Here is a 218,541-nt window from a genome sequence, read left to right on the forward strand (position 1 = left end):
TCTGTATAGTGTGTTGGGAGCACGATTTTGTTAACCCAATTTGAAGCTTAATAACTTCTGTGCCTTTTGTCGAAATTTTCTGAAATTTTGAAGGTAGGTTTGTGTTTTATTGGCATTGACGCTATTAAATTTTGGTGGTTAAAGGTCGAGAAGATGGAGAGCTAGTGAGAGTCATGGCGAACTTAACGAAAATTCATATGCCTCTGTGTCCTGATTGTATAGATTAGTATGTAAAATGTCTACAACGACTTATTTTATCAACAGGACGCATTATACTGGTGACCTGGTTTAGCAAAATTTAAGAAAAACCAATCAGAAAAAACAGCCTTTATTTTTCACCTGTGAAAAATAAAGGCTGTTTTTTCACCAGTATAATACGTCCTGTTAATAAAATAAGTCGTTGTAGACATTTTACATACTAAACTTAACGAAGATTTTACTAGTTATTAGCGTTTGCAATTTCATTTTTCTTTTAAATAAAACTCATTTCTAACTTCGAAATTAAGGTTTTTACCATTTTATAATAATTAATAACAAATAAAAAATTAATAAAATATCCTAAGAGATGGCGCCACACGCAATTTTAAATGTTTTTTTTTCCGGGAAAGTTATGCAACTCGTCGTCGGATTTTTTCACAAGAATTTATTAATTTATTTGAATGATGACGTCAATTTTGGAGATCAAATTTGTTTCATGTTTACTATAAACACTTATACAGATATACACCTTATATTTATGTTTATAAATATGAAAGACTGTTTCAATTTCTGTTTTATAAAGGAGGATATTTAAATTCCTTCTATTCTGTGCAGTGCAATAAGAAAAAGAGATTCCAAACGTGTCTCTTCGACCGTAACAGAGTCCAAATAGGGCTGTAGATGTTGACTGAATTTCTACCGACTACTATCGTATCACTGAAAGCAAAAAAAGTTTAATTTTTTTTCTTTTTTCCTTTTTCCTTTCTACTTTCTCTGTTTTCTCATATATATATTCCTAATCTTTGAAGCTAGAAATTTGACTTTTGTATTGTTTTTCATAATTGGATTTTCAAACTTTTATTTTTCTATTCATATAAAAGAATATCTGTTTGGCAATATCATCAAGTTGAAAAGTATTTTTTTTTCTTTTTTTTATCGAATTTTTTTACGTTTAGTGTGTGCATTGTGTCACATTTTTTCGTACAAAGAATAAAATTTATTTATTTATTTAAAAAATTATTTTACACTCGATTCTTAAATTACGCTTAATAATTATGAGTTTTCTTCATTATCGAGTTAGAGAAGGGAAAAATATAAAGGAAGTAAGAGCATCACTGGAAATTTCATCAAGTTAAAGAGGGAACAAGAGCATCTCTTATGAAATTTCACCAATTTCAAGTAGGAATAACAACTTCGCTTTGAAAATGTCATCCAGTCAAAGAGCGAAAAAATTGGGAGGAGAACAAGAGTATCTGTCGGTATCATTACGTAAAGCATTTTTTAATCGAATTTTATTTTGCTTACAGAATGTTTTATGTCATATTTTCCATACCAAAAATAACAATTATTTATTTATCAAAAAATATCTTTAAAAACAATAATTTGTTTAAGTGAAACTCAAATTTGCAATGAGGACTTATATTATCAATTTAAAGAGGGAACAAGAATATGTGGCATTATTTATCGAATTAAATTATATTTTATGCCATTATATTCGTACCAAGCATAATAATAATAATAATAATAATAATAAATTTTACTTATTTAAAAAATTAATTTTTAATTTGCTAAAGTAAAACTGTAATTATCAAGTTAAAGAGGGGAAGGGAATGTTTATTATTATGCAAAGTAAACAAAGAAGTATTATTAAAGATTTATTTAACCTTAAACAAAGCCATAACTCAGCCATTATAACTGTAAACAAAAATAATGTCAAACTGTACAAACACTTTAAGATAGGAAACAAAATTTTGCCGCACATAATTAATCACAGAATTATGCAAATTTAAAATAAACTAAATTAAGGATAATTACACTTAACTAATTAAACTATTTTACCAGATTATAACTTATGGAATATAATAGTAATAATCATAATAAACCTATTAATTTTATATCGCACGTATAGATATAATTAGCGAGTCGTTTGTTACGTAAATGTTACACTGTTAATTAATTTAAGCGCATTATAGTCCGGGGTATCAGTTTATATACGTAATTATACCTCTGTCCCCCCGTCAAAAATTTGGAAATTAATAAAATAATCTTGATGACAATATCTTTGAGTAAAATGTCAACTTTGTCAGAATTTCAAATTTTCGGGGTTTAGTCAGCACATTCTCAACTCAACAGTTTAATTAATTCGGACAGAATTATTGTAAATTGCCTACTACGTAATTTACAATGTCACGTGTCGACTAATTGGTAATTGATGTGAAAGTGACGAAGAAGGCGCGTGCGGCGCACGTGACTACGTCACATCCGGTGACGAAATGTGTCTGTTTCCATGATTATATACATTGTCGGGACGTATCACGTGTTAACTAATTGGTAATTAATGCGAGAGTATCTTAAATGCACCGGATGTGTCGCACACGTGTCGCTTGTGTATCAGATCCGGAAATCGTAACGCAATTCGCGCGTGTTCTATTTTTAATACTTACTAAAAGCGGAAATAAAAATATCTCTCCTTTCTTTCGTTTGAAAATATCTTCGAACGGAAGTGACGTAACAGAGCCGTTTTGACTATTATTAAAAAATTCTTTCTTTCTATTATTGGTAATTGATCACACGACGGATGTAATTGATATAAAATGAGTCACGTTCCGCGTGTTATTTCCGGTAAATTGAATGTGTTCATTTCACTTTCAATAAATCCGTTTCAACTTTTCACTTTCACTTTAATTGACATTTCGTTTCGCTTCAAACGTAATTGACAAAAATATATTCATTGATAAGAATGAAATCTACATCTTAAGTGACGAAATAATTCTTCTGACGTCAAAAGTGTCGGCTCGTTTCTATTGTGACGTATAAAACATAGAAATTCGATTACTTTTTCGATATTTTTCACTTGCGTAATTGATGCGCCTGAAGTAATTGACACCCGATAGAAGAGACACATGGTAGATGAAATATAATAAAACCTCGACCACGTGACGTAGAATTATATTTATTCTCCAATCGGTGGAAATTATTAAAAATATATTTAATTCGTTGTTACACCCCGCTTTTCTAGAAGATAAATTAAATTAAATTAGACAAATACAATAGGGAATATTAAACGTATAAAAGGAGTGAGCTGTGGTGATTGATACGGAACTAACCGAGCGGTGTCCCTACCATCTTAAATGCCCTATTATCCCCTTTCAACGAGCAATGGGTTGGCACCAAGCGAGCAATCTATTGTGACGTTGGCTATTGTAGCAACGTCTGTTAGTAGCAGTTTCTAATTGATGGAGCATCTTTACAAGAAAGAAGAGACCTCTTACTGTTAAGACCAATGTCGCTGCTGATGAAATTATAAAAGGTCAAGTCCTATATAGCCTATATATAGAAATTAACCATTTAAAAAAGTTCTACCTCTCCCGAAGATATATTCAGAATTTAGAAGGGGGTTACAAGTTACAGATATTTCCGAGAAAAAAAATAAATATATATATATATATAAAAAGCCAGACAATAAAAATCGAATTCCGATTACTTTAGATCACATGACCAGTCGGGACGAATCGATCCGGTCGAGGGGGAGATTAGTCTAGAAAGGAGGGGTACGCTTTGCAGTCATTCAACTAAACCCTGGCCTCTGTGCAGTAAGGAAGTTAAGTGCACCTCTTTCAACCTGTGGGAATAAAATATTCCCTATGGATAGTTCAAAATAATCGATAGCTGCTTGTTTCGTGTGTTGGTTGCAATTGAAAAATCCACTTTTGCATGAAATTAGTTCGTTTTTACTTCAGTAATTCTTACCCTTTTGTCGATTTTTCACGTCGATTTCTTTGCACAGATTAATATACACGCCTTGCAACGATGCCTGAGCCAACTTTAAAACACGTTACGGCTACTAAAATTTAAAAAATCGAAGAAACACGTGAAGGCAACGTAAAGGTAACTCAAGAGCCACGCGCAGAGACACGTCACTTAGTTCATTGCTCTTTTAAAAAAAACAATAGCAAAAAGAATAACTAAAGATAACCATTAAAAATTGAGAAACAAATTTATGTTTATTTTTTTTTTTTGTTTTTTCACGAAAAGCCAAAAGCCAACAACGTGGTCCAATCATGGTTGGCATTCCGGACTATCCATACGTCACCGGATGTCATTAGATAGTAGCTCCCCTAGTGGCCAGTAGCGGAAATAAAGTCTGTGTTCAGAGATAGGTTGGCAGAAATAACTTTGTCTGCTGGGATAACTTCTGGAAATTGCATTGTTCGGTTGTTGAACAAGAAACGATGAATGGGAAGAGGGAATAACGCTGTAGACTTTTTGTATTTTTCGGGATTTCGTATCAATAAAAGAATGGTTTATTGAACATTGATCGAATTGTTGTAAACTCCAGTTACTAGATTATATTCCCTTTAACATACAGTTTCAATCTTGTGCTGATTTATGCTTGCCGGGATTTTCTTTATTTAACTTGAAAACATCGTCAGGTAGTGTAGAATTATCTAAAATCTCGATTTAACGCAATATTCTTCCATCTAAATATGAAAGGACCTAGCAGTTTATATCTTGGAAACCACGAAGTATCGATTTAAAATTTCCGTGTGGAAGGAAATTAATGTAATAGTGAATGCCATACATGTTCCTCGATATAACGTTTTTTTTTACCTTATTAATTATATTATACGTTTCTTTTGCTGTGTTTACAATGTACGTATCCCAATTCCCTCTTTTGTTTTAGTATAATTAGAGTCGAGTGTTGAACATAGCGTGCATAATATGATTAATTATGATAATGTTGCTTACTTATTAAAATTATTTTTCTTATTATCCAACGCGGAATGTGTGGAAAAAATTATGAAAAAATTTTATCTAATTTCCTTTATCCGTAGAGAACATATTAAACAGGTTTCTTGTTCAGTATCACATTGAGAAAAACAGTTCAGTGGAAAAATTTAGAGATTTGAATTTCACAATGTAAAGTGTACTCCTAACTGTGATGAGTATAGTCTATAGGCATTTAGGCAGTGGCGCGTTACAGGTTTATGGGGCCCCATGTACTGTACGTACAGTGTTAACTTCAAACATTTTTGTTCGGGAAATTTTGGGGATCCCCGGTATCCTGGTTCGTTTTTTAACTCAGTCTTTGCACCCTGCGCCTGCAACACACCGGCAATCTAGGGACCCCAGATATGTCCCAAATTTAAATTTTGATATTTAGTACAATAATAAGTTTATAAAACATTGATTGGAGCCCTATGCAATTGCCCTTTAAGATTATGCGCCACTGCATTTAGAGTGTCTTAACTGCATGATAAGTATTCTCTTTATTCATTTAGGGCGTTAGCCTATAACGAATATTGTCTCTAAACGTTTAGTGTTCTAACTGCGTGATGACTCTTGTCTATGTATATATGTATATTTAGAGTGTTCTAATAGCGGAAATAGACGTTACTAATGTGTTTCTATGATATTCGCGTCGACTCGCATCGCAAGCGCTGCGCCGTAACGCGTCGCGCCGTGGCTCAACGCATGCAATCTAAGATGGATGCGCCCTAGTATACGAAACCACTATTATTTTTCATCGTCAAGGCATAAATATTTTTAATTATCATTATTTTATTAATTTTTAAATAATCATAAAATAACAGAATAATAACTGATTAGTTTTCCATTTTAATTTTCGTGTAACCATACTTCACAATAATAAACAAGGACCAGGATCTAATCTAGGACATCGAATGGGTCCCTCCTTCCCCACTGGCCCAAAATGGGGCCCGTTGTGGGCCTGGACGAACTCACAATGGGTAATATTAAGAAAGCCCTCCTAGTGCCTACGGGACGAAATGACGGCTTTTTCTAATGTAATGGGGATTTAATGTAAGAAAATTACAAGAAATTACTCTATTTAGGCTCCTTCACGTATTAAAAATGTATTTATTTTACGAAATGACACACATTATTATAGAAAATTGTGCTATAAATAATCTTCACACGCATGGAAACTGACAATTTCATTGCAAAGAACTACAGAAAATCACTCGTAAATTCCAAATATGAGCAAAAAAAAAAAAAAAAATTATACGATAAACTAATCCAAAATTTATGAAATATTTGTTAAAAATTATGATTTTTTGTAAGAAAAATTCATACAATAAATTTTAATATATAAAAAAACAAAAAAAAATGTGAGCAACGATACGAGAAACACCGATACGTCTTCGGGTACACAGCGTAAGAGATTATGACGTTTAACCTTACGTGTGCTGCAGAAGACAGATGATATTTAGCAAAGCTGTAGGAAGTTAGATTAGGTTCCTTTTTTTATCCATAAAAAAGCCGTGTCCAAAGCAAAAAACAAAGAAAAAAACTTGCAGCAACATAAAAAAAGGAAGCCAACCCAATGGGTGCCTCGCAGTCCAACAACTTCTCATGCCTAAAGCGATAACATGCACACATGTCAGCTGTTGTTTCTTAACCTCATTCCCCATCTCCAAGAATATAAATCAGTGGAAATGGAGGAAAAATTTAAATTTTTAATTAATTTATTTAAATTACAATTGATGGAAATTTGATATTTCGTATATCAAAAATTGAATACTTAACACACACACGTAACACACCCATACACACATAAGATTTTTTCTGCTCATTTGAATAAATTATCATTTATTCAGTCGATGAATTATTTAATTATTTACAAAAAAGTAAATAATTTTTTACTCGATTAAAAATTTTCTCGTGTTTGTTTTTTGTGTGTTCCTCCCCTCTTCTTCATGCGGGGATCTTCTTTTAAATTTTTAAAAATATTTGCTTAAATTACAATCTGTGACATGCATTTTAATAATGAATTTTCTTTTATATTATCCTTATAATGGCTCTGAAAGTAAAGTTTGCATTTGTACAATTTCTATGATTGTTTCGTTGAATTAGTATTAGATAGAGAGAATTCCATGGGGGCCCATTAATTTTAAAAATTTTGCTCCTAGCCGCGTAACGTTAGCGCAATTTTAAAATCGATGAAACTCTGTTGTAGACTAATGTAGCGTGATGGCTTCGAAAGTCTCGTTGATTCTGAAAGCAAAGACGTGTTAATTTTTAATAAACAACCGACTAGATTCCGAGTTGGTATAGAAAACAAGGCCCTATACATGTTTTGGGGGTTAGAATTTATCCCTGAAGCGTTGGCTTCGAGTGCTTCGTGGGTATTGACATGTTTCCTGAATGACTCGTGTAATGAATAGTAGTAGGCTTTCATCTTCGTGGTACTGCCAGAATTGACATTTTTAAATAATTGGAGATTGCCCTTTTGTGAGATAAAGCGTGCTCTTGGATCTTCCTGCTATTCCTGAAATAACAGGAGGATCCAAATTTAACAAAGGAAGCAAGCAGGATGCAAATTTAACAGAGGAAGCAAAAATTAACCAAAGTATTTGGAAATGGCTAATTGTTTCTTCAGTTTTTTTACAGTATCAAGTGTTACACAACAGGAAAGGATGCAATATTGAAACTGAAAGTACTGTACGTCTAGGTAGACAAGCAACATATTTCCTCTTGGAACGAGATGAATTATGTCATAGTAGGGGGCCATGTTATACAATTCCGAATCTGAAGTTTTCGTTCAAACCTCGATTTAACGTCACAATTTGTTTCCTTTTAAAATTGGCACTAAATCGTGTGCAGTTCTGAAGTCCCTCAGGTAATAAAAATTATGTCTAGTTCGAGAGCCAGCGTTAACAAGTCGTTTGCAGTGAAGGAGAGCGCTATATCGAGGTTTTATTGTGCAGAAAATCCGGAAGAATTAATTTCTTGCACGAATGGACAAGTCAAATAAGTAAGAAGTTAGAATTATTACAGCAAAAAAGTGTTTCCAAGAGTGAAAAGTGATGAAAAAAAAGTGAACTCTTAACAGCTTTACATAATTTATCAGTGACATAAATAGCTTGAGTATGAGGCCCCATCATATTAAAAATTTAAACCATTCTACGAAGCCAATTTTAAACCAAAAATAATCTGACTACGCAAGGGTAACCATACACCGAAAGAATTTTTTTGTAGAAAAATTCTAGTTTCGATTTAACGCAGGAAGCAATAGAAAAAATATTACAGAGGATGATCAATTCTCAGAAAGATTATTAAAAAAAAGTCTCACCCCGCAGACCATCTGTTCGTCGATAGGGAAAATTAGAGCAAAGTAATGAAGTGAAACAGCAAGAATGGCCGTTTGTCATGTTAATGTGTAAATTGAAGAAATGTCATCTACCTCCCGCTATGGGCACAACAGAGAGAAGTGGACTTGTTGGTAACATTGTTGTAGATGATCAAGCACGGCAGGGTTTTGGCTCGGATGACGTCCCACACACAAATACACAGAAACACTTGTTGGGCTACTTGGGGTGGCTAAACTGCCATAAACACCGACGGGCTTTTATCTAGCACTGTATAAACTTCAAATACAATTTAGATTTATAGTCGTAAAGAGATATATATACGGGCTATTTACCCTCGTAAAATTTTAATTCGTTATTTTATTTTTATTATTAATTGCTTTTTTTTCGCTATTCGGTTATTGTTTTGTATGCCAAGAAATGTGTTTTGTGTGAAACGTTCTTTAAATTTATATTTTATGTTCCTATTAATTAACATTTCGTTGAATTCTGTTACGTGAAATTCCGTTAACAGTAAAAAAATATATACGTTGAACGGAATCCTCTTTCGTAAAAATTCTGTAAAATAATGAAAAGGAAGCTTTAACGGAACTTTAAAAGCGAAAAATGAGCATGTAACAGAATTCTTTCGATTTTAAAAATCCAATTAAGACAGGATAAATACAGGTTTGGAGATATACCGTTGAAAGTGTATTTCTCTTGTCTTTGATAGCCGAAGAGTTAATAATTTCTTAGGAGAAAGAACATAACTCTTGTAGTTTATTGTTTTAACATTTTAGAGTTTGTACCGATTTTGTTCAGCACCATCTTTCTTCCAATGAGCATCATCTTTATGATTTGTTCTTCTGTTATTTATTTTATTGTCGTGTATCATATTACTCTATTATTTTATCATTATATCGTTAATGTTTTTCTCTATCTTCTGTACGTTACTGTTGTTACTGTTTTGCTTGTATATCCTGTTTCTTCTTTCAGAAACACACACATACATTTGATTTCTTCTGTTTTATCTTATTGTTTCCTAGTTCTTCCTCCTAAAATTTGTTCTAAAATTTTTCTGCTTCTAACATCTTTAAAAATTACCTTAAATTCACTTTCTCGTTTTTAATTATTACGTAACAATATATTGAAATATATTATCTTAAAACAATAACAATTATTATGACGTAACAATTACGTGAATGTTGATTAGAATATATTAATTGCTACGTCATGTTATGTGTGGTGTTAAATGTAATGCATTAAAAACTATAATATTACGTAATAATACAACATATTATTATTACGTAACAATTACACGCGATGACGGAATTTTTTAAATTGTTTAAATACTCTGATTCAGTTAATCGATTTTTATTTTTTTATTACGTGATAACATAACACAAACCTGACGTAATAATTAATTGGAAATTTAAATTAGAATATCAGAAATATATTATTACGCAATAATTGATTTTATCGATTTAATTAATCGATTTTGTGTTTTATTAATACGTAGTAATTTACCATTATTACGCAACGTTACACATCTGACGTAATAATTAATTTGCATTTTTATAACAGAATATCATAAATATACTATTATTACGCAATAATATCGATTTTATTTTTATTATTACGTAGTAATTTACCATAATTATGCCAAGTTGAAAGTCTGTTGTCATAATTAATTTGCATTTTAAAGTAGAATATCAGCAATACATTATTATTAAGCAACAATGCGATAGTTTTTTTCAGCTCGATTAAATTATCAAAAATTAATTTTTTTAAAAATTTAACGTAGATTTTCCGATTGAAATTCACGTTTTTCTAAACAATTTTGAATGCCTGAAACCATTTTATATATATTTTTCGGCCACGAATCGATCGCATAAAATGCATTTTAAGCATTTTATACTTTTATTGACATATTTATCTATTTTATATTACATAAAGAAGGAAAGAAATCACATATTCGTTAAGCACAATTGATGCCAATTGTCGTCAACGTTCGATAGTAAAATATTTTTTTTTAAAAAAACCAACAGTAAACAGATAAAATCTACAATTTTATTTTCAAGTGTGGGACGTAAAATAACAAAGAAAAAAATTATTAAAGGAGCAAAACTACTTCTGACGTCAACGAAAGTTATCAATTGATGAGAAGAGAGTTCGATGCATAGTAGATCATTAGGCAAATACACTAAAAAAGGCACCCTCCATCCCCCTTTTGTTGGCAAAAATCTGGTTGTTTCGTATTAAATTTTATATTTTCTTTACAACAAGTTCGTTTCAAAATTCGAATTATGCACGACTGAACACTTAGATAAGCACTGAAGGAGAGAAATGTTGAATACAATAAAAATAAAATAAAATAAAAAAATCCTACCCTTCACTCAAGTGTTGTATAGATAATATACAAGTCTCTATCCCTCTTTCTGCACGATTTCGAATGATTTTTTGACAAGAAAAAGTGGTTTTTCAGTTAAAAAAAAAAAAAAGAAGATGCAGAAAGACGAAAAATAATTCGGTTTATTTATTATGTACTTGATTGAATTTCTAATGTTTATTTTACGAGCCTAAATCGCTAGCAGATTGGAAAATCTGTCTGAAAACAAGAAGATTTACGTGTCTTATGCTTTGTATAATAAGAAAATTTCATTATTTCTCCATACAGCTGAAATATTTACGTGTTATTACATAAATAAATCGGAGGTAAGTTTCCGATTCTATCCGTCCACAGCTGAAATTTTTCAAGTTTATTGGGGAAAATTCAAGGATTTTAATTGTATAAATCACTGTTACGAGTAATTCTACTCTATTTTTTGTAAAAACACAATTTTCTATTATTTTTGTGTAAATTTTTATCTGATTTTACAAATACAGCTGTAATCTTTAAAATACAAAAATAAGCTTAAAAATGAATTAATATCAATTTTTTCTAAGAGAATACTTAATTAGGGGGTAGATAAAGCGATTTTTATAAGGCAGAATAACCAAAAAAAGTACAAATAAAAAAAAATAATGATAAATAATGTATAGAAAGTCAAGAAGAACACATCCAACAAATATGGACTTTCAGATAAGCTTATATTTTATAAAATTTGTTTTCGAAGAATGTACCCTGTAAACGAATAAGGTAACTTCCTTTGTGATGATGCTGGTACGAAAATTTTATTTTATGAGAAACAGAAGCTTCAATAGGTAAGCGATGCCCGAAGCTAGGAATCTCCTTATAATAATTTTCCTATAATACCTGAATAATTTAACCTCTCGAGGTGTAGCCAGTACGTAAAATTTGATAATACGGATTTAATGAAAATTTCCTGGTGAACTTTGCATGCTGCAACGGAAAATACATACAAATTAGCAATGATTTTGTTAGCAGTTAAAGAGAATTTTCCGCTCACCTGTTCGAGATAACGAGATGCCCATCTTTTTAATTAAGCAGAGCAGAAGTTTGGAGTATTATTTCACTATACTCATTAGCAGTATAGAAATGAAACAATGGAAAATGTATATCTGCTTAAAGAGACATTCATCTGATGTATGGTTAATTGAAGAATAAATGTGTTAAGTTTGTAAATTGTTAGTTTTTATTTAAATATGTAATGTGTTATCGTTAAATTGAATTGTTCAAAACAAATTCCTGCACAAAAGCGCAAATTTTGATAAAATTTTCTAAAGAATAATGTTAAAAAAAAGCTGGAAACATCGTTTCTGGGGTTTCCTGGCATTCTTTATTTGCTTCCATTCCTAACAATGCTACCATTAAGTCTTCAGGAGATATTAAGGGGATAAGGCCTTATCCCTCGAACTAATAGTTCAATTTTCCTTAAAATTTCAAGAAACATGCACCTCTGATACACAAACCTCCAGGCAAAATTTCAAAAATTTTCAACGAAAGAAACGGGAATTATTAAACTTCAAATTGGGTGAAAAAATTTTACCTCCAAACACAAGCACTAACATCCTCGACATACAGGGGAAAAAATCTCCAAAATTTTTTGCATTTCTCGACCTTTCCAAGTACACTAAATCTAAAAATGTAAAAATCTTGTGGCTCATTTTTTAATAGAACGCCATACTCGAGTTATAACGTCAAATCTTTAATATTAAAGCAGATTTTACTATTGAAGCGCTCTGTACTATACAACACAATAATATGTATATACGTTAAGCTGTAATAATTAATTAATATACAGCTTTACAGCTTTATACTATAGATATTCAGCTATAATTTTAATTATAATATAGTATGATATATCCACATTATCTTTAGAGAAATTTAAAGTATAGAAATGTTATACCACTAAGAAACCAGAGATGTGTGGAAAGTATGATAACTAATTCACAAATTTCTGTAATTTTACATTTAATAATTAATATATAGCTTTAAAGCTGCATAATGCAGTAGTTAAGCTATAATTTCAATATAATGCACCTATTATATAGAGGTGATGATATAGATGCATCGTACTGAGAAGTCTAGAGAAGCGGATAGTAAGGAGCTAGGAGAAAGTTAGAAATCCGAATTATACAGTAAATTCTTTACGAATTTCTGAATTTAACAGAAAAGAAAGATCTCATAACACAAAAAAACTAAATTGTTTACATGTTTCAATATGGCGTAATGAGGATTCTAAAGCAGAGAAATCTCTGATGATTCACTCATTCTGAACATCTACCTAATTTTGAATAGTAGACAAAACAGACATCCTAACAATGAATAATTGAGGATTTTCAGTATCTACACGAGTAATGATAATTGTAGTGCAGAAATCACGAAAAAATACAAGATAAAATAATGTTTTAGCTGTAAAGATGCATTGAAAGTCGTTAGAATCTCGTATCAAGATTCCTGTCAACAATATGAGGTGTTAAAGATGATGTAGAGTCAATCTACATCATATCTGTTACGTTAATGGGCGTAAACCCAAATTAATGTTCGATAATCCGTTTAATGAGATTATTCAATCTGAAATTTTAGATTATAGAAAAAACAGGATAAGGTTTTTTTGACCCGGAGGTGAAAAGAGGAGAAATACTTGATTGTAGTATAAAGATGAAATTCCCAAAGGTAATTCCTCCAAAATATAATTTAATTACTTAAAACAACGTTTGACCTATTATTAATTCCCATTTGAAATTTTTCAACTAATTATATTGCTAAAATACAAAGGGGGAAAAAAGAGTTGAAAGAGGGATTTTTCTGGTAATAAACTTGACTAAAAATTTAGTTTATTGCCTGAAGTGATTGAAATTGTTTTTCCCCCCGTTATCCGGAAAGATAAACAAAGAAAGTAGATTTGCGACTGAAAAATACAAATTCAAATAATTCGATGAAATTTTTATTTTTAAAGAAATACTAATTTCTTTTACGTCTTAATGATGGAGGAAAAAAGTTCATTGCAAATTGCTTGAGGAGTCCAATTTGGTTTTAAAGAATATGAATTTTTGTTGATTTTTTGTGCTCTTGACAATACCCAAGGCAACTTACAACAGGAAATTTAGGGATTTTCGAGTGTTTAGCATTGTTACTCGATTTGCTGCTGGATGAACATATGTTTCCGTCGGATTTGTGCATCTGTAACCGGTTCAATCTTGGATGCCCCCGAGCAAAACGGTGCTTTCAATCTGGAAAGGTGTCTTCGTAGGATGTTTCATCCAGGCGTGCTTAAAACGTCACCGGTTCCGATTTAATGCGGTTTGTTAACCCGCCCCTTAAATCGTTTAAAATTCATTTAAAAAAGACAATTTTTCATGTCCAACGTATAGAAAATTTAAGGTTTGCAGCAATCATTAGCGCAATTAATTACAGAACGGTAGATTACAGCAATACACAGTTATTGCTCTTGATACACTTACTCTATATTTAGGCATTGCCCATGACATTGAACTAATTCAGTAGTGGATGACTGATAACTGATGCGGACTAAGAAGACCCTGGAGGTAAAAGTAGTTTTCAGTTCCAGCCAGGCGTGCGGGAAACTTTACCAGTTGGGATTTAATACAGTTTGTTACACGGGAAATCGCCCGAAAACTGCTTATAATTGTTTTAAAAAGCAATTTATCATATGCAAATTAATTTAATCCAACAAACTACGGCATTTCTTTACAACTGGATACAGTTGATTACAACAATATCTTGTTATTGCCCTTGATGTAGCAAGTCTATATTTAGTTATTGTTTTGATATACGTATATATTCTTACGCAAAAGGGTGAGCAGTAGGTATAAGAAGACTTCAATTCTACAAATTATCTATTCAGCAACTCTCTTCACACCTTCCTGTTCAGACACGTCTCTTTTCCTTCAAAAACACTCATGCCTCTTTTAGCACATTTCCTCAGAAGGTCTTTAAGAATCTTGTGAAGAAGTATGCTATAGAAGGCTTTCTCATGGCCTTTTTTTTTTATTAAAAGAAGGCTCTTGAAACACTCAATATACATTTGTTTATTGCCCTTGACGTACTAAGTTTATATTTAGTTATTGTCCTTGTTATACTAACTCTATAGTTATTGCCCATGGCATTGAACTGATTCAATTGTTACGTGATTGATAACCGATGTAGACTCCCATCAATACCCATTATATTGTTATGTAATACTTAATTGCCCCTATTCTGTATTAATCTAATATCATTTTGATAGTGACTATTCCTGTCTTTTGCCAAAAATTGCAGAATTCCAAAGATTGAATTCAATTATTGATCATAACTCAGCCGTAATTAAGTCATTTATTGAGCAATTGTTCATATTCCTTAACAGAATTTTCCCTTTCATAATGATTAATTAGAAGAATTCGTTTACTTAAGTAAGAAAGTTTACTAGAGGAAATTCCCTAAGCAGTACTTAATAATTGCTCGTTAGGGAAATTTACGAAAAAAGAGAGGGAAATTCTCAGAGAAATTTTGATTGTAGTTAAGAAGTTTTCTTTGTTGTTTAGGGAAATTTATGAAATAATCCTTAATTAGTACTTAATAATTTACTAATTAAAGAAATTGATCAAAGAGATTTCACAGAAAGTTTCCCCATACTCTAATTGGAGAAAAATCACCAAGGGAATTCTCAGAAAATTTTCCCTAACATAATTATTTGTCAATGAAATTCCCTATACTAGAATTTTATATTTACACGCAAAAAAAAAAAAAAAAAAAACAATCATTAGCGAACGGAATTATCTGTGAAAATTCGGATCTAATTATTACATTAATTATATATCATATGCTTTAGACTTAACATGTGAAAAGTTAGGAAATTTCCCCGAAAACTTTATCGAAAAAATATTCGAAGAATATTTAGGAGATTTTATTAGAAATAAAAACAAAAACAAGAAACAAAATTGAAGAAAATTAGGGAATTGAGCACTTCCCCCGTTATCGGTATCTAAAGAATTTAGGGAATTTCGACATAAAACTTCTCCAAATCTATTAGTGAATTAATACAGAAATTTTCGAAATTCCCTAGCAAATAATTTACAATAAAATAAAAGAGGTACTTTTTAGCATTTAAGAGTCTATGGAAATTAAAACGAAAAAAAAAAAACGTTCAGTCTTCTAATTTCGAAAAATCCCTAATATTTTTTTTAGATTTAAAATTCAGGGATTTTTCTGAAATTGTTGTCTAGATATTTCAGAAAAACTTGGAGATTTTTCTGAAACACCTAGCAAACAAGAGATATTTTTCGATAGGGAAAAAACCCTATCGTAAAATCTCTTAAAATTAATATTGATACAACGATATTAAATGGTTGAAAAATGAGAAGAAAGAATAAAAAATTGAAACAAATTTTATAATTTTAATTTAAATAATATTAATTTAAACGAATATAATAAATAATCTAATTAATTTCTATCACTATCAGATAAGGAATTAAGGAAATTATATCCATTAAATTTGAACCCAGTAGGGAATTTTAAATGAGAAATGGCGTTGTTATACTCTGTGTATACTTAATAATTATTCGAGTAATTATTAAAAATTCTTATTTATATTATGAAAATGTTTAAAATTCATTATTCGAAAATATCGGCTTTACAATATGGATCATTAAGTTTCCTGTAATTTCCCTAAACGGTTTCTTGTATTTGTTGACATCAAAATTCACTAAACAAGGATAATAAAAGAGATCGAACATCAACTAAACGATGCTGAATCCACGTAACTTAATGAATATTCATAGAGGAAGGTTGTCTCTACAGAATTGTAATTATTCCTAGTTTAAGGAAAAGTTCGAATAACTTCTTAATTAGGCAAGGAAACTATTTTGCAAGCTCTGAACAAGAAAGGGAATATTTGCAACAGAATAAAAGACAAGATTTTTTTATGTTTAAATACAAAGGAAATAAGACAAAGAATGCTTCAAAGTTTAATCTCTATGAAAATAATTCCCTAATAATCTACAAAAAATTCCCCCAAAAATTAAAATTACGTTTAGGAATTACGTTTTGTTAGGAAGTAGGATATAGGTAAATAGAGAATTTTCTGTTCAGGGAATTAGGGAATTTTTACGTGTGGGGAATTTACAGGAAAACCTTAAATTTTTAGATGTCTAATTTAAAAACATCGCTAAGTTGTTTTTGGACTCATTGCCCTATGGGCAATAAGAGTACCTTCTACAAGCCCTTTCAGAACAAGGGGTCGTCCGAGTAGTGAGAGACGAGGCCAGACATATCCGGGAAAGGTTACTTCCGAAAAGTTTTTTCAACCCCTATAATTTTTTCCCCAGTACGACTTCGATTATCTGGCCATCTATCCCTAAGTTTATAAATTCCAAATTCTAAAAAGTACCTAGATTAATAAATTAAAGAAAATGTCGTTTATTTTGTCGTTAATGACTTGAAGATAAAGGTTTGTTTTTTAATTAATTTTATATTTATTAAAGTTTAAATAGTCGGTAGAAAAAGGATTTTTAAAAATATTTTTCAGATGAAGTTGTGTAAGAGATTCTATCGAAAGTTTCCCTGTAGAATCTCGAAGCGTTTCATTATGGAAATTAAAATCAGAGAAATTTTCCTAAAATTCAAATTTGAATTTTTTTTATTAATATCGATTTCTTCCCTCAAAAATAAATTAGAACACCACTAAACTTTATTAAAATTTTTATTCAAAAATTTTTATTTGATAATACTGTATTTAAAGTATTTCATTAAAATTTATATTTACATATGGATATTTACAGAAATAATTATATTACTTCTCAGGGAATTGTAATTAAATCAATAATAATTATTATGAAAAAATTATAATTTTTAAATTCAGATATTTAAAAAATCGAAAAATTAATTGAAATTTAACTTTTAATTTTACAAAAAGAATTATTTTTTTTTCAAACAATCAATTTTATCAAACGTCTAAATTTTAATGGAAAATTTAAGTGAATTTTTAAAAACTTAGCAAAATGCTTTGATGATATTTCTAACTTTTTCTCGAATACAGAGAAATTTCCCTGTTTAGGGCAAACTTAGGGTAAAATCAAGAATTAATTAAATTTGTCTACCAGGAAAATTGTTTACATCCTATTGAAAAAATAATTAATTTTTACAAAAATTTCTTTCAATTATAAATATCCCAAACTTGCTGAAATTTCGGGTATATTTTATTAATCAGGGAGTATTCCTTAAATATCTAGGGAATGTTCGTTTAATATTCTCTGAGTAGGGAATATTTCAAGTATATCTTTAGCAAGATTATTTACAGTTTTTCGTACCAATTAAGAAAATTCAGTTAATTTACCCCAAATTTTTCCTGAAAAGCTAACGAGTTCATGAAGGAGAAATTATCGAAAGGAAATATTAAATTAAATATGAAAAAATTCTTTAATAGAACTTTATCTAATAATTTTTTTTAGTAACTGCAGAAGCAATTCTCTCGTTATTAAATATTGGAAAAAATTGTTTTATTGAGAAAATATTGTATAGATTATCAAAGAATAAGTTCAAAGGAGATTTTATTACAATGAAAGTAAAAGTTGATGAGAAGAAGAGATAAGAAAAAAAGAGTCTTTCTCCTGCGGGGTTGAATTGGTTAACTGATAATCTGGTGTGCTGGAGAAAGAAGAGGAACAAGTGGCTGATTACATTCATTCCTGCAGACAACAGGCCGGAAGCGGACTTTTGTCTGTCTTTAGCAAAGATAGTGGGAAGAGTGACAACGGAAACTGCACTAGGCCGGCCATATAGCATCTAACACCTTTGCTTTAATCCCTCTTAAATAAGTTCTATCAGATAAAAGTTTCGGATAAAAAAAAGAAAATAGAATTTTGCTTCTGTAAGCATAAAAGAATATAAGACATGTTGTAAATCCCCGTGTATAGAATTTTTAGTAGCAATATATAGGCCACACCATCCTATTGGTTGGAATAAAAAAATCGTGGGACCCCGTGTGTGTATATTTAGTTTTTTTTTTTTTTTTATCAAGTCAAAATGCCGGATAAACCGTGCATGAAGGATATTTTTAGATGGTCAATCGTATCTGGTTTATCTGCGTGAGTTAAGTGTGTTGTTTAATAGGTTATATTAAACACAATTCTTATTGTCTCTACTTCGTATATCTGAGGGTAGTTTGTAACAATCTATACAATAGCTTTATTGTTTATTCACTTAGTAATAAAGCTGTTTGATATGTTTTAGATTACATTAGTTTGTCTTAAAGAGTTTTACTGTTACTCCATTTATTTGTGTAGAAATAAATGTATTGTACCATTGAGTAACAGTTATACAGGTTTACTCCTTAGCAGTCATAACTTACAGCTTGTATATACATATTATTATGACCTACGTAGAATTTTATCATTATTGCATACCTACTTAAATGCGCTTGTGAAAACAATTGTATTGTGAAAACTAGTAAAAAGTAATGTTAATGTAACTGCTGTATTGTTGTGTATATAGCATTAGTATTCTGTTGTGTCGTATTGTTGTTTATATTGTGGGAGTGGTTAGAAAGAATATGTTATGTAGTTTATGTTTACATTGTTGTATGCATATTATTCTTCTAAGTGAGATCGTATTGTTCTAAAATCTTGTTGTATTGTTACAGAATATTGTGCACAGTATATCATTGTATTGCTAAAGAGTATTATGTACAGTAGGCCTATATCGCTTTATTATGTACAATATATCGTTATACCGTTACAGACTATTATATATTGTAGTATTATAACGTAATGTACAGTATCCTTACGTTGTTAATATATTGTAATTATTTTCATTTACAGAAAGTTGTGCTACAGTTGACATTACAACTGTAATAATTACTGGATAAAAAACAATGAAAGCGTTATTCAAAAAGTTAATAAAAAAAATAAACAAAACTAATTTAACCAATTCCCTAAATAAATATTTTAAGTATAATTAGTGAATTTTAAAATTTATCTTAAACAATTAATTTGATTTAAAATATAGACTATTATAATTTCAGAGCTGAATGGGACACTGATACAATATTCAAAAAAAATAATTTAATATAAATTAAATTAATTTATATAAAATATTATTATACAAATACAAAGAAAATTGTTATAAATTAAAAATTCAATAATAATTTTTAAAAAATTTAGAAAAATCCTTGATCAATATTGTATCAGATCGATCATGATTGTAAATTATTTTTAATATAATGTGTTTATATTTAATTATAATTAACAAATAAATAAACTAACGATAATGATTACAATTATAACAATCGATTATCAATTATTAAATTTTTTTTTTTTTAAAGACTAATCACGTTAATAACTTTGTAATCTCGGACGTTACGAATAATAATAATTTCGATTTTAAGAAATTGAATTTAATTAATCCGGATTTAGGTGAAAGTTTTTAATTAAAAAGTTTGAAAAATCAAAAGATTTTAATTGAAATTTTAATTAAATCTATTTGATTTAAAGAAAATGCCCTCCTTCCCTCTCTTAACCTTTTACCTCGTGCAAAATTTACAGTATTTTTCGTAGATGATCAAATTATTTAAATGAATTTTAATATATATATATATATATATATATATATATTATATCGATCGCAAAATGGAGATCGATCGATCGATACTTAAGATCAATATGATTTTTTTTCTTTCTTTTAAATACAATTTGATGTATCTTAATTGAGTTGGTTTCATCAGTATCAAACGTATCTATACAATAGGTATCTTATCTGTTATGTATCGATTTTAAATAATTAAAGTTTCGATATCGATTAATCGATCGTGCTGATCGTTTCGATAATCCTCCATTTTTAAATTTAGTTTATTGGTAAATTTTCGGAATTTTTTTTTTTTTTTTTTTTTTTTTTTTAGTAAATTAAGGCTGTTAATGTAAACTGGTCGATTCTAATCGATCCTGATTGAACCAGGTAAATTTGTCCGATTGGTTGTCGATCGTATTCATTATTAATTTATACAGTAATTGATAAATTTTCCGGATTTTCTTTCAGTAATTCAAGCATTTTAATGTAAATGATCTATTTTGATCGATCACTTCAATGAATTAATCGATCATGGTGTTCGTTTCGATATTCTTCCGTTTTTAAATTTAGATTGTTAGTAAATTTTCTAAATGTCTTTTTCATACATTAAGCTTATAAATGTGAACTGATCGATTCTGATTGATCCTTTTAAAATCGTCTGATTGGTTATCTTTTGAATTAATCATTGGCAACATTTTCCGGGTTTTATTTCATTACATTAAGCCATTTGAATATATACTGATCGATTCTGATTGATTTGATCAATCTCTGACGTTAATCTATTGTGTTGTTCATTCGGTAACATTTCATCTTTAAATTTAGGTGATTAGTAAATATTCTAAATTTCTTTTTAGTAAATTAAACTTGTTAATTTAAATTGAACGATCTGGTCGATTCTGATCAATCTATTCGGAGAGTTAGTTATAACGCGTAATTTGATAAATTTTAAGCTAACTGATGATTATTTCATGATGAATCGGGTGAAATTCAATGTTTTGAAAGAAAAAATTACGCAAATTTGCGCGGAGTTGCTGAATTTTCTCTGGTAAATTAAGCTTATTAATTAATGAATATTGATCAATCATGATTGATCCGCTCATAAATTATCACTTATTTATGAAAAAGGATATGGTAATACCATATTTTATGACAAATAAGTAGAGATCAAGACATTCGAAAAGAAAAAGTTTGCAATTTTGGGCGGAGTCTCTTCATTAATAGCCACTTTAAGTGATCTTAATGCAATTATTAGCTTAATTACTGCCCTTATTAAATAAATTAATCAATCTGAATAAATGTGGAAAGTAATTATTATGTTTGAGCCGAGTAAATCCTTACGCTAGACTTAGATTTTATAGGCATGAGCCAATTTCTGTAATCTTCCAAAAATTGCATCAAGCCTAATGTTTAATTAGACGAAAAAAAACCCATCTGAAGCAAAAATTTTAATCAAAATTCATTTTTAATTTGTTTACGTAAGTATATTATTAACTGAAATTTAGTCAAATTGGGCGGAGCAACATAGCGTAATCAATTTAAAAAAATGATAAATATGACATTGTTACATTTTTTTTATTCACTATGTGAAACTTTCCGAATGAAAGATAATATATTTTTAAAGCAATTTCTACTTTTCATATTGGGCGGAGCAAGATATTTAATGGTGTAAAATCTGTAAATATAGCAGCTTAATCGTTAATCAAACAATATATTTGAAAACTACACTCAATAATTCTGACTCTAAAGTTTATAAATTGGGCGGAGCAGCGTATTTACCAAAACAAAGTGAAATTATAAATTTACCAAAGTTAAAAGTTAGCACTATAAAATTTTTTAAGTAGCATGCATATATAATTTAAGCATTCCCAAACGCTTCATATTGGGCGGAGCAAGTTCTATAATAAATTAAAATGCGTAATTATAACAAAGCCAAATTCTTAATCGGGCGATAAATTGTGAAATTACAATATATCCGATATGGTATTTTGTCTCTAAAATTCTTAAATTGGGCGGAGTAGGGTATTATTAATCACTGAAATCTCTGATTTTGATAAATTTTATATCTAAATTAGTGTAATAATTACGTTAAATAATGCTTAAAATTGAATAATTTGGGCAGAGAAAGTTAGCAATTTTATGGTTAAAATAATATTGCTTTAAATTTAAAAAGTCTCTCCGCCCAAATTATACGATTTTGTAAATCAACGTAATAATGATTTTAAATAGTTTAAGAAATGAATTTGAGCGGAGCATTAATGTTTTAATTAACTTTAAAATTTAAAATTTGCATTTAAACATTATTAAATAAATAAAGAAAAATCTCTCTCTGTGTCTCTCCCATTAAATATTTTATTGATAAAGAGATACTAAATCCAGTTATTATGGCTTTTACTTTTATAAAATTTTAAATATAATTAATTTATGAGTCAAAAATATGTATAAATATTAATGAAGGAATCGATTTTAATGAATAAAATCCCTTTCATGGCTCATTATAATAATTCTAAATTATTATTAATTAGTTATTGTTTGTAACTGCGAACATCAATTTTATAAATGAAGTTTAATTGACCGAAACGAATGCCCGTATTGAGTTTAAAATATATTTATTTTAATTGCAAAATAGCATTATTCAAATTTCATCGATCCCGTGTTAGGCGGGTCTTACCTATTCACAATTGTATTATTACTACATTCCACCTCCCAACTGCGGTCAACATCTCAGGAACATTTCTTTTTACCTAATAACCTCCAAACAACGGCCACCTCCAAATTTTTTACCTTTTCCTCACTGTCCGTTGTTCAGAGGTTTGTTCGTATTATTATTTCCTAGATCGAACTTTTTGTAATTTAATTTATTTTAAAAACACATCATAAATTTTTAAATTATATTTAACTATACTTTCTGATAGATTACATCGATTTATATAATTAATAGGTTGTGTAATAATCGATTATTAAGCAAATTTGATCGATTATTATGTGAATCGATTAATTCTTGAGTAAAATTGCACGTAACAATCGATTAATTTTTATTATTGAATAATAATTGAATAAAATGAGATAATCGATTATTTTATTCATCAGCTTATTAATCGCTTATTTTTAAAATAGGAAATAAATCGATTCGATGATTGTTCTGTTAAAATTTGTTTAAAACTTTAATGTTAAACCATTATTTTAAAAAATTACTGATAATTGAAAATCGATTGATTAATTAATCGATTAAACCAAGCTTTATATAATACAATTAACCATCATCTCATTGATCGATTACAAATATTAACGTCATCTTAAAAACTCGGTTGAATCAGTAATCTTCCAAAGTAATTATTCTTTTTTTTTTCCTCAGTTAATTTATATATTTTTGATTAATCGATTAATTAAACTGATCAACTATATAAAGACATACAAAATTAATCTATATCTGAGCATTACGTTTTATAAAATTTATTCGATATTTCAATTAATTTACATATTTTACGTAACTGATTTAAAAAATAAATACATTTATAATATACACAGTAACTTAGATAATCGAATATTAAGTAATTTAGAAGAAAATAATCGATCGTTGAATACTTTAAAAGAAAAATAATCGATAATTGAAGACTATAAATTGTTATTTTATTATTTTAAAAATAAGCGAAATAGAATGTAACTGATCTGCAAAATTAACTAATTACAATTAATACTAATTAGATATATTTCTAGAATAATTACTCGATTTCTTCAATTAATTTCCATTTTTTCGGTAACAGATTCATTTTAAAAATAAATTAATAAGTTACACATGTACAAATTAATTAATTGTAATTAATCAATATCAAAAAATTGATAAATTTCTTCATTTAATTTGTAAATTTCTCGTCGCATTGTTTTAAAAAATAAATGTTTATCAGTTACAAAAAAATATACAAATTAAATGATTGTTATTGAAACGAATCAATTACTGAAATGGACTAATTTAAAAACGATCAGAAAAACCACGTGTCGTGCGTGTGATAATTATACACAGCGGTTTGTAAAATAAATATCGGCTTCAAAACATTATCCAATGCTATATTTTAAACTAAACGATAAAATATTGAAGAGTACTTAGAATTTATTAAGCTCATTTGTCATTCCTTATAAAGATAGTTAGAAATTAATGAATGTTTATCCAAATTAATTTCTGTTAATCGTCCTTTGGACAAAATATACGACATGATATATCTGACATTAACTCAGACAAACATTAACGTTAGAAATATACTTTAAATGAAAATATAACTCTCTGAGGATTCAACAGGAAAATGGCATAAGGTAAATGAATCTTTAATAAAATAATTTACACTTTCTCAATTATTCTTCTTATTGGAAGCTTATTAAGTAATTTAACTTTTAGAAAATCATCATCATCAAGCTACTGAATGATAATTTGAAAACTGTAGCAATGGTAATTAATTTTATGCACGAGGGTGTCCATTTATAAATTTTGGTAGTATTATAAAACATCATTTACCGTTTCAGTAAATGCTCTCATGTAAACATGGAAGCTGAGTGTAGCAGTAAATGGTGTTTGCAAATGTAACGTTTTGTTTTACGTATACAAACGTATATATATATATATATATAGGGTTACTACTACAGGAACAATAACGTTGCTCATAGTAAATATTGAAAGAAATAAAACTAGAAATCGAATACAATAAAATTTTTATTATATATACGTTTAATTAACAAAAATCTATATATTTCTGATTTTAATATAAAATATTATACAAAACTATTTCATTTCTTTTTATTTAAATTAATAGATTAATTAAAGAATCGATTGCGTACCATTTTTATTTATTCATTTTATGAAATATACGAGAAATTATCATATTGTTTGTTAAATTAATCGATTATTTTAAAAAATTTCATAATAATTAATCGATTTTATGAATTATTCATTTATTTTGAAGTAAACAAATTTACTAAACTAAGCTGAAATTTTTAATTTGTATATGTAAGAATAATCGATTATGCTAAAAAATCGAATCATTTTAAAAATTTATATTTAAATTAATTATTTTAAAAAATGTTAAATAATTTAATCAATTTCTCAAATTAATTTGTATATTTCTTAATAATCGATTTAGTATGAAATATACAAAATTAATCGATTATTCTACAAAGACAAAATTTATTAATTATTTTGAAATTTTTTTTAAAGTAATCGATTAATTTAACAACTAACAATTAAAAATTTTTGTATATTTCATAAGAAACTTAAATAAAATATATAATCTATTTCGTGAAATGTACAACTTAATCATAAAATAAAATAATCTAACAAATCAATTAATAATTTAAATAATCGATTATTTTTAACGTATTTTTAAAAATTAATATATAAAATTTTTATGATAGATTTATTAGTTCAAAATGCTGTGACAGATCTATAAAATAACAGAAAAAACATGAATTTTTTAAAACATTTTGGGCACATATTAATCACGTTATATTATAGAGAACATAATAAATTATTAATCTATTATCTAGAACTTTTCTGAACGTACACACAAACGTACGAGTACGTGAAAAATTACACATTCTAGACTCAACTAGAATCTTGTATTAGAAATAATGCTATATGATCTGGCTGAAAGTATCACGTTACCACATTAAAAGATAATTAAGAAAATAAAAAATGGGAAAACCAAAATAACACAAGTCGCATCAAAATGATAACAGATAGGCATAATTTTTCTAATACACAACAGATGGAGCCAAGAGTAAAAAAAAAAAAATTGAAAAAAATTGGGTTCGGTGTGGTTTCATTATCCACACTCACGAATGTAAAATTTGAAAAAATAAGAAATGTGTTTTATACACTCGATAATAAAGGTTTTTATTATCATTTAAATCTAAAAAAATATATAATTATATAGGAAATAAGTTGGTGAAAGACGTTATTGCTCTAATGTATCATATGTTGCGTTATAAATCATAGAAACACCATCTGAAAATCGATGGTGACAAAATTGATTCTCGTTCCGTGATTCAACCAGACTCATCTCTAGAAAAGAGATGAACATCAGAACTATGTTTTGATCGATTAGTTACAATCTAAAACTAGGCAAAGCCCAATGGAAAATTATTGATTCTCTTGATTATCCGGATATACCATTTTTTTTCTTTGTATTTTCTTCTTCTCCTCCTTCTTCCTCTTCTAACCCCATGCGTTTAGTTAGTTTGTCTGAGGAAATAACTCCTCTTTTCTTTGTTTTACTTAACTTTAGAAGGTGTTTCGTCTTAACACAGTTAATTGCTCCACTGACCGTTGACGTAACTGATGAAAAATTTATCTATTCCTTTTTTTTTATTTTGTAAATTATTAATAAAGTCTACAATATAACGAATTTGTTTACGTTACTTTTATTATTACTTTTTTCGTTATTTTCTTTCCCCTCTTTCTCCTCTCCTTCTATTCTAGTTATTATCTTGACATCAGAAAATGTATAGCATCTGGTAGTTGTAAAACGAACAAAGAAGTTTCCTATATTATATTAATGAATTAAATAGATTAAACTCGATTCAAGCTCACGAATTTGCGAATATGACTCGCTTTTTTTTAATAGATTTGCTAGACAAGAAATTAATTTCCATTAGTTATAAATTTTCTATACGACGTAACAATCATTTTAATGACGTAACAGACAAAAGAAAAACATTTTAAATTCGGTATTTCATTTCTTATTGTTACGTCATGGAAGAGAATAATTTAATCAATTACAAGTTTTAAATATTAATGACGTAATTATAGGTAAAATATTTGTATTGTTATTGAACTATAACATGTGTTACGTTGTCTTACGTGTGTTTATAGAAAATTTATAACCAATCAAAATTAATTTTTTATTTTAAAAATCAATTTTGATTTGTTATAAATTTTCTATACGGCATAACAAACATTTTAATGACGTAACAGCTGAAATAGAAAACATTTTAAATTCAATATTTTATTTCTTATTGTTACGTCATCGAAGAAAATAATTTCATCAATTTCAAGTGTATATTGTTCAATTTTAAATTTTAATGACGTAATAATAAGAAGAAAAGATTTCAACTTATTAAAATATTTCTATTGTTACAGCATTAAAACTTGTGTTATGCCGTCTTATGTCGTGGAAACGTTTATAGAAAATTTATAACAAATCCAAATTAATCTTTTATATAGAAAATCTATTAAAAAAAGAGTAAAAATTGGTAAACTCGAATGTGAATTTTTTAATAGATTTTTAAAATAAAAAATTAAATTTGATTGCTTATACATTTTCTATAAACGTTTCCACGAAGTAATACGACGTAACAAATATTTTAATAACGTAACAATTAAAATGAAATGTTTTAAATTCAAATGAATCGATATTTATTGTTACGTCATCGAATAGAATAATTCATAATTTGAAAACGAACAATTTATATTTGAAATTAATTAAATTATCTTAAATTTAATGAATAAAATATTAAAATTGACAAGAATTAAAACTTAAAAGTGAAATTTAAAAAAATTTGGATTAAATAATAATAATAAAAATTATAATTAACGTATTAAAAACTGAATACAGTAAAACCTGTTTAAAACGGACTCGAATATTTTTCAGGCTTATCAGGTTTCCGTTTTAAACAGAATTTTATTATTAATAACAATAATAATAAAAGATTATTATTTGGTACAAATAAAAATTATTAAAAATTAAAAAACGTTAAAATTATGCAAATTAGGCGAATAAAAATTAAAATTCTAAAAAATTTTAAATCCGATTGACTTTAAAATTTAAAAAATAAATAATATATTAAAACCTGTTCAAAACGAAACTCGAATTCTTGGCTAAACCGAAAAAATTTCTCAAAACTCGGTGTTTAAAAAAACCTGTTTAAAACGGAAACCTGCCAAACGAGGAAAATATTGAAGTGATTCTGGTTTACACAGGTTTTTTTACGAAGAGAAATTCTTTGAATGGGCGAAGAAAGCGAAGGAAAAAACACATTACACAATGAAAGACCGTGTAGTGCTAATAACTAATTTACTGATTAAGGTAATCCCCATAGAATTAAAGATCCCAAGTTTCACTCTAGCTTAAGTGCTTTGGGGAAAGTCGCAATTAGGGGATGTATGGTAACCACCCAAGCTACTTTAGCGACATTTCTACATAGCTTCAACATAATCGAAAATGTCTGTAAGGTAAATACGTCTTTTATGTAATAATCATCAAGAAATTACACCTCTAGGGTGATGAGTTGTTTATTCTAAAAACAAATCTCATTAAATAATGGTCGAAATGTTTATTATCTTTAATCAAGAGCGAAAAGATGAATTAATTTCACTATCGAACACGGGCCTTTATCCTTCAGCAATTTGTCAATATGGTTTGGAAATATTAAGTTCTTGAAGAGGGGTGCCGTGAGTCATTGTTGCTACAGAGGAACCATACACGTTGCGGGGAGGGGACATGAAAGACTCCTCATCATTCAGAAGTAATTCTCCGCCCTCTTAGGCCCCTCGGGGAATGTTAGGGCACAATAGAGACTTATTCAACATCTAGTCACAATGGCAATTTATTTATCGCACAAATAATGCTACTGTCAGCCCCCATTTGCTCAACCTTCTTTGTAGGAGGAATATGATTTGCTCCTTAACTGTTTATGGGTATTTCTTCCTATTCTGTAATACACTGGTGACGAAGACTTTCCCAGACAGTATGTGCGTTATAAGTCCCTTGTCCACACAATAGGGTGACATCTGGAGTGTTCTCTCTAGTTATAAAAGAATGTGGGAGCAGGTGTTACACGGATTCTCTTAGAAGGGCAACCATACTTAACTGCGGTCAATACCGGTTCTGTATTGTATTAATTTCTTTGATAAGTAAAGATTTCTTTTTGCAGGTTACAGGTTCTTCGTGTGGCTTCTGGTGTGACTAAATTGTTTTTGGAAATTTATTGTCAGTCCCACTTTTTCAATTTTCATCCATTGTCAACAGCTTGCTTCATTTTAAACTCAGGATAATAATAAGCTCGAATCTCGTTTGAAGATCAAGAGTTTTATTATTAATTAAAAAATAATCTTACATAGAAACCACAACGTGAATTACATAACCTGGCTCAAATCACATGGGAGATCAATACCAAAATTCAGTAAGGTGTAATTAAATAATAGAGCAATTCGTTTAATTAATAAAAGTATTGTTTTATTTGCATAAAAACCAAGCTACGATACTGATAAATACATACGATTATGGAAATAAGCGCCTTTATACACAGGGCATAATAAAGAATGAAGGCATTGTAGTTCTTTAAACTTGGAGGAGAAACGTATACCCCTCCCATTCGCATTTAATTCAAAGTTTTGTGTGGACCTTCAATGAATGAGATGTTTGTGCTGCACTGTTTCTCTCCCAAACATTAATTTTGTTGGGCAGGGTTTCTCTTGCTCCACCCTGTCTGCTGTTCTTGTCATTCATTAATGATTGCAGAGTATTGTTGGTTGCAACCCACATTAAGATGTGTATGATGTTCATTTTCTCTCTGTCTCCGAAAGATTTTTAATCTGATTTTACTAAGCTGATTTTGTTTGTGTTCTTCCCTTTTCAATTACTGAAAAATCGTCAGTTGATGACGGTACTTTGTTTTGTTTAACAATCGAAAAGTTTGAAGTGTAATTAAAGTTGGAATAATTTTTCCCCTTTTCTACATTAAATCGAAAACATGTGATGCAGAATTATTTTTAAATATTTTTAAATTTAGACCAATCTTTCTTCTTTAAATTCCACTCCTTAAGAATGCCCCTTTCTTAATTTGTCTTCGATCCTTGCTGAGATGGAAAGATAACATTCAGGAGATGAAAAATTCAAAGCTTTCTTTCGTTCTCAAGGATTAAGGATTTAGCTACAATACTAAAAAATATAAATTACGTACAACCTGAATTTAAACCCCACTTAATCCATTTGGTATCAACCTTTAAAAAAATAAAATAAAAAAAGGATTACAGATAATCCTTATTTAAAAAATATTTTATAAATAAAATTATTATCGGATTAAGGATTATCTTTAATCCGGATAGCTTATGAGATTGTTCCTTCTTAATTTTGGATCGAAAATCTCTATTTTTTCTGTAAATTTAAGTGTAAGATTAAGCGAAATTTAAGGTAATCTCCAATAGATTCAAAGGTGAATCGTCTCTGTTTCGTGTGGTATCTTGGAATTTAATATGAAAATTTGAGTTTTAAAAAGGATTAAGGATTAGTATAGATATGGGCGAAGATTAAGATGCAATTTAAGTTTGATTTAATTCGGTTTTTAAATTTTAATCCGGATTAAAATCGAATCAGGTCGCTTTCTTTTCTTATAAGCAATATGCTTAAAATATGCGAATTAATATGGATTAAATGGATTCGATTATGAGAAAACTAGGATCGAATTCGATTTAGATAGAGGTGCACTCGTTATAAATAGATTAAATTGTGAATGGAAGAGGGATTGTGATTAGTAAAAGAAAAGCGATGGAGTTTATCCATCAAGATTTTGACGGTAAAGACCATCAGTTAAATGGCAGTGGACACATAATCAGTACTAAACATTGCTGATGTTTCGTAAATCTTTGAAAAAAGAGGAGGGAGTAGATGATGAAGAGGAGCATTTGGACGCGTGACAGGTGGCCAGCGTCATCTGGTAAGAGTAAACCAGAAGCGGAGCTAATCCTCTTGTCGGGACCAGAATGTTGTATATCTGTAGAGGACGAGACGGACGGCCACTTACTCCCATAATGCTTCAGCCTCTGTCCCCATCACGCTCTTTTACGTCACGCCGTGCCCACTGTGTCCCGTTGTCACATCAGGAGGGATTTAGATAGCGCTCGCGCTATTTTTCCTCTCTTATCACTCTAGCCTAAACATTATAATAAATTTCCTGTTTCTTTTTTTATTGTCTTTTCCTTTGGCTTTCCTCAATTAATTTTTTTTTTTGTGTGTGTGTTTTCTCAATATTGGTGTGCGGTTCTGCTCAATCTCTTGATGGAATTCCTCATCTACAATAGCCGTGCGAAGAATTCTGTTAAGAGATTTTAGCGAAAATTACATTTCAGTATGAGAAATTCCTCACTTAACAATAGTAAATCGGAGATTTATTCCTCATTTCAACAATACGTGGAGGAAAATTGAGTAATTCCTTTCGAGTTATTCAAATTATGGCGCCATCATTCATAACTTTGACCTTGAATAACTGATTTAAACTATAGCTCGAGTGTTTATTTCATGTGACAAACGTCTGTATATTTATATAAGGAATATGATATTACTTTTCTTAAACGGTGTGCGGTTGTTTATTACAAATTATTTTTTACACGTTCAAAAAATTAAGTATTTTTAAGAAATTTAAAAGGAATTAAAATGAGATATAGAAATTGAGGGAATTTTGTCGAATTTTCTTAAGTGAAGTGCTTTTTTTTTATCATTAATCTAAACTCTGCTCAGTTTTAAGAGCAATTTGCACAATTCTCTGGTGTGTATTTACTGAAAATTTCACAAATTTAAGCTTCGATTGGAACCAAATTATGTTCTGTGCAAGAATTTCCTACTCTTATACTTAACCTTTATCCCAATTAAAGAATATTTTGTCCATTTGCTTCGCGATTTACAATTCTTGTAGTCTCAATCAAACTTTCCCCTCCTCCTCCTGTTGAGCAATTATTACAACCGAGATCATTGATTGTATCAACTGGAGCACTGTGCCACGCTCAAAATGCTGCTATTGTTGTTGAAAATTTGTTGTATGCTGACCCTTAACGCGTCGAGTAAATTACAACTTCGCTATCAAAAGCAATGAAAATACCACAAAAGTTATCTCGCAATCTTCTGATGGCCTTTTATTGATGGTTACCTGTATCCGTAATAGCTCCCTTCCCTACTTCAATGATATCAACTGACAAAAATCCCCCGAGCGAATTTGATCCTGGGGTGTTTAGATGACAATCACGATTCCCCGCAACAAGTCTGTGGCTCCTATATTGCATATTTGGTCTAGGGTTGATCTGGTTGCAAAGCTCAGGGCTTTGATGCCCAATGCCATTACATACGTTCATTCGAATGGTTTTAAAGGAAAAATCGTTCAATAATGTGGTAAATTCAGTGTAAGACACCCTTGTCACGTGCCCCCTTCAGTATCAATTAAAATTGATTAAAACTATGCAATTATATTAAGCCTGCACCTGCCTATTGCATGCTACATTCTTTCTGTTTTGATAACATTCGTGATGTAGCAATTTTATTATTACTTTAAAGGCAAAATGCGTGCAAAATTGTCTCCCACCAGCTTAATGTAGTCACGTGGTTACAGTCGATTCTTTCACCCCATTTTCTTTTTCCTTAAACTGCATGCGACAACGAAGAATTTATTTTTGTTTGTCACTAGAATGGATGACGAATGCCCGCGGCATTTTTTTAAAAATCGGATCACGTGACTGACTGCTGTTTTCAAAAATAGACCTGAGTCACCCGGTAGCCAATCTGAAAACTCGGCGGCAGTCACGTGACCACTTCGTTCCATTTCGGCAGCCGCCCGTGATCGCCCGAGCGTGAACGCTTGTGAAGTGTTCTCGTGACGGAATGTATATTTTATGCACCCGAGGCCGATCACGTGCCCAATAATGTCTCATTTTCGGTGTCCTTTCAGAAGAGTTGTCGCCGGCGCTCACGTGACGTTTCGCGGGCTTCCGTTATCCGCCTAGAAATGAATTATCACCCCTGTTCTCTAACACGTGACGATCGCCAGTTGCCATGCCCAGTCTGGTTTCGACTAGATATTTTGCACTTTAATAAACGGGCGCGTGCGATTACGGTGCGATCGAAAACACAACGTTTCGGCACGGCCTTGTCACGGGCAAACGAATCGCCGGAGCGGTCACGTGATGATTTATGGACCTGCAAACCGAACCGCACGAAGGTTTTGTAAAGCCGGGTGAGAAAACGTCACGTGACCGGGGTGCAAACGAAAATCGTTTAAAAAATGTGCGCCCACCGAAATAGAGCGAGGATAACGCTTAACAGATATACGAAACAAAAACGTGGTATTTTTAAAAATTTTATTGAGTTTCAATTAGTCAAAAGGCTTGATTATTGCCTGAGACGATGGCAATTCGTCACGTGATCGAAAATCAGCTGCAAGAGAGATTAATTTTCGTCACGTGATAATGCATCATCTCCGTTCTATCTGCGCCACTCAACTAGTTGTGGTCTGGTTAATGATTCCTAATAGAACTACCCATTTCGTTTCTATTTTTTTTATTTTTTTTATGTTTACATTACGTGGTATACACGAAATAGCAACAGAGTAAACCTTTATCCCCGCAGAAATCATCCAAAAATGTTCACGATAATGATCTTTTCAAAGCATTATCCTCGATTATCACATGATCGATCAGTCGAAAAACTGCATAGTAATCTTTGCTGAGTCACTCATGCCGACTGTCAGGTTTTCGGTTCCCGTGCACCCTCGCCAGATTATACAGAGATACCTTTTTGAGATCTCACAGTAAGCTTTCACTTCACGCGTTAAACACCTTTCACTCTGTAAGAACTGCAAGAAAAAGAGAGGAAAAGCATCATCTCCTATCCAAAGGCAGGAAGCAAGTATAGTTCGATAGGTTTCCATAGCGACGCACGCGCAACCTCTCCACACTTCATGCCACTACCGGAAAGTTATTTGCCTTTTCTTCCGTTTTCCTTCTTTGTCCATCTTTTTCGACGTTTGTGGTCGGACGGAAGCATAAAGAAATAAAAAATAAAATAAAATAAAAGGAAAAAGTTTCAGTGACACGAAGAAAAAAAGATTAGTTTTGGCATTTCATAAAGCGCTACAATATTGCTTTCCGTCCGGTTCAATTCCCTAACCTTACTTTAAATCCAATTTGCCTTGCGTCACGTGACCATCCGCGGAGAAAAACTTTCGAAACTCACTCCAGGCGTCGCTGCAGTCGTAGCACGTAATAAAGAAAACAGCGCGCGCGCCCTCTTTCGGCCTCTCTCGAATAATTAGATTTAGAAACTGATCATGTGATTTATATTAACCAATGCCAGTTATTGAATTAAAATCGCGCGATTTGATTTACGTGTCAAATTGGCACGAATACGTTCGCCGCGTGCATTTTCGCTTTCGATTTCTTTCCACGTGATAGAAAGCTCGCGCTTGATTTACATCATCGGCCCGCGCTCATTCGATATTTCGCGCGTTAGTATTCATTCATAAATCGAGTTTAAAATTCCATTCATTTATAAAATTTATCGACATGAATGAATGTGAATGCTTTTCTATGTGATAAAATGTAATAAAGATGGTCGACGATGAACGAACCTCATTAGTAAATTATTTTAAATATAGGCCTATAATTAAAATTTAATTGCCAAATTATTATTATTATTTTTTTTATAGATTTTAAAGGGGATTTTGGCACATTAACAGTACCGAAAGTAAAGTTATTTAGTGCTTTATATTTTATTTTATTTCAGATTTTTACACTTTCTCGTTACTCTGGGGCATAAAAGTGGATCAGTTGCACATAGAGCGAATCCGACATAGTGGATTGTGCCACCTGCACCAATATTGTGCCTAGTTAGGAGTGGATTAGGGGACAGAGACAAAAGGGATTTGCTGGACGATAAAACATCTTCGATCGCTTTCTGAGAAGGAAGGGCAATAAACAGAAGGGTATAGTCCAGTTCGATTTCATCTTTAAACGTTCTAGAAAGGAGTGAAAGAAGATGCAGGGTTTGATTACGCGTGCAAAAAGCTCCGTTGCAGTCATCCGCCCAGCTCTCTCTCTCTCTCTCTCTCTCTTCATTAAATCGAGCGGATCACCCCGTATCCCATTAAGGAAAATGGACAGAATGGCATTAATTATGGGCATCACTTTAGTTTCGATAAGTCATTCGTTCCTTAATGGCAACTTCACGTGTCGTATGGCACACAGTCGATGCAAAGTACCGTCCTCGTGACAGGTATGATGACAGTCTTTCTCGATTGTGGACAGAGTGAGTAGGGTAGAGGAGGGTAACAATGTAGTATTTCGGACTGTAAGTTACCATGGAGACCAACTCTACTACGGTGCCATCTGGTCACAGTGTAATGTCTCTAATGGACTTGTTGGTGAGGCGCGTGAGGCACTTTCTCTCTCTCTCGACAGAGTTCATTAAAGATCAGGTTGGGCCCTCGCCAAATATCTTAATGGCATTATTTAAATATAATTGGATTCATGCGAGAGTTGATGTTAATTAAAGCGATTAGCAATTAACGTAAATGCACCTTAGAGAGTTAATTAAGGGGCTCGATAGGATGAGAAAGTTTTCAATCGCGATAATGCTCAGCATGCAACCAAAAAGCCGAAAGTGGAGGTACCGACGTCAGGCAGTGTCAGATGTGGGAGGGAAGCGGAGGACCCCGGACAACTGTGGAATTGTCGACGATTTTAATGTTTAATGTAGAAAATTTGTATTTTTAGAAAGGAGAAAATTAATTAATTGTTGCAGTTCGAATTGATTTGATGTATAAATTGACGCATTTGGCTTCATTGTCTAGAGGTGGTGATGATTTTCCAAAACGGAATACAATCGACTATGCTTTTGTGTCGCGTTATCAAACGCATTTGACGAGACATCTGGACAAGACAGACAGAATGGAACTGGATAGATAGAACTGTCTTGGACAGTTGCCTCGGCACACAAGAGCAAATATCTTTCGTGAAACTTAAATGACTCATATGGACAAGAAGATAATCAACAGATGATAATCGTTGGAAGAATTTTCTTTTTTTTTTATTGAAGAAAGTAAATTCTGGAGAAGGAATTAAGGCTCGACACGTGGACATTTTGGAATTTTTTTATTACACCCCCTGATTCACCCCTGGATGCAATTCCTGACTCGTGTTGCCAAGCAACACTAACGGATACAACTGTTAATAGTGATACCTGGTTTACGTGGGTAAATTAATGATTATCATCAATTCTAAGCGGTATAGGAGTGAGCAGTTTTCCCTCTCTTATAATTACTTTTTTATATCGATTATCTAATTACCAAATGTAAAATTATTTTAAGTATAAAATTAATTATTTAAATTATCATTTTCTTGCTGGTTTTTTTTTCTGCCGAGGATAACGTATTTTGGTGGATAATTAGACGTTGAAAGGAAGGGATTCGTCGCCGTCTTTTTCTTCCTGATCCATAACTAATCCTCTTAAATTCAGCTGAAAAGAAATAATTACGCTGATAATTTAATTATCCTTAAGAATTAAGATGTAAATTATGCATTATCCTCAGAGAGTATCAATTAATGTGCATAATTCATTTATTAGAGACGTAAGAAGTGACACGTACGAAAATTAAAAATAATAATAATAAAATAATATAAAATCCTCTTGATTATCATCAGTAATACACGCTCAACTGAGTAAAAAAAAAAATCTGTTAATTAAGATAATTAGGATTGATGTGACAGAAAAATAAATTTTTTCACTGAAAATTCTGATAAAAATAAGTAATTAATGTAATTATCTTTCGTTTAAACAACGTTAAAATTAATTAAACATATAAATTATCCATAACAGCTTCGCCACTATCCTGCGATCATTGTCTTTAAAATATATTTTTATTTATTTAAATTTTATAAGGTTATATTCATGAATAGAGAATATTATTTAGATTATTCTTCATAAATTATCATCAAGAGTAGGCCCATTATCATCGTTATTAATTTTTAAAAAAATTGATTTTTAAACTAATTGAATTCCACCTTAAATGCAAATTAATTGCATAAAATTTTAGCAAAGATAATGCAATTACGATGAAGGATAATTACTAATATCTTAAAAATTAATTTAAATATGTTATGTGGATTATTATCGCGGTGTTGAAAGAATTACTGGCGTTATTTCGAGGGATTCTCCACGGTTAGGATAATTGCGACCCGCAAAAAGCGCTAATATAATGTTAAATTATCATTTTAATAAATAGTAAATTACGTTAAAATGATACAGTTTAAGGGTTACTTGTCATTTATGATGGATTATCACAACAAACCGATAAATCATTACAATTTGATAGGGAATTATTGTCGAAAAGATAATCGCGAAGCAAAGATTTTCGGTGTTAAAGTACCATTTAATGTAATTTACAAATTAATAATCAAGTTATAATGAGACTTAATAATGTAAACTTTGATTATCATTATCATTGATGGGTACACTGCGATCGGGATGATCATTTTTTCACCACACACAATGGTACGAATGGCGGAGGTGATAATGATTAATTATCGTAAAAATCGTTAGTGGAGGATAATTAGGCAATTTTATTGCAAATTATTCACGCACGGTTTACTCGATAATGCGTAAAAAGGTGGGAAGGGAGTGGAAAGAAAAAAAGAATACGAATTCCAGCTCCTCGAACGATTATCCTGTAGTGGAAGATAATCCAGGTGGAGCGAGTAGGGACGTTAACCCGAGACAGGTGTCGCGCATAGCTGCAGTACTGAGAATAACAGAGAGATGGCGACGTAGTCAAGTACCCGCCATCCCTCGCTGGAGCCACGTGATCAGGAGAGAGGTGGGAAAACTGCCAGTCAGACGAGCACTACCCAGTAAGCCAGCGAGGGAAGAGCATCAAGCAAATGGTAGTGAATGTAATCTGTGAAAACTTCAACCTCGGTTGAAACTAGACCTCGTAACAATAACATCGAGTCCAGCTCGTCATCCGGCTTCGTTGCCGGTGACGAAGCAGTGGTTGTATACACATTGGTGTATCAGATGTGCAGCACACGGTACTACGCAAGGATGTGCACGAACTGCTTACTAGACAGGCACAAGCTGGTTTTGACTATTGTCGTTTTGTATACCCTGGCCAACTGTGTTAGCTGTGGTAAGTGCTTTTTCCCCTCTTTGATTTGTTGGTAGGATTTAGTCTAGGGGATATTCCCCCGTCCCGGCAAAACCGTTCTGCTCGGCGTAACAGCTGTTGTGACGACGTCTTTACGCCGTTACCAGCGCGTATGACGTACGTTTGATGTATAGTGTGTACCGGTACAGTCTGCTACCCCACCGGTGAAAATATTAAATCCGTGGTTTCGTGATGTTTCGGGGGAGGGAGGGTGAGATTCGAGAACATCTCGTAATCTCACACGTGAAAGCTTTCGGTTATAATATTATAAGTTTTTTTTTTGGATTATGTAATTCCTTCCGGGCTCGGATTGGATTATGTTTCATTCTCATTCTTCTCGTGTTCGGTTATAGCGTACGCGGTACACATAAATCAACCTCTTGTTTAGATTTAATTCCCGAGTGGCACAGCGATTTTTCGTTTAAACTCTCACATCGCGTAGCCACTTCAAACCCCGGGATAACGTCGATTCGCGACATTGTTGCAGCTTCATTTTTACATTTTTCTCCTTTATTTTCTGACGTTAACGAACATTTCGGAGCAATTTTCGTGAAAAATGAAGCTGTTCGAGTGAAGCAAAACGTCTTAAATATTTGGCAAACAAGCGACTAGAAAATAAAAACCGCTTCGCCTCATCAACCGGACAAACATCAGATCTTTAAAAGCCGTGTTGACCTAATACCAACCACAAATCATCACGTGACGATTCGCTTTTAAGTTGTGTAAGCCTTCGAGCCTGTTTACAGCATCCAAGTCTGAGAACCTCCCCATCTTAGGAGCAAACCTCTTTCTCTGTAGCAACTTTATTGATTTCTTTACTTGACGTTCCTTTGTCTGGCAAGGTAGAGCTACATGGCCAAAGAGTTGAGAGCATGGACTTGTATCACATTGAAACATGCTTCGTTGACTGTACCCTATGGCGTCCGTTGACTGTTCTGTTTGAAAAGGCCCCGCTGTTTGGGATTTTTTTTTAATTCTCTTTTATTAACCGACTACACGTTAGATCGCGCCGTTTTTTTTACGAATTAAAACGTTATCGGCCCAAATATTATAAATAAAAGTAAAATATAAGTAACGAACGTTTAAATTTCTAAGAAATAATTAAAACTTTTAATCGATAATATTCATTTTGTTTAATTATAATGCCACACCATCATTGTAAATCGCAACGGATGGATGAGTATATAAGTAATTGAAAGATTATTATAGTTTAACGTAACTGCTTTCTGTTTCAATATTGAATTAAAATTCCACGTGGTGGCGCCGAATTACAATTTTCTTAGTTTAATTCTAATAAAATCTGTACAAATGACTTTTGTATGAGACTAATTCGGTTATATAAGCACTACTTGGATGGAATTTTTACTCGATATATTAAGTAGATGAACAGTTAAGCGGTTATGACTTCCAAAAGCTGGCTATAAAACTGGAAGAAGGTCTTACTTACTGATCGTGTATGATTGATTCAATAAACCCTATCATTAAGGACAAATGAAGTTTTTATTACTAGCAGAAGTCACTTTACTATGATTGGCATTTTAATATTATTTAAAAAAAAGAAAAAACACGGGGAAACTTTAGCGATAAAACATGCAATTTTCTACTAGACTAAAAAATGATATCAGCCAGCTTATTACCGGAATTTCTTTAACTTATAATGAAATTCTGAGCAGCGCAGCAACTCAAACTTAATAAATATTAATGGATTTAACCCTGTAAAACTGATTTCCTAGGGAGTTATTCGCTGTAATAGACTTCTATGAGGGTCTTACATCCTACATAATGGCTTTCTAAGAGGGTCTTATCCCGTGTAGTGCAAGCAGGTAAGTCTAAACTACAATTTTCCCATTAAGCCGCGTGCTTTATGAGGACCACACGCGTACGAGGTTATAAAAAGAGCACTAGTTTTTGTGGGTTTTAAACATTGGTGAAATTGGGTACACAGCGAAAGATTCGGACTGTTGATGGCTCGGTTTCACTTAACGTACTAATTAATTGCGGTAGAGGTTCTTCTGATAGTGGAAAGCTGATTTTAAAAAGCATAAAAGCAAACACTACAGGAGGGAGGAGGGAGAAAAGATGAAGTTTCATCCAAGACCTTTCAACCCATCTTCATCCTCTCCGCATAAAAATCGCTTTATTAATAAAAATTTAATTATGTTTTTACACCCGAAGAAGTGGAGAAATAAGCGATTAAGAGCACAATTCGGAAGCTGAATGTCGGGATTATTCCACTGCACGGTCGTGAGTGGCACAGGATCGATACGTTAGTATCGTATTCTCCATTGTACGTACCTGTAAATGGAAGTGGACCGGCTTGGACAGGAAGAGAAGTAAAGGTCATTGAAGAAATGATGTTTCTGGTGATGTCATCGAACGGTTTGTTCTTTTGCACACATCCTCTCATCAGTTTGATAAGGTAGCGAGCGAGAGAGAGCGAAAGAGAGAGAGGATATTATCGTCGAATGACTTAACCGCTTCCTGCCTCGCTTGTTTAAGATAATACAGATGTTCTTAAGTTGTAGTCATTCAGTTAAATGGCATTTTATTTAAATAATTATGAATTGAATTAATTTAAAATTCTCGGTAGTTGTAACTTAAACAAATCATGATTTAAATCAAATTTTCATCATCATTTTGCATAATTTCCTCGGCAGCGACGCGAGCTTCGATACGCGCAAGTCGCTACGCGATATCGTCTAGCGATTTTTTTTCATGATCATCATCTCTGTCTCTCTCCCCCGCTTGAGGCTCTGTGCTATTTTTGCACGCTATACCAATCTGGATACGTATTAACGATTAAGGGGTTCCCCTAAATCGCACGATAGGAGTGGGTTTATTTTTTGAAATTTTATCCGAAAGCGACAGCGATAAAGATTGATTTCTGTGCGGGAGAGGAAATATATATATGACAGAATTTTATCTTTGTAAATAAGAAAATTATACACTTAAGCACGTAATAAAAAAATGAGGAAATTTTGCTAGTTTCCACATTGATGTGTTCCTAGTAGATAAGTGTACACAGACGTTGATGCAATGACAGGTAACAGCTGGAGTTGAATCGTTTATCGTCTCTAGAAATTCGTTTATGAGGGCTATAAAGTAATATTTCTGTCTATTATTCTGCTGAGTATGTTATTTATAAATCAGTAATTTTTATCTATTAACATATTTATTTTAATATTAAAATAATCCATGTGAAATTCCCATTGTTGCCTCGACTCCCGCTGGAGTAAGAAAAGTGGTGTTATGGATCATGTTACTCTGGATAACATAGTTTGGGACATTTCCCGACATTCAATGCACCACATAGTCATTTGGAAGCAAGCCAAGCGACGATACATCTAACACCCCTGAGCACAACTGCAATAGCCAATAATAACTTACTAGCACTACAATAATTCATTTATACTTCTACAGTAACAAATTCAGTTTTAAGATTTATGTCCGTTTCATTCTTGGAATGTCAAAATGTCCCAGAGCTTACGTGGTTTTATGGCGTGCTTAAAGGGGTTGGCCCCTTTACGCGCATTCTAAAACATGCGATTTTAAGTAAATCGAGGGTACAGTACGCCATGAACCGGCTGATGTCGTGAAATTTGCGAGTAATCTCGTTCCGTTTTCAATATTGTTACATTTGTGCACGTGCGTACGATTGTATCTGTTTTAATTCTAAGTGTGGTGACTTTCTCTCGTATATTTGCAAGATTGTATCGTATTTTCTGGTAATGTTGATTTATCTTCGTCTTCATTTCGTGTAGGACATGCAGCAGGAAGGAAACAACTGGATATGTCGCCTAGGCATTAAGCAGCCACACGCGTTTTAAGAAACTTAAAAGTGTGTTACTTAAAAAAAAATGGCGGTGTATAATTAAATTTGTAAATTACTCAGCAATTTTTCAGTGTGTGTACAGCACAGAATTTAGTAACTTTTCTTACATTTTTTGGAAACTTTATTCATATTTAGGGAGCGAAAGAATTGAAAGAGAGGAGTTACTCAGCATGCGGTAACCCAATATGCCAAAGAGGATATACCTCTTATGCCTTTAATGAAGGAAGATATTCTCATAATAGTAATTTTGCGTCGGCCATTAGCAGGCGTGTTTATAAGTCTGCACAACTCCCGAGCGGTTTACTGGTGACAAGAGTGACAAACGATGCAGACCTGTCCACAATCTACAACCCATCCCGTATTTGTTCTGCCTGGCTTGCTTTTCTCATTATCTAAACATTTCTCCTATTTTGTTAATGATAACTTTGTGCGAGGCCCACTAAAACGATACGACCAGCGACGAAAATGGAACTTCTCCACTTTCGTCGACCCCGATCGATAGAACTTATATTGATTCAAGATAAACTTAAATGCGTGCCTTACTACTATGCACCCCCTATACTATATGTTTATAGAGCGAAGTTTAAGAGGGTTATTCGTCGTCACTACTGTAGTATCGGGGGAGCAATCTCACCCCGGGTGTTGCAGCTTCGAGTCTTTAAGCTGACGCGTGGCTCGTAAACGACTTCCGACATGTACCTTACGTGGAATTGTTCTCATAGCACACCGGTACCTTCAAAATCGGGTTTTTTGCCCCCCCCCGATCCTGGTTGGTACTTGTGACGATGGGAAGGGGATTTTAAAACTTTTGTTCATTAAGATTATATGCGGTAACACGATACGTGGGCGATCTGCCGAGGGGTGCCACTCGAAGACTTTCTGTACGGAAAGTGAGCCCTTTGTGGTGTTGCAAACCTGAAGAAACCCGGAAAACTCCACACGGAAAAGCCGTAGTGTTCGTGGTTTTATTCATCCGGCCAGTAGTGGGCGTTGTTTATTAAGAAGAGGGCTTTTTAATTAAGAACTCTGCATATGTTTTTTTGCTTCTTTCTGGTGTTACGAAGAGATTCTGTATGACTTAACTAAAAGAAAAAAAAAGACGCTGCAACATATTTCCCTTTCATGTGCTCCTTACAAAAGATACCGACAATGACACACAGCGGTGTAAGAAATAAGGGTACATTGAGAATTGCATTAACTTTCTTTGTAAAGAGTATAAACCCAAACAGCTACACGTTATTTTTCTCTGTTGATAGTAATAAAAAATCCGACGACTTTTACCACCCAATTTGCTTCACGCTGGGGGGCAAAATCCGAGAAAGTTTTTAACCTCAGAAGCGAAGTTTATGATAAACGATGTTGACCGATGGCAAGGACTAACGTCGAACAACTTATCTGGCGTAACAGAAAAAACTACCACACCCAAGATTAAGTAGTTTCAATCGCGCTCGTTACTCGCGTGTACGTATTTTGTGAAAGCGTTAAGGTATTTTTTAAATTTAATTATGGCGTGTTATTAAACCTCTGTCGTGCATTCGAATTTCTTAGAATGGTTCGAGAAAATCTTAATAATTTCGAGATACGAGCGATAATTTAAAAACAAAATTATAATGCAATTTAAACGGTTTTTTAAGCGGTTAAACAAACCGTTAACCGCTTGGAAATTTTATTAACGGTTTGTTTAACCGATTTCAAAAGGTATTTTGTGCCGTTTAATTAAGAAAAAAAGTATTTGAAAGTTAGCAGTGTAAATATTTCTAAGAGCAACAGGTCTTACAAGCAATCAGATGGCATTTATAGGAACAAATCTCGTTTCGGGCTGATCTCCCCCCTCTGTTAATGGATGAAGTTTCTTCACCTGACTGAATTCTGATACAGCCGACTTAGCCGAATCGAATAGCATTTAATAGTGTTTTATTTGCAAACTACATCACCGACACTAATTTGGTTTTTCTGAAATTAAAGCACCAAATCTCCACTCGCGGCAATAACTGTTATCAAAGAACGAAGCGAAGCCCTTTCTTCCCCATGCCTGCATCACAGTTTTATTTATTTTCTATCTTCCTGGCTGTTATGCAAAAAGTTTGGGGGTTTCTTCTGTATGTAAGATTGTTAGTGCGTGTCGGGGCACGACTTTTTTCACTCACTTTGAAGCTTAATAACTCATGTATCTTGTCAAAATTTCAGAAATTTTTGACAAGAGAGGTTTCTGTGTTAGGGGAAATATTTCTATAAATTTTCAGAAAAGTTGTACCATTGATTCATAAGATATGGCCCCGTCCTCTGAATATCTCCCGAACTGACGTGAAGATTTAGAGGTAAAGGATAGCAATTACTGAGGATGAAAACAAAGAATGCCAAGAAACTCCAGCAACAACCTTCGCCAGCAAATTTTTATCGATTTTTTTAAATTTCTGTTAGTGTTTAAATATTAATTTTGCAATTTTTCTAAAGCTGCCATTCTTATTTTTTTCTTCTCTGGAACAGGTTCCTTTAACTCTATTATCCATGACCAATTGACTTTGTATTATCCTTCTCTTCTGTCCATAATCTCTTTTCTGATACCTTAATATTATTACTGAATGAAACCTTCAAAGATTACTTCCAAATCTTTGAGTGCATTTAGTTCAGGTATTGTCATAAAGTGAGTTTCAGCACCTGTAAAACGAATTAATTTATAATTTTACAGATTCCTACAAACGTAAGAATATCAAATTAAAATTGATATTTAAAAAAAACTTACAAATGGCTTCTTTTACATTTGAAGGGAACTTCGCAATGGCGCATAAAGTGCCATTCTCTCATGTATTTCTTGTTTGTTGTGGCTCTAAGCTTTAACATATAACAGGCTCTTCCTTTCTACCACATTATGAATGATACATGTAAAAATGTGAGGCCCTATAACGTACAACAGATCCTCTATCATAAAATGACATATGTAGAAATGTGAGGCCCTAAGTTGAATATAACCATAGATAACGTCTTACATACAGTTAGATCGATACCTGTACGATCCACAGACCTTTGCAAGCCATTATATACAGATATAAACTGTAAGCCACCCTGTATATAAGGCATTATAGATGATTTACGCCCACGAATATAGAAAATGTAAGGAGTTTAAAAGTGATGTGTCAGACCAAGTAGAAAACTCTAGAAAGGGGATGCTTGCGTATAAATCTTTCAACAGCACTAGTTTTAAAAAAACCCGTTTTTATGGCACACTAATGACCAGGGATTAACCTTTTTTAAGAGAAGGCAACAAGACAATGTTTTCACTAGAGTATATTTAATGGACGGGACTCTTTTACGCTTTAACCTATGCTCGACGAACATCTAAGTGACCGGAAATAAGTAGTTAAAATGTTCCACGGACTCACGTTCAAGGACAAGAACGTCATACAGCGCAGGTTTTATGTCCGGTGTATAATTTCCCTTATTGCCATTTTATGGATTTTTATCCGAGTCGCCATACTGTAACAAATGCATCGTCATCGTTAAAAATTCATCCCTCGTAGCAGAAGTTTGACCGAAATGTCCCCCCTTCTTTTCGTCTTCGATCACGTGACGTCTAGCTTGGTCTCCATGGCAATTGTGACCTTGGGGGAGACGTAGGTATACGACCACATCCTGTTTGCAGGTGTGCAAATATATATTTACGTTCTCTACAGTCGATTGTTTGGCAATTTTGCCATTTTCCAGTGCAATTAAATCGTTTCGAGACATAAAGTTGTTTTTTTTTGTTACAATACGGTCGAACCTGCGATAACGACTACCTCTGTTTTTTCAGATTTCTCGCATGCAAAGTAACCTTCAACCACGGCCATTTTATGTTCCTTCTATTGTCCGTCGTTCAGAGGTTCGACTATATATAGGCCTACTTAAAACTTAATCTTCGCTCCTGGGGTGTGGTTATAAGGATAATCGTATAAAAGGAAAAGTTTTTAATACAATGTCGCACATATTTATAAATATTAATGTTATTTTTATGCTAAATTAAAGATTTAATGGTAACGTCACGATACATCGCAATTTCATAACGATAGGAAGGAGAAAAGGGGAATTTTGTAACGTCACTGCAGCATTAAATCAATTTAGAATCGTTTAAAGTAATAAAGTCCCGAAAAATTTATTAAATTATTATTATTATTATTATATATATTATATTTCTTCCGTATAAGGCTAGTTCATCGTCCATTTCCTGTCACGTCAGAAAATGTCAAAAACTTTCTGAAATTCTCCCATTTTTATGGAAGAGAGCAACTCATCAATCATTTTCTGTCGATGATGTGGCATTAAAGACTAATAATGAACCATTAGATTAATACAGATTTTCTATTTTTGGTCACAATTACACGTTAGAAGAGAATGGAGTGAAAGCGAGAGTTCCTCTTAACAAAAATTTTTATCACTTTTAATTAATTAAACTTTACGGTTCTGTAGCCGCATTTATTTAAATCAATTTTGTTCGAAATTAAAAAAAAAACAAAAAATTGCGCTAAATTTGGGCTATGAGATTAATTTATGCGATAATAAATGTTTAGAGAAGCTCCTCTAGCGGCCAAATATAAAAAAAGTTTGAAAATTTGAATTTTGAATTAACGGTCTTTCTTGAAATTGAAGTGTTGCCAATTTAACAATGCGTGGAGTTAAAATCGTTAAAATTGTACCGAATTATTGAGAAATTTTGTGTTTTTGAAATGTTTTAAGTAAAATTCGAGCTGTAATTAGTTTGTGAAGCCGAGTTTTAACCGTTTTTGGCCATCTGTTTTCAGCTGAAGTATGGGGGTTTGGCAAGACAGCTGCAAGGCAGTGCTTGCTATTCTCCTGTAAAAATTTGTTTGTTTATTAATTATGGTTAAATTATCGCAGTTATTAGTTAATTTTCTATACAATTTAACGACGTTTTTAATCCTAAATGTGTTAAAAACTTGTAATTCCTTTTTAAAGTGCTAATTTTATGTTTACAAATTGCAGGCTTGAAACAATGTAAATTTTAATTAAACAATACAATATTTATAATGTCTTGTACTTCCTAATATACATTTATCAAATACTACTAAAAAGTACTATTTGATGTGCTACGGAACAAGGTAATATTATATATTTTGCCAAAAATTAATTTAGAAGTTACCTTGTTCTTGTGTAATAAAGTCAAATATTCAATTTTTCCGCCACGTATGTCGCCATGTATGCTGCACGAAAACTTTTATTTTTCTGCATACAATAATAATAAATTTAAAAAATATATAAAACATAACCTTCCTATGTGATCATCATTATATTTATAGAAAGGATTTATTTGCAAAATATTGCTTATTTTTGCAGTATTGTAAGTGAATATGCAAGGGTTTAAAGGTATTTCCTGTTTAAAAACCCAAACAAAGGATATTTACTGTTAATTCAGTTACAGGTTGACACCTGTAACTGTTGTTTAAAGGTTAATGTTGTGATTATGAAGTGTGAATCAGTGTTTTGTAGCAAATCCAAAGTCTGTTTCTTGCTTGAATGAAGTGTAATTTTTAATTTAACACAATAAATAACAATAAGCAGGTGAAAATCTTCAAAATAAACTCTTACTCTGCGTTAAAGCACGCTCTGAATCTCTATTTTAAAGCAGAATAAGGCTTTATTAGAAAGTGCTCCTTTAAACTGAAGCCTTGAACTGCAAAACTAAGGCTTGTTTTATGGTTTTAAAGGCTAATTTTTATAAAGTGAAAGGTTTTTGTTTGATATTTACAATAATTTTCTATAAATAAGCTCTCCATTCTGAGAAAATTGCAGTTCTGTTGCTATGTAATGATATAATATTCCATTCTTGAGAACTGATGAATCATTTTTGATAAGAGGCTTTTTAGAAATGATTGCACAGATTAGAAATAAAACAAACATAAAAATTAAGACTAGATAAAATATTTTTCCAAAAAATTTCATAAAAGTACAATGGAAATTAATTATAAAATACAATGGAAATTAATTATAAAATTAAATCTTTTCAGTTGTATATGGATTTAATATGGATTTAGATGATCCTCAGGAGGATCTTTAGAATTAAGAGAACCTTTAAAAAGATTCTCTCATTAAATTCTTCCAAAATTAAAGGCGATTTAAAAAGATCAGTCATAAGATCCTCATCACTGAGGCCCTCTAAAATGCCTCCAAAATTATCTAATCTTTAGGCGAGCTTAACACTAGAAAGAATTTGATGATGAGGATCATTTTAATTGCTAAATTAAGAGGAACTTTAGGAGATTTTAAAAAGATCTTCTTCTAAAATGCCTCCAAAATTATCTAATCTTAGGCGAGCTTAACACTGACAATTAAATGAGCCTCATCATCAAATTGTTTCTAAATTAAGAGGATCTTTTAATGATAAGGACCTTCAGGAGAGTCGTAAAATGTAAGAGTATACGACTGAAAAGTGTAAAAATATCAACTTTTGTGGCGAAATTTTTAAAAAAATCCTGAAAAATTCGCGTTGCATCCACACAATTTTCGGAAAATCTTAACAAAAATTGCGTTGAAAGCAATCCCTATTACGGTTGTAAAGTAAAAAAAAATTTTAAACTTTGGTTTGACACGTGAAAACCATCAAGATTTTTGCTTTTTTTCTTTTATTTTATTCTTTCCAAATTGGGAAAAAGGCGCGCAAGTAGGGGAGAGGAAAGTTAAGTTTCTTCTTGTCGTGTGCAATGCTCCCTCCCTGTAATTTCCTACACTTTAACTCGATTTGACTTTCGGACGTATTAAAGTGTTACCATTCAACGTGATGTCCTCGTGACGGACGTTATTAAAAGAAAGATGGCATTTTCTTGTACACGTCATCCGGTAACGTGAAACGCAGTGGGGGGAGGTAATTACAGGGGACAGAATCTTGATTACGAGCGGCTTTTCTCCTCCCCCTTCCAAATTTCGATCTTCCTCAGCTTCTTTGTATGTGACGGAAGCGTATTTAACGCGTGACAGTTCACGAAAATGGCAACGACCGGGTTGTTTGGGGAATTTTGTCCATGATTAAAACCTCCCGAATGGAAACTGTAACGATCTGTTTTGTATATTTTGTGTTTATTAGTGGTGAGAATTGGGAATTGCGTTTCTTCAACGTTAATTGAATTTCTTTTGCTTTATCTTGTTAACTTAATAGCTTCAGTCTGGAAAAATTTTTAGGGGGGAAATGTCCTACAATCCATATTAGGGTTGTTTGGACTTTGTTAGATGGACGATAATTGTGAATTTTGACTTCTTGGATTGGTGTGGATGTGTTTTTTTTGAACCCCAAAAAAATTGCACTTCTGATGAAATTTACCAGAGTTTTTGTGGTTGGTGAAACTGTTTATCGTCATAAAATTAATTCTTTGTTATTTAAAGATGATCCTCATTATGTTAAAAGCATTTTTTTATAGGAATATACACTCGCTTTTAGGAATTAAGAGCGGGAGAGCCCAAAACAGTGGGCAGTCTTGCCTCAGTTCTCTTGATTTTGAAAGACTGTTCTAACAGTTTTAAAAATACACTTTTCAATTGTAAAAATTCGATTTAAAAAATACACTTTTCAATTGTAAAAATTCGATTTAAATATGACAAGTGTTCTTAATTCTCCGAAAATGCTCTTTTAATTCTTAAAACACACTCGCTTCTCACTAAGATTCCATCTTACAAAGGAAACCCACCATTCAAAAACGTGCAAAGTGCCAGTTTTTGCACTAAATTTCAGTACTGTAAAGCATTTTTTAAGGGTATTTTTAAGAATTTTAGGGTATTTTTAACATCGTAACGGGGTCAATTTGCCATACTTTAAAGACAATCTGCGAATCATTGAAGGTAAAAGAAGAAATCAATTTTAAACCATTCCCTAGAAAACATGCAACTCCACCAAGATGCAATTCTGGTTCTTGTGCGAGAATTTCAGAAAAGATCCTTACTTTGCAGTTTTCTTTCACCTGGAAGGAAAAAAACAGAAAAAATTGCAAAGTGAAAGTCATTCACCAGGAGATGGCCCTTCGCAATGGGGAAAGTTTGATGATTTGGGTATGATGTGTATATTTATAGAGATGGTGGGATGGAGGAGGAGAGGACTAGTCTGTTTTATCGAAACGTTTATCAGCTAGGAATCGATTGGGTTGTATGGTAGCAGCCATGCCGACTGTGATGGCTGGATGTTTTGTGTTTCTTGTTAGTTTTCCCCTCCTCACTTTTATCGATTGGCATCCTTCGTATATTTATGTATATTTTAAGATTTTCTAGTTATTAACGTCCCCGCCGCACGTTTCCTCGAAATTACGTCGTCTGTAGGAAGTTAAGCTGCCATAAATTGGGCCCATTCGTGTTCTAGGGTTGGGTTACGGTTAAAAATCCCACCTTTGGACAGAAATGGGGCCACGAAGATTGACCAAATAAAGGTAATAAAGGTTAATCTAAACGGGGTGATTTAGTGATAAAGAGCAACTAGAGGGGGGATGAGAAAAGGAGCGCCAAGTTTACGAAAATTTAGGTCATCTCTGTTGATTGTTATGGCTCTTTTTTTCATAATAGCATAATAAATCTATGAGGTTATTACTCGATTTCCGCCAATTAGCCTCGTAACAGAGGAGTGCCAATAAACAATGGCAATGTCGCGGTGTGACGTGTCAGCATTTTGTTTCACGGCCTCTGTTTTCAGTTGAACGTCCTCTGGCCGGACGTAGATAACGAAAACGTGGTCTTAGGTAACGGCCACGTGACTCGCTATCTTCATTATCAACGTCATTGTTATGTCCCGTTCTCGCTCCCCCCTTTCCGAACATTGCCATGTTAACGCCTCATTTTTGTTGTAAAGGGCGTAACTCGGAATATGAAGTCTCAATAGAAGGTAATTATAGAATCGGTTACACTTATCAGTTCCTTCATTAGCGCTCGTAACGCTTCTCCATCTCCCATAAAGCCGACAGTAACACAAAGAAAGCTTATCGTATCTCGGCTGATATGGAACCGATACGGATGATATTTGGCAATTCAATTAAGTATCCGAGCGGTCGCAGAGGGTATTAGAAATTTTCGCCATCGAGTGGTGTGTTTTCGCGCTAGAGGTCAAAGTACATAGCTCGCGAACTATAAGTGACGCTACGGAAAAACTTTACCACGTGATTAAGGTGGCACTGACGGATCGATATACCGGAAATGGTACAATTTCGTCAATTTACAAGTACGTATATCGGAGGGGATTTTTTTTACGCAATCACTGCAACTTCGACAGGATACGTTTACACAATGGAAAGGAAAGAATAATAATAATAAAATAAATAGTTTCCTACGATTATTCACGGTCATGAGAATAGATAAAAAAAACAGATAATTTATTTGCTTAACATTCAGGTTTTTGGAATTTAAATAGGTCATTGACGTCACTTATCCTACCGATACGAGTTGCTGTTATCTATATTTTATGATACTTCCTAAGATTATTTATAACAAAAAAAATTAAAAAATGCTTCAGATTATAATCAGAAATCTAAATTCTAGCGATTTTTGATAATTCAAACCGTTGTTTTTTTAATTTTCTGTCTGTTACTCCGCTGCTCTTCGCAGTGCAGCGCGTTCTGTTTTGCTGTACTTTAGATCTAGAAGGTGGAGAACAGCAAAAAGTAAATAATTTCTTTTATTTTCTACTGTCGAATGTGGGTATAATGTTCACTTCGTGATATTACACACTTTTTCTTATTTTTAAAGAATTGTTTTGTTTGTGCACCTGTCTCACTTTATGTAAATCATGGTTTTAAGAGGGGGGAGTAATTTTTTATGGATTTCTTTTGAAACAAGAAACTATTTTATGTTGATACAGCAAACTTTTTTATATCCTTTCCTCCTTTATAATAATATTTTATAACAGAAAATGTATGTAAATCTTAAAAACTTGGCTTTAAAATGGGGTCTTTTTTTTATGTGGAGTCAATTTTTAGGTTGTTTGACAATTTGAATTTCACAGTTTCTTCCGAACTGAGTACCCCTTTCCTATAATTTTTCTGTTTTCTAAGCTTCTAATGTGGAAAATGTGATGTTTTGAACTTTTAAATTCTGTTTTCCCCCATATAATTAGTGGCGTAAAATTAGGTTTTGAATTAAAAAATGGAGTTATTTCGGTGTTAGAGTCGTGTTTTGCTTCATAAAAATCCATTTTTATAGATTCTAGAAGCAAAAACCTTGTTACTTTGAAATTCTAGTCACATTTTAACATACATTTTTGCATGTTAACCTTCGTAACCTGAAGAAATATCTTTTATAATCGTAAAAAATGTTCTCTCCACTCTTCGACAGTCCTCTTTTGTACCATTTTAAAAAATGTCTTTTCAAATGTCCCAAGGCTCCTTCAGCGAGACCTCTTTTTCTGTCTTTTATAATCTAATTTTCGCCCCGCCAAGTGACCCGTTCCGAAATTCTCAAAGTTCTTGTTCTCATCCCTCTTCACCTTTTTCTTCATAGAGCTTCCCCCTTTTGATGGTAGATACACGCCCACTAAACGTTAACAATGAGTTTTTGGTATGTCACCCCCTAAACAAAGGCGTTACATACAAAACTAGAAGAAGAAACACACACGACACGAGCCGAAAAAAATGATTAAAACAATGCGAAGAATCGATAACAAACGGGCGAACAATAAGTAGCAAGAGGGTGGTGTGTTGCCAAACACATTTACGAGTCGGTAACTGGAGTGTGGAGATTGGGTGCCAGTTCTTTAGACAGTTGTTCACTTGACACTCACCTCGAGTATTGCTGCAAACTGCACCATTTCCCTATTCTATAATAGCCTGATCCTTGGTATTAGACAAGCGGAGAGACGATGCCTTCTACCTCCTCCCCTTCCACTCGTCTACAAGGAGAAAACATCTGTCCCGGGACTATTTTGCCCCAGGCACATCGAGTAGTAACACTGCATTTCTCCCTTTCGCAGGGATTTTTTTCCCTTTCTAACATACTCCGAACAATGAAACGGGCATCTTTGTGCCGTTCTGGCTGAAAATTTTGGCAATAGAGGTGTTTCATTGTTAAATTTTGCTCGTTATATGATTCTAGAAGAGTGTTTTCTCTTATTCGTGTACATGCAATGTCGGCCACAGTTTGTTTTTCAGATGGAGAACATTGTGGTGTATCTCCTGAGAATTTTAACAGCGAAATAAGGTATTTAATGATTAAAAAATCAAGAAAATGTGCAGCAGATAGACTAAGATGCCTCTCGTATTTAAAAATCTGCATACAAAAAACGTAAGTCTTGTTTCCTTGAAGATAAGGAAAACCAGATTTTAGGGAATTCTTTTCACTTTTTATTTCGAAAATTTCCCACTCATCCCTAAAAATCTTAACTTCTTTCTTCATCACTTTAATACTGGAATATTTCTTTGCTTTTTTCCTGAATATTTTTCTATAGAAGTATAAGGAAACACGACAAGTGAATAGAAAAAATTTTCTATAGAATTATTCTACAGAGGAAACTTCATTAGAAAATGTTCGTGAAAATCATGAACATTTATCTGTAAACTTGTGCATCTCGGATCTGAAAGATTACATTTGCGGACCGCAAATGTGCATCTCGGATCTGAAAATTCCCTACTGCAATAAATTCAGGAGGAATTATCACGTGAAAACTAATTAGAAATAAAAAAAAACACCCCAATAAAATCTAAGAAAACAATAAAAATTCAAAGAAATTTCTGGAAAAAAATGCAACAATTGCGTTTTCGCACAGATAATAAATCAATTAGAGTAGATAATCCTCTTTAATCTCTTGGGATGCAAGAGTGGGAATTTATTTATAATTCCATAACAAAACGTGACACAGGAGCAATTATCACGGATTTCTTTAGATGAAAGTCTCCCCGGAGCGAGATCCATAATAGGAAAAGAAAGAATTGACTTTTTTATTTTATTTTTCAATTTTTTTTTCTTGATATGATACTGGGGCATTTTGTTAATGAATTGTCAAGCTGCACGACACTCGTTAGTTTGCTTGATATCCAAGAAAAAATCCACTAAATTATTTTTACTGTTAATGATATTTCCCCTACTTCTACCTTAATAGCTCTTTTTACTTTCATCAACCCTTTTTACAAGCGAAGTCGTCAATGGAATCGTTTGTTTGAACGTTCTCTTCTCTTTTGTTTCTCCCTTTGCTGATCCTGAAAATCTTTACCATTACATTTTCTGCTTGATTTTTTTATTTATTTAGAAAACTGATCGTTCTTAATTCGTGTTTTCTCTATCTTATAAATCGGAAATGCTTCCTTTATCTTTCTTTCTTTCGATTTTTTTTTTTGGTGTTCCTATTCTACTAAGCAGTCACTGTCCTACCAAATGTTTGGAATTTTTCAGGAGCCGGTGTTTGCGTATTGTTACACACACCTTTCTTCTTTGCTCTTCCTTGTGTATTCTTGTTTCCTTTAGTTTCTTTATTCTGTAGGACTTTATCGCCAAATATTCCGGATTTTATAGACATTGAGTGGTTCCATCTCGTATTTGTGCATCGCCAATTGAAGAGTGGCCAGTTTCGATCCGTTTTACACACCAAAAGTGTTTCCCTTCACTTTCCTTTGTTACGTATTCTTTGTTTCTTTTTTTGCTGACCCTGCACAATCTTTGCCACTACATTTTCTGGATTTTTTTAGAAACTAATCACTCCCAATTTGTTCTTTCTCTTCTATAAATTGGAAATTAACACCTCCTTTAATACTTTTTGCCTCTTTAGTGTGGCCCCTTAATATTTTTAGAAAGACCACACACAATATATTCATATTGAAAGCAGGAGTGGCTTCTTCGCCAGCGTTTCCTTTGTATTTCTTCGAAGATAAAGGACCAGAATCGATGAATATCCAGGATTTTGTAGAAATTGAGCAGTCCCAACTCTTGTTTGTACCCCACGAGTTGAAGAATGACCAGTTTCGATCCGTTTTGTACAACAAAAGAGTTTCCCTTACCTTCCTCTCTTATGTATTCTTGAACGCCCTTGTACTCCCTTTGTTTCTTCCTTTGTTGACCCTACGCAGCCTTCACTATCAGATTTTCTGAAATTCTTTGTAGGCTGACCACTCTCACCTCGTGTAGTTGCACGCTACAGACTAGGAACGTTGCCTTCACCCTCCTTTTTTAAAACCAACTCCCATAGGAACTAATTTTGTAGAGCATCTCCTCCTCTTTTGAAGAACACTTTCCTGAAACTTCCGGTTTTCCGTCCATTGTTTGGGGTAACTTGCCCATAAAAAAGAGCGAGAGAGAAACTAGGCGTGATCTTCAATTTATTATTGGGCTCTTCAAGTAAAACGAAGATTAGAATATTTTCTATAAGAAGTTGAATCGAAGGGGATGGAATTTTCTGGTTTTATTAAAAAGTAGTAAAAATTTCAACTTTAGTCGGAAGCTTCTTTATTCCGTGGCCATTTTTAACCGGGAGCTCCACTTTCTTAATGAAGAACAAGGGAAGTGGAAGACTTTAAAAAGCCACCATCTGCCACCGCCTTCGCGGGAACGTCATTGTTGTCGACAATGAGATCCTTGATCAATGCTCCTATAAGTCAGCCTCTCGTGTCTCTCTCTCTCTCCATTTTTTTATTATTATTATATTTTTTCGCTCTCTTGATCTTTCGTTAAGCCGCCAGAGGGCGCTGCGCCGGTCACGTGAACGGCGTTTTGATGAAAAGAATTGGGTCAACCGACGCCTCTACCGAAATGCAAGGTCGAGCCACTCGACAGCTGCTTGACACGTTGTTCGCGGTGTGCGTCATTCCCAGTCACGTGAATGGGTCACACCTGTTGTGTTTGACGTAATTGTCAGAGTTGTGATCTTCCCTTGAATAAATTAACAAAGGAGGTAACGTTTTAAAATTTTTTACAACTGTCGCCAGGCCATAAAACAAGTCGAGAAACGTCACGCTCTCGGTTATTACCATTAAATACGTTCAGGAATCTTTAGGGTTACAGACACTCCCAATTTTAAGTCTGCATGTTGAACAATGGCGAGGGATCTCGAGTTTAACGTCTACTTTTACAAATTAGGAACATTTTTAGTTCTGAAGACCTGAAGAAGTTCAAGGGTGTTCGGGGCCTCTTTAGCCTATTACAAGACTAAAGAGGATAGTTTAAGTTTTATGGTTGTTTCTACAAATTTACGCATCTTAAAGTTTAGTGTTCCTATTTAACTTTGTTCAAAGTTAGGGGGCAGTTTAATCCCTGGAGACCCCTAAGAGTTTTCAATGTGCAAACATTCAAAAAACTTCACTGGCTACGTTTCCATTATGAACTTGAACAGCGTACTTAACTGTTCAATATTGAAGTTTCTTACTGCTCGAACAATAATGGAAACACTAAGTTTATTTTCGTAGGTAACTCTTGAACATCCCGAACTTTGTTACGCATCAAAAACGCCTAGGTGTCTTCAAGGAAGTAAATAAATGTTCCCAATTGAAACTTGAACAGTTGTAGATACGAAATTTAACGATTATTTTCAACAAGTTTAATCATTTTAGCCTTTTAACAGGCTAGAGAAAGTAGTTGTTTAGCCTTTTATGAGGCCCGTGTCGTCTTTATTGTGTCGATTCAAAATTCAGCTTTCCCAAGTGGTCCATATCGTTGTTATGCTTAACCACTTGATGGTAGCGTAACAAAAATGACTTTTATGGGTCCCAAAGAGCCTTTTTCAATTTTATAATTTCGATATTTAAGCCACATAACGCCTTTATTTCGTCCACGTATGTAAGTGGTGTTTATATAATTGAAGCTGCAGTTACGGAGCAACTTGTATATATTTCAGGCACGAGTGAGTAATTTAATGTTACCTGCGGCTTCTTGCAGTTTTGTTATGCAAATAATATCAAGCCAAGTATTTGTAATGTGGATATATATGTACAGAGAGATCGTCTTGCCACTTAATTTTAATGTATGTATACAGCAGTTGGCCATATTTATTAAATCAATACTGGAGCATAAACAAAAATGGCGGTCATAAATAGCGGCATAAAACGAAGATTTAGTGGTGTACATCTGGAGGAATGTTTGTTAGAAAGGAATTTTTTTTTAAAGGAAGAATTTCGGACGATAAGGAAAGTGGAGGAAGAGATGACGTCAAGCGTAATATCCAAACTTTGATCCGATTACGTCATAAATCCTTTAAGATTTATGGTTTTCGATATTGATAGATACAGGAAGATTTGATTGGAAGCGCACTTTTGACGGATCATATTGGTTCCTTAATACCAATCTGATCGGGAGTGCGAAGTAAATTCCGTGACAGAGCGCACTGAAGTAGAGAGGTTATTTTCTTGATTTTTCCCCCCTCTCTTTCCACACACGAAATCACCCGACACGAAATAAGATGTGACATAAGAATGGGCGTGACTCGAACCCGGCCCCTTCTTCCGATTGTCTACAAAAATTCAATCCGGCTACCCGATATCAAATCTTGAAAACTGGTTAACAATGGGTAACGGGATCTGTTGAGAACGTCTCGTCCCTTTTGCCGACTTCATCTGAAACAAATCGCGAACACCCTTGGGATGGACCGTCGTGAGAAGGCGGGGAACGGTAGTACCCCTAAATAAAGAAGTTCCCCCCTTGGATGGGAGTGGAGGAGAGTTACTTCTCTCTCTCTCTTTCCCCTGGGGGAATTAGTAGAGTCTTTGTTACTGCACCTCTTTAAGGTTACCCTGTTCGTAAGACGTCTTGGGTAGTTTCGTTCGAACGAAATGCAAAGGGGGGGTAGAGAAAGAGAGAGTCATCATGTTGAGCAATACGAGTAGCGCTGCGGTTGATTTATGACTGCGCTTCAATCGCATCGATTGCGTAGTTAAACTATCATCAGTTAGGAAAACGGGACTTGCAACCCAGTTCCGGGGTAGAAAAGCCATTTAGACAAGATGCCAGTAGACTCCCCTTCCTGTCAGCCTGTGTTGCCAAATTGCACAATTGATTGGTCATTAGTCGCTCTCTTACCATTCGCTGTGGTCTAAAGAAATCTCAACAATGGAACATTCGGGTGCTCGAGCACCGCGCGAGCTTCCTTCCATGAACTGAATTTCCTTTTTATTTTTCTTCCTATGATGACATTCCGGATTAAGATGCGCGTTAATCTAGAAAACACAAGCTCCTCTGGCAGACAATTTAGTCTTTATAGCAGCTTAGTTCCTAAGATGCTGTAGTTTGGCCAGCTTGTCCTACGGCACTTCTTAGTTGTAGAAGTACTTTATCCTGATAGTCACTTTGATGCCTGGAGTTGTTTGCCTCCAGCAGCCAGTTTTCTTTCCCCCCTCTGCAGAATTGGAGTTGATAAAGTTCCTTCATCTTGATGGTGGCAAAATTCGATCTTAGACAAACTTTTTCTTTCTTCAGACATATTACCTATTTGGCCTATTTTTTTTTTTTTTTTAGTATTTAACTTAAAACATGGTTTATGTGGTTAAAATTACACCCCCGTTTACCTTTTAGAAATTTAAATCTAGGAGTTTTCGGAGGATTTTATTTTATAATATATTCGACGTTGGCGGCTCGTGAATGGCACAACGTATACACGTAAATATATTGTATTTTTTAGAGATTGAAAGTATATTTTATACAGTGATTTATGTAGAGGGTAGTATATTTTTATCTACTGATTTATGGGAAGGGGTCGTGTTTTATCTAGTAGTTTATGTAGAGAGGGTGGTTTTATGTAATGGCTTATTTAGAGGGCGGTTTTTTCCTAAAACTATACCCCATTTTGGAGCAAGGCAAAATACCATCGATGTGGTTATTTTGAGGATTTCTAATCCTCAGAACAACTACACTTTTGATATCCACAGATTAGAAAACTTCAAAAACTTATTCTGTGTGTTAATTTTTTCATATGGTTTAATGATTATAGATCAATATACTTACTGTATTTGGTGTCAATTTAATCTGTACCGTGTTTTATACTGTACAGAAGCAGTATTAATCCTAACAGTCAATACAGTTAATCACAAGGCGAGTTGAGCTTCTACACTAACAGGAAAACAAGTGTCTGTACAATGACACTACTATACACCAGATGAGTAATTTGATAGCGACTTTGGTACGCGTCGTGTCAAAACACTACTCACGTCAGTTACCTTTACGTGCCCGTGTTTTTTGCCTTTTTAATGAGAGCTGCAAGGAAAAAAATTACAGAACTTAATCTATCTGGAAGATAAATATTTACAAATTATAATAATCACGCTAGTGCTGTCTCCATTATTCTTTTCGCCACTTGCTGGCTCATGCAAATTTGTATGCCGTTTGCAGCAGCTGTATCCATGCGGGTTGACAGTTTTTGAGTTCTTTAATACGACGAAAGGAAGGTTGCAGATAACTGCAACCGATGATAGAGCATGACGTGGATGGAACGCGGGGTCATCACCGGGTCCTTGCGACTTGGGAAATGCTTGAAATTCCATCCTGTACTAATCCACAGGAAGACACTTTGATACCTTTTGTCAGCGATGCCGTTTAACGCCTCTTAACTGCTCCAGATTTATAAGTGCTACTGGTGTTTTATTACTAGATGTTCCTAGAGGAGATCCTTGTATTTTAACAAAAAAAAAAGAAAAAAAAAAGAAATTATATCTCGACTGGAATTATCACCTATGCAATGAGGGAGCATAATAGGGATTTTCATTTATCTATGCGAAACTTCACACATTTCTTGAAAAATGGAATGCCATAATGTAGATTAACATAAAAATGAAGTAGCTTAATAATAATGTCACGTAGGCAAAATATTGGAGGGTACTCTAAATGCATGCTCATTCCAATACTTCAGATACGTAGGCATATGCACAGTACTTTGTATTTTTCATGTTACTATGCACTGTACTCAGTAGTAAAGGTGTGCGTGTGCGAAGTGTATGTACAGGTACAGTACTTCTACACAGAAGTATACTCGTGTATTGGAGCATATTTTGGAGCATTGTATGTAGTCACACGTGAAATGATCACTATTCTACTACATTTACTGTAGTAGAATTTTATAAGCATTAACCGACTTTTGGGCCATTCTTTCTTTCAGCATTAAATTTTTTAAAAAAATTTCCTAAATTGTGCAGCAGAGTATTAAAATTTACGAGTATCTTAGAAGTGTTTTTATATAATATATATATAGCTTGTTGACCTGAAAATTTAGATATAATTCGCATGATAAATACACTTAATTTTTAATAAGTAAATCCACTTTGGCGGAATGGAATATTTTGAGAAGTAAACTTGACAGAATCAAAGAGATTTCGTTCGGATGCACAATTCGATAGACGCATTACGAGATTTTACAGAAGGAAAAAATATTGTAAGCACCTCTTTAAACGGTTATGCAAACCGTTATCCAATTGTTGCAACTACCAGAGGGATGAAGAGGCCGAGGAGAGCTGCACGTTCCTCCTCAACAATTCGCAAACGATCTCATTAAATAAACAAAACTCCCGCCTTTTTTATGGTTGGAAACTTAAATAAAACTACACCTCAAACTCTTAACATTTTTCTACAGGTGCTCTCGAAAGAAGGGGGGTTCAACCTCTATAAATATTTAAAGAGTACTTATAAAACTTCTTCTATAAAAGAAGGGCGTGTGGAAGAGCAACGCGCCAACAATGTGTGCACGCATGATTTATGCATGAACGTGTGCAGCGCATGATCATCTCCACTCACGTACCTACAGTTAGATGGGTGTATCCCCTGCGACATCTTATTTCGGTCATTTTGCCAGTCACATCTCTGAGGTATTGGGCTACATAGTCGGATACCTCCTCATTTTCTTCTTCCTTTTCAGTTAGTTTCCTTACTGGAGACGTGAGTTTCATGCTGCTGCCGCTGTTGTAAATCATTACCTTATCTCTGAAGTAGCTCCACTAGATGATTCTTGATATACTTATCTGAAGGACCGAGACGAACCGAAGGGGAGTTTGTTTTTTTTTTTAGTTATAAAACTCAAGGTGGGTGGGGCGCATTTTAGACATTTATGTCTTTGTCTTTGGCGTGTTTTGAATGGTGCCTTGTACATAAATCTCTCTTGTTTATTGTCCAAATTAATTTTTGAAGGTTGTAATTTTTTTTCCTCCCCTGTACTGGAGGGGAGCTTCAGGGGTGGTTTTTATTTGATATGCGTATCTCGTGAGAATTTAAATTTATTGTGTTGGAGTAGGTTACGATGTGGGGGACGTTTTGGGAATTCTGCTGATATGGGGAACTCTTATAAGATTTTAGGAAGTTGAAGAATTATTAGTTTATGAGGCTCCTATTTATTTTTCAATCTTATGTCGCTCCTGGGGCTCTTGAAAATGGACAAAAATGGAAAAATTTTTCGTAGATATGTGTGCGATTTTTATTTCTTGAAAACTGTAATTTTACGACTTAAACTCTCACGCTGCTTCTGATGAATTTCTGTAACTAAAGGTCACTGAATGGTCAAGTATCTTGATTCTATAACCTTTAATTTTTTTCTTGTTTGTTAAACATTAAATAAATATTTTAGTCTGTACAATAGATTCAGATACACGAAATGGCTTAGTCATAACGTTTCAAAAGTCACGAGATCCCTCCTCTATTCATTATGTATGTGTACAGAAACATAATCAGCATAATTATGATAAAGAAAATTTTAAAATAATTTAAATTTTCTGCTGTCGAGTCCATTTTTATATGTACTCGTGATTGCTAATCATAGTTTCTGCATATTTTTGAATTTTATGAACAAGTACTGTACTGTACCTGCACAAGTATGAGCAGGTGTTCTTAAGAATTCACGTTGCAATTAGGGCCTATTAATTAATACAAGCATTAAAATCTGAATTTTTCCACTGTTAATTAGAATTATATGGCTTTAGATAGGTGAAAAACATAAGAAAAGCATCGATCTCTCAAGTCAATTTGAGACTTGAGAGATCAATGCTTAAAATACTAAGATGAGGTATAGCAAATTTCCTACCAGCCGAGATAAATTATGGCGATGTGGATTCGAACCCGGATATCTCGGCTATGGAATGATAATATTTGTAACGTGGAATCATAATACATCATATTATTATTTGCTTATTGCTTGAAGTAATTGACTCCACACTCTATCAAAGAGTTGAGTGTGCAACAGTGCTTGAAGAAGATGCTTCAAGAATTGGCATGCTAAAGTACTCAAAATAGTGCTTGAAGAGTTTGTATGCATGTATTAGCGCTTCAAAGATTTGTGTGCATATAAATCTATGCTATCTTTCTGTGTCAAAAGGTAGGTTGAGTGTGTATTAAGTGCTTCGAGAAAGCGCTTAAACATACTTATTCTACCTTTGATACAGAAAGATATCAAGAGTTACTTTTATGTCAGCAAACATTACTGATGAGAATTTATGGTATTTCATGATTATTAATACACAAAAGACTTCTACACCATCCGCATCTACTAAACAGCTAAGAATATTTACCATTTTGTTTTTTTTTCAAAATTGCAACGTCCGTTACACTAGAAACGGTTAAAATTTTCAAAATAATAACGCAAAAACCGTTAAACTGCATAACGGTAATCGAAAAAAGTAATATATTAAAAAAAAGTATATTTCAATATAAAATATAAAAATTTCACGTATAGAATATTAAAAAAACGTGGGCATATTTATTCGAACGAACTTGATTATCGCTCTTGTTTATGCAGGATTTGTCTTTCCATTAGAAAATACGAATTTAAATAAGAGTAAAGGAACCACCCCCCGTTCATACATGCGTGATTTCCTTCCACTTGTTTGCCTCCATGTAGTTGCACGAAAATTCATATAGATATATACCGTCATGCACCGGGATGATTCGATTCTCGAGAGTTTTATACTTAATAGAATTTTTTATTTTGTTTTTTTCCATCCCGTTTCCGATTTGCCATACACGCCAAGTCGTGACGTCAGTTATGATAATTTTTGGCCCATCGATTTCTTTTATTTTATCTTTTTCCTACTGTTTTTTACTTTTTAACCGTTCGCTCGTCGGCTTAAATTTTGTGATTTGTCAGCAATCTGGCTACTCAATTTTTACTTTCCTTAGCGGAGTTTTTACTTTTTCCGGACGTGACGTCATTTATGATATATAATTTTTTATTTTTTAAACTGTGCGATTTTGCTTTAATCATTTTCCTCGGCTTTTATTATTATTTATATTTTCGTCGACCTTGTCATTTTTCAGCAAACTAAGTGCTTAGATTCTCGAGTTTTTGTATTCTTAACTCTACCAAATATAACGTCAGTTATGATAAATTTTCTAAATTAATGAATTGTTTTAATCTATTCTCTACCATTTTACGCCATTATAGAGTTAATTTTAGAAATTTATAGCATTCTATGGTACGATTTTGGCCCCTTATTAGGGTAAAATTACTGGATGTGACGTTGTTTATTATAATTTTTGTTCCATTTGATTTCTTACGTTTTAGTTTTTTTTTGTTTTATTTTTGACTTCCTAAATGTATATTTTTCAGCGTTTCTAGACCGTTAGGTTTTAAATTCTTTGTGTATTTTTAACCAGATGTGACCTCAACTAAGATAATATTTTTAAAGTATTGATTGATTTAATCAATTATCTTTCGATTTTGATTCTAAATCTATTTCATTGTACATTTGTTTTTTTCTTTTTTTTACCCTTATAGAACTGAATTTTGGACCCTTACTAGATTTTTACTTCTACCGGATGTTACGTCATTATTGTTCCTACCAATTTTTTTTCTCCCAGTTTGTACTTTAGACATTCTTTTCATCACCTTAAATTCGTTTAGCCAGCATTTTTACATGCCCAATTTTTAGAATTCTTGCCGCATTTTTCATCTCAACCGGACGTGACGTCATTTATGATATTTTTTGAAAAGTTTTTTTAAAGGTGTGTGAACGATGTGCTGAGGTGGAGCCGATAACTTTATGAATATGTTATGAGGACTCGGACTGGGTTTACTGAACTCGCTATCGCTTTATAAAATTTTTATCCAGCGATCGAGAAAAGGAGCCATTTTTTTCTATTATTTTTTTTTCTGAACGTGGAACTGGCTGAAATCTATTACGTTCCCCTCCCGATTTCCATTTAATGTCTATGGGCTCCTCCCAGTTCATCTCTAGTTGTCCCACTTACACTAAAATAAAACTGATGATGTCATTTATGATAATTGGAGATGTCGTTCTTCTTAACGAGAATCGGAGCTAAACCCGCTCCCCTCCTTTCAGGGGAAACGTGCTTGTAGGCCGATATTTTTTAAAACCCACATCACCTCTCTAAATCCTTAAATTAGAGGAACATTTGTTTAATTTTAAACTTCATCTAATCGTAGAATTTAACGAGAAAAATTTTTAAATTCTGACGTCATTTATGAGTTTTAAAAACTCATAAATGGCGTTATTATGTAATGATGAATATCTTAAGAGTTTTATGCATTGTGAAGCTTAAATAAATGATACATTTTATGCTGATTTGTTAAAGAATTGGCGTTAAATTGATGACGTCATATATGAGTATTTTTTTAATCTTAAAAGCGCCGTTATTAAAAATTCACTTACATACATGCGATTTTTAGGTTAGAAAGTTATTTCATCCCTGCATTTTCAATTATAAATATAGTATTATTACGTCATTTATAAGTAAAAATTTATTCAGAAGAATAAATTTTTAATTTAAAACTTTTGTTTATATCTATTCTATTTTCCTATTGGACCAATTTAAAAAGTGCTCCCAGTTTTAGCCAATAATTATAAATAAAAATCATTACATCATTTATGAGGTCAATTTTTCAATTTTACTAATAAAAATCGTCATATTGAGCTTACCAGGGTATTTTATTTTACAGAATTTCGGCTTTTATATATACTGTATATATATTACTCCACAGAATAAGATTTACAAGGCTCAACACTTTTTTCAAGCTAATAAATTATCCATATTATTACTATTATTATAATATTTTTTTATATGCACAAATGGAAAACTTTTCTCTCTCTCTCTCTCTCTCTCTCTCTCTCCTTTCTTCTTAGTTTTTTTTTGGTTTTTTCGTTTTTTAATGTTGAAAACTGGTGAATGTCGTTAGAGCTGATGGAAATCTTTTATTCACTTTTGACTTTTTACTGGAAACCAAGCTGGAAGGGCACCCATCAAAGATTTAATTAAACCTCTTCAACGTAACATAAGCCAACCGACAAGCCACTAGAGAAATAAGACTCAGCTTATGCTACTCGCTTCTAACTCAACATTCATTAGGCGTGTCTTTCCGCTGACTGCCATCAATCAGTGTTGCCAGTCTACCCCTCCATTTTCTCATTTGAAAGACTCTATGCTAATCTGGGCGAGGTAGAATTTATCATTGATTTGATACGTCGTCATTCGGCTCCTGACATTTTTTTATATATTATTCTCCTTCTTTATTATATATATATATATTTTTTATTTTTTTTTCCTTTATTCAATTCGTCTTGGCATTTAATTTCATAAAATTAAAATGTTTAAAGTTGAAGAATGAGTAGGAATTTTTTGTTTCGATTTTTTTCCTCCTCTTTCGTTGGGATGTTTCTATTTACACTTCCTCTTTTTCATGCGCTGTTTTAAAGGATGTGGCAGCGAGGTTAAAAGTTAATGGGCCTTAATAAAATATAGAAAAGGGTGGTTTAATGGGTTCATTAGTGGGTATTTTAAATTTAAGTTTCATTATTATTATTATTATTATTATTATTATTATTATTATTTTTTGAATTTTTCTCTGACGATGCTTAAAATAGTCTGCCATTTATTAAATGTAAAATATGAGATCTTATGAGTTAGAATGTTTGTTTTAACCTTATAAAAAAAACCTTAAACAAACATTCGAACCCATTTGGATGGAATTTTTAAAATTATTTTTGAATTTAACTTTGCTTTTTTGTCCTAACTAGCGTGGTTATCTTCTACAGTTGAATCTAATGCCATTTAATTCGATACCAGATGCATTTAAGTAAAATTTAAAATGGTTTGCTGAATCGAGATCTCAGCCAACAACGAATTTCTTAGAAAAGATGAAGAAGATAAAATTTTAGTCTCTAAAATCGTTCTAAAGTTATTCATAGGCGAATGAGTTAAAATGCATTTAGAAAATGGGAAAAAATGGCTTCTTGAAAGTTTCTAGATACACCTTGACATTTTCTATGCGATAAAAACTTTAAAACTAAGTTTAAAATTCAGATTTTTATGGGCTTAAACATTGGCAATAATTTTTAATGTTCGAATTTAGAGGCAGAACTTTTCCTACCCCCTCTCCTAGAACTTTGATTGTTTAACACTGAAGAGGTTATAAAAGTATATGATATATACACATGAAAGGAGGCCATCTTAGTGCATAAAAGCTCTATTGATCTTTTAATGGGCCAAAAATAAATTTAATGGGTTCATTAATATTCAAGCATTGTGCCCAAGGATGTAAAAATAATACAGAATTAATGGACAGAAACGAACGAAAATTAACTCACATTAATGAGACGAATATTAAAGATGTTATTGTTAAATATTCCATTATCTTCATCATCACAATGGGATTAAACTTTAGATAATTATTTAATTCTCCAAAGACGTGAGGATTGAAGAATTTTGATTGGGGGGTATTTTTTTGGGCGAATAACAAAGCTGTGAGCTAATAATAAATAATCTCAAGTCGTACAATTTTAGGAAGATTAAGGAGGATAATTGTGACAAAGATTATTCAGGATTGATGATGATGATGACAAATGAGGGATTTCCACACCAGAACAAGTGGCACGTTATTAAAGGCATTTTTGGAATTTAATAAATATCTTAGCTACATTTTGATTGATAGAATGTTGTAATAAGTGTGTTACTTCATTTTGTTACTGTAGTAGTAAGTGCCTTCCATAAATAAAGGTAGAGACGTGGTAATTCTTCACCTTGTGTATTGTTCTGTAGCAGAAAAATTATTCTTCTGTAAATGGAACAGTATTTAAATCTATTTTATGCATCTTAATTACGTTTTAAGACGCAGAATCGGATCAAAGGTATGTCACATACTATTACAGTAGCTTAAACTTTTATATATAAAACTGTAAAGTGTGTATTATTAAGGAGATCATTGTTAAGATAACATGGTAATAATGTTGCAAGTCTTTGTTCTTATAGAAATATTGATATGCCGTACTTAAACACTGATAGACTTACAAATCTGTAAACACTGGAACATTATTCTTGATTATAGGTGTACAACTTAACATCAAAGTGTTAAATTGTACATCTGTAAAATATACTGTTCCTTTGTTATTACAGAAGTATAGGAAGATACTATACAAATTCTTTATTTTCATAAATATAGTGTATACTAAAGTCTGTTGCTACAAAATTGTCTCGATATACTCACTTCTACAGGTGTAGAATTTAAGTATATTCTATAGAAGTATATCGATATACTTCTGCAGGGACAGACTGACAAACCTGTTAAGTTTTTTTATACACGGTATCAACATTTTTCCTGTTACCACAGGTGCACGACTTGACACGTAATAATTTATTTATTGACGTAGCAGTGTATAAATTAACCTTCCAAATTTAATAAAGGCCTGAATATGAAGACCTGAAGGGAAATTTCTTCTTTGCATACTCTTCAAGAAACTTTCTTAAATAACGATTGATGGAATATTATAGTTAATGTTGTTATTTAAGACGTGGAACGAGCAGAGAAAGAAAACTATTTCTTTTATTAAAAGTAAACAAACAACGTGCTGCTAAGCAAATAAAAGCACTAAATCCATTAAGAAGATTGCACAGAGGTGGTTCGAAAATAATATTTTTTCCTTTTTTTTTTGACATATTTTTGTGAAAGGTGGATCTGAAAAAAAATTCTATCTTTTAATATTAAAAATCGGAAACGTAACTAGTATATTACTTCTTTTCTTGTTTCTGTGGAAGCACAATGAACATTTGTTTTAGCAACAGAGATTGTTCAGAATCGAAAGTCATCGACCTGCAAATAAATTAAAGTTGCACGAATAAAATAACACGCACAGTCAAAGGATGAAAGGGAAAGGCGCGTGTTTTGTACTCATGACGTGACTAAAACTTGCGCTTTGTAAAGAAAACATCCGTGTTTTGGTGGTCCAACATCCACGCTTCGTTTTCTAAATTAACTTTGGGAGTTCGTCTCCAACCCGAATTTACAGATAATTGTAATCCATTCTGCTCTCACTTCTAGAAAGCTTTGCTTGCACCTTGTGTGAATTTATCTGAAGACCCCTTTGAAGGCTTTCAGAAAGCGAGCTGTAAAATAAGTTTTGTTGGTGGAAAAACATTCAAAAAAGGTTTAAATAAGTTGAAATATTTGTTGTGAAGAGTGTGAAAAGATTTCCTTAAACGAGGGTGGTGAGGATCGTAAGGTCCTTCACCACCCTGCATTCACCTTTATCTTAAGATCCTTATACTGGAATTTTTACTGTATCGACTGATTTGAAACGTAAAAGAGACGAAACTTGATCTTAGGAGTGTTTTATTTTATTTTCATTTTTGTTCAAATTTGTACTTCACCAATGATTTGCAAAAAGTAGAAACTCCAGGAACCAATATTATATTTGCATAAGTATATCATAGGGCAGTTGTAATTGCATTGTGTTCGGGTCAAGAACTTGCATGGAAAACACTAAAAACCAGATTCCTGTCGTGTTGCAAAAAAAGCAAAAATGGTAGATGATAAACCTGTTTGGTTCTTGATTTTTCAAGATTGATGAATGGACGGTGGAGCATTTCGTGTCGAAAGAGAAAAACTATCACAAACAGCTCGATACAGTATAGCCCGAAAATTTGGATCAGTCACGTTATCTTCTACCATCATCAGTAATTACTTGAGGGAGGGGGAAAAAACTATATCTTGAGAAGAAATTCGAACTTCGGTCTCTTACCTGATTGTTTCATCAGCATTTTTTTTTTAACCAGATGGAAGAATAACACAGCACTTTGCTAGATTTAGATGATATCATCTAAGTTTCTGCTTATTTCTGAAAAAATCTGAAGTAATTCTCGTGCAAAAAGTTCGGATTTTTAAAAGGAGAAAATTTTCTTCTGCACATAAAAATAGCGCATTTTTTTCCAAATATAAACTCAATTTTCTAATTTTTTTTTTTTTTAGTATTCCACGATTGGAATTACAGTATAATTTTTTGAGGTTTTAACAATAACACTGAAATATATTTAAAATTTCTAGAAAAATTAAATATTATTTTACATTAAAAACTTTACAAGAGTATACCTGTCTAAAAATTAAATAGGATTCTAGAAAAACAAATTAAAAATTACAAAAAAACACCCCTAATTTTTTAACATATATTTCTACAAATATTTAACGTTTTAAAGAAAATTTAATTCTAGAATTATTTATTATTTAAAATAAACAGTGCAGAATTACATGAAAATACTTTTTACCTCTTCTTCACCGTATTGTTAAGATACAAGAATCTAGCTTTCAGGATGAAGATGGGGATTTTTCACTTTTAAGAACTTTCCCAAGCGGAAAATAGGGATTTTTGTGGAAAATCTACTTTTTCTTTTCTTCTTGACATCAGAAAAGTTCCTCATTGAAGGTTTAAAGTAAAAAAAAAAAAAAATATTCTGGAATTTTTCCAGAACGTCCCAGTCGGATAATATATTTTTCTTTTCCCTTCCTGTTTTGAGCCAGTAGAAAGTAAGGGGTTCAAGTAAGGGGAAAATCGAAAAGAAGGAATCACCTGTATTCATCTACTGATGCATGAAAATTTTTCGAAAATCCATTAGTTTATGGAAAAGTTAAGTCGAAACGTCAGTTTGATAAGAAGAAAAAGAGACTCTAAGAGGAATACTGCATAGATATGCATACGTATCACCAAGAAAAATCAGTTTCTCAACTGAAAATATGGGATTTACACTGTCCTAGGATATCCATAACCGTAATTACATACAGGAACGGATATCAAACCTTAAAACTCGTAAAATATAAACTGTTCGTGTAAACGAGGTGTGTAAGATGTTATGGCAAAGTTGTTGTAGTAAATGAGGTGTAAAAATTTAGCTGGAGAGGAAAAAAAAACTACCTACAGATGTCCAAGATCGGTTAAAGTAGAAAATATATGGCCCTACCCTCGCTAGAGTTGAGTTTAAATCAATTGAGTCTTATGAGAGCAAGGCGAAGCTCGCCAGTCGACGAACAATCGACGAATAATTGTTGGAAACGTCGAGGGATTATTTAGGGATGTTTTTGTTAAATTATGATATTGACGATATCTCGGTTGTAACACAACTAACATCGAATTACCTAAGTACTACAATAGTACTCGTTGATATTTGTTATGTTGTAGGATTAAAGACGAAGAGGAAAAAAATAATCGTCTTTCCTAAAACTGGTTATTTTTAGGGAAAAGGGAAATTTTAAGGAATTAAAGAAAAATAATTCAATAAATTTTCTTTTCTTTCAAGTTTCTTTTTAGGATAAAAAATCCCCCCAATTCAGAATTTTTGTAAATTATTAGGGAAAAAGGAAAATTTTCTTCCCTAAAAGCAAACTTTGAAAAAATTTAAAATTTTCTTTAAAAGTTTTGCTTTTATTTTATTTCTTAAAATTTCCCCCTTTCCTGCAAAATCTTAAAATTTTCCTTTTTATCCCTATTATTTTAAAAAAGTTACCCTCCTTTTCTGTTAAAGTTAAAATTACTCTGTTGTAAACAGGAGAAAATGTCAAAGGATGTAGCAAGGGAGAAAAATTTCTCATCCGCCCTAACCTTCTAGAGAGGTAGTCTTTCATTTGTTATTTATCTCAAGCTAGGAATTTTTAAGGTGAAGATACTTCTAGTGGAATAAAGGAAATGCCAGATATTCTGTAGATTTGACGACATTTTAGACGATGGATACAAAAATCCCTAGGTTTAAAATTACAAATTGGCTTCTTACAAAATTTTCTGATAAAGTTTTTTTTAAAAAAAATATATTTTTTTGGAAGTGATGCCTGCAATTTTTTTTCTGTTTTTTAAGTGGTATAACAGCAATATTTTTAATATCGAATCAATTAAAAAATTCCCCTGAGAAGTCATTTTTAGTTAAAAAAAATTAAAAGAAATTTAGGAATTTCTATATACATATTAGAAAATAATGATTTTCTAAAACATTCTACTTTAAATTATTTTTAAAAATTTAAAAAATTAAAATTTATTCAAAGAATTTTTTTGAAAAAAAATAAAAATAAATAAAATTGAGAAATACCAAAAACCGTTAAAATTCTAGAAATTTTCTATAATGTTTTCATTTTTATTTTTGGGAAAATGTTACCAAAAATGCCAGGAAAATAGAATATTTTGAAAATATGTCGGCTTATAAAAATTCTTATATTTTTTGTTTATAAGAATATGGACTTCTATGGAGATCCTGAAACAATTTTAATCAATAAAATCTTCAAAGAATTAATCTAAAACTCTCAATAAAATTGAATAGTCTAAGAAAATCGCTTTTATAACAGGAAGACGATGATATTGAGAGGACATGCACCAACTTTTTTCATAATCTATGAAAAAATTTCCTATTTTTTTCTGGTTAGAGGGTCCGTTGGGATTTAGTTATCATATCAACACCATTGTACAAAGCTTTTGCTTTCAAAATAATTCGTAGTAGTGAAATATATCCTATAAAGGTCAGACATACAGTATCCAATTTTATGGGTATTAAGCAGAGAATCTTACAAGTGAATGGACATTTCAGCAGAGCATGCAGACAGACAGTATGCATACAATTCAATTACTCGGCTCTGTAATAAACGGAATTAGAAACAGTAATAAACCGGATGCTTCCTTCGGATCTTTAAATCCTTCATCGTTCGAATTATCGAAGATTGGCTTAGTTCTAGCTGCATTCGTTCTCTCTCCGTCAATAAAAGGTCCAAGTTCTCTTATAAAAAACCGAATAAATGCTCTAGTTTTTGACTATTTTTCTATTTTTAGCTTCCAGGACCTGAAAAATTAAAAATAAAAACAACGTTCTGTTAAGGAAAATTCTTCGAATCCTGGAATTCGATCTGTAGATTAAGTCTTGGCGAATTTAAATTTGAATTGACTGGATTGGATTAAGATTAAGAGATAAGGAATTTAACGAAAAATTGCTTTCGTAGATTTTTTAACTTCTCCTATTAGTCAGTTTAAATTTGAATCAACCATTGCGGATGAAGAAGAGTGTGAAATTAATTATTTTCATTTTAAAACGTTATTTAATCTTTATCTCATTGGCGGATTTGAATTTAAATGAACCAATTAAGAAAAGGAAGCGTTAAAAATAAAAATAATTAAAATTTTTCACGTTCAGTTTTGTATTTTAATTTTTAAAAAATAAAAATTAGGGGTGTAAATGATGGCTTTTATCATAATTATGAATTTATCCTTTATTATTTTTACAACAAATTGTTTTATTTACAAGTTTTCCTTCAGGAGAAAAATGATTCTTAACTAAATTTAACTGCTTTATCTAAGAAAATGTCCATTTATCTTTCTCATTTACACGTAAACTCGAAGTAATTCCTTAACTCTTTTGCATGCCATTCCTCTGCTTGTAAACCTCCTCATTTACTTTCATTAACATAGAGACAACGTTTATTTAATCGCATGTACTTCTCTCGACGTCGTTTTTTTTTAAAGTCCCATTGACTACGTTCTTACCTAAATATATAAAATTAGTGTGTAGGGGAGGAAAAAAAATGTTAGACATGGAAGCCGAGAGACAGATAGCTCTAATTTTCTTCATCTTTCCTACTTCTGATCCTTTTCTTTTCCATCACTCGATGTCTTCTTTGATCTTCTCGTGTCTCTCACGATCTGTTATTGACTGTGGCATCGCGCCATACTAAATATCATAATCATCATCTACTTCACATCGAGTTATTCTTTATCACCCTCTATCGTGTTTTCCACTTTAATTATTTACTTTATGATTTTTTTCTCCTCGGAAAATAACGCACGAGGAAAATATCTCTGGAGGACTCAAGTTTTTCAATAACTTGTCTTGAATAGATCTGATTGACACTGTACCTTACCTGATGCTTGTTTTGTTGGTCTTATGCAAAAATAAATCGAAATTTTAACAATTGAATAATTAATACCTGTAATTAAACGCTGTACAAATGTATTCCTCAAGGAAATTTTACCTTTTCTTTCTCTCAATTCTTTAAAAAAAATTCTTTTACGCTGTTTATCTGTTGGGAATTTAAAAATTTTCGTATTCAGTGAAATTTAATTTTTAATTCTTATTTCTTTTGAGGAATTTTGAATCGCATTGCTTTATTTTACTATTTGCCTACCAGGGTTTGAATGCTGCTCTGTCTGCAAGTTTTACTTTTCATCCTTCTGAATAATCTCAGAATTCTTAATAAGATTTTGGGGGAAATATTCAAATTAATTCTTTTGAAAAGTTGTCATTTTTCTTTGATTTCATATTTTAAATTGATGTTTTTGTTACATTTTGAAAATTCTTAATATATTTACAAAGTTCTTATTCGATATACACCACATTCATCGACGTTTATCTTTGGAGGATTCATCCGAAACTCTTACAAATTACACTAGATTTTTTCCGGGTGTCTGTGCGTATGGCTATCTGTAATATTGCCCTGAAATTCTTCGTGTAGTGCTTTGTATATGCTCAATTCTTTCCATTATTTCTGTACTAAATCTATAACAGGGTAAGTCATGGATGAAGACATGACCATCCATTTCGACCTATTTTGCCTACCAGTGGCCGAGTGGATAAAACCACTATATACTGGTAGTTCGCGCCCCACTAACTGGCTGGTCGTCTGGAGTTTTCTGGGTTTTATTCCCGTGTATAACATCTAAATAAAGTGTCACTTTCCCATAGAAAATCTTCATAAGAGTCATTCCTCCTTGGTAGAGCACTCTAGTGTTTCATTGCCTTATTCAAACTACACGAAAAATCCATGACAAATTATTCGTATCCGAGTCGAATTCGACATTGGATTCCTCTCTGCTGAAGTTCAACGGATCCCTTACCACACGCCATCTGGCGGACGATTACAAATTTAAATATTTTAATCAGATTATTCAGAACGTCTTACAAATATTTTCCAACTTTTACTTGCCGTACTTTTGTTTAATTTATTCAAAGAAATAAAATTTATAGCATTTAAAAACTGTTCGTATTTCTTGTGTATTACAGGAGTATTTATTTTTTTTCTAAAAGTTCTGAAATTCTTGTAAATGTTTCTTTCCTTGATACAAGTATTTTCATCTGTCTTCACAGTTATTCTTTCTATATTCCTTTGAGAATTTACACTCAATTTCCCTCCTTTTTTTAAAAAAAAAAAGAAATTCGTCTTCGATTTTCCGCATCCGGTAATTTTCAAATCGAAGCACGCTTCGTCCCACCACAGCATACAGAGGGAAAAATAAAATAATTAATAAATCATCCATGTAATCTTCCCCCTCATTTCCCCTAAACTTTCCTTTGTTTTCTGCATCACCCAACAGCCTGGGAAACAAATAACTAGAAAAAACTAACCTGTCAGTCGGTCAATTAACCTCAGTCGCAGATCTGTAGAAAACCATGACCCACTTGTGACCCACACCATAATGTCTTGGTGTGTTCCTTTACTACCATCTAAAGTACATTCGGTTTCCGACAACATGATGGATAGAGGGCCATCTCGTCTGTTAGTGGCTCGCCTCCTGTCGACAGAACGAGGTGTGGCGAGGAAGAGCTGTCATCGCCAACTCTAACTTAAAGCAGTTGTTTGTTTGGAATGTCAGATTTTCCTTGTAAGAAACAATTATCCACCATCGAGACGTTGTCAGAAACGTTTTCCGAATTACCGAAAGTTACGCCCCTCCAGATGGTGCACGGTCCTGTACTTACCCATGTGTAAGTTTTTTGGTAAGAGGGAAATCCTATTATAAACTCGACCTTGTTATGGGTCGTTACGTGTTGAGGGAAGAAATTAACTGGAGTTTTCAATATAGCTGAAATCTGAAAGGGATAATTTCAGTACAGTAGAAGTTACCATTTAATGTCTCCTCCTCTACAGCAAACGATGGTTCTAGGAGCCGTGTAGGTGTGTGCCAATGTTTGTTTAGCAGCTACCTTCTACTGGATAGGGAGATGAACGGTGTATTTGCTCTTTTAGATGCTTTATCCCCCCTCATTAAAAAGCATGGCTGCCAATTCTATTTCGAGAGACCTCATCGGGTTTTACTTTTTTATAAAAACACAACCCACATGGTTACATTGTCGCCTTGTCATCAATCCATGTTTAAACTTTAACGTTATGTTTTGTGTAATTAACGCTGTGGTGTAGGTGCAATATCCGGATTTCGGGGTGTAAATCGATATAGCGTAACTAATGCGGCTGTATGTGCGTGTGTTGCCTGTTTTAAAAGCTAAAAACTGACTTTAAAAATTGATGCCCTTAATTTTTTTCTACTTCTTTTTTTTATATTAAAACCAACAGTTGTTAGCTTGGAGAAGCGTTAAAATTTATAATTCTGTGCGTTACTCTATCCAGGTTATATACGTGTGTGTGTGGCCACTGCACGTTTTACAAGATTTTACGGATAAAAAATCCATTTTGGGAATTTGCATATTGTGATTTATCGCCGTTTGCGAGCCACACGCTGCACACTTTGCTATTATATTTTATTCTCTGGCTGAATTGAGTTTGTTTGTAAATGGATCATCCACTTAACTCAGCTCTTGACGATTCTTCAGCAGAAGGGTGAAGATTAAGGAGGGTGCAGGAAGGAAGAAAGGAGGAAAAAGGGGGAAAGAGAAATTGTCGCTTTGTCAGATAGTATACGTCATCGATTTGAAGCTGACGTGAATCTGAGATTTTTTAATGGATTTAGATCGCTCAGTAGCTATTTTGTAGCTCTTATTTTTGCGTTGTATATGATAAGGGCACGGATATACTTATTATTTATTTATAAAAGTGAATTTTTGTATTTTTATCCGACTTACTGTAACGAAATCTTATCGTTTTTCTATATATTTTTTTCATTTATTATAATGCCAAGAAACAAGATTCAATTTTATAAATAAAGAGATTTTAGAAACTTAATTAAATCGAGTTGACTATATGCCAGATATTTTTTATTTAGAATTAAATAGATTACTTCAAGATTTACCAAGATATAAGTAATTTTATTGTATCTACAAATGATACGTGATGGAATTAATTTTAACACGTGAAATCTAACTTTATACATTGTAGTTGCAAGAAAAAATAGAGTTAAATATTTTAAAAAATTATAGCTAACTAAATAAATAAATAATTTCTTTTTTAGTAGCAACTGCAGAGGAATTTCGTCACGTGACGTTTCTATATTGTGTCGGCTTTATTTTCAATTATACTTGGGAGACTGTCAATTATACTTATTTCTAGCAGACATCGGTGATTAAGCGGCAGAAACTTGATTCTTAGACCAAACAAAATAATGTTAGACGTTTCCACTTGCCCTTTGTTCACGTGCCTGTTTACTTCTCCTTGCCACATTTATTCGTCTCCCTCTCTATATATCTCTCTCTCCCTCCCTCCCGCAATCAGACATGACGTCATATTTTAGTAAATGCCATGTCCGGTTTAATTTTGACATTCCAAATTGAAACTTTCCTAAGACATTTTCTTCATATTTCTTGAATTAATGACGCATTCTTTGAAGCTGCATATAATTTCATTTCGTATTTTTATTGGAAATAAATTGATTTTAAAATAATTTCTTTTAAATGAATTTTTATGTATTACAAGATAAAATTCCCTGTATTACTTATGAAACTAATCCAGAAATATTTTATGTAAATTCTAATTATTTCTACAGATCTTAAAAGTTTAAATTATATTTTATTATATTAATATATTTGAATTTAATGATTGTTTTAATTAAAATTGTTTTTTAAACGTTTTACACGCCCTCTAGAATTTAAAAATCAAAAAAGTTACACGTCATAACGGATTCGTATTGTTTTTTTTTCAAATTTAGAAATTGAGTAAATTTAATCAGCTGGAAAAAATCGATTACTTAAAAAATTAATCGATTTTTCTAGATAGTAATGATGAAATAAACAGATTTATTAACAATATGCAAACAGAAATAGATTATTTATGTAACTGATTGTTTTTCCGGTTCTCAATTCAACGGATTTTTAAGATATATCGAGGCGCATAATTCGCTAAATCGAGGTAAATTTTAGAAATGCTAAATAACTCGTTACTTTCAGATATGAAGTAATAAATATGAATTGTATTAATTTTTAGCTGTAGTTTTATTGAGTTACAATTATGGAATATTAAAATGTTCGATAGATTTTCTTTTTTTAATATAAGACAGTGAATTATGTAAAATTTAATCGCATAATATGTAATTATTAGACAAAAACTGATAAATTTGTAAAAATTTCACGTTTAGAATGCAAATATTAGTATTAGTGTTTTCGAATCTACCACCATTTCTTTCTATCCTAGATAAAAATAGGAACGTTTCGTATATACAGAAGTGCAAGCACTTTTTCCTGTAGTGGTAGACGGAATATATCAACAACCAGCAGCAACATCTTCGAAAGTGCATATGTTTGCTTCGCAGGTCTTTTATTATACTATTTTCCGGTCTTCTATATAATTTTCAGGGGTCCAATGTAGGATTTAATGGTAGGGAAAAGGGAAAAAACGATCTATAGAAAATAGTGAAACTCGTTTGGGAGTGGAAGCACCTGTCTTAAGATAGAATGATTTCTGGCAGGTGTACCTCTTCCGTTATACTTGTGTAAAGGCGGCAATGGAGTAATCTGTGGTCTTTGAGAAGTGCCAGGTGAAGCATTTGATGATAAATAGTAACGGGGTGAGGAATTGATCGGTTTGTTTTGCCTAAGGTTGATGACTTTCCATTCACATGGGGAACACGTGCAGCTTTTCTTTTGTTTAGCTACTGATAGAATTTCTATTGAGATTTAAGAGTTTATTTGATTAATTTATTTTGATAGAATGAATATTTAAAAGTGGTAAAATTGCCCATTTTTAAAAGATTTCCAATGGATTTGTCTTTCAAAAGAGATTCAGCTGTTGTTTGAAATTTTGATCAGTTTAAAGTGATTTTAACTCGAATTTAAATACTAGACACACACCGTAACTAGATTTAGATAATGTAAACCAATTCTAGATGGATCCAAATAAAACTGGACTAATCTGGTCAAGCAAGAAGAAATCTCTAGAGGAACCGTGGAACACATCCACCTTTTCGATAAGATCCACGTTGAGCTTTTCTCATAATAAAGAAGATTCTTTTGATACACCGGAAGGATGAAGTGCTTTAGATAAAACTGAGACAATCTAAAATGGATCTAGATGAGATTGACACGATATCAAGTGGATCTAGATTAAGGGAGGAGATTTCCAGTGCTGTTAGTTGTTACAAAAATATAGAAATCATACGAATCTTACGAATCTGGTGATTGATCATAACGGAAACCGGATCTTATGTTCATTTGTAAAAATTAGATCACGATTCGGAAGTCGAGTAAAGAATTATTTTAGAAAATTTTTAACGCCTTGAAAACCACTTTAGCAATGTCCAAACCACTCTTAAACTCTTGAAAATTACTACACGAGTACTCTTTGTTTTTCCACTCGAAAGTACTTTTCATTCAAGCTTATCTCTTAGGAAATATTCAGAAGTTTTCAATTTGTTTAAAATACAACATTAAGAGGGCAAAATTTTATTAAAATTTTTACCTTTAACTTTTATCTCGTGCTTATTGTTCTCTAAACATCTCGTGAATTCGAAAATTGCTTTTCTGTTATACTCTGTTCTTGAAATTAATTTAAAATAACCATTTCGGTCTTTTAATTGTTCGGCTTTTCTTCGTTGTTGTGTAAGAAATTTCCGACGTCACACGTCGAAAGATAGCGCGTTTGACTGCCATTCTCCCTCTTGACATTTCTTATTCAGTTCAGGTCGTGTTGATAAATGCGAACAACTTCCGAAGATAAACATCTCAAGTCATCCAGTGACAAAGGCTCTGTTAAAACACAAGGAAGCTTCGGACAAACGAATATTTCTAAATTTACACTGATCTGAATTTCCAAAAACTTCCGCATTTATTTTTATTCCAGGATATTCCTTCATTGAAATTTCAACAACCTTTCCACTCCCCCTCTTTCCAGAGTTTTGGAGACTCTAAAGAGAAGTGATGTGCTTCCTTTTTCTTATTTTTAGATGTTTCTCTCTCTCTCTCTCGCTCTCTCTGCCTTTCTTCCCTCGAAATGCTTGGGATGCTGAGTGCTTTATACTAAATTCGAATTATTTTGAGATTTAGTAGAAAAGCGATTGAGGACAATAAAGAATTTCACCACAACTCTACTTCTTGAGCACGTTGAAACTTCAAATCTTTCAAATTTTAAAAGATTTACAGGATTTACTTTCTGTAAAATACAAAGACCTAATAAAATCTTTTTTAAAAAACGTTTGAAATTACTAATGTAAAAATTAAATTTTTAATTTTAGCTCATTGATAACTTTAGATCATGTTGCAATCACTTCTAAGATGCACTTCATTCCGGTCCACATCTTCCAGAAGTATCACTTCCAAACATCAAACAAATGTGTCTTAAATCAGAATCTTCCTCTAAATTAAGCACTAAATATTCATCTAGTCATTACTTTTCCCGCTTCAATCGTCTCGTAAATCAGGATAATTCTTTAAAATTAAGCTGTAAAAGTTCTCATTGCATCTTTTAAAATACTCGCGTCATAAATATATTAAAGCTAAAATCTTGTAGATTTTACTACAGTTAATGAAGAATTTTACTTTTATCTTCAAGTTATGTACTGAGAAATGTATTTTTTACCCTTTGCAAACACAAAAGATCTTTGCTTATCATATATAGCGCACCACCTGGGGCAGGGAAGTGAAATAAGCTAAACATGTCTTCCATAAATATATTTTCCAAGTCATACATCAAACACAATAAACGGAGATGGAAAAATGGAATTGAATGCAATAAGGCGGAAATATCTGAAAAAATATATGCGCATGAATTTCAATATGAAAAGAAAAATCAAAGATTTATCCATTCTGCTTACATATTACTTTACCCTTTACTCAACTTTACTCAACTTTCTTTTTTGGTGCTTTCGATATCTTATCAAGGGTACGACTAAATTTGGATGTAGACCAACGTAACTAAATTAAAAACATGTTTACAACGAATCAACTGTCTAACCGAATTTGGTCTCAAGGAACGGGTTTCGAAGAGAAGTCCTTATGAAGCATATCTCATTTGCATCTAAGTCTGGAAAATAGCACCGTTCTGAAATCACCCACAGTGGAATTTGTGATGCGGAGCTCATATCTTCCTTCAGACTCGTCTCCAGATAGGAATATGTATTTTTAAAACGGGTAAGGAACACCGAGAAACAGTGAGTAGGCTGTGAAAATTACACGAGTTCTCACTCTTTATCTCCTCCTCCTCCTGCAGTAATTTAGGAAAGATCTCGTAAAAGAACTACTCTACGATCTTAAGCATTCCCCCCTTCCACACCGCAGTAAAATATGGTCTAGATTGCGTTTATGGTAAATTTACTCGATATCGGCATTAAATGCAACGTTAACGCATTTTACAGAACAATCTAACAGACAGACGGACGAGAAAGAGGGAGAGGTAGAGGGTCTGTATGTTATAGATACCGCGGTAACACGACGTTGCCATAGCAACGCGTAGACGGTCAATGGAGCCTTTTATCTGAACTCCAAGCTGCGGCATCCTGACACCGAAGGAAACGTTGCAGCAGGAAAACTGGTAAAAATGTTTAAAGATACTCCAATGTTTACAATGATGAGAAGGGCATTCCTCCTTTATGATGTATGATAGCAGCTGTGTAATCAAATTTTGGCCATAACTTGGCCAATAAAAAAAAAAAAAGAAAAAATAGAAACAATATTTTCATAAGCTAAACAATTTTCTTTTTTGTTGTCTGTACCTGCTTTGCTTTGTTATTCGATGACAGGCCGTCTTTCAGAGGTTAAAATATATAGTTTCCTTTATAATCTTTCTATGATGCACTGGCTATAAGGAGGTATTCTTGCATGAGGAATAGATTTCCACACGCTAAAAATTTGCAGTGAACCACTCGTGCGTGGTGCAGAGCGATTGAAGTGGAGACTGTTTCTAAATGGCAGAGGTGCAACCGGATGAACGCATTCTCCATCTGTACTGTTGAGGACTGTACGTGTGACAGATCATTTTTTAGGTGATGGCTACTACCATATGGACAGTTATAGCGTGACATGAAGAATGTTCCTACATAGGTAGATATGCAGAACACGATTGTACAGTTTGTACGAATTATTTTGTACGTTGGACATACGTAAATATTCATTTTAGTATTTCACCACAAGAGCAGGAGATTGCTTCATGATTTGTAGCATCCGTTACCATATTTAATTGATATACAACATGCATGGAGGAAGTTTGAGGATTATTTTGCGCGATTTATATATGTAAATATACATTCCAATGTTTCGCAAATGCTACGTAATTGTACTGAATACCGTTATACAAACTACTAACTCCCTAACCTCTCTTTTAGGAGTACCATTACACATTACAACGGTTGCTACTAAAGGACAGTTGAAGCGTAATATGTAGAATTCCTTATGCGACAATACAGATAGAAGGTACAATTTAAGGGTTATTTTATATGTTATCCTATGCTAAATATACATTTGAGTATGATACAAGTGTTGTACAAATGTTTGAAATTCTCACAGAAATTAATTAACGAACTCGAGTTATAAGATAGGGGGGTTTGAAGCACTTTTCCCTATTAAAAGCGTGTAACTCATTGAATTATGTTTACAATCATAAATCATGGTGTACAGTACGAAATTTATCAGCCATTAGTATAATAAGAATGGCTGTGGTGTTTGTTTATTAAAGACACACGATATGTTTGCGTATGCTTTGATGAACATAAAAGTCTGAGAGACTTAGTGTTGAAGCCTTGATCCCGCCTTTCCATCATCCTCTCGTTTCACAAGGATTACATTTGGAAAACAAACGAATGATTTTTAATTAAACAGATAACGCAACAGTAATTGGTTGGGCGTGTTTGAAGCAAAATTAGTAAGAAAAAAAAGGGGGCACGAATTAATGGATGTTTAAAGCGGCACTTCTCCCTAATTAACTTAATAGATTAGCCCATAACATGGGAAAGAATAGATTTGCTCTTCGTTACTAGGAAAATTTTGTCGTTGATATAAACTTTAAGGGCATCTGTTCTTAAAGAAAAAAAAAATTCATCCAAACTTTTCTGCCATCCATCGCATAAATTTTTCTTAACGGTTCTCTTTAATTTACCATAGAATCGGAAGTAATTTAATTACATTCTACATACCAAATTTTTATCTGTCTTGCATACAAACCACGTGAAACTATCCTATTAGAAGCGTTGTGTGCGATGTTTAATGCCTTTAATCTATGCTTTAACGAGTAAATATTTAGGCATTTAAAGTGACGAAAGAGTTCATACGTATAATGGAAACCTTAATTGAAATTTAGCGAGTGTATGTCTTTGCAAATGTGGAAGCTTAGTGATGATATTTGAGAGTATTATGTAATGATATATTGATAATTTCTACTCGAGAATACTATTTAAAAATCCTGATCTTTTAAAAATGTAAATGATGGCCAGTAGGGTAGTGAACTATAACTAATGCGGCGACATTTTGAAAATAGAAAAATTGATATTAAATTAAATTTATTTTTTGAGTTTTAAGTATAAATTTAGAGAATTTATCGGCATTTTACTATAAAAACCGTAATGCACTCAAAACCTCTAAACACCAGTATTGATGGAGCGTAAATATGGTCATAGTTTGAAGATTATTTCGTATGCATTCTTATCCAAAAAGAGGCGTTGTTGGAAGGTTCGATTGTACTACATAACATTTATCTCCAGTATTAATTGATCATATAGAGTACTGTATTGTACTGTACAACATAAGGTTTAAGCATAATAATTTTTATTACAAATTAATCTAATTGAAATCGAAATAATTTGAATACATGCCTTAAAAAACACTAAAATTTCCACGAAAAATCATTAATATAGAAGATAAATTTAACTATTTTAAATTATACATTGGAGGGATAGTGTAAAAACCATCATAACATCTAAAAATGTTCGTAGATTTAGTATAAATTTATCGCCCAGAATCTTTTAAATATTCATCAAGAAAAATAAACCAAAAATCTTTAATTATGGTCGAATCGATTGACAGAAAATTAATTACTCCACAAGAAAATTTTTGATTTTCTGAAGGTGCTCGTGTCCAAGATGAGCAGCTGGATTTGCTGCAGTCACGTACTAAATGACCGATGTACAGGGAGATAAATATCGATACCTGTAAATAACTTATTAAATAATACTCGCAGGAATAGTTTTAGTGTGATTGGATCGAAAACAAAAACATTTTTTTGTTATGTTTTTTTTGAAAGAAAAACAATATATTTTTTCTCTATTGACCATTAACTGGATTGCAGTTTTTAAAATTCTTACCTCAAAAAAATTTCATGAAAAATTATTTATAACCTTTCTAATAATTCAAAATTTAAGACGCACTTATTTTTAAATTTTAAAATAACCGTCACAATAAAATCAGCCAATAACGCGTGTTACATTCTGTAACATCTTTACATTTATTGGTTAAAATTAAAATTCTAAATTGTGTCATAATCGAAATGACTAATAAGATTCGAAATTTTAAAATACGTTGTTAGGACATATTTGTTGGAACTATTCGTTAGTTTGAAATTGATGTCATAATCGAGACGGCGAATAAGATTCAGAGTTGAGTAAATTCAAATTTTAAATTTTAAAATACGTCATTACGAAACTAAGCAATAAGCGTGGTTTAATATATATGTTCTGGTTTGATTTGTCAATTGAAATTACGTCAGAATCGAACTCGTCATTTATTGGGTAGAATTTGAATTTGCAAAAAACGTCGCCTGACATACGACCAATTGTAGATTTTAATGATATTATTTATTTTCTTTCGTCCCTTTTTTTATATTCAAATTTCAATTCATAGATGAAGTGAACAGTAGGATCCAGTTATTCAATCTATTCCAATAGACTGCAGTAATCCAATTATTTATCCATTCCAATTTTTGAAATGCTGAAAAGTGTTCATAAAGGAGGGATTCGAGATCAATAACAGAGGGGGGTTTATTTTATTCGACTTTATTGATCTTGAGCTGCTCCGTACTGATTTTTCTTATGAAAATTGTTAAGATTAAATAATTTTTAAAATATTACTTCGTAATATCTAATTTTCAACGCACAAATTGGCATTTAATGTAGAATAAAAATTATTTCACCCTCTTTGTTATATTGCAACGTAGTTACGCATATAAATTAATAGAGGAGATATACATATTTTATGTGAATAAGTATTAACTTTTATGCAATAAAGCTTGATTTGTATGCAGCATACAGACAAAATAACCAAGATAAACTATTATGCAAAGGGGGGTTAGTCTCGCATCGTCGTTATTTTCTGCATTATTCTAATTTAACAGCTATAAATTTTAATAGTTTTCTAGCCTTTTATTTCAGAATTTAAGAGAATTAAAACGGTTTTAAAGTCATTTAAACGTGTATCAACAGCATTTTAAATTTAAAAAGTGAAATCTTTTCTTTTTGGTCCACCTGCTCCTAATTATTCATACGAAAATTTAATTTATATGTTTACTAATTTTAATTGGTATAATTTGCTAAGTTTATGGATCTTTTGGGTTGTTTATAACCAGAAACTCGTAATTTAAACTATCACCTTATAATAATAATAATAATAATAAGACTTAATACATGAGTTGATGAATAAATAAGAATTGATAATGAGTTTGAATAATTAAAAAAAAAGTGAAATAAAATGCAAATTAAATTTACATAAGTTAAACGTTTATAAAATTTGCAAATTTATTAACTATTTTTTCCTTTTGACGTATTTTAAATTTGTCCAATTAGACAAGACTTGTTTATGACGTAAAAAAAAAAAAACGAATTTAAATCGATTACCGGTGGTAATTTCTTTTTAAATTTTAAAATAATAATGTTGATGGCGGTGATAATGTTGATGATAATTCTTGTCCTATAGTTTCGTGTTTGTAGATATTTTATTTAGATTGTAATTTTCTATAGATTGAATTTGCGTGACGTACAATAAACATCTTCCATTCGACACATTCAGTAGCGTGTACATTTAGAGATGTTGTAGTCCATAACGATCAATACTGCACTACCTCAATAACAGGTTTATTACAAAGGACCATAAAAATCACTATACGTTGGTTATCATAAATATTTTGCCCTTCTGCCATATTGTACTTTCCTATTGGGTAATTTAATGACGACATTTTTTGAATTTTAATTTTTATCCAATGAATAACAATAAAAAGGCAGGAATATGTAAAAAAATATTTTATACTCTCCTTTCTATATTTAAATTTTATATAATAAAAGTAGTATTTTATCTAAATTAAATCTAGCTTTTAAAATTTATATCCTGGAATAAATTTTATAAATTTTTCAAATTATAAAGAAGGGAATAAAAAACTATCACGATCCAAAAAACATTCTTTATCATTTATTGGCTTTCCATTGGGTATTTTAAAGATAACGTGTTTCGAATTTTAATCATTTAAAGAATAGAATTGCCTGTATTTTTTTCTTTTTAAGTTATCACATTTCATTGGTGGAAGTTTACTAAGTTTAAATTCAAATTTACGTACTTATTGATGTATTAAAAGCTTATTGGTTAAACTATCCAAATTGCATCCAATCAATGAAGCGTAATTTAAATTTTAAAAACCGTTATAATACTTGCAGTAACTGATTGGTTAATTTTTAAAATTATGGAAAACGACTTTGCAAAATTTAAAATACGTCATTATAGCAAACAACCAATTAGATAAACAATAGAAAATCGTTATAAATATAATTTTTTGACATTTATTTAAATTATAAAAGTCATTTCAATTTATTATTTCGGCGCGTAATGTAAATAAATATTTTTAGTATTCAATCATTAAGAAGGAAAACGAAAAAATGAATTTTATAATGGAGGAAAAAATATATGTATTTTTTATTTTTATATTTGTAAAATATTAAATTCCTTCCAAATTGTTTTATATATTTTCGTAATAAGTTGCTTTTATGAATCATATGCGCAATGCTTTTCAATCTATACTCTATGTTATATTTATATAACTTTATTATATTTCGTAAAAATGTCTTTTATTGGTTTATACTTGAATGTGACGTCATGTACGAATACAATTTCCCTGCTAGAGAAAGGGAAAATAGTCTTAGAGAAGTATTATTATATGAATTATTTATCTGCTAGAAATTCAAGGAAATTACTCTGACGTTTGATGCTTGTTGAGTTTGATTCTGTAAACATGACTCTAAAAATTTAAAAATAGGGGAAAAAATTTTAAAATTTAGGTGTTAATCTATAAACAAACATCAAGAAACGTGAATAAAATGGGGGAAAGCAAAGATTTAGAAAGATTAAAGAATTTTTTGGTTTAAAAAATATAGAAGACATTATTTATTTTAATATTATAAATAACAATTAAATTATATGAAGTTTTATCCTATTGGTCGATTAAATTCAAATTTCAACTAATAATACGTCTGTGTTGATGTGCTAAATGTTTATTCGTTAAATGTTTTGAATTTTAAAACGTCATAGTACGACGTCATAATATGGAGATGTATGAAGTAAATTGGCGAAAGCAAATATTTATAAAGGTTAAAAAAGGGTTTATTTAGCGTTTAAAAATTAAAACGCGTCTTAGGTTAAGTATTTATGCTAAAAACATAATATATAATTTAGAATTTATAAATTATTAAAAGAATTATTCCTATTGGTCGATTTTTATAAATAAATGAATACTAACCAATTAGATGGCTGTTCAAGATGTAATTAAAATAATAATAAATTTTAAATACATTTTTAATTATAAAAAAACTGAATTTCTGGCTGTCGACTCAACACGAACTGTTTGAAAAATTACGCAAACAATGGAAGAAAATTAGAAAAAAAATTCAAAAAATAGCCAATAAAATTGAAGTGTTGTTTACTTCACTGAACATTTAAAAATGTTGGTTTAACCGTAAATAATCCCGGTTAACCAGTTTTTTAAAACAATGTAAACGACATCTCATACATTTCATTGGTTGTTTTCGTTTTTGAATTTAAAATTAACCAATAAGAGATTAAAGGATTGGAAAATGAGTGAAAAATCAATACGGTTAAATTTTTCTCTCTGTAAAATGCGAAATTTAAAAGCGTAATTTTGTATCTTTTAGACTTCTAAAAGCATGAAATTTAATGTGTACTTTTCAAAGGTTCTTTGATGATTTTCAGAAAGGAAAGATACGTTCTGTAAAGAAGACATTTTGAAAATTTACGATTTTCCGGGATCTTGCTAAAGTTATATAAAAATTGGTATAGCTTTAAAACTCATTCGAGCATTCAATGTTTTGCCATTATTATATTGAATTCATTCCAATTTTTTTTTTTTTCAAATAATAGTTAAGTGTCTAACGTTACTTTATTGTAACTAAACAGTTTAGAAATTTCACGCAAAAATTCTATGATAAATATAAATTATTGTATTAAAAACTTAATATAAACATCATAAATTTAAATATTGAAAAGGAAAAAGTTAAAATAATTAGATTATAATAGTTGTTTTTAAATAATGTACAGTACATCTATCAAGTGTGACGTAATAAAAATGCTGTTTTGTTTTAATCGTGGTAATAAAATATTAATAATAAAACTTTTATGACGTCATAATAAAACCGGTTTCATATATATTATTGTCTGTTTTTGATTATTATTTCATCCATTATTAAAATATTTCGTCAAATAAGTGTTGTGATGTACGAATTAATGAATGCTCAACAATCGAAATTGACACAAGTTGTAACGTAATTTAAATTTACCCAATAAGAAATTATTATTTTATTTTTGAATTTAAGATTAATAATTTACGCAATAATCAAAACTGACAAGAAAATGCGACATTATTTTGAATTGGTCCAATAAAATTGCGACATTTCCTTGAATTAACAGTGAATGATTACGCAATAATTGGATTTCAAGCTACAGTTTGACGTGTTTTAATTTATCCAATAAGAAATAGCTGTCTTAATTTTGAATTAAGAAAAAAAAAGATTATTCAATAGTAGAGATTGATATAAAAACGATTCAATAAATTCATCAATTTTTAATTCAAAAGTAAAAATAATTATTACGTAACAATCGAAATTAATAATCAAATGTCAAGCAATTCAAATTCATCTAATAAGAAGCTATAACGTATTTTCATTCGACCAATTCAAAAAACAGATTAATTTTTCAATTTGTTGTAACAAGTACAGTACGATTTAAATTATAAACGGTAATAAATTATGAAAAGAAGTGATTTTGTTGTTAAATTTTTTATTTTTTTAAAATTTATCAATGCACAAAATTAAATTTATTCTTTAAATCTTTAATTGTTTACGTACAGTTTATAAAGAATTCGGCGGTATTTTTTTTATTATAAAAGTATTGTTTCTTGTTGATACTTATTTGCTAAATGTTGTTTTTATATACTTCCTTATCCTGGTATATTTTTATTTATTAATGCTGGCGGTTTGGATCGATGTTCTTTGATATAGCTTTGCAGACCGACCTTAATCCGATAGACGTCTTAATGTTTTGTCTGCTTTTGTCCTCTTTGACCCCTTAGCCGTACTCTATCCACATCAGATTAATGTTTGGGCGGATTTTTCAGCCAAGCTTCAACCACCTCCGTGTATTGATCATTTTTACTACAACGTTTAATGGATGCCATTTATACAAGAAAACGTACTTATACATTAATAAATGAGCCTCTCTTTCCAATTTTTATTACTGTCATTCGGTAGTTTTAGAAGTGTAAAATGATAAAAGTATAAATTAATAAAAGCGTAAACATTTATATGCTTCGAGGAAGTGTATTTTTAAAATAAATTTCTACTGTTTAACCAAATTTGGTCGTGTTCAATGCTCTTAAGCAAAACTAGTTTGGTACTTTTTTAAAAACTGATTTGCATTCTAATTAATCTTTATATATTTTTTTCGAATTGGAAAATATTTTCCTTCCTTTAACAAACGGCTGAACAATAATAATAAACGAACGATAGAAATTAAATAAGTGCACGATGCTATGATTTAATATAGCCAATTAACTGTGATTATACTTATCTTCGCTATTTAAATTAACCAATTATGTTAGATTCGCTTCAATTTTAAATTCAAATCGACCAATAAAACGCATAAACATTTTTTTATATTTTAAACTGACAGGATATGACGTCGAAAACAAATTAACCAATTAAACTCATTAATTTCAAAATTTGTTTTTAAATCGACAACGTGACTTTTGTAATTGACTAATTAATTTATTGCAGATTTTTAAATTTAAACGAGCCAATCGGGTTTTTCGCTTTTTAAAAACCGTTTATTATTATTATTATTATTATTATTACATATATATATATATATATATATATATTTTTTTTTTTTTTGAAATAATTGTAACGCTGATTGGTTTATTATTATTCGTGTCATTTGAAACGGCCAATTAGGAATTACAATGGGTTTAAAATTCGTAATAAATATAATACGTCATTTGTAAATTGGATTTTGTTTGTTTGTTATTAAATTGACTGTCGTATCGGATGTTAGGTTAATCAATAAGAATTACATTTCGTTCCAGGAGTGTTATAGGGAAGGAGTGTGTGACGTGTTAATTATGTGGAGCAAAGATGATAAATAAAACTGATAAATAAGCAGAAAACGTGACGTGTAAATGAAAGGGATCAACGATTCTCCGATAAAAACCGATCGATAAGGATCAATATATGATAAGTATTCTGACCAATGACCGTTAACGATATTGATCACAACCACGTAAAAATTTAAGCAGACCAATAAAAATAATCGAAATAAACCTACATGTTTTTACAAATTGAACTTCCTACGACTCATTATCATCATTTTTTTTCAAACCCCAACTTAGTCTAATGCCTTAATTATTCGGTACGGAACTTCATTTATCATTCGGTTAATGAAGAAATAGCTTGTCGAGTCGAGTGACCTTTGACCAGAGTTGCGTGCCGATTCCAACGTATCGAGTTTAAGCGAAGTCGAAAATTAAAGTGTTATTTAAATTATGCAATGAACTGTAAAAAAGGGTCCTTTTTATGCAACTTTTTGGGAAGTTTTTTAATTAAGGAGGGGGGACGTAAGGTATTTTTAGCATATAAATTGACGTTCGCGTGATTAATAATGACATTTTGACAATTATAAATTTTGATTCTTTAATGATTTAACATTTAAATGAAGTCGTTTCATTGTCGAGAAAATGGTTACAAATTCAAACATGGTTGACAATTGTTGAATATTTGTCTACTTGTAGGGAAGCTGCTATGTCAACTAACGCTTTCCATACAATTAAACATTAGTTGTAACACAGATACCGACCATATAGGTTTACCTGAAAGCTCTGACTTCAATCATTAGTTAACAAATTATTGTAAAAGCTTTAAAATGAAATAAAATCATGTCATTTCGCCGATTAGCTTCGTTTGAATATACAATTATTATTTTAATTTTCAATGAGTCACTTTATTCATTCTAACAGTTCTAATGCTACATAAATGGGAAGTTTTATAAGTGAATTAATTAAAAAATTTTAAATGTTTTAATTGAATATAACACTTTAAAATCATCTTAAATATGTGTAACACATAGAAATGTCTCCAGCTGTGTACTGTACATCTCCAAAATGATGTAATATCTTGCCTGTTACGAAAAGTGAGAATTTCACGAAAGTTCTTCAAATTTCGTGAAATTTCTCGGTAAACTGAAGGCGCGTAAGGTGCAAATTTAAAATACATTTATACTATAAAAATTTATGTAAATATATAAAAAAATATTGTGCATATTTTTTCTTATTTCTCTAACTACTGATCCTACGAAATCGGAAGACTCGTTTACTATAATTCGGAACATTTGATGTTCATTATCTATTATAGTATTATTATCCGGCTTATAATAAGGTTTAATATCTATTTAAACTAATTATTGAAGCATCTCATTTGCATATTGGATAGCTGATGCTAAATTACGTTATCAGAATGAATCATATTTATTATTCAATATTAAAGCTCTATGTATAAATGATATGCAATTTCATAGTTTGGTATATTTAAGCTACCTATAGAGTTATTATGAAGTACAGCGCATTGCAATTCTCATAAAAATTCGTTATGTATAGCTTACTGTAAATTCTGAGTCTGTCTTTATGTCTGAAATCGTAAGTTATATGAATTATCCATATATTAACGTGCTGTTGAGGTAAGTTATATAAAATTATATCTTCTATCACCTATTTAATTATTGGCATACAAGGTTACGCACTATTGCAAGTGAATTTCTTGCATGAAGTATACGAATTGTAATGCCTCTGCCTCACTCGGTGTAAACAGTATAAAAGTAGCTCACCTGTAGCCTAGTAAATAATACTGAATAGAGGGTTCACACCCGTGGAATTTTCCGCGTTTTCTTCATGTCCACACCAGAATAGGGGCAGAAACCCTCCCGGGAGACACCCTGACTTGGCAAATCGTCCAGGTGTCGAGTTGTCTTAACCCATCATCCAATACGATCCACTATAAATATGAATAACATATCACTAAATATGCATCTCTTACTGATGCATGACTGTCTAAACTATTGAATGATAGCACATAGCACAGTTTGTATATGGGAACAGCGCATGACATTGTAGTTTTAGAGTGGAGCTAGTTGATATAATTCATCCTCTCATGCGAATATATAGTTTATAGGGCCTACATAACTTCACAATAGTTCTATTTATATGTATGCTTTACACGGTAGAAACGCCACTTACTTGTAGAGTCTCTATCAAACTTGAACATTTTTATGTACAGTACCTTAGCAGATGCACTGTAAACGTAGCTTTAAAACGTACAATTTATATGCTACTTAGACGTAGCAGGACAAATTTACTATTTATATGCACCTTGACACATTCACAGTTTACATGTATTTTGGCAGATTTCCAGTTTATATGCATCTATAGAGTTGCACAATATATTTACTCTTGCAAATATTGATTGAAAATCATATTTTAAAATCATATATTATATACACTTTGACGTAATTAATTTATAAAATAATCAGTTTATATCATCGTTGCTTACGTACGATGTACTGTACATTTTGTCGATTGCAATGCGCAGGGACTTCAGAGCCGAGTTGACACGCAACGTTGGATTAATTGATAAATTATTAAGCAAAATTAAAGCATATTTTTTTTTTATAGATGTAAACAATATTAAGTCTTCTTCACGAGTGTTTTTTTATTGTTAGAACATATTTAATGGTTCTCACAAGGATAATTTATTATCTTAAATGCTTAGACGGTGATCAAATCCTTAAATTGAGAGTGGGCAGTACATAATTAATAGCCAACATTTATGGTTTCTTAGTAAAGTAAAAAGAAAAACTCATATCTAAGAACGTTCTAGACAGGTTATGAAACATTTTCTCTTTAAAATAATTAATAAAAAAAAGTTTTTTTTAATTGTAATAAACGGAAAAAAAGCCATAGTCTATAAAATTTATTCGTTTTAAAAATGATGAAAAATTTTGATTTAATTCAAACGAGCGTGAATTTTTTTTTATTTAAAAAAAGGGAATTAACTTGGAATTTATTGATGAAAACTAAAGGAAAGAAAATATCAAAAAAAAAAAATAATTCAAAAAATGCTTTCCATTAGTATAGAAATTTCATTTCTTATATAAATTTTCTTTATTAGATTTAAATATATTAATTTTGTTTTTCCACTTTGTAAATTTTTATTACGATAATCGTTAAATATTTGTTAATAGGGAAATATCAATTCTGGTCGTCCTACACAGATTAGACTTTAAGAATTTTCCTAACTCGTAACAGGTTCTTAGCTGAAGAATATTCAGTCTCTCGGTTTTTTAAAAACTATTTTGCATTCTTAAGGAGCTGAATAGTGAATTATTATGGACGTCTTAAACAGGTTTGCATAGAAAATTAGTCGAATAAACTTATTAAAAATAATCTGCAATAATTTAGTAACAAATCACCAATTTTGTCCGTCTTAGACAGTTTTCTGATATGAGTATCTATTCCAGTCGGCTTATACAGATTTCCAAGTTAAAGATACGTATGCAAGGCTGAGGGGAGTTAAAATAAAGTCATAAATGAGCTTCCAATTGCTTCCATGTCGCATTATTTACGTAAAATAAATTTTGGTGCTCTCTACGCTGGGGCCCGAGTCAAACGACCCCCTTATCCGGACAGAATTATTTATATTCTAGACAATCAAATCTTTAGTAGTTCGTTCTTCAAATTATCATATAAAACTCATACTAAGTCCCAACAACCTTTACGTCACGAAGTTACATGAATTCCTTAATTGCAATTACCACCCCGCATCATAATATGTGATGATTATGTATTTTTTAAAAAAACGTGCAATTTACCTCACCTTGCACAGGTTAATTCGATTTTATCACAAGTTAAATTTATGTAAAAATCCTCATCGTCGGTTTCTTAACGAGAGAAACATTTCTATTCTGGTCATCCCCCTTAGACAAGTTTTCCGCACTTCATTACGTTGTTACAGAACTTACGCCTCTACTTCTGAGATTTTAATTATTGCTCAAGTTTCTTATAAATAATAATTACAAAAATCAACATATAAAGTAAATGTATCGGCAACCATTAACATTCAAACTTGGACGTTGGAGGTAATTTTTCACGCGTTCACTTTTTCACTCGCTGACATCATAAATATTATATACAGTGACGATATTTTGGCTCTAATGAATTATTAAAGGTGTGCAAAGCGTATAAATATTCAGATCATAAAGATTTAATCTTGGTTAAAGAGGAAGAGAAGAGGGAAAAAGAGGAGGAATTCCTAAATAAAATCAAAGATTTGAACGTGTTTTAGAAAAGTTACCCCCCTCCACCGAAAAAAAGATCCAACGTAAAAATGCGGGATTGCTCCATTTTTTCTTTATTTTATTTCATTTTTCAACTTCCATTTCTTGGTTGGGATCGAAACGAAACCATCATTCAACTCAACATATTTGAGGTAGGTTTGATGATGACTACAGCTCTAGCATTTGTTAGGGAGGAAGAAAAAAAAATCGTTTCTTTTCCATTACTTCTCTGTACTTCAACACTTCTTTTCGTCCCTCCCTCATCTTCGTTTTCTCCCTCTTCCAGTTAGGACTGTGGGAAACCACACACCAGCCAGTGGTTGGCACGTAATGAGGTTCCATTTCGGTACCCCATTCAATTCTGCAATCCCCGTCCACTTTGATTACGACTGATTCTGCAACTTGGTGTTGAACAGTTCATTCAGAAAGATATATGGCCACAGCTTTCTGAGCGAATTAACTCCTTTCTAAGCTTTAAACAGGTGTGTTATATACGAGAACTTCAATATATTTTTTTCTTTTTTCTTCGTATCTTTTTAATCAACTCATGTATATTGTATACAATATAGAACCACTCTTCCCAGCTTTGCAAGCGGCTCGCTTATTGGTGGTAATAAGTATCAATTAATGTACTTAAGATCTATTTACACTAATTAAGGCCCTATTTACAATTAGTAGTTAAATAGATAAATTGCAGCCCTAAGGCAGTTCGAGTTTAGAATTTTCTTCAAGAATTTTCTGCAGTGGTTGATGATCTCTTTGTTTAGCGATGGATGTTTTTTTTTTTAGTTACAAACAGCCATTTAAAAAAAAAAATATTGGGTCAAAATCCTTTAAATTAAGATTATTTTCAGTAGATATATGTGAATTTTTCACGTTTCGTTCTACTGGAGGAAAAGGGGTGTTGCAATACGTGATCCAATTTAAAAGGAATTTCTGAAATTTGCACCTTGGAACCACTAAATTGAATTTTTGGATTATTTTACAACGTTTAAATTAGTGAGGGTGCCATTTAACTACCACACGATTACGTTACTCACATTTTGTTTTCTAAGAACCTCGACGTTACAGAAAACAATTTAATTGTTTATTATCTTTCTCAATCCCGTATTATATATAATATCTAAACATATAAACATTAAACAATTTATAAATTCCGCCGTTGAATATTAATAAGTGCTTTATATATATATATATGTTTTTTCCAGCTGCTGTTTTTCAGCATAAGAATTCTTTGGGTAGGAGGAAAAGATGGAGGAGGAAGAGAGGCATTAAAATGAAATGCAAACACATAAAGGGATCGCAGGATAAAAATCAATTGTAATAACTTTAGAACTGGGCTCTCGAATCTGTTATAACTTTTCCACAATTTTAATCACCCATAAGTTTTATAAGTAGACGATTGGCTTGGATATGGAAATGAGGTGATGGTTTTTTTTACTTTCCTCTACTTAAACGCCTCCAGGGAAATCTCTGTTTAGGTATTATGACTTTAATAATTGTTAGGATATCCCCAGGTGCCGAAAATCTTGATATCTCCACCTTCATTATCTCCATTGTTTTATTTCATCTCCTTTAAATTCCACGTGTTCCCCCCTCTCTCTCCTCTATTTTGTTAATCCAAATTTCTTTTTTACGTTTTTGTTTTGTAGTTAAGTGGGCCAACGTCGTAAAATTTATAGTTTTAAGTATATAAAACCTGAATTTAAGGTTTAAAATTTATAACGGTGTGAATAATGTTAGGTATTCATTTAGGCGATTTTATTAGTTGTAAAAAGGGAACAAAAATGGTTTTATCGTGTTTTACTTAATTCAATGTAAATATGTGACGAAACGTTTAATTTAAAAACGTTTTTGTGTAGTGTAATAAATATTTTTAAGAAAATCAATGAAGGGATGAGTATTGGTCTTAATAAAGGCGATTTTATTCTATAAATGTCCGCTAATTTTTAAAAAATTTACCTTTCCTATATTAAATTACGCTGTGAATGATTATTAATTACTATCCTTTTACATTATTACTCTAACGTTTATTCTGTGTGTCATTTTTATCATTCGTTCAACGTGAATATCAAATTTCTGGTGATTCATTTTTCATGTAAATACAGCAAAAAAAAAAAAAACTAATAAGTGGTCCTTCGTGATATACGCTAAGATGTCAAGCATAAAAATATCTGTGTTGTATTTATTGGTTGAAAAAAATTCAAAATTTATTTACGTTTGCTTATAGCAACCAATCATCGTTATGATCAGTTTAAATTTAACCAATCATCGTTAAAACTAGAACCTTTTTTATTTTTACGTATCAAATATATCTGAGAGGACTGCTTATATTTAATAACTTTATTACATTACTTTTTTCTAGTTTTTGTGGCTTTTTAAAAGTTTTTAAAATAAATATTGCATTGTTTAATGATTTCCTTTATATTTCGAACTTCACTCCACATAAATTCATTTGCAAATATGCGAAAAAAATTCTTTTGCAATTTAATTGATCTGAGTACCCAAGAAAAAATGAAGTGCAGATTTTTTTTTCAAATATTAAAATTGAACATTAATATAACACGTTTATGAATTTAAAGTGCTGATTATCATTTTCATAAACGGAAGAGTTTAAATAATGTTTTAATATAAATTTTTCTTATTCATAAGGGGGAAAAATATCAAAAAATATGAATTTAGCGATTCATTTTTTCCTTAACTTATGCTATTATTAAGATTTTTTTTTTCAGGAACATAATTAGAGTTTAGAATGCCAAAAAATGTAGAGACATTTTTTTTAATACAGTAAACGAATTTGTTAAAATATTCCTGTTCTGTTTGAGTAATCTAATGTTATGTATTGCAATCTATTATATTAGTCAGATTGAGTGATTGTCTGTCGAATTATTCCGTTTTACAACGTCAAACATCCGAACGTACATCGTAAGCCAATTTGTTATTAGATTTTCTCACGCTAGAGGAACTTCTTCACTTCTTTCTAATAATGTCGCGCAAGGGATACGAGAATTAAAAATAAGAGAAAGAAGAAGAAAAAATGGCAAATTAACGTAAAAATTTCTGAAAAAATACAGAAAGAAAGAAAAGGTTTGATGGATAGATAAAACAGTGGAACAATTTCCCGTTAAGTAGGAATCGTAGAAGTGGAACGAATGCAGCAAACAAGCAAAAATTTCTCCAGGTATCGAATTACTCGTCGACACAATGACTTGAACCATGCACAGGTTGTGTGCCACAGTAATAATATGTTACCGGTGCACATTCCTTCTCACTATGTCATTAGTATGGGGTTGACGTGACACGATCAGATTACATATTAACATTGGACACTGTTTCATGTTTGTTACTGTACTGTACACTCTAAAAAAATGAAAGAGAGAGCGAGACAGAGGGATAAAAAAAAGAGAGAGAGAGAGTTTTCACAACTTTGGAACGGTGCTTACAAAAAAGGGGGTGCCACTAATGATGTTATTACCATCTATCAATGAGATGCTATCTGGTGAACAAATCTTGCAGAATGGATAGGATAACTCGCCATATCGTCTGGCATCAACCATGGGCACAGTAGCTAGGGGGTTGAGAAAAGTTGGGAGGTGATAATTCTCATAAATCCCTACTAATTAACTGGGCATTAATTAGACCGGTCGAGGAACTCAATCAATTAATTACGTCACCGGGAGAAAAAACGGGGAATCCCCGAGCTAGTGTGTATTTGTGTGAAAGTAGGGGGATGTTTTTTTTCTACTTCAGCTTATTTCCTAAGGTCGTGGCTGCCTCACCCTAATGTTAAAAATTCCCGACACAACTGCCAGCCTATTTTCCGCCAAGACTTTTCATCTGCTTTCCAATCACGTGACGTGGGATTCAACGTGTGGGACACGCCCGCTACGGTGTACGATTCGTGTGCAACTGCTCTCATATAGGGAGAATCAGTCACGGCATCGCCGCTCGCTCCTTTATTAACCGTAGCCAGGAAAGGGGGATAGGAAAAATGATTTTGTTTCTCCCCGACGTGTATTCCATACTGACAGCAACCAAAGTAATCTCCGAAAAGAGAATATTCTATCGAATATCTAAAGTGAAAATGTGGAAAAATTATTCATAATTGTCGGAGCGTGAATTGTGCCTGCATCCTGAATAAATTTATCTGAATATATTAATATATTTTGGATGCATTGGCGGCGTTAAAATAGTAGGAAACGGGGGGGGACAGCCCAAACTTAGTTTTTATTCAGTGTGCACGAAAGAAACAAAACGTCTAGTTAATAGTGAACAGTTTAGAGTTTCAATCAGAGTGCAATTTGTAATGTGTTGTACAGTGAAGTATAAGTTCCAAGTTTGGTCTTTAGAAATCAATTTATAGTAAAAATACACGTAAAATGTTGTCTCTGATTAAACTGAGTGGAAAATTTTGATACAATCAGATAATACATAAGCAAAATTTTACTATCATCAGCTGAATTTTCTCTAAATAGTGATTTCTTTAGTGCCAAATTTAATTAAGAAGAAAGTATTGGTTTTAGGAGTTTCCTTCCTGATGGCTACCCCCAGATGGACACCATCTGGGGGTTGATAAATTACTAGAATCATTAGGGATTGTGGACAAATTTTTATTACATCTTTATGGCTAAATTACAAGTAGAAATTAATATTTTGCTTCTATATTAATCCTTTGTATATCTGGAAAGAGGTTGACAAGCAAAGAAGCTTAAGAACCCGAGTTTTAATTAAATTACATAACTAGAAAGGTAATTTTACTACTACTTACAAATTAAGTGATTATAAATGATCTAAATAGTAAGATTTGCATATTGTTAACAATTATTATAATGTTGTTGTAGGCTATTTATAGTGCTAGATAAGCTTACTAACACTAAATTACTTAAATACACATAGTCTTGTTATAAATATTATAAATTTTATGCACTATTTTATATAATAGAATTGAATCGCAATTGCTGGATTTTATGCTTATGATAATTTTAATAGTGATATTAGGGTAGAGAAGTCTTATTATCTATAATTCTCCAATTAAGTATAATCTCAATAACTAATAATAATAATTATGCTTATATTTACCATATAAAGTTATATAGTAATTTATAAACTAATAAGTTAATGATAATTCTGATACACTACACAGTAATAGTGACTGTACTAAGTCATTATGGGTTATTCTAAGCAAACATATGTAGAATCTACTCAAGATATGATAAAGAGGAGTAAAGAAAGAGAAGGTCCCAATAGAGTATTAACGGGTAGTGTGAATGAGAAAGTATAAAAATACAATATTTATTGGGTAATGTTTACACAGTCTGGTTATCATGAAGCCATTTATGTAATTATAAAGATATAATGGGATAGTATAGTGAAAGGAATACAGATATTCAGTAGTATTACCAAGCATGTGGAAGATAGAATGCTTTCTTACACCTGATCTGCATTTTAAAATATGTAATATTATATTATATTTTATATTTTAAATATTAGTGTCTTATATACTATATAATGTACACAATAATACACACTAGTCTATAATACTACTGTCTTATAGACTCTAGTATTATGTAAAAATACGTTGAGAGAATTTATTCAAAACCCTACCTTATACAGTTAAAGTGAACTGTGATTAGCTCAGTTAATCTATTGAAGCCACAGTATAAGACTTGGAAAATAAGAAAAATGCACTAGAAACAAGTGATTTGTTTATAATAAAAATCTAGATTATTTTTCTAATGCATGCTATAGGTTGATTTTATCACTTATATAACCTGTTATTACAATTTAAACTGTACAATGGCTTATTGTATTTGATGTAATTAAATATAGCAATGATAATAGTCATTTTGTACTTAATTCTTATACAAAATGCTGAGAGGACCAGTTTAAATGTATGATTATAGTGTTAAAAAGTTTAGAATGATGATAATTATTAATGTTTAATGTTTCTTAAACTCAGTTAATGGTCTAAAAGTAGAGTAGAGAGGGTTGTAGTCATAAAAAGCATGGAAGCAAGGCATATATTACTTGCATTTAAAATTGAAGTAGTGTTTTGGATGTGGAATATTGTCAGAGTACATATTTCATATTAATAAATATTAATGACATTTCGTCCACGTAATTGATGCATTAATGGAAGAAACTTTCTCATTTTCGTATATAAAAATATTATTAATGAAAGGAATAAAATGAAACAAAAAAAAAGCACAAAAATATTATAATGAATGATTAATGGTTAAATATAGTTTTGTGTAGAATCACGCACGCTATTCATAGAATGGGATAATAACATTTTTCACACATTTCCATTAATTGTTCACGCGAAGAATATTAATGAGTGACGCCATTTTGCTTTTTTTAACTGCTTTTAAAAACTACAAACACCACGATTTTGAAAAATCGAATCAGTGCTGCCACCCAGAAAACGATTGAATCAGTGCTGCCAACTCCATAGATTTTTTCTTTGTCCATTTATTGGTTTGTTGTCGGTGTTAAAATATAAATTTTACACTTTAAAGTTTGATATATGTAATTCATTTTATATACATTTTATATTTAACAAATTTACTTTTTAAAAAAAGTATTAAATTGGAGCTTTCTTAGCAAAAAATTTTTTATTTTTTATTTTTGTTAGCATCATCAATTTTATATTCTTGTGTGTTTTTTCCCTGTAATTCTTCACTAATTTGCTCTCTAGTTTCGCTAATTTTATTTTCTGGTGTTTGTTTTGCATCGAGTTTTTTATAAATTTCAGGTTTTTTTCCCTTGGTACAGCCACCAATTTTACTTGGTTTAAATAAATTTTCAGAATTATAAATAATAACCCACGCCATTTTAAAAAAATATTTTCGAGGATTAATTTTTCATCTTTAAAAGTAGGAAAGAAGTGAAAAAACAACGGTAAAAAATGAGAGATACATTAAGAAACCAGTAAAGATCATGTAACCCGAGTAGATTTCCGAGAACTTAATAATTATTTGTGTTTTTATTCTTGAAAAACATATACTTTAGGACGTTTTCTAGGGAAAAGATGGATTATATTAAAGCAGTAGAAGAAAGGGGTGAATAAAAGACAATTTTCAACTCCTCCACTCCGAAGAGAGGGGAGAAACTCCATTTGGAAATTCAATCCTTCGTTTTCAAAACTGGAGGATCAAGCAAACAGTAATTGACTTCCATCAATAGATTTTAATGCAACAAACAAAAATAGATCAATGAACGGGGGTTTATCGCAGTCATCCAACCTGCCTCATGAAACTCTTTATATGCAACTTTAGCGTGCCGCTAAATGAAATTTTCTATTCTTTTGATGGAATAGAAACGGAGTCGTGCCCATTTTGGATTGCATGCAATCAAATTCTTAGAGAAAATGCCTTGTTTGATAACCTTTACTACCCCTTTCTTTTTTTTCTTAAACTAGAGGACGAGTTATTTATCTTTTGCCATGATTCAATTTTAAATTGGTCTAGCAGTAGATGGCACGCTACCTCTGGTACATAAATTAAAGATCTTCTTGTCTTAATGTCTTTCCTTTATCCTAATAAGCTATTTTGTGTTGTCCTAAAGTGCGTGTAGTGGATGATTTGGGCGTGGACGTGGAGGAATTTTACTCATGTAATTAGAATTGAAGAATTTTTCTAAATAAATTTGGAGTTTTATCAAGTCAACTGGAAGAATTACAAGGAGCCATCCGAATCTTGTCTCTCTTATATATTAGAGGGATTAAAATAATCCTCTCCCATATACTAATTTGAAAGAAGATCTTCACTAATCTTCTTTTAAATAATTCAAACAATTGTTTCGGTGTCCTAAATTAAACGCTTAAAGAGAAATCATGTGAAACAGTGACTAATTTTTAAATTCTAAGTTTGTTAGAGAACAGATATTTATAATCAATGGACTTAATTACTGTTTGAAGAACAGAATACCTTGAATATTAAATTAGATCTTAAAGTAGATTTTTATGGAGATGCTCTTAACCTGAACCATGTTTTAAGGCAAACCATTCCTAAAACATGACACAGATCAGTTTACATAAGCACAAGTGTTATGCAAAAAAATGGTTTCATCATGGTATTGATGTTCAGTGGTGAAGTTATACATACCAATACAGGAATTTACTGACATAAACCAGATTGATACACGTTACTCTTTAAAATATAAATATATATGCTTCGAACAGTTTATTCAATTGGTGTAAGGAATATGTTACTTTCAATGGAGGAATAACCTATCTTATAAAAGACACGAACCAGTGACTTAAATAGACGAAGAGCTTAAAAGTAGTTTTACAAAGTTGAATTTTAAAAATTTTTAGAGGGTCGTAATCAGTTTAGTGAAAGAGAAAGTTTTATGAGTGTTTTCACTTTCCATTTCTTCAGAAAAACTCTCCTATTCTAATACAATAACGTACAAATCTGTATTCAGCTCTTCAACTTCAATGCTCATTAAACAAAAATAAATTGGAAATTAAATTAAATTTGTAATATTTTTATATCCAGAAGATTATTTAACTTTCTATTTACTTGTGTATATATTTTTTTCCTTAACAAATTCTTCCTTCTAAATCACCTAAACTTCTTATCAATGCTTCCTTCAATCACTAGATCTTTCCAACACTAAACCATTCACAAAAGATAGCCCCCAAAAAGATAAATTTCTTCAGAAACTCGATATATTTTTTTTCCAGTTTCTGGTATATATATATTTTTTCCTCCTTTCTTTTTCCTGAAGGAATGAAAGAGGTTTACTTTATTCCTCTTAGTTCTTCAGGAGTTAACACCAGATTTTAATTTAGAATCCTAACTCGTACAGAACGGATGCGATTTTAGGAAAGTGGATCCAAAATTTCTAACAGTGATCCAAACAGGAACAATCCAATTCAGCGAATCTCTTTCGTCTATTGACTTTTTAAAGAAACGACTTCTCGAATTACCTTGGAAATTTTTGCTCCGCAATTTGCACTACTTAGAAAGATCGTGTTTCAAAAATACGCGATTTTAGACGAGATAATCTGATGAAAGGGGGATGATGATGTGAATGGTATAATTTATTTTTCAAGAGTAATCGCAAGAATTTGAAGCCCTATATTACAGGCTATTACTCATGTCTATTGTAAGACACGTGATAGCTCCTTTATAAATTTTATTGTCTGTAGATTATTAGGAAAGTTTAAATTCTACTTTTCTTACTGATTCGAACATGGACGACCCCCGTTAAACGTCAATCGTCCCTTATTGTAGTTCCGAAAATATCTTTAATGAATTTTTTCTGATGGTCTTCAAAGGCCCTTCAGAAGTTTTGATGAATTTCTCTAACAATTGAAGCACTACTACTTGCGGTCTTTATGATATTTTCTAGCAACTCAGCAACTATTGTTTGCAATTTTTAAGAATGTTTTTAGCTGTTCGAAAATTTTTCTTTCTTCTAAAACTTTTTTTTTCGTTGACTTATTACTTTTCTTTAAAAGAATTTTGAAAAATGTCAACTTCATATAAAAATATAAGAGCCAATATTTGGTATTTTCTAGGAGTTCCAAACCAGTCACTACTATATTTTAAACCTTTTTATGCGGTTTCTTATATTCATATTAAATTTGTTTATATAAATATTAAAATAATTTCTTTTTTTCGAATTTTTCAAAAAATGTGTTTTAAAAATCAAATTTAATGTATATTTTTATATTTATTCTTGGAATTTTTATTCTGTTTCGTTTACAAGTTTCTTTTTTACTCGCTTCTGTACTTTCACTTGCTTTTTTACCCCCTGTACTTGCTCTTATTCTTGTCTTTTTATGCTCTACTGTACTAGATTCTCTACTTATTGTCCTATTTTGCCACAAACTTATTTTTCTAGTTGCCCCTTCACTTGTCTCTCTACTTGCTTCTATGCTTGGTCTTCTCCTTGCTGCTCTAGTTTCATTTCTATTCGTTTCTCTACTTGCCCCTCTACTTACTCGTATTCTTGTCTTTCACTTGCTGCTCTACTTTGCTAGATCTTCTACTTGTCCTATTTTGCCCCAAACTCATTTTTCTATTTACCCCTGTACTTGCTCCTTTCTTTGCTCCGCTACTTTGACTTCTGCTGTTTCTCTGATTGCTCTACTGCGCTAGATCCTCTACTTGTTGATCTACTTGGCCCATAATTATTTTTCTGGTTGCTCTTCTGCTTGCCTCTTTACTTGCTCCTACGCTTGGTTCTCTCCTTGTTGCTCTACTTACACTTCTATCTGTTTCTCTGCTCGGCCCTTTGCTTTTGTACTTAGTCCTCTTCTTGCTGTTTTACTTGTCTTTCCAATTACTCTTCTGTTTGTTCCTTTCTTTGCACCTGCAATTGTTTTTTTCGTATTGGCTTTAGACTATTGTTTTAAACTTCCTCGAAGAGTTTGTTAAACTGAGATTTTTAGAACTTTTGACAGGACAATTTCATAATTGATTTTTAGGCGATCCTTACAGACATTTTTATATATTTTTAAATGCAAATTTATAAAATTTTGTATGAAGAAGATATTTTAAGAATTTTTCTTCTTGGTGAAAGATAGGTTGGTTCGAAGTTGCAAAGTTTATCTTTAATATACAAGAAAAAAAAAATTTTACATAGTTTGCTATCACGCATTGAAAGTTTTACGATTTCTATCCAGCATCAGCAGTCATTCTCCGTAATTTTCAAAAGAAGCAGCAGCATACTCGCAACTTTCTCTACCATCCAAAATTTTTATGAAATTTCTTCTCACAGTTATATTGTGTGCAGTTTTACTGTATATATTCTTTTTTTTTAAACCCCTCTTCTTCTTAAAAAACGTTTTAAAAAACTTTTTTAAATGGCAAAATTTGGATATTAGAAACGCATTAAAAACTAGCGAAAAATCAATAAAATTCTATCCAAGATCCTGAATGGAAAAGTTAAGAAAAAATAAAGTAAGAAAGGAAAAAAAATGAAATCTGAAAGAAATATACAGAATTGGAATCTTGTAGCAATTCCACAGGAAATTGAACTGGAGATCAAGTTAAAGAATGGATCTTTTTGCTGGTGAAAGGTTTAAATTTGGCCATTTTTTTTATGTTATTTTGTTTTCGTCGTGACAGTTTTTGGTGATTTGCTTTCGTTTTTTTACCCTCTACTGACCTCGTTACGGCTTCTGTGGCCGTAATATATACTCCTCTATATATATAGCATCTTTCGAACGCAGCGGGGATTCGGATGATGCTTTGATCGCCATTCTTCTACAACCTTAAGGTGGTAAGTCATCCGCTGTAATGACGTCATCGATCAGGTCTCACGTCAGCGAGGTGTGCCTCCTCTTGTCTCCACAAATTTATTGTGTCTACGGGGCGTCAGAAACGGGCAACGGCGGATAATGGCCGTGTTTTGTGGCGATTTTCTCTTAATTAATCTCTACAGCAATCCGGATTTAAGACGTTAAATAATCCCGGATTACGGGATTACACCTTGTCGATCATACCGTAATTACGTTTCGACTGGGGGGGGGAAGACTCGACTTTAAATTCTAATTTTGTCAGTCGGATTTTAATGGTTCGACGCGGGATCTCGATTCTTTCGGCGTGTGAAATTGTTAGGTAATGTTAAAATTCTGCTGAGTTTGTTTGCCAAACAAACGACTGCAACGTAATGAGTGTTGATGCAGGAAGGAAGATTTCCGTGAGGAAATTCACTAAAAATGCCAACTTCACTTAATTCCAAAGTTAGGTCCTGGTTTAGTATTAATTGCAAAGTGTTTGTTCTAGTTTATTCTCTCCTTCCCAACTAAACATTTACTTCATTCTCATGTTCCGTGTTCTCTCACATTATCTATATAATTACATTAATTTATACTGTTTTTCAGCTTGTCCTATTCTTTTCCAAATTCTTCTTTTGGCCGAATTTTTAAGAAAATATTCCCAACTATTCCCTGAAAATCTAGGATAAAAACAACAATCCTAGATTGCTCAATTATTCTCCGTTCTTGAATATTCTTTGTTTTTTGACCAGTGACTCTTGAATAATTCTTGTTTTCGCAAATTCTGATTCCTGAATTATGCAACTATTCCCCACTTTCAATATTTATTCCAGAATTGAGATTTATTTTCCTTAATTATCTAGTTACTCCTGAAGAGTAGTTATTTTCTTGGCTTATTTATTGACTCCTGAATTGTGCTTGTTTACCCAATTGTTCCTGAATTGTTCTGTTTTTCGAAATATTCCATTTATTCTTAAATTGAATTTTATTTGTTCGAATTATCCACTTATTCTTTGTATGTTGTTCAGTTACTCTCTACTTTCCAAGCCTAATCAATTATCGTAAGTTCCTTTTACCTAATTGCTTTTATCTACGTTTCGGTGTTACTTCTATATTGTCCTTTTACTTCTCCGATTGTCTTGTGTTTTACCGAATTTTTCCATTGTTATTTTACCATTATCATGATGTTTATGTATCATAATAACAGCAACATATCATGGTAAATTAGCAATGTATACTGTCATCTCCTGCTGGTCCAGTTACATTCCTGTCTTCTCTGGTTGTTCGGTTCTTACAATATTGTTGTATTACTTCCATTTCATTTCTTGTATTATTATTTTTTTTTTCGTTTATTCTTTTCTTAGTCCCACGATAATTCTCCAATTCCAATTGTTTTTGATTGTTCAATTTGGAAGTGATGCCCCTTTAGAATTGTCACCTGTATTCTTCGATTATTTGCTCAATTATCCTTTGTATTTGGGATTAGTTTTGGGACTATTTCTTGAATTCCTTCCATAATCAGCAATTTTTTGGAGATTGTAATTAGTATTTTTAAATTAAATGCTGTTATTTCCATGAATTAATTAAATTATAGTTTATTTAAACTATGTTTAAAAGCAGAATAAGATTTTTTCTTAAACTTGAAGAATGCTTCACAAAAAACTTGAGAACGTGTTCAATTTCCTCAAGTTCTTGTACTTGTACACATTAATTACAATTGCTTCTTTCTTAAGAATTAAAAAAAACCAGATAAACTTCTGAAGTAACAATAAAAAGGGTCCAAGCTAACATTAGAATTTTGATTTGCAGATACTCCTCTGAAGTTTTAAAGTAAACAATAAAAGTACCCATTGCAACTTGACTAATACCAAGTTTTTCGAAGTTCTTTATGTTAAAACATACTTTTGCAGAGAGAATTATGTAAAATGTAACTTTAAAGAAGCCAGAACCACTTAAACTTACGTATTAAGAGATAAAACATTTCTTCCACCATTAACCTTTCAATTCTTAAGGACAAGCAAACATTGCACTGGACCAATACGAGAACATTTTAAAGAAGTTTTTTGTTAAAACATATTTTGCAGGGGGACATTGTGTATAAACTGTTTAAAAAATTCACAGCCACTTAATGTCTCTACAACAAGGGATGGAACAATTCTTCGGCCATTTGGAATCTTTCACATACAAGACACTCGTGCATTATGGAAAATAGATTTGGTCTGAAATTACCATTCACTATAAGGATAACCTATTGAAACTTTCAAAAGATTTCCAATGAAAATTACTATTTACACAATACAAATTCCGGAAAAAAGGAGAAACGAGAGAGAATTACAGTAATTCCAATTTTTTTAACATAACAATTTGTGATGATGAAGACGACATGAAAAAAACGGGGGTAAAGAATGTTAGTTACTGTCACGAAATATGTGTACAACGACCGTATACATACATTAATATTGAATTATTTCGTGCAGAGTACATTGATAAAGTTGTATACGCGCTACACCATCGATAATTGAAATAATGTTTTCTCGAACGCGTACAACAGAATGATGAATATTTTTCAACTGAATGAATATAATAATAATTCTGGGACTTTGTTTTTATAAAAATGTATACGTCACGGCATATTTAATAATTTAATTAAACGAAATCTTTTGAAAACTTCAAATTATTTTTCTTATATACTTTTAATGTAAAAATCTCCATTTTTGGGCATTTTAATTTTAAATTTTCTATGTTTAAAACATGAATTAAAGATTTTAGTAATTGCAGCGATATGTTTTATGTTATAAATTCCAAAAATTTAGTTTAAAAACGCCGTATTTATATACTTTACATCTTTATTAATGTTTCGAATACTCAGTTGCTTCATCCAGCTTCTGGTAATCTCTGCTTATTTTTTCGATTTAAAAATAGTTTAATCTCTTATTTATACCGTTTAAAAGTTTTTATGGCTTTATTTTTGGTCTTCTAATACTTACCTTTTGTTTTTGTGGTTTTTAAAATAGGTTTTAATGCGGTTTTTTTAGAGGTGTGGCATCTCTACCGCAAAAAAACCGCATTAAAACCTATTTTATCATAATACATCATAATTTTCTTTACGGATTAGCTATATAATAAGAAAGAAATTAGGTAAAATTTCCTTTTCCAATACGGATTGTAAAGTTGTTGTTTAAATTTTCTTTTTGAAGAACAACTTAACATTTTAACTCGGGGTTATGCCCTTGGAAGTGTGCACATACACGTTACAATCTTCAGAAATAACAGTGAAGATTAGAAAAATTCCGATGTATCACCAGAAAACGAGAAAATTATCCATCGCTGGATCATCAGGATGAAAGTTCCACTTGAAGAACGATCCGAACAACGTTTAATTAAAGAAAACCATTACTTTTATGGACCAAAATGACCACATAATACCTTTTTACAATGGCAAAGGGATTACAATTTGTCAACAAACGTGGAAGAGTCATATAAATCTATCAATAAGTAATTATAAAAGTGGATAAACCGGGAACGTAATTCAACTACAAAGACTTCAACCCATTTGGAACTTCAAAGAGGAACAATAAAAGAATTCATTGTAACGAAGTTTATGTTAAAAAAGGGGTGTTCTTCTGGGGATACTTGTGTAAAAACTATGTTTTAAAGAAAACATAGTCGCTTGAACTTTTTATATTTAAAGGCTGAGGCAGGGAATATTCCTTTAGACATTTGGGATCTTTCAGTGCTTCAAGTAAAAGAAGGAACTTATATGCGTGCATTATGGAATACAGATTTAGTACTAAATTGGCTATTTCTCTCATTCTATAAGAAGATTGCATTCTTGGATGCTCCATCAAAGGTTTCGTTGTAAACAGATTGTCGTTGCAACATTCAACTTGGCTTAATGGTGAGACAAAAGGACAGGTAATGGCCGAGTAATGTGAAAGAAAAGAAGGGAAAAAAGTCAAAAAATTCAACTACCTGGAAAGAAAGAATAGAATTTAAAATCCTTTTTTCTACATCTCTGAAGAAGGCATTTATTTGATCGGATTTACGGTTATTCCTACTTTAGTCTTTCTTAAATATTGAGAATTTTTATGGTTTTTATTTCGAGATTAGAATTTATGATAAGAAGAAAAAGAATTGATTCTAAGTGGTTATGAATTTTTAATTTTGCTTTTCACATTATATATATATATATATCTACATATTTTTTATATTGATTTTATAGTTTCATAGATTAGTTCTTGTACAATTTTGTTTGCTAGTTTTGGAAAGAAAAAAACGCTGGTTAGTCATGTGAATATCTTGTTTCTTTCTTAAATCCTGCTAAAGATAATCGCATGTTTTAAAGATTTCTGTTAAATTTTAATGTGTTTTTTTACATGAAAAATATATTTTTGGATTGTAAGGATCAAAAGTTTATAGTTAGCAACCAATTGAAGATACTTGCAATTCGTTTTTTTTTGTTGTTGTTTCTGTAGAAAAACTATTGCTGAAAAGTTATCTTCTAACAAGCTTAAACGCCATTTTTGCTGGTGAGATTTGTAATTTCAGCATTTTAAATTTGTAATTTCGTTAATTTACATTGCAAACTTATATATTAACCTGAGCTAAAACCTTTAAAGTTACAAATTATATTCTAAATTCTTCTGCATTCTGATATTATTAACAATTTTAAACTTGTTAATAAGGAAAACGACAATTTTCCAGACAGGTTTTTATTGCTTTTTCTTATTTTCAGACAATTAAATTAGTCTGGAATGAGAAAAATAATCAACAGTTCTAAAAATTAACAATTTATGTAGCTAGAAATGACTCTTATTATACGAAACTTTACATTTATACAGCATAATAAGTATCAAGCAACCCTATGCATATTTTAAAAACATTTCTCTTCAGAAGCCCAGAAGTTCGAATAATAATAAATTTCTAATGAAATTAAACCAGTATTTCTGCTTGATGATTACAGATGGACCACTCATGCTTATTTCTGCTCAGCTCTTCTCATTCTTTATTTCTCATTGTGATGCAGCACTCTTTATCTTTGGAGCTTGTGTTACAACACTCCTTACTCTTGTTGCTATGATGCAATATTTATGCATTCCACTTGTAACATAACACTCCTTCTGCAATTCCTGATGAAATGATAAATTCTTGGAGAAAGAGAAAACAACACATGGGCAATCTGCAAGGGATGATACCTCCCAGATCTACAGGATGTTAGTTAGACACGTGAAGAAAACCCAGAAAACTACAAGGGGCAGCTCCATTGGTGAGGTCCGAACCCACGAGCAACTATTAGCTGTTAATTTTAACCAATGGGCTAAAAATGGACTCGTGATGATATATTCAATGTCTCACGATCTATTTCTCGATATAATCATAATCTTCACGTGGTATAAACAATAGAATGATTATTATTAACTATTTTCGATCTTAATTTAATCTGCTTCAAGCAAATTACGGTAAATATCCTCATAGAACCCCATATTTATGCCTGATACCATTGTGGCACCCAATATAATTCTGTTAATGCTATCATCGAGTAATTTTAATAAAAATTCCTCGATGTTCGAAAATTCACTTTCCATAATATATAAAATGGTAGAAGAATACTCTCGCCTCTTTCTAAACTATGAATGAAACGTATCTTCATTTTTAATTTCTAAAATAAATTCCTGGACGACAAATATTTACTTAAGACTGATTTCAATGAATTTTTAAAATGTATCGATCGAGCCGATCTCCAACTCGCTCTTCAACGTGATTAGAAATAAACATTACTTTCATAAAATGCCATTTTATTGTCAAAATGTCACTTAGAATGAAAATTATTGACACAAACCCAGATCCTTAAAGAGTGAGTGAAGTATTTAAGATACATGTTTATATTAAGTTACATTAGAATCGAATATTTTCTTTAGATTATTATTTTCTTAACGTGCCAATGCAACAAATTTATGCATTTATGAAGAAAACAGTAAGATTTCTTTGACGTTATATCGAGGTTTTGATGATTTATCGTACCTTTCATTACAAGGAAAATTTCAACTCTTTTCGAATAAGCGAAGCTTTTGTTAGCGCTATTTCTGTCGTTAACGTTATATCGAAGATTTCAAATTTTAAATGCACTTTTTAAGTAGTTTTCTAACCTTCATATAATTTTATTATTATTTTAACACGGTTTTCTTGAGATTATTGCTATAAAGTGGTTCTGTTCCTTTGTTGTACTTTCTGGTTTCCTTGGTTTTACGCCAGTGTTTTTAATATGCCAACTCAACAAATTTATGTTTTTATGAAGAAAATATTAAACTTTTTTAACATTATATCCAATTTTTGGAGATTTAATGCAGATATTTCGCATTATATAAGTAATTTCATCTTTTCGGAGCAACTTCTATCAATTTTCTTAATGCTATTTCTACTAAATTGTTAACGCTATATAGAAGATTTCAAGATTTAAGTGCAATTTTTATCTTGTTTGCTAACTTTCTGTACGGGTTTCCATTACTTTAACACAATTTTCATCAGATTATTAATGCTATTTACGGGTTCTAATGCTTTACTGCAGTTTCCAGTTACTGTATATTGAAGCTCCGTTGATTTAACGTAAATTTAACAAGGATACAAACGTTATAGAGAGGGTTTCAGTCCTGTAACACAGATTTAAATTATCCAGGTGGTTAATATATTAAACACTTCTAAATATATGTTTTCGCTATTTTGAGGGTCTCTTGAAATTTCCACTCATATTAATGCCACGAAGTAAATTTATTTCTGGATTATTATCGCTAGTATCAATGCTTCAAAGTGCCGTTGTTCTCTGATGGTATATAAGGATTTTAATTATTTAAATGTGATACCCATGATGAACCTCAAACAAGAAACTGGTAACGAAGCTTGAAAGGAAACCATTTTTCATCATGCATTTAACGATATGGAAAATTCAAAATGTCACATAATATCTCATAATTTATGTTCATAAATAATAGCGAAACATTTATAAAGAGGGAGGAACATTAAAGATTAACAAAGCGATATCAGGAACACGCATGAAAACATTCATCAACGGCACAAAACAATCATTAACTGATCACCACCCCCAAAATGAGAACAAAATACCTTTATCAACGGGCGAAGAAATTCTAGATAAAGTATTCTGGATTTATCTGGAAAAAAAAAAAAATTCCATAAATTATTCTAAAAATACCGAACAGAAATAAACCCCATAAACGTCAATGCAAACATTGATCATGGAAATGAAAAAAAAAAAAATAAAATAAAATAAAGACAAATTGCACGAGAAACATTTTTATCAATAACCCAAAATAGCAAAAATTTCATAGAAATCATTCGATAGAATTGGCAACACTAAATCGTGTATAAAGCCGATCGCAGCGCCACTAACGTTAGTGAAAAGGAACGACTTGTTATTTATTTATTTTTTCTGAGGTTTTTTTTTGGGTGGGGTTATTCATCAAAGTAGAAGGTTGACACAGAGTTTAATAAGTTTTTTGGGTTTATAACACACGATTTAATATAGAAATATTTAAATTGGCGTAGTGAAAAAATATGAAAATATTGGTTACTGACGTATAAACCCGGATGTAAACTGTAAATATAGATTGGTGATATTACTCTATCGCTTTTCGTAGTTCTTTACTGACAGAACATATTTCACAAAAGCTAGAATGAAAAATGGTGACTGCAGAATTCCCAGTTGCGATCGAGGGATCTGTTTCGGCTCGAAATAAACTCGATGGTATTTTCCTTTCAGATAGATGGAAGTAGCTGAAACTGGGATATTTTCTGGATTTATTCTGCATTTCTATGGTTCTTAAGAAGGAGGAAAAAATAAATATATTTATAAATACACCTCAATGTATCGTTATTCAAATTTCTTACCAGGGATTTCTCATTGTTTGTAAGGGTTTAGTTCTGTTCTCGATGGTTAATCCACTAATTTTTCTTAATTTAAAAAAAAATTAAATCATAAAAAATTAATTATGATGACGTATAAATACACAAAGTATTTTAAATTATAATTAAATATGTAGATTCTGTCCACGTGGTTCTATGGAAAATTAAAAATCCTCGATTTCATTCTAGAATAAATTAATATTCCTGAATTTCAATAATTTATTTTTTTTATCGTTGTAGTAACCTACAGGATTATAGAAAAATATATTTTTCTATAATTATGGTGCAGATAAATATTTTTAAATTATAATTAAAATTTAAAAAAATATGAATTCTGCTTTCTGTAATTGAGTATATTGAGTAATAATATTTCTATAATTAATTATGATATAGTATAAATACACAGAATATTTTAAATTATAATTAGAATGTAGTTTTTTCGAATTTTATCTACGTGGCTCTATGGAAAATTAAAAAATCTCCATATCGATTTCATTGTAGAAATAAATCAGTTTCATTGTAGAATAAATTAATATTTTTAAATTGATCGGTTTCAATAATTAACTTTTTTTATTCTTGTCATAAATTGCTCAATTATATTAGTAGAAAAAATATTTTTTTATAATTGAGAAATTTATGAAGATATCGAGATTTTGAAAGAATGTTTTAATGAATTTGTTTGTGTAAACTAGTACCATTTTTTTTCTTTTTTTTTAAAACTATTTTTTAAAAAATAATTTATGCTTAATTCTGTTGATTCATTTTGACTTTATATTTTAAAAATATATATATATAAATGGATCTTTTAGATATTATGAAAGCTATTACATTTAGAAGGAAGAGAAAAATGTAATGTAATAAAGTCTACACTACGTTAGAAAAGCCATTAACTCGTAGGACCTTCGAGTGGGAATGTTTTAAATTTGAGCAATATTTTAAGAATTTTTAGGGGTTTATTAAATTTACTTGATTTAATCATTACGAAGGTCATAATACTTTTTACGATATTTTAAAACACTCCACAGATTTGTAAATGATAATTTATGCGTACGTAAGAGAGTAAAGACCTATAAATAGAAATACTAGAATCCTTAAAAATAAGGCAGTGAAGTATTCTGAAATGTTAGCAGGGGCTCTTTGAAATATTAGAAAGTGCTATTGACATAGGAAAGTTGGCTGTGAGTATAAATCAAACTGAATTATTTATTAAGCGGTTCTATTTATAATTTGATGAAATGGTCAAATTTTATCGAATATTTTATAAACATTTTAAACTTTTACTTAATAAATAAATTACAGGACGGCAAAACTTTTACAATACAAAACGACGCTTAATAATGTTTAAAAGTTTCATTTTGACGTAACAATGCGTAACGGTACATATGTAATGAACATTTTAAACAATTGGTTGGTAACAATAATAAATCTTTTTCCAACTAATCGATTTTAGAGAAGACAAATTCTATAACCAATTGTTATTTTCAACTATAATTAATGATACTAAATACTTTGATCTCGTTGCATTTTCCACTTGTTTAATTTTTGAACGGTTTTCAGGAACAGTATTTTAGAGATTATCAGTTTAAAATATTTAAAGAGAATTGCCATATCAACCTTGAAAGATTAATGGTTTCTAGTTTCTCTACAATGAACAATGTATAAATTTTTTTCTTTCTTTCGTTCTTTATATATCCATAAGGTTCATCAATGAATCAATGGATCATAAAGATTCTATATATTCTGGTAGAAGTCCAAACAGTTTTATTCGTTAGATGAAAGTTCGAAGATATGTTATATATATATATATATTTTCTTTCTTTTCACATGGAAAAACAGTGAATTTCTTCCTTAGTTTTCAACTGACCCGTCAAATCTCACTTTTCGACAGGAAACTTTATTGGCAGCAATCTTTTCTTCTTCACGGATATAGCAGATTGGTAGGAAGAAGTTCTGCGGGGAAGTTCCCCCTTTTATATTGAAGGATCGACTCTTAAGGTCACGCCACGTGTCCACCGCTACAAACCGATGATCAATAACTCCAATGTCATCACGTTGTTGTGACGTAATGCCCCGTAACCGGGCCAATAATCTCCAGTCAACCTCGAAATTAAATGAGTGAATAAGCTGATTGGTGGAATGACATTTGTCTGGATATCTGCAACGGCCATAAACTAAGCGTTGTTTTAAATTTTAGATAAGTTTATGATGCTGTAATCACTAATCAGGATTCTGTAAACGTCTGATTCGTTTAATATTAATTGATGCCGGCGTAACATTTTGTAGAATGTAATTAAAACGTAAAAGTTTTCTCTCATTTTTGAATTTCGTTTTTGGCATTCCTTTTGTGACGTATTCATAAAAGAATACCCTCATTAATTTAACTTGACAAAATGGAGTATATACATTCTAAATTAATCTATTTTCTTTCAACAATGAATGATTGTTACGTAAGTTGCCCGATTACAGAAAATATTTTCTAGAAAATTGTTCAGTTTTAAAAATAAACAAAATGTTCTATTACAAAAATACAGAAAAAAAAACTAGAAAACGATCAGTTTCAAAAGTAACAAATATTTCTGGAAAATGTTCAAAAATTCAGTTTAAAAAAATCAATTGAAAATAGAAAAAAAATTCTCGACAATATTTAGAAAAATCAATTTAAGTTAATTTTATAAAATTTTACAAATAAAAAAGGGGAGAAATAAAGTTATAAAATTGATTGAGTTTCATAACTTCCAGAAAATTTTCTGGAAAAATTTTTACAAAATTCTCAGAACTTTTCGTGTAATGAAAAATTCCAGAAAAATTTCTCTAGAATTCTTAAGTATTTACTAGGATTTAAATCCTTTATTGAAACTATATCTCTAAATTCTAAATCTTAAATAAGTAATTAGGAACGAATTTTCGTGAAATTAAATCCTTTAAGTTTTTATTTTATTTTAAATTAATTTTATTAAAATTTCACAAATAATGTCATTTTTGAAGTTATTTTTGAATATTTTCTTTCAAGGAATTGTTTTGTAAAAAGTTTATTTTCTGGAATTTCTGAAAAATTGTAGAAAAATTCTAGAAAATTCTGCATAATTTTCTAGAATTTTTAACATTTTAACATTATTCTCTTCTTATTTATTTTTATTTTTAAATAATAATTGCTTCTGGGAACTAAACAATAATTATTTTTTCTTTCGAATACACAAATAAATTAATTTTTAAAACTGAATATGAGGATATTAAAAGTTTAATTGAAGCAGGAAGAAGTATATTAGTTAAATAAATATATTATTTATTTGTTTGTTTGTATTCCAGGAATATATATGTATTTAATTCATAAACAAGGACACAAGTAAACATTAAAAGCAACATGTTTAAAAATCAACATTATTAAAACTTTAATAAGTTTGGGAAATTGTAAACATCGTTATTAGATACACAGTATTTGAGTATTTTATTTTTATTTTTTAAAATTATATTTTTATTTTTATCTGAAAATAATTAAATTGTAGATAGAAGAATTGTCAAGACTTTGGCTTTTAAAAATCGAGAAAGGGAATGCACTTGAGTTGTTCGTTCATTATAGTGATTGAACGTGCAATAAAACAAGCTGAGGGAGTTGTTAAGTAGTAAGTTGCAATTGTTAGGATATAGCCTTTCTTTTTTTTCATAAAAATCGTTTATAATGTTTATGTTAATAGTTTAGCTCGTTGGTGATAAGTATAATCTTGAAGAACAATTTCAATAATTAATGTATTTTCCTTGGCTACGAACAATTCATTAATAGGTCTACGTATTAAAATTCTCGTTAAGGTATATGTTAAGCAGAAAAAATATTTTTTGTGCAGAATTTATTTTCTCTGATCATAAATTATTATGCAAACTTTAACTATAATTTCACTCACTACATATTGATTTATTTTTTTATTTTTTATAAAAAAATTTTAAAGTAGAAAATAATCAATGTAAACTAATGTAGAAGCCTTTCTTACAAAAGCTTTACTTAGATTTTATTGTTGTTATTATTTTCCTTTCCAATAAAAATAATAATAATATTTTGAATTTATAATTGAAGTAAAAATTAAATTTTGAATTAAGTGGACTTAATTTCTATAATTAAATTAATTTAAAAAAAATAAATATAAATAACTTCTCGCCATATTTGCATAATTCTTAAAGGAGAAATAAAGTGAGAAATTAAAATATTTTTTAAAAGAAATTATTTGAATACACGTAGTAGGAAAAATAAATAATTAATTAATTTTTAATTTATACTTTAATGCACTTTTGTTATTTTTTAAAATTAAAACTGTACTTTTTATCGTTCAAAAGTGTTTATTTTTTTTATTATTAAACTGTTTCTCCTTTATTGCTTCTACAAAAACCACTTCACAGTTGCAGGTTTGAAACCATTATATGATAATTTTCATTTATTTATTTATTTTTTAATTTTTTTCGACCGAAGGAATACTTTTAATTGCTCAAATCTAAAAATAACAGCGCATAAGCCACAAAGAGTCAAATAAAGTGCAATTCCTATAATCTCGTCAGTTGCAGAATTTACACCTTAATTTCTCCGGGGTATTAACCTAAAATGTTTGCATTCACTCTATTAAACTCACAACAATAACACATACTTAAAAATAAACCATCGTTTCCTCTTCAGAAATTACGATTTTAGCATTGTTCCTTCTTAAAATTCTCCTTCCCTCAGGAACGGGAGAAAGTCCTTTATACTGTAGTGAAAATCACTTTACATTTTAATGAAAAACCAGGTTAGTAGAACAATTTATTTTATTCCTCAGTGGAACCAGTTTAGTAACTAATATAGCTCTGAATTAATTTAGAATCTGCAGTCAGAATTTTATTTTATTTTTTATGATTATGATTTTCTCCTCTCTTTCTCCTTTAATATGATAATAACGTAAACGTTCTAGAATAAACCTGTATCTTATAAAATCAGCTAATGTTATAAATTATGCAAAAATATAGACGGAAGTATGCTCTAGAAGGAAGGGAAAAAATCTATTAAATATTCTTTATTTATTTTTAACTTTTATAAATAAAAAAATAGAATTTTATAAATCTTTTGCCATTCTTTAAGGTTATTTATCAGCATGCGAAACCGAAAAGATTTTAGAATCGAATTCGTTAAAAAAAAATGTTGATTTCAACAGTTAATTGTTGTAATCAACACATTTTCTAGAATTGTTTAAATTTTGTAAGCGAAACGAATCAATTTCAGAAATGAACATTTTTTTCTAGAATTAAATTTTCAAGAATAAAAATTGATTAGTTTTTAGTTAAAATTTTCCTTTATGAAATTTAAAATATTCTAGAAAAATATATTTATCACAACAATTAATCATGTTAATTGTTGAAATTAACACGATGTCTAAACTAATTTAATTCGTTTATATTTTGTTTCTGAAATATAATATAGAAATGAACACTTTTTCCACAATTAAATTTTTAAGAATAAAATTTTTCAAAAATTAGACAGCTGTTTTTTTAAAAATTCATATCGGAGCTATATTTTTGAAAGCTTAAGGTGAATAAATTATAGAAAAGGAGAGAATTAACACGATTTAACCATGGAAATATTGGAGTGATGCTTTTTATCTTTAGCTTTCAGACTTAAAACCGTTCTCATCATTCAGATGGATAAATTCGGTCGTGCTTTTCTTGTCAAAAGGCATAGATAGAAGGAAACCGAAGAAGCACTCCATATAATTGTCATACTGATAGACACGAATCTTTCTTTTTTTCACAGATACCTGTCAGTTTCCGGCAGAATGGACCGGTACTTGGTTTCAGAAAGGTGTTCAAGATCCAATAAGGATAGAAAACGGTACCATATCTACAAAAGGTGTTTGCAGGAAAGCAGACGGTGATAAATTTATTATCGAAAATAAGTAAGTATGGATTAATACACCCTGCTATTGCTCTCCTAGTTGTGTTATTATTGTTTATTATTTTTGTTATATAATAAAACCTTGCGAATTCTCATGTGAGAGAATAAAGATACTTTCATTACTCCCTGATAATTAAGAGACGTTTGATGTTCTGTATCATTAACGATACAATTAGGTAAGTTGAATGGGATGGATGAAATGAACGTGCGCTTTAATTTTCAATAGCTTCGTGTTTCTAATTTGTATAAATATAAGAGAAATACGTTACAAATGATAATTATCGTTAGATTTCATTGATAATACTTCCGCATTATCAAAACGTCATTACTGGTAATGATCTGTTTAAATCTGTAAGAAAGATTCAGGATATTTTGTAATATTCTTCAAATTATTGATACTGTTAATGCTCTGATGTAACTTACTTCTTTCTAATTATAATACATAATTGTGTAACGTTATTTCGAGTGGTTGCTTAGTTATTTTAATGATTAGTAGATACAGTAAACCCTTCGTAAACCGGAATCGCACGGTACAGAGTCTTTTCTGGTTTGGCATGTTTCCATTTTAAACAGGTTTTACTGTATTGCAAAGTAAGTAAATGTTACTTCAGGAAGCAACTGCAAGTTTTCTAGTGGACAACATTAAAGTCTGCTTAGCTTAGAAAATTTTAGGTATAATAGTGCAGAATAATGTACAGTAAAACTTCCGTAAGCCGGAATTCACCGTACAGAACATCTTTTCCGGTTTGAAAAATGTCCGTTTTGAACAGGTTTTTTCTAAACACAAAAAATCATGAAAATTTTCCTCTTCGAAAATCTTTCTCCTCTTATCCGTTTAGAAAGGTTTTCGTTTTCAACAGGTTTGACAGTATCGTAAAGTGGGTAAATGTTACAATAGGAAGCTACTGCATTTTTTTAGAGTTCTACACGTGGAAAGTGGACAGTGTCAAGTGTTAAAACCGGCTTATCTTAGCAGATATTGCAAAATAATACAGTAAAACTTGTCCAAATGGAACCCGAATAAAACGGAAACCGGAAACCTGCGTAATGGAAAAATTCTTCGAAACGAAACTGTTTTCTATTTAAAATAAACCTGTTCAAAACGAAAACCTGCCAAACCGGACAAAAATATTCGATACCGTTCGATGCCGATTTAAACAAGTTTTACTTTACTACGTATATATATAAATATGGATAATGTATGAAGCTAACGCTAAAAATAAGAAGACAGAACCAAAATAAAAAAAAAGAGAATTAAAGGTTCTGCTTGTTTAATTATCATAATACAAAGGGTACGAAACGAGGACGTTAATCTTTTAAAGACTCTCATGTAATTTATATGCAAGTCACGTGACGACACCAACTAAGCTACGCGGTGACGTCACCGGCGACCTACTTTATACGGTTTAGAATTAACATTTATTAATATTCGAGAGGAGAAATTTTCATTGTATTCTGTACCCCCTTCGGGGTGTATTTTGTTAGTTTCGGGTCGTGTACGCTGTTTTATTGTTTCAATATGAATAATCAAGTTTAATTTTTCGAAATTTTAATTTATTTTTTAATTTAAATTCATAAACTTCACTTCGCTAAACCGAAAATCTTTCTCCTCTTATCCCGTTCATTCGGTTCCTGTTTGTTTTTTTTTTACAATGGGGTTGTATCTGTTACATATAACAGAGGGAAAGTACGGCAATTGGTCAAAAAATAACCCCCCTAAATTTTTACATTTTTGGACTCTAGAAATTTTGAAACGTCAAGAAACGCAAGTAATTCGGGGTTTATCCGCTTGTATGAATGTTAATGTGTGTGGGGGGAAGAATTTTTTTTACCCACTTCGAAGCTTAATAACATCTGTAGCTTTCGTCAAAAATTTCTGAAATTTTGCAGGAAGGTTTATGTATTGGTTTAGAAGCCTATACATAAGTATAGGCTTCTAAATTTTGGTAACTAAAGGTCGTGGGGGTAGAGATAGAGAGGGTCGCACTTAATGACGATTTTACTTGTAATAGTCATTTACAATTTATTATAAAACGCCATAAACCATTTTATTATAATTAACAATATAGAAAGTTTTTAAATAAAATATTTCCTAACAGATGGCACCACGCGTGATTTTAACTTTATTACCAGTAAAGTTACGCAACTCATTGCTGGAATGTTTTTTCTTTTTAAATAGTGAGAAAAGAAAATCGATAATAAGCAAATTTAATATTGATAAATTTGAAATTTATTCAATAATTTAAGTAAAATTTATCCGCTTGACCCGTTTCATCATTTCCATTTTTTTCTTCCCAAGGCTTTGAGAAACGTGATACTAGAATTTATGAGTAAAGCGAAGATGGGATAATTGCTAGAAAACTGACATTCACTTAAAAAATGAAATAAAATAATAGAATAAAAATGTAGCAATATAAATTCTGAGTAGAAATATCGCTCGGAAATATTATTTTCTAAATAATATTTATTTAAAGTAGTGTAATGAAAGCATCATTATAACTTGTTCCTGTAGTTAATGTAATTTTAACTGGTTCGAAGACTGCAAACTAAATTTATTAAATTCTTATTTTTTGGGATATTAAGGGGGAAAAGCTTAATAAAAATTTAAATATAAAAGCCAATAGTTTTATTAATAAAATTTAATAAATAAGGAGACGATAAAACTCAACAAGCCATTAAAAACAGAATGGGAAAAAGGGAAAATTTCACATGAACGGGTACTCGAGAAGTCAAAAAACAAAAATTTAATTGAAGTAGAAGTTCTGTCCGTTTAAACAAAAATAAGTAATTAATTTCTGTTCTCTAATTACACTGTCGGCTTTTTAATGAATGCATAAACATATTTTCTTAGTGTTAAATACTTTGAATCGAATATAATGTACTACCGAACGATGCATACATTATTTTTGTTTCATTCTAAGTAATTCGCAAGTAAACTGTGCAAGCATTCTCAAAATTTATTACTTGTTTAAGTGACATACACACTTTTGCGGAAACGTGTCTTCAAACCTTTTTCTCAAAGACGTTTCGTAGGTTATACACGTTTAAAAAGGCTTCTTGGTAATTACGCTTGTAGTCTTGTATGAGGAACTGTACTTGGAAGACTATGCTCAAACTACAGTGCAGTTACTCGTAATAAAACACATGTATGAATATAGTGTGTTTCTGACCAATATATATGCTATTTTTATTTCATTCTAAGTAATTTGCATGCCAACTATGCAAGCATTCCGAAAATTTATTAGTTACTTATGTAACTTGGAAACGTTTGTGTGGAGGCGTGTCCTCAAATGTTTCTCTCAAACACTATTCTTACGTCTATACAGGTTCAAAGTGTTTTCCTGGTCGTTTGTAGTGTTGTATCTGGAGTAACTACACTTGTAAAACAAAACCCGAACTTTGTTTTAATTGCAGTTACTCATAATACAAGACATAGTATATAGGGGCCTTTTTATGCTCTCTCTTGAGTGGTAAAGGGCCTTAAACTACAAAGAAAAATAAAAAAGACATAGTATATGCCTTTGAATTGGTAGTGTGTTACCGACCGACATATACAGTATTTTTGTTTCTTTCCAAGTAATTTGCAAGCCAATTATTCAAGTATTTCCAAAATTCGTTAATTGTTCAAGTAACATCAAAATATTTGTGGAAACGTGTCCATGATCATTGTTTTTCAATACGTTTTCGTAGATTTATACAAGCTTAAAGAGGCTTCCTGATCATTACGTTTGTAGTCTTGTATTATGAGTAACTGCACTTAATACTATAGTTCGGGTATAGTTTTCCTGTAATACACTTCTGCTGTATGTAATTAGTAATAATAACATATCGTGCACGATGCAGCAACGTTATGCATTTGCATTCGCATTCGCTTCATTGCAATATCGATTCGTTTTGTTCGATTGTTTGAACGTCATAAAGGAAAAGTTGGGACCCAGTTTCCTGAAAATGATATTACTGTTGATGTATATTTCCGCTTACTTAAAAGATTTGCACTGGTTATTATTATTATATATTATATATATGTATATTTTTTTACAATATTTCAAGTAAAATTTAATAAAACGTGCCGATTTACTTCGATTGGATAATTTAAATTCAAAATTTGAATTTAAATCGACCAATCTGCGTAAATCGTTTCAATTTCACATCTTTATTCGTTAAATGAGCGAATTTGTTTCTAGAAAAAAGATGTTTTATATTCTGCAGGCAATTCTTTTTGGTTGTAAATTTATTTTATGATATAATATTTCCGGAAAAATCCATTTGGAAACTTTTAAACTCGTAACTTATACCACGCCCTTTTCGATGATTAGTCTATTCGAATTCAAATTGACCATTAGGAAGCGATTATTCTTATTTGATAAATTGGCCTATAAAAAATATTGAAAGATAATAATGAGCAATTTAAAAAAATAATTTTTTTTCTAGATACTAGATTATAATAAAGAGACAACGAATAATAAACATTTTAAAGTCTGATTGGTTTATTCAAATTTAAATCGACCAATGGCCAGCGCGATTATCCACGGTATAAGTTATAGTTAATTAAAACCCAAAACGGGACTGGCATTAAAGTAAATTGGTTCCTACTCTTAACCAATGGTTAATTAGATCAAGCAGTGATCTTAATTAATTAATTCTAATACAGAAATATAGGAAAATTTTGATCGAGTAGAAACCCCATAATTCACTCTGTAACGTTTAAAGAGAGGAAATTAACCAAAAAATGGGGAGGGGAGGGAATGGGATATGCCTTATTAATGCAAGAATAAAGCTGAAAAAAATGGAAATAATAAAAAGACGATGAAGGAACCAAAAAAAAAAAAAAATAATAATAATAAAAAAGTGAAGAGGGACAGCAACTTGCAGAGCACATCATTTATCAAATCAACGATAACTTTAATCTATCGACTGGCAACTTTTCTTATTTTATTAATCAAGAACAACAAGAGAATGCCATACGGCAATTGCATGCAATTTTTCATCCAGTTTCCGCACCTGCAATCTTTATCGATGAGTAGAGTAAGGTAATGTCTATCAGGTGTGGCGTTACGTCAGAGCGGCGGCAGCATCATTAATCCGCATTTTGTGTTCTTTGCTAAGTCATTCGATTAAGTGTTGTGTTTGCTCCAGCGACTGTATGATGGATTGGTATAGAGGTGCAGCAACACTTCTTGATGACTCCTTTAGAAGACTGTAGAAGCGCAGCGTGATTAAGAGAAGAGTCCTCCTAATCCCTCTTCTGATGAGGAATTTGCCATCTAATCCTAATCGTTTGACGTCATTAAAGAACGGTATAATGATTGGTTAGGGTATTATGCGGCACAGTTTTTTTCTTTTTTTATTGGGGGATTTTCTCGTCTTATAATTATTTATACGACATATTGCAAAGGCAGAAGATGCCTTTCTATTATGTTTTGGTGCTTTGCATATTTGGTTTCTTGGTACGAGATATTTTATTTAATGAAAATTTACACCTTTCTTGCAAGGAAACTTTATGAAGGCTTTTTCTTTGCTTCGTCACAGAGAGACAAAAGTTGAATAATTAATTAGACTCCCAATTTAATTATATTGAACATATTAAGATTCCTAAATTGGAATTCACACATTTATTTATCTTCTAGATCTCTTTAATTCTCATTAATCCTTAATAGCACGACATGGCTCATTAATTCCAATTTTTTCCCCCTTTGTTTTTATGTAGGGATTCATGTTAAATTTTCACAGAGAATAAATCCCGTTTCTTCTAAACTCCGTAATAAATTTTTCTACAGATTAAACTTGGCATTCCAATTTAAGAAAGACTTTCCTATACATCGAATTCACTTAAAAAGTGTTTCGTGTAACATATTGCCCCTCTTCTTGTAGCATCGAGTGTTGGTTGTAGTCGTGTGACGTACACGACCGAGAAAGAATACATGCAACAACACACATTGAAGAGCCATTCTCTGTGGAAAGTTAAAAAGAATTTCTAATAAAGGTTCTAGCATCTCGATCATCAGACTCTCTAATATCATCTCGAATTCTTTTATAGCAGAAGATGCTCTTTAAAGTGACTCGGCTAGGGATATTTCTTTGAAGTGCCTTTAGACCATATAACCATTGGTATGTGGAGTAGAAAAACTTTATTCACTCGCATTAAGGTGACAAATTGTTTGTACTACCAAAGCACCACACTTCTCTTCTTCAAATGTAATAAAAACATTCCCCCCGAGTTCACTTTTTGACTGTTTAACAAACCTTCCTTCCCTGAGGGGGGATGGCGTAGACAATTACAACTTACATCACAGGATGGAAGAGTTCATTGTCTCCTGGCCTGCAATTTCAGCCATCTGTGGATTCGAGTCGTACTCTAAGCAATGGGTAGTTAATGTCGTATCGGATCGTTGGCCTTCAAATTTTACAGTTCTTCTCAGCTTCCACACGCCATTAGGAAGATATTTTACGCGGAAGAGAATGTTCTTCTGCCATCCGAACTCTAGCTCCATTACTTCTTGATGTCTTTGAATAAAAAATGGAGCTCCCTTGATTCTAATGGTATCCGGGCAATCCAAAAAATTCAATGAGTTATGAATTTTTTATTCGTTGAAAGAGCTAACGTTTGCGCCTGTTAATACCATTTTCTGGAGTGGAACCGTATGATTTTAGGTGTGTGATGAGCTACTTTTTACCTCCAAGTGTTTTGTAAGAACCATACTCTTTTGGACCAGTTACAATCTTGGGTTATTACAGCATTGTTTATTATATCGTTGGGGTATTTACTACACGATTCCATGCTTTTATTATATATATATTTTTTTCTGTAGATTATATTCAATATGCCCATTTTATTATTAGTGCACCCATTTTCGGAAGCAGATCTCAACTAGCATTACTCTAGGCTTCTGGGCTGTGCTTGCGCTAAACTCATGACGCTTTGAAGAACAGGACTACCAAAACAACGGACTACAAACCCGTTGAGTGTATTTACAATTGTCTTAGAAAACACAAGTGTTTTGTTCCACAATTAGAAAGATTAGATAGTGATTGACCTTGAGATGTAATTAGATAAAGTTGTGAGGAAAGAAGACACAGTCACGTGGTTTTTAAAAAGGGTGATCTGCTGTCGAACGTCATTAATATTCTAGCTTCTCATTGGGCGAAAGACTACAAATTTGCTATGGTTTAGGCATATTTGTGTATGCGGCAACACGACACGTGGACTTCTGAGGGATGCCACCCGAGAGGAAATTGGATGGGAAACTGGTCCCTATTTAGGGTGTTACAAACGTGAATAAAGCACGAAAAACTTCATTTTGTGAGGTGTGAACTCACGTCCAACTACCACTGTTCGGTCGTGGGTTCATACCACACTGGGCACACAAATTCTCTACGTAAAAGGACTTTAACCAATCGCAAACCGTTATTTTTTTGCATTTCTTCCTATTGGTTAATTTAATAGACGATAACAGGCGTTTAACCATTAGGAAATTTGTTATCGTCGATGCAGATTACTCAGAAGACGCCGTGTTTTAAAGTGGAACGAACCGACATACGGAAATGACTGGCGAGAGCTTTCCGAACAGCTGGAAATTATTCTAGCGGCATACGGCACGAATGCAAAGTGGTAAAAAGTTAGAAAAATGATATACTTAATTAAATTAAAATAGTCTTAATTGTACCTGGTTAATACGTGGACGATAATAACGAGGGCTGATTGGATAATTACAAATAGAGATTGCTAATGACTTCTGTGATCATTCATTTAGAAGGTAGAGGTAGTGTGCACTTTATAAATGCTGTCGAGTTTGTGGTTAGCTTCTATTAATGAGACTTTCACCAGTAATCCTTAGTAAAGTAATCAACCACCTACTGTGAGCAATTCATCAAAACCTTAGATGCTGCTTTGATAAACAGTTTAGTCATCCTTCTTTGTTCACCCTGCTTTTAAAAACCGCCACATTTTACGGCTAAAAAAATATCCTGTGTATATATAATCTATAAAATTTTTCTTTTATATTTATTCTCTGCTTGCAATTTCTTCTTCTTATTATTATTATGATTATTATTTAATTTTTAAGATGTTAGCAAATTTAGCGAGACATTGTTACATCAAACTTTTTTGCCTGAAAAATTTAATTTTTTTAAATTAATTTCTTCTAAAAATGCCCGAAGAACGTGGAAAAGTAACGTATCAATCAACTGCTTCAACGTTTTTTAAGCGTATTTTTAAGGTCGTGAACGTTAACAAGCTGAAAGATGATGGTAAATATTTTAATATTTAAAGTAGCACGAGTATAAAAGGTCCGTTTGTTGTTGTTTATTTTGTTTTTTTTAAGTAAAAAAATCCTCTTATGGTAGCTTGCCTGTTCGATAATTCCAAAATCATTAGCCTGGTTTCTATGCTCGGGTGTAAAAGTCAGTTAACCAGATTAAACGACAGCCATCCTGTTCGGTGTTCACTGTTCAACATTGGAAGTTCTGTATTTTACGTTTATACGGCGAAAATATGATCCAAAATTTAGTAAACCCGGCTAATTGACTTTTAGATATCCTGCTCAAAATGTTCAAAATTAATGCTCAACACTGAAAATTCCGTTTATAAAGTGAAAAATGCGTTAATTCTAGATTCTAACGAGCAGCACACGGATCTTCATGTTGATTCTTTCACAGCTTTCCTCTGTGCATTGGGATAAATTTTGGATCCCTTACACGTAAACTTGCTGTACTTAAAAATTTAGTTTTTTACGTGTTTCTATGATGCACCAGAAGTGCAGTTGGTGTTTTTTTTTAAACTGATTCTACTGTTCTTCCTCCATAATTCTATACAACAAACGTGTTTGTGCTCCTCAGAAACGTAATTTTCAAACCGCACTATTCGTGTAGGAATATTGATTTTCACGTTATTTATCATTAGCAACGGGGAAGTGTTTTATGTATTTCTTCTCCCAACACCTAAAAACAGATGAGGCACACGGAAATTTAAACTGAGGCAATAACGAAGAGCACTTAGTTACAAATCCGTGTACCGACCAAGCTTACTTTTACATTGAATCTGCTGAAAAATAAATAAACTAAGCGCAGAAAATATCGGTGAAATGCTTAAAATAAGGGCCATTTAATCACCAGCAACACTTTAATCGCCGGAAAGAATAGAAAAAAATAAAATAAAAATAAAAGAGAGCAAAGCGCTAATTAAAATATATAAAACGGAAAAGAATTTCAGGGAAATTTCTTGTTAAACAAGATGATGGCATTATATATTTTTACCTGTTTCATAAATTCTTTAAAAGGAATAAATGTTTTCTATTCGCTCCATTTCATTAAGTTGATTAATAGCATGTTTTAAATTAGAATAGTTGAATGTTTTCCAGATTCTATTCTTAGATTTTCATCACTCTCGGTCAATTGCTGCACTCACCTTCCAAATGACAAAGATTGCGATCGTTACAACTGACAAAGAAAGGGGAATACATAAAGGAAAAAGACAGCAAAATTTAGGTAAATCCAAAGATCTCAGAGGGGGGGAGGAAACACGGTCGATAGAGGACAGGCAAACATACGATCTTTGCTCTCAGCCAGCCTTTGAAATCTACACAGAATTGCTCCCAATTCAGCATCCAAGGCTTTACACTATTATGTTTTACTCGAGCATTTACATGAGAGCAAAGATCGTATGTTTGTCTGTCCTTTATCGATCCGTAATCATTGTAGAAATCGAGGAGAGAAGCTCAGACAGATCGTTATAACTGGAAATTTATTATTATAAATACGCATGAGATCGAGTAAAATACGAAGAGATTTGCTCTTCTCCTTCTAAGATTGAAAGAGAATTCCAATGGGAAAATAACGTAGTAAAAGCAAAATTGGAAAAAGGCAAAGGATATAAATTTGATATGTTTTTTTCCTTTTAGATTTAAGACAGGTTTTTTTATATTTTAAATTTGGATAATCAAAAAAAAATTTAAGCGTTGAGATTTTCGAATTCACTGTTTACTGTTAAGTTTGGAACCTCAAAATGCTCCTGCAACGAAAACAGAGGGCCTACTTGACCTCTGAAATGCTCTGGCTTTCTTCTAAAGTTGGTATGAGTAATTACTGAGAAGGCCCCCAGTGGTCGAGTAGATAAAACCACCACCAAACACTAGTAGTTGGTGATGTGCTCGCGCTTGGAAAACAGGCAGACGTTTTTCTTCGGGGAAATATTTTCTTATAAAAGATTGGTTTGGGCCTCCTGTTTTTGAGGGCCTCAGGTAATTTCTGTTTTTGCTTACGCTCCTTTGCCAAGCGCAGTTTACAAGTAAACCAAATCGAACCTATAAAGGCCCCAGTAAATACGAATACCCCATTGCAGGAGGCTCTTTTTGTTGTCTTTGCGATGAGGCCCGATCAAATCTTTAATTTTGGGCAGCTATAATTTATGTTGTTTCGGGTTTTTTGTTATTTTAAACTGAAAAAAACCATTACTCGAAATCGTTATCAGAATCTAATGATTTTTTAAAAATCAAACTATTTTTTAGCCAGTTAAATTTTGATTTAAATAAATTTTTAACTGTTAAAATTTAAAAAAAAAAACATATTTTTGCTTATTAAAATATTCTATAAATTAAAGAATATATATATTTTTTACTTTACTACTTTCAAAGGTATATGTTAGAGAGAGAGGCAGAAATTTTTGAATATTTTTCCCAAATATTTATTTATTTTTGTAGAAAATTGTAATAAAAATATATAACAAGTCGAAGAGGATTTTTGTATGAAACGTCGTCAATTGTAAAAGTTATTTTTAGAATTGTTCGAAAAAAACATTTTTTTGTTGCAAAGGGACATCTTCGATAAACGTTAACCTCTTTTCCACATTTTCCTTTGGAAAGATGAAAGATTTCACTCGATTAACATTTATTGAAATGTTAGGCACCTTTTTCAGATTGTCGACTTGTAAAAAAGAAATAAATATAAAAAAACCTGCTACTTTACTCGACAAAATTTCGATTGTTGAAGCTTCCAAACTCTTTTGGATGCTGAGGAAAACGAGGATGCTGCTCGGGATGCGGATGGAGAATCGGATTTGAGTAGTGCTTACATCCCTTTTTCGGATATAACTCATCGATACAAAGGAGATTCGCGTGCAGAGTTTTTATTCGATCAGTATTTTTGGGCTGTAGTCTTCAAATTGCAGATCTGTACATTACCACTGCCTGTCTTTCCTTCGTTAATCTCGAGAATGTAGTTAGATACATAAAAAGCGAGACCAGATAGGAAAAGCTTTCTTATTTGGTCTCGATTTTCATATATATACGTATTCGTAACTATATACTAACTTTTCTCGACAACGGAGCTAGATGGCTGGCATGAGCTATTATCAGGAGAAGTTTGATGTACTGTACAAGACACCATTAAAATCCAGACGGAAAATATAAAATCATCATTAAAATCCGTATATGGAAAATATAGGGGGCCAAAGACCCCGATTAACTATGTACGAAATTCCGGTGTGGTTTTTTTTTAAAAATATTTTCCTATTTGTTTGGAGTAAGATCAAAACTTAAGGTTAAACACGCCTCAGAGTGCCTTTGCCCTTTGCGTGGCGCGAAATTTTAATGAAATTAACTGTAGTGGGTAGCATTGTGTTTACATTTAGTGAAGGATGTATTTAGGTGAAGGCTGATGATTTATTGAGTTAAAAGACGAGTTTAGTCGTTATCGAAAACGAAGTTTTATTTGTTGAATTTGGATGGAATTCAAAATCAGATGGGAATTTGGAAATGCAAATTACACAAACACACGATCCCCCTTTGCTTTGGAGTAAAGACGAAGTGTTGAATTGAATTGATGCGACTCGGAGGTAACTCTTAACTACAATTTAATGCCGCTAAAGGGTTTTTTAATAATGGCGTAACGCTTCGTGTCTCCCGTGTGTGTTACGTCGCTTAGAGAGTTTCAAGATGGATGGGATGATCTATACGTTACGTATGTACGCTGTTTAACTCGAAAGGGGCGTTTTGGATATTGAAGAAGAGGGGAAAAAAGAGATGGAGAAAAAAGAGAGAGATGCGATAAACTGATGAGGAAGATCGATATGTTTTGTAGACGGATCATACGCGTGAAGATGCTGTTCGTGACGTTAAAACTTTTACTTTTTTTATTTTTTTGCTCTAACGTCGTTTAATGGTGGCATTGAGAAATTATTGATGTATCCAATGTTTTATGTAACGTTGGTAGAGATGCCCCTATACGTGAGCTACAACAAATATCTCTTGTACCGCGTAAAGCAGAAATTTCAATAATAGAACTTTTTAAAAAATGCTAAATATTTAGCTTAGTTTTTAAATTTCGTAACTAAACATTGGTGGGCCTTTCAGTTTTCAGAATTTTATGCCTATAAATCGTATTTTTCTTGTTATGTTTACAAATTTACCATTATTCCTTTATATAAACGTAAATAGGCTACATATAGGGAGAGATGCCTAAAGTTTAATTAACAGTTTTTAGTTAAGGTAACAACTGCGAGGATGCGAATACCCTAAATTTAAACCTGTATTTTAAATATTGGGCCTCTATTCCCACTTGGCATCTTTCCTTGACTTTAATACAGTTTAGAACAGAGGCAAAATTAATATTTAGATAAATCTAAGGACGTATCTTATAATTTTTTAAAAATACACAAAATGTGAGGCAGCTTTTCCTCGATAAGTGGAAGATGACCCCAGAATTTGAATCGATTTCATTAAGTCAGGAAAAAATCGAAAAGAAAAACAGTTGGAAGTTTAGTAATAGAACTGAAGTATCAATTATCCTTTCGAGTATTCACCGTACACAAATTACGTGTAGGGTGTAACTTTATTATCATTAAGGATTAGAGGAAATGAACCAATTCTTCTTTATCCAGTCGAAAAATGATTGAATTCCGTCACGAAAAGTAGTCATTTCTATGTTTGATTTCTGGTTGAGAGAATACAATTTTGGGAGGGGTTCGACTTTCTTTCTATCCTCTACCTCTGCAATGTTTCATTAATTCACGTGGCTGACGTTTACTTCGGTTTATAACTCATGAATCACGGGAGAAATGCCATTTTGAAATAACTCCTGCACCTGGGGGCCGAACGAGAATTTAAATGAGAGTTTAGAAGGACCAAATCGTGCAGCTTGACAGGTTATTATAAGTCCAGTACTGATTTTATTATATATTTTTTTCTGAGATTAAGTGCTTTAGCGTATATATAAATATAACTTATTCGCTATATACATAAGAGCACATACAAAGTGCGTGTATCAAACAGAAGGATGGAGAATCTAGAGATGACATTTTTTGACATTTGACTTTTGTCTCTTGTTTAACATATAATCGTTATATACTGTATATAATCTACCTATTTATTGTGTTCTTATTATCTACAATATTTACATAATATGATATTAACCTACTGGTTACTTCCACTCAACGTCACTCACTCTGTATAACTTGTGTGTAACAAGTAACTTTACCTTTATCTACAAGTAAAATTTATGGGTAATAACAGATATTTATTTCTTTAATCTTTGTCCTACCATCTCACCTCACTTCCTATCTACAGCTTTAACCTGTAGCTCATTTTCCTACCTATAACCTACTGTGGATAAAAGTTATATGTTATATAGGTAGAACGGTTATAGAATCGTTATAACATATAACTTGCCTTTTCTCACCATCAAGTAATTAAACATGTAAAAGGTCATAAGCAATGGTGACGTGATTATTTATGAGAACGTGGTCCATAAGAACTCAAACTACAGCGTAGGGCTTCATACTCGCCCATCATCTATAGACATGGAGACCGTAAGCTGTAGCTTAGGAGACAGCTTAGGGTCTCCTTGTCTATAGCCTACTTCTTATCTGTGTCAACTTACAGCTCTTTATGTATTGATCACTTTGCGCTTTTACTTATAACATACCTTAATTTACCTACGTACAATCTTCATCTACTAATCACACATTGCTCACTCGATACCCACTACTCTTAGTTCCGCCTACTTACTATCTTCAACCTACTTAATCTTTATTTATTGTCTGCGGTCTTAACTACACCCTACCTATTTTTGAAGCTTACTTTATGGTTACGGATTTTCACTACCGTAAAAATCCTCCATGATAAATCCAGCAGTCCAAAATAGGTAACGTAAATCACGATTTCCTTAATGATAATGTCAAGTTTGTAGAAGGGGAAAAAAGTTTCTAGAGACGAACAAAGTCCAATTAGAACTATATAAAGTTGGGTACTAAAAATAATTACGCCAAGTCCCTAAAATTAGCACAGCAAATATAGAAAGAGAAATAATGGCATCCTTTTCATTCTATAAGAAAGAAAGTCTTGTGTAGTGTTGACAATTTGTTGGGCGATACCCTCACTTTGGTATTTGTTTTCTCGCTTGAATTCGTAGCTGTCAGCATCCCTCTTTACTCTACCTTGTAGAATCTTATTAATTGTTTTTTTTCGGTGTGGAACCATTAAGGTTTCATTAAAGCAAATATCTTTATACCTTCTATTGCCACTAAGATAAATTTTGTCTCGTTGACGCGGAAGTGCTTTGCAATCTTCAGTTTAAGAGCCCTTCTATCATCTTAACACGTGTGATCGGGAATATGGGGATCAGAATACAAGTGCCTGGTGCTAATTTTAATTCCATTATACTGTAAAGTATTGATTTATTGACCGTATCGAACAATTTGTATGTACTAGCTGCGTATGTCCGGTGTTGCTCAGGCTTTTGTTGAGGGAGATTGGTGATGTTGTGTTGGAAAGGATGGTAAAAACAATGGTCTTAGTAACTAAAATGTACATTTATTGACCTGAATGAAACGGCAAAGCACAAAAATTATGGAGATTAAATTAAGTAGGGGTGGGATTTCGGAGTAGTTGGGGTGGAGATCTCACAGTATCTTTTCAGTGTCAAAGAATATTCATGCCAGATTTTTGATACGTTGAACGGTATAGAACCCTCTTCTAACGTACAGTACCTACATGCATATTTTGACTTTTATATTATGAATATAATGTATGTATATATATATATTCTGTATACAAATGTTATGTATATCTTCGTATATCATTAATCAATCCGCATGTAGAGTAAGTGCTAATTTGGTGATAATGGTAATATGGTAATAATATTTCCACAAAAAATCACCAGATTACTATTACATATAGCAAGATAGACCTTTGATGGCGGATTGTAGAGTTCGTTCATTAGTGGTAAAATTACCACCACAAAATTACCGATCCTTACCTTAAATCTATACATTTGTGGATTGATTATTGTTCATTTTAAATTATATATAATGCGAAGAATCAATGATATATGATACATATAGAACTATATAGGATAATTATGGAGGATGGTGGTGAGCTTAATATAAAATTACGATACTGTATTGTGATGAATAATATACTACATTATTTGATGTAATTTAGTATTAGGGTCATTCTTATATAATTAGATTTATACTTATGAATGTGGCATAAAAGATAAATTCATAGTAATTAATATCAATCATGGCGTATGAAATATAATATCAGTGTGTGGAAGAGGAAATGTGTTTTACCATAAAAAAATTCTATAACAACAAAGCGTAAACCAATCTGTGATAAGATAAAGGTGATACATCGAAGCATAAAATACTGTGTGGGAGTAACTGTTTTATGTGTGTTTCACAAGTCCGATTTTATGAAAGAGGACAAACCTGCTTTACAAGTGAAAAAATTTCATATAAAGTATACCATAAATCAAAATTTCCCCTTTAAAATAAACTATATAAACAGTTACAATGGAAAAGATTCTTTATAAAGTGAATAAAACCCATAAAAATTTACATTTATTTATTTATTCAAAAGCGAGAACAATGGAGATATTTAAAAGAATCCCGCCCTTTTGTACGAGTGGAAAAAGATTCATAAAATTCCGACCTTAATTAATCTAGAAATAACTTCACACAATCTCGGTTTATAAAAGACTTAAATCAAGTGAAATTCTTAAAGAAAGAAAATTCTTACGTTTCAGCTGACTCTTACAGAAAACTTTTCCAAAAGTGTGAAGAAACATCCAATTATAAAAAGATTTTATTTTGAAAAAAGTTAGAAAAATAATGTTAAATTCAATCCTCTAGAAATTCCTTGCTTAGAATTAAAAAACAAGAAAAAAATATATCTTTTAATCTCAAAAAATATGCGAAATAAAAATAAAACTAGAAGAAAAACCTTCTAAATCAGTATTTAAAACGATTTATTATTAAATTTCTTTTTTTTAAAGATTTATTTTTCTTTATTGTTTTATAAGTTTTAACTGGCAGGAACCCAGCTGCAGCGCAGACATATGTTGGTGAGTTCATTCTAACGTTTTGGCAAGATGTCTTTGTCACAAATAGAGGAAGGGCGCGCAACTTGTAAATTATTCACGTGACATTTCTGGAACTTCTTTCACTTATTTCATTTGCTCTAATTATAGTTATTGGAGTGTTAGGATAAATTTTTCTGTCCTATTTTTTCGCTTTCATCTCACATCACTGGCATACGTCTTTCTTCATAAGATGCTCTCTCATCGAAAATACGTGATATAATTCGAGATATATAACGTTGCCAGTTAGTGTTGAAGTAGTAAAGGTGCCTTTTCATTATTAAAAGATTAAATCCCAAATCTGACGTGAGATACTACAAAGTAAAAAATCGAATAGTACTGTTTTCAATTATTAATTCCGTTCCTCTTGTTAGTGTAAATAACACTTTAGCTACTTTAAGTTAAATTGTAACTCTGGGTGTATATATATATATACAAAGTGTAACATTCGGTTAACGTGAAAAATCACGAGAGTTTTCCCCCCGAAAAATTGTTTCGATCATGCAACGGTAACGTCTATTGATGTTTTTAACTCCCATGGAAAGTACCGTGAATATTTTTCAAAGAAAGTAGAAAAATACCGTTTTTTTAAAATATAGTTTAGACTGTAATTTGTTACCGGTAATTATTTAATTAAGTAGAAAATTAATAATCGAGTATGTGTGTGTGTGTGTATATATATATACATACATACATGCAAAAAAATTCTTAAAATTAATCATACGCGTTTCAATTAACGAAAAGTAGATCTCTAGTTTTTTTCTTTTTGTTTAAAGCAAATTAATGATAATAGGAAGAAACTTTTTAAACAATTACTTCAGTTTGTAAAGTTTCTAATGGAAAATAAAAATAATAATTACACTTTTTTGCGTCATAATTATGATACACGATGTACAGTAACGAACTAATTTTCAATTATAGTTACAGTAAAGTTCACGAATTGAAAGTTTAAAGTCACGTGATCATTTATTTGTATTTAAAAAAGAAATATACCACTTTTTATCCCGTTTATTTTTATGACAAGATTATAAAAAGGGTATAATTCCTTATTATCTAAAAAGTATGCCACGTATTCAATGCAATATATCTGTTACTGTAATCCTGTTATCTTCGAATGAAAAGGTATTATCTGATCATAAATTAAGCTTAGGTCTGTCACGTATCTAAATTAGAGAATGTGGCTCAATGGCATCCCTTTATATAAGTTTCAACGTTGCATAACTTGGATTAAAATAGATCACTTTCAACAGTGTCTATGTTAACATTTAAATGCCAAGATTGTTTTTTTGTTATCTTGTTATTCCTTAAGCATAATAAAGAATATTTAGAGCCATACAATAAAAATAATGAAGGTATATAATTCTTAATTATCTAAAAACATCTCTGTGTGTAACGGTGTTATCAATGTAATCGTATTATCTTGACAAGCGAATTTATTTATAAATTGAACTTTGCTTTCTCACGTCGAGATTTGGAATTTTCTACCTGTAGTGGCACTCTTGTGACCCTTTAACTCCACCAAACTGAAAGGGCCAGACCGATTTGTTGGGGCCCTTTAAACCACCAAATACTAATACACGAAAAAATACGAGGCTCCATGCTACAAGCTTAATATATTACTTATTAACACTGCCTAGGTACGTTTAACACAGATAAATCATTCATTATCTGAAGAAATCAATCACTCGAAATCAACTACACCATCTCCTAACATATCCGAAGTTGAGGAAGTAAGGGATGATGATTACTAAACTTTACACTTTCTCATATTCCAGATTAAATTAGAATTCATGCATCAAATATTGAAAAATAATAATGTAATAGTTATTGTTTTTCATTTCCTTAGCTTTTAAGTGTTCCATTTCTCTGTTTAATATTATTAAAGGGTTTTATTGTGGTCAATGCCTTTACGAGCTGCGTACAGACGTAAGCTCTACTCATTTGCAGCATCCTTATGCAGCTCGGTTCTAATTAGAAATGTTTATAATTCATAAGATGTACAAGTCTCTTTTCCATTTTCAATAATAATAACTACGACAAAAGTTCAAAGGGTGAGCACAAGCCACGCTAAACCTCTGTCATTTTCAATACTAACACACGTATTGTAGACGACACACACTATTTTCAGTAAGAGTGATATGTATGCCACTGAACAGACGAGACAGACAAGGTTCAGAAATAATAATACTGAACCTTGACGTCTTGTACAGTTGCAAGAACGTATACCTCTTCTAAAAATCTCTGAATAATTAAGAAGGAAAACATCACCAAAGCATAAAAAAGTCATCCTCTCTCAGAGGGATTTGCAGAGGAAATTGGAGTAAGGTTGTAAAAGGCAAATCACACGAACGGTAAATGGCCCGTCAAAAAAAAGAGGAAAAAAAAATACAGGGGAGGAAAAAAATTCCTCTTCTTTCCTTCGCTTCTTACACGGGGGAACTCTCATTTCTTTGCCACATCTTGAGATGTTTTCAAAGTGTCTCTTCCCCGTGTGTAAACAACATGATAATTAAATATATCACGTCACGTGATAGCTCTCCCTTCACTCCTGCTTTCTAAAACTTCCCCACGAAGTAATTACTGTATATTGTAGACGACATGTTTGTTGCTTTTATAGCAATGATATTGATGGGGTATACGTAGGCGGATCACCTTCAAAAATTAAAAAAGAAAATTATATTTAGATAACAGAGAATCTTTTTAAACAATCTTTACAGATTCATGGTTTATATTTATAAAGAATGACATGAATTTATGTTATTAAGAGAGTTTAAGAAATGTTATTACTGTAATAAAGTTTTAAGTTGACAGATTTTAGATCGTTTATTTATTTATATAAACGTCTCTGTAAGTAGAGTTTCTATTAAATTTCCACGCTTATAAATTAAAAAAAAAAAAAAAAAAAATCGAGATTAAATAAACCAAAATGAGGAGGAATATGCAAATTAAATTTTTAAATATTTCTCCTTATGCATTATTGGTTAACGATTATTTTTTCTAGCCAATCAGGACGCGTGAAATGGTAAATAATTTTAAAACCGTAACTTGCACTGAAAATGTCAAACCAAAAAGGTTTATAGAGACTCTGTCATTTAAATTAAATTATTCACTTCACGTATTTATTATATATTTAAACGATTTACTTACAATATTTTTTAAATAAAATTTCCTGTTGCAGACTAACAATCATTTATTTATTTATTTATTTATATAAACGTACAGTACCTATAAGTAGACTTGTAGCAGATATTTAAGCTTTTAAACGAAGAAAAATTGAGTATAAATCTAGGAGAAAACGCGGAAATATGCAAATTAAATTTTAAAATAATTCTCATCAACGCTTATTGGTAATGACTTGACTTTGGTTCGACCAACCACGACGCGTAAAATCGTAAAGAATTTTCAAACCGTAACTTGCACTTAAAACGTCAAACCAAAAATGTAAACACGGACATTCTCATATAATTTAATCCGTTTAACTTCACATATTTATAGTATATTTTAACAATTTATTTTTACTGCATAGTTTTATACGTGTTTAATATTTATATTTTGATAAGCAATAAAAATTTTTACTGCGTAAAGAGTTTTTTAAACTTTTCTGAAAAACATTCGCCCTTAAGAAAACGTTAAAGAAAAAAATAAAAAAATAAATTTATAAATTTAATATTTTACATTAAGTTTGCAGAATGCGATAAAGATGTTTCCTTAATTCTATCTTTACTGCTTCTGATAACAACAATTGATAACTTGTGGACTTTTAGCGAGGCAACCCAACACAAACAAATCTCTATAAATATATATCAGTCAACAAGAATGAACCACTTCGAAAATTAAATTTAATTTTTTTTCTCCATTTTTTTTGCATAAATATTGATTTTGTTGGATAGAAAAATAAAGCGAAACAATTCAATGAATACTGTAAACAACTCGTCTTTTTTCATTTTCCCTTTTTTTTACATGCGCATTATACATCGCTCTCCTTACTTTCAATCCTGGAAAATTGAATTAATAATGTCATATTGCTGGAAAGGGATTTATATATGTATAAATACTAATGTATTCATACCTGAAAACTTTTTAAAAAATATGTTTAATATTTTAAGATAAAATTTCTGTAAAAATACTTTGATTAATGTCTTATTTACTTTAAGTTTTATTCTCGTATTATTATTTTTTTTAATTAAAAATATCGAAATATTTTTATTCCGTTATTATAACTAATCGTTAAACGAAACGATTTTTAATTTGAATTTGAAATTGAATTTATTTTAAATTGATTGGATGACGGATTTCTTCCTTAACGAATCAGAGCGAATAAAATGCGAATAATTTTGAAACCCCAACTTTCACTTTAAATGCTTGACAGAAAGTTTATAGATGCATAATTTCTCGCGTATTTATTATATTTATTTATTTATTTATTTAAAATTTATCTATAGCGCACAGTTTTATAATTATATCTTGTTTTAAACTTATTTTTAATAAAAAAAAAATTGTAGTTAGTTTTTCGTTTGTTCTCTGATTGAATACAAACTCTGACTATAGAAATTTTCTTATATTGCTTGTTATTATTGAGTTTTTAAATTATAACTAGTTATAGAGTTCTGAGTTAAAAAATTATTCAAATATTTACACATTATAATGAAATATTTCTGAAGAAAAGTAATAAGAAGGCAATAGCAAATTTTAGTCTACACAAACAGTCCTTTAGAAATCATGGAGTTACTATAATATCCCTCTGGCATCTGTATAGTTTAAAAAATACAACTCGTATAATAATAAAATGAAAACAGGAAGAAAATTAATTTAAAAAATGTGTAATTAGAAGACAAACACAAATTTTTGAGTCTGCAGAAAAGGATTTACAGAGGGTCAGATTCTATTGTTAGTCGTGTATGGTTTGAGGAAATTGCGTACAAAGCATCTAGCAAATGCGGGCAATTGGAGGGCATTTATTTTCTGCTTGCTGACCCCGAAAAAAAGTCCACAAGAAGAAGTTTTAAAAATTTACTGTTTAATTTTTTAAATCACTCCTCTACTGAAAGGTGCTAGTTCACATGACGTCATAAGTACACATGCCTGTGGAAAGTAAACGTGCATGGAAGAAACTTAACGGTCTGAAAGAGGGGACATTGTTTCGATTTCCCGCACAGGGTCATTTTACCTCAATCTAGTCTTCGTGTGTGATTAAGACCTAATGAGAAGATCCTAGAATTTAAGTTTATTCTTTTAATTACATATTTTTAATAAATTTTTGCGCAGTGTTTTTGTTAATAGACAGTAAAACCTGTGTAAGCCGGAATCGCACGGTACCGAATATTATTTCTGGTTTAACAGGTTTCCGTTTTGAACAAGGTTTCATAGAACTTTGTCCAATTTAACCTAGAAAATCGCTCGTTTCCGAAGATTTTTTCGTTTAGGCTGGTTTCCGTTTTATTCAGATTCCGTTTAGGACAGGTTTTAGTGTATAAAGAAATTGATTTTTTAGTTGCTTTGTGTTTTTTTGTATCGTTAATTAACAAAATCGGATGTTTATAAGTGATTTTGAATAAGCCCACCAGTGACCAAGTGGATAAAATCATTGAACACTAGTAATTGATTGGTAGTTTGCTCCAGACCAACGGCTGGTCACGAGGAATTTTCCAGGTTTTATTCACGTGACTAACACCCAAATAGGTGCCGGTTCCATAGAAAATCTTCCTGGGAGGCACCACCGTTTGGCAGATCACCCGTGTGTTGCGTTGCCTTATGCAAAATCCAATTCGAGTTTACATAAAATTTTATGATGATGTGCATATCTCGTTGCATAAGACTGCTCTGTAGTTTCTTATTTGTCAAAAAGCTAATTTTAAATTGAGAGTTTCTTTCGAGGGAAGCCATGTTAAAATTTAAAAGAAATATGACTGAACGGTCACTTTCTTACAAAATCCTCGTTTCTTAATCTATTCCCTTAGTTGCAATCTCACAAAATTAAATTAATATCGTCACATTGCATGAAAAAAAGGTTGCATGTAAGTAATAATGCATTAAAACGTGCAATTTTTAAAGATTTCAGTGTCTAATATTTCAATATAAAGATGTATTAAAGAATATATTTGACTTGAACGATCGCATTAATCACGAATATAATTTTATTTTTCTTGAATAAAATATGAATTTTCTGTTAAAATTTAAATATTAAATTTTCGGTAAGACTCATCGATAAATGCAGTTTTATCAGTAAAAATAAATTTTATCGAAAAATAAATTCGTTATGTCCTGTGAGATAAAACGTTTCGCATGAAGATGATATATGTTAAAATATAAATTAAAATAATTAATATTTTACAGAAATTTTAAGAAATTTAATGTTGTGTAAGTTATTAATTAACATTAGATGAAGTTCTTTGTGAAATTTATTACCAGAAAGAAAATTTATGTCCTTTTCTGAAATTCTGCACGCTGCTCTGTAATTGGTTTAAATGCGCTTTTTCTGGAATTCTGTCAAAGAAAATGTGCAAATAACGTCATCAACGTAAGCGAGTGACGAGAAAGGAATTGTTTAAGATGAAAGTAGTCGAAAATATTACAGTAATTCATGCAATGGTGGCCACTTTACGTGTTATATGGATAAAACAATTAGTGTTCTGTTAGTTTCCTAATAAGATACGCTTGAAGGAATCAGAAACGAGTAGCCATTTTGCTCATAGCGTCCATTCTTCTTCATCCCCGAGACCAAAGCGAATGATTGTAGCTAATTGGGGCATAAAATTAATCTTGTCTTATTGAAGAGTGCCTTCGTCTCTAAATAATTATTCTTCTCTCGGCCTTTTCTGTAATTTTCTCTTGTAAGATGCAGCGTTAATTATATTCAGGGTGTACAGGGGGCAAATAAAACCACTTTATTATTAATCTTTTCGAGTTTGGAAGTGTTGCATTTCGCAAATGAATTTAAGAAAGCAATTCTTAATTTTCCTATTTCCTTTCAAGTCTTTTCAAAGTCTTTGGAATGGTGTGAAGATTCTTCTTTATGTTCGTAGATTAATTTAAGATAGAGAGGAGAAAATTCTTCTTCTTTTTTAATCTATTAAAGATTTTTGCTTTGTGAAAAGTCCTTTCACAATCTAAATTTTCTGTGTACAGAACTCCTCTTGAGATGAAACTTTTCCCCTTTGCTTGATTTGGTTTTTATCTGATAATTCTAGTTTTAAAAATTCTTGCTTTGTTTTAAATTATATCTGGATTGAAAGCTAGTCCTTTGCTGGAAATTAATCCTTGGTTATTAAATGCGAAAAATCAGCAGATTTTAGGCCACAATTATACCCATTATGAGCCACCTGACATGCAATGAGGTCAGGTCACTTATGGATGAGAGATTAAGAGAGATACCCTGATTCATATAGTCACCTATAAATTTTGTTGTACCGGATCAGATTCAAATCTGTATCCCGTTTAGTTGTAGAAAATTAGTGTAATACAATTGCTAGGAAAGAAGCACTTCCTCCAACCTGTAATTGTTAGATCTAAAATTTGCTTTTATTTACTTGTTGTATTGGTTAATCTTTTAGGCACTAAGAGGATCTTTTTTACATACCCATTATGGATTGCGACAGATCTACAGTGGAAGCCAAGGATGGGACACTATATATCCGGGACATACCGGCCATGAAAAATTCTGGGAGTTGCTTACCCGGAATCGATCTCAGATCCCCCAGAGCGGTACGTTGACGTCTTAATCGCCTGTCATCCGGCCATCAGTTACAGATTTATCATGGAGTGGACTGAATAATATTATTAATAAATAGTAATGCAATCATACAATCCCTAACTAATTAATAAATACTCGTACATAAAATCACATTAAAAGATAAATTACAACAAAAATTGTTGAATTAGGTCTAATCTAGCCATTTTAACACGTACTCACCAATGGTCGAGGGGATAAAACTAATAAACAGAGGTAGCGGCTTCTTGCCTTACCAGTGGGCTGACCACGTTTTAGTTTGAAAATCCTCTCCCGAGAGGACTTTCAACGGGAAACTGGTCCTTATTTAAATGTCACATACTTGAAGAAAATCCAGGAAACTGCACATTGTCAGGAGACATCTCTCTTGTGTTGAGTTGTCATATTCTATTAATACAATACAATTCAAACGTATTTAAGATGCAAAGGAATAAAAATTTATACGTAATTGCAAAACAATGAACCAGATTCATCATAAAACGATAAATAATTGACCAAGTTAATCATAACTTACAACAATCACCATATTAAAGTAGATAATTAATGTTGAATTATTAATATAAAACTTTAACATAGTTATGAATTATTGATTCGTATTGAAGTGCAATTATAATCAATATAAGAGTACGGTACAAGGATGTAGACGAAGCGAGCAAAAGTTAGTTAAAACTTTGCAACAAAAGTTGCCATAATCAAATATCGCGCGATTTGACTCTCACATCAACTGAACCGTAAAATATTACGTCTTAGCACAATAAATAAAGGTAAAAGTGAAATTTCTGCTGGATAATATTTCGTGCTTCACAGCTTTTACCTTCCCGTCTCGATACAATATAAATTTCTATTAAAAAAAACTGAAACGGTTTCGCCGGCTTCAAAACTTGACTACTATAGTAAATCGAAGTGCAATAGTTGGATCCGTTCTCATGGCTCAACGATCAGCACTCATCCGTACAGGCGAATAGTTGAGTTACGATCTATATGATACTTGTTGAGCTTGCCTCAGCGAAAAATATTGCTGGAAATGTATTGTTCTTCAACTGGAGCAGTGTTGTAAGAGATTCTTTTATGTCCCCTGCTGATCGCCGTATATAAGCAATACGTTTTCTTTATTCCTTTATGCTCGGTGAGTAAATTTAATTTAAAATTTAATCACTTTTACTTTGTTTACTTTAAAAATTTCACTTTGGTTTATACAAGATTAACTTAACTTGGTATTATCTTGTTTAAATGTAAGAGCGTGATTTTTGGCTTAATATGATTAGTAGCTTATATTGAGAAAATTTATGTTGTATCTAATTAAGTATGTGATTTTTCAGCAGTTTTGAGCTAGTAGTAGATGATTCTTTTAGTACGATTCGTCTAAATTTACGTGGCCGCTAGTGGTAAGTGGATAAAACCACTGAACACTAGTAGTGGGTTTGCGCCCGACCAACGGGCACGTGGCGTTTTCCGGGTTTTTTCACGTGTGTAAGGGGCCAGTTTACCACAAAATCCTCTCAGGAATCAATACGCCTACGTGTTACGTAACTTAACCCATAAATCCAATTTATTCAGATTATCCAGTAAGAGTTAACAAAACTTCATAATTTTTGATATTCAATGTTTTTATAGGAGCAACTTTTATAGAGAATTTCTTACACAATAAAGTAAAATTTTCTCAAAACAGTTCTAAGAAATCCAATGATCTTAATGAGTTAAGTTGTCATCTAACCTGCTGGTAAACACGATACAGATAAAGGATATCAGGACTCCAAACCCCCTAGTTAATTTGAATTCAAGAGATTTTACAATTCTCTTGTTAACAATAAAAAAATCAGCACAAATTTAACTTGAAACGTCATTGTAAAGAGAGCAAAGTTAATGGTTATCTCAGCTCGCTGCTCCAAGTTTATAATAATTTAATTATGCTAGAGATATTTTACCAATTTACCAATTAGTAAACCGTCTTTCAATCGTATACAATTCTTCCAATATCTTTCGACAATCCTCCTAAATTTAATTTCGAATCTTCAACGTGTTCTCTTACGATTTATAATTTGTAAAATCGATTAACAATAGTTTAATCAGGCGAGGAGTTTATATCACGGATTTGTAATCAATTAAAGTGTGGAATATCCCACTTGAAATCAATTAAAGCGTCACGAATTAAAATCGGAAGCGATAAATCGATCATCAATCGATTCTTTCCAATCTACATAGTGGCAATAATACTTTGTATGGTTGAAGTTTCCAGATTCTTGTAGTTGCTGCTCTTCAACAAGAGCTGAGTCAGCTGCTGGCAGTGCAAGAAACTATACAATTTCTCAATTGGACAGTTGTGGCTCTACCGAGGACACTTTTAAGTCCTTGTTAAATCCCGTCAGAAGTGTTATCTTGAAAATTTTATAAATTGCATCTGGCTGAGTACATGCAGTATATAGAATTTATAAAGACAGAGAAGCTGAAAACACGCGGTCGATGGGGCCATTTTAAAAATTTGGCAGTTTTTTACTGTTTACTGTTCCCATATTTTCTCTGTTTGGCGGTATCTTTACTTGTAAACCTGTTAGAGCTAGAAGCTTCAAATTTTCAACGGGTGAGGATTGTATAAGATTTTATAGTGAATTTTTCAATATGGCGTCGATTCAGTTATATCTATTGTAAGAATATCTAGTTGAAAGTTATTTCGAGAAGATATTGTAGAGTAAAATCTGTCATGATGTGCCACAAAGCCACAAAATGAAAACAAGTTGTTATCCCTTCCACTACAAGTTAAATCACTTCAAAACGAAAGATGTTTAGTGCTTCTGATTCAGTGGATAAATCAGTTTTGATCCAAAACAACCGAAGTATCGATAAGATTAAAAAACTTAAAAAAATATCAGTAAATCCTCAAATTTATAAAAGTCGACTGTACTTTTAGTAAAGAAGAAAAGAAATTCGATTTTCAAAAATCTCTTTGGAACTTTATAAAATTCGATCTATACTTTTTGTTAGAAATTTATTAATCTGGCAATCATGTTAAGAATCTAAATTCAAATTTTCGAAATATTTCAAGAGAATTTAACATTTTATCGCCACTCAAACGAGAATTATCATCTAAAAATCTATTTAAAAAATCGTTGGGCACTCATTGAAGTGTGAAGTATCAAAATATTTACTCAATTTCGATTTGTGTATGCAAATTTTTGACGAATTTAAGTCTCATTATTATTATTATCTTCTAAAAAAGTTAGTGCAGCATTTTATATATGCAAAAATTTACTAAAAAGTTAGAAAAATTCGATCAACTGTACTTAATATCAGGATTAAGATTCAGGTGCCACTTCTCAGATTTCAAACCGATAAAACCCTTCTGAAAATGTATTATTTTTCTTTTTAAAAAAATAATAATATACTTTCAAGATTTGCAAATTTATACTGTTGATATCGAGAGCTATGCATATATTTTACATTCTTAATGCCATTTTTATAATACTTGGTGTCAGAGTAGGCTCAGTTTCAATGTCCTTGAACATTTCGTTCTGTTGGTCATGTGGTAAATCTCCAGCTTACCAGTAGACCTGGATCGATTCAACTTCTAGTTAAATCTCTACTTACCTCCTTTAATATTCAATCTGAGCAAAGGGAATTTCTAAAAAAATATTCCAAGTGGATTTTAATGGCAGAAAATATGTTAATTTAACAGAAAATAAAATAAATACATTTAAAAAATTCGCTGCAAATATGGAAACCATACTCCAGTTCTTAAGAATGATGAAAACTGAAGTGAATATTAAAGATAAACTTACTTACCACCTAATTAGAGAAGTTAGATGGGGTCAAAGTTGAGTATCCCTGGTGTAGAAGTTAGTTCGTTAATGAATTGACCCGGAGATTAGGTGAGAGTCTCCTACAAACAGGGAGCAAACCAAGTTTAATGAAAATTCAGTGTAAGAGAGAAGTAGACAGAGAGCAAACCCTGGAGCTGAAACCTAAATAAGTAGATCACGTTGTACATATTGAACGAAGGTTGTGTGCTGTAATATAGGTACTGTACAGTACATAACTTATGAACATAGATTAAAGGCGTTCATTCAATGCTCGAACCATAATGTAATTGAATATGGCACAGTTTTCTTAATCTTCTTGTCAGAAATTCATCAATTCTTTACAATTGAATTGAATGTAGGTGTAAAGAATTTTACAATTCTTTACACCTACATTCATACAAGAAGTTTGACCTATCTAAGTAGCTATGAATTACAAGTGTAGTGTATGAGTAAACTGTACAGCTTAGCAAAATTTTATCATTAAAAACCATTGTTTACTCATACACACATTTATTTAACTATGTAAACGTTTATAAAGAAAGATTTTCTACAGAATATGCATCAGAATTTTAAACAGAAGCTTAATATACTTTTATTGTCATACCATTATTCTAATTTGCTGAGAATGCTGAGAATTTATCTAAGCCCATTTTTAAGCTTATTTTTCTCAGATTTAGCTTTAAAACTATTGTTTAATTTTTTATTTTTAATTCCATTATGCATTTATTAATCCTCAGCATGCCTTTTATGTTTCATTTTTCTCATCTCATGCTTTTAAGAATCGTCTCTGTCATTCCTTTAAGCATATATTATTGTTTCTTTTTCTTTTTATGTATTTAAATGTTTTTCAGCATACCTCGAGGGGATTATTTTTCTAATATCTTTCGTTTCTTCATGATAACTTTGAATTTCGTTTCTTTTCGTGCTTTTCACTTGAATTTTTTTGTAACTTCACTTCTTCCAAATGTTCGGCTTCACTTTTTATAATACGTGTTGAGCTTCAATTTCTCAAACGCATTTTCTTTTTTACTTTTGAGCTTCCTTCACATTAAAAGCTTCATTTCTTTCAAACTTCAACTAAACTTTATTTTTTCCAACTCTGTCTGAGCTTCATATTTACAACTTATCTATTTTAAACCTCACTTTTTAAAAATCGCAGTTCGAAATATATATTTTTAAAGAACATTTCTAAACATAATTTTTTTTTTCTACATTCCTTTAAACATCATTTACTCAACATCACTTTTCTCAACACGTTTCTAAGTTTCATTATCCACTGTATATTTACGAATATCATTTTTCTCACCAGCATCACAACTACCGCAACACACGTTACTATCAATAATTCACGTTTTTCTGATATTATACCTCAACTACCAAATACAAATATATATATATATATATATATATATATATAAATTAGATAAAGTTGTATTAAATTTACTTGTTTACATGTCAGAAAACATAAACAAAAATCGATTTTTGACTTGTCTAAAATAATAAAAATCACATTTAGAATAATTTTCGTTCCACTAGAAAATTTCGCTCAATTTTTCCTTCTCTTCAATCGTTAAAGCAAACAATGAACTTGTATAATAAAGTAAATTATGCGAGTTTATCTTAATAATAAAGTAAATTTTTCTACTGAGAATAATAATAATAATAGTATAAAAAATAATAGTAAGAAGAAAGCAGAGAAAAATCGGTTAAAGTAAAAAATTTCCTATTGATCCAAATTGGAAAAAGTAGAGAGAGGGGGCAAGAAGTGGCAGAGGAAGGAATTTCTTTAAAATTGGAAGGACGAGTAAGTAAGTGAACAAAAGAAAACACTTTCGTCCCAATCATTAAATCTGCGAGCACAGAATGAGTGCAAGAGAAAGAAGGAGAGAGAGAGAGAGAGAGAAGACTGTCGCTTGTCCTCACGGTCCTATGTAAATCCAACTGATCTCAGGTAAAAATGACAGCCATTAATGCTAGTTCAGATTAGCATTCCCTCAGCAGACTCCCAATTATCCCCCTTAGCCTTCATTATTCGGTCCCAGCAGCCATGAAATGATAATAGCAAAGGAAAAGTTTCGAAGGGGGGATCGATTAGATTGTTTTCTAGGGTAGCAATTAAGGAAGAAGCGCTCCTGCTCTATACACTAGCGAACAAAACTACACTTTTTTTCATCTCTCTTATTTTTCGAATGCACAAAAGGCATTAAAAATAAGGAAAAAAATTTACCTCCCTATCGAAGTTACTTATTCGTTTTTAATTAATCTAATGGTATTTTAAAATATAAGAAGATAATTTTTATTATTTTTTTTTTTAAAGAAGCGTTTTTGTATAGATAAATGTTCGTTTAATGTCTTTTTTATATTAAATTTAGCTAATTTATAACGTCAAAACCGTTAAAATTAACAAATTTTCAAAAAAAAAAAAATTTAAATTTTTTGACCGTTATAACCGTTAAAACACGTCTATTGCTCCTTTGTTGCTATTTATATTGACAAAACTTCCGAACTTCGTCTCGGTGGTGTTAATTAATTAATATATGACACGTTTATTCTTATAATTATCTAAATAAATCAAAATGACTAAATTTTATAGAAATAATTTTACTTAAAAATTAAGATTTCAAAATTATAATTATTCAATGTAATTGAATTCGTTTCGTTTAAAGAAAATTCTATTATCATCGAATTATTATATTTAATCATAATTTTTCTATAAAAACTCTTGTTACGTGCGACGTTATAACGTTTTAATTAATTTTAATGCATGTAAATGTGTTACGTTTATTGTAAAGAGGATATAACCGTAACTCAGAAACACGTTTAATTTTTTTATAGTAAAAGTTATATATAGTAGTGTTATATATTTAAGGGGTAAACAAAGCAAAATATATGTGAAGAGGATGATATAAAAACGTGTAAACACGTATCTTTCTGTCTTTAACCTCACGTAACGTATATGGTTCCGTGACTATATGTTTTTTATGACGTTTGCTGCGTGAATAATATCCAATAATAATAATAGTATTTTTTCTATTGTTTGTTATCTTTCTGTCCAATCTTTTTTACAAGATAACGCCGCAAATTCGTAGATAAAACGAACATTTGCTTCAACACTAAAATGTTCGCCCCGTGATAACGTGGTAGCACTTTTATATATAGTCCTATATATAATTTTGTAGCATTGTCGCGTGATGAAAGACCTTTTGTCACGTTAGTTTTCCGTGTTCTTTTATCAGAGGGTTGCTACTTTCGAGTAATTTTGTATGTTGTATGCTTCAAAATGAATGGGGGCACCGGTGTTTGTATGTATCTGTAACTAAAGCTGACTCATGAGTGATGTAGTGTAATAATATTCTGTACGTGAACTTTTTTACATGCAAAAATAAAGTTGTTGACTGTGTAGCATGCTACTGCTGACTGCAGATCATGCCATTGACTCAGTACACTTGCAATGTTACTTCTGATTATATACAGTTTATATGCACATATTTCAGGACGTGCAACTCATAGAAACAATAATATGTTAATGTAATGTAGAGTTATAACAATAATGACCTACTTTAATCGTAGATCGATAATACTAAGTCTGATATTACAAGTAAAAATTATTGGTATGGGTATGGTTAGTTGCTGTACAGCAGAATAATACAATGATATAACTGTACATCAGTATTATCTTGTGTTCCTGCTTAACTTTAACACAAGTATAGGCATATGTATACTATATTGTCTTTTCTATGAGCATTGTTACTATAAGTATAACTGATTAAATCTATGAGAAATATAGACTTGTATAGGCTTGTGTGTTTTAACAATAATTGTACTGTTTACGGTAAGCGCATACTGTTACCATTTATGTTTCTGTAAAGGCATAAGTTACTAGCATGTGGATGGGAACATAAAAATTTAATTGTATCAATTATGTATTTGCAAATGGATACACAAAGAATATCAATTGTTTACAGGATGTGAACTTGCTGATGCAGTAATAATGCACTCGTAAAGACGAGTACACACGGACGAGTACCGGTACGTGTGTACCGGCTTTATATTTGCAGCTTAATTGTCGAATTGAAATAGAGAAGAAAAATCAGAGGTTGAATATTAGGAACTCGACTATAAATATTCCTATTTGCATTTCTTACTATTAAAAAGTTCTGCAAGAACTAAAGTCTATCGTTTCTGCCTCGAGCAGTTAATAAAATGAAAATTTACTACTATAGAAGTAAAAATGAAAAAAAAAGAGAAGAACTCATGAAGATATTGCTTCTTAAATTTGTATATAAAACCATTTTTATGTTTTTCAGAACTTCTGCTTATAATAATGCAAATTAAAATACAAAATTCCCCGCAAATGCAAGCGAATGTCTGAGAAACGCTTTATGATATTTATAATAGCATTTTATAATACGGATATTCACCTATCATTCTTAAAAATAAAGAAATTTACATAATACAATCTCTGAGTTTCGAGTGTTACAGCATAGAGGAGAGAACAATTTTAAGTACCTTGGTTGCAAATACTGTTTACTGTACGAAGGAAACCATATATTTAAAAAAGTCATACTTCTAGAGGAACCTATCAATACAAAACATCAACCAAAAATTTGTTCTAAACGAGAGATTTTACAGAACAAATTTCTCTCCTTGGTCAATATATCGGTAGTTCTGATAGAACCGTCGCACCACCAACCAATTTTCAGTCGTTAGACACGAGAAGACATGGAAAAAAAATTTTTTTTTTTGATAACGAAGTCAGCGAAAAATACTTCTCCAACTTTAAAAGTAATCTCTCGTAGAGAGGGGGAAGAAAAAGTGAAAGTTTCATACCTACGAACTGGAATTTTGCATATTTTCACCTATAATATTTTGTAATTTCGCTTTTTCTTCTTCAAAGACAAACACGTTAAATATTTATTTTGCTTAAGATAATACAGTAATTGTTTTAATTAACATAAAAAAGCCAAATAATTACTTACAATTTATTCGCAATGTGTAAATTTTAGATAATTTTTTTCTAGAATAAAGTATATCTAGAATTTTCATATTAGTTTACATAGTATTAAAAATTTCGATCTATAAAACAGATTTCTGCAGATTCTAGGATATTCTAGACAACTTTTTGATATTCTGCATTCTGGAGCAATTTACGTTCTAGAAATCATATAAAATTTTGATGTAATAGATTGCTTTTAGATAAATTTTACTCTGTTATCTAGATATATTCTGGATTGCAGAAATTTCATTCTGCACTCTTAATACATATTAAATCTAGAAATTCTAGACTTATATATATAATTATAGAATATATTAGATTCTAGAATCTGAATTATAGATTATTTATTAAATTTCATGTATTGATATATTTGTAGAAACTACGTATTGGATTCTAGATAATTCGTAATCTATATGCATCTCACGTTCTAGATATAAAATTTAGTTTATTAAAGTAATTTCTAGAATTTAGTGTGAAAATAGATTAATTTTTATAACTTTTAACCCGAATTCTCCATATAAAGTAACTATTTTCTAGAGTTTTCAATTCTAGGAAAAGTTATCGAAAATTGAATTGCTAGAATTATCGAGAATTTTATCTAGAATTACATTTGTTTCTGTAAGTTTTAATTTGGAATCCTCTGTAGAAAGAAACTTTTATCTAGAATTAAAAGCTTCTAGATATATCTGGATTCTAGAAATTTCATTCTAGACTTTTTCATTAAGAGTGTATATACATCATATATTCTATAATTATATATACAAATCGAGAATATTGTTGAATTGCTCGATAAGTCTAGCAATTCAACAATATTCTAGATTTGTATATATAATTATAGAATATATGATGTTCTGAATATATCGGATTGTAGAATCTGAATTTTAGATTTCTCTCTAGAATTAAAAAGTTCTAGGAAGAAACTTTTATCTAGAATTTAAAAATTCTAGTTACTTTCTACGGAATAAATTTACTCAGCTTAGATCTATTTTATGTTCTAAAAGCTGGTAACGGGGTAAGAAGAAACGTATTCTAGAATATTTAAGAATTTGCAATTTAGTTCGTGCGAGATTTCAAGAATAAAAATTCAACTTAAACGAATTTTCTGTAATCGGAAAATAAATTTTACTTTCAAAATACGCAGAATCTAACTTTTAAATATTTGCAATAAATTTCAACTTAGATGAAGAAGGGATGTAAACAATTGCAGCGAAATTAAAGGCCATTCATGAATAAAGAACGCCTCCACACTTGGATATGGGATTTAATAGAGAAAAATGGAGCAAGTGTATCGATGAATAATTTTGGTTACCACGCACAATTTCACATGATTTATTGTAACGTGTTAAAAAGGTTATTGGCCCTACTCAAACGATGTAATCATAAATTAACTGCATTATCTCCCTTGATTATCTACAAAAGACTCGAATCTATTTAAAGGAAATTGTAATCTGTTGTATTATGTATTAAGCTGCAAATTGTTTCTGCTCGCTACGTGAAGTGTTTTTAAAAATTTACTCGCCTCTAAGATGATATTTTAATCAACTAACGACGTTCTGTGTTCCAATAACACTAAGGTTTTAATAAATTGCTCTAGAATATTGTGGAAAAAAAGAGATAGAAGTATATTTTTTGTGACTGTTACGTTGGTGTTGGAGAACCCTCAGTACAATTAATGTTCCTCTCCTCTATTCCCTTCGTTCTTTATGTGTAGGAAGCTCGAGTAAGACTAGATGGATGTTAGGTGAAGAGTCAGAAATCCCAGAAGAGGATAAATATAGGCTCAGACCACGTAGTTTGACATATCTACTACATCTTATTCGCTGTAGGAATTCGGAATCTACACTCCTTTAAAGTGAATTTGAGTAATAAAGGAGTAGGATTTTACAGAACGTAATTTTTTATTTTTAAATAACAGTCCTTTTTTATTTTATAACGAATAGTTCTTTTCTTACTTCCAATAAAACTTCACAGGAAGTTCATTAACAAAGTATTTTATCAGTTTTCTTGTTATTTTTCTCAAAATTACAAGTAGATAAATGTGATTAATGTTCCTATCTTGTGGTAACTTTAGTGGTTCTACATAAGGATTGTATGATAAGTTAAAATAGTGTAACTGGTCGAAGGACGAGGATTCGAATTCCATTCGGACTGCATATTTTACTGTTAATACATTTGAATTGTTGGAGATCATATTGCCATTTTATTATCGAACTAGTTACTCAATAGTTACCTAAATTTACACAATAATTGAAGGACTTAAATGAAGAAGGAGCCGAACGATGATGCGAACTTCGACCACCAAACTGCAAAGTGGATGAAGGTAATCTCTTGAATCGTTTACCGTGGAGTAGATAGACATTTGCTCTGTTCTTCCACACCACTAACTCAACTTTCATGAAAATGTCAGTTACCTCCTTCTTCCAACAAGTCCTTCAATTATCAAATCAGTAACAAAATAGGCATATAATTCTTACTTTTCTGCTTGTTATTGTGTATGCAATTTCATAAGAATCTAATATTTCATTTATCTCTCATCACTGGTCTAAATCCGGTTTCACTAACACTAAGTACTGTATTAATGAGGTGCTAAATCTGCCTATAGGACTACTTACACATACAATTATACTCTATGCATAAATTCCCCATATATTGTAATGCTGTTAGTTCTCTAATAATTCTCGTCATGCTTTATCTATTCACACGTAACTTCAGAATCCCTTTATATCTTTTAGTATGTTTGTATATACAGTACGAAAAGAAAGACGTGCGGGTCTTTGAAGCCGGCACATTAACTAAAATCAGTTAATGTGCCGGCTTCAAAACGTTGATGTACAAAAAGAGGCACACCAAAGGTATACTTCCTCTACAAATCTACTTTCAAAGCTATTCTGTCACAGCTAAACACTTACAAATACACGAAATTATGGATGATATTACCATAAATACTGGCATAACACTAACCAAACAGGCAAACGTACAGTACGTTCCTTCAAGGCGCCATTTTGAAAATTACGAGCATGGATTAGGGAGGAGAGAAAAAAAATTTACACTGTACTCGCTCGCTTTAATATATTCACCAGCTACTTTGTCGCTTCGTTAGTTAAAATTATTATTATTATTTTTTTAAATATAAAAATACTTTATAATTTAGACGAACATTAGCATTTATATTCAAAAATTTCATAATTCGACGACCACGAAAAACAATTTTTTCTTTCTTTTATTTTTTTCCTTCGTCCTCCCGAACTCATTAATTAATACATTTTAAATTCACAGGTATCTAATTACCGTACGTGATAAACTTGTATATTTATAAGTTGACCACGTAACGAAACGAAGAATAATTAAGATAAATAAAATAAAAATTTCTCCGAAAAATAAGATGATGCACAGCAATTATTTCTAAAATTAACGAAGTGTAGCTTGCCTATCCAGAGCTCATTTGTTAAAGGGATGCAGACAGACAGACAGAATAAAATAAAATAAAATAAAAATAATTTGAAGGAGGAAGAGAGGGGAAAAAATATACTAATTCACGCAATCCTAAAAACACTTCTACAGAAATTTGTAAAGGAAAAAACAAAAAAATTAATTATTCCACGTTGACAAATGTTACATTCGCGCCTTATTTTAGAGTAATAAATTATTATTTTACGAGTATTTTTAATTATAGTACATTAATAATCAAAAATACTTAGAATTAATCCTCGGTGTTTAATATTTATTACGAACCGACTTATTCAGTGTTAACGACACCAGACGTATGTTTACCAGTAGTTAGCTGTAGGTGGCGCCCGTTTCCGCCATCTGGTGATTAAAATTTTAATTACGGCGGCGGAAAAATACTGTATATCAATTTCTCGAAATTTTCTACTGAAGTGATCCTGTCATTTATATTAATCCACTCAAAGAGATTACAAAATAAACGATTTATGACAAGTTACAGTTGCTAGTCTGCCAATGGTATCATTAGCAGATAATCCTCCTGTATGGCCACCCAACGGGGTGAATCGCTGGGTAAAAGGATGAGTGGGGTGCTGCAAACCGTTTGTATCGATTGAAAATGTCTCCAGTTTTCGCCAAACTCCATCCAGGACGAGATGAAAAGATAGCACTTTTCAATTAAACTTAATCGGATCTACAGCGGGGGGATTTGAAATTTCGTCCCTCTTCCCCCTTTTTTCCCTTTATCATCGTCATAATGCAGATTTAGACAGTTTGGAATGTTTTGTGTAGAGGCGGAGGGGGTGATTAAAACCGATTTCCAGTTGGGACGAGATCGAAATTATAAAATCTGACAAGTTTCATTGAGTTATAAGTAATTCAATTGGGGGTGAACTGTAGCGTAAGTGTTTTGTGTTAAGAGTCATTGTTGTGTTAGGTATTTTCTGTGCATGAATATCAGATATTGCCGTTTTTTTTTCGGGGATGCTTGTCTATATTCTTTTCCTGCTCTTTATTTATTCATCTGTTTTGCTTATTTAAATCCCGATTCATTGCAGATAACACGTAATTTAGGCGAGTAACTGTTTTTACAACAGTTTAGCTTTGTGATGACGCAACAAACTCTTGGGTGTGGATTTCTTTGTCAATGCTTAAATGCTGCAATTTAACACATTTGGAAAGAACTTTCAAATATCTTAGGTGTTGCAGATTATTCACTTTTATAGAAATTGCAAAGTAAACCCTTCTATAATTCAATAATTCTACAAGGGATTAGATTGCAATTGTTTGATCTTTCAAACATTAAAACGTTTAAAGGAGTGGCACATCTTGAATTTCATGTGATGCAATTCACAAACATTGCAAAGCAAAGATTTAAAATATTGAAAACTGAGATTGTTCTCTGAAACAATGCAGAATGATCGTTTCTTCAACTGTTCATAACCTTATTTTTCATTCAAGTCTGTTTTTAATAACACGACACATACGCGCTTTATATTACAGGATGTACTTTTAATGCCGCCACACGTGTTTATTTTTTGTTATGAACTAGTCTTGTCTATCGATGATTCATTACAAAAGCATTCTAAACAGTGATATTTATTCATTATTCTGATTTGTATCAAGATTGTTTATTGGATAAGCATATGCGCATTATACTACAATATTTTGAATGAATTTGATACAGGAAGGATGACAGGTGATAAATTAACAAACAGGCAACCACTTTAAAGCATAAGCAAGCGAAAACAAGCAAAAAATACCTTTAAAAATTTATAAAAAATTATTTTTTATTTAAATGTTAAGAAATGACTTACGAGAACTTCACGAAAAAATTTACCCTCGCCATTTTTATTAATTTTTATCATTTAAACTTGTTATTTACAGGGAAAGCAATATGTTATACTTACTTTAATGAGTATACACATTACATTTTGTATAGAAAAAACAAACGTAAAACACCTTTCTAAAAAATCATCTCGAATGAACATTACACGCAAGTTTCTTAGTTGTGTGCAGATTACCTGATACGTTTTCATCAGATGAATATTTATATGCAAATTACAGTGATTGGAAAAGAATTATAAAGAGGATTTATGAGAGAAAGTTGAGGGGGAGAAAGAAACACGAAGAATTTTTAATTTTGCGGATTACACACCGAAAAAAAATTAATCATGTTTAATATCTTTGGAAACCGGAAACTGTAGAAATTTCTTCTCTTCCTCTTGAGAATTTATTTGATAAACTGTTGAAGAGATCTTTTCGTTCGAGTAAATTTGAGGAGTAACGAATATATGAATTGATAACAAATTATTAATTAAATTCATTCATACACTTATACTGTAATAATAATTGATGTTTGTTTACTGTAATGTTGACATAAACTAATACTAAAGAGATTTCTATGAAAGTTAATTTCAATGTTGAACATTACCAAATTTGCAATTTAATTATGTTCTTTCTCAATACTTGGAGAAATTATCATATGCAATATTTGATATTTGTTTTTCCAATAGATTTTTCGGTAATTTGCATAAATCATAATTATTCTAGTTATTAATATTAACTGTTAATTTTTTGTTGGTATGTAGTTTAATTCTGCTTACTTAAAAAAAAAACGATTTAAATGATTGCTTTTCTATAAATAAAAATCCAGCAACGAGTCATGTAACTTTCCTGGCAATAAAGTTAAAGTTGTGTATGGTGCCATCTGTTACGAGACTTAATTAATTGTATTAAAATATTTTTAATTATAAAATGGCAAAAAGCTTCATTTTGAGGGTAGAGATGAGTTTTATAAAAAAAATTATAAATGTTAATAACGAGTAGAATCTTCATTTTCGACCCCACTCGAGATATAACACGCGACTACCTCTATAGCCTCATTTCTTATCTTTAACTAAAAAATTTAATAGCACCAAAGCTCCTGATACACAAAGATCCCTGCAAAATTTCAGAAAATTTCATCAAAAAGGTACAGGGTTATTAAACGTCAAAGTGGGTGAACATAATTTCCCCTGCAAACTAACATTCATACGTACAGTAAACCCCTCAATATTTTGCATTTCTTGACATTTCAAGGTCCCTCGAGTCCAAAAATATTAAAAATCTTTGGGGACCATTTTTTGAACGATTTTTACTTTCCTGGCTGTTATCAGCCAGGAAAGTAAAACTATATAATTAAATTCAAACACCACCTGCAAGATTTAAAAATTATGTTTTATTTAATTCACATCCTCTGGTTCTATTTCGTTCAAGCTGTTATTGATTATTGATTAAGAAATCGAAGTTATAAAGTGTGAAGAATGTAATGTTTACTTTATTGAAAAAAATATTTTAATTTCTTCTTCTCGAGTCTGTCTATTGTTAGACTAGTTATGACCGTGAGATTGCTCCAAGTGTTCTTAGCTGCTCTCCTAGTATTGTCTTAATTTAAAAATTCTAAGTATTGTTCTACATATCTAACTTCTCATTCCTAATATACAGTAAGTACCCATACACTTTTTATTAGGAATTTTGGTGACTAAGCGAGTACTTTTGGGAGGATTTTATATGAGAAACACCCTATTTAGGCGTTAGAACATGAAGATAGCTATCTTCATGTTCTAACGCCTAAATAGGGTGTTTCTCATATAAAATCTTCCCAAAAGTACTCGCTTGGTCACCAAATCAAAACTCCAATCTAAAAACCCAAACCATGAAGTGTTCAGTAGCTTTGAACCACTTGGCCAACGTTGGACACCACTTTTGATTAAACTGGTTGTACAGTACATATATCTGAACATAGTTATTAAGTATTGCATTCAGATAAATGTACACTCCTTTGCTTCTGTGTTTGTTATTCTATAAATATTCATCATTTATTTTTATATTTGTCACTGGACTCTCTTGGAGATGTCAACGTCATTGTATTGACATTATTCGCTACAATGAAAAATTTTACTTGTTTACACGTGAATTTTATAAATCGATTTAAGGTCCTCCATGTAAATGACTTACGATTCAGTTTATTTGTTTAAGGCAATTCGCCAAGTGGGCCATCCGCAGAGGACTTTCTAATGGAAACTGGCCCCTATTTAGGTGTTAAAAGGTGAAGAAAACCCGCAAAACTCCATGTGGACAGGCGCCAACCCCACAACCAGTGTTCAATTGTCGTGAGTTCGCGATTTTGTCTTAGTGCCAAGTCTAATCCTGTAATATAACAGAAGGGGTGTACTGTACATGAAATCCCCACAACACACTACTATTTTCAGTATCAATTTTTCTGTACAATCATCAAATTTATAACTCCCGTAGTGTTAATCGAAAAAAATCGGCATCACAACCAGAAAGAACAGCAAGAGAATATAGATTTACGCACTATAAATCTATATCGCAGCAAGCCAACAAAACAATATTGTTTTCGGATTGTTTATCGTTTCGAAAAAGCTTTCTCTCCCTCCCAATTCAATATGAATAGCATATAAATTGCCTAAGAAGTAAAGAATAGCCGAATGTTTACTTTTGTTTACAGTAAGAGATAGAAAACCGAGTGGAATTTCACAAATGGATCGAGTTATAAAATATAAAATATGATTTTTAAAGTTGTAAATAATTTAGGAGAAGAGGGAGAAGCGCTGATGTATAACTTCGTATGGAAGCAGCCAGTCCATACATCAACTGAGCATCTTCAATGATTGCAGATACCGCATACCACACATTCATCAACTAAACATTTTCAAGTGGAATATAAAAATCATTTTTAAGTTTCCTACTTGACATGATTTAAGTTCCGAGTGATTTGTGATTCATTAAACACGTCGAGTAACGAAATCTTCTAAAAATTCACTTTACGTATGTCACTACAGTACTACTACTCATTTTTATTTATTTATTCATTCATTTTCCAGCCTGTTTATCCATTTTGTAAAATTATTTACTGCAAAACCTGTTTAAAACGGAATTACATATTCAGTGTCGTGCCATTCCGGCTCATACAGGTTTTGCTGTATTCGTATTAAAAAAAAAAAAAAATGTATTCGTATTTTTAAAATGAATTTTCGTATATGTAAACTTACATCGAAGACTCGAAATTTATTGGTGTATCGGTGCGTGATTTTATGTATGAAATACAGCCTTTTCCTCTGAACAACAGACACTGAGGAAATGTAAATGTGGCCTTTATTGGTTTGTTGTTCTATAAATATTGAAGTTACGTATGTAGAATCGATTTCTAATTTTTCCTGTGTGGCAGGTTCCGTTTAGGGCATGTTTTACTCGTTACCGCGCGATTCCGTTTAACACAGGTTTTATTTTATGTTGTATACGATACATACTATCAACCATACTATTACCAGCATTAATTTACCAGCACAGGCCCTCCAAGGGCCTGTGCTGGTAAATTAATGCTGGTAATAGTGCATGCATGCTTTGATAAAAATTTATTGTAGGTCACGTGTATTGATAGTATGTATCGTATACAACATAAAATAAAACCTGTGTTAAAAGGAATCGCGCGGTAACGAGTATTTTTTCCTGTTTGGCAGGTTTCCGTTTGGAACAGGTCTATTTTAACGGAGAAAAATCGTTCCGTTCTGAAGAATTTCTCCCGTTTAGGCAAGTTCCGTCTTGAACAGACTTCATTGTTTCATTGTAGTACTACAAGACTGGTCCATGTGTATATATGCAGTATTGCTGTGTTATAGTATTATAGTACGAATACTACTGTTATAATATTACAGTAAAAGCTGTATAAATCGGAATTGCACGGTACCGAATATTTTTTCCTGTGTGGCTGGTTCCATTTAGGGTAGGTTTTACTGTATACAACATTAAACTGCATCTGCTGTTATTTTATAACGTGGATACAGTAACGTTTCCTGTGTTTGGCTGTTTTTTTTTGTTTAAAAAATGCAGTTATTTATTAAAAATTCAAAGACAAATTTTGCATCTCAGCTTTGGAAGTTGCAAGGAAAGGTTGTTTATGGATGTTAATAGTAAAGGGCTATTTATTAATTAGGATCCATAGAGATCAAAGTGTAGAGAACACTTATGATCACCCTTCTATCATAGGAAATCAAATAAATACCTCTTAGTAGGAGGATGATCAGGAATGCGAAGAGGAATGAAAACAAAGTGGGGAGGGGGGTAGATGCAGTTATGGAGTCAGATAAAGAAAGATTAAAGAGGAAGATAAAGTGACAAACGAAATCGTGTTAAAGAATATTACAGAGGATAGGAATTTGATAGGATAGACAAAGAAAAGCAATTGTTTCTGATATATTCCAACACGAAGCGACGAGAGATCCACGCGAAACAATGCTGAAGATAGGGAAGTGATACTGATAACGAGGTATTGTTAGGCGATTAATTAATTATTATATACTTCTAATACCATAAAAACGCATTAAAATTCCGGAAAATATCGGTAGCAGAATCAATATTTAATTATTTAGATTGATAAACATCATAAAATATATAAACAGTAATGCGATCGATGGAAGAAGTAACAGATGTTTGGTGAAATTTAGATCAGTTTTGGTGAAATATCGCGAGGACTTTTGGATAAAATAGTGATGATATTGATCGGAAATTGTTACGGATTGATTTAATTTCGTTAAACATTTAAACAAAACATAAATTTAATGGTCAAAAAAAGGGATTAAGTGGAAGAGGAGGATTAAGGATTAAATACTTCTTCTTTAATCAAAATTCCAGTTAAATTTCTGGTGTTTTTTCTTCTTCAGACGTGAAAAAACGTACAGAAAAACTTTTATTGATTATGATTCACATTATCGATTTCTAGAAACCACAAAGTCGAAAACATGCAAAACAGAAAACAAGTGTCAACAACTTACGCAAGATTTCCTCGTTAAACAGTAAAAAAGTGTATATTTTTATCGCAAAAAATACTGTTAAATCTTTTAATGATTCAATTATAATCATTCGCATCTGAAAACGTCGAACAATTAGCGTCTTTACTACTTAAAAACAGCACACACTCAACCTTTTCCAATTTGATACTCCTCTCCGTTACATTAACATTATAGTAAGCGCTCGCGAACCACCGGTTGGTAAAACTAAATAGTACAAAACCGTGGCTGACACTACAACAAAAACAAAGCACTTTGTAGGTAATAAATACCAAGAATTTGGAGCCACAGTTTTAATAATAGAAAGGATAATGTAACAGTGCTGCGAGATGATAAGGTGCTGCTACAGTGACAAAAATATCACTAGGAAATTAGTGTTAGCAGATGCGGATATGGCAATAAAAAGATGACGAGATAGAAGATGTATCAGATACTATTCGTATAAGCAGATGCAGCTATGGCTACAGAAATTATTTGGAGGGTGCTGCATTGATAAACTGTTACCAGATGCAGCTGTAGTGGCAAAAAAGAAGAGGGAAACTAAAGATATCGGTAACACTATAAACGAGACTTACTTAATGCTGCTAGAGATCGAGATGTAGTATATTAATATCTTCTCGACAGCAGCTTCTAATAAAAGGAATTATCACTGTTACAGGTTGAAAAAAAAATGCTGCGAAAGTTATAAATTTTAATGCTACTCCATACAATTGCTGATGCGGGTACGGGGGGTGAATTGTATGTTGCATCATCAGCATTCGTATCATCAAAGAAAAGAAACAAGGCAAGCAATACAGTAAAACCTGTAAACCTGGTAAGCTGGGAATAATAAATATTCGGTACCCTGCCATTCCGGTTTATATAGATTTTACTGTACTTACTTAATAATATAATGTTAAAGTAGTAATAATTTGCATATACAAGTAAAATGAATGGTAAAAATATAGTAAAGAAAATCTAGCAACGAGTTGCGTAACTTTCAAGGCATGAAAATTTAGAATTGCGTGTGGCGCCATCTGTTATACTTTATTAAAACATTTTTCATACTATTAATTATTATAAAATGGTAAAAAGCTTAATTTTGAGGGTAGAAATAATTGTATTAATAAATGCTTATAACGAATAAAATCTTAAGTACGACCCCATTCGCGATATGAATCATGACCGTCTGTTTCTCCCTACCTCTTCGGCCTTTAACCACAAAAAATTAGGCATATTTTAGGGTGCCAAATATGCAAAACACCACAAGAGTCCAATTCCATAACAGCTGATACAGCTTGAGAATCAACTTTAGCGTAATGCAAATCATAGTTTTAAACTTTGCAGTCTTATGGAAAAGTTATACGTTTACTTGTGTCATCTCTACATAAGCTAAAAGTGAAGAAAGGGAAGGACTCCTGTATCAGTATTAGTGAAGAAGTAATTCAGATAAAGACAATCAACCATACTGTAGATTTCTTCTTTATTGGTTAATATAGTTAAGACAAGGTCAATTATGATCTTCCTCCTTTTACAACTACTGTTATTACTGTGGTTACATATAGCTATTATCGTCAGTAATATTTCATATTGATATTCTGGCGTTAATAGAAACAACGTGTCACTACTGTTAGATGCTGTACAATAGTAGTAGTATACAGTAACATCGTGTTCTGCTGCTGCTACTACTAACTACTGCTGTTGCTCCATTTTTTTACAATCATCACTATTGCTGCTACGAGTAACTACCACCATCCCAGTACAAAAAAATCCAATACAAAAACATGAAAATTTCCGATATAACTCCACATCACTCCAGGCTATTGTAACACAATTTTGATCAGTTAGAAAGAGGGAGTAGTCTTTTACGTCCCCATTTAGTTATTAGTACCTTTGGAAGTATAAAAGCAATTTTTGGTTGTGGTGAAAGATGAAGGTGGTGAGTTTTATTCCTCCAGGTTTTCAGCTTTCTGTTTACAAATGTGATAAAAAAAGGAGAACGAAAGAAGAGTTGAGTGTGTGTCTGTGTGTGGCCCGAGGCTCGTGACGTAACTTCGGTCAAATCATAGTTTTGTTTGGATTGGGAGAAAAAAAAGGGTACGAAATGACCAACTGCTTGGAGTTTCCACGTTCAAATATTGACTATTTCGATTTTGCAAGATTTGTTCAATAGTAATGACTCTGCTTTAATAACATACGTACGATAGCTGTAATTAATGTGTAGAAATTATTCCAAACATTTATTCTGATCAAAGTAATAGCGTTAAAGCCGCGGAACGTCATTTTAATTATTCATCCGTTCTTAATTATGATTAAATTATTCTGTTTCCGAAGATGCCAGACAGTTAAATAAGTAAATAAACTAGGGAATTATTTTTAAAAACTTTAACATAGGTTTAGTTGCTTGCTCTCTTTGTTTGAACTTTTGTTAAGTTTTAGGATTTATCATGAATTTTAATTTGTCTGTCAACGTTCAGTGTGATAAATCTTAATATTCTCCTTGTGTTCTTTTGACGATTTTATATTCCGTGCACACTAGGATGGATTTTCGAGCTCGTAACTACACGTTCCATTCGCGCGTGTACATTTTCATTAGGGCGTTTCAGCGATTGAAACATGACATGTCTCGTTACGCAACCGAATTCTACTCGATAAGCATGTGGGTGCCTATTGAACTACCGTTCCACATCATGAAACGGCGCTTGAATCTGTATAAATGCGCTATATGAAACGCGATTTTCATTTGTTAAGTTTTATGCTAATAAATTGCATGAACATGTGCGTGAATAAGATAAAGTTCTCGTGAACGTAAATCGTCCTGTGTGAAATGGGTAAGATATTAAGTAATTTTCATTTTATAACGAGGATTGGATGGCGAAATTAAGTGCTTTAGCGCGATTGGCGGAAGAAATTTAATATTCCAATAGCATTTAAATTGCGGAGAACCACTTGTGGTTTTTTTTTTTTTTTTTTTTTGCTAATTTTAGAAAGTTTCACGTATCATCGCTTATAGAAAATTTTTATTTTGATATGTATATACAGCAAATCATATAGGTTTGTTCACGTTTTTAATTTAGTTGTGAGACAGTAATATCTTTAAACACATGGTCTCTTTTTATAGTTTAAAAGATTTAGCGCATCTTAAAACATTAACGACAACGTTTCGATAATAGAAAACACTGTCAAATTTCTATATAGCGCTGTTCAAAATGGCATCAATGAATGTTTATGAATCTTTTCATAAATATTAAACACAGAAAACACTTCAGTAACGGTACGATCTTTTTTACAGCAAACGACTTTATTATCGTGACTTTCAGACTCTCAAACTTGAGTGCTTACACCCCATTGTTTGAGAGACTTGTTTAACGCCGCACTCGATTTAGTGCCTGTTTCAGATGGCGCTAAATCGAGAAGTTTGACTATAGGCGAAATTTTTACTACTTTATAAGCAGAAACTAGTCATTGCAAAGTGTTGCAACAATACACAATGCTGCTCACTTCCTTCTTTCTTCGAAAACTTTAAAAAGATCAAAGTTTAAAGACATTTTGACTATTGTTCATAAATGACAAAATGTTTTCTCTTTCGCCTCATCAAACATACATAAAAAAATGGAGCACCATCATTTTTTTTTAATTCTTTGTATTGAAAAATTTTCAAAAAATATTTTGTAAACCCCAAACTTTTATACGAAGTTTTAAAAAGTTTAAAAAAAATTACAAATGACTTTTGAAATATTTCTTTAACTCGTAATAATCATCTAAGCATTAACACGATCAAGTTTAGAAGAGAATATCGAGAGAAAATATTAAAAAAAGGGCCTCTCATGTTTCTTGGGGTTCGTGTCGTGCCAGCTGTGACTGATATCGACAGGAGAGAGGAGAGTTTGTCTTTTCAGAATGGGAGGAAAGGCAAAAAAAGAGCACTTATATCATTGATATTCTATATTTTTATCTATCGTAAAAGTGATAAACAAACTACAGCACCACTTTCTCAGTATGTAAATCTATTGTAAAAACACATCTGCACACAAGGTATGCAAATGTTTTTATTTATCGAAAGTAGTTTTCCGTCGCTGAAATTTCATAAAATTGCAAAGATTTCTTGTTTAAGAATCTCGAATTTTATACGAAATTCAAAAGGGAATTCAATAAAAGTTATTGCTTTATCTGTACGCTCCAAATGCTTCCATTGCAAATTCCGAATCCGGATCTAAGAAAATGTACCCCCCCGTTTCTTTTATATTTACACCGTAATTTTAAGAGGAATAAAGTGAAAAAATATTAACAGAAAATCGAGGGAGAATTTTCTTTCTACTCTTGCAAAACGCTTTGCATTAGCATTGACTTTGGATATGGACCAAACTGCTCTTGATGGCAGTCGACAAACCTTTCAAGATTCACTCTTATCCAAAGACGAGACTGTCAATGTATAATGATTATCAGTCTCCGCAGAATGAGTGGGGGAAAAACTTTTAATTCCCTTGGCAATTCTGCCAAGTCTAGAGAAATCTGGTCCCTGGAGACCTGACTCGAAAACAAATTATCTCGAAGAGAAAGAAGCAAGTTAGAGACTTTTTTCCCCTCCAGGTGTTACCTTGGAGTAATCGATGCAAATGATTATCCAATTGTTTTCTTGTAAGTTTCTTTGACAGGCTAATGTGCTTTAGACAACGATATGATAATGTATCCTTTAACCGATAAGCTTTCGCAATGTCGAACATGATCATTTTTATATCCATGGTAGTGGTTATACGCTTAATTTAATAATATCTCGCCTGGTTAAAGCTGCTTAACTGATTCCACATTCATTAATAAAATATTACAGCATGTAATTTCTTTCGTGTGTCTTTTTTTTTCTTCCTGTTGATAAACATGATTTTTTCTCTTCTTTAATCTTAAATCAAAGAAAATATCATATTTTAGTACGCATTGTTTTTATTTCAAGCGCTGTTTTTCTACTGAATTTTATGATATCTATGAATTTTTATTGTTTTATAAGGCTTTTCTTGCAAATTTGATTATATTTTACACTCGTCCTATTGTTATAGAGCCTTTCTTTGCACATTAAAGCTTTCGAGTAAAGAATTTTTATCGTTTAAACTTGCCTCCACTTTTAATTTTATCATAAAAGATTTTTTGCGTTAATGCTGCATTCGTATGTCAACTTTGTTGTTTTTGCAAAAATTTCCTATAGAATGCACGATGATATGCTGTAAAGATGTTTCTCTTATATTAAGACACGTTTTGGCATCTTCGTACAGCTCTTTTAAGCAATCTTTACAAATGTATTGAGTAAGTGTGTGCGCCCACAGATACCAACATGCACCTTTTGTACAAGAGCAATAATGAGTTGTTTCTTTGCAAAGATTGCTACAGAATGCAAACGTTGATAATCTAAAAGGTGTTACAGCTCTTGTATATGATTACTTACAAGAGCTGTAAGATGATGATTTGTACAAGAGCAGTACCTTTACAGCATATCATCTAGCGCACATTTGCAAAACAGCAAAGTTAACATACGAATACAGCATTAATGCAAAGACTTTTTTATGATGAAATTAAAAATGGAGGCAAGTTTAAACGATAGAAATACTTTACTCGAAAGTTATAGAGCAAAAAAGACTAAACAATTTTTTTGCATAATAAGAATTGTTAATAATTATATATTATCAAGAGAATATAGTATAAATATTATAAAATATCAATAAATATACCACATACCTTTCAACTTTGCAATTCCTTTTTGCATCATCTGCAATAGAAGATGAATATCCATGGATCAAAAGGAAGACGAATTTCAAAATAATTTTTACTTAATTATTCGTTTTCTGTAAACTGTTCGTATTTTAACTGTTGACAAATGTCACGGTACGTGTGAAGGAAGAAGGGTTACACCATTTTTTATTGTAGCAACGCATTTTCCCTTTTGCAGGTTTTCAAAAAAGGAAGATAAATAAAAATTTAAACTTTTATTTTTTCTATAAAATACCCTCGTTCTTTATGCCTTTTCAATAGCTATAAAACTGAAAATACTGTGTAGTATTTTTAGAAAGGTTTATATACTCTAACCGATCTTCCATTTAAATATTTTCTATACACGAAGAAGAAAAATTCGCCAGATAAACACACATATGGTGTATATATATAAACTATTACCAAATGTTCCTTATAGATGATATATTTTAGTACATAAAATCATTTATCTTACGTTAATGCTCGAATGGACACATTTAAGATATATTTCTCGTTATTCTCCACTAGAGGGCAGCACATAGTAGATGGCCTGGCTGCATGATGCCGGTGATTTATGAGGAGACCTTGCGAACTCGACTCTCCTTTTTTTCTGTCTTCCAACCTATTTTTTCATTTCTCCTTCATCGATTCCTATCGACATCTATTTATAGCTATAGGAAACATTGATTTTCCAACTATTTCCTTGCTTATTCAATGTTTTTCGTTTCAACAGAAATTCCTTTTCTCTAAAACGATTCCCGAACTGGAATGCTTACGTTCGTAGAACAGTCTTTTTTTTATTTTTTAATAATAAAATGGCTTGTTTTTATCGGTAAAAGTGAATATTTCGCCTGCAAAATGGCTCCAAAATAGGTGTTGTCACTTTAAGAACGTGACTGTTTATTACTTTTTCTTCGTCGTGATACACGCACAGACACTGGACCAACTCGTTTCTTTATTTTGTTTTTGTTGCATTCGGCTGGGGGAAGTAATTACAATGACTAGGAAATATTAAAATTAAACGGTGGCGCCATCTGTTGGATAATTAAACTTAATTACTGGCTTACCTTTTCTTACTTTGCAATGCATAATTTTTGATTGTAACTATTGTCATTCATTGTGTTCGTCCATCTACAAACTCATTGACACAACTCATAACCTGTTTATTACGTTGTTAACATGTCTTAGTACTCCACAACCTACTGAGACTCTTGTATCGATATTCTCCATCAAGAAACTGGTTTGTGCGTTGCGTAATACCACAATACACAAGTAGTATTGTAAAGATTTCAAGTAGCTCTTTTATAGTGGATAAGTAAATTGAAATTCAAAAGAGCACTACGCATTGTTGTAAGGTGTATACCATATAAAGTCTATATATCCAAGAGCAAGGAGCTTTTATATTCTTAGATACATAGGGTATATACCCTAAATATTGGATAGATGGGATGTACTCTAAACAGGGAATTGGATACATAAGGAATATGGAAAAACCTGAAGGGTTTGAGTGTAATTAGTAGTAAGCAAAATAATAGTTTTTTAATTATAATTTTAACAATGGGCATCAGGTTTTTAAATCACTAACCCAAAATCCGTATTGATTACATTCGATTTTAAAATGGGCATTCAAACGTATTATATATAAACATAACTTCAAATAAACTATCGTTACTACGACAAGAATGGTGAAGAAATGTTGAAGGTTTCTGCTCCATTGCAAAAAGTATATTCCCCTATAAGATTTTGTGTGTCGTAATTTATATTCCCAAGGCACGCTACAAGGCACGAATTATACGAGTATTTTTCAACATCCTGTTCTAAGTGCTTGCCTATACACACAAATCAAAAAATGCTGCAAATTCTACCGAATATCTTTCTATACCACGAGTATTTTCAGAAAAGACTGCAAAGTAATTTTAGAAAATTTTACACTGCAAAATTAGCAATGCCCATTTTTAATTCATCACCCAGTATCTTAGACGGAGTGAAACTAATTGAAAAAGGATGGCCCACTACATATTCAGATGACGGAAGAAAAAAGAAGGCCAAACGCAGAGGTCGACAGATGCTGAAGCAATTTAAAATATTTTTCTGCTATAAACGGTCAACAATGCTGCGTTGGTAAAATACAATAAAAAGTATGTCACAAAAGCTGTGCAAACAATAAAATTCCATATGAATGAAAACGTCCAATTGGCATTCTTCTATGACTTCTGTTATTGATTTTTAACCCCGCTTAGCTGCAATTCTTACGAATCCACCGCTTCAATATTCATATTTCATTCTCTAGAAGGGGGAACTTACACATCGTATCTCCCCAAATCTACCCTTCAGTATCAATTTAGTAAAAATCTCACACGTCAATTCCCTATGCAATGTTCAATTTAACCGCTCCTAGCCCATTGATTTCTTTTTTTACAGGAGGGATAATCAAATGTGCGATAATGGAAAGGTAATCATATCTGCAATTTGTTTCTCATCCCTACACTTCTTGTGTCCTGAGTACATTTAAAATATAAGAAAATCTATTCGTACCCACTTATCGATTTTCCTCATTAAAGTGGAATTCGGCTAAGAGAAAAACTTAAGTGAATTTAATTTCATTTCGCAGATTTCCTCTTAAGCTGGTATCAAAGTTTGAGTTAAACCGATTATAATTAATTGAAATATAAATATTTAAATATTTTTATACCATTAATTTACTAAGTAATATGTACGAGACAGTGTTTAATTGCATTTATAGGTTATAATTTGTCCCCGCTTAAGATTAATCTTTAATTAACTGTTTTTTTTTTTTTCCAGGTATGATAGGTGTTTTCGTTGTATGGCACTCTACGAGAAGCACCCAAACGTCATACAGTATAAAGAAAGTAAGTATATTTATAGAAATTTCGTGAAGGGGAATAGTTTTTGAGAGTTATTTCTGTCATTCTGTCATGTAGAATCTCTCCAAGTTTGTAAACTGAACTTCAGAAATGAGTTATTTAACCATTAGAATATAATTAACGAGTGTTTTGTTCGTTGGTCTCTTTCATTTTCCTGTAGATAAATTCTGTAAATTTGATATTTGGGTGGTCTGAAAGAAATGTTTTAGCTACTGAAAAAGAATATTTGGAAATTTTTTTTTTGGTATCGTGGAAAAAACTACTGTTGTAAAAATATAAATACAACTAAATAAAGAAGAGGAAAAGCACAAAAAATATAAAAAAGATCCTGGATGTAAATTACATCTTGTGGTATTCTCTTAACGAAATTCTATAATTAACTCCTAATAAACAGGGCCATACATAGTCACATGTGCAGGAGGCACCACTCTGAAGTCCCCGCAGATAAAGGCCCTTAAGATATTTTGAAAAATAAGAAACACAAAGTTATCTTGTAAAAGTTACTAGGTTAAAATTAGTCATGAACAGATAAGATGTTTAAAAGCAAAGGGGTCCGTCCCCCTTAACTTACGTGAGAGAGTATTTTTTGAAAAATTATCTATAAAGGAGGCCTTACAAGAATTTAGTGCCTGGGCCCCGAGAAGTATAAATACAATCCTGCAATAAACTAAAAAGACTTCGATATCCATGAAATTTAATACTTAATGTAACATTTAGCAATGCCAAATTTTCCAATCTAGCCACTAGTTTCGCGAATATCCATTAATCTTTCAGCATTTCTTCATAAAGAGGAGTAACTGAATACTTGATACTTCCAGTTTTAACTTATGAGGAATATTTTCAACTGTACGACCATATTGGAATAATATATAGCATTCTGCAAAGGCTGAATGTTTCAATGCTTTTAAGGTACTTCATCTAGAAGACATTTCACGAAATTTATAACAATAATTCAGAAGATTTTCAATATAAAAATAATTTTTCCAGATATATTTTCCAACTGAAACACGTTCAGAAAAGAAATTTTTTGGCTTTTCTCTCATTCGAAGCCGCGGGACGTCCACAAATTATACCGTGTGAAAGCCTCCTGCGATGCGATGCAACAATTTGTTTACGCTACCGCTCGAAAATATTCATTTATATTATTCTTTACATGTTGTGTAGCTCTGAAGCAGGTTTAAATTTTCATGTACACTCTACTGTACATCCACAGAGCTAAATATATTAAATAGTACTATATTTTGTACTATAAAAGTCCAATGATTCTTCTTTAATAGGAAGGTTTTCTATTAATTGATAAGTATACTAAGTCGTGTGCTCGGTTGCTCGGGCTTAAGTTAAGAAGGGGTGGGCTTTAGGGGTTGTTGGGGGACACCCACATCATCTTTTCCAGGGGGTAAAGAATATCAATGAAAAATTTGGTACGGATACTTTGAACGGTATAGAATTCTTTACCTAACATACATACATAGTTTATCTTTCATATATACAGTAAAACCTGTCTAAAACGGAAACCTGCTTAAACAGAAAAAGTTCTTCAGAATATATCAATTTTCTATGTTAAAATAAGCCTGTTCAAAACGGAAACTTACCAAATAGGGAAAAAATATTCGGTGCCGTGCGATTCTGGCTTACGCAGGTTTTAATGTATGCAGATAGAAGATAAATAATGTTGTATTAATAAAAATAGGCAGGTATTTAAAAACACTTCTTAAATTTCAAATTTTATGTGATAAATATCATGTTGAGCCGATAGAAAATGTGAAAGAAGACTTTTATAGTAGAGTTGTAACAACCTAAACTACAATTTTAAAAATTTAAAATGGAAAAAGATGTGTAAATAGTGATGCAAAACGATAAAAAATGCAGCTTAATTTTTAAAAAAAGTTTAAAAATTTAGCACTAGTTGCTCATAAAAAACCAGCAATGATCGACTGTAACAGATAGCAGATGGTTGTCGTAAAGAAGACCCCACCTGACACGATGATCATTTTCTACCCTTCTAACAGTATCTTTACGAACTGCTTTGAAATATCTGGGGATAAGAATAGAAAACAGACTCTTAAAAATATTATATAACATATATATATATATTATTTTTTTGCCTTGCAGCTTACTGTTTCCCTACCCCAGACGAAATCTCCATAGCTCTTATATGCAAGAAGATCAATGGGGATGCATTACTTTTCTCCATGTTTAGACGTAAGTAAATAAAATAAAACCTGTATAAAAACCATTTAGTAAACGGAATATAAAAATTTTAAAGTGTATAAAACATAAATTATCGGGTTCACGGAATAAACAACTTGTAAATGTGGCATAGAAAAGTAGGCATTAAAATTTAATCATTTATGCCAAACTTTTAAGATATTTTAAAACATTATTTTAAGTTTATATTCTGTTAGCTAGTTAGATTTTCTGACAAAATCCTTTGCTAATAAGACAGATTTATTAGAATGTAATTAAAATTCCACTTGGAGTTGGTATGCACAGTTAATTTATACAAAGTACAGAGTAGTTAAGTACACTTCACGAGTAGATCCAAACTCCTCCTACAAGAGACTCTCGAAACTGTTATAATTGTTTAGAGGTATTTAATTTTGTTTCATTTAGTGAACACCCCACCTGTTCCGTGTCCTTTCGAAGGTCCTTACGTCTTCAGTTATAGCCAGGGAGGGCACAAGGAGTGTAGCGATCCACCCTCCACTGTGGATACTTGTACAGAAAACTCGAGGCTCCTCTTCAAATTTCAAGCGTGTCATTTCGTTCTGGTATCCGAGAGTAAAAGTGAGTATGCTATTTTTGGACGTTTAACCTGTTTCAATGGAGCAGTGGCCCAGTTTTTGATATCTTTTTGTAAACTGTCACCCTCTTACGCCATACCCACAAGCCCAATTTTCAAAGAAAATTGATTAAAATAGCACAGCATCCTTCGATCCATCAAACTCTCTCTCTCTTTTTTTTCCCCCTTCCTCTTGCAGTAGACTCGCTAAAGTCGGAATTTTATAGGCACATTTTCGTGGCAATCTTTTAAAATTTGGCACATAAATATCGATTCAATAAAGATCTTGGACACGAGTAATACGACGAGGGCCACTAAGCTAGGTTGAATTTATAAATTCTCAAATTTCAAAGGGTGATTCACAAGTGAACCAGGCGTGGGAGTTGTTAACAATTTGGCAAAATGATTTTGTAACTGGTCCAGAATGATGCGAATTTTAACGTCATAGTAACATTTTTATACACCCGTAACAAAAAAATAAATTGTGTAGAATTAAAAAATGAGGTTTCTTACTACGGTCACTGATCCCTTAAGGAGGAGCGAATTTATCACAGAAAAGAAAATAATTTTGGCTCCATAATCCAAAATTATTTTTAGGAGGGAGTACAATTCTTATTCCTTTTTTGTATAAAGCTTATACACTTTGATAGTGTCAACTTTTCGCTTGTTAAACCCACCCGGAACTTCTAAACGTATGAGTAATACGTTCAGCTACTGAGATAAGTGGACCTTAATTTCCTAGTTTCCTTTAAGAGGACCCATCGAATCGAAAGATGGCACCAAGTAGCTACACTAAAAGCATTCATTTGTTACCTACTTTATTGTTCTACTGTTATTCCCATGTTTGCATTAAGCATTATATAGAAACTCCATGAGCAGAAATGGTGACAGATGGTGACAGTCTACAAAATATCCGTGATAATAACGTCACGACCGCCATTTTTTTTCTTCCTCCCTCTGACGAATGACACTATTTTATATCCCCCAAACAATGCAAGAAACACGAGAAAAAACGATGATTGATCGCGCTTATTGACGTAGCAAAATATTTAAAAAATAAATCCGTAATGCAAGTTTTCTGCGTGAAGTACCCCCATATTGCATCTCAAGGTAATCCTCATCTGTGACTAACTTTTCTGAAGGATTTATTGGTTTAAAAATATTAATTCTACTATTAATTAACATGTCCCGAGTTTTAAAACTTTCGTTTAATTAATTAATTACAGATTAATTCGCTATAACGAGATCTGTGTATAATGCGCACTCCCGCATAGTTTCTAAGCTCTTTTTATTTACTTAAATAATCTCCATATATCGATGTATCTCCACCCCCTTTCCAAAAGTCAGTTTTATCCAATTACGTATCCAATTACGTGATATAGTCACTAATGGTATTAGTTCCAATCAGGGTGATTTTTTTTTTCCTTTTCTAACCGTCCTTCCCCTTTAAAGACGATATCAGTGATTAACTTAGTTTTCTTCTACTCTTTCTCCTCCTCCTCTTCTGTTCTGTCTTCTTTTTCATTTTCTTTTTTAATATTTTTCCCTCTTTCTTACTCTGGACAAATACAGAATGAAGTCTGTTTGATGATTACTTTGCAAATTGATCAAATAAATGAGAAGGGAATTAAGAAATTATCAATTTTAAAGTTCGTTAAAAAGTGCTGAGGATGCAAAATTTTTCAATATATATTTTTTTCTCTCTTAGGATATATCAAAAGTTAAAATTCTTCTTCCCGTACGTTGGCAGGTGCAGAGTTAAACTTTTCTTTACTATTTTAAGGATCTAAACTAAGTTTTATGCAGTGAATTGAAGGATTTGCAAGGAACATTTCCAGAGTATCTGCATAAGATCGAACCTCTATATAACGTCTTATAAGTATTTAGAAAGGGATCTAAATACAAACCAATCGAAGAATGCTCTAGTACCAGATGCTCTCTATCTTTACAACTCACGTAGATCTAATTACACAGCATTAGATCCTAAGTAACCTTAAATTCAGAACGTATCTTAAGATTCAAATCTTTGGAGATCGAGAAATATAATTAGACGTTAGATCCAGTTCCAAAGCTTTACTTAAGTTCTCTAAACGATCTAGAACTAGACCTTAAGGTTCCTTAGATATAGTTCTTAGATTTAGACCTAAACCTAAATGTTTTAGAACACTAAGTGAAGCGAAACTAAGTGCAGAATCTCCAAGAAGTTTGAAAGAAACGTACCACAAGTAAAGATAAAATTAGAAGAATATAATTTACAACGAATAAATAAGAAAACAAAGGACAATTTACAAAGTGGAGGAGAGAAAAGATTTTTACAACCAAGAATAATTTTAGTTTCCTATCAAGCTCGACTATCAAAGACGATCTAATTAGAAGCCAGAAAGAAGTAAAGAAGCTTAAGCTGCAAATAGGAACAAAAAAGAAACACTAACGGCACCGGAAATGATCTTTTTGCGTGGACACATTACTTCCGGAACATTTGGCGGGACAAAAAAAAGAGGAGAGGAGGCAGTTGTGTCAAAATGCTTTCTTTCGTATAGAATTTTCTTCTTTTTCTTGTTCCAGATTCACCTAGTCATCGGAGATGCTGATGGCTCTCAGTTCGAAGTCAACTTTAATTTGTCCAATACGTGGAACCAGATGGTGCAGGGAAGAGAAATGACTAGGACATTAAGTGAGGAGGGTGAAAGAGAGAGAGAGGGGGAAAAAAAGAGCGAGAGATATAAGCTCCCTAATAGGGGGATACGTGTTCCCTTCTGCAGAGTTTGACGGAGATAAATACGGAAGATCTACAATAATGTAATTTTTGGTCTGTATTACACGGTATCATATGTCATGCAGCGAGTCTGTCATTTGACAGTCGTGAAAGATTAACTTTCTGAATCACGGGTGTAGCACTTTAGCCACCACATTTCTTTTTATGAAAAAAAAAAAAAAATGTAGCTTGATTTTTAACCTCCCCTCTTCTTGAAAAATGCTCCGCTTCTTTGTTTCTTCTTCTTTAAACCTAAAAAATGGACAGTTTTTAACATTGCAAAGCGTTTTGTTTAGTGATACCGACTTTTTACGCAAGTAAAACCTCGTGTTTCGTGTGTGGTAACGTAAGATTTTTTTGAAATTTTTTAATTGTTTACGATTGGTCGCCCTGTTTAAATTATTGAAGCGCACCGCTGAAGAACTTTCTAAGCTTCCTGATGATGTTTCGAACCATTCACGAAAGTGCCCAACAATTACTAAAGGATAAAAACGTTAATTATAATTAAGCGCTTTACTACTACTATCAATCATCTATCTCCCTTATCACGTGATACAAGTTACACCCATGTAATAATAGGGTAAGCGATATTTAACGATTACGAGTAATGTATGGTCTTTGTTGCAAGTTTTGCTTCTATTTTTTCGCATGGTTTGTGCTTTTATTTTGACTTTTAACAAAATAATTAACCTACATACCTACGATACGCAAGTGATATTGATCGAGTGTTGGTCGTGGAAGGCCTGCAAGCTTCGTGAGGTGAGTTTAGATGCGTATACAGAACAGAAAAATGGAGAGTATATTGTATATCCTCAATTAACTCCGTGTATAGATACAAAATTCCATTTTTGAGGACTTTTTAGAGGGAATATACTCACCAAAACTGTTCTAGAATGTAGAGTAATTGTAACCGTATGTCGTAAAATACATAATTTTACTTGTAAAAAAGTATGTAGGAGCAAGAATGCGGGTGTCAACTAACGAGAGATGCGCTAAAATTAGCAATAACTACAGATATTTAGCGAATAATGGCGAATATTTCGCATATGGTAGGCAGTCTCCTGCTGGTAGGCACAGGGGACTATCACCTAATCTCCCCATCCATCCTGATATCTAAATTGCGTTACATTTCGCGCCTAAGTGACAAATATTCTGCTTTCGAGGCTGTCATCAAGTGGGGGGATGCACGCTTATTACCAAATTTAAGCATATCCTCCTGTAGAGATGTGCAATAAATCATTTTGTGAGAATTTAAAAATACTACTTTCACTTCATTTTTGCTCCTTATATAGTATCAGGTAGCATAATCTACAATCTAATCCCACAATAGAAACACCTGTCCTCACTTTGAGGTAGAAAAATAATGAGCTACAATTTTTATTTTAAATTAATTTAAAAATACAATCCATCGTCAGCTTATTTCACTAGTTTCCTGACAAAAAAATCAGCCAAAAATGAATTTATTATCTGTATAAAATATATATATATATAGATATATAGACATATCCCATCTATCAAACTCTGATCCTCTGTTCCCATTTTTTGTAAATGGTAGCTGGAAAACGTTTCTTCTTCACAATCGATCAAAATTAAAACTTCCAGGAGGAGTAAATCACCCCATTTTCTCCTGCAAATGGCCCTTTTTAAATTCTGTAACACAAATTCTTCCTGTTAATTGATTAGTAATTAGTAACTGGCTTCATTTAATATGTTAAAAGGAAGGAATTTTAGTAATCTAGGAAATAAAATTTTGCTTTGATGTAGTTTGACAAACATCTAAACATTCTCTCACTTGTTTTTTTCTCTCTTCTTCCCTTTTTTTAAACCTTTCAAGTGTTTAGATCCGGTATCTGCAGCTCCTTTCAACTTGACGCAAACTGAAAGGCTTTGATTTGTTTATCATTTCTTCTTCCATGAAAAGAAATATAATATGACAGCTTCGATTGGCAGAAATGTTCAAATTTTTAACAGAATGAAAGCTGTAAAGCTACTGTCCTCCAAGTAAATTTGTATTGAAAGAGAAATGGATAGAAAGGTCATTGTGTGGCTCTGTCCTGCTTCTCGGAAAAACCGGAACAGGTGCAATTTGCCTTTTTTTGATGAGGTTGTTTCTTTCTTGGGAATAGTCATTTCCAGATAAGCAATCTCTTCAAAAAACCTTATAACCTTAAATCCTTTTCCACTTCCTTTGACTACCAATGGGTGTGGAAAGTACAATATTAAGGACATTCTAAAGAATCCACCTGGGATATAATGCAGATCATACTTATCAGATATCTACCCTACATTGTGGTCATCTAAATGTCCAGACATTTATTCCAAACTACAATTCTTTTACAGTATCACCTAAACTCTAAATTCTACTTTAAAGAATTCTACTTTCTTATATACTTGAACAATCAATATTTTCAATTAAACAAGCGTAACAAAATAAAAATTGATTTAGAATCTTTTCTTTTGATATTAACCTCTGCGTAGAGCCATTAGCCATTAAAGAAGCAGAAAACTGTATCTTGGGAGGGAGAAAAAATGATGGTTGTGTGCAACAAATGAACTTTATCCTGTTATCTCTTGTGGTATCTACTCAGTCAGAATGCTTCTCAGAAGCTACAGATTCTGAATGTAAAACTAGAAATGCTAAAGTTTAATCTGATTGAAGTTGGTCAGTATTTTTATGATTTGTTTTACTGTCGTTACAGCCGAAGAACTACGATGTCTAGCTACATGGAAAGAAGGTTCCAAGTTTCTAGTTGGGAGACTCGTCCACAAACATGCGCACTCAGATGAAGAGGAATTTCGTTGTTTTGTAAATTTGATCAGTTTGATACCTTGCAAATTTAGTAAAGTGAAAATTTCAATTATTTATAACATATTAAAACAAAGTTTGATTATAATGGATATTTGTAGTTTTGTAATTTAATTTTCTATAAATTTAACCACATAAAATTCTGTTTAGGTTTATGAAAAGGTTGAAGATGAAGACAAATACCTGATTTCCCAGTCTGGAGATGCCACTTGTGATGGAATGTTTTCAGCGACAGAAGGGTCCAGAACCATGAAACTAACCAAAGGTAAGTACATCATTGCCGCACAATAATCAATTCAATACTGCTGTATTTTCTTTTTATATAAAATATCTTTACATTTCCAGTTAACTACTCTCACGACCGTTGCCAGTTTCCAAGTTGGATGGTATGCTCTCCTGAATGGAAGAATCTCAATGGTTTACAAACCTATAATTTAACTGAAGAAAACAATTCGTACAATATCTATAATGCTACTTCAGGTAAACTGGTCACAAAAGTGCTGTGTTCTAGAGAAGATCAAAAAACTGTAACTTATACTCAATATGTTGTGCACGTGACATCAGACTGGTGAGAATTATGTTAAATTGGAAGCGTGTAAGTTAACAAAATGATTCAAGTAAATGTTACCTTCGATTGAAAACTTACAGTGCAAGTACAAACTACATTAGAGTTATCACTTCTTTTTGTTAACTTGCACGCAAACCCTCACATGATCAAGATTATAAGTGATTTATATAATTAATTTGTTAATTTATTTCAGCAATATTGGTTATTCCTGTCTCAGGATACATCAGCGAGCACCTCACGTTGTTGAAATGCAAACTGGTAGAGTGATTATGTACCATCCTTTATGTGTTTTTTCAAGGTTTATGCTTATCTGAGCTTCATTTCCTACAGAAAAATTCAAAATTATAGACACATTTGTAAATTTATAGCTTCTCCACAAAATATAGTACTTAAAGACAAGATGCTCAGATTCATAAACTAAGAAAAACACAATTAATCAATTAACAAACAATTTTAACAGTAAATTTACTGAATATATTACAGGTAAAGTCGTCAATAACGAAGCAGAAGCCTGTAATAATTTCGATCCGCTCTCTTCGGACTTTGTAACCCTTACCAGTAAGTTATGCCGTCACAAATCCGAGCCATTAGTTAAAGTTTAATTTATAGGTATAAAATAATATTTAAGAGGAAGAAATTCAAAGATTCTGAAAGCAAAAACTAGCTACATTAAAGGGGATAATGATTGGCAAAATGTGGCATGAAATACATCATTAACATATTGATGATCATAAGTGAAAAATATGAAATTAAAGAGTTTGGAAACATCTGGATATAAGTACTTAGTTTCTAAAAAAAACTAAAAATGGATAAATTTTTTATTGAATAAATGCTGTTGGATAATGTAGAACCATTGTTATATTCTAATTTTAATTATTCATGTATTATTACTAACTTGTAAACCACTTAACTGAGGTAAAAGCAAATTTAAATATAAAGAAAACTTTGGAAATTTAATGAGTTTTCTATCGAGAAGCACTTTCTTTCCAAAGAGGGGTTTTTTCCATTCTTAAATTTAATCTAGGACATGACATGGTTTTCATTCATGATGGTCTTTCTAACTATATCTTTAATGGAATTCATCTTGAAAGATGATAAGCTTCAGTTGATTGCTTACGTCGGGAAAAAATTGTGAAAATTTTTCTAGATACTGTTGTCCCTTGTCGGCAGTTAGAAGGTTATTACCAATGATTAATGACTTCGGCTTGGAAAGTAATGATATTGTGCCTGGTTTTGGTCCGGTATTGCCGAGAAACAGTTCATTGGTGACAAGTAAGAATGACACGAAAGGAATAATTATTCAATTTGTTTCCACCTGTGAGAAAAACAACATAAGATAAATGTTACCAGAACTGGTATTAATCAAAAGGAACTAACTTAAACTATTTATAAGAAAGAGATACTTCTTGATAAATTCTAACATAGAAATTGTAACCGTCTTGTTTTAACAGGTGTAACAGCAAAACCGAGGGTCTGTCCTCTAGTGGGAATTTACTTTCTGGAAGGATCGCATGTCCAGTTAGCTCACTACCATTCCCCAGAAATTGTGACCACGTCGTGTTCGGAATACGCCATTTTAACTTCGGGATGCTCAATGGGGGAAGACAGGATGGATTTACTACAAGAATGTGCCTCTAGCAAAAGGACACTTGGTTTGTAAATTAAATGCAAGTTTAAAATTAAATTTCATATCCAAAAATGAAACAGAGAAATCTTTTTTCTGAAAACAGGTTTCAATTGTCATGGAAACTGGGAAGAAAATGGTACGCATTATGTCATTGTAAGCTCCACAGGTGCTAAAAATCATCTGTGTATAGTAAGTAGCATTTTTCTTACATATTCTTCAACTTTTGATTTTTTATAAATACACAAAAACATGGATAATTTAATAGATTAAATCAGACATATAAGGATTAAAGTATGTAGCAAAATCTACATTCAATGAAACACAATTCAACTACAAGAATTAGTTGTTTATCTCACACTTATAATAAAATAATCAAAATTATATAATACAAATAAACTAGTTTTATTAATTTTGAACAATTCCAATTCCACTAAGGATCATGGCTAAGTGCACTTATCGAACAAACAACCCCTCCTTTTAAAATTCACAAGAGAAATGAGATTCTAACCTGTAACCTAGCAAATTAAGAATCTCACACACCTTAGCAACAAATCAATGCTTCATTAAATATTTAACGTTAAAACTCAAGTTGCTTGTTCAATTTTGTGCATATCTTATTAATGAAACAAGACTACTGAATTTTCTATTTTATCTGCATATTCAAATTTCTTACATTTTAAATAATTATCATCATCTTTTTGATAAGAAATGACAGAAAATATATCTGTCTGTCACATTAGTTTACATTATGTCTTAATGTACTTTTTCCTCCCACCATCTCCATGCACCTGGCTATCTGGGGCTTTTGAGGGATGGGGATTGATGAGGTTTGGTTGGGAGAGGGTGATGAAATTAATGGTCTTATTAACTAAAATGTACAGTACATTTATTGTGCTAGTATTTACAATAATGAAACATCAAAACAAAAGAATTGCTTGGGCTAAAATTAAGGAGTGGGCTTTAGGGTTGGTGACCCATACAGTATTTTTTCTAGGATGCTGAAGAATATTTATGCTAAATTGGTGCAAATATGTTGAACAGCATAGAATCCTTTACCTAACACACATTTACTTGACTATAAATCCTTGAACTGAATTTAATCACTATATATATATTTTTTTTTACTTAAACATTCAAATGATGGTTGTTCTGTAAGATTAGCATCATTCTAATTTGATGATTAGAAATATATCACCTTGAAAAGCATTGAATCAAACAAATTGTAATTAGCTAACAAATACTTTTTATTGATATACTTAATTAATTTAATGCTAATGGTATCACATAAATGGAAGGCTATAGAAGCATAGAAAATCCTGAAAACATTGAAGAATACTCTTGAAGCTCATATACCTTTAGTGCTCTATTTACAAACATTATGGTCAATAAAATAGATTTTATTTTGAAACATATTCTCCAAACAATTTCCTATTCATCTACTCTTAATCCATATACTGGCACAAATGAGAACTTTTGGACTTGTTAGTTTTGGTAATACTGATTCTCCTGAGAATTTCTTGTATTGGATGACCTTAGTAAAGTCCAGAAACATGATTAATTGGCTGCTGTTCACCAAACAAGAATTAAACCTGCTGGTGGAAAGATTAATATTTATATTTTGTTGTTTACTAGAATTATTTAAGCATTAGAATAATGTTATTAATATAAATGAAAGGTACATTATTTTCTACAACCTTCTGAATAAATGATGCAATACTGCATTCAGAGTGTCCTTGATCCTGTGGATTCAGAAATCCTTGTTGTTCATATTATTGAGATTTTAATAACAAATTTCATATTTGTTGATAACTTAACCACAGTAAAGCTGAATCTAGGAGCAATTCTTTGGATGCAGTTTTTAAATTGTACGAAAAATAAATGTTGTTATTATTAATAAATGTGCATATAAAATATTAAAACATAAATATCTTAATATTTTTATAAAGAAATATAATGAAACACTCATTAGTAATCAATAAAAAAAGCCTTATAAGGGAGAAGTCTATTACCTCTCTAAGTTGGTGCAGCTGACAGGTTTGAATCCTGTCGGCTGCACTGATGTAGAGAATCCATTATCATTACAGGTATCATTTATAATCATCTTCAAACAAGAATTTTAAACATTTTTAATCTTATAAAATATGAATTTTGTTATCTGTTACAGTATTTGAATCTTTTTATCCATTATGGCATTCAAAATTTAGAACACTCTTTTTTTGATTTTTTTCACTTTCAAACTTAAACTTTAGCATTCTTACAATGACAAACACATACAATGAATAAAAGAACATGTAAATATAAATCCAGCAGTATATATCATCAAGTAGCATATATATATATATATATATATATATAACATAAATTATACTGTACATAAATTCTTAATACAGTCTTTTGGCTAAAACCTTTTAGGCTATACTTCTTCATACCTTTTACAACCCTTTGTTTATTACTTTTAAGACTATTTGTAAAGAGATTGGATGTGGGCTGAGAAGACTGCACTTGGGGAGAGTAGGTTCAACATCACTACACTTTGAAAGGATGAAAATATATAAACAAGCAAACACTTCTAGTTGTAGGATGGGATGTAAATACATAATTGTTAGTTTAACACTGGCAATAACTGAAAATATATTATTTGGTATTCTCTGACTTGGATGTATTATTATATAAAGACAAGACATTTATCATATCAAATAAAATATTTTAGTTCTGGGTTGGATTGGACTGTACTGCACGTAATTGCAGTGGCAATGATAAAAGCCCAAGAAAACAAACAAGTAAGATCAAAGTAGTTTTAGCAGGTGTATATAACCAGCTAAAACTACTTAAAAATATATTAAAGCTTCTTGTTTCAGTTAATTTTAATAAAAGTATTTCATGCACTATGTAGTGAAGATATCAGAGACTTATCACGCCATTACTGAGGATGAAGACATCAAAATGACACTTCTGTCATTAAATTAGAATGCAACTATATTTCTGGTATGTATTTTGGTCCTTAAGACTCTCTTCAGCCATATATGAATAAATAGGCATCTGCTTTAGATTTACACATTAGCATAATATCCATTCACTAAAAGTATTTCTTAGTATGGAATGAATAATAAATATGTTCGATGATTGTAGTAGATATTTAGTATCTATAAAAAAATACTTGTAGAAAAACCGGAAACAAAGGTTTAGTATTAATTCACATGCCTCTTTGTCCTTATTTTCTCTGAATAAGGTTTTCCTCGATTGCTAAAGCCAAAACACCAGTGCAATACGTCCTATTAATAGGCTATGTCCTCATAAACAGAATATATAACAAAGGTTTAGTGTGGTTAGTATCTACAACAATGTTTAAGAAAAAGGTCTTTATGATAATAATGTTTTTAATGAATGACCTTTTTCTTAAACATTGTAGTAGATACTTATCACACTACACCTTTGTTTCCAGTTTTTCTACAAGTGTTTTTTATAGATACTAAATATCTACTACAATCATTGCACATCATTTTATTATTTGTTCCATACTAAGAAATGTTTTTAGTGAATGGGCATTATGCTAATGTGTAGATCTAAAGCACATACCTATTTATTCATGTATGGCAGAAGAGGGTCTTCAGGACTGAAATGTATACCAGAAATAAAGTTGTATTCTAATGATAGAAGTGTAATTTCAATGTCCTCAGTAACAATGTGATAAATCTCTATCTCTGCTACAGAGTAATTAAAAATATTTTCACACTGGTAAAATTCAAGAACAAATTTATTAAATCATTTGCATAAAAAGTAGATCTTTGCAGTACGCATTTAATGTGCAAGTTATTTTGTGAATCTTGGCCATGTGTTACATAAATGGAAGTCTAAAGAGCATATGTCAGTAATCTAAGTTATGCTTCTAACACTATTAAATTCATATAGCCTGTACCCTACACATACTTGGTTTCCGCACAGAGGCGAGCTCTTCTGTTATTAACTAAGGCCTATCGCACCACTAGTAATGTCAGCCTACAAGCGATTGCACGAAAATTACCCATAGACATTGAGATCTCTATGAAAACGAAGATGCAACAAGCCAAATGGGGAACGAATATTCAGATAGGCGACATCACAATTGAATCTGCAGATATTGAAAGGCCTCACCCATTTAGTGATACCATTACCCCCACTTACAACTTCTCAAGTTGCTGGAATAACCTTAACAATGCCAATATCCAAATATACACCGATGGCTCGGGTATTGACGGTGGTGTAGGTTGCACTTATGTTGTTTATGACAACAGTGAGGAAATTCACAACCAAAAATTCAGACTACATCCGCAATGCAATGTATTCCAAGCGGAGCTTCTGGCAATCAGCAAGGCCACGAACTGGATTAACAACACCTACTCAAATTTCAAGATCGACATCTACACTGACTCGTTATCTGCCCTTAACATCATCTACAGCATCAAGCTCCATCCACTTGCAGTGGAGATATGGAACAACATCTGCATATCCAATAATAACATTCAAATATTCTGGGTCAGATCACATCAGGTTATGGAGGGGAATGAGCAGGCGGACGCCCTTGCAAAAGAAGCTGCCCTCGACCCAAACATCTCTTACGACTACGGCAAAATCAGCCAAGGGACTCTTAAACGGCTTCTGCGGGAGGAGGCCATAGATGCATGGCAATCTCACTGGAACGAACTTGGGCACCACATCATTAAGCAATTCATTCCTGACCTCCGGCAACACAACAAAATAAAGTGGTTTATCCCTGACCACTATACTACTCAGTTTTTGAGTAACCACGGGAAATTTGCTCACTACTTGGCAAGGTTTGTCAATAGAACGTCTGACGAGTGCCACCTGTGGGGTTAGAGACGTAGCTAACCATTACCTATATGACTGTACTATAACTGCCAAAGAGAGAACTGAAATGAGTCTTCTCCTGAATGAAATTAACATAGACTGGCCCTGCGACCTTATCGACATTTGGAAAAGTCAAGAGATCTTCCACGCCTTCAAAAGGCTCGCAAAAAAGATGATTCTTACTAACAATCAGCTGCTCCAAGATGGGGCAGTTGGGAGACCAAATAGCTCCTGAGGGGCTGCGCTTTCGGGTTTTCCTCTCCCCTGCTGGGCGGCAATGCCGCCCTTCTCTTTAGGTACAGGGGATGTCATCTTGTTCTTTCTCCACGCGATACAAGCTGTAACACGGTGATTCGTGAAACTGTTTTATTTTATTGTTTTATCCACTCTATATTTTCATCTTGTCTCTTCAATGTAGCATTCTGTAGCGCCAATTATATTGTTTCCTACGCCCTGGTTGTGCCACTGGCAGGTACAGGGCATGTAAAATAAATCTTTACGTCAATAAACCAACAATACAATACAATACAATACAATACCCTACACATACTAACATAGACTCGTTCTTGCTCTTCACAGATGCAAGTTAGTGTTTAAAGTTATTATATAGTAATGTCATTTGATGTTGGTATTTTATAATTTATTTGTATGTTTTGCAGGCGTATACAGAAAATGAAAAAACTTTGCAGTTTTCGGGTAGTTTGGAGACTTGTCCAAGGAACATACAATTAGGAAGGGATGGTTTAATTGCTCTAAATGGTACAAACAGAGGTAAGGAGTTCAGAATATGTAAATTTATAATAAAATATGGAATATTTTTAATGAAATATATATAAATTTCCAGGATTATGTCAAGATAATTCTGCACCAATCAACCATATCACATCTGTGACCATGTTGTTCAGTGTATTGCTCACATTTAGCCTCGTTTCCCACTGTTTTCGGTGATACCTTGCTCCTTTTACTGATATCAGTAGAAGGGGGATACAATTTCAAAAAATAATAATAATAACCTGTTATGAAAAATGAATTTAGGTGATGGTACTGCAGGGACAAACTACCGTTCCCACCGAATTTAAAAAGAAAAATAAGGGCCTTTCGCTTCATAAAATGTTAATTTCTGTGGTCACAACTGTTATCGAAGCTGTGAATTAATTATTATTATCATTTTCATCCGAGACATGCTAAACAAAAAGGATTCTTAATTTTGGGAACAAAAATTTTGATCACGAATGTAACGAGACAGGAATCAGGTCCGGAGTCGGAATGCGGAGCGGGGAAACGTTTCTCGACGCTAACGGGTTGTACAGCTGCTTCTCTTACGAAAATTACAAAACACAAAGCAACTCAGAGAGATATGTGGAGGTTATTGGTGACCTGTATTTGCTGCCTTAGGATATAACTTTACACTGTTATCAGCTCACCGTCTGTATATATAAATAAAAAAAAATAAACAAATAAAAAATATATATATATATGACGACTGCAATGGTAGAAACAATCCCTTTCAGTTCCTTCAGAAAATGGGATTGACGATGTTATCATATGTAGCAAATTGGTGCCTTCAAAAGCCTGTTTTTCATCTTGTATGAAGGAAACATATATGAAAAAAAATGACGATGACTTAGAAGAAAAAATTAATTGTAAAAATTTGTTTCATCTGAAAAAACAAATCATTGCAATAAAGCTGTAGATGTTTTTTGCTTTATGATGATGAAATTTATTATTTATATTAACTCCGATTTTATTTTAAGGTGCTCGGTCATAAAAATAATACAAACTGTTAGTCAAACATAGCATTGGATAGGATGTATTACATAATTTGATGATAGTTTCTCATTTAATTTAGTGCACGTTTATCTAATCACTTACACCAATATTAGAGAAAACACAAGCACCAACTATTACTATGGAACATAAATCGCACACCTTATTAAGCATTTTAGATATTTCATCCCACTTCCTATAGAAAAGCCCAAAAACATTCATCTGATATTTGGTTTAAAATATCAGATGAATGTTTTTGGACTTTTAAAATGACTAACTACACTTTTTATAAACTATTTAACTTAAAGATGTTGATATCTAATAAGAAATCATTAAAAACAAGTCATTAAATTTTATCTCCAATCTTCTGAAACCTGCTAGAGGCTTCATCTGCAGCTATAAATACTAAGTTTCTATAACACTTATACTTAAAGATGAATCCAGTGGCTTGAAAAAATGCTAATCAAATGAAAATTAATTAAATTTATAAGTAATGTAAGGTTTTCATTGTATCATTTTGAAGCCACAGGTCTAACTTAATAAAGGTCTAAATATTCATGAATGCTTTGGATAGACATGCTATCCAAAGCATTCATGAATATTTCTGAGCATCAAACCTGTACTCAAGCCCACATCTCCCAGAGTGACAGACTGATAGGTTTGCTGCAGTGGCTTCTCAATTTTAAGGATGTAAATTAGTTGATTTGTTATGAAATTTGATTGATGATGGGTCTAACATACTTTACAAAAATCTACTCTAGCTTAGTTGTCTTTGAGATAGGATATTTGGGCAAAACCAGTTTGTTCAGAAAGCACTGTAAACCACAAAAAATGATATAAACTTTAAACTTTTAAGGAAAGTGATAGCTTTTTAATGCTATGTAATTTTCATTATCACAAATGTTCACATTTAAAACACAATTTGGCAGAAAAAACTGGAGAATAATAAATACATAATATACATATTTCAAGCAAAATTAAGTCATTATGTGAAAGTATGTACTTAAACAAAAGAGATTTGACCATCTAATATGTAAATTCAGTGGGGAATATAACAAAGTTTCATCACTAAGTTATCACAAAATTGAAGATTTTCAAACTGTCAAGTGGTAATCTTACACTGTATAACCCATTTTTCAACTATTAAAATATAAAACAAGTTTAAAACTTAAGTACAGTGGGTGATCAGTTAATGATCATAATCCATTCTAAGACTGTTCGCTATCCGAATTGTTCGTTAACTGATTATCGATTTACCATAGGTTTTTATGGAAATTTGATTAATTCGTTCTGGAGACCCCCAAAAATAAAAAATATATACTTTCTTACTGTTTATTTATATGTAATAATAAAAATACATATATACAGTCTTGCATTTTTATTAGTCATGTTTTTTCCATTTGTGGGGTTAAAGAATCTGTCTAATGACGATTGCTTTTCTCTCTTCTTCGGGATTTTCAGAAGTAATTAATAGCATTGTAATTGTAGAGATCTCTCAACTTGGTTTGGATGCCATTCTAAGACTGTCATTCTGACATCCTCCCACTTCTTCAAAACATCTTTAATAGCAGATATCGGCATTGCAAGATGTTTTCTTCTGAAAAAAGGATTAGAGTTTCTTGGTGTTCTTCTGTCGTCAGATCAGTTTCAGGTTCCATTATGAGCTCTTCAATGTTTTTTATTTCTCAGATTTGATTTCCGTTACTCCTTTAGCTGCTTGAGTCTTCTCGATTATACTGTATCTTTCACATATAAGATTGAACTGCGGCCTACTGTAGACCTGTTCGAGCCACCATACTGCCCAGCAACATCAGACATCTGCCCACTCTCTACCTATGCTATTATACTCTCACCTTTCGAAAATAAAAATTGACGGAAAACTTAACGAGTGCCCATCCAATAGTCTCGTAAATACTATAAAAGAATTGTTTCTGTCAGAAAAATAAAAGGCTGGAATTACAAGGAAGAGTTTAAAAGTTCGAAAGAATACTATCCGATCAGTATATACCGGGTTGAGCGTCGATGTCGATATCTCCCGTGCTCCAAAAAGTTTCGAAATGTTCGAAAGTTTCGAAACATGCCTGAAGACAAGGGAAGACCAATTGGTATTCATTATCTTACGTTGCTTCTTCTTGTGTTTGTTCTTTGAGGTGTTCATTGTCCGAACATAAAAATCTTCCACAAAAGTGTTCATTATCCAATTTGTTCGTTAACCGATCACCCACTGTATTTTCATTGATTTTAATAGTCATCTTTGGAATATAGTTATTAAAGGAAAAAATCTATAATGGCTGTATTCCTGAACATGTTAAAAAATGCTATGTTTATGTAATACATATGTTTGGATGCTAAATTGCTTAAGACATCATACCATAGAGTTAAGGAGCCATAATCAAATCCGGGGAGTAATCCCAGAAGTTTCCCAGGGGTAATCTATTCTAGATACAGGGTATCCAAAAAGTTACTGTGCAGTAAAAATTTGTAAAGACATTAAAGTTATAATAATTATATGTACAGTATTGCATAGAAGATCCATAAGTCGTATGTCCTATGTTTCCACTTTGAGGCAGATTGCATCACTGTTGCTTAAGTATGTCTAGCAACAGATGCAGACTTTCAAAGACTTCTTCGTTGATTGCATGACCTCCCATCAAATCTGGCCCACTAGCACTCCTGGATTTTGAGTCCTCTGGGAATGTTTCTGACATTTGCCATAGGAGAAACTGAAATATTGTACATAAAACTTCACTTTTATTAAAACTTTACTTAAAACTTTTCCATTACATAGTAACTTTTTGGACACACTGTATGTCAGTCTGTTCCTGACCATCCAGGAGTCTCCATTGTAAACTTGCTTGAACCCACAATGGGCATGGTAAAAAGGCCTATTTAGTGCCCATAGAATAAAGAGTTAGAAATTTCAAATATGTAATTGTTTTTAACTTGTTTCAACACTAATGAAGATAGGAGCTAATTTAATTATCTTTTTCTATTTTAATAAAGAAGTATATAATATATGACACGAGTCATAACTCATATCATATACTATATACTCCTATATACTACACACTGGATGCATTTTATAAATCTCCCTATTGATGAATCATCAAATATACAGAAATTAACGAATCATTGGACATAAAAATTAGCAAATTTTCTCTTTCTATTTGCACAGTTATGTCATGATGCTGTAGATATATAATACAGACAGTAGACAGATAATATAGAAAATATTGAAAAGAGGTTACTAAATGATGTCAACCTTGACATGTTAGCAACTTATATCCATCTATAATTTATGCTATAATTAAATATCTATATATCAAAATAAAACGATATCTAAGTAAAATATACATTATACAGTAGAACTTCAATTTTCCAAATAATTTCAGACTGCAATTCCCCTATGTCACATGATTGCAATGATCAGTAGGACACTACTTGCACATTGATCAATAAATAAATACAGTATGTGTACCATACTGTGCTGCTACTCTGTAATTTCATTCTTTACATGTTAATCCACTTATCTGAATCATCCACAGAAAGAATTAATTTGGATAATCAGAATTCTACTGTACTACGTTGTTGTTTCCACAATTAATCTATTTTAACACATATTCCAATTGCTGACCGAACAAAATGATTCTCCATTCAAACTGCAATAAGAAAACAATAAAACTTAATTATCCCAGCTGTTAAAATTCAAAAATGCGAAAGAAAGATTTAATGGTTGTCGGAGAATAATTGAAAAAAGTCGGCAAGAGCGCAAGAAAAAAACCTCTCTTATAAGAAGTTTTGATAAAGTTAATATTGAATGATCTTTAAATTAGAATTTAATATCAACGTTTGATACATTAAAAATAAATTTATATTGATTTCGATTCTTGCCTTATAAAAAAATGATGTTACCGATGTCAAAGTTAGGGTTTAGTTAAAAATGAATGGAGGAGAAGTTTGATAGTTAATTAAAATATGTCAGATTTTTTTCTTTTTTCTACATTTGAAAAGTGGAGAAAAATAGAAAGAATCTCGGATAAAATTTAAGTTGGAAGAGGAATTTTTTAAAAATATTTATGAGATTTTTTTTACAAGAAATATACATATAATCATACTTTTAATTAGTCGAAAATTAACTTATGACGATAATTAACATCAGTTATTAAAATGTTATTTTACAGGGAATTAGTTGCATTGTATAGATTCATGCAGGAACTAGAAACTAAAAAAGTTAATACAGTACTACATAAATTTTTAGATGGTTAAGTGCAAAAAACATATAATTTTTTGATTGGCGACAAGTATATTTATGGCATTAGTTTGGAAAGTAAGCTTTTCAAATCCGAGAACTCAAGAGACCTTACATTCTTAGCCACGTATGGAACAAAAGAATAAAATACATCTTTTTGCATCTATTTGAATTTAAGTAATAGCAATTTTAAGCACACGTGACTAAGGTTTTGCATTAAGGATGTCAGATATACAAATGTAGATTGCTGATAATCTAGTACTAGCTATGGTTCTTCATCTTATACTGTATCAAGTAATGTTTAATATAGAATTTGAATTTGCATATATATAAAAGGACTATGCAAGTTCACACTTGCCTAGGGACTCATGAAGTAAAACTACAACTGAAGTAAGGAATATTTTAAAGAGATGACAAAAATCTTATAGAATTCATAAAACAGATTTTGGACTATTTAGCGATTTAGTTTAAGAATTTAACACTTTGAAAGACATGAAGATTTTAGAACAGGTTTGGCCTTATTGTAGGGTATGATTGACTTTCATAATATACCCAATACTATAATAACTAAAGCTTGATAATCTACCCAAATAAAATTATGCTGCTAAACATAGTTATATTTAGTTATTGTAAAGTAATTAACATTCCAGGATATGTCTTTTTGTACAACAAACATTTATTTCTTACCATTATACAAAATTTTGTTCCTCTTTGGTTCACTCATTTTACACTTAACTGAAATTTAGAGCACAACAAAACAATTCCCAGAATAACGACATATCCTAGCAAAAATCAGCTATACAAAGAGCACTTCTTTGTATCCACCATATGCATCACCAACCCATAGTGAACGGTTAAACATATTTTTCATGAAGAAATCTTTTTAACTACTAAATAATACAAATGTTTTTTGTGTTTTAGCATGTCATATCATCCACAATTGACTAAAAATAATACAGCGATAAACTTGTTGGCCAGTCCTGCTTTAGAGAATATAAACAGGAAAGATTTTCTAAAACATTTACTAATTTAACATATAAAAATATTAAATTGTAAGAACTATATATGAATATCTTGTAGAAATTTGAGAGGAAGAAAATATGAGATATTAATTAATGATGATAACATCTAGGTAGAGAATGATCATACTAAATGAGCAGCTGTTGTTCATCCATCTTCATGTTGCGCAGCATCCGTTATGAATCTTATCCAATCTCTTGAGTTTTAATCTCATTCACCCTCTCTTATTAATGTTTCTTGTTAATTATTGGAACATTTTCATACATTATATCTTTAATTAATTTAAAATTTAGAAAGGTCTAGAGATATCAGCTGTTAAAAATATCCTCTTATTTTTTCAATTCAGTAAAGAGCGTGGTTATATATTACCATATCTACACTCTTTCATTTGCTTCTACTAATATTAATCTCTTGATTAACTTAAATATGGATCTAAAATGATAATTTAGCAAACTAAACAAATACTTTAACTAAGTCTATTACCAAATTGGCTGTTTGAAGAATTAATAATTTGAATATAATGAATTAATTACCCCCAATTTAACATGCTGTTACTGTCAGTTAATTCTCATACTGTGTAACACATTTGCATGATTCTAGACATGTACTTAAGCTACACTCGTTAAAAAGAACAAATGTATAAACACCTGTACGAAAAAAGTTATTCAATCTGGCGAACAAGATATTTCTTTGCACAGCATTAGGAAGCACACTGCAAATGTCATACTTAACAATATTCTTTCCACTGCAACATTATAGTAGAAGTATTAGCTCCAAGCCACAATTACTTAGAATTGTTCCAAAACCATTCCCTACTATTAGGAAAATTATTTAATTGGAATCTAAAAATACTTTAGAGGAATGCCAATAAAATTTTTGCCATTTTTTAAAGAATTAAACACTGCCAACAAGTTTTAACTGTCCATAATAATGTAAGTCTGTAATCAAAGCAATTTATCATCCATAAGAACATTAACAAAGTTTTAATTCCTTCAAAGAATTGTAAAACATTTAGTTTTATAAAAGAAAAAAAGAAAAACAAATGAATAACTTTAGTTTTTAAATAAGAATTTAGAAAAGAAGTAAAACTTTCAAATGAAAGAAGAAAAGGAGTTGAGAACAATTTGGAATAGATTTAAACTAGTAACATATTTCAAAAAGTTAAATATATCCTTGACAAGTTTGATGTTACTTTGTAAATTTCCTTTTTAAAGTTGCAACATTATTCCCTGCATCAGGATCGAAAATAACTCACGTAGTTTAAGAGAATGTTTGTTTTCCGTGACATTTATCACTCGGTAATGTTTGGGAGAATGGATATGCAGTTGTTTTTGGTCCCACCTAATGACGTTTTATTAAATTTAATACAAACTGCTTATAACTTTGTTACAGACAGACTCAAATATTTCCAGAATGAATTATTTTAGAAAGGCAAATCTAGTAATAAAGTGTGATAATTAATAATTTTATGTTATAAAGCTGTACTTGTTAGTAATGGTCACTTGAATAATTTATATATTATGGCTGATCAATAGCTGGTATCACATTTAATCCAGTTTTATGAAGAGGTAGAATTGAATTCTATATTTTTTTAATTATGAAAATTTAGATAATTTACTAAATAAAAACTGTAAAGATTAATTAAATTTTCTGAATAAGATAGTTAATTTACCTTGCAAATATTCTTATTAGTTTATATACAAATTAATTTCCTCTTAGTCAAAAACCAATCCAAAATTTAAAGAAATAAAGAATTTATTGTATTGCTTTAAATTGGATTTCACTCTAAGAAAAAGTGCTTTTTATTAGAGTGAAAAGTTTCTAAAAAGTTCAAGTACTTTCAGGCTGTTTGCCCATCATTTAAAGTCATTGAGAGAAATAAAGTGGGACAGAAGATGCCAAGATTATTATTATAAAGACCGAGAAGATGCCAGATTACTATTAAGTTAGTAATCCGGAATATGTCTTTATCTTTATTTCTCTTGTTGACTTCCGATGATTGGTACGTAACCTGAAAATGCATTTACTAAAAAATATTCACTCCCAGAAAAGCCTTGAATGGTTTTTTTCAAAGATTTCTCTAGATAATGACTCCAAAATTAAGTATATAATTGTCAACCATTGACTTTGATTCATTAAAATGGTCAAAGAATAACATGTTCTTCTTTCAAACACAAATTTTTGGCCTTATTTATAGGCCATCATCGGGTCTGAAGACCAACCATGAGGTAAATTTATTAGCTGTTTATGAGAATAGTTTAAATAGTGGAAGACATTGTAAAGCTATATAATTTGCCATATTTATTATAAATGGATGTGTTCTGTTATTGCAACAACAGACATGGATGAGGAATGTGAAATGACATTTCCAACTCTACCTATAATACATTAAAAAGATAAAGGAATGGGTTCAAACCAGGCCTTTGGTTAGGGCTTATGGCTGAAAAGCCTTAAGCCCTAGCCTTTTGACTAAACAACTTTTCAATTTGGTATTCCTTTATTTAGCAAATGAACTATTCAAGTCATCTCATGATGATAGATTAATTCTTCTAATTCTAACACTAAACAGAATAATTAACCAGAATAATGGTTGTATGCAGTAATAACACTTGATAAGTCTATTTGTTATGTAAGTCTATATGCTCTAGTACTGTAACATTACACCATGTATAACGCTTTTACATATGTAATTAAACATGATATTAATTTGACGGGATGATACGAGTGCCAAGTTTTAAAATTTAGAATCTCTGGCATCATTTCAAACTTGTGTTTAAACTCATTCAATTATAGAGCTTTAACTTGGCTTAGTGAATAATCTTTTTATTGTCACAATGGTCATTTAATAATGTTACATAAATCAATAATAATTAAGGATTGTTGTTATCATCTATCTGAAAACAAATGTTTGTAAATAAAATGAAGAGTTCCAAAGGTTTTCATTTATAGCTAATCTAAACATATTTATGAATGGACTAAAAAATATTCTTGGCTTCAAAAATTGTGCTGACCTATAGCTGATGAAATTCTACAACTCTCAATTTTCAGATGCATTTTATATATGAATATTTTTACTTTAATAAGAAGAAAGGTGAAAATTAAATATATTTTTGTATTGAACAATATTTGACTTATAATCAAATCTACCAAAAATTTTTACCTAGTTTAAAATTGTTTATGATTATGGAACAAATATAAATATATTATATCCCATGAAATGTTACATCTGAAAATTTAGTTACCAATATGTTTACTTAAATAAATTGTTAAATGAAGGTTTATGAAAATTACAAAGCATAAAGGAAAAAAAATGGAAGCCAAGCCAAAAGCAAACTGTATCCTTCCATTTTGAAAGAAATTCTTGCTGAAAACTAGCATAAAATGTGATCAAAACATTTATAAAAAGGTACAATAAAATTTATTTACAAGGGATGAAAGCAAATATTATACTGAGTATATAAATTAAATAATTCTTAAAAAGTTTGATATACTTTCAATGATAAATTAAGCTTAAACTCAGTTTAAATGGACTGTATATCTCTCTCTCATCACTCTGTAAAAATCCTTAATTATATTTCATGTATATATTACAAAATAATGGGGAATTGTATCATACAGTACTTCTATTCTCAGCTAGTTTAATTTACCTTCAGCTGCCACATATTCTAAATTCAGCAATTGCAATATTCAAACATCCAAAGATATAATGTTGTTTTAGTTTAATAGAAACAATGTATTAAATAGAATATAAGTGAAATGATATCAAGAGATAAATTTGTAGAATTATTTTATATAATAATGAAAACTAACAGAGTGATTGCACAAAGATTTCTCTTGATTCTCTTCATTGCTTTTAAGCATAAATAATTTATTTTAGCTGATATTTTTGAGCGCCACATCCACAATCAAAATGTTTTCAGTGTATCTCGATGATTATTGCAGTTGTAACAAAATAAGTTAGGGGGCTTGGTCCCTCTTTGTAAATAATTAAAAGAAGAAAACAATCAAAGTAGGCCTACAGGAAAACAATCTGAATACAATATGTACAGTTATACACATGTATATAAGATATCTAAAAGTTTAGTCTTCATCCACAGTGATAAGGAATGAATGTTACATTCTGCTTTTAGCTTCTCTAATAATGGTTTAGGGGACATGACAGAATGAGAGTAATATAAAATATCTGATTACTAAAACTAGACAGAAGGTCACATTTGCTTACAATCAATCCAAAAGTAAAACAACTTTATTATAATTTGTAAATTATATATAGCATGTTTACATGTGACTGATGATTAATCTTTTCATTTCATAACCATCATCTAATCCACTGCTGCTGAGACATGGTCCCATTTGGGATCACAAAATTGAATACAGGGATGGTAAAAAATTTGACAACAGTAAAATTTTGAACTACATATTTATGTGAAGCTGCATTTTCATCATTGACAAATATAAAATGAAAATGTCAGTCAACTCTGAAAAGCATTGAAAATGTTGTATGTCCTGCATTATCACATATTTGGCCAAGACTTAATATTTTAAGTAAAAACAAACAAGCACATCCATCTCATATGCAAATTATGCTAAATCTAGTATGCAAATTTGCTTTTATCTTTAATAAATGGCAAAAAATAGCAAAATAATACACTCAAACCTGTTTTTGTGCGATTTGTTTTGTGTGATTTTTTGTGTGCGGTATATGAATTTCAATCAAATTGGTATACTGCACAAAAATCACATTGCACATATAAAAAATCGCACAAAAAAAGACCGCACAAAAACAGGTTTGAGTGTATGTATCAAAAGAATTGAGTTGGAATAAATTGTTTTACAATTTATCATCAGTAAGTAATCTTGTATATCTATATACTATAATATTTTCTTGGGTAAATGGGGGTCAGGAATGGAAAAATCAGATCCAAGTGCTATTGGGATTTTTAAAGGTAGAAATATGCAAACATTGATGCACATACTCCTCCAATAAGTATATTTTCTAAATTAATTCATAATGAGAAAAAAATTTCTTCTATTTTTTAGTTAGAGTATATGTGGCAAATATCAAAGCTTTATTTGTAAGGAACACAGTGTTATGCTATGCCATTAATTGTGTCACTTACAAAATATGGTTTAGTTAGAAAACATAAGTTTCCTTAGAAACCAAAATAATTATATCTATTTTCAAGACTCAACACAAGACTCGTTATTTAACAGTAATTTCAATAATTCGCTAATGACTCCAACATTAACACTGTTTCCTAATACTCTATACTGTTGTTTTCTAGTAACTGTTAAAGGAAATTTAAAATGTTGGGGAAAACACATTAAATTTGAAACTTCTCTAGGTGTAAAGTATCTCAGTCTAAGCTTCTTAAGTAACTCAAGCTTTTTGGTTTCTTCTAAGTTTTCATCTAATGTTTTCTGAAAGACTTCCGACATATTTACATCACAGTTTTGTCTTAAAATGGAACCCGTACCTTGAAAATAATGTCCGTAAGCTTTCGTAAAGCAACAACAATTAGAAGAACTAGCATCGACAATATCGAACACCATAGCATATTTCAAAAGGATACGATCGCTTATCAGATACAGATCCGAGCACCCGCCGCACTCTAAGTAATTCTGCAAGACGTCGCACTTTTTATCGTCCAAAGAGGACGACACACCGACAAATTCTTGAAAAATATCATCCGACGGCTTAAAACAAAACTGGAGCGGTGATTTTTTGGCCAGCAGATAATACCTCAGCCTAGAATTAGGTATTCCAAACTGGACTGGACTGAGAAGGAATTCTTGGAAGGCGTATCCACGCTCCTTCAACACTTCCAGCAGCATCCTCCGCACCTCGGATGTCTCGAAACCTTTGACATTCTCCAAAAGTATGTAAGCAGGTCTATGTTGTACATGTTTCATTAGCTGAATTATATGCAAGATGGATGACGTTCTATTATCTAAACAGTCTTGTTTCAGTCCTACTCTTGTGAAAGGCTGGCAAGGTGGGCTCATAGTTAATAAATCAGCTTTCATATCATCTAATTCCTGAACAGTTAAAGATTGAATGTTCCTCTGGCAGTGATTTGAATGTGGAAAGTTAAATTTGTATATATCATTAGCAACTGTATTGATATCATAGGCTCCAATGATGACATGTGGTATACAAGCTCTCTGTAATGCAAAATGCATCCCACCAATACCACTATACAACTCCAGCATCCTTAACAGCTTGGTTTTCTCATCTTTACCTTCTAAATTCACGAACTGTTCGCAACACATATCGTTTTTAGCCATCTTTTGGAGGAAACGATCACATTTTCCACATGGACAAAGTTTCTCAAATATCTCTACAGATGGCAGCACTAATCAATGCTAACGAAAATGTCGCCACATCCGGAGTGCTGTTGGGCATCCGGATGTGGCAAGGTTACACGTTACATTCTATTTATTATTTATAAATTTAAAGCTATATTTTTCTTCCTTGCAATTGCCAAATGACTATAAATCAAACCTTTAATAAGAGTTAATTAATGCAATTGTAAAGTAAAATTTCTCTTAAGTACAATTTTGCTATAGGAGAAATCAGGGCCGGATTCATCAATTCAGGGGCCCTGGGCACAAATTCGGTGGGGGCCCCCCTTTAAGAGTAGGCAAATTTGATGATTTAGAAAATTTACTCAAAATACTGTACTTTCAACTACATTTCAACTAGGAAGTTGTAAATTTCATTTAAAAATAAGGTTATTGTAAACATACATATATTTTATTGTGTAAAACGAATTATTTTAATTTAATTGAAAAATACCTATGTAAAATTTTTTTCTCGAAATTTTCCGATGTTTCATAGGTTTTTTCCAGGGTTCGGTTTTCTTTGCCTGTGGCCCTCATGAATAGACCACACTAGGCTGTCGCAGTAATAGGAAAAAAAAATTATGTTTAAACATAGTTTTGTGGGGGCCCTGGGCCAGTGGCGTAGCGTAGTGGGGGCGGCAAAATTTCACAATAAATAATAATATCTTGTAAAAATACCTAAGTAAGGGGGCGGCGAAATGTTCCTCCGCCCCGGGCGGCTGACACCCACGCTACGCCACTGCCCTGGGCACTGGTCCCAAATGTCCTTATGTAAATCCGGCCCTGGGAGGAATACCGTCGATTGTATGAAAAATACATTACAGTAGACTTCCACGTTTATGATCTGTTTTTGATAATATTCATTCAATTAACCTTCTCGAATGAGGCTACAATAGAAATTCGTTAATACTAAACCAAATTATTTGGTTTTCTGGCACCCTCAGATTCTATCTGACAGTGGCGTGCCGTGACATTTGATGATAGGGAAGCTGTGTTTCTGTAAGAAGCCGACTACCAGGGGGCAATCAGTTAATTGCGCGTCAGTGATGGCCTAGGGTCCATTCGTACGTGCGTGGTGGCGGAAGAGACGTACCTGACAAAAACCGACAAAAAAGAAACATAAAATAAATATATACTATGTACAAAATAGTTTGCTTTAGGACAATCAGCCGTTCGGACATCCTGGGCGTCGATGCCGTTCTTCGATGGTCGATCGAAGGTGGCCCCGGGACAGCGGCGTTGACAAGTCTGTAGGGCACGGGGAGACTTCCTCTGTTGGCGTCGGGGACACGGTCTAAGTCCGAAGTGGCACGGGTTACAGGCTGGCACAATAGACGAGAAATTGTTATTTTTTTTTTTTTTTTTTTTGCGCGTTGACACACGGCGTTTTGGTTATTCGGAACGTTAACCGAGTGCCAGGTGTCCTCGACTGTCGGAGATTATATCAATCTCCGTTCTTTCTTTCATCCATTTTGATTGGTCGTTCTCCCTCAATCACGCTTCCAGAATGGTTGGTCCCTCGTTACTAAACGTAACGAGACTCTTACCTGGAGCGCGAGAAAAGTCAAAATAGAAGACGAATTCGATCTTCCACCGATCATAGGACGACTTCCTTCCGCGATTTATGGTTTCTGCCTGGCAGTTTGATATAAACAATGGGTGTCCGACTACAAACGACTTTTACCGATGATTTTTTTAAACTAATAAATTTTTCTCTAAATTAACCATTTTTTCGCGTCTTTCGTGACGGGTCAGATTTGTCCCGTACCTCACATTTCCGTAAGGTTTAAACAAATACTGGAAATGACAAAAATAAACAATTTATGTATTTTAATTCTAAAATACAAATAATACATACATAATACAAATTGATATGATACAAACAATGATAGAAAAACTTGTTTTTTTAATTTTTTATAAACTAACTCTATTCGGCGATTTTTTCCGCAAAGTCGTTAATTACTTTATCCTAAGTCGCTGGTTGTCGACTCCACCGACGTATTTGAAAGCTCTTCTTCTATCGAAAGCAACGCTAGCGACGACAATTTTTCCTCCGACCGAGTGTTCCTGGCCAATGTATGAATTCGCTTCGTGGTCGAGAAACTGCGCTCAACAGACGCACCGGTAGATGGTACTGTAAATATTAATGATATTAAATCATATCAGTGGCGTGCCGTCATTGGAAGCGGTAGAAGCCCCGCTTCCCTCGTATTTTCTAAAAAAATAAATACATATTGTGCGATTGTTTTCATATAATTAAAATTGATATTTTATTATAACCGCATTATGTATCTTATTACAAATTTCTATACTACATGTGAAAAAAACGATAAGATTGCTATTGTATATTCGAATATTAGTGGCGGAATGGAAGCGCTGTATTGTCAGCTTCCAAACAGCTAGATTATATTCATTCGCGCATGCGCTTTACAGCACAAACCTCACCCGGTTTAGCTGGTGGAAGCCAAGGTCCTAGAATATAAGGTTAGCTCATACAGCCGATTTAGCCACTTCCTGCCAGATTCCGGATATACGTCATCCCTAGTCGATCCGTGTTCGAGCGACTGTTTCATCACAGTAAGCGAGGGAAGAAAATTTTGGAATTTCACTATTTTTGTTACTTTGTGCAGCGTTTTTAGACTCATAATCTTCGAAGGTAAATATATCTATCGTTATTACTATTATTAAACATAATTATGTCGATAAAAATTGTACGGAAGTAACAAGTGTGTTCCTAGAACCGTTTGATAATCTGTTGTTGTCTTTACTCTTCGTTCTGTAGAAATTACAGAATATGGTTACGGATAAAATATATTTATTACTAAAATACTTAAAAATACTAAGAATAGTTTTCTGCATGTATAAAAATAGTATCTGCACGATGAAACGACGACTACAAATAATAAGCTGGCCCCGTAACAGGGTGGTGACACTTTTAAGATAACTCGAGGTGTAAAAAAGAAATATTGTTTATTATTAATTAATATAACTTTTTAAAATATGCATATTTACGTAAAATGCTTAGAAATGCAAAATCATATAAAATGTTTTATATATTTAGTATAAATTTATTGTAGTGTTATTTATTCGTATAATAATTTTTATGTAAGAAATGTTAATACTACTTTTTACCACTTCAGAATATTATATTTTAATTAGACTTAGACTTATTTGGAAAAATAAAAAAATACCTAAATTTTATTATTATTTTTTTTAGATGCCAAGAGCAACATGTGCTGTTGCAACTTGTAATAAAAGCTATTGTAAAACAAAGTTATTAAACAGGAAAGTTAGTTATTTTACATTTCCTAAAGATCCAATAATAAGGAGAAAATGGATCCATAATTGTAAAAGAAAAGATAAATTTAATCCTGATTCTTGTCATGTTTGCTCTGATCATTTCACAGAAAATGATTTTGAGAGAAATTTAAAAGCCGAATTATTAGGTTTATTGGCAAGACCTAAACTAAAGAAAACTTCTTTACCGACAGTAAATTTAGGAAATATAGAAAATGAAAATATTAAGCAGTCAAATGAAAAAAAGAATCGTTTATTTAAAAAAACATAGAAAAAACCTGATAGAAAAACTTTTAGATGTAAATAAACAGGATAAACCAGAAGAATCTCTTAACAAATTGTAAAACTTTAGAAGATCTTAATTTTAAATTTAAACATGAAAATTCTATTTTAAAAGTGAATATTAAACATATTGAGATAAGAATGCAAGCAATCCAAAGAAATCTGAAATTGTTGAAAAGTAAAACTGTCATCACTCAAAAAGAACATGAAAAATTGAAAAAAAAAAATAAAAAAGATTTTGTTATATCAATATTGAAAGGTACCTTTACAGAAACACAAATATATAATCTGCTGGAGAGAAAAAAGAAAATTAAATGGAAGAAAGATATGAATTTGGCATTTACTTTGAGATATTTAAGCATAAGATCATATTTATACTTAAGAAATCAAATGAATATCCCGTTACCTGCAGTTTCGACACTTTGACGATGGGCTTCAAAAATAAATCTTTGTCAAGGCATATTAAATGATGTTATAAACATCATGAAAATTAAAGGCTTTGAACTTTCAGAAAAGGAAAAACTTACAGTTCTTCAGTTTGATGAGATGAAGGTAAATACTGTATATACTGAACTCATATTGATAAAACCACATAATTCAATAATTATTTTAATTTTCTGTTTTAACATTTTACTGATATTTCAAGTAAAGAGTATATATATGAATATGATAAAGTGAGGGATAAATTTATTGGACCCAATAATCAAGTTTTAGTAATGATGGCAAGAGGACTATTTGCATCATGGAAACAACCAGTTTACTTGGATTTTGATGTTAAAATGAAAAAAAAAAAAAAACTGTTATTTACTGTTATTTCAAAACTTTTTGATGCAGGATATACTGTTGTTAGTGACTATGGTGGACAAAATATAGGATTATGGAAGGAATTAGGGATAAATATATTCAATACTAAATTTATACATCCATCTAATGGAAATAATATATACTATTTTCTAACTCTACAGCTATTGCTATTAAAAGATATATTAAAACTGAAAATGCCTTAGCAGCTTATGAATTTATATCGTCAGTTAATGCATGGTTTGATGTTATGAATAGTTCAACACCCAATTTTCATTACAAAATTGATTATCCCTCCAAATGTGCTTATGGCATTAACATAACTGAACAAAATAATATACTTGATAATACTTACAGAATAATTGAAAGTATGAGATGTGTATCTAAACAATCGCTTCAAACATTTCAAAAAGGAATGCTTATATCTATTAAATCTATCAAAGATTTATTTTTCGGCCTTAGTTCAAAATTTCCTAAATACCATTATATCTTAACATGTAAAGTAAATCAGGATTCTTTAGAAAACCTATTTTCACAGATTCAAACCGTCAGTTGGATTCACCATTATCGATATAAACTTAATATATATAAAAAATAATTTCGAAGTCAATTAATAAACAGATATTATGCGTAATTGCTTCTACAGTACAAAATGTTGATACAGCACAAAAAATGAAAGAAATGCAATCACACTCGCTTTTTAATTATACACCATCAACTAAAGTGTATTCTGTTAGCAAGTTAATAATTGTCTGCAATTTGAAAAATATTGTAAACTATAAATTAGCACTGTCTTTTCTTAATCTCGAAAACGGAGTTACCGCGATGAAACACGAGAACATATATAGAAACAATAGGAGTAGATGGCCGCGATTAACTGTACTGAAACTTCCAAAGGAAACCGCAAAACACATTATTTCTATTCAAATATTATCTTTTTGGATAGGGAGTTAAATAGACGACCGGCTCGACTCTAATGTTAAAAGAAAACTATGATGTACAGGAGCAAGCCTCTACTAATTTCCTGTGGTGAGCATATATTTTAAATTAAATAAATTAGAAATAATTTTAAAATTGCAGGCCGGCATTGGGACGATGTCAAAATAAATAATTTCTCGTTATAGCATATATTCAATTTAATGCTCTGAATACGATTTAAATATGTAATGTTTGTACAGTAAAACTCAGAAAGCAAAATCAATTTTTACATAAATTGAATTCCAATATGCGTTATGGAATGAAAGTATAGGAAAGCAATTCGGTAAACAACATGCAAGCAATTTTACTCCACGTGGCAAACGAAAATAGAGTATTCCTTCAATGCGAATATTATATAACTATAAATAATCAGATCACAGTTTCATATTTAGGGACAACGAAGCTCAGTTCCATCTTATTACTTGAAACATTCATAATGCAGGAGTCACGTCGATACGACTGTTGTTGTTTGATGAATCAAATTACATCCAATCTAAAGATTCTACAACTTGTCGGTAAGATCAATCCTTTACTAAATGCGAGAAAAATAACTTTCTTTGATAGAACTTATCACTGTTTTATAAAAACGGCATTTCTTTTTAGTAACATAAATATATTGTTATTTTTGCTACTTGAAGAAGATAGGATCTACTTTACAGGAAATATCGTTGAATTATTCGGAGAAGATTTTGAAATATTTTGCTTTATCATATTTACTTTTACAACATTTATTTATTTAGCTTACGAGTCGTTTCACCGTCAAGAGTTCGTCGTTGGTTTGATTGAAATTCATCTAAAATTATCCAGAGTAATACAAACCAAGAATTCAGAAATATTCAATTTTCAGCATAAAATTAGAAAATTCGCATGCATGTCTTTGATAACTTTTTACATCATCTTTACCTGTACACTGGAATTAGCATTCTCTTTTATTATAACCGGAAAAAATGCTCATATCGTAACATTTCATTTAAGTATAACACTGCAAGAAATTATGTTTGGAATTGGATTTTCGCTTATTTTAATTGTGATTCTTCTTGATGTTTATATTCTTGTAGAAAACGAGTTGACAAGTTTATATATGAAAGTAGAGAATAGATTAGTCGATAAAAAAGCGGTTGATATTCATACAATTATCAACAGACACGTTGATTTAAGTGATATTTTGCAGGATTTTGATAAAATTGATAGAGATATTTTCGGTTTATATTATTTGTTTCAATTGACCATAACTGCACTTTGTATATATGTGGGCATTTTTGGTAAAGGAAATGAAATTATGAAGTGTCTCGGTTTATTTATTGGAATATTCACCGTAGTAATTTTCTCAGCTCTCATCTGGTTTGCAAAAATCTTATCTAATTCTGTAAGAATTTTCGTAATTTTTATATGTAATACATTTATATTGATAAAATCATATAATACAATATAATGTAATTTAAACTTACAGATATACAAAATTCGTATGCCTTTGGAACGAAATTCTTTCGAGGAAAGCAACGTTAATGTCCAGCTAAAGGTAAAATATTTAGTATAAAAAATTCATTTACGAGATTCTTAATATTTCTGTCTTTACCAATTGGGTTTTCAACAAGTGTATTGTGGGAATCCATTTGGTGAAAGTTAGGTTATTTCTGTTTTTATAAATATTTTCTAGAAAAAAATCTAAATATTTTATATACTTCATAACATATATCGATATAATTTTTGTCAATTGAGTCATTGTCAACACTTCTTTTGTCTCATTTCGAAAATCAGATTTAAATATTTATTTTCTCATTTATCCCGATTACCTGAAGTAAACATAATACATTTCGGATTGTCAGAAAGTCTACGTATAATCAAATTCGACATATTTCCGGTAAATACCGTATTAGAACTGCTTTTTGACAGCCAATGTAACATATAATGGGATTCATTTAAGTTACTTTCAGGTCTGTAATGTATGCAATATACAGGTACATAGCAAAAAAAAAAGTATGTGAATCGTGTCAAATTAAATCCTTCGAGTTTTTCGCAAAACTTCGCGTTTTGAGTCTCCCGAATCCAAAAACGTAAAATGAAAATAGCGAAATACTTTCTGAAATATGTATGTATTTACGTATATTTGTGTCTGTGTAAGTATGTTGGGGTCTATTTCACTAAATATTTCAAGATAGGTTAAAGATTAAGAAACGAATTATGGTATGGTGACTTGAATATGACGGGCATTGGTGCTATTAAATTTTGGTAGTGATAGGTCGCGATGGTGAGAAAGTAGAAATATTCATGTATCTCGAGAAAGGAGATTTTGTTCGTTATTAACAAACTGTTTTATAAAACTTACACCTACCCTTAAATTTAAGCTTCTGGCCACCTTATACTGTATTAATTAAAAATATAATATACTTTTATAATAAAATTCCATAACAGAAGGCGCAACGCGTAATTTTAATTTTGCTGAATAATATAAAGGTTTTTTTTTTCATAAAAACGCATAACAGCCGGAAAAGCTACGCAATTCTTTAAAACTGTTTTAAATAACTTTTATATAGCAATATCTTGATCATATCCAAATAGCTTAAAACTCATAACGGTAAAGCTTTCGTTAAGACTCACCCCAGTCGAGATATATAACCTATGACCCACTATGTATTTAAACCTGTTGGAATTCGTACTCCAATAATGAGTAGCATTAATGTGCAGTACAAGTAAGAACTTGGTTTATACATCTGTTATGTACAAGTTAGCATGTGAAATTTCGTTTCTTAATGTTTATACCCCTTGAGAAATTGAAAAAAATACAGTCGAAAACAAACACCCACGTGGTCATCTATGGAATTTCCGGTTCGGTATCTATGAAATATTTTTATCTTTGTGAGTTTTTTGAGTGTAGAGGCATCAAAACGTCAGATTTGCAATAAATTTGTAAGGATAAATTTGACACGATTACAATACTTTTTCCTGGTACTGTACATTCATATATGTGTCATAATGGCCGGAAAATTAAAGTAAATTATTTTTAGCATTCTTAAATTAATATAGAGTTAATATAATTTTCAGCTTTTATTTCTAATTGTTATGAATATGTACTGTACATAATTTAGCACCTCACAATTTTATTTTGGACTATTTGCAATTATACAAATACAGTAGAGCATCGATTATCCGACTTAATTGGGGACTGGGGTTGGTCGGATAACCGAAAAGTATGAAAAAATACATTATTAGTATAGTGTATTAGGCCTGGTTTAAATACTAGCCTCCCTTTCATGGTCGAGCCAGTGCTGCCAGCTAAAACATGCAAAAATTTAACAAAAATAATATTAAAGTAGCCAAGACATAGCCAAATATTGTAGCGCCACATCACTAGCAGACATTAGAATTTGCCGACTAGAATGCGGTCGGTTAACCGATAAGTCGGTTAATCGGGGGTCGGATAATCGATGCTATACTGTACGTGTTTATGTAACGGGAAAGTCTTGGCTTTCCAAATTTTTCCAGAAATTTTGCTTAATGTGACAGTTTGACTTTACTCAGTAATTCATTTTTTAATAGCAATTTATAGAGTAATATGATGAACCGTGAATATGAGTAAATTGGTACAATTTATAAAATTCAGACTGTTAAAACTATATCATTTCATTATTGGATACATTAAGAATGACAATTAATAATATTTGTTGTATTTCAGATAATTTCTTATAGGAAAGATTAGGAAAAATTACTCTTGGAATCACAGTTGCTGACATATTCGTCATCTCACCTAAAAGCATTCCTAGGGTAAGCAATTTATATGTTGACTGGCAAAAATACATGCTGCTGCTCAACATAAACTGTAGCCATTTCTAATATTGTATCAATTAGGCGTCCATCAATTACGTTAGGGCGATTTCGGCCATTCTAGACCCCCACTCACCCCTATGTAAGAAACCGTAATATTTTCTTTGAACCCCCTCCCCTTCTCTATCTTACGTAATATTTAGGCATGATTTTATAGAAAGATTTTAACAAAAATAAATTTTTTTTATAAAACCCGAAAAACCTTAGGTCCAAAATATATAATTATTAATTACTTAATTAATATGTACAATTATTTATAAAAGACTATGTGAACAAATTTAAAAATATAAAAATTTAATAAAGTCGAATGAACAATTTATTTTAAGAACTTTATTTTTTAATTATTAACAATCTTTTTATTATCATTAATCAACATCATAATATACATTTTCATATTAATTTTAATTTTCACGAAAGGACACAAAACACTTTGACAGATCGACTGGCTAGTGCACGTGTAAACAGAAACGTCATATAAAATAAAACAAGAGAGAATAGAGAGAAACCACATTCCGTTGCCATATCGATTACATCTTGGCTAAGGCCAAGAAAAATAAATTACATGCTGTGAAAATGTGCTAGGTGCACCCGGAGTCTAAATCATAAAGCTCATAAAACTCTATATAATGGGGCAATACAACCAATGCTACTTAATGCGTCCTCTAGCTGGGGTCATGTAACTAGTAAAAATTCAGTAGCAAGTAAATTACTCTGTCTTCAAAGACAGTTTGCCATCAGAATTTCAAAGTGTTGCAGAACTGTTTTCACTAATGCTTCTCTGATACTAGCAGAACTCTTTCCTTTGTACTTTGTATTGTAGAAAAGGTTCTAAACTACTACATCAGAACTACAAACATCAAAGCTCAACAACGGTCTCTACTCCTATCTATGGCTGTTTATATGCTACTACATTGCAATTACCCTACTATTTCTAATCTTCACTTTATAAACAAGGTTATCCCCAGGGTACATTTGGTGTCATCTGCTTCCTCCATGGATAACCATGCAGACATTAATATCTACATAGATGGGTCCAAAAGCCCCCTTCATGTCGGCTTAAGTATCTGTGTATCTTCCTCCAAACTGATATAATTTGCCCAAAATATGTTAGAAGATACGAATGCTCCACACATACCTCCATCTATCAAGCTGTTCAGTGGGCCACTTTACTACCAAACAAACTTTGTCTATCAACATTTACAGTGATTCTCAGTCTGTCCTAAAAGCTCTATTAAACCCAATTGCAATAGCAATAAAATCACATGTATCCAGCACCATATTAAAAATGTTGTCAATAAGGTAACTTTTATGTTTGTTCCTGGCCATACTGGCATACTAAGAAATGAAAAAGCCGATTTCGAGGCTAAGTCAGCTGTAAAGGAAACAGACTAGACTACACTCACATCCCTCTCTCACGCAGCGGCCTTAAAAATTATATTCATGACAACGCTATGCAAAAGTGGAATCAACAATGGTTGAGCAGTAAAACTGGTAGAATAACAAGACTTATTTTCCTAGTGTTGAATGCAGGTTCTCATCACCACTTAGAGATTTAACGTTTGCTATTGCTCCACTACTTACTGAGCATTGTAATTTTGGAAGCTACTGGCGATGTATAACCGGACAGAAACTGCCTCTTGCTTTTGCTCTACAGAAAACCTAGACACCGTCGACCATATGATCTATCATTGTGCAATTTACGATCAAGATAGACTTATTCTGAAATTAGAAATCTTTATGCTTGGTTTCAGGTGGCAATGTCCACTAGATAAGTTTGTTCAGAAGCCACTGTTTGGTGCTTTTTACGATTATGTTCAAAAAATATGGAAGGAAAGACTATTTATAATTTATAATTTCTAGTTTTACATTTTAGTTTTTACTAAAAGCCAAATATTAATTTTTTGTTTACTTTGGATCATGTATTTTGGTTTATGTATTCTTAGTGTTATACCCCCATAGGAGTGGTGCACTTATTCTAATAAAAAAAAAAAAAGAAAGAAAAAAAGAGAGAGAGAGAGAAACCACCACACGGCCTTTCTCCTATGATAAAAAAGGATAAAAAAGAGAGTGAGTCTGCTAGTGTTGTTATTCTATCACATCACACGAGATGGCCTTAGTACAACGAGCGTTCTTAGTAGAAATTGCCAAATTGAAGCCAAATTCAAAACTCCACCACTCAGCAAGATGAAAAACTAAAAATAAGAATATTACGTAAGACGAGAGCTATTACCTTTCTATCCCTGAGTAAGAAATCGTAAGAAATCCTTGACCCCCACCCACCCCAAAATACCTTACGTAATTTATGGACGGCCCCTTATATGGAGGGCCAGGTTTAAAGTTATTAAAATCATCTACAAGTGTAAACTGTTTTTTATGAACACTTCTATTAGGCAGTAAACTTTCTTCAAAATGGGTTGAGGTGTGTGCGGCATTTGTAGTTTACTCTGATTTAGGCCAAAAGGTTACTCATGCGTGCTTCAAATTAGATTCTCATGTTCAGTTGCTTATGCAGAAACATTCGCTATTTGTAGGAACTTCATTTAACATTAGGCGTAAACAGGACTAAAGATTGTTCGTACATTACTGTATATGCTCGGATAGTAGAAGAGCTTTCCATATCTCGCAAACAACATTCTCAGATACTTAAATAGCAACAGTAAAGTAGATTTCCAATGGGCCACGCAGCAGCGGTGGTTCACAGAAATCAGGCCGCAATCGTCTTGCCAAATCGACTAGACCAGAGGTGGGGAACCTTTTTACCATTAGAGGCCACATTTAAATTAGGCAGCAATAAGAGAGGCCGCATAAGCTGATTGACCTAAGAAAGTGACTTTTGTGAAATTATTATAGTTTTTCTATAGATTTAACAATTTATTGCATTATATAGAAAAAATAAAATATAATACTACAAAATTTTAAATATAATATACATATAAAATAATATAAAAATATTATAAAAAAATACAATAAAAATATTTTTTTATTTACTAAGTTAGTGACTTATTTGGCTTTGTTTTTTGTTTGACAGTAATTGTATATTTGGATCAAGCTTCGTAACACACAGCTTTAATTGATCCTCTAAATGTGCATCTGTAATTTGCGTTCTTAAATTTGTTTTTATTTTTGACATGAGAGAAAACGTTGTCTCGCAACAGTAGGTACAGTACTTCCGAAGCAGGAAAGTAAACGGCGAGCATGTCCAAGTCTGAAACGGATTGTCTGTGGGCCAGAGCCTCGCTCATGCGTGTTAGAGTCCGTTTCAGACTAGTATTCTGACGTCATGTTACAATATGACTGTCTTTGGCGGGATTTTTCGCGCAACTGTCATGGCGTTGATGTACAATAGTTGTTTGAAACGAACTCTACCATTTTGTACTAGGTGGCAAAGGGCCGCACAAGAACCTCGCGGAGGCCGCAGGTTCCCCACCTATGGACTAGACGATCACTACCACTTTCAGTTATGTTCCTACTTCTTACTTTTTAAGCGTCAAAAAATAAATTACCATTCTCTCGCAAGACAGCTGGGACCACGACGCTACTAGTAGGCTCATCTAAACTTTTATCCCCAGCGTTGACACTATTGCGACACTTAGACACTTTTCCCTTATCTCCACCCTGACTCAGCTTTTGCGTTCGGTGGAATGCACGAGTTCCACCGAACGCAAATCCATCTAACCTCGATAGGTACACGAGCATTAGGAATAGTTTAATGAGGACAGCAATTTTGGAGGCGTACCACAACTCATCGAGATTGGTACAATGTATTATTAATTTTATTCATGTCTCACAGTGAAGCCCTTGTGGTCTCTCTCTCTCTCCATGGCACACACGACACATGTTTTCTTAATTGGCATTGGTAGTTTTACTTTGGGTTAATTGTACAGCGAGTTCTTTTGTGTTTCTACTTACTGGGTTCTGCTTCGTCTATCTTCCATTGCTCTTAATGTTGTCTTTAGTCTTCTTATTTATAATAATGATAATTAGGAAAAATTGGAGTCTTCCTCTTAGATTTTTTTTCGGTACATACTCTAGTCTAGATGGTTGATATCCTTCTCAGTAATCTTGTTTAGTAATAAGTTAAAACTAGTTATACCTACTTATAGTTAAGTTAGTAATAGGTTATATTTAAAATAACTAACTTAAAATAAAGTTATATTTAAGTTGAATTTAAGGTACTAGTTAGTATATTGGCTGTTTCTCCTAGTTATTTCAGTTCGTTTATTTCCCTTCATACAGAGCATGCTAGCATAGTTTCTGTATTATTTTAGTATTAGTTCGAATCCCATGGTTTAATTTTAAGCATTAAACTTGTAGACAGAAATTAATCGACATATATAAATATAATCGATAATTTGAGGTGAGATATATCACATGATTTTAGAAGGATTTAAACGTAACTGCCGAGTTTCGTATCAATGGTCAAACGGCCTGGGCGTGAATACCAAGCAAACAAACAAACATCTTTTATACATATGGACAAATAACCGTTTTGCCGGATTATGTTATTTATATTAATTGGTAATAACGAAATTTTGTATTTCTGTCAGTATCTTTGCTAATGAAGTAATGAAGTTCACTTCTTTCTTTCTTGGACTATTCTCCTTAATAATATTTTTAGGTTTAATCTTGTCTGGGAAAATGTTATCAAAATCAGAAAGTTTTCAATAATTTTTTTAAAAAATTTTCATATTTAATATGATATTAATTATAAAAATACTAGCAGATGAGCCCGGTGTTGCTCGGGCAAAAAGTGACAATAGCGAAGATTAAGGTTATTAGATTATAGGCGATCTTACTTGTTTTCACTGGGTACAAGAATTACGTTCACTTTCTTCCGAGATTAATTAGAGAATTTTTAGATGGGTCTAAAAATATGTTCTATTTCCCGCAAAGATGCAAACACCGTATCGATAATAGAATAGTAGAAGCCGAGTTCTTCAACGAAATCATTAATGATCAGATAAACGTAATATAGTTTCTATGAGAATGGAAGTAGACAACGCTACAAAATATTATTAAATTTATTGAAAATTAATATTTATTACATTTTTCTATTTTCTAATCTTAATTATTCTGTAATTGCATGTAATTCGTATAAATAATAATTTGAATGAGTTGAACAAAAATGTGTACAATTGCAATTACTTCTTACAGCAAATAATTAAGTTTTGATCGAGATTAATTGTTAAAGTTATTTTACTGTACATAATTTATTCGTGTTAATTCGGATATGCAGATAATAATTGAAGCGGAGCGTCGGCGAGTCTTTTTTTTATGAAGGTTAAAGAATTGTCTTCGTTCTCAAAATCTGTTCGATAGATTTTGATAAAACTTTGCCATTTTCCATTAATTGAGAGGAAGAATCGAAAAAGGTAATGTGGGTCATTTAAATGTAAAAATTTTAGCAACGAATCGGTTAACTTTCCCGGCAACATTTAAATTTTGGTTAGTGCTATTTGTTATAAACAGTTTTTAATGAAATATCATATGTTTAATTATTATAAAAGGAAGAAAAGCTTAATTTTGAGAATAGAGATGGGTTTTACAGAAAAATTGTAAATGCTAACAACGAGTGAAATCGTCATTAAGTCCGACCCTACTCGAGATATGACACACCGAGTGCCGTAACAAGGCAGGTGCAACAAGTGCACCCGCACAAGGCCCACTTGGAAGGGGGCCCAAAATGCATGCATTTGTTTTATTATTTCTTCAAATCTAATTAATCAAGGGGCCTAAACGCGAATTCTTGCACAGAGCACAAGAATGGCTAGTTACGTCACTGGACACACCACCACCCTTTTTCTCCATACCCCGTTGACCCTAAACCACCAAAATTTAATAGTATAAACCTTTTAAAAATTAGAATAAAGACTAAGTCTGCCCAAAATGGGATCACCTTTTTTATTTTGTGTTCCAAGACAAACACTTTTCGGCGACTGACCTTCCTTTTTAGGTTACTTGTCGCCGGAAGGCTATTAAAAAGTCCTTTTAAAACACATAAACGTCCAATTAAAATTACAAAAAATTTCTTAAAAAGGAACTGGTGACATAAAACAGACGTCTTGCTTACATCCATCTTGCCTTTTTCTGGGTGTCTTGGCTGCTTTTATCCACTGGGAACAGGCGCTGGAAAATGTAGATGAGACAGCTGACCCCTGGCGACGATATTTGTAGAGTTTTCATCATTGAATTTTCGTCCGATGGAGAAAAATTTTTTAAAAATTAGAATAAAGACTAAGTCTGCCCAAAATGGGATCACCTTTTTTATTTTGTGTTCCAAGACAAACACTTTTCGGCGACTGACCTGACCTAATTTTTAAAAAATTTTTCTCCATCGGACGAAAATTCAATGAGTATAAACCTTTCTAATGCACAAACCTTTCTGAAAAATTTTTAGAAATTTTCGAAAGCAGAGGTGTTATTACGCTTCAAACAGGGTGAACAAAATCGTGCCACACAAACATACACATTGACATCCATGTCCATGCATACTGAAAAAAACTGAATGTTTTTGCATATCTCGACATTTCAAGGTTCCCTAAGTCCAAAAATGTAAAAATCTTAAAGGGGTCATTTTCGATCGCAGTACTTTTCCTCTGTTATTTATAACAGAAACAGAAAAGTAAAAATAGGAGTCCATGACTTTTTTTTTCCATATTCAAAGGTATTACAGTGATAATGTCCATGCCCTCTCATGAGGCTGTAGCACCAAACTGAATTTAGATCTAGCGGTAAAAAATAAAACTAGTATTACGTGCACCTAACGGAAAATAAGTGCGAAAAACGAACAAAACACAAGAACAAAGCAATCGCCATCGATTACTTTATTCTACGATTGTCTCAGCGTACCTGGCCAGTGCAAGAATCGTCTACCGTGGCCTGTAGGTACGAAGATAGCCTGTTTTGTGACAGAAAGTGCAAAAAAGTTCACCTGTCCGCGTCTGTCAGCTACTGGACAAGAATCGCCACTTCAGTGTCTAACAGGGACATGGAGCGCTTCTTTTCTTCCGGTTCTGTTTCAATTACATCTCGATACGACAAAGTCGCAATTGTCAGAAAGGCAAAACGTTATGTATGTATGTATTCCATTATCTTCATCAACCATTGACATTCTACTTCTGGATGAATGGCAGCTGTTTTCATTCCCATTTTCCCTGCCCAAAGCTTTGGTTTTTCAATTTACGTCAATCACTTTCTTTACTTCGTCACTCTATCTTACTTGGATTCTTTCTCTTGGGTGTTTGGATTCTTTCTCTTGGGAAATTTAGAACATTCAGCCTGCTTGCTACTGCTTGCCACATTGATATCGACTTAATATCTTTACGTTTCTTAACCTGAATCTTCAAGATTTCTTTGTAACTTTTACATAGTCTAAGCAGCTTTTTCAACACAGTTTTCTTATAAATATGTCCAAATTAATAACACGACTCTTAATAAGCATCATTGTTATATCATATTATATAAGAGTGTTGTTATTTCATAACAAAAGTACATCTTTTGCACGCCATTCTGTCTAAATTTTTGTCATTACAAAAAAATATAACACAAATATAGGACTCATCATCTTATTCTTTACAGCCGTTTAAAATGTATGACTTTACCCAACGTTAATAGATTTGTTTTTACACATTCAGTGCAGTTTAAATTTTAATATACTGAATGGTTAACTGGAGTTTATACAGCTCTGTGTACAAAGAACTGTTGGACCAAATGCAACCAAATATAGTGTTTATTCTTTCTTGAACAAAATGTTGTCGTTTCGAAAATAAAAAGTGTAGTTTATGAATAATAGGGAAACTTGGCGTTAATGTCGCTGCAACATATAGTAATCACGTAAATAGTTAGAGTTACAAGCTGTGTTCGATGAAGTTTAGGGATAATTCATGGTTCTTACGATATCTGATAGCCAAAAACACTATAGAGGTTGCTATCGATAATGCATCGTTGCACCTGTTCACTTAACAATTTTCCGTCGTTTAAACCCTTGCAAAAAGTTTTTTTTTTTTGTTGTTGTTGTTGTTAATAATCTCAGGAAAATGATTTTTCGTTTCGAAGAAACAAGGACTTTTAATATGAAACCAAGAATGTGTTGTAAACTAATGTAATTGGTTGAAATTAAAGCTACAAGTCCCTAAAACTAAAGCAGCAAATGAAAAATATTGAAAGTAGCTGTTGTGCGTGGGTAATATCAAGGGTATTGGCAAGGTAAATTGAAAGCTTGGATAGACTTTTCTATTGAGGTTACAGGGAAATTCTGTCCTTTTGCTTCATGCCACACAAGAAATAACAAACAAATATAATCCATTTCGTCACTGAAAATAACTGAAAATTTCTGTAAGATATACTTCATTGTGTACAACTAAAGATTTAATTACGATTAATAAAACACACCTTTCAGAACATGTGTTTATAAGCTGCATCACATGCATTCATGTCTATTTTAATGCTCAAAATACTGGAGAAGAATGGATACATCGAATTCAGAATCTAAAAAAAGTCAAATAATAATTGCATCAACGATATTAAAAATTTAATATATTATATAGATATTTGTTTTAAAACCCATTATATTTTCATATAATTTTATCATTTTAATAATGCTTTTAGTCATTTTATTACAAATAATAGATGTATAGATTATTGTTATGTTAACGTATATAATACCTTCTGAGCAATATAATCCGTGTTGATATAATGCATAAATCAAATCATATGTTATTGAAATTGTGCTTGATTATTTTATTCAATTATATTTATTATCTTAACGAAAGACAACCACGGTACTAAAGCGTTTAGATGGCAGAAAAAGGGAAGAAAAGAGGAGAAGGGAAGAAGATAAAGGAATGATCCGTTTGAGCAGTGTACGTAAGGGTACCACTTCCTATACAATTATTGTTGGCATGCAGTTTTCTGAACTGTAGCATACATCAATAAATAGTGGTTATATAAAAGCTAGACACAGTAAAATTTAATGCTTAAAACTAAACCCGTAGTGTTAAAACTAATACTAAAATAATACAGAAACTATGCTAGCATGCTCTGTAAGAAGGAAAATAAATGAATTGAAACAACTAAGAGAAACAGGTAATATACTGGTCCCTTAAATTTAACTTAGCTATAACTTACTATGCGTCCAAAATTGCTGTCCTCATTACCTTATCCCTAATGCTCGTGTACCTATCAAGATAAAGTGGATTTGTGTTTGGTGGAATGCTCCTGAATGTAATTAAGTAAATCTGCGTTTGGTCCTCCCGATCCGCATTCGCAATGCCGGCTGTTCCAAAGGTTGAATCTATGCAGATGGTGGTTGAAGTTGCCTTGGCCCTTAAGAAGCTGAGTGAGGTTAGAGCTAGGGGAAAAGTGTGGAAGTGTCGCAATACTGTCAACCCTGGAGATGAAAGTGTAGAAAAGCCTACTGGTAGCGTCGTGGTCGCAGTTGTTTTGCGACAGTATGGTAATTTGTTTTTTGACTCCCATATCAATGTAAGAAGTACGAATATAACTGAAAGTGGTGTGATCATCTAGCCGATTTGGCAAGACGATAGTGGCATGATTTAAGTGGACCACCGTTGGCCCAGGTTCCATTGGAAATCTATCATTAATTTACTATTTGCAATAATATCGTTTACAACAATCTGTGTAAGTTTTAAATTGATAT

The 218,541-nt window shown here is 31.7% G+C and overlaps 2 protein-coding genes across 2 annotated transcripts; one reads left to right on the top strand and one right to left on the bottom strand.

Annotated features, from left to right (window-relative positions):
- Positions 1-37,857: 37,857 nt before the first annotated feature.
- On the top strand, positions 37,858-188,030 carry LOC136969016 (uncharacterized). Its single transcript, XM_067263091.1, has 14 exons — positions 37,858-38,181; positions 119,038-119,179; positions 170,857-170,924; positions 173,052-173,141; positions 173,553-173,726; positions 179,176-179,282; positions 179,433-179,547; positions 179,628-179,850; positions 180,044-180,108; positions 180,334-180,408; positions 181,302-181,502; positions 181,581-181,666; positions 186,982-187,093; positions 187,167-188,030. Exons 1-14 carry the CDS (start codon positions 38,070-38,072, stop codon positions 187,268-187,270), a joined length of 1,674 nt encoding a protein of 557 aa, XP_067119192.1. The 5' UTR covers positions 37,858-38,069; the 3' UTR covers positions 187,271-188,030.
- A 10,158-nt stretch (positions 188,031-198,188) lies between these two features.
- On the bottom strand, positions 198,189-199,731 carry Mt2 (methyltransferase 2). Its single transcript, XM_067263092.1, has one exon. The coding sequence runs from the start codon at positions 199,644-199,646 to the stop codon at positions 198,540-198,542; it is 1,107 nt and encodes a 368-aa protein (XP_067119193.1). The 5' UTR covers positions 199,647-199,731; the 3' UTR covers positions 198,189-198,539.
- Positions 199,732-218,541: the final 18,810 nt, after the last annotated feature.

The sequence above is a fragment of the Centruroides vittatus genome, unplaced genomic scaffold (genome assembly GCF_030686945.1).
Source record: "Centruroides vittatus isolate TY-2023 unplaced genomic scaffold, ASM3068694v2 contig_1683, whole genome shotgun sequence".
Lineage (NCBI taxonomy): Eukaryota > Metazoa > Arthropoda > Arachnida > Scorpiones > Buthidae > Centruroides > Centruroides vittatus.

Bases quoted from the DNA above. Each gene is read 5' to 3' on its own strand.
- LOC136969016 (XM_067263091.1), top strand. From the start codon at position 38,070: ATGTGCAGCACACGGTACTACGCAAGGATGTGCACGAACTGCTTACTA. The intron at 179,283-179,432 runs GTAAATTTGATC...AATTCTGTTTAG, and splicing joins AAGAGGAATTTCGTTGTTTT to GTTTATGAAAAGGTTGAAGA. The intron at 181,503-181,580 runs GTTTGTAAATTA...TTCTGAAAACAG, and splicing joins CTCTAGCAAAAGGACACTTG to GTTTCAATTGTCATGGAAAC.
- Mt2 (XM_067263092.1), bottom strand. From the start codon at position 199,646: ATGGCTAAAAACGATATGTGTTGCGAACAGTTCGTGAATTTAGAAGGT.